Source organism: Hippopotamus amphibius, chromosome 1 (assembly GCF_030028045.1).
Source record: "Hippopotamus amphibius kiboko isolate mHipAmp2 chromosome 1, mHipAmp2.hap2, whole genome shotgun sequence".
Lineage (NCBI taxonomy): Eukaryota > Metazoa > Chordata > Mammalia > Artiodactyla > Hippopotamidae > Hippopotamus > Hippopotamus amphibius.
This window is the reverse complement of record NC_080186.1, coordinates 164,553,021-164,841,378: the sequence shown is the minus strand read 5'-3', so window position 1 is coordinate 164,841,378 and position 288,358 is coordinate 164,553,021. Positions and strand designations below refer to the sequence as shown.

The 288,358-nt window shown below is 42.6% G+C and overlaps 4 protein-coding genes and 1 pseudogene across 12 annotated transcripts; 1 reads left to right on the top strand and 4 right to left on the bottom strand.

The window, feature by feature from the left end:
• The first annotated feature begins 23,688 nt into the window (after positions 1–23,688).
• SMAD5 (SMAD family member 5) lies at positions 23,689–83,708 on the top strand. 9 transcript variants are annotated; one of them, XR_009053668.1, is made up of 9 exons: positions 23,922–24,054; positions 48,353–48,924; positions 55,861–56,112; positions 59,784–59,903; positions 69,771–69,992; positions 71,881–72,137; positions 73,556–75,907; positions 82,767–82,838; positions 83,571–83,664. XR_009053668.1 is itself a non-coding variant. In XM_057734328.1 (8 exons), coding segments are annotated over exons 2-8 (1,296 nt in total). In that variant the 5' UTR covers positions 23,922–24,054; positions 48,353–48,521; the 3' UTR covers positions 82,768–83,708. The 9 variants fall into 9 exon arrangements, 5 of the variants coding, with proteins under 5 accessions (XP_057590294.1, XP_057590311.1, XP_057590327.1 ...); XR_009053671.1 differs by having other exon boundaries at positions 75,867–75,907; positions 83,571–83,655; XR_009053667.1 differs by having other exon boundaries at positions 82,767–83,708.
• Positions 83,709–89,072: 5,364 nt separating this feature from the next.
• On the bottom strand, positions 89,073–89,626 carry SMIM32 (small integral membrane protein 32). Its single transcript, XM_057748488.1, has one exon. It carries the CDS (start codon positions 89,624–89,626, stop codon positions 89,315–89,317), a length of 312 nt encoding a protein of 103 aa, XP_057604471.1. The 3' UTR covers positions 89,073–89,314.
• A 7,635-nt stretch (positions 89,627–97,261) lies between these two features.
• On the bottom strand, positions 97,262–98,897 carry LOC130843806 (mitochondrial import receptor subunit TOM22 homolog). Its single transcript, XM_057719778.1, has 3 exons — positions 98,799–98,897; positions 98,268–98,337; positions 97,262–97,710 (listed from the first exon to the last, which is right to left on the bottom strand). The coding sequence occupies exons 1-3, from the start codon at positions 98,895–98,897 to the stop codon at positions 97,286–97,288; spliced, it is 594 nt and encodes a 197-aa protein (XP_057575761.1). The 3' UTR covers positions 97,262–97,285.
• An 11,936-nt stretch (positions 98,898–110,833) lies between these two features.
• Positions 110,834–237,987, bottom strand: TRPC7 (transient receptor potential cation channel subfamily C member 7). The gene is made up of 12 exons (XM_057748479.1): positions 237,766–237,987; positions 228,903–229,680; positions 196,659–196,841; positions 164,615–164,779; positions 156,194–156,410; positions 144,608–144,841; positions 139,072–139,336; positions 124,328–124,523; positions 120,686–120,907; positions 119,949–120,029; positions 113,290–113,365; positions 110,834–111,126 (listed from the first exon to the last, which is right to left on the bottom strand). Coding segments are annotated over exons 1-12 (2,589 nt in total). The 5' UTR covers positions 237,768–237,987; the 3' UTR covers positions 110,834–110,956.
• Positions 202,291–202,865, bottom strand: LOC130858890 (40S ribosomal protein S4-like; annotated as a pseudogene).
• Positions 237,988–288,358: the final 50,371 nt, after the last annotated feature.

The window sequence follows — 288,358 nt, the reverse complement described above, 5'->3', positions numbered from 1 at the left end:
ATTACGTAAGCCGGACCCCTCCCACCAGCACTGGGATGCTCACCAACTGTAAATTGGAAGGTGACCCTGGACTGAAGCTCTGCAGTGTCCTTTGACAGTGCCACCTCTCAGGTGTTTGTTTACAGATCGTTTAATACTTCAGTGGTAGGAGAAATTCAAAGCAAAGTGCTCCAGCCACCGCTGGTGAAGACCAGTAGACATTACGATGAAGCAAATCTGGTAATGTGATAGCAGCAGGTTTGCCTACCTTGGGTTAGGATTTCCATTTTATTGGGCTGGAACCTGATCTTTCCATCAAACACCCAGTGATGTTGGTATCCCTCTCCAACTTTACTCTTTTAATTTTTTTTTTAGAAATAAATAAATTTATTTATTTATTTATTTATTTATTTATTTATGGTGGTGTTGGGGTCTTCGTACTGCGTGCGGGCTTTCTCTAGTTGCAGTGAGTGGGGGCTATGCTTCGTTGCGGTGCACAGGCTTCTCATTGCAGTGGCTTCTTTTGTTGAGGAGCACAGGCTCTAGGCAAGTGGGCTTCAGTAGTTGTGGCTCACGGGCTCCAGAGCACAGGCTCAGTAGTTGTGGCGCCCGGACCCAGTTGCTCTGCAGCATGTGGGATCTTCCCGGACCAGGGCTCGAACCCGTGTCCTGTGCACTGGCAGGTGGATTCTTAACCACTGTGCCACCAGGGAAGTCCCTCCAACTTTATAGATGATAAAGCTGATGTTCACAGTGGAAGCATGCTCCAAACTGTTGCTGAATTTGCTTCTTGGTTCAGCAGTCTTCGTCAGAGTCTCCCAAGAGCTCAGGCCACACTGGTTTCCCCCTCGAGCTGCTAGGCCCCCTGACAATCTTGCCTGTCTCCAGACCTTTGCTCCTCATGCTTTCTCTCCTGGCCTCCTTCCCCATCTCCAGTACAGGTCATCCTATTAATTTTTCTCTACCACAGCGCTTTTCTTCTAGGCGCTTATGAAGAGATATCATTATATTTTCAAATATGTAAATTCGTGTATTGTCGGTCTTCATCATGAAGTCAAAGTTCATGCCTGTTGGGTTCACTGCTGTATCCCCAGCACTGAGCACAGCGCTCGGTAAATATGTGTCGAAAGATGAATGGAAGAAGGGAAGGAAGGCAGGTCAACTCATCACTTTTATTTGACGGTTCAAACATAAAATAAAAATTATTTCCTCTGATACTAAATTATGAAAATGTTCAAATGCATAGAAAGTTGAAAAAATTGTGTAGTAGTGATTCATCCATTGTTAATGTAAGTAGAGAGCTATCAACTACAGTTCATTTCAGGGAAAATGGAATTTCAACTTGGGTTGGTTCATTGTGACACAAATAGGCATTGGACCAGCATCTCTAGCAAATACGTGGGGAGTTCTCAGCTTCAAAGAATTGATTCTACAGCTTGTGGCCCAGAAACAGCACCTTGAACAGAAAGCTCCATGTGCTCACACATGGGGCTCAGGTCTCCTCACAGTTCCTGGTTACTTATGAAGTTAGGGGCAGGGGAATGGGATGAGTCTGGGCCCGGAAGCCTAATCAAGGCCGAATTACTTCTCTTTTCTGAGCCTGTTTCTTATTCTGTGAAATAGGGATTCAATTCCCAGGCCTGACCCCCTCATCCCTCACCAAGATGGGATGATGGAAATCAGATGTAGGACATTGTCCTTTGTAAACAGACAAAGTGCAGTTGTGATGTCAGAGATTGTTGCAGTCAGGGGCATACATAAAGCATCCGGGTATCTGTTTTTTTTCTTTCTTGCTAATTTGAGCTGTTAATGAAGAATCCCAGGTTAACTCCCAGCATCTGTTATCTGGCAGGACTTTGGATCAGAACTGTACGGCTCCTCCTACAAACATGGAATTGAGCCAAAGGCAGACCTGTGAGGGCCTCTTAGATACCACTCACTCTCCGGAAGCCGGAGTGCTTTGAATGTTTTGCCAAATCTCCATCTCACTCTTGGAAGAAGATTTGAGCTCAAAGAATACAAGAACAGTTGTTTTAGTCCACTCCTACCCCCTCCCCCGGCTGCAGGATTTCTGTCTCACATCTCCCCTCCCACTCTCTTTCTTCTCCTCTCGCCCAGACCCAAGTTTGTAGGGGACCTTTTGCCCTGAATTTCAGCAGGAAACACAACCAGAAACCAGATGTCTGACTTTTTCACCCCATTGGCAAGGATTAGCCATCTTCCCTGTAAACTTCCGGCCTTTTCTCCCCGTTAGATCTTTCAGCTTCTTCATGCCCCATCTCCTTTGGCTCATACATATGAACACCCTCCAGAGGAGAAACAAGAGGTAGCCTGCAAAGTGCTGCAAATGTGCTAGGTATTTATATACCCACTTCAGGAAGTGAGTGTTGCTGGATGTCGGAGGAGGTGGGGGTGGGTAGGGTAGCCTAGCTTGTCAGCTCTTGGATTCATTCGGTCAATCATTAAATTCAGATCCAACGAAGAATAGGTGGCCTTGATCAAAGACAGAGGTAATTAAGTGAATTCACAACTTAAAATAACATACAAGTGAAGATCAATGCAAATTCTGTTACCATCAACGTGTTTGGGTGTGAAAAAACAGTAAGTAAGGCAGCTTTCTTAGCTTCCAGAATAATGAGAGCCCCGGATCTTCTTTGACACAAAGCAGAGGATTTTGAAGCTGGGAGAGACCTTAGGGAGCTGCCCAGCCAGTTCCTTCCCTTTGCAGGTGGAGAAACTGAGGCTCTGCCTGTGTGGGAAGGACTTGCCCCAGGTCCCTGGGTTGATGGCAACTCAAAGGCTCACTCTAGGCTCTATTTATACCTCCCCCGAGATGTTTCTGGTAAAACAGAGTGGCAGTCAAAGGTCTGGACTTGGCCTGCCTGCTGCCTCTGCCTCCTGTCCTCCTACTCTTGGGTCCCCTTCTCAGGGGTCACCCTGATCTACAACCCCTGCCACGCAGCTGCAGCAGCAGCTGTGATGGGGCTACCAGCCACCCAATAAACACCTTGGGGGGAGGAGGTACAGAAGTCTTTGTTTGTTTAAACATAAGAGGAAACATACCCAGAAAAGACTCTTGTTTTCAAGTCAGCACCCTTGGACTATCTATAGGCCACAAGGATCAAGTGTTTCCCAAAGAAATCCATGAAAAGCAAGTGGGTTATCGCAGGAAACCTTTCAAATGGGATTTTTTAGGAATTTTCACTCAGTTGTACACAATCCCGTGCCCCCACTCCCCTTTCCCACGGACATCTGTGTTCCCTGGTGTACATCCCCTCGCCTCCAGCCCTGGGTGTGCAACGCTGGTCAGGTCTGCCCTCTCTGTGCCTTAGTTTCCTCACCTATAAAATTGGAATGATAGTTCATCTATCTATCTATCTATTTATCTATCTATCATTTATCTATCTATCAGCTGTGCTGTGTCTTCCTTGCAGTGCGCAGGCTTCTCTAGTTGTGGTGCATGGGCTTCAGAGCATACGGGCTCAGTAGTTGTGGCGCATGGGCTTAGTTGCCCTGCAGCATGTGGGATCTTCGTTCCCTGACCAGGAATTGAATCCGCCTCCCCTGCATTGGAAGGCGGATTCGTAGCCACTGGACCAACGGGGAAGTCCCAATAGTTCTTATTTGATAAAGTTGCACAGGGAGTGTGTGAAATGATAGTGATTATGCGTAGCATGTAGTAGATGTTTAATACATTTTAGTTCTCTTCCAGACCTCTTCCTTCCATAACAGAGGACTGTATATATGGTCCTGAGGCCGTGGGTCCCCCCAGGGTAGCTGGGTGTTTCTTCAGCAAGCCCCACAGCACTCTGTCTGCGCACTCACCTGCATCTTTGATTGCAGCCTTGGCTGCTTCCAACAAGGACTGACCTGGGCCCTGAAGGATGTGTTTACCTTGTCTAGGTGGCCAGGGCTCCTCATTCTGAGAGCATCACCGTAGAAAATGTGTATCCCTGGGCCCAAAACCAGGAACTCTATCTTGGTGTTTCTAACTGTTCACGTCACAAAACCTGAAACTTTCTTCTAAAAAAAAAGAAAGAAAGAAACCAGGGCCCCAACATTAATGTAAATGAATCCCGAGAGGTGCCTGTTAGCTTTGGGCCAAGAACAATGAGTTAATTGAAAGTGGTAATGAGAAAAAGCAGCTGAGACTCATAAACCCATGCGCCAATGAGCAGTTCGGTTCTTGGGCAGTGGGTGACAGCCAGGCTTTCTAGCCAACCGAGATGTCAATGGCTTCTGAAAATAATTGCCCGAGGAATACCAGGCTGCCGGCAGGGACCAGGCTTGTCTACAGATCCTGTCACGTGGCTGGGAGCCACCTGTGATGGCTGAGTGCCCAGGGATTCAAGTCCCGAGAATACCCTGTGCTTTGAGGAAATATGTGAAACCTAAAGACAGACAGTCAACTGGGGTGTCATGTGAGAAATCCCAAAGTCAAGGAACTTGCTTCATGGATTTCTTTGTGTGCATCTCCAGGCCTCAGCTTCCCCAGCTATCAAATAAGCTCATCCCAGACTCGCAGCATTGCTTTGTTTGGACATCAAATGAGATGTATTTGGAACCTGGTACGCTGTATAAAATGAGAGACGTGATGTGCAAACAGGAGAGCTTGGCAGGGTGAGCTGAGGGATCAGACTGCCTGCTTCACTCAGGTTAGACGCAAAAAATAATTCATAACACCTAAGATTGATGAGAGAATTAAATTCAGTTGTATGTATAATATAAATATAATATGAAACATATTAGATGTATATGGAATGGTGCTGAATCAATGTTAACTGCTGTATACGATGAGTTATTTTCAGAGCTGCCTTGTCTTGTAGTGACTAATCCAAGCTTATGGCCAGAGGCCCAGTTTGGGCTTGTACTTTGCTTCTTTTTCTAATCATTTCCGGTCATGTGGGTCAAATGCCCATTCTTCGCACAGCAGTCCTGCATCATACAAAGAGGGGTAGGCTGAGTAGACAGAGCAGTGGAGGATTTTAAAGACACAATGGTTCACATTGTGTTCACAATTGTTCACCATTGGTTAGATCTGAGATCTAACCAATCAAGATGCCATTTCTTTCCAGAATCTGATAATCACACTGCATTGCAGGCTCACTACACTCTTGTCTACTTGCAGGGCCAAACAGGGATATAATGGAAACTTCAGCGAGCCTTGGACCATTTATCTGGATAATTGATGGAGTCCAGGGCACAGGAAACTGGGAAAGGTGATTATGTATGTGTGTGTATGTGTGTGTGTTTATGCATGTGTCCTGCAGGGGGAATGCAATGCAGAACATCCAACAAGAAAAAACAGTAGGCTCTTTGGATAAAAGAGGATACAGGGGTCTCCCCTGCTATCTATCTGTCCACCTCCATTCTGACTATGTCTGTCTCTCAGTGTTTCCCAGAAGTTTCCTTGGACCTTCTCATTACTCGTGTGCAGCCTCTAGCGGGACTTTCTGGCAGGTGCTGAGTGACGTCTCCCATACTATGTGGAGCAGAAATCCCACAGCAAGTGCAGGCACGGGGTCCATGTAGCTGTGTCTCAACACATCCCCCAGTAAAGCCAAGGACAACATTAAAGTACAACTGAGTAATTCACACACTGCCAGGAGAAGTGAAAACTGGCACAGGCTTCTGAGAGGACAATTTGGCAGTATTTCAAAACTAAAGATGCACCTACCCTTTAACGCAGCTTTTACTTTGACAAATCTGTCTTGTCACATGCATGTACAGAGGAAGAGGCACAAACCTGATGACTGCAGCAGTCTAGTAAAGGAAATGAATCAGAAGCAGCCCAAGTGCCCATCCCAATGCACAAAGATGGGAGGATGCTCACTATGCCATGTTTGGAGTTGCAGAAAAGAGAGAGATCATGCAAAATCCATTTACAGGAGCTGTTTAAAGTATTGAAGAGATCTAGTATGCAGACTAGAGTGGCACGAAAAGGTTCCAAATGTGTATTAAGCAGAAAAGGTAGATTGCAAAATATTAAATGTAGTGAAATCCCCTTTGTTAGTATATGCATAGAGACAAGATCTAGATGAATAGATGGGGAACTATTAATAGTTGTTACCTTGATGGGGGAGGCGGGAGAATACAGGAGGTTTGTACTTTCTTTATTATTTATTTCTATAATGCTTGACTTCTTTAAGATGAAGATATATTAATTTTGAATTTTAAAAAACCCAGTAAAGGACTTCCTAGGTGGCACAGTTGTTAAGAATCCACCTGCCAATGCAGGGGACATGGGTTTGGTCCCCTCTCCAGGAAGATCCCACATGCCACGGAGCAACTAAGCCTGTGTGCCACAACTATTGAGCCTGCGCTCTAGAGCCTGTGAGCTACATCTATTGAGCCCATGTGCCACAACTACTGAAGCCCATGCACCTAGAGCCTGTGCTCTGCAACAAGAGAAGCCACAGCCATGAAGAGCCCGCACGCCACAGTGAAGAGTAGCCCCGCTTGCCACAACTAGAGAAAGCCCATGTGCAGCAATGAAGACCCAATGCAGCCAATAAACAAATAAATAAATTTATTTAAAAAATGAAATAAAAAAATAAAAATAAAATACCTAGTAAAGACGATTAAGGAATTGCACATCAAGAAACCTGAGGCTAAATAAATCTAAGGGGCTGAGGCTACGTGTCCAGCCTTGGGGTATTCAGCTAGATTGGAGTGCAGTGCCAAGGATCCAGAGAGGTGGCTTGATTCAGGCTCTTCTGTGGGATCTTTGGTGGGAAGTGGTCAGGTTTTCTGGACCAGGAGCACAGGGAGCTCAGGGATCTGTTCCCCTACTGAGGGCAGCAAACGCCAACCAGCTTCAGAGCAGAGGAGCAGTTGGTCCAACGTGGATGCAGGGACAACCCCCTCCTTTTTCCTCCTGTGGAGCTGGCATGCAGGGAAGCTATGGTCAGAGCCAGCACCCCCACGGGAGCAGATCTGGGTCTGAGCCAGCTGGGAAGGAAGGGCTTCCTTAGAACCTGATGCATCTCGCAGGCTGGGAACTCAGCACAGCAGCTTCCTCCCAGAGGCCCCAGAAAAACCTTCACGGTTCCCCATGACTCTCTGATTCTTCAGATTTTTGTTCTGGGTGAGCTGGACTAGAAGACTCTGACCGTACACTGGGGGCCGTCAGTCCTGGGAATCAGATGTCTGAGCGGGGTCTGCTCACTGTGGCTTCTTGTGATCTGGTGGTTCTCACCGTTAAGAGGGCCTCCTCCCCAGCACGACATCATCAAAACCCAAGAACCACAACAGCCTGAGTTTGAGGAGCAGAGCATGTGCCTCTCATGATTCTGTGGGATCAGCTGGACCTATTGAAAAGGTGGTGTGGGGTTGGAACCTTTGGTCTCCTTGATTCTGGCTCATCCGAGAGCTTCCACAATTTTAATGTTATTTCCGAGGAAAGGCCGGAACTCTTAGGGGAGGCTTTTTGACGTTGAGCCGATTTATGGGGTAGGGATCACGTAAACGACTCTCAAATGTTTAAAAAGTCACTCCACAGAAAAAGGCATTAGACACTTCTGTGGATGTCCAGGGGCTTTATTTCCCTATCATTAACAGGTGCGAGCTACAGGGGACCGGGCACATGCCGTGGACCGGTGAGAGCATCCAGGGGTATACTGGTGAACATCAACAGGTGTGTCTGACTTCATGAAACTTATGGACTAACAAGGGAGATGACTCAGCATCCTGAGTGTATACCATCCTGAGTACAGAAGAGCAAAGGGACCTACGTGCTCTGAAAGATGAAACAAGTTCTATGGGAACCTGGAACAAAGGAACTCCTCTAGTCCGGGGGTCGCGAAGGGCTCTCTTAAGGAAGAGATGCTGAGCTCTGAGAGGTGAGTAGGAGTGGACAGGGGTGGGGGGTCCTGGGGGAGGAACACTCAGGTAGACCCTCCAAACAGAGAGAATGGTGCCATGAGCTGAGAGAGCAGCAGGGAAGATGGAGAGAGGTGGACGGGGTGGCGGGGGGCAGCAGGAGAGAGAAAGAAATGATTTTTATGGAGATACACGTGACCACCAACACCACTAGCCCCTCTAAGCACACACACACAGACTCTGAATATCTTACTTGGAAACAGATGGAGGGTGAACTTATCCAGACGGAAGGATCCCTCACAGGGCTGGGTCCCCCTTTTTACTACTCAGTCCTTTACTGAGAGAGAAGCTAAGAGTTGAATTAACTCAGGTGCCTGCTAATTAAGAAACAATAAGAAATTAAGATAAGAGGGTCTGAACTGAATATGGTAAAAATATATGCTTGATGGTCTAGTGTTAATCTCCATCCTCTTTACTAGACAGGAATCCGAAATGCCAGACGGTCTGGTTCAGGGCCGTGCACTCCTTGTCCGGACTCCTGGGCCTTCTTCCTTCCTCAGGAAACGCAGGCTGTTGCCCTTGGACTCAGACACCCAGACCCTTTCCCTCTTGAACCCACAGAGCTCCCCACTCCAAGCCTCAGGAATTCTCTCTCTGCCAACCTTCCTCTCACAGTCGCAGACCCCGGCTCCTTTCCCTCTGGTTGACGCTGATACAACTGCATCTAACCCGCAGCCTCCTCTGAGCCGCACAGAGCCCTCACACGCACCTCGTGGGCCCCGAGCCTCCCCTCCCCTCCCACGATTCTCCCTCCTAGCTTCAGTCCACCATTTTATTTCCTTTGTCCAGACCAAACTCCAGGGCCCCTCTGACCAGGTCCCCCCAGGCTACGAGTAATGGGGGGGGTGGAAATGGGAAGGACTTTCTCAAGACCCCAGACCTCCATTAGCCACCCACATCCTGCCCCTTTCTCTCTGTCTCTTTCTTGGTAGCCAGCCTCCCATCAGGTCCAGAGTGCCACCGTGGCAAGCAAAGGTGCTGTGAGTATCTAAAACCCATCTCAGAACTGGAATCTTGGAGCTGTTTGGCCTGAGGAGTGGCACGGGTAGAAGGCCTGGCCTAGGGGTAGAAAGTGCCTCTCTGTGAGTTCTTCCTCAAAGGAGCAGGTATCTCCCAGGGAGAACACCTTCCAGCCCCATAGGAAGCTTCACTCATGGATTTGGTGGACCACCGTGGGCTGGCTTTCTTTATGGGGAAATGGCCTGAGATGGTCAAACTGGAATGAGACCACAGTCATCCAGGTTTCTGGGAGATGAAATAAAATATAAAGAATCCCTTTTAAAAAGATAAGAGGTTCTTAGCCTCTTGGTGATCACAAACCCTTAGAATGGGTGAAGGGCCCTCTCACTAGAAAGATGTCCCTGTGCAAAAGTGCCAAAGCTCTGCACTCAGCTTGGGCTCCATCTTGCAGAGGGCCCGGGAGAGCCCAGGCCTCCAGGTAAGCTGTGTGCCAGTGGGCAAGCAGGCACCTGTGTCCCCTTGTCCAGGCCAGAGAGGGTGAGGGCAGCCTGGCTTCATCCTGGGTCCAGTCCCCAGGTCCTGGCTACAGAGAAAGAGTGAGTGAATGAGCCCCTTTCTTTTTTCTTTGGTGACAGCACCATCACATAGGGGCCCTTCCTCTCTGCTATCATTTCACTGTGGCAAGAATTTTCCTCTAGGTCCAGAGGTGAGTGAAGTGCTATTTTCAATGTTTTCATAAGGGAAAAAGTCTGCGGAATTCACCCTACGGCCTTGAACCAATATACTGACTTCTGACCAGCGGGCCGAACCTAGGGCCTTCCTAGGTCACTCTGAGAGGAGAGGACCCTCCTATACACACGCACACACAAACACACACACACACACACACACACACAGGGGTCAAGAGACCGGTCTCTACAGTAGAAACTTGTCTGGGCTGCAACCTTTGCTGGAATGCTGACCAGGGCAAAATAAATGAGGTCTCTGCAATTCAAATAAACAAGAAAACAAACAAACCAAAAAAATCAATGTCTCATAAGGGAGTGAGAGCAAAGTCTGCAGGAACCCTGGCTTAGTCCAAGACGTCTCTATCCATTTAAATTTTTAAAAAAATTTTATTGAAGTATAGTTGATTTACAATGTTGTGCTAATTTCTTCTGTACAGCAAAATGATTGTTATACATATATAATATTCTTTTTCATATTATTTTCCATTATGCTTTATCACAGGATATTGAATATAGTCCCCTATGCTACACAGTAGGCCCTTGTTGTTTATCCATCCTGTATATAATAGTTTGCACCTGCTCATCTCAAACTCCCAACCCATCCCTCCCACCCCACCTTGGCAACCACAAGTCTGTTCTCTGTAACTGAGTCTGTGGCTATTTCATCGATATGTTAATTTATGTCATATTTTAGATTCCACATATAAGTGATATCATATGGTATTCATCTTTCTCTGACTTTGCTTAGTAGGATAATCTCTAGGTCGATCCATGTTGTGCATACCCACTTAAATTTATAGTGAACTCACCCTGCCCCAACCCAGAGGACAAGAAAGGGAATTGTTTCCCCTGTAAATTTGGGGTGCTCCTTCCAAATTTTTCCCTCAAGTTAATAAGATAAGAAACTGCCTTTTGTATGTTTTGCATTACGATTCAATCCACAAACATCTCCGGTGGGGCTGCAATGCACCACTATACACCAGGCACCACAGCAAAGAATTGGACAGATGCATCCCTACCCCTTCCCTACCCCACAGAAGTAAGTCCAGGTGCAGTGAGTCTTCCCACAGGCCCTCCTGGATATCTTGTCATCTAGAGTCATGGAGGAGTCCCCCCAACCTTGGGAGGAAGTGGTATTGAACACCTGCCGGAAGGATGAAGGCAGCGTGTGGGGCTCAGTCTTCCATGGGGCCTGTTTTCCCCAGACATACTTTCCCAACTCCTCAACATTCCATCTCACTCCCATCAGCAGGTGTGCAGGTGGGTGAGACACGGTCCACACAGTTATGGGGGCACAACAGAAAAGTGGTACAAAGCCCTGGGAGTACCAGCTGGGGTGGGTCTGGGGTGACCGAGGGGTCCTGGGCCGGCCTTGGATGGAAGACACAGGTGAGACAGAAGTCGCAGTCCTGAATGTTGGTGGAGAGTTTGTCCTTCGAGTAACCCCATCTTCCTCTCTCCTCCCCCTCAGTAGCCCTGTCTCTTCTCTGAGGCCCTCAGCCGTCCTCTTCCCTGGGAAGGCAACCGCCTGAGGCCCAGTTCTGACATGGGGTGCGTGTTAGGATGATGCCGAATGCCAGCCATGGCCGGCAAAGCCCTGGTTGTCCTGCCCACCTCTCCAGGCCCAGCCCCACTGGCTTTCTCTGTCCAACCTTGGTCTCCCCTCAGTTTCTCATTGTCACCACCTCGCTGATCCTGTCCCCGGGGTCTCCACACACACTGTTCCCGCCTCTGCCTAGAAGGCTTTCCCCTGACTCATCCCCACCTGACCTTCGCCCTCATTTAATTGCCTCTCATTCATCCTTCAGATCTCAGCTCAAGCACCTCTTTGTCAGCGCATCCTTCGCTGCCCCCTAGTTCTGTGTGCTGCCGGGCCCTTGTTCCTTTTTATACAGTGTGGTTATTTGATCAATACCTGTCTCTCCTGCTAGGTCATACAATCTGTGTGAGCAGGGACGGGTCTGTTTTTGCTCACCATGTCTGGCATCTATCACAAAGCCTTTTTGCATAGAAGGCTATCAATAAAAGTCTGATGAATGCTTGGATGGATAAATAGATTAATGAGTGCCTTGTATGAAGGAAGCTGTCCATACTGAGCAGATCCCCTGGCGCTCACTTTGTGTGCTGGGCTGGCAGTGGTGGAGTCCAGGGAGCCCAGGGTGTGTGCCTTGCCGACAGCAACCTTGTCAGGAAAGCGGCCCGAGCCACCTCATTCCTAGAGAGGTCGTTGTGACTTGTGCCCTGTGGTTGGAGTGGAAGCAGCCTTAAAGCTCTGCCTATGGTTGTCCAGATGAGGTCTGACGCCCCAGCCAAATTGCAGATGAGCTGGATGCAAGAGAAGCCAATACTTTTTGAGGAGGATTGGCATGAAATTCTACCCAGTAGAATTCATTTTGGGTGATGGCAGACTTGGGAGTTTCTCTTGAGAAGTCCAACTACCAGGAATTCTGGAAAAGTGAAAAAAGAGAATGTGGGTCACTCAAGCGCTGGCTCAGTCCCCAGCCACGCCCTGAGCTCTTGTTCTGGAAGAGTGCTGGACAATCCAGGCTTGGTAGCCCTGGGACCAGAGTGCGGATCCACAGCCTGTTGTGGCTGAGGAAACCGCATCCCTTGCTGCACGGCACTGCCCCACAGCCCTGCAATGTGCCTCCTCTACCGCTGGTGAGTCAGGTCCGGCCCTTCCTGTCAGTTTCAAGGAGTAAGAACAATCCTAGTACGAGGATGAGGAATGGGTTCCTCTCTGTGTGTTTGTCCTCATTGTGTGCTGAGTAGAAAAAAAAAAAAAAAGACCTCTTTGGTTCCTCCTTAAGCCAGTTAGAAGTCTCTAGAGGCAGCAGCTAGGAATCGCTCAGCACAAAAACCTGCGTCTAGCGTCTTTTTTTTCCTGATATGCTCACGTAGCTGTGGCACGTTAGCCTGCTGCCCAGATCATCCATGGTATCCTAGTAGTTCCAGAACTGTTGGGCTCCTTCAGGTGAGGTATCACAGTCTCCTGAAGGCGTGGCCTGTTTGTGAGTTAGTGGTAATCTCCAGCTCCCCAGGTGCTGAAACTTTCAGGAGTCAAAGCAGGTGTGGGTGCCTGGGTGCCTGGGTACTTCCAGTGACTCCAATTTGTTTGCGGTTTTGTCAATGTTGCAAAAACAGAAGAAGCAAGCAAGGTGTGAGTGTATCTATGTCCATGACGTTGCTTATAGACCTCAAAAAAGAATTGCAGATGTGTGATGATGAAATGTGTAGAGGGAGGAAAAAAACTTGCAATTTAAAAGTTTAGCTCAGGCAATGCTGATGAGAAGGATAAAGGGGTGTTTGGGGTCCATCTTAGTTAGGCAGACTGAAGAGGGAGCCATTCACACCTGTCCTCCTGGCTTGACTGTGGTCCATGTGAGCAGGGGCCTGGCCTGGTTTTACGCTCTAAGGCAGGGGTCCCCCACCCCTGGGCCACAGACTGGTACTGCTCCGTGGCCTGTTAGGAACGGGCCCGCACAGCAAGAGGTGAGCAGCGAGCAAGCGAAACTTCGTCTGCCGCTCCCCGTGGGGACCACGGCTCTAAGGCATCCCCAGCGTCTGGCCCAACGCCTGGCACATAGCAAGCCCTCCACAAATGTTTGTTGAGTGAATAAATGAATCAGAAAGGAGGTTTCAGTCATGAAGCCAGAGATCAGAATAGACCACTGACTGAAAGAAGAGATAGGGAGGGAGGGTCAAGGAGAGAGACAAATGTTCTTTTCCACTAATATCTTTATATCCAAATATCCTTATTTTTCATGAAAAAATAGAGGAATGTTTGGGACCATCTCCTTACAATTATGGTGCCTGGCACATAATAGAAATTCGTCCAGCAATCATAAGCAAAAAAGATAAATATTTTAAACCATATGACAAATAGATTCTTTCCTGTGGTCCTGAAAACTGGAAGCATTCCCAGATGGTGTTTGCTCAGACCCCAGAGACATCATAGCCAGGGCCACATTGGAGCTCTGACATCCCATTTTAGGTAGAATGGCCTGGCAGGGGGCTCCCACCCCTCCATCCGTGACACATGCAAGGCAGGCGACTTCGTTGACTTCTTACCTAACTTTTAAATCATTTGAACTCTGGTTTTTAGCACAGAGTGCGATAGCAGTCGTACCAAAACAGGTTTGTGGAAGCAACACAGATGAGATCACCCCCCCGGACGGCTTAGCATAGCTCCTCTCTGCGATGGAAACATTACACCACCTGACGTGGGTAACCAGAGTTGACTTAGAGGAGCTTAACGGATTTGATTCATCAGTTCAAATCACCTTTCATGTGGCACATTAGTAATGCCACCATATTGTAAATGATACATCCACAGAGGCATTCGTCACTATACAAATAGAATTAATAGGTTTCACTATACTTCAAGATAAACATGTTGGAACAGTAACTCCATTCACGCATGGCCTTTTGAGCTTGCTCAGGGCCCTTACCTGACTGTTAGAATAAACACAGAGTTTTACGGCCTGCTTGCTCTGTGTGACTTCACCATCACCAAATGACACGCGTTCAGTTTAGAAATTGCAATTGTGTCCATCCACACGTTTATTCATTCATTTATTCATTCATTCATTCTTCTATTTAGTAACTGAGATTGTAAGAGAGGCAGTGTGCGTGGTGGTTAGAGCAGGAGTTTGGGTGTCGGACGCACCTGGATTTGAATTCTAGTTTCATTACTAACAATCTGTATGAACTCAGACATTGACTTCGCTTCCCTGAGTCCCCATTTCCTTATTGTAAAGTGGCTGTGAAACCACTCACCTCCCACCATCTCTACATTGCACATCTCTTCCTTCTTATGCACCTCTTATAGGGCCAAGAATCACATAAAGATCCCTGAAGACAAAGCAGGCCTCCTGAAGGAGGCATTTAAGTTGGCCTGGGAAGGAAAGATAGGACAGGCTGTGGGAGGGGCCATTCCCTACGGAGGTTACCGTGAGAGCCGGGGTGTGTTGATGGGAATGTGACGGTGAGTTGGGAAGACTGGGCACAGCAAAGAGACCAGCGTACTGATAGGAAAGGTCAGTGGTACAGGGGCGTGGTGGGAGGAGTCAGAGGGACAGGGCTGTGGAAAGCAGAGAATGCAAAATTTTACAAAATCCACGGAGTGAGAAATGGGACCTAGGTACAAAATATTTCAACCAAATTCTGTTATATCTTTCCATGATCAACCAAGCATTTTGCAAACATCAGTTCTTAAAAAAAGACACCCTCCAAAGTGGAGTGAGAAACATTTCCTGGAGTTATAACCCCAAGCAGGCTGTAAAATTATATGCATTCACAATAGCTAGTTCCTTAACGGCTTGTGCGTTAGTTTCCTCATTTAGAAAAAGGAAGATGATCATGTTAGTAGTAGTAACTACACTGTAAGTTTTCTATGGTATTTAATAAAATTATTATAAAGCACATTGCTCTGTACTTAGCGTAAAATGTTTGATCAATATTAGCTATTATTATTATTTTTAATTTTTATTTATTTATTTTTTTGGCTGCATTGGGTCTTCGTTGCTGCACCTGGACTTTCTCTAGTGGGGAGCAGGGGCTACTCTTCGTTGTGGTGCTTGGGCTTCTTATTGCGATGTCTTCTCTTGTGGTGCACAGGCTTCAGTAGTTGTGGCATGTGGGCTTAGTAGTTGTGGCAAGTGGGCTTAGTTGCTCTGCGGCATGTGGGATCTTCCTGGACCAGGGATTGAATCCATGTCCCCTTCAGGTGGATTCTTAACCACTGTGCCACCAGGCAAGTCCCAGCTATTATTATTACATGCATGAAGAGATGTCTGGCAAGATGTTCCATCAATTTATTAACCATGGTTATTTATATTTGTGTAATTTCAAGTAACTTTCACTCTTCTTTTTTTGCCTTGTCTCTATAATTTGATTTTTTCTGATAAACATGCAATACTTTTAAAAAAACTATAAAGCTATTTTTTAAAAAAATCCATACTTAGCAATGAAACATTTCAGGAGATGTAGTCTAAAGGGATGCAACTCTGCCTGTAACAACCTTTCAAGTTATCAAACTGATTATTTTAACCCTTTAGCACTAAAAACTCCATTTCAGAAAAGGGTCTTTGATTTTCATTTTCATAATTAAATGGTCTATGACATAAGGAAGCTTTTTACAAAACAAGAGATCCTCAAATGTATGAAAAATCTCCTCCATTGTAAAATTGGGCTCACAGTTTTGAAATGACAGATTTTGATTTTCTGGTTTCTGATTTTTCCATCAAATGTTCAAGGATCTTAAAGATAGAAGACAAGCAAACGTTCCCCCTGAAGACTGTGAACTTCACCAGGGCTGAGAAAATACCACTCCAGCTTTGTATTCCCAGTACTTGGTCCAGTGCCAGAGATATAGTAGGTGCTACATAAATATATAAATTGAATGAATAAGTGAGTGAATGAATCCTAAATCTAAGGGCTATTTTTGCTTGAGAGGTGGGAGGTGTGATGCCCCATTACATATTAAAATTTGATTAGGAAGTTTTAAAAAATTAAGTGCAAAGTGATTTTACCAGGAGCAAACGTAAAACCAAAATCGAAGCAGAAAATCCAATGACTATTTATTCAGGGCCTACAGCACTCCAGGCCTTGATCTAAGTGTTGAGGATTCAGTTGTGAAAAGGAGCTTAATTCTGGTGGGGAACGTAAACTTGATCAAGTCATGACACATGAGAAGAGAGTTCCGTGAGGGAAAGCTTCGGATGCTCTGGAAGTGTGCACTGGGTTGGAGGGGCAGGTGGAGTAGAGTGGCAGAGAAGGCTTTTGTAAGGAAGGGACAGTTAAGCTGAGACTCAGATTGGTGAGAAGGAGTGAGACAGTTGAGGAGTGGTGGGCAGGGCCGTTCAGAAGTTACCAAGGTGGAGGGTGAGAACAAGCAGAGGGAAACACAGGTATAAAGCCCTAAGTTGCAGAGTAGCTTGTGGCATGTGAAGCACAGAAAGAAGGCCAGTGTGGGCAAGGTATGTGTGAGGGTGTTGGCAAGGACAGGGACCATATCACTCGGAGCAGGGCCTTGCTAGAAAGTTTATCCTAAATGCAATGGCAAGGCCTCGAAGAGCTTTACCTTGAGAGTTACCATAACCTCATTTACATTTTCAACATGTAGTATCTGTGGGGCGATCAAAGGATTGGAGCAAGGCTGAGTAGAAGCAGGTGATGGTCCAGGTGAGACATGATAGTGACCTGGACTGGGACGTGGACCTGAGTATCGGTGGCTGATAGATGTGGAAAGAAGTGGATAGATTTAAGGTATGGCGTGAAGGTAGTACTGATGAGACCTGACACTAGATTGGAGGTGGAAGGACAACCTGATTTAACCCTGTGGACACCATGCAAACAGCAGCCGCTGCGCCTCCTCGTCCCAGCACTCTCGCCCCCAACTCCCGTTCATGGTTTTGTTTTTCTACCGAGTGCTCATTACCATGTGATATGCCAAATTTTACTTGTTTTCATACTTTAAAAAATTATTTGTTTATGAAAGCTGGGATTTTTGTCTGTTTTCTTTAATGTCTTTTTCTTGGTGCCACAAACTCTGGTTGATACATAACAGGCATTCAATAAATATCTGTCACTTTATTAAAAGAGGGAGTTAGCAAATGAATAAATAAATGAGGGTGCGAGATAGGGACAAGCAAAGAATATCTTAGTTGGTTATTACAGCATACCAGACAACCCTAGAATCTCACTTGCATACCACAACAAACATTTTTTTCCCACGTATGGGTGTCTGAGAATCAGCTTAGGTATCTGAGCTTCAGGCTGCAGGCCTGTCGAGCGAGGCTCCAAGCTGTGGGTTGGGATCAGCTCTGCTCTAAGTGTATTTTCATCCTCCTTGGACCAATGGTTACCTGACGTTTCTTCTTCTTCTTCTTTTTTAAAGATTAAAAAAAAAAATACATTTATTGGACTTCCTAGGTGGCGCAGTGGGTAGGAGTCTGCCTGCCAATGTGGGGGACACGGGTTCCGTCCCTGCCCCAGGAAGATACCACATGCCGTGGAGCAGCTAGACCCCGTGCACCACGACTGTTGAGCCTGTGCTCTGGAGCCCGTGAGCCACAACTGTTGAGCCCAAGTGCCGCAACTGCTGAGGGCCGTGTGCCTGGAGCCCGTGCTCTGCAACGGGAGAGGCCTGCGCGGTGAGAGGCCTGTGCACCACAGGGAAGAGTGGGCCCTGCTCGCAGCAGCTAGAGAAAGCCCGTGTGCAGCAACGAAGACCCAACACAGCCAATAAAATTAACTAATTAATTAATTTAAAAAAATAAATAAATTTATGTATTTATTGGCTGTATCGGGTCTTCATTGCTGCGCGTGGGCTTTCTCTAGTTGTGGCGAGTGGGGACTACTCTTTGTTGTGGTGCATGGGCTTCTCATTGCAGTGGTTTCTCTCATTGCGGAGCATGGGCTCTAGGCACTCAGGCTTCAGTAGTTGTGGCACACAGGCTCAATAGTTGTGGCTCATGGGCTCTAGAGCCCAGGCTCAGTAGTTGTGGCGCACAGCCTTAGTTGCTCTGTGGCATGTGGGATCTGCCCACACCAGGGCTCGAACCTGTGTCCCCTGCATTGGCAGGTGGATTCTTAACCATGAGCCACCAGGGAAATCCCTGAGGTCTATTCTTCTAATGATAGACGACAAAAGCACAAAAAAACCAAGCCAAATCACCAAGCACATCTAAAGATTTATGTGGATGTCATGTCTACCGGGGAAAGTCAACATGGCCAAAGTCAACATTAAAGGGGCAAAGGAGTACACTGCAGCTTTTCTAGAGGAAGTTAAGGCAAAGTCACATGGCAAAGGGTATGGATGTGTAGTGTGTACTCCTTCCACAACAGGGAGGGAGTGAATATTTAGAACAATAATTTGTTCTAATTTAAAACAATAATTTAGAACAATAATCTATCACAGATGACTGGCAGCTATGGAGCTGTTCATTGATATGGTGAAGATTGGAGAAGGACCAGGTTGGGGAAGAATAACAAACAACAGGAGTTCACATTTGGACCTGATAAACCCAGTGAGACTGCCAAGGGCAGATGCTGCAAGTGGTAGATACGTAACTAGCAAAACTAAAGCAGAATGTATAGGCTAACGTGATTGGGAAGCATAAGGAGGATCTGTAGAGCTTCAGGCAAAGCCAGATCAAGGGATTTTGTAGAGGCTTTGCCTCCTCTCTGTCTCAGCTCTGTTTCTCTCTTTTGGCTTCATCTTCAAGCAAACTCCCTTTACATGGTGGCAAGACGGCCCCTGTTAGCCTCATGGTCACCCTTAGCTTAGCAAGGTTGACAGTAAGAAGGAAAGCTTCTCTCTCTCAACATCCATACACCAATCTGAAAAACGACACGTTACTTTGCTTGAGCATATGCTCTTCTATGAACCAATCAGGGTGGCCTGGCTAGTGGGGAACTATGGTAACCCTCCTGTCCCACGTATCCATCTCCGGGGTGGAGTGTCTGGTCCTGTGGTTAAAATAGGTAATGGCACCACAATGGAAGCAGGAGAAAGGGGATTGGAGAGTAGGGCCAGCAGACAAAATCCACAACGACTGCAGCTCAGCAGAGACATTAAGAAGGTAGTTTCAGGACCTGGAGTTCATTAGCCAAGTCCAACATGGAAACAGAAATTCAGGAATTGTCTGAGATTCTGTATCAGATCCTGAGAGTGAATGAGATGACCTGTTAAAGTGAGAAGAGAAGAGAGTCTACTGTCTAATAACATTAATACATATTTCACAATACAAATGAATTTGCTAAGAATAATTTAGAGATTGCTGGAGAAATATGTATGTTTTTAAAACAAACACTTAAATATCACTTACTATGTGTCAGGCACTGTTCTAAGTGCCCAACAAGTCTCTATTCATTTAATCCAAATAGTAATTGTATTAAGTTGATAGTGTTATCTGCATTTTACAGATGCCATGATCAAGGCACAGATTGGCTAAGAAACTTGTTCAAGGTCACACATGTAGTAAGCATGACAGTCTATGTTCAAACCAGGAAGTCTAGCTTCGGAGTTCTCATGACTACAATTTTTCTAGTTAAAGGGCATCCTGGACAGAGAGAAATTTCTGTCTTCTTCCCCTCTCCTCAGTTCCATAACACTTCCAGATTTTCACCTGCTGCTCTGGATTTGCAGCGAAGTGCACATGTGGTTTGGCTCATCTGAGACTATGTGTCTGAGGATGAAAACTGAGAATGTAGAACCAGGGAGGTCAGTTGAGTTAACTCAGAGGGTGTTTGCTGTCAGGAGAAACAGATGCTGTTTAAGTCAGGAAGAAATGAGCGTTCACTCCAAGCCTCGCTTTAGAAAGCCTCTTTGTTTTATGACTCTGGGTACACACAACCCTTTTAATTTTGTGTTTTGGATTCCAGCCATAGGAGGCCTTCTTTAATGTAGCAGATGGCTGGAGACAGGCAAGCTGGGTTTCTACTCTCTATATCAAGCAGCCTTCCCTAGGGAGGAATCTCCCAATTATGTTGCTCTGAAAAAGAGAGAAGAAAAGATAACTTAAAGCGGACACATTAAACTTATATCACAGGTAAAATAACTGCTGCTTTAGGCATCTGCAGACATTTGGAGATCAGGAAAGCTTTTGAGATTCTGATGAAAGCTACAGACCTTTTCTGCAGAAAATGTGTACTTAAGTATATATACAGAAAAGTGCATACTCATTCCACGGGGCTCATGGAGTCTCTGACATCTATCCCCTGAAGCTTCAAGGAGTCTCTGTGCTTCCAGTGGAGGCAGCTGTTACTCTTTTACTTTACTTTTCCTTCTTTCAATACATTAAGATTTTCAAGCTCTGTGTTGTGAAAATAAAGGGTTTGTGGACTATTAAGGGATCATTTCACACCAGGACACTCAGATTTTACTGGGAAAAAAAAATCCTTTCGAATATTGGATAAAGTCACTTTTGTGCATTCTCTAGTTGGCACAGAACCTTGACTCATTCTGTTAAAAACTAACGTGAAGTTTCTTTTGAAAATTGTAACATGAATTTTTTCTCTCTTGGATCGTGGGGTATGTCTTTGCAGATCATTTCTTTGGGACTTCACTCTTCTCAGAACTTTTCTCACTTCAGTTCTGCCTTCTGCACCCTTTCCAATATTAAGGGTGGGGGTGGGGCTAGTTTGTCAGCTGAAGAGCATAGAATTTTCAGAACTTGGAAAGGCAGCTTTATTGTTTCCCGGACAATGTCCAGAGGAGTCACACAAACTTAGACATTTCTTCCTTTGATGTCCACTTGCCATGGTTGTGTGAGGAAGTGAGAGGTCTCGTGGGTGGCTACCAGGAGCCTTTATGGGTCTCTTTGATGTCATTCACTGGCCCTTCTACACTGGGTGACCCCTTTGAACATCACCACATTCTCCCAATTCTACTGGGTGTGCACTGGTCATTTAGGGATAATCTTCTGAGCTATAGCAAAGGGTCGAATTGAGATATGTGTTAAATATATGGAAACCAAACCCAATTCACTTCAATTACCCTATACTTACAAATAAAAGTTTAAAAATATGGAAAGACCGAGTAAATAATTCCAGTTCTTCTTGTTCCATATATGTCCCCACATTTCCTGAAAATTACCTCCTTATTGGATCTGCAAAATTCAAGGTAGGAGTAGGTCATCGACCAAACATTTAGGCTGGTTCTTTACATCCAATGCATAATTAACACAGCTATCGGAAAAATTCAAAGAAAGGGCTCATTTTTCTCCCTAAACATCAACTCAACTAGAGGGAAAATGTTTTGGGCTTAAATCAGGGTTTGTGAACCCAGCATAATTGATATTTTGGGCTGGATAATTCTTGGCAGAAGGAGGCTGTTCTGTGTATTGTAGAATGTTTAGTAGCATCCCTGGCCTCTACTTGGTAGGTGTCACTAGCACCACCCTCCTAGATGTGATAACCAAGGTTGTTTTCCAATACTGTCAAATGTTCCCTGGGGGCTACAGTCACCCCTGCTTGAGAAGCACTGGCCTAAATTATCCAGAAATAGCTTTCTCTATAAGTAATATAAAATTGAGTACTGCAGCTGCTTCTTTTTGATCTTTCTGATCAGGTGAACGCTAAACTGAAAAAGCAGTTTCTCTATTTTGACGCCCCACTAACTCTGTCTTTCTGTTCAGGTCATCCTGTTCTACATTTGCTTTTAGATCCCATTTGATTGCCCTAAACAGGGATTTCTTTGCTCCTTTCCTCTGGCGCTGACAGGCCTGTTCATTTGCTGCTTGATAATCTTTTTGACTATATAGATCTTTAACAAGCTGTCTGAATTTTTATACCCTTGAGATCTGGGTAATGTCTTAGTCCTTTGGGAGGAGTTTCCCTTCCTATATTCTATGTTATCATCTCTTCCAATTTAAGAACTAAGCTGAGCCTACACAGCAACTTGGAGAAGTTGGAGTCTCTGTTTGATTCAATCAGCATTTGGACATATAGTTCAGGAAGCAAAATGTTGGCTTTGAGATCAACATGTGATTGTCAAAAGGAATCCTGTGATCACAAATTGTTCTCTACATGTGTGCAGTGACTGCAAGACAGCAAACACTTTGTTTGGGGAAGGATTTTACAGGCTGTTTGAAGGGAGGAGTGGCTGAAGCATACAAAATATTTAAACCAAATTTTTAATGTCTTATAATGTTCAACAAAGCTCTCCGCAAACATCAGTTCTGCGGGGAAAAAAGGCATCCTCCAAGGCAGGGTTATGGGCACTTCTGGGAGTTGTAAAGCCATGCAGGCTCCAGAAATATGTGCCTTCCAAGGGCTGGAAACTTTTGAATTAACAACAAATAATCACTGAGTGTGACAAAGAGTTAAAGTAGACAGACTTTACTTTCACAAAGTTTATGATGTAGTAAAGAGTTTTAAGATGTAGACCTGAGATTGCAAATTGATGGCCAGCAGGCTAAATCAGGACCATGGATTTGTTTTACTTGGCTTGTACAGGGTTGGCCTCCTGAATGTCTAAGAAAGAAAAAAGAGAGAAAGAATGAAAGAAGTTGCTAAACATATAAAACTGAGATTTTTGTATTAAAATCTAGATTTCCAGCTATTTTTGAAAAATCAGAAGATCTGCCAACACTGGGTCTTTATTCCCGCATTTCCCCGTGGTGACAGTTGGCTGCAGTGAAATAGCAGCTGCCCCCTTTGAACAGAGAAGGCCCTCTCTGGTTCCCCACCCTGGCCCACTGCACTCCCTCATCAGGCCTCTGTCCACATCTGAGATGACTACCCTTAATGCAGCGACATGGACAACATTCACCACACCTCTTCACTGTGGAAACAAACCGCTGAAGCCTGGAGCAAGATACCTGCTTCCCCTTTGTTTCAGGTGAGATGAGCCTGGCTCAGGCCACCGTGGTGGCACTAGAGGCGGTGAGCAGTGGTCAGGTTTGGGATATATTTTGAAGGTAGCGTTAGTAAAATTTTGTGATGGTTCAGTTTAGGGAATGAGAGATTTGAAAATGACTCCGATTTTGATTTTTACTTAGATTAATCTATTTCAAAAGTAAACCTATTGTGGAATGTTGGAAAACCAGTATTGAACTTTTAAAATAAAAACAAAATTATTTAAGAGTTTTTCTTCACTAGTACTCTCCGAATCGGGTGCCCTAGTTGGCACTACTATCATTTTCTGGGAAATGCTGGCACTTGGGAATTGGAGACGGGAAGAGCATTGAGAAGAGCCTCAGTAACTAAGAAAAGAGAATTAGGTTCTTGCCCCAGAGATGGTGTGGAGGGACATCAGTCTGTGGATGGACATCAGTGTCCCCACCTGTCCAGGTCGGTGTATCTTGAACTACTGGGGTGTCAGTATATGCGCAGCCCTATTTCGGGGAGCTACAAGGTCTGGTAGTGCAAGAGCAGTGGCGGATAGCAGAGGCCGCAAGATTTCCACGTGGGAGGGGTTTTAGGGCTGCATCCAGTAAATGTTCAGAAGCTTGTTTTGAAGCTACTTTTTTCACAGAAAGAGGACTCTCTTCTCTCAGGTTTATATTACAAATCATTAAGAGTAGCAAAGTTGTATTCGAAGATGTTTTTATTTACAATTTATACGTGACTGGGAAAATCTCCAACTGTCCATGTCGAGGATAATTATTTTATTATAATGCGGGTTGATCTGGTTAGTGGAGACTACTAGTGGCTATCATGACGGTGGGAACCAGCCGACTGCCACTCCTGGGCCTGGCCATGGACGCGAGAAGCCTCGGGCAGATCGGAAGCCGGGGTTTGCGGGCGCGGAGCCAAGCGCGGAGGATTCCTTCAGCCGCCGGAGCGAGGCGAACCTTCCCTGGGTCGGTCCCACAGCGGTCACTCGGCGGCCTGCGCGCATGCGCCGGCCCCGCAGCGTCCTCCCCGGCTCCGTCCCTCCTTCATCCGGGTCCTGGGCGAGCGGGCGCCGTGCGCGTGTCCCGCGGCCGAGCTGCTAATAAAGTTGCGCTGAGGGGAAGCGCAGCGACGGCGCTGGGAGAGCGCGCGCCGCCGGCCCGTGAGTGAATGTGGGGCCCCGGGACCGGCGGACGGGCGGGCGAGCGGGACCGCGGCTGCAGGCTCTGCCCGGACGTGGCTCTGCCCTAGCGGCCGGACTTGGGCCGAGGCGCGGGCGTGCGGCCGCGGGCGGAGCGGAAGCCACCCGGGCCTGCGGGGCGGGAGGTAGGCCGAGTCCCGGCCTGCCGGGGTCCAGGCGGGCGGCGCTGGTGCGGCCCGTCCGGCTGCGGAGGCCTCGCCGGCCCGGGGGGCGTCCCGAGGCGGGGACGAGGCTGGCCTTCGTCCCGCCGCCGCCGTTACCGCCCGGACTGTGGCGGGAGGCGTTCAGTTCGTCCTCGCGGGGATCCCCGGCCCCGCTTCTGTCCGGAGGAGCGGTTTGTTCTCCCTCATCCAAGCGCCACCCTCAGTACACACCCCTGGTAGGATTGCCGAGCTCGGCGAAGTAGCCTGGTCGGCTGCATTGCAAAGCCTTCCAGCGGCTTGATGAATCCGTGCCGCCGTCGCTTTGTGTTTCAGCGATAAGGATCCACGCTTATCGGTGGGAATTACACTCTGGGCGGTGGTGATCTGCTGCTGCCCTCAGCCGGTAGTTAGAGCCGGGTTCTGCCACTTGCCATGCCAGTTTTCATCATTGCAAAGATTTCTTCTACTTGATGTAAACTTTTGCTGCAAGGCAGACGACAAGCAGTGTCTGTTTGCCTTCACCATATTCAGCCCCTGTGTCAGTACTCATATTCCGGTCTGTCCCTCCTCCCCCTCGCTCTTTCCTCTCTTCCCCTTTCAGCTGCTGTTATTACGTGGAGTTTGGAGCCTAAGCTTTGAAAACTCCCATGTGGCGCCTGTCTTAAGTCGGAGCATGCTCAGTAGCCAAAACAGATTTTGGTTGCAAAAAGAACTGGGGCGAGGATAGTCGGGTATTTGGACGTTTGCCGTCTTCCTAACAAAATGTTCCAATTCTGGTTTGGATGGCATTGGAGAGTGGAGCTGTAGGCCAGCCTAGAGGTGAGGAATGCCTGAACACCCTGGGCCAGATCTCTATCTTGATTGTAGAGACATTGTTTCCTGACCAGCTGGAGATCTAGAGAGAGAGGGGGGAAAAGCATTCCTGGCTGCCTGTGCGTTTATATGGGTGTGGTACCAAGTGTGTCTTGTTTACCTTATCTTTCTGTGGAAAAAGTTTTGAAGTCTGGTTGGGTTTGTCACATCATGCCTGTTGCCTAGCACCACCAAAAGTGTTCTTATCTAGCAACAAAGACTGGATAGGTGGGAGGTTGTGGCTTGGCCTCACAGAAGTTGAGAGAAAGGGGTACTTGAATTGCTGTTTTTAAAATCTTTTTTAAATTCTGTTTTTAAACTGGAGTAGATACATTTCCTTAAATTAGAGTACCTGAATTGCCCAGAGTGAATTAGTTTTTAACTTTAATTTGAAAGCTGGAAGGTTGAAAACCTTAGTCCCAATAGATTAGTAACTTTACAAGCAGTTTAAAATTTCTGCTAGATGCATATGTCGTGGGGAAGACAGTACCTGGACACAATGTGAACATTTATTGATCTGAATATGTTTTCTGAAATTAGTGTGTTCCAAAGTCAGTAAATAAGAGATTATTTGTAGATCTGAACAAATTATTTTGTATTCTTCCTTTTACTGCTACTTTGGTAATTTTTTTTCCTCTAAGGTGAATCAAGATTACAAGAATACAAAACAGTTCTTAAGAAACAAGTTAACAAAGTGTAACCTTGTGAAGGTTGTATTTATTTTGTTTAGATTTTTAAAATTTAACTTTTGCATGATTGTCTCTATACCATTCTCCCTTCTTCTCTCTCTGCATTGGTGCTCCCTCAGTCAGCATGCCTCTCCTTTTCACATAACTGCTTTTATCACATAAACCTTACGTTTATTTTTGTTAATAAAATCCACTCATCATTTATACTTCTATTCCTTTCAGATCACAGCTGAAATAGGCAATAAAAGTTAGATGAACCTTCCCAACTGACTTTCCTCTTAGATTTTAAAGGCATCCATGGGATATGGTCTAGTTAAAAGAAAACAGTGAACTGGAAAAGAAAAGAATAAAATATTTTTGTAGGTTCTGTGCAGATTTGGTGATTATCTACTTGTCTGATTCACTGTGGTAAGCGCCACAAAAATGGGTAGATTGATGTGTTGCATTTCTTTAGCCTCTGGCAAAGTCAGTTATTAATTTCAGTGGGAGACAGTGGCAGAATGTTGTTACTAATGAGGTTTGAATCAGATTGTTTACTGGTTATGTAACATGCTGGGAGTATTATTAAAAGTTGCCTTCTGTAGCAAGGTAGAGGCAAGTAAATTCTGCTTACCCTCTTCACTGGGTTTTAATTCTTGGCTGAACCTGAAGGCACATTAGACTATAACCATAATTATACCTGGGCAGCCTGTCTGTTTCCTGTTTTCATCGTGAACCCAAACATTATGATTTGCAGTGATGATCTTTTTTGTCCCTTGCGTTAGACAGAGACAGTATGTTTTCTCTTGTTTCTGAAAACAGATTTGTAACTTGGTGAAATCAAAGATACTGGCTTCTTAGTGTTATGAAGACTAGTCAGTAAAATATCGGTTTTTAATTTCTTTGTAACTTGAAATACTATCTTAAAAAAATCTATTTCACACATATTGTTTAATTGTTGTTTTATGTAAATTTTAATGTTACCAGTAGTTTGTATAGTCTTGAAATAAGAAAGCCCTTTTTGTTTATGACTTATCGGTGTTTATTATTACCAGATGTATATGTTGATTTAGGCAGTGAGCCACACATTTGGGTGCATTTCATAGCTGTCTTGAGTACTCTTTAGGGTATAGCTGCCTTTATTCCCCTGGTTTATCAGTCTTCCCTGTTCTCCTTACTTCTAGAGGGTCTGTGTTTTTTGTCTCTCTTTTTTTGTGCTTCAGACTAAGCACAAAAAAGAAGCCGAAATAGTTTATTTCTTCAGATGTTACAGGTTCCTTATATCCTGTTCCTTTGCCAGTGTATTTATAAGGTCAAAGACATTGGAGAAGATTTCCTTTTGTAAGGGACAGTCTTATAAAAGGAAATCTTATAAGCAGCCTGAGGGATGATTCTTACTTCTACCTGTCTGGATATTTTGGAGAAAAGATGATCTGGGAGGGTAGGACCCAAGAAGACTGCACAGAGATAGTGTGCTTTCCCCACCAGTGCTGATGATAAATGACCTCACAAAGTCTCTCCATGTCTTTTTACACCGTGTTTTTCTGCTTCCAAAGTTAATAGAATAAAAGTAATTGAAATTCTTAGTGTTTGATTATCCAGTACATTGCCATTACCTAGACCTCTGAATCTGAGAGGTGCATTTACAACTTGGAAGGTTAAGATATAAAATTCTTTTTGAAGAATTGTTAAAAACTAGATTGTTGTGAGGACCAGCTAGTTTCTCAATCTCATATTCTAACAGCTTTTGTTGTTTCACAACTTTGAAAAGATGGGGTAATTTCAGAGTTACTAGGTTTTTCATAAAATAGCTAGTCCTAGGTTCTGTAGTTTTGATGCTTTTTTGCCTTGGGCACTTAGGTGGGGAAATTTTTGGTCCCTTTACTGTAGAGAGGTGGTTTTAGTGACTTTTCTTTCTACTTTTATTGTATTCCTAACTTGATTGTGATAGTATTTTAGAAGAAAGAATTCTTTATTAGATGGTTCCATGTGCGCAATACTATAATTGTTGTTCACCTTTGGAAGCCATTTTTTAAAGTACATTTTGTAAATAGGGTTTGCTCTTGAATTCTTTGGTACATCAGTCTCTGCTTATATATAATTTACAGACTGATATACTCTGGAAATTGGAAAATTGCCTTATCAGTTGTGAGATTTAACTGGATTTTTCTTTTTGGTTTCCATTTATGTTGTTTTGTTATTACTGAAAATAATAGTAAGAAAAAACTAGTGTCACCATCCCACCTTTCTTTGAACATAGCTGGAGTCCTGTGAACATTCTTACACTTTTCAAATTCAACTGTGATCTCAGAATATGGCTGGTAGTTTCAAGGCAAGTTTTGTTCGCTTCAGTTTTCATGATGTGTTAGGATATGCCTAGCATCCTATTTGGTAGGTTATATAACTTAAGATCTAGTTATTCTGGTTTGTGTGTTTCTAGGAAAAGGGGGTCACTGCAGAACTTTTTCCGAGCTAGTCCTTTGTTTTCTTTCCCCTTCTTCACATCTTTCTGTCCACTTAGGTAAGTAGGTGCCTTGACCTCTGGGGTATACATGAGGTACCTGGAAAATATCTTCATAAAGCATTGGAATATATGTTGTATACACAGGTTAGCACTTCGTAGTCCAGGGACACATATTGTAACGTAATGATTTGGTATCTGCCCTTGACTATTTTGTAATTTAAAGGAAAGCACTATAAAGATTGACCAGTTCTGTGTCTATTCCTGTGCCTGCAAGCCTATTCACGTATTCTCAGAGACATCTGGCAGCAATGTTGGAAATCTTGCAGGCTCTGTGAGGGTGAGTGATACATCTAGATCAGGCTCTGCTTAATTAAAGGACTTAGAGGAGCAGGTGAGGTTTAAAGAGTGATTAAAAACTGGGAAACAAAAGTGTAGATGGGGGAAATAAAAAAAAGGTAGAGACTTGTGGGGGCACAGAGAGAGACTAGGCAAGAGTATTGTGCTGTGAGAAGTGTCAGGGATCATGAGTTCGGCTCCTGAATGCTTTGAAATCCACTACGAGAACTTTGAATGTCTTTGGAAATTGTGAGCCACAATTGGGAAATGTAGTGATTTAAGTGTTTCTCTAGGAAAATGATTTTGATGCCCATGTTATTGTATTTCCTCTTCTTTGTAGATGTTCCAATAAAGAATAGGATTTCTGAATCTAGGAGAGCTTTGGAGCCGACTTGCTCTTGGTTTCTTTCTCTCATCTGCTTGCAGTAATGGATGTGGCTTACGTGTTTTATAGTAACTATACCTAGATCTAGGATTGGTTTGACAGTGGTGGGGGTGTCTGCTTTTGCTGCTACTTGGTGACTAAGGATGTTAGAACCACAGGGGTAAGACCTTTTTAAAGCTTTATCCCCACCAACCACAAGAAAAGTTACCTTTAAATGTGTATAGGCAAGTGACCTTCTCCCACTGCAGGTGGTCCTAAGGGCCTTGATTCCCAAACCTATTGCAGAACCTGGGACACTTGTTAAAAATATGGGAGGTAGGCCCCTACTCTCAAACCTAATGAATCTGAATTTTGTGAAATTGTTAGGAGGAATTTGTTTCCGTAAAATCCCCCTCTGTGATTCTTCTGTGTAGGTTTGGCTGAGATGATGATGGCTTGTGACCCACATGCACATTTATTTGCATGGGTTGATGTGCTCAGGAGATTTCCTCTTGGCTAAAAGTATTGGGTGAAATTTTTGGATTTGTTTGCTTGTCTTTTATTTTGGATTGAAGCAATTAGAGAAATATTGGAGCAGAAAGTGAAGGAGCTGTTTCTATGAATTTACCTCTGAAGTCTGGGCATGAGCAGTGTGTGTCTCTGTTTGGGGGAGACTGTTGAGGGAGGTGTGTGTGTGTGTGTGTGTGTGTGTGTGTGTGTCAGGAAGTTCTACTCAGCTAGTTTGAAGTAAGAACAAGACTTCTGGTTTCTTGACATTAGTAAAAATTCATTTGAATGTAAGCCTGGTGAAGTTTAACAACATTTTGTTCATACATTTAACGTATGTAAAATGTAACTCGTGATCGTTCTTTAGCTTCCCTATCAGCCTTCCCCAAATCAGTTGATGACAAATCCCATTCTTCCAGTAGCCCAGGCTAACACCTTGGAATCATTTTTGACTCCTCCATTCTCACATTCCCCATATCTCTCCATCAGGAAACCTTTTGTCTCCCCAAACATGTGAACTTGTCGATTTCTCACCACCCCACTGCTGTCACCCTGGTCTGAGGCATCATCATTTACCTCAATTGCTGCAACTCTGAATTGATCTCCCTGCTTGTTACCATTGCTGTCTCTGCCCTCCCCCTCCCCCCCATTACTCTTAACATGTGGGCTAGAGTGATTCTTTAATAATATGTTTGAAAATGTCATGTCTTCACTCAGAGCTCTCAAAGGGGGTCCACATTTTACTTGTTACTGTAAAGCCAAAGCCCTTATCATGTCCAGCATGGCTCTCTTGCCTGTTTGACCCCATTCCTTGTTTTCCCCTTCTTGTTCATTTATTCTCAGACTTCATGGTCTTGCAGTTACTTGAGTGTGCCAGGCATGCTCCCACCTTGGGGTTTTTGCATCACCTGTAGCCTCTGCCTGTACTAATTTTCCCTTAGATATCTGCCTGGCTCACTCTTATTTCCTTAAAGTATTGACTCGGCGCCTTCTCAGTGAGGCTTAGCCCAGCCACCCTGTTTAAAATTACACCTCTCCCACAGCACTCCCCATCTCCCTTCCTCTGCTTTATTTCTCTCCATACAGTTTTTCACCTAACAGACTATACTGTATCACTTATTTATTGTATTTTGTCTGTCTCCCGCCACTGGAATGTAAGCTACATGAAGACAAGGATTTTGGTCCCTTTTGGTCACTTCTATATTCCCAGCTCCTAGAATGCTACCTCAATAAATAGACTTTTGAATGAATAACTTGAATGCATTTAACAAGTTCTCTGAATATGCTTAGTACTGTTTTCTAAAGATTACATTGTAGTGGGAGAGACAAAAATCAAGTAAGCCAAAAAAGAATTACAAATTGGTGGTATGGTGAGGAAAATGAATATGGTATTGGTTTAGAGACTGGGGAAAACCTACTTTATATAGAGTTATGGGGTGATCAGGGAAGATCTCTGGGATGATAGCTAAAGCTGAAGCCTTAGTGATGAGAGAGCTAGAAATTAGTGGTCAGAGCGTAAGGAAAGTGGTCTAGGCAGAGAATGGCATTTGTGAAATCTTTGCGGTACAGAAGATATTCCAGTACGGGAAGATAAATACTTTTGAAAAATGAATTCTTTTAAGATTTTTTGTGCTCATTTTTTTATTTTTCTTTAAGAACTTTTATTGAGATACAATTGACATACAATAAACTGCATATATTTGAAGTGTACGATTTGATTTTTTTTCATATTAGTAACATATATATGACAATCCCAATCTCCCAGTCGCCCCTAGTTTTTGATTGATTTTTCTTAAATTTCAGCCTCCAAATTTGTATAACCCTAAATATATTGGAGAGAATTCTTTTGAAATAAGAATGACTCTTATAAATCCTCTCTTTAGCAAGAATTTTAATATAGTTGAGGTACATCTGCACTCTGGCTTTAAAGTCAGTTTTTTCCCCTAACTGTATAAGAAATTCATGTTTACTTTAAGATGTACAAAAATGCATGAAGCAGAAAGTTAAAAAGTACCCTGAACCCCACCCTACCCCCGTGGCTAATATCCTTTCTAAAGCTTTGTATTCACATTTTCTTTCATTCATTAGACAAATATTTATTGAGCATATGTATCACTAGGCTTACAGTGATGAGTGAAGACAGATATGGCTCCTTTCATTTACATTCTTGCCAGGTTGGACAGGTAAATGTAAAAACATAGATATGTTAAGTGCTACAAAATAGAGGTATGTAATGCAGAAAGTGTGTATAATAGAGGAATTTTACCGAGGCAAGGCTTGAGCTGAAAGAGAAGTAAGGTGTATGTGTATGTGTGTGTATGTTTTGTAATGTGATAGATTCTTTTGTAATGCATAATATCTCTCAATTTTATAAGATTTTCATTTATGGCTGAGGGGCCACTATATTTCTTTGGATTTCCAAGGTACTACTCTGTATTGCTATTGTTCAGTTGATAGTTGCAGTTTTTCAGAAGAATTTCAGGGAACCTAGCACACACAGCGATTTCTAAAACTCATAATTAAATCCCAGTTTTCTTTCTAGCTGTCCGAAATGACAAAACCCATCAATGAAAGAGTCATCTAGTTAGGCCTTCATAAACCAAAGGTAAACTATAAAAGGCCAAGGTAATAGCAGATAATGTGTTCACAGTTATTTTCTTAAGTCCCTCCCAGTTCTGATGTAAGAAGTAGCACACGTTTCTGTCTACTTATTCCTGTTACTGGCCTCTGTGCTTGCTGTATATATTTTTTACTCTGTTTTAATACCCTATCTATGTTAACTATCAAATGGAAATCTAGAGTAAAACTAAGTGATGTGCTAATAAACAGCATATGAAACTTTTTATAGAACCTTCTCTTTTTTTCCCATTATTCTTTGTGATCTTTGAGATTACGGATAGTATGTTTTAAGCCTTAGTTTCTAGTACAGAGTATTCCTGGCTTATTAGGTACCCCCAAATTTGAATAAATTAAATTCAACTCTTACTTCTCTTTGTATCATCCTCCAGATTTATATATTTGTTCCTCTTCTCTTGAGCTTTAATTTTACATCTGCTTGGACTTGGATCAGTACTTGGTTCCTCCACTATCACCTTTTTGCCTCATCTTGGCTGTTACTGGAATTCCCCTTTTTTGGGTGAGTAGTGTCTAATTTTTTTAGCTTTTAAACCTTCACCTTTTTTTTTTTTTTTTTCTTTTTTGGCTGTGCTGCATGGCATGAGGGGTCTTAGTTCCCCAACCAGGGATTGAACCCACACTCCCTGCATTGGAAGCACAGAGTCTTACCACTGGACCACCAGGGAGGTCCTAAACCTTTACCTTTCTTGATTGCCCCATTTCTCTTCTTGGTGGTCAGCAAGTCCTGTGGGTTATTTATTTGTAATGTCCCTCATATCTCCTCCTTTTCCATCTCTGCTACCATCACTACCTGGTCTGTGTACCACCAGCCTGGTGTGGCTTCCTCGCAGTTGGATTACTAACATGTTTTCCATTTACCCTCTCTGCCCCTCCTGGTTAAGTCTTTACTTGGCCATGTGCTGTTGCCATTTTTGTCTTCTTGAAATGCCTCTTTGAACATATCTTTCTGCTTACATAGAACTTTATACTGCACATAGGATTACTTCTAGCAGCCTGACTCCTTTGCCTTGTATTCAGTCTTTGTTTGGTTTTCATTCTGTGGTGGTGTCTTTTCCTTGAGCTTCACAATCTAGCTGATTGTCTCCTCCCAGTCTCTCCTGCCTCATTTGGCTTTTCCTTTTTCTTGTCCTTTATTACCAATTGGAGTGTGAAGTATAGATTGTCATATTTCTTTTTGGATCTTGTGATAGTCATTCCTAAAATTTGTGCTAATATCATGAGCTGTGATCCACACCTAATCATTAAGGCTTTTATTCACTTGGTTGATTTTGTGTGTGTGTGTGTGTGTGTGTGTGTGTGTGTTTGCGTTGGGGGAACGGGGAGCCTGTCAGAGCTAGATTATTGTGTACTTGCTAAGCCCTCCACTGTTCGCTGTCACTAGTCATTTGCAGCACAGTTAATTTTCTTAAGCAATCTTATTCATAACTATGTAATCTTTTCACCTTTTCCTCTCCTGCTTTCCAGTTATATTGGCATAATTCCTCTACCTTTCTGTTCTTTTTATGATTCCCCTAAATAGATAGAAGTTTGAAAGTGTTTGATCACTAGATTTCATTATATTCACTCAAACTGCAATATTGATAAGAAATGACTTACCTTACACAGGTATTTCCTAATGGGATGTTAGATTTTGGGGGATTCTCTGAGTTTTAAGCTAGAAATAGAAATTCCCTGAATTGTTGGGCATTGTTCAATTTAGTTTGTGGGGTTTGTTTGCTTGTTTGTTTTATTAATTTCTTTGTTAGCCTACTGTGCATTGTTGTAAGAAGACTTGGCTTTTAAGGAGAAGGCTCAGTTTGATATTTAGCATTCAAGAAGGTTGAGTTAGTATGACTTAAGAGGAGCAAAAAAGAGAAAACAGAATTTGTCTTCTGTCCCTGATTATGCTCTTAAAATATGGCTTTAACATTTATAAATAATTATTTTGAAAGAGCTTGTGGAGGTTTATTGCAAAAGAAAATAATTCCATGATTTAAGTTCCTTGAAGTCTACTGATATTTTAGTTTCGTAGGAACTAAATAAATCACCTTTAAAGAGTAATAAATATTTTTATTCCCAATGTTGTACTTTAGGATAGCCTTAATGTATTAGGTGGCCCCAGATGAGGATGACTGAGGCACAGATAGAATTTGTTCAGAAGCCAGGTTTTCATATGGGGCATTGTCTTACATATCTGGGCTGTCAAATGCATCTTCTCTTCTACTTAGAAGAAAACTCAGAGGTAAGCAAGCCTTGGAGCACATAAAAAAGTACCAAAGGTACAAAATAAGTGCTCTGTGCTAAGTAGGTCCTTTTGGAGTTAGAAGAAAATTTCATTTTCTTAGGTAGTTTATACATCATTAGGTAGTAGCCAAGCTTCTCCAAAATCAACACTGAGGAATGTGGGAGAAGCTGTGAGGAATGGAGAAAGGGGAGACAGGAAAGGAGAATGAGAATAAGAGAGAAGGGAGAGCAGTAGATACCGGTGGAAAGTAATGGGGAACATCAGAAGGGACTTTGGGAGAAGAGGAAAGAAAAAGCTGCCCTATTTCTTCTTAGATGTGCATTTTTTTTCACCTCATAACATCTCTGAAATTGAAATGTGTCTTATAGCCGATGGCATCTGAATATTGGTTTTGGCTAGGTGGCAGTTTTGATGTTGTCATTGCATGTCCACGAACTCAGCCTTTGCTGTTTTTATTGCTGTCATTTCTTTAATTTACACCCTCTGGGAAGATCAAGCAAGCACCAGTATCAAAACTTGCAGGATGGGTGTCAGTGCCTTGAACAGCAATCCTAGAGTAATACTGGAACACTCTTCAGACCTACGGTCTTGATGGCAGAAAGATGATACTATGAAGAAAAAAATCTTAAGTGATGAGAAAGCATGGTGTGATAGTTTAATTTGCAGCTTTTTCTTCCTTCAAGGTTCATAAAATAATGCTGCCTCATAAGTAGATGGTTTTGTATATTTGATGAAATAAAGTAGCCCAGCTGTGTATTTAAAAGCATGAGACTGATGTCAAAAAATTCATGATTATTACAGCAATAATGACTACAGTTTCCCTTCGCTGAAAATGTACTATGCCAGGCACTGAGTTGTGTTTATCTCATTTAATTCTCAAGAACTGATATTCATTACACAAAATAGGAAAATGGAGATTTAGGTGTGTTAGATCCAGAATTTGGACCCAAGTTCATTAAACTTCAAATCTGCTGTTTTTGTGTGTTACAGTGCATATATTAATATCTGCATGTCAGTTAGCCGTATTGTATATTTCTAGCCAGTTTTCTTGTTCTGCCATCTATGCTCCAGCAAACTGAACTGTAGTATTTCCCCATCCTGGTAGATTAAAAACTCTGATTTTATGTCTTTATCAGAATAGCATTTATGCCTAAGATATAGCTACATCATACCTTTTGTTTCCCTCCACTCCCTTCTCCCAAGGGCCATCCCCTGAATTTCTTTTAGCATCCTACCCTAGGGCATCTGCCATTCTCCATGGTGTATTGCAGGTAGGAATGGGCACATCTTAGTTGATCTTTGTTTTTTAATAAATTTATTTATTTATTTATTGACTGTGTTGGGTCTTTGTTACTGTGCCCAAGCTTTCTCTTGTTGCTCTTCATTGTGGTGTGCTGGCTTCTTATTGCTGTGGCTTCTCTTGTTGTGGAGCACAGGTTTTAGGCATGCGGGCTGTAGTAGTTGTGGCATGTGGGCTCAACAGTTGTGACTCGCAGGCTCTAGATCACAGGTTCAGTAGTTGTGAGACATGGGCTTAGTTGCTCCGCGTGGGATCCTCCTGGCCCAGGGCTCAAACCTGTGTTCCTTGCATTGGCAGGCGGATTCTTAACCACTGCACCACCAGGGAGGCCCTTATTTGATTATTAATTTGTGATTCTTTACAGTTAAGGTCTGGACCTGATTTATCTTTTAACCCTTTAGCATCTAGTTTAGTGGCTTGCCTTTTTTAGATACATTAATTATGTGTTGTATAAATAAGAGTATAAGTCTGAGATTATGTTTAGCATGGCTTGTATATATTTGTGCCTCAGTAGACCCTGAAAGCATTGTATAAAGGGAGTATGGAGGACCAATTTTAACTCTCCAGCAATCTGAAACCTCTAAAGACTGAAGTTAATGAATATAGCCTTTTTTGGACTTTTCTCTATCACTAGGATAAGTTTAGAGCTAATATAGAAGAGTATGATGGTTGGTTGTGAACACAATCAGCTGATTGAATTGAGGATGGATGTTCTCAGTGTTTCTAAATTTATTTTATTTAGTGAAAGACAAAGGGGGTGAGAAAAATTGAACCAACTTTTCAATAAGAGATTTAAAATTAAACCTTTTGGGTACTGGAAAACCTAATCATACTCTTATTTTCAAAGGTGTTGCAAGTTCACTTGGGGCTCATATTGCATATACTAGTATATGCAAACCAAAAAAATTATTTTTTGTATACATAATGAAAAAATTCTTTCATAATGGAGGACTTTGATGAGGGTAGTAAAATAAATCTATTGTTGTATCTCAAGCACTCTGATATTTTTGTTTCATTTTATGGACCAATGTATTATTTTAAATACATATTTTATAGAGAAGATGACATGAGAAAATTGGTCTATCACATGGATACCATAAAACAGTTTTACCCTCAATATAACAATTTCATTTAGAAACCTAAAAAATATTAAGAAAGTGGATGTGTAAAATATGTTCGGCATAGTCTTCCTTTTTGGGGGGAGGAGGGGGGCACACCGGGCAGTATGTGTAATCTTAGTTCCCTAACCAGGAATCTTAACCCGTGTCCCCTGCATTGGGAATATGGAGTCTTAACCACTGGACCGCCAGGGAGGTCCCGGTTGGGCATATCCTTATAGTGTTAAATGGAAAGTGCAGAATACCAAGCAGTGTTGTGTTATACCCTCCATCATGGCCAGAGTTTGGGGAGACTATATATATATATATGCAGAGAAGAAAATATAAGAAAGTAAGTACACTAAATGTTAATGAAGTGATTGTGGGTAAGCATATTTTATAATTAGAAAATTCATATTTAGACAGAATGTTTTTTAAAAAGTAGTGCATTATTTCATCATTTCTGAGATAATTATGTTCTTGTGATAAGTGTGGCAAAATGTCCTAATGATAATTAAAAAGGCTTTGGAGTAAGTCTGCTATAATAAATGTAAATTTTGTACAATAGTAGCAAACAGATAGTCCTTTCATACCTACTGACTGAGCTCAACAGAGAGAAGAGTGAGTTAAAGTAGGTAAAGAAGCTGATGAAATATGTTAAGAGGTATAAAGAAGTCAGTTTGGAAATGAACACATTGACAGGATTATCCTTGGTTTCTGAAACTGTGTAGTCTTATTTTTTGATAATATATTTTGATAATATGTTTGAATGTTTTGGAGAAGTCAAAGAGAGATGGAGGATAGTAGAGAAGGTCTTGAAGGGAAGAGAATTCCATCGCAGGAGGCTTTCTTTTTAAGAGGCAGTGTGTGCAGTGGTTAGGAGTGTGCTTTTTGGAGCTGGGCTGCCAGGGTTCAGTTCCTGGCTTTATTTCTTCCTATCTTTGAAATAAGCAAGTTATATCTAATTTCCTTTCGCCTGTTTTCTTATCTGCTAAATGAGAAGTAAGGAATTTACCTCATACGACTGTTTCAAGATTTTAATGATTTTCAGTCTATAGTTCCTTGATAGTGCTTGGCATAGCGAGTGTTCAACATATGTTAGTGGTATTATTATTCTTATCAAAGGAATATTATCTACTTTAGCAATCGCTTTTGTAGAAGGAAGTTATTCAAATTCTTAAAATAACTATATTCTTTCAGGAAAGTTACATGTCCAAAAATCTACACCTATAGGTAACTTTTTTTTTTTTTTTTATCCTCCCATAACCCTTCCCGCTTTCCCCACTTGGTGTCCATATGTTTGTTCTCTACATCTGTGTCTCTGTTTCTGCCTTGCATTTCCTCTTTCATAGCTGTTAGCATTTGCCTTATGTATTGAGGTGCTCCTATATTGGGTGCATATATATTTATAATTGTTATCTCCTCTTCTTGGATGGATCCCTTGATCTTTATGTAATGTCCTTTCTTGTCTCTTGTAACATTTTTTATTTTAAAGTCTATTTTATCTGATATGAGTATTGCTACTCCAGCTTTCTTTTGATTTTCATTTGCATGGAATATCTTTTTCCATCCCCTCACTTTCAGTTTGTGTCCCTAGGTCTGTAGTGGGTCTCTTGTAGACAGCATATATATGGGTCTTGTTTTTGTATCCATTCAGCCAGTCTGTGTCTTTTGGTTGGTGCACTTAGTCCATTTACATTCAAGGTAATTATTGAGATGTATGTTCCTATTACCATTTTCTTAACTGTTTTGTTTTTGTTTCTGTAGGTCCTTTTCTTCTCTTATGTTTCCCGCTTAGAGAAGTTCCTTTAGCATTTGTTGTAGGGCTGGTTTGGTGATGCTGAATTCTCTTAGCTGTTGCTTGTCTGTAAAGCTTTTGATTTCTCTGTCAAATCTGAATGAGATCCTTGCTGGGTAGAGTATTCTTGGTTGTAGGTTCTTCCCTTTCATCACTTTAAATATATCATGCAATTCCCTTCTGGCTTGTAGAGTTTCTGCTGAGAGATCAGCTGTTAACCTTATGGGGGTTCCCTTGTATGTTATTTGTCCTTTTTCCCTTGTTGCTTTTAAAAACTTTTCTCTGTCTTTAATTTCTGTCAGTTTGACTACTGTATGTCTTGGCATGTTTCTCCTTGGGTTTACCCTGCCTGGGACTCTCTGTGCTTCCTGGACTTGGGTAGCTATTTCCTTTCCCATGTTAGGGAAGTTTTCAACTATAATCTCTTCCAGTATTTTCTTGGGTCCTTTCTCTCTCTCTTCTTCTGGGACCCCTAGAATGCGAATGTTGGTGCATTTAACATTGTCCCAGAGGTCTCTTAGGCTGTCTTCAGTTCTTTTCATCCTTTTTTCTTTATTCTTTTCCTCATCAGTGATTATCACCATTCTGTCTTCCAGGTCACTTATTCACCCTTCTGCCTCCGTTAATCTGCTATTGGTTCCTTCTAGTGTATTTTTCATTTCCGTTATTGTGTTGCATATCTCTGTTTGTTTGTTCTTTAATTCTTCTAGGTCTTTGGTAAAGTTTTTGATCTTTGCATCCAGTCTTTTTTCAAAGTCCTGGATCATCTTCACCATCATTATTCTGAATTCTTTTCCTGGAAGGGTGCCTATCTCCTCTTCATTTAGTTGTTTTCCTGGGGTTTTATCTTGTCCCTTCATCTGGTACAAAGTCCTCTGCTTTTTCATTTTCTCTATCTCTCTGTGGCTGTGGTTTTCATTTCCACAAGACAAAATAACTGCTGACACTGCTTGATACTGCTGTCTGCCCGCTTGTGGAGGAAGCTATCTAGGAGGTTCGTGGGTGCTTCCTGATGGGAGGGACTGATGGTGGGTAGGGCTGGGTAGGTGGAGCTCAGTAAGACTTTAATCTGATTTGGTGGGCGGAGTTCAGTAAAACTTTAATCTGCTAGTCTGCTGATGGGTAGGGTTATGTTCACACTTTGTTAGTTGTTTGGCCTGAGGCTACCTAGCACTGGAGCTTACAGGCTCTTTGGTGGGGCTAATGGTGGACTCTGGGAGGGCTCACACCAATGAGCACTTCCCAGAACCCCTGCCCCCAGTTCCCCTGTCTCCTCCATGAGCCACAGCTGCCCCCACCTCTGCAGGCAACCCTCCAACACCAGCAGGTAGGTCTGGTTCAGTCTCCTATGGGGTCACTGCTTCTTCCCCCAGGTCCTGGTGAGCACACTGTTTTTTTGTGTGCCCTCCAAGAGTGGAGTCTCTGTTTCCCCCAGTCTCGTGGAGGTCCTGCAGTCAAATCCCACTGGCCTTCAAAGTCTGATTCTCTGGGGATTCCTCCTCCCGTTGCTGGACTCCCAGGTTGGGAAGCCTGACATGGGGCTCAGAACCCTCACTTTAGTGGGTGGACTTCTGCAGTATAACTTTTCTCCAGTTTGTGAGTCACCCACCCAGTATTTATGGGATTTGATTTTAATGCGATTGCACCCCTCCTGCCATCTCATTGCGGCTTCTCCTTTGTCTCTGGATGTGGGGTGTCTTTTTTTGGTGAGTTCTACACCTGTGGGTAACTTTTTAAGATCACTCATGCACTTTTGTCTTTTCCATCAGTAACAATGCAGCCCAACGTCTACACTTTCTATAGAGGGTTTCTAGCACAGCATATTAACAGAGGTTTATAATAATAACTAAGTCATTAAGAAAAGCTTATGCTATATTTAGGTCTTCATGAGTCAATGATAATTGGTTCAGGAAAATGCCCATTCAAGATGAAACCACTTAAAATGTAGACCATATTTCATACTGAGTTTTGAATAAAAGGTCTGATTGGGACTTTATCTTAAAAAATTAAAATTTTAGAAAATCATTAGGGTGTAATTGTAAACATGCATTAAGTCTTATAATGAACAAAGACTGAATTGAATGTAGATGGATAGACTTAATTTTTCTCACAAAATAATTTAGTAGCATGATATGACATCCTTAATGTTTGACATTTGTGGTACTAATATTAATAGCATTTTAATTTTTGTGAAAATATTCATAAAAATATATATCGGTTTTCCCAAGGACTTCTGTTAATCAGTTGATAGTGAAGTTATTTCTTTATAGAGAATAGACTTGCTTACTGATTGCTTTAAAAGTGGTGAATTTCCCCAATTCACTCTTCATCATCACTGCAGGCCACTGCCGGAGTACCTTCCATCTGGGCTATATTGCATTATTCCTGTGGGTCTCAGAGACAAAGGGAACCATACATCTGATGCTTCTATTGCTTACTGTGCTGTGTGTGATTAATAAAGTCCTGTGTCTCTCTGATCCAGGAGTCTTGTGTTCTTTGACAGTATCCATGAAACAATAATAGACTAACTTATTTGTTTATAGGACAGTGGGTTAAAATTAATACCAGACCTTGCATCTTTTGCTATCATTTTAATAAACTTTATGAAATGTTACAGTTTTTACAAAATTTGCAGTTTCACTTGTGATTTGGAAGCTGTTATAGTGATGGAGATGCTAGTGAACAAGAACTAATTATAAGTGAATTTTTAAGAGATTTTTTAAATTGAAGTATATGTTAAAGTGCACAAATCTTATGTATATAGCTCAGTGAACTTTTATGTATGTGTACATCTATGCCACCATCACCCAGATCAAGATACAGAAATTTTCTAGCTGCCCGGAAGGCTTTGTCCCCTCTTTGTAATATTCTTGCCTCTGATGCCATAGGTTAGTTTTGCCTATTTTTGAATGTCATGTAGTTGGAATGATAAAATGTGGAATCTTTTGTATCTCAGTTCTTCAGTATTATATTAATGAGATTCATCCATGTTTTACATGTGTGTGTGCTTTTTTGTTGCTATGAAGTATTCCATTGTATAAATTTATTACTATGATTTATTTACCCACTCTACTGTTGATGGATATTTGAGTTATTTCCAATTTGGGACCATTGCAGATAAAATTGTATGAGCATGTACTTGCCTTTTGGTTGACATAGCACTTGTTTCTGTTGGATATATACCTAAGAATGGAATTGCTGGGTCATAGGGATCTATGTTTAGCATTAGTAGATGTTGTCAAACAATTTTCCAAAGCTGTTGGGCTAATTTATATTTCTGCTGGAAATATGTATGAGTTCTTCTGATTGTCATAAACACCTACTCTTTTTTTTTTTTAAGTCTAGCTATTCTGGTAGATGTGATACTACTTTTTTTTTTGCTTTTTCTTTTTTTAATTTCTTTGATACCTAATGCTTTTGAGCCCATTTTACTATCTAATGGAAATTTGGTATCTTTTGTGAAGTGCCTGATTAGGTCTTTTACTTATTACTAGTGAATTTTTATGATCCGTTTTGCTCCCTTTTTTAACTTTATAAGTTGAGACTTGAATAACAGGTAATTGGATTACTTGCACGTCAGTTATGCAGTTTGGAAAGTTATAAAACATTTTTAGAAAGAATTCCATTAAACATGTTTAAAAATTTTAATCATTCCATATTTAAAGAAATGAGTGCAAAGTTTGTCCCTTCCCCTTTCCCAGTGCTAGAAATTCATGTGTGAATAGTATGTTTCAGTTTATAAAGCATCTATTACATGTATGTATATGTATATGTGTGTTTTCAGTACTTCAGGCACACATTATTTTATTACTTCAACATTTTAATGACTTAAGAACCATCATCCCTATTTTATAGAAAAATTAATAGGCTTAGATAGAGTGATACCTGGGGACTTCCCTGGTGGTCCAGTGGTTAAGGCATCGTGCTTCCAATGCACGGGGCCTGGGTTTGATCCCTGGTCAGGGACCTAGATCCCGCATGCCGCATGGCCAAAAAAAGAAAAGAAAAGAAAAGAAAGAGTGATACCATGGTCATATACCTAGTAAAGGACAGAATCTGATTGTCTTCTGTTTTCATTATATTGATAGTATTTTTTTAAAAATTTAAAATAATAATTAAAAATAAAAAGTGCATTTTGAGTTATAAAATAAACATATAGAAAAGTAGAGAAAATAATATATCTGATAATTTGTCAAATTTTCTTTAAATCTAGTTTTGAAAGAAACACAGCTAAAGCTTTTCCATTCTTTCTTCCACTTTCTTTCCTTCTTTCACTGGAGGTAATCAGTATTCAGTATCCTGAGGGTGATATGTATAATATTCATGCATACTTTTATTCTCTTACTGTATCTGTGCATGTCCATAAAGAACTTTTTTTGTTTTAAATTTTATACAGTTACTCTTATAAAGGTATGTATGTTTTTACAAATTGCTTCTTTAAAACTCTCTACTCACTCATTTAATAAATAAGCACTGTTCTAGGTCCAGGAGAATATGATGATGGATAAGGAAGACAAGGCTACCTGCCTACTAACATTTCTGTGGGGAAGACATAGTTAATAAATAAAATCAGTATGATATCAGATTATTATAAATACCATGAAAGAAAATTGAGCAGGATCACAGGATAGAGAATGATGTGGGGGTGGGATGTATGCTATTTTAGATACAGTGGTCAGGAAAATTCTTTTTCAGGAGGTGACGTTTGAGCAGCTGAGTTAACTGAGAGAGAAAGCCATATTAAGATGTGGGAGAGGAGAATTCCATGGGAGGGAACAACAAGTGCAAAAGCCTTGAGGTAGAAATGACTTTGGAGCATTTGAGAAATGGAAAGTCTTCAAGTATGGTTAAGTGCAGAGTTAGCTAGGAGAGTGCTAAGAAATGAGTTGGAGGAGAAACCAAAGGTTGGCTCATGTAGATCCTATAAAGTAATGTTAAAGAATTTGGATATTGAGTGCAGTGGACAGCAGCCGGATGTTTGAGCAGAGAGATGACATGGCCTGATAAACTTTTAAGATTACATTTACACTGGAATTCTGCATAGTAGAAAAGAGTATGGAAGCTCTTTCTATTAAATATGGGAAGCTCTTAAAGATACGTTGTTTATAAATTTTTCTGTATCTTTTTTCTTTTCAGTATACCACTACTTATGTAAAAAAGGTTATGATTATCTGTATTTGTGTAAAATTTCTCTGGAAAGACATAAAAGACAAATACAAGAGGGATTGCCTGTGAGAAGGGGAACTAAAGATGGGGAGAAAAATAGAAAGGAGGCTGACCATTCTACATTTTCCATGGCAGGAAAATATTTTAAATCTTTAACAGAGAGTGTGCACATCTTCAGTGTTCAGCCAGCCAGATTTTCACAAAGTGACTGTCTCATGAAATCACCCAGAGTGAGATGAAGAACTTTACCAGGGTGGCGGAAACCCTCAGGTTCTCTTCCAGTCACTACCCCCACCCTTCCCTTTAAAGGGTAACCACCATCCTGAGTTCTAACAATATGCATTAGTTTCACCTGTTTTTTTCTGTGTGTGTGTGTGTGTGTGTGTGTGTGTGTGTGTGCGCGCGCGCGCGCTAGCACTGTTAACTCCACGCTAGCACTGTTAACTCCATTCTATTCTGTAGTAGATAATCGATTATCTAGTTTTTATCTTAGCATTATGCCTCTGTTAAAAGGTTAAAACAATATAGAAACATATAGAACAAATCACACAGGACCCCTTTCTATTGCCTGTCTCCCATTCCATGCCTCTCTCCAGAGGAAACTGCAATGAATAATTTATTTTGTAGCCTTTTAGTTCTTGTTCTGGGTTTATATACACAAATAGCTTTTCCCCTTTTTTTCTTGTTAGTACATAATATGGTTAGTATTTGATAGTGATACTAGATTAGTAGTTAACATTTATTAAGCCTTTTTGAGTGGTTAACTATTAATCTAGTATCTGGTCTTTAAGCTCCTCTGCTTTCGTCCTCCCCTTCTTCAACATATCATTGCTCATACCTGCTCTGTCTCATACACATGCACTACTCTGTCCAGCCTCTGTTACAGTCTGGTATTACAGAATAAGGTCTCAGTTAGCCAGGCTGATCTGCTTTCAGTCCTAGGGAATGCTCTATTCATATCTGCCCATGTATTTTTTTGTTTGTGCCCCTTTTCCTTTGAAATTTCCCTTTTCATCTCAGACAACCAAATCATACCTTTACTTTCTTTCCCAGATGGCTTTTGTCCTATATCCTTAATGTTCTAGGAGCTGAAGTAAGCCTTTCTTACAGTTTGTTTAACTCATAACACTCTGTGACCTGTTACTGAAAAATATGCTTTCATCTTCTTGTTATATTTCTTTGGCTTAATGTAGGCAGTTTTGCTTCCCTGATGAAAATTATCCTGTGTAGCACTGGGATAGACTTCCTGCATAGGGTTGGGCATATCCATCCATATATAAGGAGTATACCTTCACTTCCCTGTACCCTTCCTCCCAAGGTTCCAGCATGGCAGTCTGGATAGCCATCTCTGACTTCCCAGTGGCAGCAGATTGCTTGGAATTTGAGTTTAGTGAAACAGAGTGTAAGTTATTCTCTGCACTCTGGTCTGGCCTTACAAGTAGGGAGAAGTCGGTCTAATTGAAGATTGTGCAGTTCCTCGTGACAGGTGCCAAGAGGTTATGATATGGCTTTCTTGGGTGTGGTGTAGTATGAATAAATGCTTGCAGCTCTTAGCCCTTTTTTGATCAATGAAGCACTTTTTTATTAATATTTTTCTTTGTATGTAAAGGAGGAACCGTGACTCTTCGTAGTTCTGCATGTAACGCTTTTCTCCTAAAGAGGAGTTAGTCAGTGCTCTATATATTTCCTTTTCTGGATCAGCACCTAGAACAGTGCCTGGCTCTTAGTAGGCTCTTGGTAAGCACATACTGAAAGAATGAATCAGTTGGCTTTTAAGATGAAACTATTTGGTATATGACTTTTTTTTTCTTTAAAGTACCATCATGGCTGTTCACAGTACATGGCACATAACAATCAGTCAATATTTATTTGTTGAATTTAACTATTTTATTTTATTTTCTGTTTACTGGAGTTTTAACTGAGCACATGCATTCTTTTCTGGGAAGATGCACCCCAGTCCAGAATAAGCTTGATGCTAGAATTTGCTAGTATTTGTCAAAGACAGAGCTGAAGCAGTATTTGGCAATTTTAGGCATAAGAAAGGAAGCATCTTTTGTTACTGACATCCTTTTTCCAAACATTACTCCTGCTATTTCACTAGCTACTCATTGTCTGCGGTTGGCTGTTTAGTGACAACAGGGGATTGTACCCATTCTTAGCAGTGGAGTGCCACTGCATATCACTTCCTTTTGTCACCATCTCCAAGAGCTTCTTCAAGGTGTAGACTGATGGTCTGCTTGGAGCGGGTTCTTTAGCTTCACATGCTTAAAATATCAGAGGAGGCAATAGGAATTATGAAATTATAAACAATCTTTTTGGAGGATTAAACTTTGAATTTATTCTCTTTAAATCTAGTATTCTTCATTTTAAAAGTAGATACTTACCATTTTTCTGGCAGTTAAGTACGTTCTGATTTATTTGAGGGTTTGGTACATCTTATGACAACTTCTAATAAAATTTGCATCTATAATAATAATGTGACTTGAGCAGTCCTGTGGCTTTTATCTGTATTTTACAAGTCTGTGAAACACTTTTTTTTAATTTTTAAAATATTTATTCATTAAAAATAACAGTAATAAGCCCATTACATACTAACATAAGTATCTTTATGAAAAATAATTATATTTTCCTAAAAGAAATTTAGTCAGAAGAGTGGCATTGTTTTACAGATCTCTTGCAAGTTAATGTCTGGCTTAATAAAGCTGGATTCTCAAATATTCTTCAGTATGTTGTGATATGTTGTTCTAGTTGAAGTATGTGTAGCAAATCCTGCCTCATACAAATATGTAGTTAGAGAAGAGAGGGGTATTTTTATAGCCTTCATAGATAACTGTGAATAGTCTTTGATACTACACCAAAATTTAGCAAGTGGTAGTTTCCTTAACTGCCAGTTAGTGGCAGTGTAGAATCTGAAACCATATCAAAGAACTTTTTTAAAAAAAATATTTATTTTATTTATTTATTTATTTGGTTTTGCTGGGTCTTAGTTGTGGCAGGCAGTCTCCTTAGTTGCGTCTTGCTGGCTCCTTAGTTGCAGCACTTGGGCTCCTTAGCTGCGGCATTCATGTGGGATCTAGTTCCCTGATCAGGGATCAAACCCCGGGCCGTCCACATTGGGAGTAAGGAGCCTTAACCACTGCGCCAGCAGGGAAGTGCCTCAAAGAACTTTGCATAGTCTGTTACATTAAGATCTGTTGGTCTATCTTGTACTTTAATCAAATCTTTTGCCCATGCACGATTTTGTCAGATCTTGCAGTGGTTATTTGGAAATTGTTGGTTCACTGAGTTATGCAGAGCTTCCAAATGTTTTCACATTCATTATACAATATAGAAGAAAATCACATTTGTTAATATCACTAGGGATCTCATCAGAAAAGTCTAAATGTTTGGAAGGTTTTAAGCTCACAGTGGCAGGTGCAAGTTTTTCAAAATCCTAATTTTTCATTGAAAACGCAGATTTTATCTTTGGCAACAAATACTGTCAATTGTTTTCCTCGAAGTGGCAGTCTTGCTTTGTTTACTTTTCAAGAAAATGCTAGTGTATTAAAGTACAATTGATTTCTGTCAACTGATTTTGTCAACTTGAAACCTTGTTAAATGCAATTATGTTTTGGTAACTTTTTTGGAAACCTTTTCAGATTTTCTTTGCACAAAGTCATGTTTTTTATGAGGTCACTTTGGCTTCTTTTTTCCAATCCATATACCCTTTTTTCCCCTTTGTCTTAGTCCATTGGTTACGACTTGCGGTACACTGTTGAATACAAGTAGCAGTAGTAGCCAAGACATCTTACCTTGTTTCCATTCTTAGGGGGAAAGCATTCAGTATTTCACCATTATACATGTTAGCTGTAGTGTTTTTTTTAATAGATGTCCTTTGCTAGATTAAGGAATTTTCCTTCTATTCCAAGTTTGCTGAGATTTTTAAAAAGTCATGAAGTTATGTTTCTTCAAGTGCTTTTCCTGCATCTATTAAGATGATTGTATGGCTTTTCTTCTTTATTCTGTTAATATGAAGAATTATATTGACTGATTTTTGAATGATAAGCCAATGTTAAAAACCAACTTTTTGTTTTGGGGGGAGTGTGGAGTGAGGAGGAAGGGAAGGTTTTTAATTATGAATTCAATTTCTTTCATTGATATAGGGTAGTGGTTTTCAGCCAGAGGTGATTTTTGCCCACCCCTGGAGACATTTGGTAACATCTGGAGATGTTTTGGGTTGTTACATCTGGGTGGTACTTTTGGCTCTGTGAAACATTGCGAAGAGAATAATGACCCTAGGGAAGAGCTAGATTTCTCTTAAGACTTTTTTTAACAGGACAATATCATATTCAAAATTGACACAGTGCATAACATGAACTTCAGTGAAGAAAAGTACCTCAGAATCAAACCTTAGATTTGTTTCAGCTTCTGACCAAAGGAAATAAAGGTCTAGGGGCTGGTTTGTTGGGGTAATACATAGAAAGTAGAGCATCCTACTTTGCTTTTGGTTATCATTTGGCAGTGCCAGTGAATTACTTGTTCATATTATGAAGAAGGGAGTGAGTGGTCACAGGACTAAGAGAAAATTTCTCTTTCTAGACCTAGACTTTTTGTTTTACTTTGTAATGCTTTTCTGCTATTTAAAAGTAACATACTTTTCAAATTATATTGATTTAAATGTATGTTAATTGCATTCATTTAAATTTTCCCTCTTTCTCTTGCAGGACTTGAACCAATGAAAGAAGCTTATGACACTTATGAAGATAAATGTCACTCCTCTCTCTTTAATTGGAACTTTTGCTTAGGACCTGTATATGACTTTTCACCTGTGATCTGTTCTTTCAGCCGCCACTGACTTTGAGTTGCAGGAAGGTTTCTGAAGATTTAAATCAAATGACGTCAATGGCCAGCTTGTTTTCTTTTACTAGTCCAGCAGTAAAGCGATTGTTGGGCTGGAAGCAAGGTGATGAAGAGGAGAAATGGGCAGAAAAGGCAGTTGATGCTTTGGTGAAAAAGCTAAAAAAGAAAAAGGGTGCCATGGAGGAACTGGAGAAAGCCTTGAGCAGTCCAGGACAGCCAAGCAAATGTGTCACTATTCCCAGATCTTTAGATGGACGCCTGCAGGTTTCTCACAGAAAAGGCTTACCCCATGTTATATACTGTCGTGTTTGGCGCTGGCCTGATTTGCAGAGTCATCATGAGCTAAAGCCATTGGATATTTGTGAATTTCCTTTTGGATCTAAGCAAAAGGAAGTTTGTATCAACCCATACCACTATAAGAGAGTGGAGAGTCCAGGTAGGTTTTAACTCCCTAGGAGTTAAAATTCTCCCCTGGGAGAATTATAAAAAATTCTCTCTTCCTGATGTGCATTTGACTGAATTTAGTAATTAAAAGGTTATTTTAGCTTTATGTTTCCTTAAAGATTTTAATCTTGGGAGCAATACTGGATTTTGAATTTAGCTTAATATATAGATGATACAACTCCCAAGTGGCTTACTGTAATTCATTGTTCACTGCAAGCAGCCAGTCGTATGTATGTACACTCTGCCATTCCTCTATTTTCCCTAAAGTCTGAGTTCTGTGTGTATACTACATCCCATTCCTTTTTGTTTATTCAAGAACTTTGTTTCCACAGTTATTACCCCCTTCCCCAGCATTGTATTTTCCCTCTCTGCTAGACTTTTTCTGAAAGGATACAAGCATGTCATGATAGTGCCCAACTGTCGTGATCTCAATCATGACCTCAATCATATGCCCCCACCTCCAATCTACATTTTATAGGCGTCTCCGTCTTTGTTATCTCCACATTACTTTCTTCCTATTCTTTCTTGTCACCCCTCTAGTTAGTCTTTCTTCCATTTGACTTGCCAAATTCACTAATGACTGCCTTCTTATAGATAGAGGGGTCATTCATTCTCAGTCCTCATCTTACTTGCCCTCTCAACATCATTTGATACAGTTGTTCTTCTCTCCCACTCAAAACTTTTTTATATTGGCTTCTGAAACACTACACTCTCCTAGTTGTCCTACCTCACTGGCTGTTTTTGCTTAGTCTCTTTTGTTGGCTATTTTCCTGTTTTCGCAGGACTCAGTCCCTGGACTTTTTTCTCCATCTATATTTTTCCTCTGTGTACTCTCATGCTGTCACATGTCTTAAAACCATCTATAAGCTCATGCTCACATTTTGAACTCCAGAGTCAGCTTCTCCTGACTCCGTATCCAGTTGCCTGCTTAACAGCTCCGCCCAAATGTCTAATAAACATACCAGATTTAATATGTCTAAATAGGACTTTGGATTTGTTTTTCCCTCCAAGTCATTTTTCTCAAGTTTTCTCTGTTGAAGTCAGTGGCACTAGCATTCATATAATGCTCCCTAGAAGTCATGTTTTATTTCTCTCTTAAGTTCTGTGTCTGAGCTATGAGCAAATGCTGTTTGCTGTACCTTCAGAATATATCTTGATCATATTATCTCTCACCATCTCTGACACCACTTCAGTAGTACAGACCATCATCATCTTTCACCTTAAGTAGTCTCCCAGTTGGTCTCACTGCCTGTTTTCTTTCCCCCAACCCATTCTGTTTTCTGTTATAGCAGCCAGAGTGCTCTTTAGAAAATATACATCAAATCATGTCAATCCCTGCCGAAAACACTTTAAAGGCTTTCTGTCACACTTAGAACAGATTTCTACAAGGGCCTACATGACTTATCCTCAAACTTCCTCTGTTCCTTGGACTTGCTATACTCCTGCATCCAGGTTTTTTTTCAATGCTTTTCCCTCTACTTAGAGTAGTCTCCCCCTAGGATCTTTTCATGTCACATTTTCTCATTTCATTCAGTCCTTGCTCAAAGGGCCCCATCACTACTTGACTCTGTTAGGTATTTATTTTGTTTATTGACTGATGTGAGAAGGACCTTCCTCTGTCTCATTCTGTACTGCATTCTCAGTGCCTAGAATAGTAGTATTACCTGGAATTTAGTAGGGAATGCTCAGTAAATATTTTTTTGTATGGAATGAATTATATAAGTTGTGATACTAGCTGGGTATATTAGTTATCTATTGCTGCATAATGAAATACCACAAGCTGAGTGGCTTAACGCATGTTAATTATCTCACAGTTTCTGTCAGTGAGGAGTCCAGGCATGGCTTAACTGGGTCCTTTGCAAGGCTGTAATCTAGGTATTGGTCAGGGCTTGGGTCTTATCAGAGGCTCAACTGAGAAAGGATCTGCTTCCCAGATCATGTGATGATTATCAGGATTCAGTTCCTTAAACACTGTTGGACTCTGGCTGGTTGTTGACTGGAGGTTGCCTTCATTTGCTTGCCATGTGATCTTCTCTATAAGTAGCTCACATCCATGGCCACTTACTTCTTCAAAGAAAGGGTCTTCTTGCGAGAAGGGGCATTGTATTCTTGTGGAATATCACATACATCCTGTCACTTTTTCCATATTCTGTTGGTTAGAAGCAAGTCACAGGTAATATACTCAGAGGGAGGGGATTACTCCAGGGGTGAATACCCAGAGGCAGGAATCATGTTAGCCACCTTAGTCTGCTGGCCATGCTGGATTTCACTGGAGATAATATAAGCCCAGTATGGTAAAAAAAAAGCTATAAAAATAACATTGAATGTGGAGACTAGCAAAAAAAAAAAAAAAATCAGTCATGGTGCTGTCAGGGAAAGTTCATTTTAAGGGCTTTAGAGCTGCCAGGTGGTATTTGAGGTGATTCTCAGTTTCTTATTGAATCCAAGGAGAGCTGTAGCAGGAGGAATTGATGAGGAAAGGAAAATGTGAGGATTTAATAGAGAGGGTAGTCTGGAAAATTCCCAGGCTTGATATTTGCTGGAAGATGTTGGAAAGAAAGTCAAGGAATTTAGTGTATTCCCCCATAGCCAGGGTGTGTCTGGTAATCAGTTCATAGAAATGTCTTATTTTTGTAATCTATTTTTCTTTTTTTTTTTTAAGAACTTTTATTGAGATACAGTTAACAGACAATAAACAGCATATATTTAGAGTGTACAATTTGGTATCCCAATCTCCCAATTCATCCCCCCCCAGCCCTCCCCGCTTTCCCCACTTGGTGTCCACATGTTTGTTCTCTACATCTGTGTCTCTATTTCTGCCTTGCAAACCAGTTGATTTGTACCATTTTTCTGTAGTCCACATATATGTGTTAATATACGATATTTGTTTTTCTCTTTCTGACTCATTTCACTCTGTGTGACAGTCTAGCTCCATCCAGGTCTCTACAAATGTCCCAGTTTGTCTACTAACTCAGCTGTGATTCATTCTGTAGAAAAGACTAGGACTTAGGCCTGGTATGCTTAAGCAAGTTAAGCATCTGTGGCATGGGATGGATCACTTTATAGTACCAGTATTAATGAAGTTTTAGTAATAGTAATGAACATTTATTGAGCTCTTAAGGACTAGACACTTTCCTAATCCTATGAGGTTATTCCTTCATAGGGTTAGAAAATGGTACTAACATTTTATAGCACTCTTGAGTTTACCAAGAAGTTTACAGATAAGGAAACCAAAACTTAATAGGGAAGTAACTTATACAAAATCACGTAGTTAATATGTAATGGAGCCAGAAAGTATTGCAGAATGGTAAAAAAAAAAAGGGGTGGAAAATAGTTGGAAAGTCATAAAGAAAAGTAGAGGGCCAATCCAGGTGATCCAATGTTTAATAGGCAGCATAATCTACTGATTAAGGCTACATTCTGGAACCAGACTTTCTGAATTTGAATCCTGACTTTACCAATACTATCAGTGTGACCACAGGCAAATTAATTAACCTTTATGTGGCTTTGTTTCCTCATCTGTAAAATGGGAATAATAATACCTACCTCAGGTTAGTTATGAGGATTAGAGGAGTTAATGAATGAAAAGTGCTTAGGTGAAACATTAACTGGCTCAGAATAAGTTTCAAATTAAATATTCCAATAAAATAATACATTCTAGAAATCAAGCATTGGTGAAAATGGGAAAGAGAAAATTATCAAAGAAATACTACTAGAACAATTCCCAGAACTGAAAATTGAAAAGGCCCTGTAGACTTCCTAGGTGGCACAGTGGTTAAGAATCCACCTGCCAATGCAGAGAACATGGGTTCAATCCCTGCCCCAGGAAGATACTGCATGTCATGGAGCAGCTTGTCCGTGTACCACAGCTATTGAGTCTGCGCTCTAGAGCCCATGAGCCAGGACTATTGAACCCATGTGCCACAACTACTGAAGCCCATGTGCTTAGAGCCTGTGTTCCGCAACAAGCAAAGCCACCACAATGAGGAGCCCACACACCATAATGAAGAGTAGCCCCCACTCTGCAACTAGTGAAAGCCCATGCGCAGCAACGAAGACCCAACACAACCAATAAATAAATAAATAAATATTATTTTAAAAGAAAAAAAAAAAAGAAAAGGCCCCGTGACTGAGTAACCAGAACAAGGGACAGTAATAGACCCACACATGAAATGTTAGCATATCATGGATAAAAAGAAGATTTTGAAAGCTCCCAGAGAGAAAAGACAGGGCACATAGAAAAAGCTGGAAATGAGAATACTAGATTTCTCAGTGCAGTTTTGGATTCTAGAAGAAAATGAAGTAGTGCCCCCCCAAATTCAGAGAGAAAATGTTATCTGTTCTAGAATCTTTTTGCAGATAAACGTAAGACAAGATATTTTCATATAGGCAAGGACTCAAATTTTATCTTCCTTACTACATCCTTCCTTAGGAAGTTGATAGAGAATGAGGTCCAGGAAATGGGATCCAATAGGAGAGAAGGGCAAGTCCAAGGACCTCAGATTTGTAGGAGACTTAAGTAGCAGCCAGTCTAGATTATAGCCAAAAGATGGAGGATCCAGGGGAGAAAATGGAATCAATAAATTATTTATTTGTGGCATCTGGAGAATAATATTGGTAGTAATTTAATAGATCTGTTGGACTTCTGGAAATTAATGGTACAAAGTTGAGATTAAACAAATGAAGGACCAAGGCAATAATTAACTTTAATAAAAGCATTGTTCAAGAAAAAATATAATCATAATACATACTTGGCTTAGCAGTGAATCGTATTTGTATAATTTGTATAATATATAAAATATAATATAAACAATGGATATTTAACAAATTTTTTTCTGTGATTGTTGTGGGGAAGGGGAGTGGGATAGAATGATTTAAGAAAGCTACTTCATTTGACATAAAAGCAAGTCTACAAATAATGTCTTGACAAACCAATAACAGCAATATAAACATGTTATTTAGTAGTGCACAAAGTGAATGTTAGAAGAAATGGCTAAGAGTTTAAATTTGTTGTCTCTGGAAGCAGTATGGGAGGAGGCTTAGAAATTGTCCTTTTTGTTCATAATCTCTTGGAGCATCTATCTTTTTAAACTATTCATATATTATTTCTGAATGAAAATTATTTCTTTAAAAAATGATATTATAGATAATACACAAGTAAGAGAAATCAATGATTTAGTTCTGCCTCAAAAAAAAAAAGGGAGAGAAATCCTTACTAGATTGAATTCCTAAGTGATTATTTCACTGTCTTACAGATTGCCAGCCAGCTAAACATAGACATTCTTACTGTCTCATGCCCTCCTGTCCAGTGGCAGCTGTCCCATCATTTTGTAAGGGGAACAGCAGTTAGTAATACACAGTAGAACAAAGCAATTGTAATCTGATGTTAAATACATAATCACAACATTAATTCAATAAAATGAAAAGAGATAAACAGTAGAAATTGCAGAGCTTCTGATTCCTCAGATTCATCCCTACTTCAGGGAGGGGAAGTATGACCTAGTTAACTTAAAAACAGATTGATTTTGTTGCTGCTGACTGATGTCAAAGTGAGATTACACAGTTGAAAGTGAAATCACACTGTTGTCAAATGTAGGAAAGTTATAAAAGAGATGAATTAATACCAGAAGAGTTTAGAGAAAGCTTTGTTTCAATTTCCTATAGGGAAGGTGATCAGATATTTGTATGTGGTTGATACTAGAGACTTTAGAGAAATTGAATGTCTGAATAAAGTGAATCTGTTAAGAAAAAGTGTATCTCTTAAAATGTTTAAGCTTTCTTGTATATATTTCCATTATGGTTCTGTTTAGAAAAATTATTTTGAATGGAAGACTTCTACCTATGAATTGTTACTGTTTTCAGTTGGGAAAACTTTACTGAAGAACGTAAAATGCAAGATCTCTCAAACAAAGAAAGATGAAATGTTCAAATTTGGAAACATTGAGGCTTTCAGGGCATGTGTGTAGCTGATCTCAACTTTATTCTCTAGTCTTACCTCCCAGTTCAGTGCTTAGGCCACCAGACTGTCTTTTCTTATCTCTATCCCTCTCCTTCTTTATATTCTTTACACTCTTCACCCCGAGCACTTTCGTATGAATTGCTTCCAGTTCTTTAAGGTCCAGTCAGGTGTTGTCTTTTCCGTAGTATTTTGTTTGATTCCTTGTTAACTGGGGATACTCACCTCTGTTGAACTCTTAGTGCATTAAATTCTCTGTATTATGGTTGTTTTTGTCTATTTTTTAATTAAAACAATTTTTTAAGTTCTATTAATCCACTATTTTATTTGAAATTAATATTAGCATCTTATTTCACTAAAAGCCTACACAGTCTTGAATGGTAAAGAGCAGACATGCAAAGAAGCAGTAATGTCATGGAGACAGCTGCCTTGGCTACAAACTAAGGGATGATACTTTTGTGCACATGGTTTAGGATATGATCCCTGCTGCACGTAGATAAAGCAAGACCAGCAGCAATAACGTTTAAGGAGGGGATGACATATTTACCTATTTTTTTTAGGTATAGTTGATGTACAATATTGTATAAGTTTCAGGTGTACAACATGGTGATTCACTATTTTTAAAGGTTACACTCCATTTATAGTTTTTATAAAAGATTGGCTAAATTCCCTGTGTTGTAATTACAGTTTTTCTTAAATGTGGTTGATCTCTTATAGAATAGGAGTGATATCTTCTCTGCTTTGGATGTTCTGTCTTCTAGAGTATTTTATATAGGCTGAATGCTTAGAGAATTTTTGGCTTAGTTATTATGTAAATACAGATTCAAGATTCTACAAAGCAGCCCTTCCTAAGAGTAAATTGTTTTAATAGGTTTACCGTCTTCCCTAAATCCTTTCTTTCTTTACCTTCATGTGTATGAGATATTTTTTTTAGTCATTGCTGACAGATGACTTTTGATTTTTGTCTTTCAGTCTTACCTCCAGTATTAGTGCCTCGTCATAATGAATTCAATCCACAACACAGCCTTCTGGTTCAGTTTAGAAACTTAAGCCACAATGAACCACACATGCCACAGAATGCAACGTTTCCAGATTCTTTCCATCAACCCAACAACACTCCTTTTCCCTTATCTCCAAATAGTCCCTACCCTCCTTCCCCTGCTAGCAGCACATATCCCAACTCCCCCGCAAGTTCTGGACCAGGAAGTCCATTTCAGCTCCCAGGTAAGAATTTATTTTATTGATACAAAAAATAACTGCTAAGAATTAGCAATTGTTGTAATCCTGCTGACCCTCTGGGTGAACTGTTAGCATGCTAAGAGCTAACTATTTTTGACTATTCTTTGGTAATTGTTCGATTTTCAGAAGAGTATTGGAATTTACTGCATGTTTAAAAAAATGTAAGTAGACATATTTCTCACAAAATATAACAAACAGTCCTAAAATTTGTATGGAACCATAAAAGACCCTCAGTAGCCAAAGCAGTTTTCGGAAAGAAAGACAGAGCTGAAGGCGTCACACTCCCTGATTTCAAACTGTATTACAAAGATATAATAATCAAAATAATACAATATTGGGATAAAAACAGACACAGATCATTGGAACAGAATAGAGAGTCCAGAATTAAACTCATGCAAAAATGATCAATTAATTTACAACAAAGGAGCCAAGAATATACAGTGGGGAAAGGGCAGTCTTTTCAATAAATGGTGTTGGGAAAACTGGACAGCCACACACTAAAGAATGAAATTGGACCACTGTCTTACACTATACACAAAAATTAACTCAAAATAGATTAAAGACTTGAATATAAGACCTGAAATCATGAAACTCCTAGAAGAAAATATACGTAGTAAGCTCCTTAACATAGTTCTTGGTGATAATTTTTTGAATCTGATACCAAAAGCAAAAGCAACAAAAGCAAAAATAAACAAGTGGAACTACATCAAACTAAAAAGTTTCTGCACACAAGGGAAATCATCAAGATACAAAGGCAGCCTATTGAATGCAAGAAAATTTTTGTGAATGACGTATCTGATATGGGGCAAATATCCAAAATATATTAAGAACTCCTACAACTCAGCAGCAAAAAAACCCCAAACAATTCTGTTAAGAAATGGGTGGAATATCTGAATAGACACTTATCCAAAGAAGACATACTGTTGGCCAACAAATACATGAAAAGGTGCTCTACATCATTAATCATCAGGGAAATTCAGATCAAAACCACAAGATATCACCTCACACTTATTAGAATGACTTATCAAAAAGATGGAAATAAAAAGTGTTGGTGAGGATCAGAGAAAAGGGAACTCTTGTGCACTGTTGATGGGAATGTAAATTAGTATAGCCGCTTTTGAAAAGTGTAGAGTTTCCTCAAAAAATCAAAAATAGAAGTACCATATGATTCTGCAGTTCTACTTCTGGATATTTAAACAAAGAAAACAAAAACACTAACTCAAAAAGATATCTCCCCCCCTTCACGTTCATTGCATTATTTATAGTAGCCATGATTTGGAAGCAGCCTAAGTGTTCATTGATGGATGAATGGATAAAGAAGATATGATAAACACACACACACACTGGAATATTATCCAACCATAAAACAAAAGAATGAGATCTTGCCACTTGTGATGACATGGATGAAGCTTGACAGCATTATGCTAAGTGGAATGAGACTGAGAAAGAAAAATACTATATGATCTCTCTTATTTGTGGAATCTAAAAACATAAAAAACTAAGCTCAGAGATACACAGGGCAGATTGGTGGTTGCTAGAGGTGGTGAGTAGGGGGTGGGGGAAGTGGGTGAACTGCTTTTGTTTTTTTTAGTTTATATAAATTGAATTTTTTAAAAAAACAAACACAATTTGGGGGAGATCGGAGATCACCCTTTAAGAATAATGACAATAAAATAAGATAAAATTTTAAAATTTTACTCCCTCCTCTCAACCCACCTTCCCTCTCTCATTGCTTGATCTTTCTCTATAGCATGTATTACAATCTAGTATAGTATATATTGTCTTTATTTACAATTTGCCTTTCCCCCTCCCCTGTCTTGAGTATAAACTCCATGAAAACAGGAATTTTATAGCATCTTTTGTTTATTGCTACATACCTAGTACCTGTATTACAGTCTAGTATGCAGATCCTCAATAAATATTTGTTAAATGAATAGATGAAATTATAGCAACACTTAAATACATTTATTGCTAACTATATATATATACCTATATGTTAAGTGGTTATCAGTGCAGCTTGAGAGGTTGAAGCCAAGTGGTTTTAACTTAAAAGGTTTCATAGAGAGGAGTCCTATATACAGTAGAGGCAAAGTGTTGTAAAAGCTTATCAAAAACATAAAGACAGAAAATGACTCTGGTGAATGCAAAGTAAAGTAGATAATCTGGAAACAAAGTATCATTAGGTATCAGTTGACCATTTATTGGACCAAATGACCGAATCCATATACTGCCGGGCATTAAAATTAAGTTCTACCAAAACAACAGCAACAACAAAGACCTAAAGTTAAATATTTTCATGTAATTTGTAATACCACTTACCATTTATCAAGTGACTTTTATATAACTAACACTGCGATGAAAGATACCGCATTAAATTTAATCTTCAGAACAACCATGTGAGATACATATTATTCTTGTTTTATGAATGGAAAACGAAACTGGTATTAACCCCAAGGATTTAAGTACCTTGCTTAGGGTCGCACAGCTAATAAGTGGGGTTCAGGCCCAGGTTTCTCTGACTATAAAGTCTGCTTTTTTAACTTTGCTACATTGCTTGTCAAATCATTTTATACTTTGGTAGTTTCGAATGAACCCCGATTATCTTTAATTAGATAACTGATGCACTGATTTGCTTGGAGAAGGATCATAAGTAGATTTTTAAAGTTGCTGAATTTTGTTAATGGCATGCATGTCTTGTACGGATAAATCATGAGGTCTCTCGGTCAAGAAATATGGAATGCCTGCTATTGCAGGCAGAGTCATATGTAAATAGATACTTTGTGGTTTCTCCACTGCAGCGAAATATTGATGAAGTTTTGTTTTGTTGTTTTTCTTTGAAGAGGATTTAATTTCCCGCTGATTAACTTGCTATTAGGTGTTTGTTCAAAAACTAATTTTCATCCTTTGTCCTAGATTCGGTACTGATTGTAGCTCTGTCTCAAAATACATCTTGTACAAATCTTGAGGTGAAAGACAAGTTATATTCAGTATTTATAGTTACTGAGACAAAGAGGTATAGCTGTAGCTTTTATAAAGATTTTCAACCACAAATGTTGGAACTCAGAAGATTTTCTAGTTAACTTTCAGTTTCCTAAGAGCCATTTAATAGGACGTAGCCATTTAATAGGACACAGCAACCACTTAAAAGACATTGCAGAAAAATTAGACAGCTGCTGTTAGTGTTGTTGGCAAATTTTGAAAGAGCATGGTTTTATTTTCTAGTTTTAAATAACAATACAGTATGTGATGATCTTGGTAATTTAAAAATGTATTTGTAGGTATCTATCTAAACGAGGATAGTCTGTGGCCTTCAGATTGGCTTGCAGTTTCTCTGAGCATATGATTCTAAGCAAATGAAAGCAAAATTCTTGACTTTGAATTCTATTTTAGTGAATTTTAGCACTGATCTTACTATCCTGGATTGGACCAAATTCACACGGACCTGTAGTAGGTTTTTGGTGGTAATGGGTGTGCTGTCTTCTCCTTTTCCCTTGCCCTAAAATAGCATTCTACCTTTTTATGTATCTCTGATGTTCAGTAATGAATCCTGTTGGTAATCTTAAGAATTTCCTGATGCGTTTAGATTAACTTTGAGCAGGATGAAGATTTTAACTATTCTTTTGGGACTTTAGCTTGTCTCATTTTCTTCCTCTTAGCTGATACTCCTCCTCCTGCATATATGCCACCAGATGATCAGATGGGGCAGGATAGTTCCCAGCCCATGGATACAAGCAATAATATGATTCCTCAGATTATGCCCAGTATATCCAGCAGAGGTAAGGGAAATATAATACTTATTTTGTTGTTGTTGCTCTTTTTTTTTTTTTAACTTCTCAGCCACTTTTAAAAACCAGCTTTATTGAGGTACAGTATAATTTAGATACCATAAAATTTATCCACTTTAAATGTATGATTTGATAGTTTTTAGTAAATGTATAAAGTTTTACACCATCACCACAATCTATTTATAGAACATTTTCATAACCCTTTAAAAATATTCCTTGTCACAGGGGAAGGGGAAGCTGGGATGAAGTGAGAGAATAGCATTGGCATATATATACTACCAAATGTAGAATGGGTGGCTAGTGGGAAGCTGCTGCATAGCACACACAGGGAGATCAACTTGATGCTTGGTGACCACCTAGAGGTGTAGGATAGGGAGGGTGGGAAGGAGTCGTGGGAGGGAGGGGATATGGGGATATATATATATAAATATTGCTGATTCACTTTGTTGTACAGCAGAAGCTAACACAACATTGCAATTACACTCAAATAAAGATCTGAAAATCAATCAGTCAGTCAGTCAGTCAGTCAATCAATCCCTTGTGTCTATTTGCAGTTTGTCCCTTCCAAAGAAACTCCTAATCTGTTTTCTGTACCTGTAGATTTGCCTTTTCTGAACATTTCATATAAATAGAATCACAGAATGTGTGGACTTAAAGAATCATCCATGTTGCACAATGTATCAATAGTTTGTTCTTTTTTATTGCTGAACAGTATTTCATTGTATGGATGCACCACATTTTGTTTACCCATTTATCAGTTGATGGGCATGTGACTTGTTTCTAGTTTTTGGCTAGCATGAACAATGCTGTTATGAACATTTGCAAAGAAGTCTTTGTTTTTATTTTTCTGAGTCATATGGTAAATTTAAGTATTTAAGAGAAACTACCAAATTGCTGTAAAGTAGCAGTACCATTTTACGTTTTTACCAGTACTGTATGAGGGTTCTAGTTTCTCCATAGCCTCCTGACAGTTGTTATGATCTTTTTGATTATAGTTATTCTAGTGGGTGTGAGATGGTGTCTCATTTGTTTTAATTTGCATTTCCTTAATGAGTAATGATTTTGAACATTTTAAATTTACCTAGCCATTCATGTATCTTCTTTGGTTTATTTAAATCTTTTGCCTTATTTTTTAATTGGGTTGTCTTATTATTGAGTTGTAAGAGTTCTTTATGTATTTTGGAAAGAAGTCCTTTATTAGATATATGATTTGCAAATATTTTCTCTGAGTCTGTGGTTTGTCTTTTCATTTTCTTAACAGTGTCTTTCAAAGCACGAAAGTTTTAAATTTTGATGAAGTTATCAATTTTTTTTCCTGAATTATGCTTTTGGTTTTGCATCTGAAAAATCTTTGTTTATCCCAAGGTCATAAAAATTATTCTCCCGTGTTTTCTCCTAGCAGTTCTTTAGCTTTTATATTTAGGTCTGTGATTCATTTTGAGTTAAGCTTTTTGTGTGGTAAAGGTCTAAATTCATCTTTGTGCAAGCAGATATCCAGTTGGTTCTAGCACTGTTTGTTGAAAAGAGTATCATTTCTCCATTGAGTTGTCTTGGCATCTTTTTCAGAAATCAGTTGGCTATAAATGTGAGAGTTTATTTCAAGACTCTCAATTTTGTTCACTGTATATCTGTACCTCACAGGTATATTAATATATTATAGTAAGTTTTGAAAAAAAGAAGCGTTAGTCTTCCAACTTTGTTCTTTTCAAAAATTGTTCCGCAATTCTGCATTCTTTGCGTATTTCCATATCATTTTAGTATCAGTTTGTCAACTACTGTCGTCCCCCAGAACTACTTCTTGAATTTTGATAGAGGTTACATTGAATCGTTAAATCAACTTGGGGAGATTTGCTGTCATCTTCTAGTATGCAGACATAGAATGTCTCTCCATCTATTTAGATCTTCACTTTCAGTATATGTTTTTTACTTTTTTTCTTTTTAAATTTATTCCTGAGTGGAATTTTTTTGTTTTAATTTTGTGTTTGGATTCTTCATTGGTAGATAGAAATGAAATTGATTGGATGAAGACAGTCGAAAGGCACAAACTTCCATTTATAAGATAAATAAATACTGGTGATATAATGTAAAACATGATAAATGTAATTAACACTGCTGTATGTTATATATGAAGTTGTTAAGAGAGTGAATCCTAAGAGTTCTCATCACCAGAAAAAGTTTTTTTTTCCTGTTTCTTTAATTTTGTGTCTGTTTGAGTTGATGGATGTTCATTAAACTTATGGTAAACATTTCGTGAGTTATGTAAGGCAAATCATTATGCTGTATACGTTAAACTTACACAGTGGTGTATGTTAGCTGTATCTCAGTAAAACTGGATGAGAAAGACTTAAACATTTTTTTAATTAAAGAAATACAGTTGATTTTTGCATGTTAATCTTGTAACCTGCAACCTTGCTGAATTCATTTATTAGTTCTAGTGGTAGGTTTTTTGTATGTGCACATGTGGATTCCTTAGGGTCTTTTAAATACAGGAGCATGTCATCTGTGAATAAAGAACAGTTTTTTTTTCCTATCTGATCTGAATACCTTTAACTTCTCTCTTATTATTAAAGGGCATATATGGAAAACCTACAGCTATCATAATTTAATGGAAAAAAACTGAATTACTTTCCACCTATAATTGGGAATAGGACAAGGATGTCTGCTTTCATTACTTGTGTTCAGTATTGTTCTAGAGAGTCTAGCCAGTAAACTGTTAGTTCTGTTCCTAGATTGTTGAGAATTTTTATCATGAATGGATGTTGGATTTTGTCAAAAGCTTTTTCTGCATCTGTTGAGATGATCATGTGAGTGTTTTGTTCTTTTTTTCTAGTAATAAGGTGTATTATATGAACTGATTTTCTATTAAACCAACCTTGTATTCCTAGGATAAAACCCATGCAGTCATGGTGTATAATCATATTTTATGTATTGCTAGGTTAGGTTCACTAATATTTTGTTAAGTATTTTTGTTTGTATGTTCCTGAGGAATATTGGTCTGTAATTTTCTTGTGATGTCTTTGTTTGGTATTGCTATCAGGAAATAATAGCCTCACAGAATGAGTTGGGAAGTGTTACCTCCTGTTTTTGGAAGAGTTTTGAAGTATTGGTATTATTTCTTCTATATGTGATAGGATTTACCAGTGAAGTCATTTGGGCTTGGACTTTTATTTGTAGGAAGATTATAAATATTCGATTCAGTTTCTTTAGTTATTATATTAGTCTGTTCAGCGTTTGTCTTTTCTTGAGTCAATTTTGGTAATTTGTGTCTTTCTAGGAATTTGTCCATTTCATCTAAATTATCTAATTTGGCATAAAGTTTTTTGTAGTATCCTTTATAATCTTTCTAATTTCTGTAGGAGTTGGTAGTGATGTATTAATTCCTACTTTTGGTAGTTTGTGTCATATTCTTTTTTTCTTGTTTGGTTTAGTTAAGGGATTGTCAATTTTGTTGATCTTTTGAAAGAAACAACTTTTCTCTCTCATTGAATTCCACTCTGATCTTTATTTCCTTCATTCTTCTTGCTTTAAAGAATGAAAGTTTACTTTTAGTTTTCTTTTTGTTTCCGAATCTTAGGTTATTAGTTTGAGTTGTTTCTTTTTTAACATAGGTGTTTAGAAGTATTAATTTCCCTTTAACCGTGCCTTTAATTGCATCCCATACATTTTGATATGTTTGTTTTTATTTTTATTCAGTTCAAAATATTTTTAAATTTCCCTTGTGATTTCTTCTTTGACCCATGGATTATTTAGTAGCACGTTAATCAATTCCCAAATATTTCAAGATTTCCTAAACTTCTTTTTGTTGTTGATTCCTAATTTAATTCCGTTGTGTGCTTTGAATATATTTTGTATGATTTCAGTTCTTTAAATTTATTGAGACTTGTTTTATGCTTGTTTTTTGTATAGCCTGTGACCTAAGAATGGTTTTTAGATTATTAAAGAATTGCTAAAGAAGAAGAAGAATATATGACAAATAGTATGTGGCCTGCAAAACCTGAAGTATTTGTACCCTACTTGGTCGTGGTATATAATCCTTTTTACGTGGTGCTGGATTTGGTGGGCAGAAAAGGTTTGCTAACCCTTGGCAAAACATATAGTCTCTTTTAGAGAATATTACATATGCCTTTGAAAAAATTGTATACTCTGATGTTGTAGGGTGTCATAGGATCTCTGGATTTCAGTTAGATGAAGCTGGTCAATAGTGTTCAAATCTTTTATATCCTTGTTTATTTTCTTTCTAATTGTCCTATCAATTATTGAGAGTGGGAGATTGAAGTCTCCAGCTACTACTGTTGAATTATTTATTTCTACTTTTAGTTCTGTTAGTTTTTGCTTCTTGTACTTTAGGGGCTCTGTTGTGTACAAATCAATAGCATTAAGTATATCCACAGTATTCTGCAAACCATCACTACTATCCATTTTCAGAACTTTTTCATCATTTCAACAGAACTCTGTACCTATTAAATAATCACTCCCCATTCCCCCTCACCTTACCTCCTTGGTAACTACCATTCTTCTTTCTGTCTCTGTGAATTTGCTTATTCTAGTTACTGTATCTAAGTGGAATCATATAATATTTGTCCTTTTGTGTCTAGCTTATTTCACTTAGCATAATGTTTTCAAGGTTTATCCAGGCCGTAGCATGTATTAGAATTTCATTCCTTTTTAAGGCTGAAAAATATTCTGTTGTAAGCACATACCACATTTTGTTTATGCATTTATCATTTCATGGACATTTGGTTTGTTTACACCTATTTGCTGTTCTGAACAGTGCTACTGTGAACATTGGTGTACAGGTATCTGTTTGAGTTTCTGTTTTTTAATTCCTTTGGTATTACATACCGGGGAGTAAGATTGCTAGATTTTATGGTAGTTCTGTTTAGCCTTTTGAGGAACTGCCAAACTGTTTTCCACAGTGGCTGCACCATTACATTTTTACCAGCAATACAGTAGAGTTCCAATTTTTCCATATTTTTGCTAACATTCGTTATTTTCTTTTTTCTCTTTCTTTCTCTCTTTCTTTCTTTTCTTCTTCTTCCTCTTTTTTTTTTTAATAATAGCATCCTAATGTGTGTGAAGTAGTATCTCATTGTGGTTTTAAAGTCATTTTGTTTTGAGACCTAAAACTTCTTAGTTTGTCACAAGTGTACAAGAAGTAAGGTACCCATTTTATACATTTCTTAAAAGAATGGTGTCTTTGTTTGTTTTTATATGTGTTTCTGATGATATGCAATGACTGTGTGTCCCACTATGTTTTCCCAGGAGCCCCACATTCCTGAGAATAAATTTCAGGCCCCCCTAATACCTTTGTTAATGTTTGAATAATGGCTTTGCTTTTTCAAGGTCTAGAATTTATCTAGAAATTTTGTCATACTAATTTGCTTAGTATTCATAGACTCTACACCTTCATTTAGAGCAAACTGTCTCAGAACATGAATTTCTGAATTTGAATTCCTGCATTTCTACTTATTTGCTTTGCAACTTAGGGTAGCTTTTTAAAAATCTTTAGGCCTAAATTTTTCCATTTGTAAAATGAAGAGATAATATCTACACAGAAATTATTAGTATGTTGATTGAATTAGATAGTATTTGTAATGATCTTAGTATACAGCATCAGGTAATACCCAATAAATGGTATTATCATCCTCCTTATGAAAATATGGACTACACTTACTCCACCTATCATTTTCCTTTTTTTCCCCTTTGTCCTGATTCTCCAGCAATCAGAGAGTGCAGTTTAGTGGTGTTGTATAGTAAATATTTCTTGGAATATAGATTGTCTTAACCAAACAACTGAGTCCATTTAGAAAAACCTGGCACTCCAAGTCTTCTCATCCTCATAGTTGTCTTTTTTCACCAAAGTTTCTTCTCACTTCAGTCATATTTTGTTTCTTCTCTTGAGAAATCAGTTAAACTGCAGTGTTATGAATCACCAGTTAACAATATGTCCTTTGCTTTGAGAAGAGAGGCAGAGCTTTTCTTTTTCTCCTTTTCATTCTAACCAAAATTTTCTTTTTTGTTTTACTTATCTTGGCTCTGTTTTTTCCTGACACTATTCTTAAAACTTCCTGCTACTCATCTATATGTGTCTTTCGTTATGAGCCCCTTCTTGTTCCATCTTTTGTATAAACTTCTTTAAAATCTGAGCTCTTAGGACTTCACTCTGTAGGTCTGCATTGGTTTATTTTTCTCTCTTCCTCCTCATCTGAATTCTTTGCAATTGAATAATCAGAATTGAGTTTTAAAAGTTAACTAATTCTTGGGACTTCCTTGGTGGCACAGTGGTTAAGACACTGTGCTCCCAATGCAAGAGGCCCAGGTTTGATCCCTGGCCAGGGCACTAGATCCCACATGCATGCCTCAGCTGAGAGTTTGCATGCCACAACTAAGGAGCTGGCGAGCTTCAACTAAGGAGCCCCCCTGCCTCAACTAAGGAGCCTGCCTGCCACAATTAAGACTCAGTGCAATCAAATAAAGAAATAAAATATTTTTTAAAAAAGTTAACTAATTCTTTTGCAGTGGCTACATAGGCAATGTGACCACTCTTATGTTTTTCTTGGACATTTTTTAAAAGAAAATTGAGGGTTCATGACTTCTCTGCCTGATTGCAGCTCCAAGAAAGACATACTACTAGCGCTGGATGAAGAGCTTCCATGTGTCTCTTCCATCCATTGTGTCCATTATGAATTGCTGACTTTTACACTGATAAGAATTTGGCCAGTATTTTATATTATGTACAGACCTTTTTCCATGGGCTGTTCTGGCACTTAACACTTAAAATGTATACCACCTTTTACCCAAAGAATGCTCACTTAGTTGTGTTTTACCTCTTCCCTCCCCTCCCCTCACCTTTTTTCCTCTCTTTCCTTCCTTCCTTCCTTTCTTCCTTCCTTCCTTCCTTTCTTTCTCTTTCTTTTTCTTTCTTTCTTTTCTTTCTTTCTTTCTTTCTTTCTTTCTTTCTTTCTTTCTTTCTTTCTTTCTTTCTTTCTTTCTTTCTTTCTCTTTCTTTCTTTCTTTCTTTTTCTCTTTCCTTCCTTCTTTCTTTTTCTTCCTTCCTTCCTTCCTTCCTTCCTTCCTTCCTTCCTTTTTCTTTCTTCCTTTCTTTCTTTCTCTTTCTTTCTCTCTCTCTCTTTCTTTCTTTCGACTTTATTCTTTAGATCACTTTCAGGTTCACAGCAAATTTGAGTGGAAAGTACCAGGGATCCCACATTCCCTCTCCCCCTACAGATGTATAGCCTCCCCCACTACCAGCATCCTACATCAGAGTGGTACATTTATTACAATTGATGAACCAACATTGACACATCTTATCACCTCAAATCTGTAATTTACATTAGGATTCATTCTTGGTATTAACATTCTTTGGGTTGTAACAAATGAATAATGACATGCAGCCGTCATTATAGAATCATATAGAATCGTTTCACTGCCCTAAAAATCCTCTGTGCTCTACCTGTTCATCCCTCCCTCTCTCCTGACCTCTGGCAACCACTGTCTTTTTATTGTCTCCATAGTTTTGCCTTTTCCAAATGTCTTGTAATTAGAATCTTACAGTATGTAGCCTTTTCATATTGGCTTCTTCACTTAGTAATATGCATCTAAGTCCCCCACCAACCATGTCATTTCATGGCTTGATAGCTTATTTCTTTTTAGTGCTGAATAATAGTCTGTTGTCTGGTGTACCACAGTTTATTTATCCATTCACCTATTGTATGATATCTTGGTTTCTTCCAAGATTTGGCAATTGTGAATAAAGCTTCTATAAACATCTCTCTGCAGTTTTTGTGTGGACATAAGCTTTTGACTCCTTTAGGTAAATACCGAGGAACATGTTTGCTGGATTGTATGGTAAGAATTTGTTTAGTTTTGTAAGAGGTCAACAAACTGTCTTCCAAAGTGGCTGTACCATTTTACATTCTCACCAGCAGTGAATGAGAGTTTCTATTGCTTCTCATCTTCACCAGCATTTGGTGTTGTCTGTGTTTTGGATTTTGGTCACTCTCATGGTTGTGTAGTAGTATCTCTTTGCTATTTTAATTTGCATTTCCCTGATGACACATAATGTGGAACATCTTTTTATATGCTTATTTGTCATGTGTATATCTTCTTCAGTGAGGTATCTGTTCATGTCTTTGACCAATTTTTCTCATTGGCTTGTTCATTTTCTTGTTGAGTTTTAAGAGTTCTTTGTATATTTTATGTAACAGTCCTTTACCAAGTGTGTCTTTTGCAAATATGTTCTCCCATTCTGTGGCCTGTCTTCTCATTCACTTGACAGTGTCTTTTGCAGAGCAGAAGTTTTTAATTTTTAATCAAGTCTAGCTTATCAATTATTTCTTCCATGGATTGTGCCTTGGGGTGGTATCTAAAAAGCCATCACCATATTCATGGTCATCTAGGTCTTCTCCTCTATTTTCTTCTAGAGTTTTATAGTTTCATATCATAGGTCTGTGATCCATTTTTGAGGCAATTTTCATGAAGGGTGTAAGATACTTTGTCTAGATTAATTTTTTGCCTGTCAATGTCAGTTTTCCTTATACCATTTGTTGGAAAGACTATCTTTTCTTTATTACTGGGGAAATAACCGAGATCCTTGGTCAAAGATCAGTTAACTATATTTATGTGGATCTGTTTCTGGGCTATCTGTTCTGTTCCTTTGATCTCTTTCTGTTTTTTCACCAATACCACACTGTCTTGATTACTGTAGCTTTATAGTGAGTCTTTAAGTTGGATAGTGTTAGTCTTCCAGTTTTGTTTTTCAATATTGTGTTGGCTTTTCTGGGTCTTTTGCCTACCCATACAAACTTTAGGATCAGTTTATCAATATCCACAGGATGATTTGCTGGGATTTTTATTGGGATTTCATTGACTCTGTGGATCATGTTGGGAAGAACTGACATCTTGAGAATATAGAGGCTTCCTACACGTGAACATGGACTATATCTCTATTTAGCTCGTCTTTGAATTCTTTCTTTAGAGTTTCATGGTTTTCTCATATAGATCTTATACCTGTTTGGTTTTCACCTAAGTATTTCATTTTTTGAGTGTTAATATAAATGGTAAGGAGTTTTTAATTTCAAATTCTACTTGTTCATTGCTGATATAGGAAAGTGATTGACTTTTGTGTATTAAGCTTACATCTTGCAACCTGGCTATAATTGCTTATTAGTTCTGGGAGTTTTTTTGTCAGTCACTTCAGATTTTCTGTATAGACAGTGTTGTTGTTTGTGAACAAATACAGTTTTATGTCTTCCTTCTCAATCTCTATACCTTTTATTTCCTTTTCTTGTCTTACTGCATTAGCTAGAATTTCTAGTATGTTGTTGAAAAGGAGTGTTGAGCACATCCTTGCCTTGTTACTGATCTTAGCAGAAAAGCTTCTAGTTTTTCACCATTAAGTATGATGTTAGCTATAAGTTTTTTGTAAATTTTCTTTATATCAAGTTGAAGAAGTTCTCCTGTATTCCTAGTTTGCTGAGTCTTACTTAGTTTTTTAGTTCTAATTTTTGTTTAAAATAATTTTGCAGATACTGCTATAGTTAAATCTTTCAGTTTGTTGAAACAGAGGTTTGTCATCTCAAATTGAAACCTGGATTAGATTCTGCTAAAAAAAACAACTTAAAATGTGATGTTGCCCATCCTCGCATATGTATAATTTTAAAAATTGTTATGGTCGAGGTATTTCTGATGGTTGTTTGTTTGATACAGACTGAAAGCCAGGAAGGACAGTGAGACTTAAGTGAAATATCTGAAAATTTTCTTTTTCATATAGTGCTTGGGTTGGGTAAAAGGAAACACATACAGGGTCTGGAGTTTCTAATAATCATTAAACATTTTTTCTGTCTGGTTTGTTCACAGATGTTCAGCCTGTTGCCTATGAAGAGCCCAAACATTGGTGTTCAATTGTCTACTATGAATTAAACAATCGTGTTGGGGAAGCTTTTCATGCATCTTCTACTAGTGTGTTAGTAGATGGATTCACAGACCCTTCAAATAACAAAAGTAGATTCTGCTTGGGGTTGTTGTCAAATGTAAATCGTAATTCAACAATTGAAAACACTAGGCGACATATTGGAAAAGGTAATTTTGTCATTTTCCTACATTCAGTTGAATTCAGTCATTTGTTATGCTTGCCATATACTCTGTATCGTGTAAGGTTCTGGGGCACACAAAGAAACTTAAGGCATGGTCCTGCCCTCAAGTTGCAGATGTTGAGCAATATATTAAGTAAAGACATACTCAGACTCATTTTCTTTATCCTGCCTGTTTTTTCTTCATAGTATTTAGGATCTGAAAGCATACTCTTCTATGGTTATTTTTTTAATTTTCAGTCCTCTTGACTGAAATACAAGCTTTACAGAAATTTGTGTTGTTCACAATATCTTCAGCAGCTAGAACAATGCCTGGCTCATAGTACATACACAAGAAATATTTCTAGAATATATGAATGCTAGTGAAGGATTAAAATTTTTTAATTATGTTATTTGTGGAGTATTTTGGGTTGAGGTGACTTGTAAGAATTTCCATTGTGTTGGAGGAGCAGGGTTACTGGTAGGAAATCCAGTCTGAATGACATAAGTCTTCAGTGGCTTCACTGCCACTCCTCCCACCTGTTAAATTCAGGTAACAAGCTTTTATTTATAATTCATCCTACAAGACAATTGCCACAGCAAACAAAGAACTTTTCACATTACAGTGAAATGTCTCATACATCAAGTGGTCAGAAAGGAAACCTATCCTAGGTAGAGCTGTTTGCCTGTCCTTTAAGAAGTTTTGCTCTTAGGTTTTGTTTTTACCACTTGCTACTTTTTGCTTCTTTGACTTGAGAAAGTCTCAGTCCAAATTAGGAACAAAAGGTAAGTTACTTTAATTGTAATGTGATTTCTTATAGAAGAGATTCAGAAAAATACTATGTCCAAAACTAAGTTTGGAAGAAAGTTTCCATTCTTTTTTGACTGAGCTGTCAACTTGCCATAATTTTTTAGGTAAAATTCCTCATTTCTATTCATTGAGTTTTCATTCTACAGTAGACTAAGAGAAATCTACTTGGTGAATTCTTAAATTCTAGAATCATTTTTCCCTTTTTTCCCAGTATACAGTTCTAGGATCCTTTCTTCCACAGGTCATTTTATGTGCTGAGAAACAAAAGATAGTTTCTAATGTCATAGCCTGATACCAGTCCGTGACTGACATGTATGTACTACAGTGGTCTTTTTTTTTTTTTTTTTTTTTTTTCATTTTATTATTATTTTATTTTATTTTTTGGGGGGGTACACCAGGTTCAATCAACTGTTTTTATACACATATCCCCATACAGTGGTCTTTTAAATACTGTTTGCAGTAGTGAAAATTTGGGACCAACTTAAGCTTTAGCTATATAAATTGAATTTTTAAATATTGAATATTCACATATTATTTATATATTTTGTAAATATCAAAAAACATTTTTTAAAGGAAAGTAAAATAAATCTGCCATTTAAAGGGTCTTCCTATGACCTGAAATTACATATGTGACTTAGCTTTTTTTTTTTTTTTTTAATGCTGCAGACCTTTCCATTAGCAAAAAGAGTGCAAAACTCTTTGCCAAACAACTATTCATGATAGTTGATAGCACTAAGCATGCCTTTGGAAGGACTTATCATAAGGTGCTTTTTAGGGGGATTTTTTTTTTGCCATCACTTTCTTTCGTACAGATGATAAATGATTGTTGGAAAAGGAAAATAAACCTGAGAACTGATAATAGGCTGCCAACTTGAGACTTTAAGTCTTAGTTACTTGAGGATCATTTTGGATTTAGGCCCACATTAGCTTCTTGATTATCTTTGGCAGCATGAGGCCACCTAGTGGTCGCTTCTGTCTGAAGACTTGCTATAGTTTAGTGGTTATTCTTGGTTGCACCTCATACAGCCTCTTCGGTTTCATTATACTGCTTTGTTAAGTTTACCCTTGTAATGCCTATCTTTTTAAGGTGTTCATCTGTACTATGTTGGTGGAGAGGTGTATGCAGAGTGCCTCAGTGACAGCAGCATATTTGTACAGAGTAGGAACTGCAACTTTCATCATGGCTTTCATCCTACCACTGTCTGTAAGATTCCCAGTAGCTGCAGTCTCAAAATTTTTAACAATCAGGAGTTTGCTCAGCTTCTGGCTCAGTCTGTCAACCATGGATTTGAGGCAGTATATGAGCTCACCAAAATGTGTACCATTCGAATGAGTTTTGTCAAGGTGAGTGGGTTGTGGCCTGTGGCTTAATTTGAGTCATTGTAACTGTATATTATATGTCTGTGGGTTATAATTTTTAGAAGTCTTTGTTAAGTGAACGGTAGTAATTACTTTTGACCTGATTTAATAGGTTTTTAAATAAGATTTTTGAATTTATAACTTAAACCACATGATTGGTCTAAGATTTGATTTTATAATCCAGACATTATAAAGTGCTTGATATTGATATTGAATAGGTGATGAGTTTATTAAGAATTTCAGTTAAAGGCTAAATTGCTAGAAAGCATTTAATATTAAAATTGCTTTTTAAGTTCCTTAGCTTCAGCAATTTCGCTTATTATTAGATCCCATTAGGTTGACTTAAAGAATTCTTTACCATACTAAAATTCTTTTCCTTGTTTTAACCTCTGTTATTAAGGATTTACAAAGCTCAAAGAACTTTTCAGATTTATCATTTGCTCTGGCCTGACTTTATTGACATTCCAAATTATGTTTCATGAGTAAAATTTAGAAAAAATTTTAGTGATATATTTCAGCAGCCTGTGCTGTATCCACTTATTCCTTAAGAATTTAGCCAAAGAAGAGCAATTGTCAAATGCTCTGTGTAGGTTTTTTTTTCTTTTTAGCCCACAGTCGCACAGCCCAGTGTTTCCTTGCTGCTTTGTTCTAGGCCTGTTTGTGCAGTGGTTTATCAATAGCCTTGAAGGCATTTCCCTTGCCTTCTGTAGAGACATGGCTTTTGCATATTAAATCTAGTCCCCCACTCCACGCTTGTCATGCTGCTTACTTTTCCTGGGCTAGGACTACTGTAATCAGTAAAGCAGAGAGATAGATAAACTTTGGCAAATAAAGTGAAAAAATTCTGTTTTTCTTTGGAGTTTTAACTTGGTCCAGCTCCATTCATCCCAGTAATTTCCCATCTTATAGGATAATGATATGTGGTTACAACTTTAATTGCATTTTCATGCATTGATCAGATTTACAGTGCCTTATCTGATGTTTAAAAAAAAAACCTGAAAATCAAAAATTTTTTGTTAACAGAATCTGATGAGAACTCACATGAGGCTATATATGGGTTTTATTTATCCCATTAAAGAATATAGCTCACTGCAGAAATATTAACTTTCTAATTATGAGGTATTGTACCATTATTAACTTTCTAAAAGTAAAAAGAAAAAAACAGAATTCTGAAACATATCTTGCGCCAGGGTTTCTATTCAGGGATTATATGTTATTACAATGATGCAGCTATTGTGTTGCTTTTAATTTTATTGTGAATGCTAAGATTGGTTTTACGGTAGTTTTTCCTTCCTAGTTCTATATATCTCTACTGTTAAAATTTACTTTTGTGTGTTAAAATTGGTTTAGACTGGTTGACAGTTTAAAAAGTGGCTTGCTCTGTTACCTGTTCATTTTCATAGGGCTGGGGAGCAGAGTATCACCGGCAAGATGTTACCAGTACCCCATGCTGGATTGAGATTCATCTTCATGGGCCTCTTCAGTGGCTGGATAAAGTCCTCACTCAGATGGGCTCCCCTCTAAACCCCATTTCTTCTGTTTCATAGTGCAGAAGTATTCTTTTTCAGTTATATTATTAGTGGACTTGTTTTAATTTTAGGGAAACTTTCAGTACAGATACTGTGAGCTTACATGGAAAACAGCTTATTTTCTTTTCTACATAATTGTGACCAATACATTTGTTTTTGTAATGAATCAACATTTGTTTGTATTCATGTTCATGTGATTAATTCTCAAAAGTGTTGTGAAAGATGCAGAGTAAGTATTGTGCCCCAGTTCAGAAGTTTGGCATTGATTTTAAACTGGAATATACTTTTGCCTTATTGTCCCAACAATTTTTTATCTGTTAAAAATTTTTGGAATGGTAGTACATTACATGATGAAAAATTACAACAGTATAAGGTGTTCGGTGAAAGTCTTCCGTTCTATTCTTGATTCTCCAGAAGCTGTTCTTTTACCAGTTTCTTAGTCCCACCAACTTTAAAAAGTATAATTCATTGTTTTATAAAAGCATATGGTAGGGGCTTAAAAGAAACTATAAAAAATATTTTATTTGAAGGAACACTATGCACTGCTCTAACAGGTAGTGTTCAATAAAAGCCAAGTGATCGTTTTCTAAATGACATCATAAAATTTACATTTAATACAGCTAAATGTTTGTCAGTGTATTGTGACTTCACTTATATCTTTTGTAAAACATTTCCTTTTTTTAAAAAAAATTATTGCAAACATCGGTTCTCCAGTATATGTCATTTACTCTAATCTGTCATAAATACTACTTTATAGCTAGTGACAGTGCATGCATGGCCTTGTTCAGCTGTGTTTGCTGCTTTTGGCCAATGTTGCAAGAACTCTAATTTTGGCATGCATTAATGTTTTATTTTGCACTTTGATGGGTGACAGTTTTTAGTGTAACCTTTTATGAAACACACTCAAGTGACTTGGACTTAGATGCTCATCCCTGCTTCCTTGGTACCCCTTTTGTATTAAACACTGCAGTTTATTGATTACAGTTATAGGAAGTTATGCTTTTTCTAGCTTTTGTTGTATTTTCAACCCAGATTATAAGACTGTTATTCTATGGCTCCAATTTAAGGTACCTCTTTAACTCCCTGCAGTTTTATGGATCGTAGTAATGTTGGAAAATCATGTACTTAGTCCCACTGCTCTTGCTTGCATCAGTGTCCCTGTGCAAGGACCTGTGTCCTGTAGCCACAGGAGCCTCTTCAGTCTGGCCCCAAGGGTGAGGCCACCTGTCTGATGCTTAAATGAGTCAGCAGTGATCGTTGAGCTAGCTGATTTGAAAACATTCACATATCAAATAATACAGACTGTTCTCTCAGTTGCCATGCGCGCTTTTTTTCCATTTCCTTTAGCACCTACGTGGATGCTAGTCTCCACAATCTTCAGAGAGTAAAGACATGAAAACTCTAAAATATTCATTGAATCAATCATGCTTAAGGGCTTTGAGTAAAGGACTCTTAACCTCTTTTCCTAGGGAGCAGTCAAATGGACACTTAGTTATGGCGTGAGGAACAAAGACATTACTTGAGGGGAAAAAATCACCTAATTTACCTGTTAGAAGAAGCTTATTTTCCCGTGCCTTTTGAAAATATTTGGAGCCATGTCAGTCTTCTGTTTAAAATGTTAGTTTCGTTTGACTTTCTACTTTGCCCTTTGTGCTTTGATGAGGGAAAAAAATGCATTTTTTGAGGAAAGGAGAATGCAGTTCCTTTGTTTTCCCTAACATTATTTATTGCTTTTATAAAGTGCAGCCAGTGGGTGGTTTTAGTTCTCTCAGGTGAAGGGCCCTATGTGTTACAGCTCACAGTCCTTTGCTAAGTAAAAGGAAACTTTCTGACAGTCACCTCAGGCTTAAACATAAGTTTTACATGACATGCATTCTCAGTCTTCCAGAATTGTGTCAGCCACACAAAAGAGGATTATTTGCTTAGTGATAGAACTTAGCTATTTACATCATTCTTTTATTTACCAGGCTCATGGCACAATCTTTGGAACAAATTGGTAGAGAAACCACCTAGGTTGACTGGCAGATACATGTAATCAACTTCAGTGGGCCTGAACTGGTGGAAACTATTGAATTGTTTTATTGATGCTTTCAGTTGAATTAATGAAAAATTGTTTTTATTCATGTAACAGCCTTTAGCGTTAACAAGATTTTATGTGATTGGCTTCTTCTGTGTTTTCTCTAAGGAGTTGGGTCTCACGAATGGCAGTACTGAAGCTATTAACTGGTAAGAGTTTCATGGAGAAGTATCAGCCTGTTGTATTTCCTAAAAGTTGTTAACCCCACACCCTTGGATTTTACATGAAAACTTCATTCAGTCCAGCTGATCCTATAATTCCTGAGGATGCTCAGTACAGGAATGGATGGGAAATAAAAACTAGCCAATGGGATTAAAAAAAATTAGGTAAAATTCTACCAATGAAAAAAGCATCTCTGAAAGAAACTTTTCCATAAAATTACAGTTTTATGTTTTCATTTAATCTCCAGAATGGTTTATAGTAAAATTTATGAAAACATCATCACAACCAGAATAATCACATTTTATAGCATGTACAACATATAAATATATGCCAGCTGAAAAGACAGAGTCTGGGAATAATAAAATTACAACCAGTTTGGTAAATGCAAAAAGAGGAATAGAATCAAAATTAATCTCAGTAATGTATTAAAGCAACAAAAAGATACTGACTGGAAAAAAACAGAATTTAAGAGGTGCGTTTGACTAATATTTCTATATAATTACCTAGCTTAAGTTATGGAATATAAACTAGTAGACATATTATTGATCTACTGAAGTGAACTTTTTGTCTTTAGAGAAAATTTAAGGAAGGCATCAATCTAAATGTCAAATATATACATCAGAGTATAAATCAATTTTTACATTTTCTTGTTATATAAGTAAACTATGATAATAGAGTTGGCTGGGTTTTTGAGGTGAAGTCCACAGTAAGATTACTATCAATAGATAGTTCAATAAGTTATACCTAATAGTATGGAAAGAGGATGTAGCTATTTTATACTTTTCATAACATTTGAGAGTAAGACATTCTTTTAGGAAGTAAAATGATCATTCTTTGAGGTTGTAAAATGATCAGTATTCAGATCTGAAATCTTTTGTCAGGATAAGGACTGGGGCTCACGTTATATAACCTTCAGTATTATTATCTTAGAGTACCTGTAAGAAACAGTTCCCCTGTAATAGTGTTCTTTTAAAGGAGAAAGTTTATACAAAAATGAAATCATGCCAGTAGCAGAAAAACTCTAAATTCAGATTTGATAGTACCTGTTTAAGTGTTGTACTTCTATTACAGACAGCATCTAACATACCAGTTCAGATCCATTCTTTATGCCCTTTCTAGTTGCTTGCTTAATGCTGCTTTGGATGATTATCACTCTCCCCCTTAAAATATATTAATATCTTTTATACTTTCTGAAGAAAAATCTTTTGATAATTATTAAATTCAGCTTCCAATGATGATTTAAATTTTGAACCTATTAACCTTTAAGAGGCTCAGAGCTCTTCCTTGTCTTATGAGTCAAATCCTCACTTAATCTCTCTGGTAGGAATTATGAGTATGTGTCCTCATTATACCCATCAGCTAGATAAGCAAGAATCTTTCAAGGTAGTAGATAGCCTGGTGGTTTTAGAAGTGTTTGGTGATTTTATTGGAGGGAGTTTTCCTAAGTATTGGTTTATGGGCATCTCCTGAGATATTAAGTAGCACAGTTTTTTGGGTGGTAATCTCAGGTTTGATGCCTGTTTCCCCCAGAAAGTAGCATTTTCCTCATTAATGCAGGTGGGACTCTGGGGAGGTTTTCTTCTCACAGAAGATGCACGTATGGAGAGAGAATTTGAGGCATTTCTTTTGCCTAAACAGTTCTATTCAATACGTGCTAAACAGAAACTTGGATATTTCTTTATAATTCACTGGATTGCAGTTTAGCTTGTCCTAATTACAAGAGGTAAGAGTATTTGTCAAGCCTTTATTATATTGGATTTTTCATAATAGAAACTTCTCTTCTAAAATGCAGTTCTTATAATTGAAGTGTTACCCTGAAATTGAATAATTTACAAAAACCAATGAGAAGGATTTTACACATCAGTTTTTTAAAAAATAAGAGCTTATGCTGTAATATTTGCTGGTAGCAGTTGCTGTAAAACAAGTGATGTGTTGTTTTGTTGAAAAGATCCAGTCTCAGAGCAGGATTCTTCTGTTATTTATGACAGAGTGAAAAAGGTTTGTGTGGTTCTTGTCCAAATAATTCAGTTCTTAAAATTCTTAAAATCATCATAAACCATTGTCCTTTAAGGATTTATTTGAAGATACTGTTTTTTAAAAGTTTGAAATTTTGTGTAGCGGTAGATTTTTTTTTACCTCATTGATAGGTAGTGCCTTCTTAATACTAGCTGGTGTTAGCTATAACAAAACTCCAGTGAGGCCAAACAATCCCAAGTAAAGAAGAAATCTTTTAGAGTCAGATTTTCCCTTCTAATATCATTGAAGATGATGTTGCTTTGATTTATTCATAAAGTGTTTTAACTGTAGGGACTCTTGAAGATAATAGTTGGGCAAGTGCTTTTCTTTTCAACCTGATTGGTTAAAGTTGCATTTTGAAAATCACTTACGTTAAAATTGGGTAGGATTGTAATCATGAAAACTGAGTATTTGTATGTAATCCTGCCCATTTTCTCTAAAAGATATTTCATATGCAGATGAAAGACCAAACCAATGGCTGCACTATAGGTCTGCTTCTTACTTGTACTTGTTCTCCTTCTGTTTATGTTGTAGAAAATGAAATTCTAGCAACATGCTTCAATTCTGTTATCTTTTTGATACTTATAAAAGTGTATTAGGTTTTACTATATTGTGCTTTTCAAAGCCATAACTCTTAAGAACTTTGTTTTTGCATATTGTTTGCTAATACTTTATTTTAATAAATCTCAAAATCTGCTTAACGTGTGTTTTTGTTTGTTTGGGGAGCTATTCTCTTTTGATTTAACATGTTTCACTGAGTGGAATTATAAAAAGGATGAGATTATCAGTTGCTGTGACCAGCTGTGTTATCTGTGTGTGTGCATTAGTGATAGAAAATGAATATACCAGGCCTTTCCACCCAGCGTGAGGTTTGCTCAGAATGATCAATGTGTTTCTGTTGTTTATAAGAGAGTTGATGTGTTTTTCTTTGTTAGTTTTAGTTTTGTTTTGAAAAAGGGTTCGAATCTAGAGTCTGGGGTTCTCTGGTTTAACCACTAATTTCCCTTCTCTGTCTAAAATTAGAGGTCCTGACCAGATGATTGAGAGATAGAAGAGCTTGTAGCAGAGCTGACTTTGGAGTCTGCCTGTCTGCGTTTGAGTCCTGGGCCTCTCTGTGCCCTTAGGCAAGTTGCTTAACCACTCTGTGCCTCAGTTTTCTGATCTGTAAAGTAAAAGTCTACTTGTGGGATTTGGGGGAAGATTAAATAAAGTAATACAAATGAAGCACTTAGAACAGTGCCTTAGAACTCTTTTTGTTTTTAACCATCATCACCATCATCATCTCTTTAACATTTCTGCCACTTCTTTTGAATCGGAGGAATTATTTCTGATGCTACTTGACCTTAGTAGATTAATCCTTGATTACCCACTTTGCGAATTAGCCTTGTTTTTCTTAACTGTCTCCCTTTTAAAAAAATTCTGAATCACAGATTAGTTTTGTCATCCCCACCAAGTGCCTACTTTTACCACCTTGTGTGTTGTATATACAAGAAATGCAAACTCATTCTAATTAGAAAGGGACAGTGAAAATCCACGTGTCCCCACTAGAAAAACCCAAACTAAATATTTTTACCCAAAAAAATAAATATAAAAGCTCTTATTCTCTTTAGAGAGAAGAATCCATATCTGCAAATCAGTTTTTTTCTTATGGTTTTTAAAACTTTCAAGTGTAGCAACTTCACTGGCTGTTTTAGAAGACTATTTTTAAAACATTTGTTCTGACAAAAGATTTCAATGAACAGTTAGAGGTGTTGCCTTCTCTCAGATTTAAGATAGTATGCAAATTGCCATAGCCAGACAGTTCAGGTTACAGGGATTAATTGTGACATCTGCTTCAGTTTTCTTTTAGACACAAGGCTCAATGGCTAATGCTATCCCATATTACAGCAGTTTTGATGCAATTCATATTTTATAAATATTTATGAGTAGGCTATCAGTGGGCTATAAGAAAGTACTTTCCCCCCATTTAACATTTTAAATATTACTGTGTTTTTTGTTGTTGGGTTTGTAAGCCTATCTTTAATAAACTGACTTTTGTAAATATATATATATATATCTTGTGTTATTTTGATCTAAATCACTTTTTGTGGTTGTATTTTAAAGGAAAATGGGGCTATAGGACAGCTTGCTTAACCATCTCCATCTTAAAATACGTTGCATGGGGGTGAAGGGAGGATTTAGGTTGGTGGGTAAATTATTGTATTATCCATATTGTTTCAAGTGGATGTGTGTATAGTTCCTGTGAGAGGTGTTTCCTGAGGCAATTTTTTGATGTTTGGGATGGATTTTGAAAGCCTTCTTATACTTAATCTCCTACCCCTTTCCTGTCACCTGCTATTTCATTTTTTTTTAAATTTTATTTATTGATTTATTATTTTTTTGGGGGTACACCAAGTTCAGTCATCTGTTTTTATACACATATCCCCGTATTCCCTCCCTCCCTTGACTCCCCCCGCCACCCTCCCTCGAGTCCCCCCCACCCTCCCCGTCCCAGTCCTCTAAGGCATCTTCTATCCTCGAGTTGAACTCCCTTTGTTATACAACAACTTCCCACTGGCTATCTGTTTTACAGTTGGTAGTATATATATGTCTGTGCTACTCTCTCACTTCGTCTCAGCTTCCCCTTCACCTCCCGCCCCCCCCAAACCTCGAGTTCTCCAGTCCATTCTCTGCACCTGCATCCTTGTTCATGTCACTGAGTTCATCAGTACCATTTTTAGATTCTGTATATGTGAGTTAGCATACAATATTTGTCTTTCTCTTTCTGACTTACTTCACTCTGTATGACAGACTCTAGGTCTATCCACCTCATGACATATAGCTCCATCTCATCCCTTTTTATAGCTGAGTAATATTCCATTGTATATATATGCCACATCTTCTTTATCCATTCATTTGTTGATGGGCATTTAGGTTGCTTCCATGTCCTGGCTATTGTAAATAGTGCTGCAATAAACATTATGGTACATGTTTCTTTTGGGATTATGGTTTTCTTTGGGTATATGCCCAGGAGTGGGATTACTGGATCATATGGTAGTTCTATTTGTAGTTTTTTAAGGAACCTCCAAATTGTTTTCCATAGTGGCTGTACCAACTTACATTCCCACCAACAGTGCAGGAGAGTTCCCTTTTCTCCACACCCTCTCCAACATTTGTTGTTTCCAGGTTTTGTGATGATGGCCATTCTGATCGGTGTGAGGTGATACCTCATTGTGGCTTTGACTTGCATTTCTCTGATGATGAGTGATGTTGAGCATCTTTTCATGTGTTTGTTGGCCATCTGTCTTCTTTGGAGAAATGTCTCTTTAGGTCTTCTGCCCATTTGTGGATTGGGTTATTTGCTTTTTTGGTATTAAGCTGCAGGAGCTGCTTGTATATTTTGGAGGTTAATCCTTTGTCCGTGGTTTCATAGGCAACTATTTTTTCCCATTCTGAGGGTTGCCTTTTAGTCTTGTTTATGGTTTCTTTTGCTGTGCAAAAGCTTTTCAGTTTCATGAGGTCCCATTTGTTTATTCTTGATTTTATTTCCATGATTCTAGGAGGTGGGTCAAAAAGGATCTTGCTTTGATGTATGTCATAGAGTGTTCTGCCTATGTTTTCCTCTAGGAGTTTTATATAGTGTCTGGCCTTACATGTAGGTCTTTAATCCATTTGGAGTTTATTTTTGTGTATGGTGTTAGGAAGTGTTCTAATTTCATTCTTTTACATGTTGCTGTCCAATTTTCCTGTCTTTTTTCCATTGTATATTCATGCCTCCTTTGTCAAAGATAAGGTGCCCATGTGTGTTTGGGCTTACTTCTGAGTTCTCTATTCTATTCCATTGATCTTCCTTTCTATTTTTGTGCCAGTACCATACTGTCTTGATCACTATGGCCTTGTAGTATAGTTTGAAGTCAGGAAGCCTGATTCCACCAACTCCATTTTTCCTTCTCAAGATTGCTTTGGCTATTCGGGGTCTTTTGCATTTCCATACAAATCATAAGATTTCTTGCTCTAGTTCTGTGAAAAATGCTATTGGTAATTTGATCGGGATTGCATTGAATCTGTAAATTGCTTTGGGTAGTACAGTCATTTTCATGATATTGATTCTTCCAATCCAGGAACATGGTATGTCCCTCCATCTGTTTGTGTCGTCTTTGATTTTTTTCATCAGTGTCTTAAAGTTTTCTGCATACAGATCTTTTTTTTTTTTTTTTTTTTTTTGGGCACAGGAGCTTAGTTGCTCCGCGGCATGTGGGATCTTCCTGGAGCAGGGATCGAACCTGTGTCTTCTGCACTGGCAGGCAGATTCTTGACACTGCGCCACCTAGGAAGCCCACAGATCTTTTTTTATCTGAGATAAATGCTGAGAATTTTAACAGTACAGAAAAGTATGAACCAAAAATCCCAAACCAATAGCGAACCACTAAATGTGCGTGTATCCTTCTAACCTATTCAGGTAGTCATTCTACATCAGTCCTTTCCTTTTTTTGACAAAAATTTAGCTGATTATGGGTGAAGCTATAGCTCCTTTTTTGAAAGGATTCTCAGAGAAATTGGTTTGGTTCCAAAGTGTTTCTTGAATTCTGTATCCTCAAGAGAGCATTGTCCTCTCTGAGCTATCTCTTATTTTGTTGAATGACAGACCTTTCCAAAATGTATTACATCAAGCTTAGCTCTCCAGATATTTTAATGAGACTGCTGAAGAGACAGAAAAAGCCAATTGGGATTAATCTGGGAAGGCTTTCAGAAGGAAGGAAAATAAGGAGAAAGAAAAAAAGTTTTTCATTCTCCATAGCATTTATCACCATCTAACATCCTACATGTTTTATTTCTTTACCCTGTTTATAGACCATGTCATCTCATGGGAATGTAAGCTGTGGCCAGACGTGTTCCCACTGCTAGAACAGTTTTTGATATATTGTAAGCACTCAGATGTTTGTTGAATGAATGAGAGTACTGAAACTGGATGTGATTTTTTGAATACTAGAATTTAGCTTCAAGTTATGTAATAAGACAATACATAATTGAATGGATTGGAGCTCAGCACTTTATTAGATCTCTTTATTACATACCTCATAGGAGAAGAAAGGGGGAAATTCAACAAAGAACACATATCTGTTCTTTCTCTTTGAGCTTTTGGACCTTTGCCCCAAAGTTATCAGGTTCCTGGATTGTTGGAGAACCTACAAAATTAAGTCAACTTGGAGCTTTAATCTGTTGACATTTAATATTTTCCCAAAGGATCGAAAGGGCATAGTTTCCTTGATGTATTTGGCAAGAAAAAATAACAACAACAAGAAAGTGTACTTTTTAGTTCATAGCTTACAGGGGCGGCAGTGTTAAGAACCCTGTAGTTTGATTTTAGTGCCCTGGCTTAGATTCCATTATATCAACCCCAGCTGTTGTGCCTGAGGGTCAGAACTTTAATTGCATTCAGGTGAGGCACCCTAAGCAATACCTGTGAGAGACAGAACATAGTGACTTGTGTTTGTATTTCAGAATAAAACATTAATTTTGCTGAAGAGAGCGCATGTGTGATTGTGGGGGGAGAAAAAGCAGAGGAGGGTTTGAAGGGCTATGCAAACATTAAAGATTAAAAGTAAAGATTCCTTGGTTGTCTTTTCTTTACATAAAATTCTGTGAATTTTACAGAATTTGTTTAGGTCAAGTTAGTGATGGCAGCGAAGGTGAGGGTGATGGTTGTGAGCACAAACTCGTTTTGTGTAAATAGGAAGCCTGCAAAGATGATCTTCATGTGAAAAGAAAGGTACTTTCCTTTTACTGTCTGTTTAATAAACTGCTAGAAGTTTACCACACCTGTTTTCTCTCTCCTTAACCATTGAACACCTCTCCAGCTGCATACCACAGTTCCCAACCTCCCTCTCAGCTATGATGGCCATGCAACCAAGTTCTGACCATGAGGATATGAGCAGAAGTGATAGGTGTCATTTTGGCACATAGTGCTCCACAGAGGAACCCTCTTGCTCTTCCCCTTCCCTGTGGCTAGAATGCAGATATGATGGCAGGAACTTGAGTAGCCACCTCAAAGTGGACACGGGACCCAAGGGATGAGGGTGATAGAGCTGTGCTACCCTTGGAGGGTTATGTGAAAAAGAAACTTGGAGGTGGGGAGTGTCCTTTGTTGTAACAGTTCAGCCAGTAACCTGGTTAATCTTCACTTGCTCCACTGTCACCAAACCTTTTTTGCATGCAAGTCACTTTATAGGCAGCAGAGCCGTCACAGGGAGTCGTTCTTGTCTTCATGGAAAGTGAAACTATTACATAGTTTAGTGGTTTCGGTCTCTATCTAGTTCGGGTTATTTGATCAGTTTTGGAGGGTGGAGGAGGGGCAGAAATGGAGAATTAAGGAGACTTTAAAAAATAAACTCTGCTCCTGTTTTTCCGAATATCTGGATTTTTTTTTGGTCCTGAGCAGTATAAGGTTGTTTGTTCATTTGTTCAACTAATATTTGAGGGCCTGTTAGATGTCAGGCTGAGGATAAACCAAATAAAAGAAAAATACTTTCTCTCAAGCATCTTCATTCCAGTTGATGGAGATACAAAGTAAGATAAATAAAATATATAAGGTAGTGGTAAGTTCTAAGGAGAAAAAGTAGGAAAGGAAGATTTGAAATGTCAGGGGTGGGAGGAGGAAGATGGCTGAAGGTTTAGATCCAGAAACCAGAGATGGTCTCACTGAGAAGGAAATCTTTGATCAAAGTCCAAGAAGAGGTGAGGGAGTCAGTATGTAAAGTAGTGGTCTAGTTGATTCTTAGCTAAGGCAATTCAGAAAGCATATGACTGATATGGTAAAGATCTCAGCTTCCCTGCAGGAAAAGGAGTAATTCAAGCAGAAATAGCTAAAGGTACAAAATTTTAAATTGCATGTTCTTTAGTCTCTGCAGGATACAATAATAACTGAAATGTTACATAGATGGAGACAAGAAATGTCAGTTGCTAACTTTGTGGATTACCACCTCCAGGAAACAGGCCGCTTGGAGGACCGATCAATAAGGAGAATTCAACTCAATATTTCATCTGAGGCAAGTTTAGTTTAAGGCAGAAAATCAAAGGTGAATGTTCGGATGAAGAACCCACAAACAAATTCACCTTAACCTCTAGCTGTCTTTCTATTATATTCCATTCAACAAATACTTATTCAGTGTCTGTTTTGTGGTTAACACTATGCTGGGCATTGGGAAAGCAGCAGCAAGTAGAGCAGGTAGATGTTGTCCCTGACCTCACACAGCTTACAGGTTGGTAGAGGGGAGACGTTAGGCTATGAATTAAAGTTATTTAATAGCTGCAGTAAGGGACCCGATCCGGGGCAATGAATGAATATAACTGATTTTCTCTGAGAACTCAGGCAAATCCATTTTGAGGATGAGCTATTGAGACCTGAAGGATGAGGAGGCATCAGCCGGCTGAAGGAGGGGAGACAAGCAGCTTAGGCAGAGAGGCCTTAGGGATCGAAAGGCCACTGTGTGTAGAGCCTGGAATACAAGAGGAGGGTGAGGAGAGGAGGCTGGAGGGATTGGTGGGGGACAGAGGATGCTGCATCTTGTCCAAGGTTAAAGTTTTGTTTTAAATCCTGAGAACAAGGAGAAGCTATGGAGTGTAAGCTGGGGCTGTAGGCAGATACTGGAATCAGCTGTGTGCTTTGATTTGAGAGAGGCAAAAGTGAATGCTGGGCTTTGAATTCAGGTGGTATTGGTGGAGACGAAGTGGGTAGATGGGGTAGAGTGATGTCTAAGAGGTGATGGATTGCATAGGGGAAGATGAAGAAGAGTTTGAGGTCAGGAATGACCACCATGTGCCCTTTATAATACTTTGGGTAACCAGATGATGGTGCAGTTTACTGAGATGGAGAAGACTGGAGGAAGATATAATTTATATAGAAAGGTGATGAGGTTTAGTCACTGAGGGAAATCAGTTGTTATTTTTGCTGCTGCAAACACTTCTGAAATGGTCATCCTGGTTAATAATGATGGCTCACATTCAAGCACTTACTACATGTCAAACATGAGCTTTACACTTTACCTGCAATGTCTCCCACGATTTTGAAAATCCCATGAGCCAGGTACTATTATTGTCTCCATTTTACAGATGAGGAAGCAGGTTTTCAGAAATCCAGAAGCATGATCACGGCATGGAGTGGATGGCCAAGGTCAGGTTACCCAGCTCCAGGACTCAGGCTCTTGGCTACTACATTATGCTGCTTCTCCCTGGTTCCTGGCATCTGCAACCACCTTCCCTGATTTCTACCATACCCACCCTCTTACCCCCCATCAGAAATGTGTTCTCAACCCTCTTGCCCACTCGCAGTGACTGGTTATGACAGAGCAGCCCAAACAACTGTGTCATGGGTCCTATTCCTTGCTTTAGCCTGCCAGGCCCAGCCCTTCAAAGGTAGTTCCAAAGGCATCATGTGCTTGGTGGAAGAACAAAGGGAAGAGGATGTGTGTGTGTATAGACCAACCTTCCTGATGTCCATCTAAATGTCCAATTACCACATTATAGTCCACTTACCCTGCATATCAGCAGAAGACAGACATGAACTCAACCACATCCTTTCCAGGGGAGAATCTGGGGCTAGGTCCCACATGACAAAGGACCCATTACTGCTCAGCTAGTCTTAACACTAGCCTAGAGATGGGAATGAAGTTATTTAGGGTCACAGTCTTGGCAAAAAGCGGAACTCTAGTCCAATTCCTCTCACTGACCCTACTTGGCTTCTAGATTCCAGCTTTACACAGGCTCAATTACTTAGGAATTGCTTCCAGAAGTATCTGTTCATTTGAAGTAGCCACGACTTTAGTTTAGGTGGCTAAGACCACTGCAACCCTGTAGAGACATCAGAAAGATGGTTTCCAGGTTGTCTCCATCTTAGGACTTTTTTTTAGCTCGCACCTTTTGATGCCTTGGGACAGTATTTTATTAAGGGATCCCAAGAGCCTCCTTGGTCACTCTGGCTTCAGCTGGTTCTGGTCCAGGAACTTCAGGTGACCTCTAAGCCAGAAGTCCACTGATAGTTCCCCTTTGCATTTGTTTGTGGTCACAGTAGACAGCTGTGGTGAGAGCACATCCTGTTTGTGGGTCAGCTTCTCCCTTCGGCAGTGCTGCTTAAGCCTAAGGCTCATTTACAATAACGGCTAACATTTGAGTGCTAGCATGTTACACTGATTATGTCATTTGACATTCAACCCTGTAGAGCTAGGTGATATAATACCCATTTCACAGATAAGGAAACAGGCTGGGATAGATTAAGTAATTTGGACAGGGTCACGCAGCCAGTGAGCAGTAGAGCTGGGATTTAAAGCCGGAAAGACTCCAGAGCTTGTGCTTCTAACCACTCTGCATACTGCCTTGAGATCTATCCATGGGGAGATGCGGAGGAGGAATATGCTGCCTCTACGCAGTCTCCTACCCCTCACAGCCCCCAGACTACAGCTGAAGGCTCCCCCATATCAGCTGTGTGTGGTTTCCTTAATGCCAGCCAGGGCTCTCATATCTCCTTAACATTTATTCCATTTAGTCTTCTCTGCAACCAAGGGTCACACAGATTGGCTGAGTTACCATTACTATAAGCTAGAAAGGTTTGGCTACATTTCCAAAAACCAAACTGTTCTGTGAGGTTATCACAGAATTAGCTCCATTAGGGCTTGGTTGGTGTTAGTTCTCCAAGACATGGGTAATCAAGCCCAAGATGAACTGTCAGCTGCTCATCTCTGCTGCTTCATGGGATGGGAGCAGGAGGGGATCTTGGGCACTGGCTGAGGAGCAGTGGTGGTAGGGAGTCCTGGGCTGAGACTGGAGCCCTAGCAAGTCTTTTCCCAGCCTCAGCTTGGGTCCTTAGGTGGGTTTCAATGACTGACAAGCCTCACAAAAAGTTTGCAGCATTGTGTGCCTGTATGCATTTTGCCAGACAAGCGTCCTCAGCATTCTTCAGATTCTCAAAATCTGAGTGACCCCTAAATGGGTTAGAACTACTCAGTGAATCTACCAGACCTCCTTTTAGTCAAACGTTCTCTAAGCTTCAGTGTCCTAACAAGCCAGGTGATACCTGAAACTATTTTAAACCACCATAAAGAATTCTCCCTAGAATCAGGTTAACTTTGAAAATGGTCAAGGTTATCACAGTTCTTTCTACTGCCTCTCAGGTTCTTTGAAATCAGCTCCTCCAAGCTGGGCTTATTCATTCATTGCTTTCCTGCTGTGTTCTCCAGAACTGGCCTCCTGGCTACTTTGGGAAGAAGTGCTGAGCAGCTGCCCCCATCACCTGACCCCCAGGCCCTACCTTCACAAAGTGGTTCTGGTCCAGAAATGGCTCCTCGAAGGGCTTAGGCCCAGAGAGGCTCTGAGAGCAACAGAGTGGACACCAGGTGGGAGGAACCACCCACAGGGAAGGTCTCAATGCAGCCCTGTTACAGGGAATTTTTTCCAGCTGATGAGGCAGCAATTGCTTTTTGAGACCAGCTCCGAAAACAGTTGCCAGAGCAAAGAACTGACTGACGCTGGGGAAAGGGGGAGCTGGAGTGGAGGAGTATCATTAAAACTGACCTGGGCCACAGCGAGGTGGGAGGTGGCTGCGCTTGGGTCTCAGCCTGCTCAGATGGCCCCGCCCTTTATCCCCCTTTCCCAAGTGGCGCAACCAATGACCAGAGCAGCCTCAGCACTGGGTCTAAGTCGGTGAGGTTTTATTGTAGAAATGCGGCCTCTGGAGATGGACACTGTTTCTTGACCGCAAGGTGCTGCAGGTGGGACCCTGCGCCTCTAGACCGGCTTCTCCTTCGCGCGTGCGTGCAGAGAAAACTGGGTCCCCGGACCCGAGCGGGAGCCATTAAAACTCCGCGTCGCCTCACTTCCCCAGGGGACTAAGCCTCCGAGAGTCATCATTCCCAAGTCTGGCTGAGTTCACACTCGGATCCTAGTGGGACTCTCGGTGCCAAAGAGTGGGAGAGGAGGTAGCAGCCGCAGTAAGACGGCCACAGGGCTGGGGAGTCCCGCCAGCTGTGTGCTCCGGCTAGTTGCACTCGCCGCGCCTGCCCTTTGGGTGTGTAAAGTAGGGAAGTCAGCGGGCGGCGAGAAGGGCTCCCTTGTGCACCCCCCCCTCCCCGGGCGGGCGCGCAGTCTTGCAGGAAGGCACCCCGGCTGGGCCCGCTGTCCAGATAAGAGAGGCTCCGTCAGGGAGCAGAACCTTAGTGCGCCGCGGCCACGAGGATCGGGACCCTTTGCTGCCTCTTAACGCCTCCGACTCCCTTGACGCCCCGGGTGCTCCTCCAGGGCGGGAAGGGTGTTGAGGTCAGGGTGCAGTGTTCCCAGGGCCGTCAGGTGCACGCTGCCCGGCTCGTAGCGAGGCCGGGACCCGGCGCCTGCCGGCATGGCTGGCTCCGCTGCTACACCGGCCGCATCTTCCAGGGCGCGCGGGCGTCCCGCAGCGAGCGGTCGTGGGGCAGCGCGGCGAAGGCCGAGTGGCGCAGCTGGCAGCCGATGAAGAGGACGACGAGCGCCACGGAGAGCAGCAGCAGGAAAAAGAGCAGCAGGTAGGTGGGCAGGTCGGGTTTGGCGGCCGCGCCGTCCCGCATCCCGCGCGCGGTAGCCAGCTCCAGCGGCAAGGCGCCCTCCGCCTTGACCGTGGCTGCCAGGGCCAGCGCGCCGCCTACCGCCGCCTCGGGGCCGCCCGTGGCGTTGAACACGTCGCCGTACATGGCCCGCGGGGCCACCGACCCCGGCCCGGCCGCCTCACTTCGCCTCGCGCCGCCCGGCGCCGCGCGGCGCCTCCATGGCGCGCCCTGCCCGCCCCGCTACGCGCGACTGACCGCGAGCCAGGTGCCTGCGGGGCCGCGGGAACTGCCGAGCTCCTGGGCCGCCGCCGCCGCTCCCTCGCCTCCGCGCTCAGCTGCCCTCCCCGCGGAGCGGCGGACCCCAGGGCTCTGAGCGGGACGGCTCGGCTCCCGTGACCCCCGGACTTTGCGGGTTTCTCGCCGTCGCCACCTGCAGTCTGGAATCAGCGACCCGGGTTTACGGCCGCCCTCTCAGCTCGGACCCCAGCTCCGGTGAGCTCCGGCCTCCGCGACGCCCCTGGGCTGCGGCGAGAGGTGAGTGGTGAGCGCGGCCGTAGCTCAGGGTCCCTGCCCGGAGCCGCCAGACACCGAGTGCACCGGGGGCGCAGGCGGGGAGTCCTCCGCGTCCTCCCGCGCTGCCGCCGCCGAGTCTCGGAGCAGTCCCTGCAGCCTCGAGTCCTTGTTGAGATGCCGAGTGTGCGGCGAGCCTGTCTCCGCTGGCTTCGGCTGCTGCGCTCCTGTCTCGGGCAGGAGACTGAGCTCCGAGGCGGCCCCGCGCGCTCAGGTCCCGGGCAGGGGGCGGGACTGGCGGCGGCTGTCCCCGGGGAGCGGCTGCGAACCAATGAGAGCGAGAGAGGACAGGGCTGCGCCTGCCCCCAACCCGGCCTCACATCACTCACGGACAGAGGGACACACAGAGAGCGAGGGAGGAAAAACACAGGGTCACAGAAAGACAGCCGGACAAAGAGACGATTACAGACCTATGAACAGAGACACACGCAAAACAGAGACAGTATGGACAGCAAACCCATCAGAGACCAGGCTCAGCCTGGTGGATACCTGCTTCTGTTCTCATGGACGTTCTCCCTCCAGGCACAGCCCGGTTGACTCTGAGTCCCAAGACTGGGTAACCTGGGGAGGGCAGGGAGGTCTGGGGCAAGGGCAGAGGGCTCCCAGACAAGCTGGGGCTGGTTCCAAGGGCCCAGGCTCTGCTCTAGCAGAGCACATGTGTTCCCCTACCATGAGCTCACTTTCTCAGCACCCCTGGCCTGTTCTGCTCCGGCACAGAGGGCATGAGGAAGATGTGATGCTGGCGATGGCCCATCTCCTCTTGGCAGCCCTGGCAAGGGCTTGGTGGCCAGGACAGAGGTGAGCAGTCAGCAGGACCAAGGGGTGTCTCCTTTCCAGGAGTCCACACTCTTCACTTCCTTTGTGAAGTTTTCCAAGGCCCCCAGATTAGAATGGGAACCAGTGGCCCGGTCACCACAGCCCCTGCACTTCTCAGAAACACTGACTGCCCTGGACTGTCATGGTCTGGCACGAAACTGAAGGAGGCACTTGCCCTTAAGGTTCTGCAAGTGTTGGGTCAGGAGTCAGCGTGCCTCCTTCCATTTTGCACCCTGGGCACCTCACTCCTCACACTAGTCCCAGCTCTGAGGCTCCTACAGGGACAGCCAAGGTCACAGCTGTGTCTCTCTCCCCCACACCTCCTTCCCCCATCAAGGGGTGCAGGATGTGGGAGAGCTTGGTGAGCACTGGCTGCAGGAAACTGGTGGGAGGATGAGTTCATTATCCCCCTCCCTCACCACACATCACACCTGCCCACAGGCTTAACAAGAACAAGCAAGGTGTGCAAGGCCACCCTCGGCCAGAGCTCATTCCCGCAAAGCCTGGCTCAGTCCAGGAGAAACACCTCTGCAAGCTCTTTGTCTACTGTTGAAATTGTGGGCCCAAGTCCTGACCCTGCTGAGAGTTTGACTGCTTGCTAAGGGAGGTGCAGAAATGCTCCGGAGACCCTCCTCAGTGTTTTCCTGTAGTTCCATGGACAGGCCTGTGGGGAGCCTCTGGGCATCGGGGCGGGTGGGAGTGTGCGTGTGGGGTGGAGAGTGGGACCTGGCAGGGCTCAGCATGACCCCATCGACCCACCTTGGTCCTGGGGCACTGCCCAGTGTGCCCAAGGGCATAGGGCCCTGAGCCCCTGTGCCCAGCTGCTGCTTAGGCCAACTCCTCATGTTCCAGATGGGAAAGCTGGCTCTGAGAGGGGCAAGGCTTATCCATGTTAGCACAGAACAGCCTACACATGACACTGATGCAGCAGCCATGGATGTGGGCCGCTCAGGCTGGGGGCAGAGTCCCTTTCTCTGAAGGCCTGAGCCAGTTGGGACAGCATTTTACTCAACTAGCAGGATCCCAGGGACATTATGTGAAAACAGAACAAGCTTCCTTAGGGACACTGTCAGCCAAAGGGAGAGTCAGCTTGTGGATTGGATGGAGGGGATTTTATCCAGGTGAAGCCCCTGCTGTCAGTAACTCTCTGGGTCTTGAGTTTTTGTTTGTTTTTTGAGATAAAACAAAATTATTTTAAGTGAATATTAAAATTTTCTTTTTCATTAAAGATTGTGCTCACTTGAAATATATACAATGAAGAAAGACATCAAAATGTTTTTGGTTTGTAGCTCAGTTTGTGGTTTGGCCTGGAATTTCCTCCATGTGTTTGTGTGGGGAGTCACCGTGGCCCTGGCAAGCCCGCTTCCTCTCTGCGCCACCCAGGAGGTCAGGTGAGACACCAGGCAGTGGAAGGAAGGCTGGGCGGCTCAGTTGGAAGGTCCTAAGTGGAATCGGGGGCAGGCCTCAACCTTTTGGGCTATAAAATAAGGGTTTATGGTAGGTGATTTTTGGTTCTGAAGTTGTGCTACGATCATCCAGGAAGTGGGCAAAGAGCAGGGGGTGTCTGCTGAGGGCTTGGTGTGGATGGAGGGTCCCTGCAGCTCCATTGCTTACGGTGGGACAAGGACATCTCTGCACCTGGGGTCCATGGCAATGCTCATTCCCTTCCTCAGAGCTGCCACTTTTCATTATCTTACATTTTGCAGAAATAATACATGCAAGGCCTTGCAGCCTGTGAATGGAGGAGCTGGAACTTGAACCTGGGTAGTGGGCTCCAGAGTCCACACTGAACCACTACCACGGGCCACCTCCAGTTTAGAGCAGTTCTAGTAGCCACGGTTCACAGACCTCTCTCCATAGGGCAAGCACTTGCTGCTCACAGCAACCTGTGAGACAGACGCGCTAGCACCTCCATTTTCCCATGGAGGAAGCTGCAACCCTGAGAAGTGGTGTCACCTGCCAAGGTCACACAGCTGGGTCAGAGTGCCAGGGAGCCTCAGCCTTAGCAGTCTGTGCTCGTCCACTCAGTCTTAAGCTGCTTTTCCTAGTGAGAAACTTAGCAGAGAGAGTGTGGTCAAACTGCCTTTCCTCTTGGTTAAGTTGGAGGAGGTATCTTGCCCTTTTTGGGGAGTCCTTTGGTCCTAAAGTGGGAGGGCACTGTTTCTTTTCCAAAAGATGTTCAGAGACCCAAGAAGATGGTCACGTTCCCTGAACATCCCCAGGCAGGAAATTAAACAAGCCTGGTGCTGAGTAAATGCAGAGATGAAGTTTACACAGCTTTTTACACAAGCCAGAGCGACCTTCCATTAGGGAGCTTTGTGTACCCATACATTTAAGTCTTGGTGAAAGATTATAAAGGGGTTTGGAGGTTGGCTTTGACAGGCAGAGGTCACAGGGCTGGGACCCTGAAGGGACCTCTTCCCCATTACATGGTCACTGAGTGACACACACTCCCTCCCCGCTGGCCTGTCTGCTGGAGAGACTAAGAGAGGTGAGGCAACGGTGCCTTTCCTGCCCCGCTGCTCTGGGGCCATTTGTTAGCTATTTAATGGAAACTTGGGAGACTGCAAGCATTAAAGCCCCAGGATTTCATACACTGTGCTGCGCTGGCCCTTGGTCCCTGGGAAAGCTATTTTTGTTTGTTCCGCTCGCTAGAGGAATTATTATTAACCACTCAGCGTCACCAAGAGGCTGGAGTGAAGATCAAGGGTGAAACGTTGCTGTCTGAGGTTGGGTTCATTGCTGCTGGTGTGGGTTTCCCTGTGTACTGTGCGTATTCAGCCGCTGTGGAGTGGCCTCCGCATCCTCTGTGAATGCTGGCCATGCCCTTGCTCACAAGTTTTTTTATTTTAACTATCACCTTTGGCGGCGTTGTTGTTTTGTTTTGTTTGGGTTTGTGTGTTTTGTTGGTGGTGGTGGTTTGTTTTGTTTATTTTGTTTTGTTTTTGTTTGTTGGTTGGTTTTTTTGGTACAGATGGCTTTGGCAACGATAATGGTCGGTGATTGAAGGTTGCATTTTAGAATGTCCATTTCAAGAACTGAATAGCGAGTAGGCCAAGCCCAGGCTCTGAAATGAGGTGATTTTCCAAATAGAAACAGGCAGCAGTGGGCTTGGAGAACGGTCAGGCCAGGGCTTTCGAGGGGTTGCAGTCTGGTTTCTTGAGTGGGAAACTGGAGAAAGGATGGAGTATGAGGGAGAGTTGGTTCTGGAAGGAGAGAGCTCATAAAAGACCCCCTTTCTGGGACCAGAGCCCTTCCACCTCTGTCCTCTGATCCCATGGGCCTGCAGGTCTCTTAGGATCAGAGGGTGGGATAGAGAGTCAGTGATAGGATTCACAGGCTGCCTGGGACCTGGATGTGCAGGCTGTGGGTACTGGCTCTGACTCTGGTGATGGGATAACTGGACATTTTCTGGACCAAGTCCTACTGGTTAGTGCCTCAACATCCTTCTCTTTGGTCTCAGTGACATGTGACCTCACCTGCCTTTCTGAGTCCCTTTAACTTTGTGGCCTCCAGCCAAGTGGGTTCCAGGAACACAAGGCTTGCAGCTGCGGGGACATATTGCCACTCCCTGGACCCCATCACCTGGCCTCCTCTGGGAAGGACAGGAGTGTGCAAAAGTGAAATTGCGCTCCTGCTGCTGCCTGGCCCTGACCAGGTGTTGGGTGAAGTCACGAGTGGGGTCAGTGCTTGCTGAGGAACAGGCCACTGCTCTGGCCAAGAATGGGAAGTAGGCTCATGAACTGGCATGGAGCCAGCATGTGCCAAAAGGAACAGGACTGTTTGGAATCAGTAGCCAGATTCAGGGGCACCTGGCCTTCTGGCTGGAGCCTGGCCCCTGGCCCCTGGCCCTGTATCAAGGGAGGGGGTATCCAGCCTGTGAGGTTACACGTGGAGGGACACTGGGAGCCAGAGGGATGTGCCTGGGGCCCCGAAGTGGTGACAGGCAGCAAGGCAGGGTGGGGGTATGTTCCGTCGATTAAGAGCCCCCCCAACCCACCCCGTCTGTGGCATGTTGGAGAACTACTTCATGGAAAGGTCTGGGACTTGAAGGTAAGGCAAGGGCAAAGGAACTCACTCAGGAAGAGCCGGCTCTTTTCGGATTGCATTTCCTAAGATTTGGTATGCATACATCAAGTGGGACCCAGGATTCTTTTAGACAGCGCATGGGTAAGGCATTAAACATCATCGAATCACATAATGTGAAAGTTACTGTCTCATCATCTCCTTTAACTATCCAGATGATGGCAAGAGGAAAAATCCAGTTTTGTCCTGTGTTGGTTCGGATCCTCTGAGAAGCAGTGCAAGAGATTTGCTGATAGAAATGCCTGTGTTGGATAAACAGTGTGGGAGCTGGAATATGCCAGGAGAGCCTCCAGTGCAGGTCTGACACCTCTAAGAGGAGCGAGGAAGGAAGGACTTGGTAGGAAGCACCTCAAACTGAAAAAGTCTCATCCAGGCCAGTGGGTGGCCTGTCAGAAGAGCTCTGTCAGGCCGGATGCGTGCAGCTGTGCAGGGTTGGGCTCGGAGGGTGGTTCAGAGTAGTCATCTGTCCCCTGCTGAGCCTGGTGACCCTTCACATGGGGCTCTTGAGCCCTGCAGGAAGGGGCAGCTGCCAGGGGTTGAAGTCCCAGCCAGACTCACCTCTCCTCAGAAGCCCCCCTCCTAGCCCCCGCCCCCTCTAACTCTTCCTCTCTGGCCTCTCTCCTGGGTGGGTGAGACCCAGGCAATTTCCAGCGGTTTACTGATGGCTTTGACTGGGTGCCTCAGATTGAGAGTCTTCTAAGGGTGAGGGTTACTCCCTTGGGTTTTGGGCATAACCAAGGTCTGAGCCCAGGGTCTCAGCCAGACCCCCTCAAAGCCAGTGCTTTAAGGTCAGTGGTATAAAGTCCATGTGTGTCTTGGGCAGCATATTGTGGCAGCACCTTCTCTCTCTCACTGCTGTCAGCATTTCTGCAGGGGCTGCTACTGCCCAGGTGCAGAGGCCCCTGTCCAGCACTGTCCTCTGTGGTCCGTCCTTAGGGGCAGACCCAGGTTTTGTGGAACCTGCAGCTCTAGCATCTTAGGGGCCCTCTCTGAGAACAACAGCACAAAAGTAGGTTTTAAAGTAAATATTTATTAGAATGAGAAACAGAATCAAAATAAACGACAAATTTAGAAAAGCTGACCAAGATCCAAAATACAGGAAAACAATCCAGACTGGCTTCTGGGGCCATACGGTTCAAACGATAGTTCCTGTCCCTCATCACATTCCTTGGTACCTGGTGTTTGGTGACAGCTCCCTACCGGGTTCCCCCTCTGACCCTGCAGTTGAAGGGGTGGGAGTGCTCCTGGGGTCCCCAGTGGAGGGCTGGCAGTACCTTACCTCTAAAGTAACTGGAAGCCACTTCGTTACACGCGCTGATGTTTGGAGGAAATGTGTCTCCAGCTCAGCCTCCTCTCAGCCGGATCGCCCAAGTTTCCATGGTCCCTTCAGTGCCACCCAACCTGAGGAAAAGTGTGACGGGGGAATCTGTAGTAGAGAACAATAGTCTTAGCTGTTGCTTTTGCAAACTTTATACACAAATGGCAGGTCAACATGAGCTGGGGGCCTGAAGCTTAAGCTTCATCGCCTCACGTAAGCCCAGCTGGATCCATCCTGAATGTGTTCCCTGCCAAAGGGAGCCTGTTACCCTTAAGTCACTGCCTGAGTCAGGGACATACAGTGGCTCCCATTGACCTTTTTAAAATAAAACTCATTCGCCTTGTTTTTTTTTTTTTTTTGGTTGGAATTATTTTTAATATTTAAATAGAAAAAGTGAGCACTGACTTTTTTTTTCTCTTTTAGACACACACACGTCTAACAGCTGAAATGTGCAGAGGAAATGAGCTCCCGCTCTGTCCTCCACAGTCCCCATCTTGTGGTTGAAGCTGCTGCCAGCCTCCCTCCATCCTTTGTAACATACATAGAAATTTACAGTGGCTGCTTTACAGTACAGCTGTAATGCATTGTGTATTTTATCTTGTGTGCATGTCCCTCCCCAACATCTCCATTCTTAAAAACCAAACAGTCATTAATAGTCAGGGATGCGTCCTTCCTGATGGCATCAATTCCTACCCTTCAATGGGATAGTGAGGAGATCTTCGGTCCAGAAGATAATTTAGTGAAAGGGGTGGGATGGCCAGAGCTGGAGTAACCGTCTGCATTGCTGCACTCTGGTATCAGAGTGAGGACAGAAGAAATAAGTCGGGACAGTGTGGAGGGCACTGTTGCTAATGAGGAGTCTCCATGAGACAATGTGAGGAGAATTCTCCCCACCAGATTTAGATAGATCAATGAGCCAAAGCTAAAAAAAAAAATCCAATAGTCAGCAGTTCAAACACTATTGAATTTTCAAACGTCTCCCACCAAGACAGGTCAAACATAGCAGTAACAATCTAGATCTTTCCAGGAAGTGAAGGTAGAGCCCCGGGCATTCCTCCTGACAGCCCTGTATTAGGCCCTAGAAGTGTTTGCCCTTGCTGCAGCTGCTGCTGTTGCTCCACCTGCAACTTCTCAGTCGCAAAGATGACCGGAAGAACCACGATCATGAAGGAAGTGGTTCCAATCCACAAGGCTGCCCTGGAAAACCTGTACATTTTCTGGGCCACGAAGAGGGAGAGATCAAAAGTGGCTCCAGCCATGGACCGGACCCTCTCCGGGAACATCTCCGTCAGACCCCACAGTCTCTCCGACAGGGTCTCGTCTAGCTCCTCGTCGTCTTCCTCCTCCAGCTCCTCCTCTGGCTTCTCGGCATCGCCCTTCGGAAGCAATTCATCTGGGGACAGGGGCGCCCCAGGGCCAGCGGTGGCGGCAGCTGTGGCTGTGGGGGACACCGGAAGCCTCGCCTTGATTTTTATTCTGGCTATAAAAGTAGTATTTGGTCATTACTGGGAAAATATAGACAAGGGTAAAGGAAACAGTGAAAGTCATCCTGGAGTAAAGCCCACAGGCAAGCAGTAACAATTTAGAGTTTCACTCTTCTCCCATCCCCTGCCAGGGGCTTGACATGACATTGAGGCAGACAGGTTGGAATGTCCAGACGTCCACACATGGGCTCGCACTGTGCTCCTTTCAGTCTGGCTGGTTGTTCTAGAACAGTCCTGATCGCCAGCCTCCATTATTGTTCCGACCCAAAGCCCTTTAAGGCTCAAACAAGGGCCTGAGCAGATATGGCATAGCTGGGGTCTTGGTAAGAGAGATGCCCGTTTTGGCTCCAGCATATTTGAGATGGTGGGAAGAGGTCTTTCCTTTTTCACAGACCCAGATCTGTGAGCTGAGGGTTCCCAAGGACAAACAAGCTGAGGGCTGGTCCTGCTTCCAACTCTGTCCGGGATGCCTGCTATGGGAGGTGGGGAATAGTAGGGGCAGGAGACCTACCACAAAGGAAGGACTGGGAGGGGCCATCAGGCCCAGCCTCCTTAGGGTTCAGGTCTGGTTGAACCTCTACCTGGGAGGTATAAGGCCTGGCTCAGGCAACCTGTAACCCCACCCATGGCCAGAGGGCAGCACCAGCTAGAAAGACTTGGTCTGAGTCAGCAAGAAACTCTGGGAGTGGGGACCTGCAGGGAGGTGTGTTGCCAGCGCTGTCATCGGTACATCCTTCTCTTGGCAACGCCCAGAATGAGCCCCCGGGGCAGCCTGTGGGGAGGCTGGGCCAGGATGGGGAGCTGCAGCTCCGTCTGCAGATTCTGCCCCAGAGCTGGGGTCCTGAGAGGGTTAAAGGAATGATTAGAAAATTATTCCTAAAAGATTATTCCCAATTTCCATAAAAGAAAATTTTCTTTTTCTCCCAAAATTTAAACAAAACAAGAAAACAACTTGGTTTCTCTCTCATGAAACTCCTAAGGGTCCCGATTATCTTAATTTTGGATAAGTCCCTCCCTGCAGCCTATCACCCCTGTTCCACACCTTCCCCTCGGGCAGGATCTGGGGGACATGGGGGACAGCTCTTATTTCTTTCCTGTTCTTCCTGCGCCTCTGCCTCTGGGCGGTGTCATCTTCTCCCATGGGGTGTGGCAGGGTCCAGATCCTTGTCAGAGGCCATGGGCAGAAGGGACCACGGATGTGGGGTCAGGCCAGAGAAAGGCCCTCTGACTGAAGAAGCAGCACATTGGTTATGAAGAAACCTGAGAGAATGTCCTTTTTGCTCTGTAAGTTCTTGACAAGGAGGGAGGGACAAATACGCCCATGGCCTGATTCATGAGGAAATGTGATTATTTAAAAAAAGTTTTAAGTGAGAGAACTGAAGCTGTCCTTTAAGTGGCATTTTAAAACCTAAATTAGAAACTGCATTAGCATTGCCATTGGATGCTGAGGCGCAAGAAACTTGACCTGTTCTCCCCTGAGGCTCAGGGTCCCAGGTCAGAAGATAGGGGGTCTCCATCTGGGACGGGTTCTGGGAGGCATGCATGGTCCCCTGCCCCAGTACTGCTGGGGAAGGGGCTTCTCCCACTGCTCCCCGAGGAGGCTGCCTGTGGGTTCTCTCTGCTGGATGGGAGAAGTGGGCTGGGTGACTGGGAAGCATCTGGCCCTTCCCTGAGAAAGCCTTTAGAATGACACTCCCCCAGATCCGGCGTTGAGTGGCTTTTCTCAACATCTCAGCTGGAACCAAAGGAAGAACACAGGAAGATGCACGGGCGTGTTAAGGGCATGTGAGATATGACAGTCCCCCGTCCAGCCTGGCTGGGTTCTAAGTTCACCCACCCAGGCAAGAGAGGTGGCATCCTGCACCGTCCCGCAAGGCTTGGTGAGCTGTGGGGCAGCCTTTGCCAGGGGCTGGGTCTGTTTCTCCTCATGGGACCCCTTCTCCCCTAGCCCCCTTCAGAATCACCTGGGAGCTTTTAAAATGCAGGTTCTGGCCTCCATCCCAAAGATTTGAATTTAGCATTTGGAGCTGGGAGTGTGTGTGTGTGTGTGTGTGTGTTTGAGAGAGAGAGAGAGAGAGAGAGAGAGCAAGAGAGGGAGAGAGAGAAAGAGAGATGTCCTCAAGCACTGACCAAGGTGTACCCCTGTGTGTCCTGACACCTGCGATCCTTCCTTGCAGGCAGACAGCAGTCAGACTGCCCAACATTAACTGCCCCTGGGAAGGGATGAGATTTAACAAAGGAGTCGAAGTATTGGCTGTTGAGTACTAAAAGTCTAGGCCTGGGTATAAAGTTTGGAACAAGACACAATGAGTAAGGGCGGGGCTGTGGCTGGCACAGATGACACCTGAGGGGGAATTGTGAAAAGATGTCTTTCTCCTTGTCAGGACAAGGGCAGATTTTAGCCTCTGGTTTTGCCCTACCCCACAGCAGGCCACATTTGTGCAGTGCACACACTGCTCAACCTTATGTGGTAGCCGTGTATAAGGGCACATTTCCCCATTCCTGAAATTAGAAGAGCTCTCCCTGATCTTGGGGCAGGGTTGGGTGGGAAGTGAGGAGAGGAGAGCAGATGACTTAGATATTGGTGGGTCCCTGAGAGGGGGCACAGGGGCTCTCTGCCTTGGAACAGAGAACAGAAACCCATGTAGTTTGGGGGAACAGGGTGCAGAGGGAGATAATAAATACCTTTCTTGGGTAGAGCCTTAGGGAGGCAGAAGCCCTCAGAGTATGGATGGCTCCCCCAGCCCTACCGGGTGCAAGGCGGTGGAATAATTCCTGCAAGCTCACCTTAGCACATGTGTAAGTGCCAGGGGTGGGGGTGGGGCTGGGGGGCACGGCTAGCTTCCTCCAGCTCCACAGCAGTTTGGAGACAGAAGGCGGGCTTCTGTGCCAGGGCTCCAAGAAGGCCGTGAGCATGGCAGGAGGTGTGTGAGGACATCTTTTAGATGGGAGTGAGGGTCTGTGTGGCCGGGACTTGCAGGACTGACCTTTCAGAAGCAGAGAGAACAGCGGTGGTGGACACCAGTGCAGGGAGGTCCACCCACCTTCAGCCCACAGAACTTAGCTCAGTGCCAGAAGAGTAGGTGTGGGGACTCGGAACTGAGATTTCTACCACTTTAGGGGAGGGATCCTCGCAGAGATCGACAAGTGGAAAAATAACGTGACATTTCTTACCTACTTGAGTTTGTGGATTAAGATTGATGCAAAGAAAACCACAAGAAAGTACCCCCTAATAATGATCTCTGCATGGTAGGATGAAGGGCAATTTTCATTTTCTTCTTTTGGAATGCTGAGGTTTTTGAAAATTTTTCCGGTGACCATGTTTGCTCTTTTAATGGGAATGATATTTTTTAAAACCAGTGATTTGCTTTTCTCTCTCTCTCCCCTCTGTTGGGTCCTCGTTCCTTAAGTGCCTCATCCATCACGCATCCTTCAGCCGCTCCAAGCCCCCTCCCTGTCCCGGCCTGGCAGGCACTGGCTGAAGGTGGGGCTGGAGCCCAGGAAGGGAGTGGCCCTACTTGGGAGTCCTGGAGTCATGATGACACCAACAATACCATCAGCAAAGACACTTTTCTGTCCTCCCTGTACCCACTTGAGAGGACAGCCAGGGTGGAAGAGATACTCTCGTCATTTTTGGCTTCAGGGAGATTGACTCTCCTCCCCCAGGCAGGAGGGTCCAGGCTGGGCTCTGATGAGCCAGAGGGTCAATGGGCTGGGCCTTTCCACGCTCGAAACTCCCAAATAACACCCTTTCCCAGAATCTGCTCCTCAGGCCCCTCAGAGCCCTTGTCCAGAGCCTCACTCTGAATCTTGAGGTAGAAAAGACACACATGGGCCAATCATGCCATTTGGAGAGAAAGGGAAGAGATGATAAGCCAGTGGGGCCCTTTAAGGCATCCCCACCTGGGAGGGGATGGGATGAAAATAGAGCAGAGGCAGGAGGGGGGCTTAGGGAGCTGGAGGGAGAAACATGCTGATTATTAAAGAGTGAATTACCTGGGTCAAATTACGAGCGCACTTAAACAGCACATTTCCTCCTGATACACAACGGAAGTGGCTCAGATTCTATCACAGAGTCACAAAGGGTGATAAAAATAAAAGATGGATCTCAGCCCTGTCTTTCCTCTCTCTCCCTGCCCCCTGCATCAGTTGTGGTGGGAAGAAGAGTGCCCCCGCTCCAGCCAACTTGCTCAGCCTGGTGGGAACTTGGAGCTTTCTCCCTGCCATCTCTGTTGGCAGAACCTGCCTGCTTGGGGAGGGAGGAGATGGAGGCATGAGGGGTTCCTCCCAGGGGATCCAATGCCAAAACATTGAGCAAGCTTGCTCTCCTCCCTGGGGCAGGCTGTCTCCTCAGGGCTCTGCTCTCTGACTCCAGGTGAGCCCTGAGATCCCAGGACAGAGGGGGCGGGGACCCCACCTGTGCCCCTGTGCAGGCATGACATTTCCTAACGTCCAAAAAACAGGAGACCAAATCCAAACAAGGCCATGCCTGGGGAGTGTTATTCCCCCAGCCCCTGTCAGCGTTTCCGGTGCCTTTACTGAGTTCTCACTTCATAATGGTGCTGCTGAACAGTGGTCACGCGGCAGAGGATACAGTGGGGTTGAACGACTCAGCCCTACTTGTCCTTAGTTCCTCCAATGCTTTATCCCCCATCTTGTGTATGGGTCCAAATCTTACACATCCTTCCAAAACTGGATCCGTCCCAACTCCTTGGTGAAGACCAGAGAGCCAGCAAGAGCACTGGATCACGAGTGCCCACCAGTCGGGTAACTAGATAACCATGTTTTCTGGCAAGGTGACTTCCGTGGCAATGGTGTCCAAATACAGTTGACCATCACAGTCACCCAGGAGCACCTTAAAATATAGATTCCTGGGCTCCACTCTGTGTCTGTCGATCTACATTATCGCACGTGTCCCGGAGGATTCTGAGACAGGGGATCCTAGGACTGCACTGAGAAATGCCCTACAAGGTGTGTCCCTCCTGCCCCAGGCGGCCTCCCAGGACAGGGCTTCTCCCAGGACGTGTTGTCCTGCTGAAGGTCTCCTCTCCCATTCATCTGTGTTCATTGGCACCCACACTGTACCCAGTCCTGTTCACCAGGCTCAGGGGCTCCGGGGGTTGAACTTCCACTCAGTGGGACCCTAGTATTACATAAGCTCTTTCTATGCAAAGAGGATAACAGATCCTTCCCTGCCCACCTGGCTGGGTTGTTGTTTTAATTAAGTGAGCTAAGGGATGTGAAAGTGCTCTGAGAGCTGTAAGGTTGGGAATTGAAGGGGGGGTTACCTGTGCCTGCTAGGCAGTGATTCACTGACTGCCTTGTGCCATCTCCTGTGTACTGTCCACCACGCTTATTAAAAATCTTACAAATCTGCTTAACTGCTCCCAGCTGAGGGCTTGGCTTCATTGACTGCCTGCATTCAGCTTGTTCAGCAAAGCCTGCCTCCTTCCACAAGATGGCCAGAGCTGTTTTCTTGGTTTCTGTTGGTGGACAGGAACAGGATTTCTTCCCAGGTGGAGCAAAGCTGACCTGGGTAGATAGGAATCCTCACTGTGGCTTAACACCTGCTGACTTGCATTCTTGGGCTATTGATAGAGGCCCTAGGAGTAAGTCACTCTCTTAGGGTGAGTGTGTAAGATTCCTCTCCTGTGGTGGGGGGACCATGCTTCAGTCCTTTTGTTTGAGTTATCTACTGCTTGGATGAGACACCACCTCAAAACTCAGAGTCTTAAAACTACACTTTATTGTTTCCCGTGATTCTGTGGTTGACAGGCTTCAGCTGGGCAGCTTTGTTCCGCGTGGCTGACCTGTTCTCGTGACTGCTCTCAGCTGGGAGCTCGGCTCTACTGGAAAGGACCAGAGGCCTCTCATCCTCCAAGGTTTCTCTCCATACAGCGTCTCAACGTTAATTTGTGCAGCCGAGCTTCTCCACAACGTAGTAGCCACCTTCCACAAGGACGAGCCCGTGGACATGTGCTTACAGATCCATGGCAGGTGCTGAACTGGCCCCTGTGAGTCACAGGACCAAGCCTAGCATCCACGTGGGAGGGGAAGAGGCAAAGGCAGGCGTCCCCGGAGGCGTGTGTCCTGGGGGCCCCGATGTGCTAATTCCCCACAACCTGCATTTCTTTCTTGGGAAGTCACCCTGATACTTCACAGAACAGGGCAGCAGGCCGGCCTGTGTTTACCTGCTGTCTTTCCACCGGCACCGGTGCTGCTGGGCGTGGAGGCCCGGGCTGCAACCTGGTGAGGTCACACAGACCCAGGCTCCTGTGCTCTGCGGCAACGGCGGCTTCCGCCCAGGGCGACCGTGGCCTGTGCGGAGGAGACTCAGAGGCCTGGCAGGTAAGCGGTGTCTCTGTTGCTTGCCTTCTGCAGTAGCACAGCTTCACGCGGTGCTGCCTCGTGCACGTCCGTTCTGGCCTTCTCCTTCTGGGGGTGGCCTCCGGAGAGGTCTGTGGGAGGCCCTGCACAGGCTCCCCGGCTCGTGAAGATGGAGCCACAGACCTTGTCACTCTTCACATCTGCTTGGGTTGCCTCAGGTCGCTGCCTCCAGGGGACCCATAGGCAGTGTGGGAGGTGGGGCCTGGCCGCCGCCTCCTCTGGCCGGAGTGCTGGGGGCTTGGGCCCAGATCCCACTCTCACCTCCAAATCCCTCTCCTCATGTCTCTGACCAAGTGGTGGGCACCAGGGGTGGCCAGCGGGGTCTTGGCACGCCTCTCCAGCGTTGCGGGCACCTGGCCTGGGACCCTGTGGGTAGACGTGTACCTGGGCTGTGTGGGGAGTGACCGTTCCCTTGGTTTCCTCACACATCTCAGCTTTTGTCTCAAACCGTCAGCTCCGTTTTCTGAAAGAGGTCCCTTCTTTTTCACCTCGGGCTGAGCCTTTCATGTCTTATGTATGCAGGGAGAGGACAGCCTGGAAGGTCTTTAAGAATCAGCAAAATGGTATTTCTACCCTTTGGGAGAAAAATTGAGGATGTGTCCAGAGTGACTAGAATGTTGATGCATAATAGCCTCGCTCTGCAGCCTCAGCACAATGGGAATCGTTCACCTCTGAGCTGGTGCCTGGGGACCCAGAGGCTTGGAAGTCCTGCGGTGCAGGAACACGTCCGTGTCTTTGGAGGGGACGTCATGAGACACCCTGGCCCCCCAGCCCCATCGCCTTTGCTCAGAATACACATTCTGTTCACGCGGCTGGTGACAGACAGTGATGATGCGGCGAGTGTCTTTATGTGAAGACGTGTCTGAAAAGGCAGCTAGGCTCTCAGAACATTCACCTTCAGCAGGGCTCCGCAGGCCTTGGGGGCTTCTAATTTAGTTCTGCAGGCCGGGGAGCCACCAGAGGCTCTGTTTTGCTGGAGTGTCTGTCTTGTGATTGATTGGAGCTTAGAGTGAAACCCTGGGGCTCTGTTCTATCATTGAAGTGATTAGGAGTTACTTCCTCCCTTGAGGAGACTAAGGGATGGGTACAGCTCGGGTCTGGGGTGGTCATTGCTCCCCCAGCATCACCAGTCCGAAAACCCTATGAGTCACTGGTACAGCTGCTGGGATGCATGCTACTCTCAACAATCAAAGCTCCCTGAAAGCAGCACAAGTCCCCCAAATCCAATATTAAGTTGTATGGATATTTATGTAACTCGAATAGTCTGCTTCACCAGCCTGCACCTCTAAACAAGGCTACATTTCCTATTTATAGCAGGAACCTCACCAGCCAGAAAGTGGTCGTCCTCCAACTGTCTGCTGGTTATTGTGGAGGTCTCTCAGTGGTAACCTCCCCAAACAAGGGTGATAACTGTAGCCACCATGCCTGTGCCTTGTCCCCCTCTCTGCTTTGCCCTGCCTCGCTCTCCCCACTACTTACTGCTGGCAAAGCTGTTGGGAGGTGCCTCACTGGGGCCACTGTCTATCACAGAAGTGACCAGGGTGCCAATTCTGGATCCTTCCAGAGCTGGAGCCTGGGAAGAGCAGGGAGAAGAGTCCTCCCCCAGTCCTGAGCTGTGCCCATCACTTGGGCCCCAGAGCAACCCTTACGTTCATTGTCTTGTGGACTCACTCTTGGACAGTTTAACCAGCTTGGTGGCAGAACCTCATGGAGTCTCGAGAGGAATAATCCTGGAGATTTCTGGCCCTTGCTCCTCTAACTAGAGAAGTGCAAAACAGCCTGGGGAGGGGTGAAAAGACGAGGGGGGCAAAGAAGTCCTAGAGCCATTTCTGTGTCCATCAGGATTCTGAGGATGTACATGACATCCAGAAACCCAATGCAAACTAGTGTCAACAAAAATGGGACTTTATATGGCAGCAAAGCCGAGAAGGCTTCTGGAACAGTTCCCCAGATGTAGGAAGAGCTACGGGAAGAAGGGCATCAGGGGCGAGAATGTGACACAACTCCTCTCTCCACCTCCTCTCTTCCTTCTCCCTCTTTTTCTCCTTTCCCCCATCCTTTCTGACCTTTACTTCTTCCTTCTCCTAAATTTCTCATCTCTGTTTGACCTCATTTGCAGACAGCCTGTCTATGCGGCAGGGAAGGGTCTACTGGTGTCCCAGAATGCACATTCTCCTGTTCAGCAACCCTACAGGAAAAAAGGATCTCTCTTTCCCAGTATGCACATAGATATCAATCTCAAGGCAGGCATGTGATTGCCCTGCTTGGGGCTGTGTTGGTTTCCAGAGCATGGGGTACTCTGATAAGTTGGGTTGTGGTTGGGGTGAGATCTGCTTCCAGCCAAAGAGGGGGTCACAGCCAGTACAAAGCCTGCACGCCCATGCCCTCCCCGCTCCCTCCTGGCTGCCCTGCCTTCCTCTGCTTTATCTGTGACCACACAGGGCCCTGGAGGTGGTTGGGTGGAAGTGACACAGTTAGAAGTACTGTCTACCCTGTGAGTGTGGAATCTGCATTCAGACACCTGAACGGGTCCTGGCGCACTTTTATTTGGATGTACGAGGCCTTCTTTGGCCTTCTCCTTCCCCAGCGCACTGCTGGGGCGGGTGAGCCATTGGCCTGGGAGTGTGTGGGGTCAGTGCCATGGGACCCACGGCTTTGTCTGTCAGTGGGCCCAGCTGATGGGCTCTGTTGGGCCCAGTTATTCCTGATGCAGACATTCTGAGGACGTGGAATCCGTACTTTTTAACCATACTGTAATGAGAGTGCCCTCCACCCCTGTCCCACTCGCTATGGGGAGCCCCCTCCTTACTTTTCCTCCTCCTGCCTTCCTGGATGCCCAGGGAGGGCAGCTGGGCCAGGATGTGGCCTTCCAGCGTGGTCCCATCTCTATGGCGCCAAGCACCTTTCCTCCACAGGCAGGGCCAGGCTGCCGTGGCGTCTCAGGCCCTCTCCTACATCTGTCTCCTGCCCCCTCTGAGGGAAGCAGGGCTGGGTGGGGGAGAGCCCTAGCTTAACTCCTCAAACACCACTTCTCTCAAACATTTTGATTCTTTCCTCAATCCTCTCTCTTCTTTAAAGACTCAGGCCTTTGGGAACCCAAGCCCTGGACACCTTTCTTCTTTTTCCTGCATCTTTGTCATTTTTTCCCTGAAGTAAAGGGCATGGGACATCCCTGCAGCTTGACCACAGTGGGAAAGCAGAGGGAGAAACCTAGCGCATTTCCCTAGGAAGAGCCAGCCAGGCGGCCTCCACCCTAGAGGCTGGGAGGGAGCTTGCTGGGTCTGCAGAGAGGGTGGAAGGGGGCTTGCTGCTTGGTTACCCAGCCTGGGTTGATTGACATCCACGTGCTTCTCCTGGAGCCCTTGCCTCTAGTAGTTCACCCTTCAAGGGGTGAGGGGAAGAAATGGGGTAAACATAGAATGGGGCGTGGCCTCCCTGCCTCAGAGGGATCAAAACTCCTAATTCCCGTCAGCCTCTGGGAGTCTCCAGCTCTACCCTTTACATAAGCACTAATGAGCGCTTTGAGGAGTGACAGGCAGTGAGCCCGCTTATTTTTAACCAGACGCCAAGGCTTAGCTCCTGAGCGGGACAAGGTGTCTCAGCCTCCCTGAGGCAGGCAGACCTGAAGGTGTCCTGTCACAGGCTTCCCAGGCCTGCGGCCGCTGGGAAGAGTTTTGCAGAGTTGCACCTGTGTTAGGGAATCTCCTCCAGCCTGGGCTGCTTTGGCCAATTTTTTGTCTCCCGGGCCTCGTTGGGATGGAGGGCGGTGCTCTGTGATGGGCAGAGGAGGCCGGCTGTGCTTTCTCAAGTGTGTGAGCTCTCCTCCTTCAGGAACAGCTCTGGGCACTAATTGGGGGTTTTTGCCCAGGAAGTGTTGCTAGGATCTGTCAGATCCTACTAGGGACCATCAGAAGGGGACACGTCGCTGGAGAACTTGCTGCTTAACCGCTGGTTACCCGGAAACTTGGACAGGGCTGCCGCTCCTGAGCCCCACAGGCACTAGGAGACAGCTTACAAGCACACACTAAAGTTACAGACTAAATAATGACAGATGTGTAGAGGGCCGCAGGGCAGGGATCGGGTGCTTTGGGAAGTGTGAGTCTTGGGGACTGGGCCCTTTTTCTTCCCCCGCTCTGTCCTTGTGCCCTTCCCAGACTCCATTTCTTTGTCTCCTGTTTTGTTCCTCCAAGAACGGCTTCTTCTGCCTGGCTAATTCCACAGGATCCAAGGAAGCGGAGGAAAGTGAGGGAGGTTGTCAGCGCCTGGAAAACCACTGAGTGCCTGCCCCTGGCTCCAGGCTCATAGCTCTGCCAGCCCTCAGGTCCAAGGCCTCTCCAGCAGCTTCTCATGAAAGAGGCGGCCTTCCCCTCCCCCACACACCTCTGGCAGACCTGAATCCTTTCCTGGACTACTGTCACCTCCCAGACGTGGCAGCCAAAGCCTAGTGGGTGCTGCTAGTTTTCCTTTCCAGTTTTCAATTACTTAGTGGGACTTGTTTTCCTTTATCTCCTTAAGGGGCAAATTGGAGACTGAGGTTTGATGGGAAAAGGGCACCCCAGGATTTGGAAATGGGGTTGCCCGCTGCCTCCGGTAGAAGGCAGATAGGGAAATTGAATAATGCATCTGAGAAGGGTCTATTAGCATTCTGATGACGATAAGTGAGGGGTCCGAAAGGAAATCTTCCACAAGTATTGGTAATTTGTCCCCTGGATAGGGAAGCTGATGTGCTTTGTGGGAAGAGTAATTGATTTATCCCCCACTGGACACACATGTGTCTCATCCCTGGTACTTGGCAAGGGGACTCAGGAAATTCTGCGGAAGGGATTGTCATTGTCTTCAGGCTTTGCGGCTGTAGGGAGGGGAGGGGGGTAAGTGGCTGAGCATTTGAGAAAAGCTGCACATGTGCTCTCCGTAATAATGCACTCTCACAAAGACAAGCTCATGATCTGCTGGGCACTTCAGGATGTGCAGTTTCTTTGAAATCCATCCACGGACACTCACATGGACTCCAGGTGAGAAACTCCTGGAACGGAGTTTACATCTGTAAGGCCCCCTGTGCTTACTTGTGCCCCCAGTCCCTGTTGGACACTCCTGCTTCCTTCCTGCTGAGCACTGGGTACTGGTGCCAGGAAGGCCTGGGTTGGAGTCACATTTCAGGGCATCTTTTCAAGTCACCCACCTTGGCTGCCAAGGCCCAACAAATGTGGGCTTTTATCCCCCTAGAAATGGGGACGATTTGCCAAAACTGGGCCTGTTTTCTTTACGGCAACAATTAGCTGGGCTGTGTGTTTACTCCCGCTTTAGGTAGGGCATGGGCATCCGGGTTGTCACGGCCTCTCCCCGCCACCTCAGTGCAGGGACCAGTTCAGTTCTGTTTATCACCCCATTTGATCTGCACTTTTCTTAGAGCCGAGTTAAGGAAACAATTTTAGCTCTGAAGATTTACTGCATATCACAAAACACAAGCCCCAACACACGTAGACACATAGAAAACGCCCATATTCACACATGTACACGCACACACCTACTTTGCCCATCCAGGGTGTCTGCAAGGCATCTGAATTTGTGACCTGGATCCTCTTCCTTCTCATAGGGTTGCTGTAAGGGTTCAGGGCACTGATGCACGCAGAACCCTCAGCACAGTGCCTGGTACACAGCACGTGCTGAGCTCAACACATCCAGCTGGTGTTACAAGTAAGTGATCCTTGGGGCCCAGTGGCATCTTCTCCAGCCCGCTCAGAAAGGGCGTTGCTCAGGACTGGGGTGCCCTCTGGTGGCTGCTCTTCCTACTCACACCTAGGCCCCTTTGGAAAGATTTCAGGCTCCTTTCATCAGGCTCCCCCTTCCCTGCCACCCAGGGGGAGAGGGGGAGAGGTGAGGTGGGAGAAAATGTTCCGCTTCCCTCACCATTTCCTTTGCCTCCCTCCTGACCTTGGTAGGGTTGGGGTCACTAGGTCTGGGGACAGGAGGAGACGCTTGGAGGTGGGGGTCCTGGCTGCCTGACCCTCACGGGGTTGGTACCTGGCCCCCCCACCCCGCTCATTCTCCTCCCAGAGCAGCGCTGCTCTGTGGACGCCCAAGGTCAGCTCCAGAGAGGACCCAGGAAAACAGGAGGGCAGCACATCCACAGAGGCTCCCCAGGCTGTTATGAGGTAATTTTATTTCTTTCCATTTCAGGTAAAAATAGTAAATACAAGATAATTTTAATAAAGGTAAAAATACATCATTTGGATTTTGTTGTTCTCTGAACAGTGCTACCTACAGTACAATTTTTGATTTAGGATTTTTAAATCTTTTTTTTTTTTAATATAAACAAATAGAACTATTTTGCTATTAGGCTATCTGTGTTCTCATCTGGCACTTAAGAATAGATCACAGGTCACCTCCCGGTTCTTTTGGATGTGTGTGGGTGGCAAGGAGGGGGTTAGCAGGGGTGCGTGGGATGAGGTGGTTTGTCTTGCTGGACGCAGACAGCGCTGCAGTCTGTGTGCAGTGGGAGGGCACGAGTGTGCATCCGAGATGGCCTTTTCCTGCGCTGGCCACAGGGACTGGACAGTGTCACATGTGTCGGGGGGTACTTCCTCCCCTCCTCCTGTGGTCAAGTTTACCCAACAGCCTAGATTCAACAGCAGTTCTAGGTCCACGCACGCCACTGGGCTGCAGATGTCAGCAAGGCTGGTCAGGATGGAGCCAGTGGGTCCCCTTAGAGTCCTAGAGGAGTGGGCTGGGACCCCTCCCCAGCAGGGCTGGTGGCCAGGGCATCCCACCTGGCCTTAGAATGCTGGTAGAAGTCACAGGTGCCGATGCAGGCTGCTAAATGTCTTTGCCCTTGTTCACCCTCAGGTGGTCTTTGTTTAAGTTCTTTCCAAACTTCTCACTGAGCTGTTGGATGAGGTCTGCCAGCTCACCAGTAGCTTGAGATTTCTCTTCAAGAAGCTCATAGCGCAGACTGGAGATATCTTGCTTGATTTCCTTCAGTTCACCTGCAAGGGAAGATGAGATTTTGGTGAATCTCAGCCTGCAGAAGGGGCTCATCCCATAGGCATTTGGTGCGTGCATCCTTCCAGCAGAATGTCAGGCTACTGGCCCAGCCCACTGAGGGCAGAGGTCAGAAGATGGGAGCTCAGTTTTGACGACCTACATCCCACTCGGCTGCTACATATGAAGGATCATTTATTTGCTTAAGACCTTCTCCTCCCATTCCTGGTCAAGCTCTCCTTTAAGGTTTGAGGTAGACAGAGGAATCAAGATAAGGGCTGTGAACTGCTAACACCTGTTTTATCATGATTGTTAGAATGTTGGTTTTGGAGCCATTAAAAGCAGATTGCAAGACTCTGAGCAACACCCTCATTAAATGGGACATTTTTTTTCTCATGACGCTCCATGTTTTGTTCTGTTGTTGTTATCTGCAGGGAGGAGGAACTCCCAAAAGGCTGAGGGGATCAGCTCAGCACAGTGGACGTGACTGTGGAGCCGGGCAGCCTCGCAGGAGCAGGGTCTGTCCAGACCATGCAAGCAGCATGCCTCACCACTGCACTGTGGAAGGCCTGCCTCCTCCTCCTCCTTTAGCAAGGGACTAACAGGTAGGGTCTTCCACTTACTTCCACAGTGAACCACATGGTTAGAAATCCACATGGCCCTGGGGAATCTTCTTATTAACCACAAAGGGGAGTCAAAAGGCTCTCTCCTGGTTTGAGAGGTACTGGACTTAAGTGGGAGTCCACTACCTGGGAACACATAGCCATACCTATTTTACATACCTTAGGTATGTCTTACACGCAGAAGATGCAGAGATCTTAAAGGTACAGTTTGGCCAGTTTTGTTTGTTTTATTTGGTTGCGCTGGGTCTTAGTTGCAGCAGGTGGGCTCCTTAGTTGTGGCTTGCAAACTCTTAGTTGCAGCATGCATGTGGGATCTAGTTCCCTGGCCAGGGATCGAACCCAGGCCCCCTGCATTGGGAGCGCAGAGTCTTAACCACTGCGCCACCTGGGAAGTCCCTAGTTTGGCCAATTTTGACAAAGGCATACCTACCTTTTTTCTTTTCCTGGGGGCTTCGCTGAGCCCCAGTTTCATGGTGTGATTCTAGTGGCATGAAACCTGAGCAGCCCCACCGTCTATAATCAGTTACGTTCCTGTCAACTATATTACACTCTGTGGGGGGCTGGTTGCCAAGGTATCTGGCAGTTTTATGTTTGCGACCCATCCGTTGGGGTGGGTAGATGGGCTGCTGCTCAGCTCCTAGACACTGTCAGCCCCGGGGGCATTCGGTCATTGCTGATCTTGAGGCTGCACTGGGCATGTCCCAGGATAAAGCAGAGGGTCGCTTCCTTAAACGACTAGGCTCCTTTGGGAGGCCCCTGGGGCCCCAGCGAGGGAGAGACTTCATACCTTCACTCTTGGAGAAGGCTGTTTCTAGGTAGCAAATATTTGTCCCAGGTGTCTCATGAAGATTAATTACCTGGTGTATGGTAATTTGCTTTTCACCTAAGAGTAACTGCTTCAAATAGACTGGAAAACAACCCAAACAGTGAAAATAATGTAGCTGGCAAACTTCAGTGTGCATCAGAGTGACCTGGTGCTCCTATGACGATGCGGACTCCTCGGCCATGCCGGTTCGTTAGGTCTGGGTGGGCCCTGGATCTGAAGTTTTATCAAGTGCTGCTGAGGTGGGGGATTCTTTGAGAAACTGCTGGTTGGTAGCTTCCGAGAGCCAGGAAATGAGACAGGACAGAGCCAGCTAGGGCTGTAGCAGAATCTGAAAGAGGTGTACAGTCAGCTGCTATCTGTATGTGTGCTCAGGGAATGAGAAATTTGGGGCCATGCTGAGCTCAAGAGACGTGAGGCCGACTCACGGCAGCCGTGACTGTGGGAGGGGGAACAGTTCTGTGAGCAGGGCTCCACGTCCTGTTGCCGGTTCAGAGATGGAGGGGCCCTAAGGTCACCGCTAAGGGCAGTCCCAGCTGACAGCCAGCCAGGGAACAGAGACCCCAGTCCTACAACTGTGTGGACCCGCATTCTGCCAACACCCTAACGAGCCTCCCCAGGGCCTCCAGACAGGGACGCAGCCCCGCTGCCAACACTTTGACTTTAGCCTGGTGGGACCCCGTCCAGCCTCCACCCTACAGGAAACGAATCCAATCTCTTACCTTCATTGACCTCATCATTTTCTCTATCCACCTGGGCCTTCAGGACGTATCTTTTTATGAGCCGTTTCATGATTTTCTGAAATGTGAACACGAGGAAGGGATCAAACACGCCCAGCTGAGCACAGAGGCAGCTTGTGTGCTGCAGGTGTGACTTCTCCCTCCCACAGACTGCCCGTCAGAGCTGGGGATTCTCCTTCGCCCTGTGCCTTGCTTTTGAAGGGTGCCCTGCCTAGTGGGGGAGGTTCCAGTCTCTCTGGGCTCAATACCACCTGAGCCCAGGATGTAAGAACAGGGTACTCTCAGTGGCAGGAGGCCCAGCCACGGAGAGAGAATCACCTGAGATCCATGGGTGCTGCTTGAGGGTCCTAGGCCTGACTCTACCCTGGCCTTTGTGACCCATCATGCCCTCTTCCTGGGGCTCTGAAACACTTTCTTGTATTTCAACAACAGACGCGATCAGGGAATAGTAAGGAAGTCTTAGCAGGCCAGCCCAGAGGGAGCTGCCTCCTGCTGAGCTGCTGTGCAGGAGAGGAGGTTCGCTTAGCCCACGTGGAGGCCCAGGCGTGGAGGACCAGTCACTGTATTTGGAAAATTCCTACCAGAGGCAGAGACAGCCGAGCTTGAGAGGTTTTGCCAAGACACCGCTTCCCTGAAATCTCACTGCCCGCCTGTAGAGTCATGCTGGAGGTCCCACTTATTATGCAGATACTAGATTCTTTAAGCAAAGGAGGCAGGAACAAACACTTAAGAGCCACCAAGAATAGAGCCAAGTGTAAGAAAGACTGCAAGAGGTGAACTTTGGATTTTGCCAGCTAGTCGTTCCAGGGTTTCTGTGAAATCACAGGGTTTAAAAATGTTCTGGTGGCTGAGCCTTCTGCATCTGTAGAAGCCGAGCAGCACTGCACAGCGTGGGACTCCCTGCTCCTCAGCATCCCTTCCTGAGACTGACTCACCTGCTCACCCTGAGGACTGAGGGGACGGAGTTGGCATTTGCTAAGTTGAAGGGCCCCGAGTTCTGTCCCCAGCTTTGCCGTGTGAGGTCAAGCAGGTGGCTAAGTTCTCTCTGACTACCTGGGCTCAGGAAAAGCTTGCAAGTGAAAGAGAAGTGAGCTGCCGGGATGCAGAGAGCTGGGAGATTGATCTCATTATCACCACCAACTGGTGGTTCCCTCAGGGGCTTTAATGGTGCCGACCTTGCCAAGGAGGTTTCTCCAGGCCTGTGATTCCATGATTCACTGGGCCCCAGGGAAAGCTCTTGACACTGAGCTCTGAGCCCGTTCACGTGGGCCACTTCTGCCCCTCCTCAACCCCTGCTGGTGGTCCTCTTGGCTCTGTGGTTTGAGTCCTGTTCTAATTTCAGGCAGAACAGTTAATTAGCGAGTTACCTCCCTGCTGCTCCTTCTCCGAGAGGCCTGGGTCTTGTCCTGTTAGTGGTTAAACTGCAACACCAGGCTTTTCACTGATGTTCTTATCGTCAATAAGGCAGGTTACCTATGTTTTAAGAATCTGTGCCTTTTGTGGGACTCGATGCTTTTTTCACTTTGAATTGGAAAAACAAAACAAAATAAACTTTGTCCTGAACCAGTTCTCATGGGGGAAAAGTCCCAACAAACCAGATACCCAAGTATCTAACAGTCTTACTGAATGAGGCATTCGGAATTATTCTACTGCAAAGATTCAGACTGACATAAGACAAGGGGATCTAGTTAAAGTGTGTTGCCTTTTTAAAGGAAAACGTTAAGAATGAGAGGTCCTTCCATTTCTGGATCTGTCAATGGAAGGGACATATATTTACAATGTAAAATTATAAGCCAGAGAATGGAAGTGAAGAGTTCCCTTTTCTGTGATGGAGCTGAGCCGAATCCTTTCATAGCTACGGCAGCAGTCATTGTCCTCCAGGCTTCGTGTGCACGTTGTGGTATCGTGCCACATGATTAGGCTGATCATTTTAAAAGATCTCACACTATGTGTTTATGTGAATACAAATGTATTGAGTACTTCCTGCAGCCCAGGAGTTATGTTAGCCTCCTTGACAAAATGACTTCGTGGAATCCTCCCAGAACCAGGTGAGATGGGGGTTCTTGTCTTCATTTACAGATGAGGTCCCTGAGGCTCAGAGAGAGAGGTTACTTCTCCAAGGTCACACAGCCGGGAAGTGGCAGATCTGGGATTTAACCAAAATGGAAACCAGAGTTGGAGCTTCATCCAAGCTTCAGAAAAAAGTTAAGTGCACGATGGTTTCAGAGCTGAGATACAGGAAACTGGCTCCTGTTGGTCACAGGGGCTTGGGCCGCTTCTGGGTACCAATTTGTCCTTTAACAAAGCACAAAATCTTTTATGCAAGAAAAAGCCTCGGCTAGATTTCAGAGGATGGATCATTACTCTGCAGAAGAGGGTCACTGGTATGTCATTGTCCTAAATGCCCGAGGCTTACTCTTGAACCCTGGCATTTTTAATCTGAGCCATGGTTTCTGCAGACTTGCAGCTCCAAGGGGAGAGCAGCAAAAGTTTACTTTGAAACCTCTCACACAGATTAGGATTTTAGAGGTTTAATGCGGAAGAAGACTCGCGTGAGCACAGCAGACATGTAGGGACCCTCTAACCTTCCTCCGCACCCCAGTTCACTCCCAGGAGTGACAGCTACATTAAGGGAGTACAGTGTGACCACCTGTCAGTTGCTTAGAGACTTCATGCCCTGATGAGGACCTAGCCTTGCCTCTGGCATATTCATGTTAGACAACTTGGGATCTTCAGGAGCAAGATGCCAGTCTCATCCCTAGCAAGTCTGAAATGGTTAGAAAAGGCCCCAAGTTCTCTTAAGGTAGATGTTTCAGAAGATCTCTGTTTGCAGAAAAGATGGACATCAAAAGCCTCTCCTACTTCACTATGTGGGGGAAAAGCATGAACCTTTGTGATGAGTTTGAGATCTTTCCTGGCCATCTTCCACAGAGTTTTCACTTCATGAAGATAATAAACTTTCCCCAAGTTAGTATGCCCTTGTCAGTGCCAACTTGGCTCACTTTGCCCTGAGGCGTTTAGCAAGTACTAGAGATAAGTGTATTTACTGATCTTACTCAGGCAAAATAACTAATACCGAGGTGCCCAATGGGTAAGAATGGTTGTGACATTGAGGCCCACGTCCAGGGAGGCACACAGTTCCCCTGCCCAGACTCCAAGAGCCAGGTGGCCTCTGGCTGTTGCTGGTGAGGAGGGAATGGAAGGGACCCGTCTGTGTAGCCAGGGCAGCTGAGGACAGAGACAAGGAAGGGAACACACATGCTGAACATGGCAAACCAAGTAGCATCCAGAGGGCAGCAATGCTGCCACCCAGGAATAGAGAGATTGAAGAACATTTGGAAGAGAGTGGACAAAATGCATCGCAGGATAAGTCATTTGTTAAACTGGGGTTTATCAGACCCCAGCACAGAAGAAATCAGTGTTGGCAAGCTGTCTATCCTGTTGGCTTGATCCCTACAGAAAAGGCAAAAAAGAGGATTCCCCACTGGGTTTTGGGGAAGAGATTGCATCATAAAGGTTGGGGTTTATTTCAGTGATAGACTGTGCCTGGATTCTACAATTCACTTGCGATGCAGCTTGTTTACTGTGCCCATGAAGGAAACGTATCCTCAGAAACTGAGTATATAAGGTTTGTACATATCCCAAGTGGACACACCACATCTTGGAACAGGTCAAGGGTAGCTTTGATAGGAAGCATACTTTGGCCATTTTGCTGGTATCATGGTTTTGTTCCATTGTTTGGTCTCATGTCCACAGAGCCCAGATTGGGGGGAAAAAGAATTACAAAAGCAAGGAACCGTTTTTGTGAAAAATAACCATTCAGACCCCTGGAAGCCTAAGAAAAGCAAAGCAGAGAGCCTCTGAAGTCTGGAGGAACTGCCTTCCCTTATAACTGAGAGCCCTAAAAAGTTGAAGGAATGACAAGCTTAAAATAAACACCCAACAAGCTAAGTTTGAGCAATCAATCAGATCTGCTAGAGACACAGTGGAAACAAGCTTAACCACTACATGTGCATCAACCACGGTGCTTTTATCTTATTGGCATCGCTCCAGAATGTCTCAGAACCTGGACAGCAAGAGCTGACAGCATATGCGCTCCATGAGATGGAGGCCCTGGGTACAGCCTGGATGGTGAGAAAGAGGGAGTGAACTGGGCTCCTCATGTTCTCAGCACTTTTGGGAGGAAAGCAAAGCAGCATGGAAGGCCGCCGGTCGGCCCAAGAAAACGGATGAGCCAGTTTTAGATCCCTGCCCAGATCCTTCGTTCTGCACTGACTGCTGCCCTGTGATAACAAAAACGCCTTCTGTTCCTTGCTTCCTCCCCCAGGCTCAAATAGAGCTCTTCCCAGTGGCTGTCAGACACAGACAGGACAGGCTCCAGGAAGGCTCTGTTGTGATATTATGAAGAGGAATAAGGGCCCAGTGCCCTGGCAGCGTGTTGTGGTGCAGGAGGGGTGCCCTTCTGAGTCAGATCATCTCACTTCAACTAGCCGTGTGGTCTTCACCACGGAGCCTGAGTTCGCTCAGTTTCAGTGGGCTTACAGATCTTGCCCCTTTCACGGGCATGTGTGAGGTTATACATACCCTAGTGTCTGGTCTGCTCTCAGCTGTCTGTCTGTCAGCTCAACGTTTACTCCTATCTGAGCAGATGATGGCTTAGGAAGATGCTCAGACTTGACCTTGAAGGGCTGAGCAAAGTGTGAATGTGCAAATGCAAGATGCTTTCTGCTCTGTCCACTGTCCTCTCAGCCGTCTCCCTCTGCTGTCCCCTGGCCCAGGTTTTCTGTCTTCATTTTTGGTGACAATGATTTGAATAAGTCACCCCAGGCTTTTCTTGGTGGATTCACGAAACACAGGGTGAGCTTGCTTTCCCAGGCCATCAGTAGCCTGAAGCTGCAACCGGCTCATCTGGGTAATCATAGCAGGAAGCTCTTGGGGAGACTGAAGGCTGCAGGGACTCAGCCAGTGATGATGAAAGACAGAATAGGGATGGCTTTTAGACTGCTCTGCAACACAGCCTCATTCATAAAGGATTCATCCTGGGTACAGGACATTCACCACCTCAGCTGTCTTCCTTGATCTTAGTTGCTGATTCTGCTCAAAACCCAGGAGAAATCTGGCCCTAATCCATTAGGGTTTTCTATCTTTTCTGTGACACAGATAATCTCTACTTCTCTCCGAGAAGCTAAGAAATAAAAATCCTTCCCCTTACCAAAGGATTTGTCCTATAAAATAACTCACACAGATCAAACTGGTCAGGTCCAATTTTGCACACAATTAAATACAAGATTTGCCCTTTGCCAATTTTTAGCCCATGTCATCTGATAAAACTATAAGTACTATGAGGGGTGAGCCATTTCTTAATTGTACACTTAATTCCTCCTAACTGCACAGCTAGCTTCTGAAATACGGATGGAGATTCAATTAGAGACCTGTGTCTGGAAGATGCTAAGTCTGTAATAGCTCCCTCAGGGATGGTGGCACCAGGGACATATCACCTTGGCCCAAAGGAACATTCAGGACAGCTTCAGATTTACATCTGATAGGAAATGGTCAGCACAGATAAAACTGCTGGTCATTGGGAGTAGGAAAGCAGGAAGAGAATGGCCTGTACTTTTATAGTCAATAACCTGTAGTAACTATTTGTCACTGGCTGATTCAAACTGATACAGAGATTTCGCATTAATTTTCAAAAGCAAAGCAAGATCTGCAAGCACAAAAGTTCTCCTAATTTTTATAATTACCAAAAACATCAATATCCACCTGGTAGCTTAAGACAGATCCCTGCCTTTCCCTACCCTGTGCCTGTTGGTTTGTATCACATCCCTTTGGCAATACATTCAGAATGTATATTGAGTCAGTCAGCTTTTCTCCATCACCCTTCTCTCAGTCCAATCCAAGTCACCATCCCTTATACCTGGATGACTGTCACATCCTCCTCACTGGTCTCCTTGCTTCCACTCTTGCCCTCAGCAGTCTCTTCTCATTATAGCAGTTAGGTAGTCTTCTTAAAGCATAAATAAAATTTTATCATCTTCTCCCTCCCTCAAGTTAAACTCCTCCCACTGCCTTCCTAGATACGGCAGAGTAAAAATTCACATCCTGACATTGTTCTGGTCCTCCGATTTTGACTCTGACCCCATCTCCCCTGCTCACGGAGCTCCAGGTGTCCTGGACCTGCCAAGCTTCTCCCCTCTGGCTTTTGCTGATGCTTTTCCTCTGCCTGAAAGGCCCCACGTGCCTGCCTCCTTCTCCTCTCTGAGGTCTTAGCTAACTGTCCTCTCCTTGCAGACGCATTCTCTAATAACCATATCTAAGCAGGGGCTTCTTCTTTTCCTCCATTTTTGCACCTGATTGTTTTCTGCTTGGCACTTCTATCGATGTGAAGTTACTCATTTATTTGTGTGTTTACTTGTTCATTGTGTCTCTCCCTCTATGGACTGGATGTGCCACTAAGATAGGAACCATGTCTGTAGCCCTAGGAAGCAGCACGGTGCCTGGCATACAGGAGGCACTCAATAAATATTTGTTGAATGAAGGAAGGAATGAAGCTGTGGTCTCGGAGGATGACACAGCCATGTGACTAAATCGGTGTCTTAACGGAGTCTACCTCTGCACATACCTGGGAAAGGGGTGGTTACCTGGTATCTGGTGGGCTTGCTGTAAGTGTTATTTGCTGTCAGGTTTTCAGAATTCCTCATGCCAGCCTGGTAGCGAGTTTTCTGGGGAAAAAATACAAAATATATCACATAATATATGATACATAATACATGGTACATGATACTTAATACATACATACATACATGCTAGAACTTGAGCAGCGCTTATATACAGGGCTGTCTCTAAGATGAGGACCCTCAGGAGGTCACTATACCCACTGCTGCTTGGCGTCCTAGGACATGTTCCTGGGGACTCTAGTTGTGTAGGATGTCAGTGGGTTACAGAATTACTGTTTGGTCAGCTTTGTTTGGAAAGCACTCTGTTAACGTGATGTAGATGTCTTTCCTCCAGGACTCCTCAGAGATTTTAATATGCTAACAACTGAGAGTCTCCAGGAGGGGGAGATAATGGGCAGGCAACCTTTCTTTCCAGACATTGTAATCCAGACACTTTCCGAGAAGAGCTAACCTGCTCTGAGTCCCCTAAGGAGTCGCTCAGTGGGTCCCGGCACAGCCCACAGGAGGAGGGGCGCTGTGCCCGCCGGCTGCCCCTGCCGGTGCTGCAGCTTTGCTGATGTTCCAGCTAATTCTGAAAAGCACGGGGGTCCCTCCGGGCTCCTGGCTTCTCTTGTTTCAGGGGCACCATCTAAATCAAACACACCCGGCTCCCCCTCCCCCGCCTGCTGCCTCTCTAGCCCCATAAGTCCCATGCCACCTACCCTGAATTTAGAATTCAGCATGCCCATTTCAAGGTCATTTTCACAGCTTTTGGCCTTAGATTTGCAGAGTTTTATGAGGCACATCTTGATTCTCATTATGAGATAATAAAATGATTTAGGACTTGGCACTAGATTAAAAGGAGCAGGTAGAGTTCTTCCTTCATCGAAATAAGACAGCCAGAGCTTTGCTCGGGCAAACTTCCATTCCACGTCTGCGTCCTCCTGTGGGGCAAGGAAAACAACAGCACGCCATCAGAGGCAGTGCTATCCAACAGACATATAATGTCAGCCACAAAGGTGAACCACGCAAGGGCATTTAAATTTTCCAGGAGCCACGTTATAAAAAGTGAAATGGAACAAGTGAGATTAGTTTCAGTGATTTATTTAATCCAATAAATCCAAAATGTTAGCATTTCAACATGTAGTTATTATAAAAATTATTAACGAGATAGCTTATATTTTCTTTGCATACTGAGTTTTTGAAACTGGCATGCACAGCACATCTCCGTTTGGACTGGCCACATTCTGAGTGCTCAGTGCACGTGGTTCGTGGCTACCATATCCGATACCACCGTGTGTTTCCTGTTAGAAAGTGTATTTCTCATTGGTCAGAGTGCTGTCAAATGATGTTAAGAGGTCTAGTGTATGTAATCCAAGGGGAGGAAACCTGACTAGCTGGAAGGAGGTAGTCTGACCATGACCTCTTCCCTGGTGGTGGTGGTAGATTTAAAGCCCAGACCTGTTACTTCTGACTTGGTGTCAATGCCAGAATGCTGAGCGGGCCCCCTGAGAGGTAGCGGGTGTGTACTTTCTATAGGCAGGTTCCTTGGGCCCCTGTCCTAGGAGGGCAGTTTGAGGCCAGGAAGGAGGTGTAGGGTTTGGAATCAGCTGGACCCTTACTAGCTGTGTGATGCAGGCAGTGGTCTTGGGCTTGCTCCTCTGCCCATGGTGATAACACTGCCTTCCTCCCATAGCCCTGAGGTTGGCATTGAATATGTGCCCCGTGAGCAACATGTCTCTCTCTCCACAGGCACTAGCCGCACTTCAAGGGGCCGTAAGCCCAGCAGGGGCCCACGGGAAGCTACTGGGATGTGCCAGGAGAGTATAAGCTCATCACCAGCAGGCTCGCATTTACTGAGACCCCATCAGCACCACATGCCATATGGGTCTTTTAGACTGGAAGCCTGACCTCAGAGGAAGGGCGATGTAGTGCAGAGAGCACAGGCTCCGAGGCCTGGCTGGGTTCACATCTTGCCTCTGTTCCTTATAAGCTAGCCATGTAACCATGGCAGGTGACTTAGCTGCTCTGGGCCTCAGTTTCCTCATCTGTAAAATGAGGATAATAATACCTACGTTATAGGTTGTTGTGGGAATTAAAGAAGTTAATGCATGAAAAACAATGTCAGATACTTAGTAAACACTCAGTAAATATTATTTGTATCTCCATAGCTTAATGCAGTGCCTGATGTTCAACCTTCAGTCACTCAGCAAACCTTCTACTGTGTGCCCACCTGCAGCTCACCTATTTTGTGCCTGGCCTGTGCTAGGTAGGCACTGGGGATGGCAACCCTGCCCTCCTGGGACACGGCCTGGCCAGTGACACGAGTATGTTAACTCCTCAGCTCTTTGTACCTAGAGCTGGGCTAAGAGCTGGGGGAGGCGCTGGGGGTCCTGCCCTGGGGGTCAGGGAAGGCTGCCCTGAGGGCTGGTGTTTGAGCTGAGATCCAAGGGGTGAGTAGGTCTCAACCAGGTCAAGTGTGGGTGGGCTGGGGGCAGAAGAGTAGCAGTTAATTAGTGGAGAGGCAGAGAGAAGCGTAAACAAGTCTTGGTTGGCAACAAAGAGCAGGAGAGAAAGAGGTTGAGAGCTGGAAAGTGAGATGGAGGGAGGATTGTTTGTTACTTTTTTTTTTTTTTTTTTAAAGATCAAGAGATGCATTTAAATGCTGACAGGCAGGATTAGCTTGAGTGGGAGAGGGTGAGGATGCAGGTGCGGAGGGCTGCTGTGCAGTGGCTGCCCCTGAGGAGGGGAGGGCTGGGGACCTGGGCGCATGGGTGGGGCTGCTCGGGGGAGAAGGCCTGTCTGCCCACAGGAGGGCCATGGGGGGTGGGGTGGCAGGCAGGTCTGTGGATTCAGATGTAGGTGTTCAAGATCTATTGAATAAATAAGTGTTCTCCTGTAAGGAGTTACAGATATATGCTTCATCAAAGTTCAGTGTGACCATGAGCACCAGGCATGTCCTGGCGGCAGTTCTCAGGGTCCTTGTGTATGAATCACCAGTGAGACGGTGGGGACGTGTGCTGTCACCGGACGAGGAGAAGCCCCGCGCCAAGGGGGGAGGTGTGGGCTGCACGCTGCTCCCTGTCTCCTGGCACCACCCTGTGGTGGATAACTTGATCTCACAAGCCGTGGGCTTGCTCACTCCTACCCCAAACTAGTGGGCATCTTTCATTGCAGTCACGTGACTTATGTTCATCTGGACCAACGCAGAACTTGCTCCATAGGATGGGGCAGAACACCTGGGGAGAGTGCTCTAGAGACCCACGTATTCCAGGCATCATCTGGTTTCTCTTTCACGTGGGGAAGCTGTGGGGCCCAGGAGGGCAGGAAGGGTTAGTTAGCAACAGCTCATTATCCACACAAGTGACCAAGTATGTAAAACGCTTAAATATATTTTATAGAATCAAAAAAGTATACGTGTTCCTTTTTCTGCCTCGCTACATAAAGAGAGTACAATATATACATTGTTCTGCAACTTGCTTTTTTTCTACTTACCATTATAATTAGAGGTCTTTCCATATCAGGATATAGAGAACACACTCATCCTTTTGAAAAGCTGCACAGTATCCCATTGTTCAGATGCATCATAATCTATTTCACTGGATTCCTGTTAATGCTCATTTAGTTTGTTTTTCATTTCTTGCTATTCCAAACAAGGCTGCAATCAATAGCTCATGGTTCGTGCACTTTAGATTTTGATAAATTGCCTCCTGATGCACTCTCTTGACTCCTTTGTCTGTCTAGCAAAATCAGTCTCTGAATGGCCTTCAAGTATCACCTCTGCAAGCTTCCTCCCCCCAGAGTCACTCACTCTCTCTGCTCTGTGCCTCCTAAACCCGCTAGGACTTGCCTGGGTGCGCTGGCCCCATTGCACCATCATTTGTTGATTGATGTATCTGTTTTTTTTTTCTCACTGGACTGAGTAAGAATCTCTTCAAGGGCACAGATCATGTCTTGGGCATCTCTGTATCACCAGTACCTAGCACAGACTTGGCATACAGTAGGTACTTAATAAATAACATGGAGAAGCAGAAGTGAATGTGAGCTCAGAGAAACAGTCATTCCAATTAGCCATGGGTCACCCGCATGCTGTCCTGAGGGGACCCATGTGAAAGAGGGAAGGTCCGTGACGCCGATTCTCTTTCTGCCCTCGTGGGGCCATTCCATGCGTGGTGCCTGCTGAGTGTCATGGCAGGCTGGCTGGAAGGGCTTCCTGGAGTCATCTGGGGAAAATGCCTTTTGTTTGCCATCCCGGGTTCACACTTAATTACACACGAGCTTCTAAGGTCATTGCCCTCTTTGCTGAAGACAGTGGTGCTGATTAAACCCAGGGAGGGGGAGCATTTTCAGCGGAGTGGTCTTACCTCAATTTCCTGGTACGAGTTGTTGATCATGGCTATGAGCATGTTGAGCAGCACGACCACCATGGTGACGTTATAGACGCCGTAGAGAACGTAGCCTATGTTCTCGATGAACTTGTGCTCGTATTTCAGCACCACCGAGACCACTTCAGACAAGCCAAAGATGGACCAGAATAAGGTTTTGAAGCTTTCTTCAACCCTGCAGGGGAACAGACAGTCCTCTCAGGCGGTTTGCCTCCACGGACACGTCTCACAGGAGAGCTGCCGCTACCCAGACATCGGTGGCTGCCCTGGAGTGGGGCGGGGGCTGCTAGCTGGTGCCCGTGTTCTGAAATCATGAGATAATTTGGACTTCTAAGAAGACCTGAAAGAGCATAATAAAGGGCAGGCTGTTTCTTTTCCATTCAATCCTTTTATTGGGACTCTTGGCCGCAGCATCAGTTTTTATCTTGTTGCAACTACTTAAACGTTTAAAACTAACCACCAGGGCAAATGTTTGTCCTTGTAGGTTATTAGCTTCAGAAAGCACACTTGTCCTTCAATAGTCTCTTGAGTGTCTCTTCTCAGACTACCCAGCCCACAGGAAAGGGGAGAGGATGGTGTTGGCTGAAGGAGCCAGCACCATGGGCGACTAGGGCTTGCTGGGCCCTTGACACAGGGCAGCGCACTTAAGCCCCATGAGCACCTCTGCAGTGGGTTGACGTATTACCTCCACTTGATAATGGAAGTATTGATGCTCAGAGCCTCTGTGCCTTTCCCAGGAGCACTCAGCGGGCAAGTGGGTGCAAATCCAGGCATGTCTGAGGTTTTCAAAAGCAGGTCCTTCTAACCACGATGCTTTACCACTAGCCTGGCTCTGCGTAGTGAGGTCAGCCATATATATCAGATGCCCTAAACTGGGGATGAATTTTCAGGAATGAGAATGATGAGTCTGGTGTGTTTGTATCGATCAAATTTACCAGGTAAGTGCCCACACCTCACCCTGCAGCTCACTCAAGGTAGACACTGCACATAGTGTAAGCGCAGCCCAGGGAAGAGCTGGATTTTAGGACACTGCTCTTTGACACTTGAGATTATCAAGTTACCAAAATACACTGGTTTTAAGAGTAAGGTCCAAGTACATTTCAGAGTCTGTACTTTCTGGCTCTGACCCTATATCAGGTTTGTGACACAGAATTCAAGTAGAAAGCTGGATTTTAGTTGGGTGGTTTAGAACATGCACATGTATGATAATATCTGAATGGTTAAGTGCAGGTCTTTTAGTTTGCATCCATAGCTTGGGTACTATTACGAGAAAGCACTTTCTTTTTTCTCTCTAACATTTCAGATTTTTAGCACTTACCCACAAATGGCCAGGATTAGCTAGATCTCAGGGAAAAAATCAAGGTTTTTTACGGGTTGGCATTTATTTGACAAGATGTACAAAAATGCTAGTACTCATCACTTTGGCTAAAAATCCAACACTGACTTGCATGAATTTTCAGCTCTCCTGTGTGTGTGTGAGCGTGTGGGTGTACATGTGTGTGTCTAGCCAGCTGTTTGCTCATTCCCTGTGCATCCCAGAGTCTGAAAACTGAACACTGAACTGAGTTTTTGTCATTATTTGTTTTCTTTTAAATCTGTGAGTTTGGAGTATTTAATTTATCTCAGTTTTAGTAAGAAGGAATTTAGTTAGGGGTTTGGATAAAATGACTGGGTATCGAGTTATTATTTTAGAGCTCCATCTCCTGATGCTGTTCTGAGAAAGGGGGAAAACTGTTTCCTCACACGGGATGCAGCATCCATTTTGTGTGAAGAAGATGCCGTTGAGCGTGTGGGCACAATTCACTGCAGGTATCGCCTTCCATGAAGAAGCGATCTTGAGGTTGTCACCCTAGTGGAAGGGAACAGGGGCAGAGAGAATCTAAAACCACTGAATGAGCCCCAAATCAAAACTGAAAGGAGATGGCAGGACGTGATTTCTCTGACACTTGGTCCCTTCCTAGCAGGCTCAGGTGAAAACCAGAGGACACACTGTCCGAGGGAGGGGCTGGGCAGACCAGTCCTGGGCCAGGAGAAGGTACTTACCAGGAACAACTTAAGAAATGAATAATACATCCAGCTGAGAGATATTTTATAGAAATTCATTTTCCCTTTCTTACCTTGGAAAACCCCACAAACCTTTGGCTGACATAAGTGAAGCAAGCGATTCTAAGCAGTCCTAGAACACATCCAGGGAAAACCTACTGCATTTGGATTAGGGAAAATGGCCTAGATTCGGCATGCGTTTTGTTCTCATTTGCTTCTTGCTATGAGTTTTTTTTTTTTTTTTTACTAAGCTGCGACTTATCCCTGGTACCTTCACTTAGGCAGTCTATGTTAAATAATCTGGAGGAGGCAGAGCTGGCCCACTAAACAGTATGTGTCCCAGTAAAAGAAGAATATTTACAGATCCCTAAACCTATGCCTTTGCCCCTCCTCTAACACTCCCGCCTGCCCCCCACCCCGCCAAGGCTTGGAATGCCGATCTGTTGAATTTGTTGCCTGGCTGTCAGACAGTCTTCACAGCTGTTTCATTTCTATTCTATAGCTTCAGGATTCGCCTCTGGACTTGAATTTGGCCATGACCTCCAGGAAAATCTAATTACAAGTGGCCCAGACTCACTGGGATTGCCTGAGTGGAAGTGACCCCCCTCCAAAGCAATAACCCTTGGTGTGGGCTGGGCAGGAAGGGATCTTAGCCAAACTATGCATTTTTAACAAATTCTTCTAAGTTCTTTAGGGCGTGTCTATAGCCCTTGCTTCCTCTTATCGTGGGGCAAAATGAGTTGCAGCCACAAAGACTTCCTTTAAGGAAAAGTTGAGTTCACTGTCTTGGATCGTCTCTAATGCGAGATTCACCATTGGGGTCTCTTGGGTTTTACGTCTGTACTCACGCTCCCTGACGCGAACATTCAGTGGACTCACTGAATAGACTGTTTTTGCTGCTGCTGTTGTTTCTCAGGGGGGACCTTGTGGGCTGAGCTTATGCCCAGTTAGCTGGGCTAAGTGGTAAGCAATACACTATTTTATCCATAATTCAAACCATAGAACTAAATAAATTCCAAATGGAATTGAAGCATTTAATGTTTAAAAATTACATAGTGAAAAAACCAGAATAAAATATTAATATTTATATAATCTTGGCCTGGGAGAGGTTTCAGAAACTACAAAGGGAAAGATCAAAAGATATGCTCACGTAAAACTTGTTGTATTGAAAACATATTAAGTAAAAATATAAGGCAAAAGACTGACGAAAGGATTTGTATTTGCAACACATATGACAATGGATGATGTCTTTCTTACATAGTGAGCTCTTATAAATCAATATAAAATGAGAGACATCCTTGAAAAATAAAAGGAGTACAAAATCTTTCAGGAAAACTAGATGCTTTTTGTGGTGATGAGCTCCACAAGTAACTTGATAGGTCAGGTTAGTGGTGTCTTCTGGTTTAATATGTAGTGGAAAATAAGTGAAACTTGTCCTCACTGCCTTGTGTTACAGTGACCTTAGAAACCTATAATAATATATTCTTAGAAGGCTGGCCTTGGAGAGGAGTCAGGAGTACATTCCTAATCCCAGGAGCTTGGACATTGGCACTAGCCCCAATGTCTTGTGAGGTTACGATGCACTGTGAGTCACGTACCAGTCATCGCCCATAATTTTCAGGAGCTATGGGATACAGGGTATGGGGCAGAAGACCCAGCTGTCTTTCTAGCTGCAGAACGGGAAAACAATAATCTCTACTACATAGGGTTGTCGTGAGGATGAAATGAGTTCATAGAATGCTGTGAGGCACATAAAATACCGCCTGGCACATAACCACTATGCAATATGCAACAGTCACTGCAGAGGGCTGGGTCTGTCCGTCAAGAAGATAGTATCTTGCAATTGACTTAGTTGATACCATGAAGCCACTTGTCTCACAAAAAGTCTCCACTGTCAGATAGCTGGCCTCAAGGCTAAATTTGGGGTTCTTCATTGATAGGGATGGTGGCACTGGTTCCATATCCTCCTCCCACCCACTCTGGCTATCTACCAAATTTGCCACACTGTGTCAGTCACAGGAATCGTCACAGAGATAGCTGGAGGAGGACGAAAGCAAAGGTGCGTGCTGGTTCAGACCCCAGCCCCATCACGTGCTGGCTGTGTGAGCTCGGGCACGCTACAAAACCTGCGTGAGCCTCAGTTTGCTCATCTACGAAAGGGGTGATGGTACCTTAAGTTGCTGTGAAGATTAAATGGAGCAACCCACGTAAAGCGTATAGTAAGAGTCCAATAAATGGTACCTGTGATTTTTTTTTTTTTTTTTTTGGCACACGGGCTTAGTTGCTCCGCGGCATGTGGGATCTTCCTGGAGCTGGGATCGAACCCGTGACCTCTGCATTGGCAGGCGGATTCTTAACCACTGCGCCACCTAGGAAGCCCGGTACCTGTGATTTTTATTCATGTGTTTATTTGCCAAATATTCATTGAACTCTGTCTGTGTGCCAGGCACCGTGCCAGGTGAGCAGGATGCAGGGTGCACGGAACCTGTTTGTCTTTGTGGAGGCCCCAGTCTAAAGCAAGTCCGCGGGTGTGAGCCAGTGCTGCAAGGCTGTGGGCAAGGATGCTCCCGTCCCCTTGCCCTACCCAGGAACACATACGACCCCATCAGCCCTCAGGTGCCTCCACACAGACAGGGCTGAATGGAGTTGACAATTCAGCTGCGTATTGACTTTTCTGAACAAGGCTCATTTTCCTTCCTATCTGCAAAGATCATCACCAACCCTTGATTTGCTGCAAATCTGATTTCTTCAGCCTGCGCTGTCTTTGATTGTTTGACTCCTGGAAGGGGCTGAGGTTTCATCCATAGGCCACCCTCGCATAAGAAGTGCTGCTAATGAACTCAAAGGGGAAAAGTGCCTGAGAGTGATGTTGAATAGACCGTGATTCACCCTCCTCGTACAGGGCGGGGGTGTGTGTGGGGGAAGGTTGGGGCTGACGTGCCGTGCAGAAGGCGAGGATGAGGTAATCGTTCTCTACCAGGTCCGTCCCGCCTGGATAATAGGACTTTAATAATAGGTTGCCTGAAGAGGCAGGTGTGTATGGGCCTCAGAGAACAAACAGATCAACAAGGCTAGGGTTTGGGGCAATTGTTATGGACATTGCTGCTGCTTCAGAATGCCGGGAGGCCCTCCCTCCAGTGCCATGGAACTCTGCCCCCTACCCCAAACAGTTCAGTTCGGTTACCTATCCAAATCTGCACGTAGCAGCCTCAAATTAAGCAGGAGGATCAGCTCCTGAAAGGCTGTTTCTCAAGTTCAAAGACAACAGCTGGCCTTGAGCTAGAGTTCTGCTGAAGCAGACACAGTGCTCACCTGCCATCCCAGTGGGGGCTACAAGAAGGTGCTTGGAATCTAGAAAGACCCTGCAGGAGGGCTGTGCTTCTCTAATGCTCAGACCTGGAGACTGAGAGCAGCTGGACCAGCCTTGAGGGCAGTCAGGGCAAGAGCGTCCAATGCCTGAGGAAGTCTGGACCTCACCCCCACCATGGTCCTCTGAATCACCTCTTCGTTTATCCTGGGCCCTAAATGAGGAGCGATTTAGACAGTCCAGAGGTAGAGGAGTCTGCCCCCAGAATCAGAGCCAAGGAACTGGGATACAGAGCCCAGATTTATTTATACTGAGGGTCCAACTCTCCCCCGGCAGCCTGGTTGCTCCTTGAGGATAGAGCTGTGTTTCCTTCCCCCTTGAAGCCCCAAACTTAGTACAGAAGCTGGCACACTGAAGGCGCCCAATAGAGTCACTGTCCTTTGAATGAATGAGTCCCTGTTGCACATTCTGACTCCCTGCTCCTGATCCCAGTGTTGAGGGGAGGCTCTGGTGAAGCAGTCAGAGAACAGGTTCTGGGTTTGACTGTGAGCTTTTGGCCACATAACTTAGCCTCTCTGTGCCTCTGTTTTTCTAGCTGCAGAATGGGAAAACAATAATCTCTACTATATAGGGTTGTCGTGAGGAAGACATATGTTAATAGAATGCTTGTGAGGCACATAAAATACTGCCTGGCACAAAACCACTATGCAATAAATGTGACTAATATTAGCATGGGTTTTTTTTTTTTTTTTCCTTAGCTGCAAAGGCTCCAGCATCAGGCTGAAAGACTTTCATACCCTACAATCAATTCTCAGAATAATCCTTTAAAAATATGAATCAGATCCTGTCTCTCTCCTTTAGCAGCTTTCCATAGGCTAACAATCAAATCCCGTCACCCAGCCGAGACTCCCCCAGCCTCACGCTGGCTCGCTCCTTGCTCAGGGTGCTGCGCCCCTGCCCCTCTGCCTGGAGTGCCCTTGCCCCTTCTCTCGACATGGCCCCTCCTCGTTCTTCTCATCCATTAGACTTTAAACTAAACTGTCACATGCTCAGGTCAGTCTTCTCCGACCACGTCTGAAGGAGGTCCTTTCCTGACTATTCTTTTGTATGATGTTTTTATTTCCTTCCTAGCTCTTAGCACTTAATCTAAATGGTTCTTATTTATCTATTTGTCTATCATCATTGGCATCATCATCATCATTATTATTTTTTCGCCTCTTTTCCCACTCACAGAGCAGTGTGACCTCCACAAGGTCATGACTTGCTCATGGCTCTATCATCAGTTCCCAGAACAGTGCGCGGCTCACAGTGGGGGCTCAGGAAACATCTTTCATCAGGGAGTGATTGAAGCTGGGAAACTGAGGCACGGGGTGATCTGGTCTTAGCCAGCTTGCCTCAGACCCACCCAACAGCTGTTTTTCTGTTAATATTCTAGAGCGAACCCCAGACAGTCCAGTTTCGTATCACTCTGTCACTGTGAAGAATGACAGTTTAAACCTTATTTCCATCCTAGAGTTGAATTTTAGTGAATAAAAGGTTGGGATTTCCCCCTTTAAGATGCTATAGTCTGTCTGAGAATAAGATAGAGGACTTGGGGGGAGTGCCTGCAAGTATGCTTTGAAGGTCACATCCATAAGAGCACATTTTCTGTGTACCATCAAGTCTTTTCTCCCAAAACTTTGTGGGCTCTCAGCCTGTTCCAGAAGCTCAAAGGTACTAGGCTTTTAAAATTCATGTCATGAATAAACATGAGGAGCGCGTATAAATAAACATTATAGGATAGTAGAATGTCTGCTGTAACAGGTATAATCATTCTTCTAAAGTAGCTCAGGGAAAGATTTATATTTTTATCACTTATTGGAGAATTATGTGAAGATAAGAATTTATCATAGATCCAAACTATCTTTTTTTGACACATGAAGGACATTCCCAGATGCCCAGCCTCTCTGAGCCTGACCTGGGCGCTGGCATTGACTACTGCCAGCTCTTTCATCAAGTCTTAGACTTCTCTCTCTGTTCTTTTTTTGAATGTGTGTAATATGCCATTCATTTTCTCTTTAATTGAGGTATAGTTGTTTTACAATGTTGTTAGTTTCTACCTTACAGCGCAGTGGAGTTCCCTGTGCTATACAGCAGGTTCTCATTAGTTATCTATTTTATACATATTAGTGTATATATGTCAATCCCAATCTCCCAATTCATCCCACCGCCCAAGTCTTAGACCTCTCCGTGCTAGTTTCTCCACGTGAGAATGGGCATAAAGAGTTCCCGCATTCCCCTCAAACCCTTATGCCTTACTTGAATTTATAAGATGAAAGGTGAGATTATAACTTTCAAATATAATAAAGTGTGCTGATAACACTTCTGTATGCCCGTATTTCAACACAGACCCAGGGTCCTGGGAAAATGTCTCCTCTGTAAAGCCGAGGAGGCTGACTGCATTCCACATTCCCACCTGCCTGCACATTCAGCATGCTCGGCACGAACAGCACGGCAGAGGCCACAGTCCCATGATGCTGGACCAGTTTCTCTTAACTGGCTGTGGCTTATAGTGGGTTTTAAGAGGGCAGACAATATGATGCAGCCTTGGTTCCCTAGCAGGACCGCCTCTGCTGGCAGATACTTGCTGGGGATGTGGCCCTTTGCTGTCAGGAGGCCATTCTGGCTCATCACTTCCTTCTGGATGTTTCTGGGCCTATACGGCTCACCTGACCGTCTCCCTTCTTTCCCTTCCTTGGACCAGGGAAGTCTCAGGCTCTTCTGTTTGCAAAGCATGACATGGCATTTTTTAGCTTAAGAGCCCCATTCACCCCTTCAGCAAGTCTCTGCTTGTCTCTTGGTGCCGAGGACGGGCCCTCCTCAAAGCTCCACTGTTCCTCCAGTCCTTTAGGGCATGGACCACTTCACCCATGCTTCTGGGAGGTAGATTGGAGTGTTTGACCTCAGCTCTGCTGGGTATGGGTCTTGGGAAAGGTCAAAGCCCCTATTCCTTTCCTGAATCACTGGAACCTTGCCCTCTTCTCCATCATGCTCTCCTTGATTCCCTCCCCACATCCTTCTAGGGCCTTACCAATGTCAAAACCCTGAGAACATCCTCCTTCTCCCCATCCCCAAACATGCAGGTAGTCACCGGGGTTCATCCACTCTAACCTCCTCAACCTTCTCCTCCATCCCCTGTTCTCCATCCCCACTGCCACTCCTTAGCTCAGGCTTGCATCCTCTCTCACGTGGTTCCTGCCATAGCCTCTTCATGGATCTCTCAGCTCCCTTTGCAGCTGCATTTCTTTCAGAACATTTGCTCAGTTGTAAATGTGCCCTTATTCCTGTGACTCTTTGATTAATATATCTTCCCAATCAGTCTGCAAGTTCCATGAGGGGAGGAGTCGCAACGGTTTCTGCTCATCAGAAAACCCCCAGCACCAAGCTCAGGCTGAGCTTGGGCATCCTCTCCCATCCCCTCCCCTCCCTTCCACCCACCCTTAGCACCTTTGCCGCAGCGCTCTTGCTGAAGGCAGATCCGACCACGCTTCCTCTTTTCAAAAAGGCCTTAGCTGAGCCTCTAACACCCTATTGGGACTTACTTATAAAGACCTCCACAATCTGGCTTCTCTGTATTATCTGACTGAATCTTCATTTCCCCAAACTCTCACCTATGTGCCTATTTTTATTTTCTTTTTACAAAAGTTTATTCTTACATATACCATAAGCTCTAAGACAACACTTCATTCCAGCTATAGGTGGCAGCAGATGTTATGGCAGGGAATCCAGATGTTTAAACAGGAAAGGAATAAGGATCACCATTGCCTCAGGCATAAGGAAGAGCTTACTTTTGGGCAGATTTCATTTTTCTTTTTTTTTATAAATTTATTTATTTATTTATTGGCTGTGTTGGGTCTTGGCTGCTGCACACAGGCTTTCTCTAGTTGCAGCGAGCGGGGGCTACTCTTCGTTGTGGTGCGCGGGCTCCTCATTGCCGTGGCTTCTCTTGTTGCAGAGCATGGGCTCTAGGTGCACAAGCTTCAGTAGTTGCGGCACATGGGCTCAATAGTTGTGGCTCACAGGCTCTAGGGCGCATGCTCAACAGTTGTGGCGCATGGCCTTTGTTGCTCCGCGGCATGTGGGATCTTCCTGGAGCAGGGCTCGAACCTGGGTCCCCTGCATTGGCAGGCGGATTCTTAACCACTGCGCCACCTAGGAAGTCCTGGGCAGATTTCTTAATTGCACCTTGGCCATGGGACTTTCCCCTCAGCCTTTTCTTTTAGCTTCTAGAGTTTCTTCTGCTCCTGTTTCTATTTCTGCATGAACGTCTTCTCTCATCCATCTCCTTGGCCTGTTTCTCAGGCTGCTTCAGAGGCTTCCTCTTGCCACCTTTGTGACCGGATGTGGTGTTTGTTGCCCCTTCCCCAGACCCTCCCGCTGGAAACAGCTTTTGTCGTTAAGAAAATTTTCGTGTATCATGAGGTGTTGAAACATCTGAACAAATCCATACCTGGGCAATGAGGCAGTTGCTTTCTCCTTCACTTAAAGTGCCCTGCTCCTTTACCTTACACAGGCTGGAATGCCCTCCTCCTCATCCTCCAAGACCCTCTGTTCAGGGTCACTCTCTCCATGAAGCCTTCCCTGACCCTGCCAGGCAGAGTGCAGTGCTTCCTCCTCACCGTGCTGCCCAAGTACCCCTGATGATGGCTGCATGGTGTAAATAACGGATGCATCCCCTTTTTCCAGAATTCCCTACTTGCCTATGAGTTCCTCTGGGATGGGAAGATTGTCTTATTAATCACTATGACCCCAAAGCCAAACACAGAACTTGGTATGGAGTAGCTGCTCCATGATGTTTGTCAGATGAATGAGCACACTTTGGAACAGAAACATGCTTCACCCCGGGGACAATCACAGGCTGCTTATTGAGAGTCCAAGTATAGAATCATCAGGTTCTCAATGACAATCAAAATCTGAATTTAGTATGCTATTCTTTAGAATTTAGTGTCATAGGAAAGTGACCCAACTTTTAAAGGCACTCAGCTTCTACCTTAGAGCATAGGCCCTGGCGTGGGCATGGGAGAATTTCAGGTCAAAATGTGGAGTATGGATTTGGAGCCGTGCAGACCTGGGTTCAAATCCTCTTCTTGGCTCCGGGGTCTTGGGCAAGTCCAGTATCTCACTGAGCCTCAGTTTCTTGACAGTCATTCCATTGTTGTGTGGATTAAATGAGAGGGCAGGTCATGTGTTTGTCATGAGTTGTTCAACAGCAGGGTGATGTGGTGGTCCTGGGGTGGGGCGTGAGTCTCCCTGAGACTCTGCCTCAGCCCCAGTGCCCATTTCCAGGCTCACTGGAAGGAGGAGCTGGCTTTCCTGCACCACATGGAGATGGGTGGAGCTGAGTCAGTGTCTTCTGCCCCTGGTGTGCATATGAGTCTCTCTGTATATAGAGTATGGAAATTTTCCATGACTGTTGTGGAAAATAGAAGCTTCTAATTTTGCCTGACACTGCTGAAGTTCCTTCTATTAAAGTGATTCCTGGGGAACAGAATAACCTTAAGAGAGGTATTTTTTGATTAGAAATGTCTCAACCCAGATCTGCTATGAAGCAGATTGCACAACAGCCTGTAGAAAAGATTGGTCAGGATAATCTTTTGAGGGTTACAGCCTACATTTAATCTCCAATCAAAATTAAGTGGCAGGGCCGGGGCGGGGGACAAGTTCACCCAGTAGGAAGACCAGGACCCCATCCTGGGTTGTGGGTCTGTTATTGGTGGAGAAACCTCTCCTTTTCTCTTTCCTTTTGTCCCAGGATGTCCCTCTCTGTACCATTTGGCACAGGACTATAAGTGGGATTTGGGTGGGACTGGCTTTTAGGAGCTGGCCTGGGCCCACACCCCTAGGTGAACAGGGCTCTTAATGAGACAGCTCTCTGTTGGATCCTAAAGGCTGACTTTCAAAGTGGACTCCTGAACAGCCCTTAGGGACCCAAGCTGTCCTTGAACATGGCTGGGGTGGGGTTGAGGGGGGCAAAGATAGGGGAAGGGAACCTGCGGTGTACTCTAGCCCGAATTTCCCTTCTGTAGACCTGAGGCTTCCGACTCTACAGAAAGAGATGAGAGGATCCATCTTACCTAAAGCTCTAAATTCCACAGACAGAGAGTCCCCCAGGGTGGGCCAACGGGATGATCCTGAGCTGGGCAGGGTGGCCTGGGTGTGGGCTGCTGTGAAGCATTCACCAAGGGGGTCATTCGACTTTATCATCAACATTGCTGGCACTCAGAATAGCGCTGAGTCCCCTAAAGCAGGAGAATCCTTTATCTTCCTGTGGTGTTTTGCTTATCAAAGAAGATCTCTTGGGGGGGGGGGCGGGGCGGTGATACCCTCCAAAGAGCAGTCAAAAGGTAAGAGATGACATTTACGAAAATCCATTCTTTCCTCTCCACTTCACTGCTCTATTGACTGTTTTCCTGTTCAATCAACTCCTATTCACAGCTTCACATCCCATTTTAGGAGCTGCCAAGGTGATAAATATCCTGTCCTTTCTTTACTGTGCTTGCTGGGGCCGTGCCTTTTTCCCTCCCTTGACCATCCCGGCGGGCCTGGGGTCCTCTTTGGTCAGGTCTCTCTTGTCTAGAAAGTCTCCATTCAGTTCCCAACACATGGGACAAGCCAGTTGCTTTGGCCCTTCCTCCTGCCAAAGAGACTCCCTCTATAGATTGGTTGTGTCCAGCTGAGAACTGTGGCCCGGTCAGCCCTGCTCTTAAGTTGTGACATTTTTCCTTTTCCGTATGTTGTGGCACCTACTTTCACTGGAACCGTGGGCTGACAGTGCAGCCTCCTTGTGAGGGGAGTGAAGGGGGTTGCACGGAACAGCCAGGGCAGCAGAAATGGGACAGGGGTCCCCGCGGTCAGATTCCCAGTCTGTCGCTTACCCTCCTGCCTTGAATCTGGCCTCCTCTCTCCTGCTGACCCCTCAGCCTTGTTAACGGAGCCTTCCGTGAGCAATGCTGTGCACGAGGTGTCATGCTAGACTGGAAGCACAGGAGGGGCGTCAGGGCCTGGCCACAGAGGCCCTTTGTGTACTGACCCACGGCTTGACTTGATGTCAGTAAACAACGCATCCCACGCTGAGTGCGTACCGTTAGCTTTGCCTCGAGCAGATCCAGAGCAAATTTGCTTTTGGGTGATTCAAGCTTATTTCATTCCTTCAACAGTTAGTCACTGAGTATTGGAGTACTATAACGTAGCCCACCTGATTCACTCATGCCCTTGGCCTGACCTAGTGGACAGTTGGTAGGTTAGGCCCCTGTCCAGAAATGGTCCTATGGAGCCAGTCAGTCCTCAGGTGTCCTTTCTTGTAGCTTATCCTGCCCCCTCCTCCCTATTTTCACCATTTCTTTTATGATCTCTGTCATTCATTGAAGGCTCATCATATGCTGAACACTATATTCAATCCCATTTCTTCTTTTTGGATCCTTACAGCAATCCTGTGAAGCTGGCCATCTTGCTTTCTCACTTCAGAGCTGGGACACGAATGCCCAGGGCGGTGTGGTGGGCTGAGACACAGAGCCAGGCCCCCCTCAGGTGCATTTCTCAGCACTGGGCGAGGCACCTGCTCTCTGTGAACACAAACTGCTTCTTTGCTTCAGAGAGTAACAGCTTCTGTGCTTCAGCAGTGCCAGGGGCCCACCCTTCTAGGCAATTCCACTTGGTCAGGGCAGTGTGGTCCATGATTCTGAGCTGAGGGGTACAGGGTCCATCGCATTTGGTCTGGGTTCTTAGAGTCAAGGACCTTCCCTTTAAGGGTGATTTCTCTGGAAGAAGAGTCAAGTGCAGGCTCTTTACAAGGTGGGACTTGCTGAGAGAGGCTGCACTGTGTGACTCTGCCATTGTCACTGGCTGGAAAACAAATTCCAGGCCCGTCAGGGGTTCCTGGGGACCAGTGTCAGCAAGTGCTTAGCCCTGTTGGTCCCAGCTGCTGTGCTTGTGGCTGGAGACCTGACTGTCCTTCCCTGGAGACTCTGGGAGGGAACCTGATGAAGGCAGGGAGCAGTTCTGGGACGAGGTGAGCCTGGGGCAGGACCTGCACTGGAGACGCTTCTGAGCTTCAGGCATTTTACAGAACCCCTTCGTTTATTTGTGAAGGTATTTATAAGCAAGGTGGGAAGTCTTATTTCCATTTCACCAGTGAGGACACAGAGGCTCAGATCAATCAAGTGACTTGGCTTAAGGTCATTAGCTAACAGATGCCTATGCCAGGGTGTAAACTCAGATTTGCCAGATTCTTCTACTAGACTGCCGCCCAGTGCTACTGATGGCCCTCCAGGAGACCCCCTGGCAGCCCCCAGAGGGAAGGAGCTCTGGGTCTTTGTGGACATAGGCTCAGTGAGCTCTGACAGCACCCCATGGGGGAGGCCATGGCACTGCTTGCTCTGCCTCCGATGTCCGTCAGCTGCCAGTGCCTTGTCTCATGGTCACACCACATGCCTGTCGCCTCCCTTGCCTGGGCCTTCCCTGCTGCTGCTGAGGCATGTGGTGTTGCAGGATGTGCTCGGTGCCCGTGCAGCACAGCGCTGGTTTGCCCATCCAGGCACGGAGAGCTGCTGACCTGTGCCCACAGGCAGACCTACCTCTCATGCTGTGCAGATATGGCTTCCCCAGGGGCTGCCCTGGAGGTGTAGGTGCACTAATGTCCTATGGAGTGAGTTTGATTCATGAGAAATAGCAGATGGGAAAGATCTGGCTGATAAACTCTCTAATTCTATCCTGATGGGCTATCCTGAGACGTGGTGCTATGTGTCTCCTGTAGAAGTCTGTCACGACCAAGTTGTATGTCCTGGTAGACAATGGCCAGGTCAGCAACCTGCATGTGCTCTCCCTCCTCCCACATGCCGTTTTTTTTCTCCTTCAATCATATTTCATTTGGATTGCAATTCCCTCTCACCAATGAAATGCTGGCATGCAAGACTTGCCCAGGGCTTTGTTTTCTAGGTAACACAGGCTAAGCCAATCATAATAGTAATAATTCCTTCCATTTATTTAATTTACTGTGTGGCAGCTAAATCAGCTCCTTGAATCCTCACATCGTCCCTATTAAGCAGCTACTATCATTTGCCTCATCTTAAAGATGACGAAACTAAGACGTAGAAAAGTTACGGAACATGCTCACGGCCACACAGCATGTTAAACGGCACAGTGAGGACTGAATCCAGCTCTTCTCTTCTTCCAACTGCAGAACCTGAACTCGGAACCACCCCCTGAATAAAGCTGCCTTTAACCTTTAGAAATGCCAAGGAAACCCGAGTCTCTGCGAGGCACCACCTGCAGGAGGCTGCCAAGGGTTCCCTGGAAGCCTGGAGAGCCCCTCAGGAGAGAGCCCTGGGATACTCACGTTGTAAACGCTGGGTTGTACTTTGCACCTCGGTAGTAGGAGTATAGATTGAACATCCCAATCATGAAGGCCACAAATACCATGATGAAAATGACCATGAACTTGAAGATATCTTTCACGGTTCTCCCCAGGGAGATCTGCAGGGGCCCAAAACTCTCGTTGGCTGGCAGGATGTACGCGATTCGAGAGAAGCTCAGCACAACAGCTATAGCATACAGCCCTTCCGATATGATCTGAGGGTCTGAAGGCCACCACTTGTCCCTGGCTAAAAGAAAACAATCTTGGTTACTCACTGGGTGACAGGATCTGCTCTGGAAGAGAAAGCAGTGAAGCATCTTTAGAGGCCTCTAAGTGAATCACTTGCCATGCCTGCCCTTGTCTTTAAATTCCTCCTAAGACACGGAAGGTGCCACCCTCCCTCGTGGAACATACTGGCCCATCTGCCTGGAACACCCTCCCCTCACTTCAGTCCCCATCAACCTTCAAGACTCTGTTCGGGTGTCATCTCTTTGGGGAAGCCTGCTGTCCCCCATTCCCCGACACGGGCTGGGCAGCCTCCCTGTTCCCCTCTCCCATGGTGTCCCGTGTGCCCTCCTGTCACGCACGTACCATACTGTTTGCCATCCTGTCTTCCCTCCTGGTGTTTGAGCGCCACAAGCAGGGGCTGTCCCATTCACAAGGCGGTGATGGGGAGGAGCACGGACTTAGAGTCAGACAGACCCGAGGCTGAAAGTGGCCTCTCTACACAGTGGCTGTGTGTGCAATATGACTCTGGGCGAGTCATCTACCTTTTTTTTTTTCTTTTGAAATCTTTAATTGTCATTTAAAAAAATTTCAATATTTTAATTTTATTGGAGTATAGTTGATTTACAATGTTGTGATTCAAGTGTAGAGCAAAGCGATTCAGTTATACATATACATATATTCATTCTTTCGTAGATTCTTTTCTCATGTAGATTATCACAGAATATTGGGTAGAGTTCCCTGTACGATACTGTAGGTCCCTGTGGGTCATCTATCTTATAAATAATACTGTATGTCCATCCCAAGCATCCCTCCCCTCCACATTTCCCCTTTGGTAACCATAAGTTTGTTTTTGATATCTATAAGTCTGCTTCCGTTTTGTAAATAAGTTCATTTGTATCTTTTTTAAAAAATTAGATTCCACGTATCAGTACTATATGATATTTGTCTTTTTCTGTCTGACTTACTTCACTTAGTATGATAGTCTCTAGGTCCATCCATGTTGCTGCAAATGGCATTATTTCTTTTTTTATGGCTAATCCTCCATTGTATACATGTACCACAACTTCTTTGTCCATTCCTCCGTCAATGGATATTTAGGTTGCTTCCATGTCTTGGCTATTGTAAATAGTGCTGCAATGAACATTGGGGTGCATATAGCTTTTCAAATTATGGTTTTCTCTCGATATATGCCCAGGGGTGGGATTGCTGGATCATATAGTAGTTCTATTTTAAGTTTTTTAAGGAACTTCCATACTGTTCTCCATAGTGGCTGTACCAATTTACATTCCCACCAACAGTGCAGGATGGTTCCCTTTTCTCCACACCCTCTCTGGCATTTATTGTTTGTAGGCTTTTTGATGATGGCCATTCTGACCAGTGAGAAGTGATACCTCATTGTAGTTTTGATTTGCATTTCTCTAATTATTAGTGTTGTTGAACATATTTTCATTTGCTTTTTGGCCATCTGCATGTCTTCTTTGGAGAACTATCTATTTAGGTCTTCTGCCCATTTTTTTGCAGTCAAATGCTCTACCCCTGAGCTACACCCCCTGCCCATTTTTTTGATTGGGTTGTTTGTTTTTTTGATATAGAGTTGCATGAGCTGTTCGTATATTTTGGAGATTAATCCCTTGTCGGTCACATCATTTGCAAATATTTTTCTTCCATTCTGTGAGTTGTCTTTTCATTTTATTGATGGTTTCCTTTGCTGTGCAGAAGCTTTTAAGTTTAATTAGGTTCCACTTGTTTGTTTTTATTTTTATTTTCATTACTCTAGGAGGTGGATCAAAAAAGATATTGCTGTGATTTATGTCAAAGAGTGTTCTGCCTGTTTTCCTCTAAAAGTTTTATACTGTCCGGCCTTACATTTAGGTCTTTAATTCATTTCAAGTTTATTTTTGTGTATGGTGTTAGAGAATGTTCTAATTTTTCATTTACATGTAGCTGTCCAGTTTTCTCAGCACCACTTATTGAAGAGGCTGTCCAATTAACTTTTTAAGCCTCATTTTCCCCATCTGCAAATTTGGGAATAATATCATGAACCTTACAGAGCTGTGGTGAGGATGAAATGAAACCATGTATGTTAAGTGCTTAGCTGGAAAACAAATTGCAGGCCACTCAGGGGTTCCTGGGGACAAGGGTCTGGCACACAGCCGGTGCTGATAAATGTTCGTTAAATGGCTGAATGAAATCATAACCACAAGTTTAGTCATAAATGAGGACAAATGAGCTCACACGGGGGCCAAGAATCTGAAGGCTCTTGCCTGAGAAAATGTTCTTGGGTTTTGTTCCTCAGGCAGTGTGTGTGTCTCGGAGTTTCTCCCTGATTGAGCTAAGGCCCTAAAAGTGGTGACCAGTCATCCAGGTTTGCTATGACATCCCTGTTCCAGGTGGCAAGAGTCCTGGGACTTGTCCCGTGCTGGGGTGATTCTGCTTGTGGTCACTGATGAGGGTCTGAGCTGCCCTGGGTTTCTGTATTCCTGCAGCAGAGCAAACCTGGAAAGTGCTCCTAGTGTAGTTCTAATGGTCAAGGAGCAGCAGTTTTCTTTAATAAGCTGCCTAGTCTGTGTCAAGACGTACAGTGATTTTTCAAGTGAGGGTAGCACCTTCCTCCTGCGGCAGTGTGTGTGTGGGGGGGCATCTGTGGTTGTCACAATGACGGGGTAGGAGTGTTATTGGGGTGCTAATATCCTGCAGTGCTCCAGACAGACCTGTTCCATGAGAACTGCCCTGCTGAACAAGTCAATTGCGTCCCTGTTGAGAAATACTAAGTGAAACTTAAATTGAGAAACATAGAGAAACCTAAATTAGCCCTTACACTTACATTAGCTGTAATTTTCACAACAGCCCTATAGAGTAGGTACTATTATTGCCATTTTAAAGAGTGGATTTGGGGTGTGGGGTCCTTTTCAGAGCCAGATAGCAAGGATATTGCATAGAAATTCTTGGCACCCCAAGGGAGATGGAAGAGAAAGAATTTTGTTCTTTATTTGCAAAGCTAGACTCTGTTAAACAATTATAATAACAAAGAGCAGTAAGAAATCTTTAGTAAGGGGAACCCGGCCTCTATTTGCCACAGAATTTCATGTAGTGTATTCTAAATTATATTTGGAAATATATAAAGTTATAGACTTTATGTTCTCATCAAGGTCATAACTCAGATAAGTAAGGGGGACAAATTATATTTTTCCAGTATATCTGTCACCATTTATGGATAAGTAACACATTTGGATAACATGAAATAGGACTCATATTCTTCAGACACCAAAAGGAATTCCTTTTTTCTCCCCTATAATTTATCATCTTAAACCTCAGCTGTAACAATAAAAGCCACTCCTATAATCTATTAAGATAGATTTAGCTGTTGTCAGACCCTCGTGACCCGGTCAGGACTTTTAGTGAAAAGTGTTCTACTTTGACTGGCTTGTAAGAATTTTGATGGGTGTAAAAGAAAACAGCACTTTGATGATTCAGACAAAGGGATTTTCTTCCTCTTGGAGCTGTTTCTAGGAGAAAAATTGCCCTGTTCTAACCTGAAAAACAACTGCTGTAGAGGTCGGAAGGGACCACTGCCTGGATGACCACAAGAGGGCGCTCTGCCTCCATAACTGGGGCACAAGCCAACCCTTTGAGATGCAAAAGATTTCAAGGACACAGGGTGAACAACAATGCAAGGGCAATAAAGTGCAAAGCTTTGGGTTGGGTGAGACTTTAATACAATCCATAAAAGGAATAGAAGTCACAAGTGAACAATACTGTGACTTGAATCACAGTCCTAAGAAACGTATTCAATGCAGTATCAAGATTCTCTCATCTTTCCTTAATGAACCCTAAGCACCATAGAGGGAAAAATATACAAGCCCCATGCTTTTAAAACGTCTGGATTTGCTAAGCCAACAAATGAAGAGTGGATGACTTGTAACACTACAAGGCTCTCCTTTTTCAGTGGGGGTGGGGGGGTAGTGTTCCGCGGGGTGGGGGTGGGGTTCTCCTTACCACATTTACATGTAACATAATCTGTATAACACAATCTACTTTGAATATGGGCAGCAACTCAACTTCTTTGTTAAGTGGTCAACCTTCTGCAGATCATTGCTGTATCCAATCCGGAAGATTCTGTGGTCATAGGCACCATTTGGCTTCCATCTAACAGGGACATTTGACACTCAAACTTTTCATGATGTAGCAGCAGCTACCAATGAGTGCCTATTAAATGTCCAGCTAATTAATGTGTAACAACAAATATCTACTGTTTCTTCTCCCCACTCATCTTTCTTTTGGTACAGAAAATACAGTGATTGAGCAAGAAAATGACCCAAGAGAAAGTAATGAGAAGAACTGTTACTATTAGTGAGCATTTAATATTTCAGAACACAGTGCAAAACTCTTGTGCATTATCTTATTTAACCCTCAAACTTTCTGACATATGTATTATCCCAGTTTTACATATGGGAAAACAGAGGGTCATAAAAATTAAATACACAAGTGCTTAGAGTAAGCTACAGAAGCAGGATTTGAATCCAGGTCTCCCTAACTCCAAAGTCTGGGAACATAAACACTATGCCATTCTGCATTGCTATCACTTCATGTTGGACCAGGATCCCTTGCTATTCAAGGCAGTCCTGTATTTCTGGGAGCACTGTATGCCATGCCATGAAAACCTGTTTCTTCATCTACGACATAGGAACAAAAAAATAGCCTTTTTGTGGGGCTGTTGCAAGGATTGGAGTTTATGGTGTAAAATGTCTACAAGTTCCTGACATCTAAGTGGGTACTTGATAAATGGATGCTATTATTGTTGTCACTAAAAATTCAATCTAGTGCCTCACACTGCATGGCCTTGCGGTTTGAAAGAATTAAGGCATCTTCTAAGAACCTATATTCTCATAAGAAAATAAATTTAGAACTGCGAAAGCAGAACTTACTTTTGCACAAAATACATGAAAGGAAAAGCTCTTGGATCCACGGGGCTTCTTTAAAAAAAAAAAAAAAAAGGAAAAAGAATCCCACAGGAACGCTCCGAGACCCTTTATAAAACAAATCCATCCTTTCCAACACAAAACGATTCATTTCTCATAGTCACTAATTCCACTTCTATCCAGCTGGTTGTACTCCAGGGACTAGGCCTTTCCTGCGGGGTGGGGGAGGGGGGCCTGCTTTGACCGGAGAAACGACCAGGATGGCCCACAGCAGTGTTACAAACCCCGGGGGGCGGCACCACCCGCGGACTCCTGGCCACGCCCTGGAAGCGCGCGGGGCGGAATGCGCCGCAGAACACCCGCCCACTCACCGTAGGTGAAGTAGGCCACTTCCGGTGGAAGTGAGACGTTGTGCAGCGTGTCGTCCTGCACGTGCTGATCCACGTACAGCTGGGCCTCGCTGGCCTTCAGGAAGGCCATGAATCTCGCGGTGAAGGAGGCCACGAAGATGGACAGCATCCCGAAATCCAGCAGGTTCCACAGGTGCAGCACGTACTCCCGTGGCCCCTCCTCCCAGATTTCCTTGCATTCGGACCAGATCATTCCTGCGGGAGAGTGAGAAGGTCAGGCTCATTTTTCAGTTCCGACACGGGTGTGACCGTAGGGGGCACAGAGGGAACCGGGGCACAGGTGTGAATGTAGGCTCTTTGAAGCTGGGAATATTGAGAGCCAACAGCGAACGAAAACATGCCTTCGGAGGCAGACTTAGAGTCGGGAAATCCTCAGACGGCAGGAATTCGTGCCACCTGCCTCTCTGCTTACAGATAAACCGTCTCCAGGTGTGAGGAGAGAATTCTCATCCGTTGATAGATTATTGGAGGCAATATTAGAGAAATATAATGGCTGACATGTATGTATTTTAAGAACTGGGAGGTTACAAGGAATCATCCAGTTCTAAACTAGGTATAATGAAACTGAGGTCCAGGAATGGGAAAGGGTTTCCTGAAGGTTCCACCTGTGTCCTAGATTCCAGGTCTCCTAACTTCCTGCTTAGAACACGTTCCTCACATTTCCATGACTGTTTCAGTGAGCGGTAGTTTTGGGTTTTAGTATTTCTTTTCCTTACTCTTTTATAACTTACTGGATTTTAAGGACCTATGTCTTCATTGTAACATGTTAACGTAGAAGTGAAGAAGCTGTTGCTAGTTCCCCCATCCCACCTCTAAGCCCGCCTCTGAGGTGGCCTAGACTAACACTTGGGTGTGTATCCTTATACACCTGCACTGTCCAATATGGTAGCCACTAGTCACGTGTGGATACTGAGCAATTGAAAGATGGTCAGTTACATTGAGGGATGCTGTATAAGTAGAACACATGCAAGATTTCAGAGACTTTGTACAAAAAATGTAAAATATCTCAATTTAAAAATTTCAGTCACACGTTGAAATAATATTTTAGATATGCTGGGTTAAATAAAATCTATTATTAATTTTATCTCTTTCTTTTTATAATGTGGCTATTAGAAAACTTAAAATTAAATATGTGGCTTGTGGTGTGGCTTGCCTCATATTTCTATTGAATATTGCCATTCTCTAACTTCATGTTCACTGATTATTAACAGTAAATTAGTTTATTAAAAATTATTTGGTAACATTTTGAGCCCCTACTATGTGTACATATTATATGTATTATAATATATACACATTATGTACATATATGTGTACATATTAACTCCCTCAAATCTTTGCAATAACCCTATGAAGTTCATTCTATTATTATCCCAGTTTTACAGCTAATATTTCCTGAGGCATAGTGAATTGTAATGTGCCCATATAGGAGGCAGGAGATCTGAAATTGGAGTCCAGAAGGTCTACCCCTAGAGTCCATGCCTTTAACCACTGTGCTCTTTGCTTCTCCAGGAAATAGAATTGGGTTGAAAGCAGATAATGAAGGAAAAGGACTCTTGCATGTTTTCTAAGGAACATCAGAGAGTTTACAGCTACTCAGATGAAGGAAAGATTTGATGCAGAACCAGCGCATTCTATGTTATACTGTGCTACACTTCACCTGCATACTTAGGTTCATTTGGTAAAAGAGTCACTAACTGGTTGGTTAGTGAAACAGTCCCAGCTTACTGACCACATAGTCCCGAAAGGTTAACACTGCCAGCCTCTCGGCACTCCCTGGGCTCCTGTGCATCAGAGGTGATGGCCTGCCTTCCCAGCTTCCTCCTGCCTCTCCCACAGCTGTTTAGGGAAGTTGTGGCTTTGTTTGATGAAATGGATTCTAAGATCTGCATGTCTATATCTAATTGGAGCCCCCACAACAGGAAATGTCCCAAAACATTGCAGGTCTGTTTATAAGACTCCCCCCACCACACACACCTTGCCCTCCCTTTTTTTTTTTTTTTTTCTTAACAAAGCCATACTTCCCAAGCTTACATTTTGAAAATATTTGTGGTAATTAAGTGAAGTACAATTTCTTTAACACTGAAAGGTACTTTCATCTGTGCCTGTTCAAACAGGTATTTAAAATATGTTATTGGAAAAAACCACTACAAGCTGGAAAAAATATTGTTTGTTGCTTTCCTCTATGCCCCTGCCCCCTCCCCTGATAATTAAAATTCCTAACGTCTTAGTGGAACTGCTTTTAGCTGTATACTAGGGGAATCACAGGCTTGCAATTAGCTTAATTCAGGAAGCCCTGGGTTCAGTTCTCCCTTGGTCACTTATTGGGTATGTGACCTTGGATAAGTCCCTTGATTTTCTTGAGGTTTGAGGGTAATTTCCCGCATTAAAAGCTCTATGAATCTGAAATGCAAATTATTTACAGTAAACTGATTTTTCTGACCAATATAGAGGCTCCTCATTGGGCACTGCAAATCACTTCCTCCACGGTCCAATGCCCACATCAGTCTTCCTAGATTTACATATTAACTTACCCAGACTAATTTAAATTATTCCAAGGCCATGAGTAAAAGTAGCATGGGCTCAAGGGTTTGAGCAGCAGGAATGCTTAATGAAAAAAGAAATGTGTGAAATTAAGTACTTTAGTAAGTGAAATTAGGTCCCCTGCTTCCAAGGTGGTGAGGGTAGTTCAGCATTTTGTATCCAAGCTGAATCCCCTGGACCCTTGCCTCTAGCGTGTCAATCAGATGAGTATATAGAGCCCAGGAGCTTAAAGGGTAAGGATGATGGGCAGTGGAGCCTCCTTCAGGCAAAGTCCCCTTCACTCAGGGATGCCTGGAACCCAGAGAGCAAGGTCATTGGTAATTAATGAGGATGACTGGCAGAGGAGCAGGTTGGGAAATGCTGGGGAGCCTTGGGGGAAATGAGTAGCTTCATTTAGGCAGGTTCTAAGTGACAGCCTGCAGGCTGCTGAGATGGGGCTTGACAGTCCAAAAGGTGGTTCACCCCCATCCCTGCCTCAGACGCTGTTCAGAAGGGATCCCCCTTCAGAGTCCTGTGAGACTTAACTGTGTGTATCCCTTAAATGATCATAGCCCCTTCTTCTACACAGGGCTTCTCTACAGTGTCCCGGGGCCCCAAACCACCTCCTGGGAGGCTTGTCTCTTCTTTTGGGTCAACTTCTGATCATTGGGTCAGGAAATAAGTGTTCTGTTAACTCATAGGTAGGAGAATATGCCTAGAAGCCCTCAACCCTCAAGCCCTAACATCAAAACGCCATCTCAGTGGCAGGTCTTTTGCAACAAATCTGGGCCTCAGGCACATTCAGGGTTCATCTGTTTTGCAGGCAAGGAGATGATATTAATAGATTCAAAAATTTTCTAACAAAGCTTATCTTCTTCCCTAACTTTAGTAGCTAATTATTGTTGAGCACCTGCTAGGTGCTAGGCCCTGTGCTAAGCACTTTTCCAACACTAAAGCTTCCTTACAGCCTGATAGGTACCTACTATAATTATCTCCACTTTACAGATGAGCAGACTCATGTGCAAAGAAGGCAACTAAATTATCCAAAGTCACACAGGCAGTTCAGGACCTTCTTTCCACTGTGTTGTCATCCACCATGCCCTCTGCTAGACACAGACTTAACTCTCACTAGTCAGGAACTCATTCACCACTTAACGGACAGTGTTGAGCTCCAACTTTGTGCCAGGCACTGTTCTGGGGGTACAGCAACCAAAAAGATGCTACCCCTTCTCCAGCAAGCTCGTTCTAATGCTGGAGATAGATATGTCCACTAACAGTAGTGCTAGAGGATGACTGATGTGGACACACAGGGATAAGAGCCGTCCGTATTCTAATCATGTGACCCAGCGGAGTGCCCGGTATAACATGTATCTGTTGAGTGAATGAAGGAGGTGACACCTGGCATGAGGAACCAGGAGTTAGCTGGGTGAAGGAGCAGGGGCTGCAGGGTGTTCCAGATAGTGGCCACAGACGTGAGGGAGAACGGGTTGTTCTAGGGAACTGCAAGAGGCTCAGTATGGCTTAAGTGTTATGGGAGGTGGGGCGTGGGGCTGGAGGTTAGCCGCAGAGAAGGTTAGTAAAGGCCCAGGAGGTCACGAAAGCCCTCCTTTAAGCCATGAGGAGGAGACTGGGCGTCACCCTGAGCAGCTAGAGGTGGTACGTGGAGCAGCAACGTGGTCTGACTTGGTGGGAGAAATTTTGGCAGGCGGGTTGGCGTAATCCACTTGGAAATCTTACTTAAATAAATGAGGAAACTATCAAAAGAATGAGTTAGGTGGGGAACACAGCCCATTTGATTTTGCAGTTTTATTCTTGGTCACCTTAGATGTGTGATTCTGGAGCTAAGACTCAGCACTGCCCTCGGAGAGTTTGTGATCCTTGGCGGATGGGGTGAGGGAACAGCTTGATCCTCACATTTTACACACGTGAAAGCTGAAACTCAGAGAGGCAGAGCCACCAGAGAGGAAGGACACAGTCAGGACTGGGTTTCTTGATAACCAGTCCCAATTTCCTCCTCTCCCTCTCTTTAAGTGTATTTTCCTACGATGCTAGGCATTTACATCTCACACCATCAGCTGAACTTTCAACTGGGGCATCTGTTTCAGAAAACACTGCCAGGTTCTCTTTAAGAGGTGGGTCGGGAGAGTCTAGATGGAAAAATGACATGCATTGTAGAGAGGTGTCCTGCCCTCCAAATGCCATGGCTTTCTGCGAACCACTAACGTCAGTCCTCCGGTGAGCCTCTCCAACTCACCAGCTGTGTGATAAGCTCTTTCCTCTACCCCACAGTGGCTGCTCATGATACAGGCAAGGAAGATAGGTTCCTATGGTGTGACCTGATGTTGGAGATTCTCCAGGAGGAAGGGTCTGTGGTCTCTGATTCATTCAGCCCTCCCCAAAGCAGGTCATCTTACAGTTCTAGAGAACACACATGTCTACTAGCAAATTCACCCCTTCTTCCTCAGTCATGCTGTTCTCTTGCCTTCCTTGATACTGTTTTTTTCTGGTTTTTCTTCTAGCTTTGCATGTAGTCTTCGCCTCCTTGTGGCTTCTACCTCCTCTGCCCCTGCTTTAAATCTCCTGGATTTACAGTCTAGAGGTTTCTCAAAATTCTGCTGGTAATCAAGTAAAACATCTGGCGTTCAGGAGGAATGTATTTCTGATTGGGTTCGATCCCTCCACAGAATTGTACAGCAGCAGCAGAACAACCTGCATGTTCAGTAGGGGTTTGGGGAAGTAATAGAGTATTGTCACACCATGTGGCCATTGGAAGAGGTCATTAGGAAAACCAGATACCCACATGGAGCAAGAGCTAACAGAAGATGAAAAGAAGCAACTGAAATTGTATGATTACAGACATTTTAGAGACAGGCAGGAAACAAAGGAAAGTGTGTAGTATTGTCAGAGGCGTTTACTGTTAGGAAGAAAAAGAGAAGGGGCGACAGGAGGGCGTTGAGGGTGGAGGAACTTCCAGTTTTAAACAGGCTGATTAAAAAAGGCTTCACTTTGAGAAGGAGACTCTTGAATACAGACCTGAGGAGGTGGGGAGTGAGCCATGGTACTGCCCGTGGAGAGAACTCTCCGGCAGAGGGCACAGCCTAAGCTAAGGTTCTGAGGTGGAAACAGTTGGAAGAGAGGAAGCCAGTGGGGCTGAGAGAGAATGAGTGAGGTGGGAAGTGGTGGGAGATGAGGACATAGAGGTGGGGTGGGGAGGTGGAGGGCTTTGGAGGCCTTTATAATGACATTGGCTGTCATGCTGAGGGAGATGGGATGCCACTGAAGACTTCTGAGGCAAAGAGTGACAAAACCTGATTACATTTTAAATGGATTCTAGCTCCTATGCTGAGCATATACTGAGGCACAGGAGTGGGAAGGGCAGAAGCAAGGACACTTGGACAAGGCCATTCACCACTTAGTGGTCCACCTCTTTCTGCCTCCCTGGGGGACCAGGTAGAACTTGTTAGGGTCCTAAAGTCCTGTTCAGCTCTAGGGCTGCTCCTGGGGGAGGAGGAGTCATGATTTGGATGTTTGTATAGCCAGTGTGTCCAAAGGACTGCATTCATGAGTCATGGGGGAAGAGAACTGTGTGCTGTGTTTCTAACTGCTCCAAGGCCTTCCTGGCAGTGTTTGGGAGTCGCGTTTGAGGACTCCTCGAGTAAGGGCCTGATGCCATTTCAAGCCTCTCTGTGTCGGAGCAGGGAGTGGATCAGACTGTGGACCTTAGGGTGTGCCAGCACAGAAAACACAGCGAACACAGTGCTCAGTGTCTTTCTCTCAAAGGTTGTTATTCTTAGTAGTAGTATTTAATAATTAAAGAGCACCAGAAAGTATTTAGAGATAAGATACTATCAGTCTTATCTTATAGCTACTTCCCCAGTATCTGGCCCAGTGCCTGGTACATAATATAATGCTTAATAAGTGGAAAATGTTTATGGAGAAAAAAATTGAGAAAATAGAGACAATGCTGTCAGAAAACGTGCACATTGCTCTCACCACTGCATTTACCAAATGACCTACTCTGTGCCCTTAGCTCCACCTTCCTCCTGTTAGAGTAGATGAAGGGTCTGCACTCCTGCTAAGGGCAAGTCCTCTGCTTGTCTGCCGGATCCCATCCCCTTTTGCTACTCAGAAACTATGCTTCCAGAGTCAGCGGTCAGGTCTCAGGCCTCATGTTACTTGATCTGTCAGCAGCATTCAACATAAGTGATCACTCCCTGGGTCTTGACACAGTGACTTTGGCTGGCTTCTGGGACACCACTCTCTTATCTCAGTCTCCTTTGATGGATAAGATACGTCTCATTTTCCCACCCTTTAAATATTGCTGAATCCGAGGGCTTGGTCCTCGGTTCACCCGTCCACATTCACAGTTGAGGTATTGCATATAATTTACTTTAAATAGATTGACATGCCCAAATTTACATTTCCAGCCCCAGCCTCTCTGAACTTCAGCATGTATATCCAGTTGCTACTTGACATTTCCACTTGGAGGTCTAATAGGTAATCTCAAACCGAACTCTTGATCTCCATGTCTACTCTCTCTCCAGACGGCTCCTCCCCTGGTCTTTCCTGCCCTAGAGGAACTCTCTATTATACCATTACTTGAACTAAAACACTTGGAATTTTCCTTGACTGCTCTCTTTCTCTCACACCCCACAGAGAATCCAGTAGTAAATATTATTGATTTTACCTTCAAAATATAATAACCGTCTACTACCTCCTCAAAACCAGCTATTTCCTGTCTGAAATACTACAGTGGCGTCCTTACTGGTCTCCCTGCTTCTGCTTTTGTCCCAGAATCTTCTGTCCTCTACACAGCAGCCAGCGATCCATTAGAAAATGAAGTCGTAGGATGTCACTTCTGTGCTCAGAACTATCCAATCGTTTCTAGTCATACTCAGAGTAAAATGTAAACGCTGTACCATGGCCTCCAAGGCCTCGCGTGGTTGACTCTGCCTATCCTTGTGACCTCATCGCTGCCATCTCCCCCTTATTTATTCTGCTGTAGCCACACTCGTTTTTTTGCTGTTCCTCAGACTTGTCCAGTTTACTCCTGAATCCAGGCCTTTCACACATTCTGATCCTTCATTCTGGAATGCTTTTCACCCAGATATCTGCAAAGCTTGCTTTCCCTTTTCCTTCAGGTCTGTGTTCACATTTCACCTTATCAGAGGAGGGAGGTGAAATGTGAACAGAGCTCTGAAGGAAGAGAGAAAGCAAGCCAGGCAGACATTTATTCAACTTGTCTTCTCAAAGACTTTGAATATTGACTATTTGAAAAATTTAATAATTTCTTTTATGTTTGTAGCTCTGTTTTAGAAAAAGAATCCTGATTTCTATTACCGGTCATGATGGAGCAATAAATTGGGGGAAAAAACCTATTTTCAGATGTTGGAGTAGCACAGCACTAAGTCGAGAGAAACAAGCAAGGTAAGACACAATAGCCTTGTCTTTTTTTTTTTTTTTTTCCTGGAGGCACATTTCAGTCTGCAGGGTGTAGAGAGGAATCCTAGAAGCATGGAAGGCAGTCCCAATGACTTGAAGAGACAGAGATTAGAGTTCAGGAAGGCTGAAGTGATTAGATGTTATTTGGCAGAGTTCCAGAGAGAAGGGTACTATACAGCACCAAAACCCAAAACCAAACACAAACAAATAGTCCAGAAATTTATACTGGTGTCCTTTTGAATGTTCCCTGAATACTAAGTCATGAATGCATAGAGTAAAACTCCGCAAACAACAGCCAGAGAGCTGCAAGCTGCACAGTTTCTAGAGCTCACCCAGAGTGGAGAGATGTTTGAACTCTGATCATCCAGAGTTGAGATTCCTTGTTGATAACCCAGGGCATTTAGTAGAGACCCCAGATGTGTGTCTCTATAGTACAAGGATAATCAAGCCTTATGGTAAAGCTTCTCCAGATCTACTCTAAGAAAGTCTGGAAAGGACCAAACTCATCTATATAAGAATTTAACAGCCTATCAGAGTAAAGCAAAACAACTCTTTAAAGGAAGACAACAAAATCTAGGTGCTCAACAATATAACATGTAACGTGCCCATCATTCATTCAAAAATTACTAACACAACAAGATGTAGGGGAATGTGATCCATGTCAGGAGAAAGTTTAGTCAGTGTCCCAGAAATGATAGAGAGGATGAAATCAGGAGTTAAGGACTTTGTAACAGTTCTTACTATAAATATGTACATTACGTTCAAGGATTTAAAGGAAAATACAAACATCACGAGGAAGGAAATGAAAGATATAAGAGAACCAAGTGGAACTTAAAGAGTTGAAAAATATAATATTTGACATGAAAAATTCAGTGGTTGGGGATTAAAATCACAGATAATGCAGAAAAAATGTCCGTGAACTTGCAGCTGGAAGACTGGAAAAAAAGTAAAAGCGAAATTATCTTTTAGGATACATACAAAAAAATTTGTAGATGAAATTTTATGATACCTGGGATTTGATTCAAAATTCTACAAGGTTGGGAGGAGGGAAGTAGGATGAAACAAAGATTAGTTTTGATTTGCTAATTTTGAAGCTGAGAAATTGGCCTGTAGGGTTCATTATAATCTTCTCTTGATATTTGCAATTCTTAAAATTATTCTTGATAAAAATTTGAAAAGTATAATCTGGTAAGAAAAAGTAGTTAGAATCTTTCTTCTGTCTAAAATGTAACAGGAGAATACGGGGATATGTGTATAAAAACAGATGATTGAACTTGGTGTACCCCCAAAAAATAAATAAATAAAATTAAAAATAAATAAATAAATAAAATTAACAGGAAATAGGTCAATGAAAAATGTCGTCCCCTTTACAATACTTCTGATGTAGCAGTCTTGGAAACTCAGTTTTGCTTTGATGGGTAGAAGCTGGGACCAGACTACAAAAGCTGGGACCTCTGTAGCTAGAGATGCTTCCCTCTTATTGGGATAATGCTCTGACACCCAGGAAGAGAGATACGAGGATGCGGGAAGAAGTCATGGCGCAGTAGGGGTACTGCGGTTAACGTGTGGTAGCATATGCACTTCAGGGAAGGTATGCTTGGACTCACTAGTCTTCTATTTGCAGTCCAGTTAGGGAAATGGAGTGGGTGAGTGATTGGTGCTGTAAATACTTTGTTATATCCATAAACCCAACACTTGAGTTTTTTTTAAACTGTGTCTTAGTGTGGGTTGCTATAATAAAGTCCCACAGACTGAGTAACTTGTAAACAACAGAAATTTATTTCTTACAGTTGTGGAGGCTGTAAGTCCAAGATTGGGGTGCCAGCATGTTTGGGTTCTGGTGAGAGCCCTCTTTCAGGTTGCAGGCTGCTTGTGGTCTCCTCACATGGCACAGAGAGGATGTGAGAGCTCTCTGGGATATCTTTCATAAGGGCGCTCACTAATCCCATTCATGAGGGCTCCACCCTCATGACCTAAGCACCTCCTAGGGGCCCCACTTCTAATACCATCACATTGGAATTAGGGTCTTCACATACGAATTTTGAGGGACATAAACATTCAGTCCATTGCAAAGTGCCTAGTGTTAAAGTGCTTAATTTAGTTAAACTGGAGATGGGGGCTGTATACTAGGGAGAATTGGGATAGACTCTGAACTGTGAAAGTGAGGCCACAGAACTTAGTCTGCAACAGGCTTTAATGTTCCTTTCCAACTTGAGTGCCGGTAATTCTACTAAATGAGCCTTTGGTTACAGACTTGCTGGTTGATTAAAAGCGCCTGGGAAGCATGGTGTGCTTTCCTGCCTCTGCCCTTGGGTAAAACTATTCTTCTCATTACCTTCTGCCTATTGAGAGATCCAGCTTAGAGACCATATTCCCAGTTGTTCTCGGTTTGGGGATCTATGGGATATTCTCCAGTGGTTCAACTCTTATGGCTCTCTTAGGCAATATCATTTAATTAGCACAGGGCATGTGTTGGGCGGTCTTGTCAAGTATTTGTTCTTCTGTGAATTTGTTGATTGATGGTACAGACACTAAGAATACATTTTGACTCAATGTTTGTGAACAGAAACATGATGAATATTATGCCAATATTGAATTTTTGTTAAAGGCAGTTGGGGGTGAATACCATTAGGACAGTTTAATTAACTGATCAGCTCTTGATACTGCATACATTTTTTGTCTTTTTTATTTTCAGTTTTACTCAAAACATTCTCTTCAAATTCAAAGCTTTTTGATGTAAATCCTGTAATTTATTGATCAAGTTTTGGTTATATACAATGTCATTGATTATAGCTTGTGCAGTTTTTCATTTTTTCCTACCAAGTCTGATTTTTTTTTTTTTTTTACCAGTTTTGCAGTTTTCAGTGTTAGAAAAATCTGTAACACATTTGGCCATGTACAGTTTTAGCCACTGCCAATTTTATCTTATCTTGTTTCTACTAGTAATAGTTCTTGTGAGTTAGGCAAAAGAGAGATAGCCTTTCTTGGCTAGTCATTGAGGGAACTGGGGAGAATTTCCTTGGCAATTCCAGTGGCAAACCTTTGGCAGCACAAAATAACACCATAGAGAGGAATTTCACAGCTTCATTACCTTCATTAGCACAAATAATGAGAACATGTTACTCCCCTAACTTTTTAGATTTATATTATTACAGTTCTCTGTATCAGTATTCAGTGGTAATAAAAAATATCTTGTAAGCTCTGCCATCTTATATTTTTTTTCAGAGGCAGAACTTGATTTCCTAAGGCTTCTAGTAGACTATATTTAAATGAGCAAAACCATATGTTCCTCCCACCCCACACACACTTTATAATCACTTTCAATACGCATGTAATGAAAACCACGGAACGAATTTCCCCCAAACATCTCCTTTCAAAACTGGGATTTATATTGCAGGTCTGTGCATCTTTTACACCAGCACATACAGAAGTTGACTTTGACTTCCTTGCTGGTGATCTCCCCACCATTTTGTCTGCCAAGAGTGCATTCAAGAGAAGAGGAGGAGCTTCAAAGTCAGGGTTTAATAATGTCCTATTATAGGGACCTTATTAGGGAAGGAGAGAAGGAAAGAGTGACTTGCTTACCCAAGACCCACTTCATGATGAGCATTTCTGTCCAGGAGAATTGTGTGGTTTTCACTCTGAAGATTTGTTTCGGGTAGTCTGTGAAGGTTTCATTGGGCAGGGTTTTAACGCCTTCGAAGCGGTCTGATGCGTTCACAACTAACAATCCCAAGAAGATCGTAAAAGAAACTGCATGGGCTACAAATTTCATGAAGGGGCTCCTCAGGGTTCGTCCTAGCTGGAAACAAAATATGTACAAGACGTTAACCTGCAGCTACAGGCATGTACAGGGCTCTCTTTAAAAAGGCTTTTGCTGAAAGTTGAACCAGAGAATCCTCCATCTTGGACAGAAGCTGCTAACTGCACTCAGACATTTTCTCTAGAGCTTTTATGTGAGAGGTGGCATGACCAAACCCATTTTTTACTGACTTTAATTTTTTCTGTGTAGAAGATTTAATGGGAGTGGTAAGAGAAGGGAGTAGAACACACTAGTATAACATCATGTTACAATCTGACTGCACAGCTACTCCCAACCACATGGATATGAATTTTATGCTTTTGAATTAGAAAAAAAAATCTGTTTCAATAGAGTTCAGAATTTAAAAAAATATACACTTTGGATACGCTCTGTTGCTCTTTTGTCTATTTTCTTGAATTTTAACTTAAATGATTTATTTTCAACATTTCTTATATCTTGGTAAATTTATTGAAAGCCATACATTTCCCACTAGGTACTACTTTAGCTATGTTCCTATAAATTTTGACGTGTAATATTTTCCTTGATACTCAGTTATAAATATTTCTATAGTTTCTTGTTTGATTTCATTTTTAACTCAGAGGTTATTTAGTTTCTGGATATAGAGGACTTCCCCCACCACTTTAAAAAATCCTAATTTTATTGTAGCATGTGTTCAGATCATAGCCTCTGTGATACTACTCTAAAACTATTGAGATTTTCTTTGTGGCCTAGTACACAATTAACTTGTGCCGTTGTTCCGTGTGAGCCTGAAGTGATCCAAAAGATGCCCTGGTAGGGAGCAGGAATTGGTCACATCTTCTTATCCCCGGCTTGCCATCCGAAGGCCACTTGGATCTTTGAGGATGAAATTGGGGGCTGCACAGTGAATCCTTGCTGACCCCTGTAAATGAATTCATTTGGGTCTCTTCCAGGTCCTGCTGTCACCCTCACCTAAGCACTGAATCTAACCCCTCACCCAGGTATACTAATAAGACAGGAGCAAAGAGGGGAATCTTTTCTGGAACTCAGTTTCTACTCCAGGGCAAATGCTCAATTATAGCCAGTGACTAGTTAATTGATGTTCACCTTCTGCCTTATTCAGGAGTCCTAGAGTGAAATGTCACCTAGCATTTAGATTATTGATCAGTAAAAGATCATAGGGGTTTCTCCTGGTAAAATTTCCCTAACTATGACTACGTTCAATGTGACATTTATGAATCAGATGGCTTGATAATGTTCTTTCAATATGCTTCAGTATGGTAGTCATCCTCTTTAATGGTGCCAGTAATTATTGTAACGTTCTAATGTCATAGAACCCATATATTGAAATTTTAAAAGAGAGCATTAATCTTTTTTTAAAAAAACTGTTTCAAGTCTGAACATTGGAAGTCCCTACTCATGCTGGAAAGAATTTGTTTGCTTTCACCTGCATTGTCAGATTGTCATATGGCATTAGAATAACTTAAGAAGTATTGAAAAAGATGTTTATCTGAAAACCGTGGGGCCCAGAAACATGTTACAAGTGACATTTCTTTGTCATGTTTAACCTTATTATTTACAAAATAGGGACGGTAGGTTATTTTTAGCCATAGGTAGGTGTGCTAAATTCAGAATGTGGAGGTTAAATATAAGGACAGATAAAATACCTTACATAAATTCCATTAAAAAAAAAAACTGAATCAAACCATGTCTCATATGTGATGTCAAATACCTACTTTGAATTTTTCAACATTTTATCTGTGTGGCATCTTGGAGCCCCATTTCCCAACCAAGATGCTGAGATACTTTGGTATATGCAGGCAGCATCCTTAAATAGTCATTGCATTGTTTCCTGTCACTGTGTTCTAGCTGAGGTAGTGGTGGGAGGCGGGGAAAGTTGCAGATGACTGCACAGTGGGGAAAGGAAAGGTTGAGGAGAGGGCAAGGGATACCAGATCTGTGTATCCCAGCAGGCTCCCAGAAGTGTCAGAAAAAGGTGGAGGGCATGGAGGTAGACACAGCTCTTAAGGGATTGATGGCCAAGTTTCCCCAACCCTTTGTCAGTGGGCTCTACGTTATATCTTCTGGTGACTACCTGGGTGAGGATGTGGGGACACTTCTGTCTTCTCATCTAGGCAAGGCATCTGATATCAGGAATCTGCACACAGGTGCACCCATGCTGGCCCTGGGATTCCCCACCAAGAGCTGCTTTGAGGAGTTTAATGTTCTCTTTGTTCCCTCCTTCAAGTTGTTACAGAAGATGCATCTGTAAAAATTACTGTATTTATTGCAGATCATAAGAAAAAACCTTGATAAGGCCCTGTGGTGATGTGGAAGATTACCCTGAGCTCAGTCCCACTTGATTTAAGCCATAGGGAGGAAAAGAGAGGTTAGGGATTCATGCACCTTTCTTATTTTTCTTCTGGACTCGAAAGCGTCTTTTTAACTGGTAAAACTTTGATAAAGGTCAGATGAGATGAAATCATTTCAGTGATTTCCTTTTTCTTTTTCTTTCTTTCTTTTATTTTTGTTGTGTGACATTCCCTGTCTCGATTTTTTGAAGCAAATTATGCTTGGGGAAAACTTCCTTCTCTCACAAGGCCACCAGGTGAAGCAAAAGAAAGGAGAAAAGTCAACCAATACATACAAACAGCTCTTAGCTGGGGAATCATTAAAGCTGGGTCAGTAACAGCATTAGGTGTAAAAAGAGATGTAGAGCTTTGGGAGACAAAGGCCTTGGCCTGCTGTGCCTGAGCAGCAAAACTGGTGAATCTGAAACGTGGGCTAAAGTAGCCCCATCATTACTGGGCCCTTATGAGCTGAGAACATATCAGGAAATCCAAGCTAGCAGTACTCAGTCTCTGGCTCAACCCCAGACTCCCTGGGTACTAGTCTTTTACTCTGGGAAATAAATGAATGTGAGAACTGAGTAGTGCTCCTGAATTACTCCAAATGAACTACATTCTTAAGCCCTCAGGATGGGCACCTGCTTTATTTGTTGACACCTCTGTGTTCTGTGGCACTGGGCTCTTAGCCCGCAAGTGTAAGCACCTAACTGGCACCTGGTAGCCACATACCCACTGGTGGGCTGTGAATGCAGTAGAGCACGCAGAGAATGTTTCCAACATCTCTCCTCAGTCTGAACCTCCAGACTTGCTCCTCAAATGCCACCCTCACTTGCTGCCAGCTACCGGTGGCCGCAAGCAAGGGCTTAGTGTTCAAGCTGTATAAAGCTGAATGGAGGCAAACTTGGATCAAGCATTTCGAAAAGAAACATGCAAGGCTGGAGTGGTTCTCAAATTTTTGAAAGATCCTGGTTAAATTAATAGCAGATTCCTCAGAATGCTCCCTCCAAAATTCTTTCTAAAATATCTAACTGAGGGCTCAGGAGTCTCCTTTCTTTGGGGTTTGGGGAGTGTTCACTGGGTGTCTCTGATCATTATGTTTTCACATTACCATATGATTCCACCAGGCTGAAGAGGTGCTGAGTAATAGTGGGATTATAAAGGTAGGGCTCCTAAGGAAAGAAGAGGAACGGGTAGAGTTAGTCGTATGGTGGTTTTGACTCCCCTCCTCTAGAAAAGTCCTGCTAACTCTAAAGATCTGAATCAGATTCGTTCCAAGGTCAATTAGTCAGCAGCTAAGATGTTTACCTTGAAGGCTGTAATGCTGCTGATGTAACTGGGTGAGGGGGAAGGCTGGTGTGCACATGTGTACATGTGCAGCAGCTAAGGTCAGGTCTCTGCAGCAGAGACCCTAGGTTTAAATCACAGCTCCGTAGTTTTTGGCAAGGTACCTAATTCCTTTGTGTCTCAGTGTCTTCATCTGTAAGATGGGGATAAAATAATGCTTATTGCATAGGGTTGATGTAGGGGATGAATTATTTAATATGTGCAAAGCAGAACAGCTCCCGACACACAGGAAACACTCAGTATATGGCACTGGAGGCCTCAGGCAATTCTCTTAAGGGGAAACTTAAAATCGACTGACTCTTGAAAAGCTTGACTGCAAGGGTTCACAAAGGGAGACCTACATAAAGTCCTTATGTATTTATGTTACGAGCCCTTTTTGGGATACTGTTTATGTGCAAATTGATGCTGCACACCGGAAGTGATGGAGATAAAACAAGCTGTAAGAGTTGGTTCTTCCCTTCAAAGCTGCTGATTTTCTAGTGGGGACAGAAACAAGCAAAACACTGGTAGGAAATGGGTGGAAAGATGGGGAGAGAATTTTGCAGGGCTCAAACTGGACTAAGCATAAAGGTGATCAGCCTTCTGGCACTCTTAAGTCCTATCCTAGCAGGGTGACACATGACAGACTTCCTGTTTGGATTTGAGGGCAGAAGCTTTTGTAACAAAAGAGCAAAACATGCTCTGTTTCCTGGCACAAATCCCCCCTCTGTGCTAATGCTTTAGACATCGCATTGTGATTGTATTTAATCTAGTGCAGCTCTCTGGTAGAGACAAATGAGGAGGACACAGAGGCCTGTGAAGGCACTGTCCTCTCTCTTTTGGCTCTGGATTTCATCAGACCTTTGTTTCAAACCATTTCAGCTTTGTCAAGGCTGGGCCTTCAAAAGCTGCAGTCACTCGTGCCTTTCTCACTAGATGTTTTTGTTTGAGATGGGGCTGAGGAGGTCGGGGCCAACAACTAAAATCGTAGTATTTCTGCATGCAAGAGTTATGAACTGATAGATTACACAGTGCGAAGACATCAGGCAGGAGTCTAAAGTGGTTTATAGCTCTCCCTGCGTGAATCTGGGGACTAATTTATAAGGACAGTTGAACCACAAAGGTTAACAGGTAATGGAGGTCGTCAGCTTCCCCTCTTGCACTTTTATAATTAGAACTTGTGCAATTCCTCAACACTCATGATGCCGACGTCTGCTCCAGTCCACCTGCTGTAGAGATACCATTTGAGCCCTTGAGGATGACTGTTATTTTTTCAGCTCTCACATTTTAACAGGCAAACAACCTAAATGATGAATCAGAATGGAAGAGCAAAGGATGGAAAACAGCCCAATCAGTCATAAAAGCCCTTTAGCATTGCAGCCCTTGTTTAAAGGATAAAGAGCTCTCTAGGAAGAGCTCTACCTGAGAGCATCCATGTGGATGAGAACTCACTGGCTTCTCACTGGGCTGCCTCACCTCACACATGTTGGAGATTACAGTGAGAAATCATGAAAAAAAGATCTCTGTTCTCTTTATTGACCCTGACAAACCTGTCCCATGCTCCAGACCTGCAGTTATCAACATATGTACACATCTGAGACTTGGTTACCCTCTTCAGTCACCATATTAATAAGCTCAACTTCTGCTGACACTCTTCACCTGTAATTTCCTTATTCAGCTGTCGTTTTTAGGGACCCTCAGAAAATTATGTAAGAATGTAATTGACAGCCTTGGGAACTCAGTAGGCAAGAAATGATGAGGTCATTCTGGCAGGCTAATAAAGTAATTTTGGTCCCTAATAGTCCCTAAATTAGGACAACAACTATTAGGAAGTAAATGCACCGTTAAGCTGGAAACAGAAATCTCAACATTTGCTAGACATTGGTGGACATTAACTGATTGATGAAGTTTAGCAGTGACATTTTATGAATACATTTATAAAAGAGTATCAAGGTCTAATTTCTTTGAGGGAGGTGTAGTAAAGCCATTAGAATATGAAATTGCTAGAATGACACTGGATTTTCCATAGGATTACTGGACAGGTTTAAAGGCAGTGATCCCTTGGGTGGTGGGATATTAGCACATTGACAGAGTTTCCCAATGTACCACTCCTTTGGGGAGGACATTGTATTCTGGGGATCAGGAGCCTTTGGAGAGGGCTTCACAGGGAAGATGTGACTTCTCTGTAATTCCCAGAAATGTAATATATCTGCCAAATTTGAAAAGAATTCTCTCTAAATGGTGGAAGAAAAGACTAAAAATATCTTGACTGTTTTACTGTTTTATCTGTACTTTGGCTGCGTCAGAGCAAGTTTGACAAGTTCTTTAATGAGGGAATATTTCCTCAGAATGAGTGTTGCCACCAAATATTATCACATGCATAGAACAGTGCATAGCTATGGACTAATAGTCACTTAGCTATGGACACACCCTCCATTGCATTGAGCTCAGACTTGGAGCCCAGAAAGTGCAAAGAAACCGTAAGTGGCTTAATGACAAGCTCACGTTTATCTTGAGTGCTGTTTTTTTGTCTTAGTGGACATTCCAGGGACACAAAATGTCAGTCAGACAAGTACCTGAACAAGAGGAGAGGAAGCTCCAGCCATGGGGCCAAGCTTCCCTGCAATCATTACTTCTAGAATATTCCAGAAGACTACTATAAGTCTGACCCCTACATTCCATGATAGCATCAGTCTCTTGAATTTACTGGGTCCCAGAAAGTCTGGGATTCCTCCTGCTTCCACACATCCATTTTTTTTTTTTTCATCACATCTGCATGATATTGGCCAAGATTCTTCTTCTCAGACCTACTGAAAATCTAAAACATTTAGTTAGCAACTGGCATATCATCTCTTTATGAACGTCTCCCCAGGCAGGCAAAGGCAAACCAATTTGCTGGAGTTGCTTAGTCCCAGTTCCCTGGAAGCTGTCACATTTAGTTTTACAGCAAAAGTGAGGATTGGCAGTGTTTGTTTTAATGATGGATGTCCTAGAATTAGTTTGGGGCTTAGAGAGTGTGGAGGCAACATCCCTATCCATCTCTGGATGAAGGCAATGATCTTGATCTAACATGCAGTACAGACTAGATAATACTGGTATGAAAACAAGTGCCTAAAACCAATGACCAGTGCTGATCCAGTTTTAAATCTGGTTAGTCTTTTTTCACTCACTGTGCTTTCTCCAGCTCATGATAAAGGACAGGAAAAACCACCTTCCCCTCCATATGTGTCATTTGGGGAATACCAATTTAGAAGTCTGTGTCATGGTAGACTACCATAGAAACAAAACCTTCGATAGATACAAGGTTGAACACCACAAATATTCAGTATGAGAACTTTTATTTTTAATACTATTCTGTGGAAGAAGGAGTTTGAGGCCTGATTTCTTTCTCTGACACCCCTCCTCGTCTAAGGCAGTCAGTTCATTGCCTGCCTGGTTAGGGGGCCTCGTTAGCAGACCTGAAGTCTTGGGCCCATCGTCCTGGCGTGAGTTTTCTCTTGGTGGAGTTGACAAGGGGATATATTCACTGATGACACTTTTACTAACTGCATTAGCTGATCAGATTCCCTGTGGAACTAATCTCTCTGTAGTCATATTTCTGCTACTGAATGTCGATTACCTAAGCTTAATTCCTTTTTTAATATATCACAAAGTAAATGCTGCTTTGGAAATTTTAATGACCACTTAACCCACGAAACATATTTCAGAATTTCTGCATGATTTGTTTTTATAGGCTCTAGCTCTTGCCTGAAGCTGGGGTGACTGCTGGTGCCTTCTGTGGCTGTAGGGATGGTGGAACAGGAGGTGTGGCAGCCTGGCACCTGCAGGTTCCACTCCTTCCTTTATAGGCGGACATCAGACACTCCCCCCTTCCTGCGAGAAGAGAACCCAGCTTTGCACCTTTCTAACTCTCCTTCTTTTTCCTTTGTCTTTTTTCCTTCTAGTGATCTAATTAGCTGCCCATGTGGGCCAGAATCCAGACAAGGAAGCTAGGAAACCAGGAAGTTGTTGAGATGGGTCTGCAGTGCCGCAGTACGAGAAATCTTTGACTCTCAGCTAGTAGTTGTTTCTCTTTTCTGAACCTGCTTATAAAGTGTGTGCATCATGATGTAATCGAGAGAGTGAAATGAAGGGCTCCATGAAAAGGGCTTAGCAAAAAAGAAAGTACTCAGTAAATGTTGGCTCTTCCCATTATCATTATCATTATCACAATTATTATTACTACGGGTCTGGAGCACGTGTTTAGGACATTGCATAATTAGCAAAGGAAAAGTGCCTTTAATTCCCCCTCTATTCTGTTATTGATCAGATTATGCCTCGTGTGTATAAAAGTTTCCATTTTATCACTCCTCTGTCCTTTAAGAAAATGATTTAAAAAAGCAGATCTTAGCATTTTCCCTCTTAAGTGGTTTTCTACTTTTGTTGGTTTTCTCGGGGCTATTTTCTTTAAATGTGGGAAACGATCAGCTGCATATTTGGACAAAATGGACTTTAGGTTATGCTAAGTAGAGAGAAGAAATAACCGCAAAGACATGCACCTTAAGCAGTCTGTACCTTGCTGCACGGAGCAATCCAATAGGCTATGGCGAGAAAAGGGAGGCCTAGGGAGACTCCAAAGACAGCCAGGAATTTCACAGCGATAGACTGTTGACGTAAGCCTGAGAGGTTTTCATACCACATGGTAAGCAATTGCTGTTGACAGTTAGGATGAGCAACGAACTGTAAAAACAAAACAAAAACAAAAAAACGCAAACGAGAAAATGGCATCGGTAGCACTTGAACAGTGTATAACCTATGAGTAGCTCAGGGCTGACACGTTCCCCTGGGGAGGCGGGCCTGGGTGTTACACGCAGGAGCAGCTAGGTCAGGGACCTGCTGGGCCCTTCTGACTTGCGGATGCTGGGAGTCTTTGTGCTGTGCCCAGAGCCCTCACAGGACTGACTGCATCAGGGCTTGGCCGACTGAAGTCTCAGGCACAGAAAATGGCAGCCAGTTTCTAGGTAGATGCTTGTCTCCAATCCAAGGAGACTTATCTCTGGGCAGAGTTTATATGGGCGTCAACATATTGGAATGGATGGAGCATGAATGGGGTTTGAATTTTGCTCTACCATTTACTAGCCAGGTGGCCTTGGGCCAGCTACTTAACCTCTCTGAGCCTCAATATTGTCCTCTGCAAAACAGAGCCTGTCACGTTGTCTTGTAGGATTAAATGAGATATCGTAGAAAAGTTCCTCTCTCTTTTCCTATGTTGTCTAAGAAAAAGTTCTTTCAGTGTTTCCAGAAGTCATGTTAAAACTCCTCAGTCCTTCCCCACAGGATTTCGATGGTGTTTAGCTTGGGTCCATGTTGTTTATTGTAGCATGCTGGAGCACGGACGCATTGTACCCCCACGCAGTAGCTTCTCACCGCCACCTCCCTCTCTCGGATCTGCCGTGCCCTAATGCCCAGGTTACAAGATGGGCCTTTGGTGGACATTTTGTATTGTTGACCTCACCCCTCTTGATATATATTGGACTAGGGTTGGAACCCAGACTTAAACTGGGTCCATTAGGTTTTCTTAGCTGGCTATTTGAGACTGTGATCAAGAGAGGCAGTCTTTTTATTTACTGAGGCGTTAACATGTAACCTTGGGAGATCTGGGCAGCTACTTCCACTGTGTGGACTAAGTAGCAAAACAAGCCAGTTAAAAAGAGAGAAAGAAGAATGAAGCTGTATAGAAAGAGGCTCAGATAGTGTCCTACCCTCTCTGAGGCCCAGCTCCACTCTGCCCACATGGTCCGCAAGACACCCCTAGATTCAAGTACAGCATCTTCCTTTTTCTGATTGATTCAACAGGTTGACTTGAGTTGCTGCCACCAGACATTCTTTTTCTGCACTATTGGGTGCTACTTTGCCATTTGTTTTTAGTTGATTTTGAGTTTTGGTCAGTAGAAACTGGTAATAGGCAATATTTAAGTAACATTTATGGGAATAAAGTTTACACTTAAGAAAATTATGCTCATTAGCTTATTGCCTCCCCTGTGACAAAGGGATGCTCTCATTTGCTTTAGGCAGCTCTGCTCTTTGGCCCTATCAGGATAGCCATCTGCCACAGGAGCTGGCACCCATGGACTAGAGCAAACAGACTGGGCATTCTTCAAAGAGACCGACTTCTCAGTGGATGACCCTGGAGCATAATGTCCCAGTTTTCATCCCACTTGCCCCATTGGGTGTTAAGAGGACATAGACAGCAATTTCTGGGAAATGCAAAACATTTCCTTTTCATTATAAGCACAATATAAATAGGGCTATTTAAAAAATTCCTAACGCAGATGGCAATGTCTTCTTGTTCCCAGTTTCTGGGAACTCACAGTAGCAGCCAAATGATGTTCGAGGACGCTGTCAAAGCTTTATCTGGCCTGCAGCAGCCCCTGGTGATACCGTGACTCAATCATTAGCTGCAAACGAGGTTTTTTTTGGGTAGCATTATTGGATTCATGGCAACCATTGTGGTTTTTCCCTTCAAGAACAAGAGCAACAGATTCTCCTCAACCCAGGTAGGAAGCCTCAGGCCGTCACATGCTTTCCTGCACCCTTTCTGACTCTCAACAAAGTGGAGCAAACAGCAGCACGTCATGCGGGTGTGTCAGCAGTCCTCAGAGCCTGGTCACAGCAAGGTCCTCTCGCGGGTCTGCTTGCGGGCCTAGGGGGCAGTCGGTGTTGTTTCCCAACAGCCTTCTCTGGGTGCTGAGGTGTCCCTGCTCTGGAGAAGCACCGTCTCAGGAAGGAGCAGAGGCCCACGTGGCTCACCCTGTGGCTCCCTGCACTGTAGCTGCTTTGGAAGGACTCCCGTCCTGAGCCCCACCATTGGCCTCTTTGTCTTTATCTGGGGAGAGCCCATCCACACTTCTGCTGCCTCCTGCAGACAGATCAGCACAACAGATAGGGCAGCAGAGCAGGAGGGGAAGCAGTTCTGAGAGAGAACACAGTGGGAACCATCCCCACTCGTCCTTACCTGCCTCAGAGGAGGATGGTGGTCCCCACTAAAACAGGGGGGTCTCTATTGAGACTCTGTCCTCCTCTAATTAGACCTTTGTAAATTTCCACAGCGGAGTTTCTTTCTCCATAATAAAGCAGCCTAGCTCCAAACATGTTGTTTATTTGCAGACAGACTTTATAACATAATATTTCCAGAAAGCTGACAGCAGCTGATAGCCAAAGCCCTTATCGTTATTTATCTTTACGTGGGCACTTTTCCGTATTGGTAGCAGTACTTTGAAGACAACTTCATAACAGATAGTTCAGTGTGTATCAAAGGGTTTTTCTCCACTGTGCTTTTGAAGCACAGAGAAACATCATTCCTGACCCAAGGGAGATGAGAGTAACATGAGGCACACCGTCAAGACACAAAGAACACCCTAACCAGAAGGGCACTCAGCCAGGGAACAAAGGCAGGAGCAGGGGGAGGATTTTCAAAAGCAGGGTCAGAGAGGAACAGGGGAAGGAAAGCCCACAGCTGGATAGAATGGAATGGGGACTCAGAAAATCAGTGTTGTCTTGGGCCAACCTTCTTTGGCACCTGGCTCACAAAAGGATGGAGTGATCAAAGGATGGATCTTGACAAGAGGGTTGCCCAGGCCATTCCTGCCCCTAAACTATCTGGACAGAGAGCGTGGGGCCAGTTTATGAAAGTTCTTCAAGGGAAGAACTGGTTCGACCACCTCAGCTCTCCCGTGGACATGATTCACACTCCTCCTAGCAGGGAGTAATGACCCGGAGCTGAGACTGTTAAGTAGGCTCACCTGGAGCAGAGCAGCCTCTTAAGAGAATGCACATCAGACCACACCCACGGCTGGGATGGACTGTTCCAGAGGACTGGGTTGGCGTGGGGAGCTAAGAAGTTAAATTGCAAAGAGAGAGAGGAGGGAGCTCTGAGAGAGAATTGCCTATAATGGAAAAGGAGACTGGAAAACAGGACCCGGGGGTCAGGAGGGACTAGAATTCTTGTGGCTGCTGGTTCTTGAGTCTCTCAAGCCAGTTATCCTCGTGGCATGTTTGACCAGCCTTCATGTTTAGTGTAACAACATTTGTACCCCAAGCTAGTTTTCTGTTTGTATCTCACCTAAACGTCCTATTCCTCCCAGCCCTTGGTGACTTAGTGAGGATATAATGCTGGCATATGGGAACTTTGGGGACTGTTGGCCAGATCTTTCAGCTGATCCATGTGCTATCATTTTTCTTTTATAGCCTAAAGGAAAATGACCCCCTTCACTCTTTTCCCTGCTTTATATTCATTTATAAGGAAATATCTGATGTTTTAAGAATACTTATTAAAGAGCTATCAACATTCCTTAGCTATTGAGTATTTTTAGGGCTGTTTCCTGTACTATTAACACCCTTGGGCCATATATTCATATTACAATAGGGCTAAGACTTTCCTGATGGGGGGGTGTTTAAGTGTGTGGACTGGTGCAAGGCTACTTGGGTCTAAGTCCGGGACCTGCCACATGCTGCCAATGCTCTTTGATCATTGAGTCTTTCCATGCTCAGCTTCCTTTTCCTGTAAAATGAGGCTAATAATGAGGATTGAGTGAGTTAGTATTTGTAAAGTGTTTAGGACAGTACCTGGCAAATAGTAAGCGCTGTATTAGCATTTGATAAATAAAAGTAAGCCCTTGACTCTCCTTTCATTTCCCATTTTTTCCTTTCCCACTTCCTCTTGTTTCTCTGTCCTCCTCCCCACTCCCTGCCGTTCTACTCCACCCTCCTATCTTTATTCTGACCTCCACGTTTCAGCAGAGTTTCTTGAAGTGTTGCTGCCTGTGGAAAGGTTCATGTAGCCTGACAGATACGTGAGGCCACTCCCTCTCTATCCAGTCCCTCCCTCCTCATCCTCCAATGAAAGGGCAGCTTGGTTTATGCAGGCAATTAGCCAAAAATGGGCTGGTCTCTGCTAGGGCTGTCAGGGTCACCATCAGATCTATTCAGCTCCATGCTGATTCTCCCTTCTGCTCTGGAGCCCTCCATCAGTGAGGCGCAGTGCAGGTACCTGAACCTGCAGAAATACTTCTCCTCCCTCCTCACTGCCTCTCCCCTCCACCACCTTAAAAGCTGTTAAATCCTGCGTTTGCCCTTTTAGTGGGGAGGGGAAGAGGGCTACATTTGTGCTCAGAGGCTTTGAGGCTGTGTGAGTTCCATGTCCTTTAAACACAGATTTTTCTCTCTGGCAGGAGGCCTCATTTACAGAGTAATGAGATGTGGCAGTGCATGATTTGAGAAGCTGAAGAATAACTTAGCTGGAGAAAAATTTAGGACATCCAATGCTTATAGAGAAAATGGCTTATTTTATACAGCTAAACCATCAAAGCCTGGTGTCCACTGTGACTTCGCTCATTGGTAGCCTTTCCTTATGGAAATCCACCCCCCGGAATTGTCTACATAGGCAGAGAGACGGAGATACTCTACCAGTTATCGAATGGCTTCTCTTAGTGTGGACAGTCAAACTGAATTAGAAAAATTCTGTGGTGCCACTTCCTATCTGGAGCATCTCATAGGATGGGGTTCAGTGGTGCTTCCCTCCCATGTTTTCTTGGCAAAGCTCTCAAGTCGTGAGAGTGGAGGAGGGAAGAAGAGAAATGGAAATGTCAGTCGTTGACTAGCTTAGTTTGTTGGTTTGTTCATTCATTCACTCAACATACTTTTCCTCACTGCGGCCCCTTACCAGGCACTGTGCTCAGCACTAGAAATACAGGGAAGTCGCAGTCCTTGTCCACAGGGAGCTCTCAGCTCTGTGACTCTGTAAGTGGAGTAGGGGTTAGCAGTAACACCTGCCGGTTCCGGAAGAAGCCTTCCGTGAATGAACGAACACCGAGTGCTCGCCCCGTCAGTGTGCTTTCTCCTGGGTCCCTCCCTCCTGTGAGACCTACTATTGAGAGCCCCTCATCCTTGGCACAGCTAGTTGCTTTACCTACATTGATAACTTAACCTTCAAACTGATCTTCTCTGTGCGCGCAGTGAGTGGAGTGGTTACACGCACAGGCTTTGAAGCTGGACCATCCTGGTTCAAATCCCAGATATAACATTTTCCAGCTGTGTGACCCTGGGCAAGCCACTTCACTGCTCCTACTTCGTGATCCATGAGAGAGGAAGATGTGTGTTGGGTGCACAGTACATGGCCAGGTGCTTAGGATTTAAGGTGGGCATTGGCGTGACTGCTGCTGCTGTTCCTACTACCACTTCTGCTCCCCGCCCCCGCCCCCCCCCCCCCCGGGCTTTAAATAGTTCTCTTTGCTCTTCCCTTTGCTGAGTTTATCCATCAGCAGAGTGTTGAGTGACTATGTGATTTTAGAGTTAAACATTCCTGAAGAACTTAGTATGCTTGATTACAATAACAAAGAAAGCAGAAATTGCCACTCTTTTATTGTTTTAAATAAGTGGAGCATTCTGGTATGGAACCAACATTGTCACCATGCTCACTGAACCTATTTATGTAGCCACGCAGCTCCTGGGTGGCCACTACAAGGGGATAATCCATGATAGTTCTGGGTAAATGGTGGTGGAGAGTGAGAAGGAAAAGGTGTGGGGCTTGGAGCTTTAGGTAGGGAGCCCAAAAAGTCATACCTCTCTCAAGGAGCCTTTAAGTATGGGCACTAGACAAAGTAAAATGTTTTAAAATCACAGCTTGAGTGTTTTTACTGTTAATAATTGAGGACCTAGTATGTGAAGGAACTTTGGTTACGTTATCTGTAATCTTCACAATAACCCTCCCCAAAATGGATGTCTTATCTACATCTGCATATACAAATGAGGATGTCTTATCAACCCACAGCTAGAGAATATGGTGTAGTCAGGGTTCCAGCTCAGCTCTGTCTGATTCCAGAGCCCGAGGTCTTTTCATACGTAAGCTCCCTCTGGGATTCTCTTGATTTGGTTGGCTTGGACTCTACCCTTCCTGGTCTTAGTTCTTTGTCATAAGTAAAACAATAAAAGGCAAACACGTATTGAGCACTCATATGGCTCAGGCCCTGTGCTGGGGCACATGATGAACATTTTCTCCTTTAATCCATTATGCCCATTAGAAAGCAGATGGCACTGTGACTCTCAGATCTGACTCCAAAGTGGACACGTCTTAGCCTCTTCCTTATCCTGCCTCTCTCAACTGACATGTCCTGCCTCTTTACTGGATCGGGTCCCTGTCATATGCTGTCTGCCAAGCAGGAGGCCCTCTCTGTGAGCCTACAGGTTTCACATGTGCTGCAGAGATGCTTGGACCCCCAGCCAGACTTCTGGGTGTCTCCTTTTACCCTGCGGCAGTGGGCTGTGTCCTCTTGGGGAGGATAGTTGACCTCTGACTTCCTTCTCTAGAGCAGTAGATGTTCTGTGCTAATCCTACATCCACTCCATTTGCACTGTATGGGTTGAATGAAAGGATGGAGGGTTAGGGTTAGATGGAGGGGATTTTGTTTGGGGAGAAAGGAAGCAAGTGAAAGGGAAGGAGAAAGAAGAACAGAGCAAAGGAAGGGTGAGTAAGAGAGAGAGAGTTTAAAACCTGACTTCCAGCTGCTGTTCCAACTTCTGCTCTTTTCCTCCCCATCTCTACTCTCTGGCCAAACTCCAGCAAAGCTATTCTCAGAGCCTTCCCAAGCTTGACCATCTCTGAGCCTCTGCTTAAGGTATCTCTGCTACCTGGAGTGCTTTCCTTCTCATCTCCACATATCCAGGTTTTGTCCAGCTCAATAACTGTCTCTTCCATGAAAGTTTACCCTACCCATTCAGGTGAGAATCTTTTTTTCTCTCCTCTCAAGTAATTTGTAGTCTCTCTCTTTAATAATAATTATATGCCTGTATAACCCTCTACCAGAGAGAAAAGCCCTTGTGGAGGGCTCTTATTGTCCTTAGTGTGTTGCTCGATGTGTGGATACTCAGACAGTGTTGTTTGAATGATTGAATGGTGCAGCTAGAAGTTCTCAGTGTTCAGACTGCAAACCTGGTACTGTCTGCAGGACTAGAGTAGCCTTCCTTACATGGACCCCGTGGTGTGGCAGAGTCCAGCACTTATGGCCATGTCACCACATTGGAATAGATACATGGGTACAAGAAGCTGAAAGTTTGCTTGCACTCCAGGAGACACGATGAGCAGATAAATGACTGAATTCATGTCTCCCGTGAAGTTGTTTTTCACTACAGAAGTGTCAGGAGGTTGGACAACAGTGTTGACAGGAACAGCAACCACAACTTTCTTCATTCCCAAAGGTGACTGAGCTAGGAGTTTCAAGATCTTAGCAGGAAAGAAATCATACCATCATCTGGGGGAGGTGCCCAAGAACCGAGCCAAGAAGTCAGACAGGGATTGGCGCTCAGCTCACGGGGAGTTTTGCTTCTTTGTGGCATATGCATTGCCTCCACAGACTGCCTCCTTCTCCTCACGTTTTTGCAGCACTGTCTTCAAAATTCTCCATTTGCGGGACCACCTGAGTGTGTTTGTAACACTCCCTTCATTGCTGGGAGATTTCACTTGGATGCCTGTACAGATGTCTTTCGCTCGATTCCAGCTTCCCCTACCTCCTCTTCCACTTGTGCACCTGCTAGTCCAGCCAACCCTGGCATGTTCTTAGTTATTTGCATAGCCCAGGGTCCTGCCAGGCAGTTGCTGATTGAGCTGTTCTGGACGTCTACAGGTCAGCAAGAGGAGATGGGCACTTCTGAAGGCTCTTCGCTCCCACAGAGATTTGAGGTCATCTATTCAGTTGAGTAGCTTGCTTGTTGTTCCTAAAGAGAACTCTCTGTTCCTGTTTCCCAGGGACAGCAGGACATGAAAAGTTCTTCGACCTGAAATTAATCAAACCTTGCATTTTTCAAATCAGTAGGGATTACGTACACAAATGCCCCAGATTGGTAGGTTCTGCGGACTGTACCTGTGACTCAGCAGCATCTCTCTTGTCAGGGAAAGAATGATTTTCTAATGAACCAGCCTGTGTTTCAGTCTTTGGGGTGCAGTGACCCAAACAAATGGCTCTGGGCTTCTCCCAGAGCTATGGGTAAGCCATTTCCTGAGTGCAGACACAATGGCAGTGGGCCGTGGCTGGCCCTCCTGGAGGCGAATGCTAACTGTGATTTTCTAGTGCTCCCAGGAGTCCTCCCACAGCACTGAGCCCAGAGGGTGCTGATGAGGTCATTTGGTTTCCAGTCTGGCTATGTTCTCATGGCCAGAGTCCCACTGTGGACTCAGAGTGAGCTTCTAGCTGGCTCCAGATGACTGTCTCTGCTCTTTCACAGTGTCACAGAGAGACCACTCTCCATACCTGGGCAGTGACTGTCTCCACCCACCTTGGGGCTTTACCCTAGCCTGAAACCAAAGGAGAAATGGAAGCAGCTTCTAGCAAACCTTCTTGTAGTATCTTCAACTACTCACATTCCTGAGCCCTCCCCTCCAGCCAAACTGCTCTGCTTACTGTTCCCAAATATGGCCTGCGTGGCCTTCCTGCCTGTTTCAAGGAAGGTCCATCTTGCTCCTCTTTGGTTCGCTTCCTAATCAGCTTTCAACATCCAAGTTTCTCTTTACTTTCAAGTCCTGCCAAGTCCCTCAGCCCCCCAAGATACCTTAGACTCTTCTGGGTCTTGTTGTACAGCCCACTTGACAGTCATGGTCATGGGTCAAGTTGTGAATAGCTGTACTATTGTGTTTACATCTGCTCTCTTCTGCTGTTTTTAAGCTCTTTGAGGGAACCGTCTCTTTTTCCCCAGGGGTGTGCAGCCTTACGTTTTGCACATAGTAGGTACTCCATAAACATATGTTGAGTGATAAATTGTACTCTTCTGAAGCCTCTAAGATCTGCTTCATCATTTTCTCTGTGACTCATAATCCCAGAGTGATTTCTAAATATAACAGATCATCTCTTACTCAGGGTCTGACAAACATTTAACTGTCTTCACATCTTCAGTAGAGGGCAGACAGGGAGAGGTGATGAAAACCAAACCAGGCTCTTGTCTTCTTGTGCAGGAGAAGATTGAAATGGGAATCTAAAATAGGGTTTGAGGATTCTCTTTTGGATTGAATGAGGATTGTTTAATTTCTATGTATGGCATTACTACTGCAAACTGACATCAATCTGGAAAATATTTATATAATAATAATAGTAATAACTATTATCATTATAAGGAATAGCTAATATTTATTGATTGTTCTGTGTCAGGCTCTTTGCTTAACAATCGCTATGTTATTTAACCATCATATCAATTCCTTGAGATAGATATTGTTATATCCCTATTTTAAATACGGCAGCCTGAGACACAGAGAAATTAAGTAACTTGCGTATAAACACAAAGGTGGTTATAACAGGGTACGGACTTGAAGCCAAAGACAATGTTTTGAACTATTATCCTGTATTTTCACAAGGTAGATTTTAAATCAGGCAGACATGCCAGAGCGTGAGGAACCACAGTGATTTCTCCAGGTTTACAGAGGCCAGGGGACCTCACCGTTCAAGTTGTTGTTAGAACTCTCATCTCTCTGCTTCTGCCTGTGGATCAGCCAAGTCCCAGTAGAGATAAAAATCAGGAATATGCAAGGGGAAGGGCTTGAAGCCAGTTTCCTCGACAACTTCATGTTCCTAAAAGGAGTGAGTCCTCATGCTGAAGGTGAAATCCTGGGCTCTCTCTCCTGCATACAGTCAGGAGTAGCAGCAGCTGATAGAGCCATGGCTCAACTGCCTGGTCACCACTTTGCTAGGAACCAGGTTAATGTGGAGGTCACCTAAGCCCAGATTTATAGCCTTGAAATATACAGACTCTGGCCAAAAACCCACTTTGCTGGAGGATCTTTTTAGGATCTCTGGCCTGTTGCCAAATCCCACCTGATGCTGACATTTTACTAGGAAGAGCTGTAGTTTCAGATCATTCTTTGAGCCTGAAATCCTGATAACATTCCCAAGTTGGATCTGTACCTCTTGTCCCTTAGGTGCAAGGCTGTAGAACATGTACAGGCTCTGGGGTCAGCCCGCCTGGCTTCCAGTCTTGGCTTTACACTGACTGTTGAGGGACAGGGTAGCTTATGTGTTCAGGCCTCAGTTTCTCCATTTATAGAATGACCATAAGCATGGCTAACTCAAAGGAGGTTTCAATGGTTCAGAAAATTCAGTTCCAGTTTGTGGTTCATGGTTCAATTTTCAAGTGCCCAATACTGGTTTTTTTTTAATTTTGTTTTCTTTCTTTTTTAAAAAATTTTTTATTGTTGTTGTTGGTATAATGTTTTATTTCTGTAATAAAAGTCAGAGATGTAAATTATTTTTATCTTAAGCCCTGTCCAAAAAGTTATATCGTGCATTAAAATTTTTAATCTATATATTTTTATGGGTTTTTAAGGAGAGAAAGAAATTTGATTATCAATAAAAACAGTTTTCTTGCAAGAATAATTCTAACTCGAGTTCAAAGACTTTATCAACTAGGAGAGCATACAACCAAAGGTATTAATATTGACATAGGAAATCAACATTTATATACTTAAATAAAAGAAGACAAAGATAGACTACAAATGCTTTTTTGACATATAAAGCGCAGCTTCCAGCCAATAAAAAATTGTAGTCCTAGGTTGATGGAGCTGGTGGTAAGTGGTAAGGTGAAGTAGTCATACATTTTTCCAGAAGATTTTCTACAGTTATGGAATAAAATATTAGGTCAGTTGCAGACAAAAGAATCAGAGGGAACTATCTTGAGTTTACCTATGACTTTCTTTTGATTCCAAAATTTCCAGGTTTCTCTTGCAGAGAAATGTGCATATAACTCAGCAATGATTTATTTGATACACTTTTAAAAATCACACTTTATGTTTTACTCTTTGTAATTATTTAAAAATAACACAAAATTAATTTCTCCTACAAATATATTGTTGATTATGTGTAATATGTAATTTGCCCATATTTTCATTTTACTTGATGCTATTATTTACATATAGTTTTAAATCTGAAACATGCTTAGGGTTTTGTGTCATTTTTTTAAATTTAAAATTTTGAATTCTCAACACTTAAAGAATGTTAGTTACCAGTATTTTGATGACAATGAGAAGTGCTGAAATAATGGCCTAGCCGTTGGTTCAAGAGTTAGAGATAGTATGTTTGTGACCCAAATGTTGCAAATCTTGGCAGCTGGTGAGTCCAAACCTAGCCCCATTGGTAGACATGCTTGCATCCATCCACCAGACAGATAGTAAGTGCCGATCGAAACTGTGCACCAAGCATTTTCAGGCATGGAGGACACAGCAGTGAGCAAGATGGTCAAAGCCTCTGCCTTTGGAAAGCTTGTTAATTCCCAGATCTTGATGGTTCGTAGCCCTTTCAAGCTAGATGGCAGGGATTTTTCTTTTTTTTTAATGGTTGCCTCTTCCTATATATTTCTGCTTGATTCAGGTATCCTGTACGAGTCACTTTCCCTGGCACTAAATATTTTCTGAACTATTCCTCAGTGGCGGGTCCAGTGCCCAGGCACAACTGCTCCTGGGCCTCTGTAGCCCTGCTCTGGTTGTCCCAGCATCAGCTCTCTGGTCTCTTGTTCTGCTTGTATTGAAGCCTCCTGGCTAGTCCATGCCTCTAAAGAGTGTGTCTATCCTTCTGCTCTTTGCTGTGCCATCAGGGGCTGGCTTCCTCCTATAGTTCTGCTGCCAGGCTGGGGGGCTCCCACGTGGTGGTGGGTGCTGAATTCCTCAGGACCTTGAATGTCTCCTTGGCATGTGGGGCATCTGCTTCCTTGGCAGAGATGACCACTTGCTCTCTATCTCCGGATCGCCATCTGTTTCACCTCAGGAATGGCTGTCTCTTCTCATGCTTATCTTTTCTAGCAGGCAGCACCCCAACAGAGTCTCTGAAAGTGATGCCTAGGGTGAAGTAATGCCTTCCATTGTCCTGCAGTTTCTTCTTCTCAGGGTCCAGGCCTGTATGATTCTGCTTCTGATGATCCTAAGTGGAGGATTACTTGTCATATTTCATTCTACCTTCATTTGACCATGTGAGTTAGCGTCCCAAAAGCTGGATGGAGAAAGGTGTTAAATCCTGAGCCGGTACTCTTAGCTCCCTACACACAGCTCATCTTGGCTTGTGGGGAGGCCAGGGAGGATCCGAGAACCACTGTCTCCTGAGCCCAGAACCTCTGCTTATCCCTCATGCTCAGGTCTTGGCCAGCCTTGTACTCACTTCTAGGAATTTTTCTCTCAGACTCTCCTTAGAAAGTAACCTTATTTCCTGCTCTTCCACCTTCTAGCACCAACCTGACCAACAAAGTTAAATCCTCTGTAGACAGTGTTCAAGTCCTTCTTCATGTGGTTCTGGGCCCTATGCACACAATAGTGTGTCTATTATAAGCACCCCTTTCCCAACAACCAGCATAATTTTTCCCACCTAGAGCACCAGAGAACTGTTAAAGGGTGTCTTCTCATCCCATATGTCATACTGCTTATTTCCACCTACTGATACTTTAAAGGACATTGGTACACAGACACAGAGCCCGGCGCATGCTCTAGCTGGATAATGAGGAAGTGTTGGTTTCTTTTCTCTTGGTGCCTGCTGTCACCAGGGCTTCTAGCCTGAACATCCTCAGTTGCTCCTTTTACTTCTCTCGGAGATGTGGAAATTCATCACCCCCCAAACACTGGTGAAGGCACATTTTGCTCAGGCAGGTGCCTGCTGGCTCTCGGTTCTTAGAGGTCAAATGAGGGGTATGAATATTCAGTAATCAGTGCAAAGGGTTTGGTATTTGAAGGGGCGGTAGTCTTCTTTGTCATTCAGGGGCTAATGATATAGAGAGAGAATTTCTGGATTCGCTGAGTTAATTTTGGTCATACTTTGCCGGTTTTTATCAACCTCTGGCAAATAAAATCTCTCTTTAAGCATGTTCATATTCTTTAGAAGTGGAAACAGAGTCTTGTAAGTTATCGTGATATATTTAAGGTTACATCTATATATACATAAATTTATGTTCATCCCTCCATCCAGAAAATACCTACTGAACCAGATACCAGGAACACAAAATGTGCAAACAGTGTCTCTCAATATTGCTCTCATGACCCTCAAAGTCTACTTAGGGAAACAGACAGGTAAGCAGGCGCCATTCAGTGTGGCTCAGTCAGTGCCATGACGGGGAGCCCTGCGTGCCATGGCATAGCAGAGATGAGGCGCCCAGCCCAAGAAGGGATGTGCAGGGATAGTGAGGAGAGGCTTCCTGGAGGGGAGGTTCTTGTGCTGAGCCGCGAAGGCTGTAACCAGGCCACTGAGAGGGTCAGGAAGGGCATGCTGAGGAGAAGCAGCTGCAAATGCAGAGTTTGGGCTCAGGAGTTAGATCTTGATTTAAATCTCAGCTGTGCCTCTGAGCTGAATCTGTTTCATCTGTAAATGCGGGTGGCAGTATTGAAGGTTTACACTGAATGAATGCATTCAAAACACTTGACATGGTGAAGGGGACAGATTAAGCACTTAATAAATTATTCTTATTATTAGTGATGCCTTCAAGTCTGGTGTGTCAGGAGAGGTGCAGGTATCTCATGGTGAATGGACCATTGGGGAGTGATGGGAAATGGGACCCCTGAAGGGGTCTTGCGTCATACTAAGATGGAAATTAAACATGACTTGGAAAAGCAGGGTACCTTGGAAGCTAGATGGAGTTGTAGTAGACTTTCATTTTTCTATATATGGGCCAGCTGCCCATAGTGTAGAGTGTATGTGCACACACACTTGCCCCCACTTCCGCCCCTGCCGTCCTCTCATTTACCAAAGAGCAAAACAACATCATTTACATTACATCATCAGACAGTCTCAAAAGGCTGGGGCACCTGATTCATGGAACCTGCCCAGTAGACAATGATAATTTATTGCAATGTCCAGGATTCATTTTGCAACCTCTTTAAATGTTAATGATCAGTAATGTAATTATGGTGGGGAAAGTTCCTGTGCCAGCTGTGGGCTTAATTTAGTTTACAAAGCCATCTGGAGCTATGCAGAATACTCTTTACATTTTTTTCCATATCAGATTTGGATAACTTCTAGTCATTGTAATGTCAAATGTATAGTAAAGACACTACCCCTAAGGTCTGAGAATCTACAAGGGAAGCCCGGTGAGCTGGGTAAAAGGACAGGAAGGGACTGAGTGGTAAAGCAGAGGGAAGACCTCTGTTTGGTCAGGGTGGTCAAGGAAGACTTTGGTGTGTTTCAGGAAGAATTGGGCCGCCAGTGGGCTGGATCCCCGTGAACAAAGAGGAGAGTGGCAGGATGTGAAATAGGCAAGAACCAGATTATCAAAAGGGTGATAGCCATGGGAAAAACATGTGGTGTTTTTCTAAGCACAGTGGGCACCATTGGCCTGGCCCGTTGTCCAGCTGAGGGAAGCTCAGTTCTTAGCAGAAATCCATCCTTACTAGCCACATAAGGTCCATTCCTTGCTCCTGGGGAGATGGAGGAGGGAAGTTTACAGAATCCACCATTATTTGTGCACCCTCTGGCTCCCCCTCGGGTCACTGGGCTGTTGGACAGGTGCTCCCTCCTCGGTCCTCACCTCTTCTCTGCCTTGATGCTCATGCTCTGCTCCTCTCCCTTCTCTGAGGAACAAGCCTCCCTCCTGATCACACCTGGCTCTCACCTGTGTTGTTGATCTTCCCTGTGAGTCCCTGACTGTCTGAAACCTGGCTCCTGAGCCCTGCTGCAGTTGCTCTCTCAGAATTTCCTCTGATTGTCAGATCCACGAGTCTGTTCTGTGTCTTCCCTTCCCTCTGACAGCTCTGTAGCCCAGGTGCCACCTACTGCCCGCTGAACCATAAATGCCTTCTCCCTTGACCCCCTCTGCATCGCTGGGTATCTGAATAACCCACCTGGGAGATGAATCTGTCCTGTTTCCTTGGCTGAAGGCTCATCACAGGAGAATGAGTGGCCTTTTGCCTTCTACCTCCTGAGGAGGTGGCCAGGAGGGCTCTGGTGAGCCAAGTGGTCCTGGCTTATGAGGAAATTCACAGTTTCTGGGACTTTAGGGATGGTTTTGAAGACCATATGCTGGCCTTTTTTGCTTGTTTGTTTTGGAGCACGGCCCAGTGAAGGGGAGCGGCTAGAGGGGAGGAGGTTGCCTGGCGCTGGAGGGAGACTTCCTGAGACGAGCGGGGAGTGGGCTTAGGGAGTTTTCTCTGGGGTGCAGACATCAGATTCTACTTAAACTCTCTGCGCTGGAGGTAGAAGGACCCCCAAATAAGGGTAATTACAGAGTGCTAGGGGTATTGACCCAGGCCAGATGGCTTTTTTTTATGGAAGTTCAGGAGAGGGTCCTGGCACCAGTCTGGCCTAGAGATCTTGCTTCACTGGAAGCTCCATGAGGGCAGGGATTCTTGTCTGTTTTGTTTTTATTATTGTATTCCCAGCACCTGCTATGGTATCTAAGATACAGTGTTCAAAAAACAAACTGTTGAATGACTTAAGATGAAGCCACAGCTTGTGGACAGCTGGAGGTGATCAGTGTGTGTTAGGGGTATCACGTATCCACAAAGAGAAGGGCACAGGCCAAGAGCCCGCTTTGGGTACACAGGTGAGTCTGCAGGACTGTGATGTGAAACAGAGGAAGGTGCCCTAGACTGACTGAGGCAGGATTTCCTGGCAACCTGGGTAGGAGACACTGGGTCAGATTTGACATGATTTAGAAAAATTAAAAAATGGTAAGAACCAACATTTATTGAGCATTTATGATGCACCAGACATTTTTTGAGTAATTGATTCTCACAATAATCCTATGACATGGATATAATGATTAACTTTTTTTTTTTTCAAATGAGGAAATTGAGGCATAGAGAGGCTAAGTGACTTGTCTAAGATCACACAGCCAGGATGTGAACCGCCCAGGCACTCTCACTCCAGAGTTTCATCTATACCAAGTAGCAGTTAAAATGTGAGATTTCTCACCCCTGAGAGTCATGAAGGAAGTTCATACCGGTTATACTTGTTTCTTCACTAATTACATACTTAATGTTGTATATACGTGTATAATATTATATGCAAAATTTTAGTAATATAATAAAATAGTAATTCTGACAGAATGGATTATAGTTAGAAATAGATAATTTTTTTTTTAGTAATAAAGCGTAACAACTTGGAGTGAGCTGTTCCTTGCCTACCAACCAGGTAATATGTAGCCAGCACCCTTACTACTAGTACCTGCTGCAGATCAGAATAACTCCTGAAGGGTAATATTTGCAGTGTGCTACTAGCCCACATTTATCCAGTACTTACTATGGACTGGAACTTTGTGAGGCAAGTATTATTACCCCTACTTTAGGGACGAAGGAAAAGCAAGGTTAAGTGATTTGCCCAGGGTGACCCTAGGCTGTCTCACTCCACAGCTCAAGATTCTAACCACTGCACAACACAGAATCTTTTTTCCACATTGTGTGGAAAGGTCTGTTTTTCAGTAGAAACATTCATTCTTTGATTATCTGGAAGGGAGTCAATTATTTCAGGAAGAAGTCTTTAACAATCATGTAAAGAACATTTAGGATATGTGTACACCGTTTATGAATATACAATTATACAATTGAATATACAATTATAATAGAACATTACATATATGTATAACATATAGGTATATGTAATGTATACATCCCCCACCCTCACAGTACACTGTCCATTTTCTCTGGGCAGTGGTCTGCTATCAGCTAAGGATCTGTAACTAGTGCTAATGGATTTGGTTGTTGGAACTTTGTTTTTATAAATCCTTCCTAATGGGTCTTAATTTTACTAAATTCCAGCCTGATGGTCACTGAAAGCAGCTTCCGAATTAGGAAATATTAAAAAATTTCCTTTTTGCCCATTGAATGAGGGGTCCTTCTTAGAAAATTAAATGTTATTGTGTATCCACCGAAAATTATTTGGGGAAACTGGATAAGAAGGGGTAGCTGAGGATCTGGTGAGAGGGTTAGTATCTCTGAACATCTTGGCTGTGTTAGCGTATTCGGCCAGACGGCTCCTGCAGTTTCCTGTGCTGCTCTGCCTTCATGCGTGGGGCTTATGGACTTGAGCAAGGGTGCCTGGCTCTTTGGGTTTACTTGCTCCCCACTCTTCCTCTTTGGGGATCCCGCTGGGAGCCTCCTAGGCAGAGAGAGCTGGTCTTAGCCTGGCTTGTCCCCGCACAATTTAGTAGTTAAGAACAGAGGCTTTGGGACCAGGCATGTAAGTTGAACTCCCTGCCTGCTTCTTACCAGCTGCCTAATTTTCAGTTCCTTACTCTCCCTCTCTGGGCCTTGGTTCCTTCATCATTAAAAGGGGGAAACATGACTGAGGCTGCTATGAGGATACAGCATGCAAATGATGAGTGGAAACAGGACTGGCACTCAATGTGAGAGAGCTACTCTACTTGCCTTCTTTCTGAGCATCTTCTCTCCTTGTCTCCTGGGTGCTGATTCTTCTTTCCTTGTCCTCTGCCCAGTCCTTCTCCCCATCCATGTGGGCCCAGGGCTCTGAGCTACCCCATCCTACTGCAAAGTCCTCCAAACTCCTAAATAGCCTCCATTTCCGTCCCTCACCTAAATGAAATCTCTGTTAGGGCAACTTCAAATCTGAGTAAAGTAATTTATCCCGTGGTAGGCCAGACTCCCACAGAAGCTTGTAGGTTGAACTTGTGCCCTGGATTACAAAGTCATGTTTTTTACCTCCAAAATAACAGTTACACAAATTCCTTCCTTTGTTGGTCATAGCTACCACCTTACTTTATTTAGGCCCTCATCACCTCCCCTTGGACTCCTCCAAAAGCATCTTAGCTAGTCCCCATTCTCATGTACACCATCACACCTTGCTACTATCTACAGTCTTGACATACCATTGACTTGGCCACAGATGTGTAAAAAGTTCTATATTGCACCAGAGCCATACACATCAACATGGAAAAGATGAAGGGTCCAGTATGGAAACGCTAGAGAATATTGGTGGTGTGGTGATAGTAAGTGGCTGTCGGGAGGGGGAATTCACATAGAAAATGCTCATCTGCCTAGTGACCAGAGGAATGAACTTTAAAATTTGCATAAGATAGTATTTTACATCTCTTAAGTTAGAGGAAAAAATCCTAATAATCCTTAATAATACTTAAGGCTTGCAAAGTGTTGATGAAACCAGTGTAGTTGTATAATACTATTGAGGTTGAAAAATAGTATAGCCCTTTGGGAAAATAATTTTGCAGTGTGTTTCACAAATATTTGTGTCCTTTGACCCAGTAGCTCACTATCAGAAATCCAATTTTAGGAAATAATAGAAAAGAAGGAAAGAAATCGATACGTATGGAGATGATAATGAAATATAAATATATAAAGAGTGAATGTTTACAAGTAGAGAAGATACAAACAATGGTACATCAATCTTATGCTGACATAAGCCAGATCACATCATTTTTTGCCTGAATTAATCTTTCCTTTCCTTATTAGACAAAGAGCTGAAGTCAGAAGTATGTAGCCCTTTAGGATGTAAGCTTCTGATGGCAGGGCTAGGTCTCAGCTTTTCAGTGTCTACAGAGTTAGCTAATAATAGGTGTCACGTGATTATCCCCTCCGTCAGGCTTGCAAGTTTGCCTGTTCAGGAAGGGCTAACACCCATCAGAGGGGAGCAGACAAAGCAGTCAGATGATGATACATCCGGTGGGTTTATTATGGAATAATAAGTATAAAAAGATTAATTGATTTGTAATTTCTTCAGGATGCAACTTGCTGGCCAAGTTACTACTAATTTTATTAAGCAAATAATTGTATTTTGTATTTAAATAACCTTTCTTTCTTTTTATTTTAAAATAAAGCCATTAGTCATGATCTGAGTTTCCATGGACTCTGTGCCAATATTTGTAGGAGTTTAAGAACGAGACAAATAATGCCTAATGTCTAACAGCTCATCATGGGCTCGTTTCCTATTTGTCTCATTTTATTTCCTAAGAGAACCCTGAGAGTTCCTTTAACAGTTTTTCGGGATGCATCTCACCTTGAACGTGGGGTTTTGTTGTATTTGAGAAAAATAAAAACTGGAGGGAAACTCAGGTATGTGCATTCACTCCCTCATTAAGTCATTCACTTATTCAGTAAATATTTTTGAGACTCTTGTGCTTGCCTGTGTCTGCTCTAGGCTAGGAATACAGCGATGAGCTGCCACCACAGAGCTTACTGTGTTGGGGGAAATAGACAATAAACAAGTAAACAAATGACAAATGATATTTACTACAGAAGAGGGCACTGGGATGGAGAGTGGCTGATGAGGGAGGGAGTCACATGGCAGCATGTCTGCAGTGCTACTCAGTGGGGCTTCAATGAAACCACGCCTTAGCTTAGCTTCTCCTGCCTCGTCCTGCTTCTGCCCCTTCGTTGCAAGCGTCTCACTCACTTGCACAGGGACTCTTGTCTCCAGCTCTGCTTCTGGAAGTGATGATTATTAGACTCAGGACTCCCTGGAGGCAGGGACGGTGCCTTTCTTGTTCACTTTTAGATGGAAGATTTAAGCGGGGGCTGACCTGATCTATTTCGAAAGGTCTCTGAGGGTTGCTTGTTTGTGTTGGTGAGGAGGAGGGGAGGGAGACAGCAGAGGGAGGTGGGTCAGTTGGAGGCTATTGTTGTAATCCAGGCAAGTCAGGACTGTGGCTTGAATTATATAAAATAAAGCATCTCTATTAAGCAAAGCTTTCCACCCACAATTGTACTTACATGTTCCATCAAGAAATTTGCAAGTGACCTTAGGCAGATAAATGTTAATAAAAGAATAATGCATTATGGTACATAATGGGAGGAATGTATAGAAGATCAAATGCTCATTGAGACTGAATCCATATATGAGCCTTTAGTACAGAAATAATGAGACAGAAATGTGTAGTTGGTCTCTAGCTTAATTACTAGAGTTAGTTACAGGTCCTTGGGGGGACTATAATTTCTGAGATCTGTTCGACCCTGGGATAAAAGTGATAATTTGAAAATGACTCTTCTTTCCACTTTGGGCTGGTAAATGCATTTGGTTTGCATCTATTTCTTGGAGGCAGTGGGGATTTATGTTCCTTCCTTGAATGCTCCTCAAATTCCTGTCTTCTTGTTAGCCCCTAAATCAGGATGCAACAATAATCAGCCTCTGAATACCTTAACAAATGCAGCACATGATGGATATAAGGATAGGTACACAAGCTAAGGTCACACGGCTTAGGAAACATGATAGCCAAGAAGAAGAAAAATGCTTTAAAGGATTATCCGTTCATGCAAATATTTATATATTCAAAGAGCTGAACCAAAAGCAGCAAAGTAACCAAAAAGGCAGTAGTTTTTTGTCTGGTTGTGTGAACTTTGAGGAACTGAAATCTCTTTTGCAAATGTGCAGTAGTATTTGCTCTTTGGAGAAAATCGTGTTAGATGATTCAACAGCAGGCCTGAGGATGGGCAGAGAGGAGGCATCAGGCACTCTGCTTTTCCCTCTCAAAGCTGAGCCAGGCAGGGTGTGGGGGCAGATCAGCAACTCAGGCCAGTGAGCCGAGGAGCACTCCTGAGACCCAGTGTGGAACACTCAGTGAGCTGAGCCCTCTCCCTCCAGGGCCACCCGGGGAGCCACCCACTGCTCTTCTCCATCCCTAAGACTCCAGGCCAGAGTCACTGTCATGCCTTCTCTGCATAATGAGAGCTCTTTTCCAGACTTACAAACCCAAAAGGGACACAGGTCAGCAATGGAGGGAATGGAGATGATGGCCCCATACTCTCAGGCCAGCCTGGAACATCATCTGAATTCTGTTGTATGGATTTTTGATCATGAGGGGAATTACAGATGTTTGGAGCACATTAAGGCCTGTGGCTTCATACTTTACACCCATCTGTCTATTCATTTGCTCGCTGTGGAGACTGCACATGATGTGTAGGGTGAGTACTATTTCTCTGTCTTCAGAGACCAAGATGAAAGAGGAGAGGTCCCACCTGCCAGAAACTCAGTCTTTACAAAATTTAGAATTATTAGAGAGCCTTTTAAAAACACAGTCTCTGGGCTCCCACCCAGGAGAATTATATTAGAAGCTCTGTGGGTGGGGCACTGACTTTTTTTTTGTTTGTTAGTTTTAACAAAGCTCCCAGGTAGTTCCTTTATGCAGCTAAGTATGAGAACTTAATTTGTTCTAGAGAGATACATTGTTTGATTTTGATCTAACATTGGGTTTGGTCTAGACAGATGCAGTGCATCCTTGGAGAACTACAGTCCCTGTCCTCAGTGGTTCACAGTTAAGGGGTTATAGCCTATATCCTGAAAACTATCCCAGAGATTCTCAACAGGGAATGGTTTTGTCTCCATGCCTTCCCCCAGGGACATTAGAGACCGTGTCTTGGAGACATTTTGGTTGACAAAACTTGTGATGAGGGTGCTGCTGGCACCTAGTAGAGCTGCCAGGGTAGAAGCCAGGGATGTTGCTAAATATCCTATAATGCAGAGGGCAGCGCTCACAGCGAAGAATTATCTGGCCCCAAATGTCAGTAGTGCTGAGGTTGAAAAAGGCTGGTTTTTTCTTAAATGTTCTGTTTATGAAACCAACATGGCATACAGTTTCGATTAGCTAACATTATGCACTAACTGTGTTCTAGCTACATTATGTGTTAATAAACAATGGTTATTATTTATTAGGTACTATTATTTATTCCCATTGTACAGATAAGAAAACTGAGCCCCAGAGATGAAATAACTTATCTAAAGCCACCTATCTAGTAAATGAAGGACTTGGGATTTGCACGTGTGGTCAGGTTTCCAGCCACAACAGTATGACTGCTGCCTAACAGGGTTTATTTTTCTTCTCCTGAGAGTTTTTCCAGGCAGAAAAGGGGTACATGCATACTTGCATTAATCCTTCTTAAGATTACTGCTTGAGAAAAATAAGACTACTTTCCCTAGGCAAAAGATAGCTACACTGAGCCAAGAGATTAATGGACGTTGGTCATTTTTGTGCCATGTGACCAGACGAGGGCCACAAAAGTGCTGAGAGGAATCCCCAGAGAGGACGCTGATTGATGCTTTTGATACCACTGGATTCCAACAGCGTTTGGCAGTTCCCAGTCATCCTGCAGCACAGTTGGGGTAGTGCCTGACCAGCCAGACTGTGTTTGTGACAGCTCTGGTCTTCTTAACTCTGAGCATCTGTTAAAATGATGCCTCAGCAGGAAAACACAGTGGGAGAATGTCTGCTCAGAGCATGTGAGTGTCTGATTGGCCTCTCAGACGTCCTCTAGAAAGCCCCAGTGTCCCCGTGTTCTCTTTGCTCGCTGGTCCTCTGCTCTCTGCAGACGAAGGAAATGAAACGGAACCCCAGTTGCGGTCAGCTGCCCTCTCTAGTGTGCCTACCTGTGGTCACCACACTAGGGTGAGGGGTTTCAGCCAGTTGCGCATCAGCTGCTGGGCCTCATTGTCTCTCTTAGCACAGATTTAGGCCAGGAGGCTCTCGAGGGTTGGAGTAACATCTGCCTTATCCAAGGCCAGCAGATTAAATAACTTCAGACAGTTTACTAAAGCCACATATTTAGTAAGTGGAGAACGTAAGCAGGCGTGCTCCTGGCCATGACAGTATAAATTGCTACACAACAGGTTCTGTTTTCTTCTCATGGGAGTTTTTCCAGGTAGAAGAAATGGGCCAGCTTATGGCGTGAGGCTAAAATGTGCACAAGATGGTGATTTTTGGAAGAAAGAAGCAAAGGGACTTCTGCTGTTGTTAGAGGCCCTGGCCAAACTTTAGACAGGGTGGTGATGTTGATGGAATGTTCCCTCCATGCCCCTCCCTCTTTGAGGGAGGGATTCTTCTCTGAGGGAAGCTTCTTTGTGCTGTGCCCCGTGGGCACATTTTGTGTCCTTCTGGGCTCCATGTCTATGAAAGAATCTCGAAGTTCACAGCAGGGAATTGAGGTTCATGGAGGACACTTGACTTGGTATGTTACCGGTAGTTTTTTATAGAGATTTTCCATTTTTACTAAGGACACAGGCTATTGCCAAAGAATTTACAGTCTCCAGTGTTGGCTGGGCTGTTGGGTCTGCTGTTCAGCTTTCTCTCCAATCTCCCACAGAATTTCCCCCAAACTTTAAAAAAACCTGTTTTTAGGCTGCCTTCTATCTCAGAGCGTGATTCTGCTTCCTATCGATAGAGACATTGACACTCTTAATATGAATTTCCTCAGCTTTTTTCCTGTTGGTGGTAATTAGTGCTATTTACTAAATAGCTCCATTTTTTCTCTCCTATCAAACGCGTGGCAGGATTATTCAGTACTTCCTGGCCCCTTTTGTGAGGGGGTGGGTGATGTGACTAATTGTCGACAATGAGTTGTAAGCAGAAACAATGTGTAATACAGTCATACTGTCCAGTTTAGTAACCGCTGGCCACATGTGCCTATTGAAATTTTAACTAATTAAAAAATTAAGAACTCAGTTTCATAATTACATTAACCACATATCAAGTGCTAATTAACCATATGAGGCTAATGGCTACCATATTAGACAGTAGAAAACAGAACATTTCCATCATAGAAAATTCTACTGGATAGTGCTAGCAGGATAAAGTCCAAGTGCTTGTGCATGGCATATGATACCCTCAAGGATCTGCTTCTGACAAACTTCCCAGTTTGTTTCTTTCTCACAATAGCACAGCCTCAGCCACATCCCCCTCTAAACATGTTCATTTCATAAATGTGCCACTCTTCCTAAGTTTCTGTGGCTTTTTAACTTTACCCTCTCTCTACCTAAGTTGCCATCCCATCCAGAACCCACTCATCCTTTAAGCCCCACCTCAGCATTTCTACTTCTGGGAAACATTTCCTGAGGTCCAGACTAAGCTGGTCAGTGCCTCCTCTGACCCCCAAGCTGCCCCCTACCCATTCCAGTTTGCCTTTTTCAGACCGGATTGTGACCCTTTGTTCACACGTCTCTCTCGAGTGCTACATGAACCCCTCAAGGGCAAGGCCTGGGTCTTCTCAGTCTCTCTAGTGCTGAGTATGGAGCTGGTGATGTGGTAGACATCAGTGAATGTTAGTTAAATAATGAGTGAGCCAGTGAAGGAAAATCACACGGGATGTTATTTCCTTAGTACAGCAGTGTGAAGAAAAACGGAACCGTGCTACTGAGTAGGGCTCGTGAGGGTCCCACTTGCATTCTTCCCCCCTCCGATGGTCTTGTCCCACATCTTTATTTCATGTGATACTAGCTTTCTGGGCTAAGAATCACCCAGGAGCTTGGCAGAGTCAGGAAAGGGCACATCTGAAATTCTGGGATCTGGAAGGCTCAGCTGAGTGGTGCTACTTCTTGAGGAGAGTGGGTGGGTCTCATCAGTTGGAAGGAAAGATAGCTGGCACCATGATTATATCCTCCAAATCAAGCCACATGTCAAGATGCTAGAACTGGGGGCCACCTGGAGTCTGAGAGAGGTAACTGCTATGAACTCTACTTTGCTCAGCTAGCGAAGTGCAGAGGCTGTTGCTGCTGTGGTCATGGCATATCTGTCCAAACCTTACCCACCACACTGATGGCTCTTTGAGGGCACGACTATGTCTTACCTTCCTCAGGATCCCTGGCAGGCTGATCAGGGTGAGTCTGTAGGGCTCGTAGGTCGTGGCTAAAACAACTTGTCAGATTAAACTAACCACCTAATAATAGATATGCTTTCTGCAATGATAGTAATATAATTTTGAACAAAATATTCATGTGTTCCCATATTTTTTTTTTGGTAGCAGACCTATGCTTAATTTTGTCCAAGGGGGCCTCCATCTCCTCTGCAGGTGGAGTTAAGGCCTCTATTGTGCAAGACAGGACCTTCCAGGTCTCTTGTCTCACTCTCCTTTGGCACTTTAAGCCTGGAGGACACATGCCCACAAAGTTCTTTCAGTGATTAGAGATTGACCCGATCCTCATTAAGGCAAGCAGACCTGAAGTCAGGAAGAAGGAAGAGATGATATAGGGGAAAGAAAGGAAAATAGCATCCCTGTAAGTCTAGAAATGAAGAAGCAATAAAGAGGAGAGAGAGGGAGGAATGAGAGTGAAGGGCCCAGATGTGAATCTCCAGTTAGACAGGTTGAGGAGAGCACAAGGATTGTGTCTCGTCTCTGTGACCAGTCACTCAGCAATGACTGTGTGCCAGGCACTGATCTTTCTTTATGGGTGCAGACTGGGCCCAGCTGAGCCTGAATGGACTCAGAGACTGGTTAGGTCTTCGCAGTTGGTGGGACTTGAAGTCTCCAAGCATTTGTTTAGTGTTGATGTGCAGGGGGAGGGGAGAGTTTTTAAGAAGGATATTTATATATGGTTCCCTGGAGACAGAGCTAGAAATGGAGGAGACAGCAAGATGTCTGTCACTCAGATTGGCCCCATGGGAGAAGACTAAGGCCTGTATATATACTGGGGCTGTAGGCCAAAGCTGGAGGGATTGTTTTCTTTATCTGTGAAGCAAAAGTAGAGTTGCTTCTGGGCTTCACTGTGACTCAGCCAAGCATGCTTCTTCATGAGGCGTGCTTGGCTTCTGAATGGACTATGCCTGTAAAGGTGGGTGTGGACTGAGATGGATAACAGAAATGTCTTAAGTAACGTGAACACTGACTCGAAACCGTGTAATATGTGTATTAATACTGCCTTATTTATACCCACAGGCTGATGAGGCCTGGGGCTATTTGAGGCACACATGCTTTATTCCATTTGATTCTTATCACAATTCAATGAAATAGGCTTTATTAACCAGAGTTTATAGATGGGGAAAGTGAGACACAGAGAGGCTAAGTGACTTGCTTAAGTGACTCCATTAATAAGTGATTAACCTCTGAGGGTACCGTCTTAGCCACTTCTCCAACACTGCTTTCCAAACACAGTGGGGAGGCTGAGTTGCCCTATTAAAGCAGAAGTCATGGAGAACAGCCATATCCTCACAAGGACTTTTGGTCTTTGGGAGATGAGTTTTAGGCTATAGGGATGATGTCTTTACCCAGGGGGACATTTCTAGCATTCTCTGGGGAGATAACAGAGGACAAGCTAGGGAATGTCTCTGGGGATAAAAGGACCCCTCTACTCCCAAGGAAGGGGGAGCATCACTGAATGACAGCAATGATGCTTCCCTGTGGAACTATAGAGACCTTTTCAGTTTCCAAAGCATTTCCCGTCATATCAGTTCATTTGAAAGGTGACAGAAAACCCTGTGAAGCAAAAGCTTATATGCCTGCTTTTCAGAAGAAGAATGAGGCCCAGAGAGCTTCAAAGACTTATCCAAGACTGTGGCCCTTAAATGTAAGAATCATGGTAGAAATCTCCTCACACCCTCTTTATCATTCTTTCCTCTTTACCAGGTGGTCCTTTGTGCCATGGTGGGATACCTGTCTTTATGTAATGGAGGCTAACATTATGACTGAGGTAGCCAGAGGACCAGACATGAGGGTGATGCCTGAAGAGAGGCAAACATTCAAATGAAGGACATGGTCTGGGGTGCAGCACCCATTTCACACTGATCTATGCATTTCATAGATAGAGAGGCTGGTTCTATATTAGAGTTTCTCAAATACTGTTACATGGAAAACTAGTTTTTCCAGGTGCTCCATGAGAAAAAGAGTTCTGTGGTCAAGTAGTACATATTGTCCGCCTCTTCTTTTAGAGCAGAATGTGTGATTGAGGCTCTATAATGTCTTTACGCAAAGAAATCTCTTTGACTCTGCTTAACTCAAGGTCTCTAGATTTATTTGAACGCAAAACCTTTTTTTAAGGTTACACCTATTAGCAGCTCATGGAACTGCCAAGAACCACTAGTTTGTTTTAATCACTGAATTAATGGTTTGATTTGATATGTGGTGGAGCCTTAGGAATTTTTTTTATGGTTTTATATTCCAACCTTAAGACTCATGTATATGTCAGGTGTAAATAGGCCTTGGCGCTAGTCATTTCATAATTCAAAGACCCAGGGTTAGATTGTGCCCATGCAAGCATGCTGAAGTTCATAAATTAAAAATGAAATCTCATTATAATATTACTAAGATTTTAAAATATGTATTTTCGCTGGCAATTCACAATAGAATAAATGTCAAGGAAAACTATAGTCTGTCCACTGTCGCATGATGGCATATGTGGTTTGAGAGAATTTACCCATTGGAGGGTTTTGAAATGAGCAAGGCTGACATTTTATGCAGGTCATTTATCATCTTCCTGCCTGTGGATTGCAGCAGACACTTGACATTCATGATAAGCATTTCTCGAGAACTTTATGGCTCTCCTAATTGGCAAATACCACCAAAGTAAATAATTTCCCTCACGAAACCTTTTTATTCTGACCAAAGGTGTCATGTTCATAGAGTGTTTCACTTTTTCTTCTCATTCATTGCCAGGGCCATTTTGTACTTGGTAGTTGACAATGAGAAGGAACATATTGGCTCTGAAGTGGTAACCAGACTGTGGACTAGCTGAGTGATTTACCTTCAGTGACTGTTTTGCTAAGAGATTTGGATTTATGTTTCAGAAAGATGGTGAATGCTTGCATTTCATGGGCTGTTGGAATTACTTATCAATAGCCAAAACTGTGACTATAAATCTGCAGATGCCAAGCATCTTCTTTCTTTGGAGTGTCAAATATATCTTCACCTTTCACCATGTGCTGGGAGGCAGGAGGATACTGTGGCTTGGGAAAGGAAGGAAATGCTAGAAATTGAGGCTCGTTACCACTCATTATCAAGCAGTCTCTACAGCAGGGTTTCTTTGAACTCCAAGACTATGGATATCTCAGCACCTTTAGGAAGGGATCTCTGTGCTTTGGTGAAGAGCCTCAGTGGGCTCTTGAGATGAGGTAAAAAGTGAGTTTCCCTACACTAAGTAAATAGGATCGTACATACTTGATTTCCTCTTTGATTTCTTCAGTGATCTCTTGGTTATTTAGTAGCGTATTGTTTAGCCTCCATGTGTTTGTGTTTTTTTACAGTTTTATTCCTGTAAATGATTTCTAATCTCATAGCGTTGTGGTCGGAAAAGATGCCTGATACGATTTCAATTTTCTTAAATTTACCAAGGCTTGATTTGTGACCCAAAATGTGATCCATCCTGGAGAATGTTCCATGTGCACTTGAGAAGAACATGTCATCTGCTGTTTTTGGATGTAATGTCCTATAGATATCTATTAAATCAAGCTGATTTATTGTGTCATTTAAAGCTTGTGTTTCCTTATTTATTTTCTGCATGGATGATCTATCCATTGGTGTAAGTGGGGTGTTAAAGTCCCCTACTGTTATTGTGTTACTGTCAATTTCCTCTTTCATAGTTGTTAGCATTTGCCTTATGTATTGAGATGCCCCTATATTTGGTGCATATATATTTATAACTGTTATCTCTTCTTCTTGGATGGATCCCTTGATCTTTATGTAGTGTCGTTTCTTGTCTCTTGTAACATTTTTTATTTTAAAGTCTATTTGATATGAGTAGCACTACTCCAGCTTTCTTTTGATTTCCGCATGGAATATCTTTTTCCATCCCCTCACTTTCAGTCTGTATGTGTCCCTAGGTCTGTAGTGGGTCTCTTGTAGACAGCATATATATGGGTCTTGTTTTTGTATGCATTCAGCCAGTCTGTGTCTTTTGGTTGGTGCATTTAGTCCATTTATGTTCAAGGTAATTATCGATATGTATGTTCCTATTACCATTTTCTTAATTGTTTTGTTTTTGTTTTTGTAGGTCCTTTTCTTCTGTTATGTTTCCCGCTTAGAGAAGTTCCTTTAGCATTTGCTGTAGGGCTGGTTTGGTGGTGCTGAATTCTCTTAGCTGTTGCTTGTCTGTAAAGCTTTTGAGTTCTCCATCGAATCTGAATGAGATCCTTGCTGGGTAGAGTATTCTTGGTTGTAGGTTCTTCCCTTTCATCACTTGAAATATATCATGCCACTCCCTTCTAGCTTGCAGAGTTTCTGCTGAGAAATCAGCTGTTAACCTGATGGGAGTTCCCTTGTATGTTATTTGCTGTTTTTCCCTTGTTGCTTTTAATAACTTTTCTCTGTCTTTAATTTTTGTCAATTTGACTACTGTATGTCTTGGCATGTTTCTCCTTGGGTTTATCCTGCCTGGGGCTCTCTGCACTTCCTGGACTTGGGTAGCTATTTCCTTTCCCATGTTAAGGAAGGTTTCAACTATAATCTCTTCCAGTATTTTCTCGGGTCCTTTCTCTCTCTCTTCTCCTTCTGGGACCCCTATGATGTGAATGTTGGTGCATTTAACGTTATCCCAGAGATCTCTTAGACTGTCTTCAGTTCTTTTCATTCTTTTTTCTTTATTTTTTTCTGCATCAGTGATTATCACCATTCTGTCTTCTAGATCACTTATTTGCTCTTCTGCCTCAGTTAATCTGCTATTGGTTCCATCTAGTGTATTTTTCATTTCAGTGATTGTGTTGCATATCTCTGTTTGTTTGTTCTTTAATTCTTCTAGGTCTTTGGTAAACCTTTCTTGCAACTTTTCGATCTTTGCATCCAGTCAAAGTCCTGGAACATCTTCACCATCCTTATTCTGAATTCTTTTTCTGAAAGAGTGCCTATCTCCTCTTCATTTAGTTGTTTTTCTGGGGTTTTATCTTGTGCCTTCATCTGGTACAAAGTCCTCTGCTTTTTCATTTTCTCTATCTTTCTGTGGCTGTGGTTTTCAGTTCCACAAGACAAAATACTGCTGATACTGCTTGATTCTGCTGTCTGCCCTCTTGTGGAGCAAGCTATCTAAGAGGCTCGTGTGTGCTTCCTAATGGGAGGGACTGGTGGTGGGTTGGGCTGGGTGGGCAGAGCTCAGTAAAACTTTAATCTGCTTGTCTGCCAATAGGTGGGGCTGTGTTCCTACCTTGTTGGTTTTTTGGCCTGAGGCTACCCAGCACTGGAGCTTACAGGCTCTTTGGTGTGGCTAATGGTGGACTCTGGGAGGGCTCACACTGATGAGCACTTCCCAGAACCCCTGCTGCCAGTGTCCCTGTTTCCTTGGTGAGCCACAGCTGTCCCACACCTCTGCAGGCAACCCTCCAACACCAGCAGACTGGATCAGTCTCCTATGGGGTCACTGCTCCTTCCCCCTGGGTCCTGGTGAACACTTTTTTTGTGTGCCCTCCAAGAGTGGAGTCTCTGTTTCCCCCAGTCCTGTGGAGGTCCTCATTCAAATCCCGCTGGCTTTCAAAGTCTGATTCTCTGGGGATTCCTCCTCCCATTGTCAGACCCCCAGGTTGGGAAGCCTGACATGGGGTTCAGAACCCTCACTTTAGTGGGTGGACTTCTACGGTATAACTGTTCTCCAGTTTGTGAGTCACCCACCCAGCATTTATGGGATTTGATTTTAACGTGATTGTACCCCTCCTACCATCTTATTGTGGCTTCTCCTTTGTCTCTGGATGTGGGGTGTCTTTTTTGGTGAGTTCCAGTGTCTTTCTGTCGATGATTGTTCAGCAGTTAGTTGTAATTCCGGTGCTCTTGCAAGAGGGAGTGAGCACATGTCTTCCTACTCCATCATCTTTCTTCAAAATCCCAGAATCGGACATACTTGAAACTGTAGCCTGACTCCTTCCCTCCCGTAGTTCTATCCTTTGACTGTTAATTTAAGGCCACCTTTCCCATGATTTATCAGTTTTATCTTCAGGACTCAGTGTCTTTGAAAAAAAGCTCTTTTGCCTAGAATTTTTGATTATTATTAAAATTAAAAGGACAGGAAGATTTTATCAAACTTGGAAGCTCTCTCTAGATGAATACCACAGATATATGTAGTTTGTTGAAGGATGGTTCACCCCACATAAATTAAGATAATCAGACAAGAGGAGAAATGCCAAGAGGCCAATTTGGGGGTATTGGAAATCCCCCCGGTAGTCACCCTGTAAAATAGCTGGAAAAAAAAAACCCTTAAAGACTGATCAGCCATCTTGCTTATGTGGAAAGCACATTTAAGCACATGGATCTTTGGAGCTCTGCGGTTTTCATCAGGATGAATGATGTCATCTAACATAAGAGCAGATTCTAAAGAATCCAGAGTACATCCAAAGTGGAACCATAATTGAATTTTGCTCCTTAGGACCTCAGTTTGACCAGCCACTGTGGTGTGAGGGCTGCTGGGTGCTGGTGGCCATTAAAGCCACCTTGAGTTTGATTGAGGAGGTGGGACTTACTCTTTTGAAAGTCTACTCATGCTTTCTATTAAAGCCTTTCATAAGCCTTGAGAGTGAAATTTGTCTAAGCCTCCCAGAACCATGGATCCCCCAAAGCCTCTATATTAAGACATTTTCTACATAAGTCCCCAGGCACACAGAGAAAGCTCAATAAATGCTGTTGAAAGAGCTGAGTGGTATGTTTTTCATGAAAACTTGGGAATTGGCCTGCTAGTTGATGGGAGCATTCACTGTGATCTTGTCCTTGCCAGTGGTTTGGATGCTAAAAATCTCCTCTTTTGTTCTCCAGGCTTGAAGCCTGTTCATGGAGTAACTATCATGATACATCTCTCTCTCCTGGTGGGCTGGGGGTGAAGGAAGGAGCTCTGAGCAGTCCCTCAAGGCTGGACATTCCTTGTCTTAGAGGCAAGTCGGGTAATTGGTGTTGCCACCATCCCCTTGTGGGAACAGAAAATGTGGATGAGCACAAAGATAGGCCAGCAACCCTGGAGCTGGGAGGGCCAGGAGAGGTGGGGAAGCTTACCTTCTTGACTTCGTATTTAATGGCGAGTTTGATCCGGCTCAGACTTGGACGGTGGTGGTCGGACCAGACTTGGAAGTTCACGTCACCATTTAAAATCGCTTCCACCTCTTCTGTGTCTCGGCATAGGTCCAGCACGCCCACCACAAAATCCTTGCATTGCATAGATAACTTCCTGTAATCATTCTAACAGAATAAAGAGAAATCAGGGTTGTGTCACACCAGGCCCCACCGATGGACTTGCCTAGCACAGCACGGCTGATCAGTAACCGTCCACCACGTGTGTGCATACAGAGTGCACTGGAACCAGGGCACGTGCTGGGACCCAGAAGGCAGGGCAGTTTCTTTTGACACAACAAGCTAGAGGACATCTTCTGTCAGCCAAGATTTGTCAAGGTGTGCTCCACGGCCACCTGCATCAGAGTTACCTCAGGTGCATGCTATGACGGCGATCCCCAGGCCCCACTTCAGACTTATTGACTCAGAATTCCTGGCAGTGAGGCCCAGGAATCTGTCTTTTAACCTTGTTCTCTAAGTGATTCTGATGCGTGCCAAAGCCCTCCTTGGGCTCTTTGAAGACCACCGTTCTCCTGCTTAATTTTGAGCCAAATCTGAGGAAGGAGTGATAAGGAAATGTACTTTTAAAGCTGATGGAAATATCACTTCACTCATTTACCACCAATCTGTAATAGTATCTGCTCTATGCAGGAAATTTACTGGAAAGATGTGGCTGATATGCTAAATCTGGGGGGAAAAATGTACACAGGAGTGCTTTCTTTTAATGTGTTGGAAGATCTGCTTGTAAATTATAAATTTAAAAATCAAATGTAATTTAAATCTAACAGAATCCTTTCTTACAAGATCCTTTTGTGCACCAAATCATGGTACCTTGAATTACTTGCTTGTTGAATAATCATTTTCAGACCTTGACCTCTGTTTTCTTTGTTTTGCTTTTTTTTTCTTTTGTTTTTTTAATGAGTTGCCTCTGGGTTTCTCTCTTCTCCTCCATAGGCACACCTTTCTGAATTATCCTTGAGAAGCTGACTGCCTTTCCTCATGGCATGCCAACTGTCTCTCCCCTAGAATACACTGCTTCAGTTCCAGATAATGATCCAAAATGTTGGACAAAAGAATGTTTCATGTCACCCTCAAACCACTACTCCCCAAAATATTTTCCCCTAAAGGCTTCCTTATTGGTGTCTTAGTTGAAACAAGTCTATTTAGAAGCAACACAAGAACCAAATGTCACTTTCAGCCTTAATCAATGTCAAAAGCCCTGAGAGTGGTTAATAGTAGTTGGTAAATAGGAGTGCAGTTTTGCTTTTCCAGAACCTGGATTCCTGAGCAAATAGATGGGAGGCTGGCAAACTGCAGAAGCTCAACCATTTTTCTAAATTAATCATTCATTTCTCCTTACAGCACTGCTGCATCAAAATGTCCCTTTGCATTAGAGAAAGAAGTAAGTATTGATAAATGTTTGTTTTCTGAGAAAAGGAAAAGGATCAAGAAAATGTTTTCAGACCAGAGCGGCTGCCTTTCTTTTGTATATGTAATTTAGGATAGGAAGGGTGTTTTGGAAATGCTAGGTAGAAAAATGACTGCTCAGCCCAGGCAGACTGTCTTTGGCACATCAGACTGTGCTGTCCCAGAGCCTCTGCATTTCTGGGTTCACTGCAGTTCAGAACAGAAGGTACCACTTCAGGAGAGACTTTCACTTCCCTGGGCTCTTTCAGGCCATAAAAAAGGGAGACACACCTGAGCAGCCAAAACAGCTGGTTTGCTTTTTGCCTTCTGTATTAGACACTCGGGAAGGCAACATGTCTGGTGTCTACAGATGGCTGGAGGAAGCAGGACCAGGCCTGCTAGGAAGACGGAGATGATGTGGATATGGATAGCTGCGGGCGGGAGGGTCATGCCAGGCCCAGGCCTCCCAGAGAGAGCCATTGGCGCACATCTCTGGGGAATTGTGATGGTTATGAGAAATGGGTCAGCCCTGAGCCCAGTGAGCCTTCCAGCCACGCTCCTTCACTTTAGCTGGAGAAATGAGACATATACCCAAGACTTCACAGGTGCCCTTTTAAAAATAATTTCATATCTCTACACACTGAAGTCTGTCAGGTCCAGTGGGTGACAGATGTTCTGCCTCCATCATCTTACTCAATCCTTATAAAAACCTCATGTTAGAAGGATTGTCAACATTTCCAACTCACAAGTGAGAAAACTGAGACTCAGAGAGAGAAACGAACTGGCTGAATCTGCTTTTCCTTGTATTGGTCACTTACTCATCTCTGGTTACTCTCTCCTGTTCCTTGAAGATTTTAGCTCCTGTCTCACTGTCACTCTCCCAACATTAACTGCTGTTGTTATCGGTGGTTTCACTATTCAAGAAGATGTCCCTCCCATTACCTTGCCCTCTCATTTCCTTGACAACATCTCTTCCACTGACCTTATCCTCAGCTCCAACTCAACCATTCATTCTCTTAGTTATTCCCCCAAACTGCAGTTCCTCCACGACCCCAAATTTAGGTCTCCCTCTCTCTGACCACTGCCTCCTATAGGTCCAGCTTTCTCCATCTGGGACCCCAACTCTAGCAATCCTTTGATTCCACCAAACCTACAAGCCATTGACCACACCACCTTTTCACTGGTTTTCATCCCCCTCAAGTCCCTGCCTCCCTCCTTGCAGAGCTTCTCTTTTATGAGTAATCTTTATTACCATCCCTGCACACATCAGCTCTCTTGCCCTCCTCTTATTTTGTCCTCCTCACTGGATAAAAGCCTGACCTTGGTTGAGTCTAACTCTCCACTGCTCTGCTCCTGCCTCTGCACAGTGAACGTGGCTGGAGGACACATACCTGCGCTGAGCAGGCATGCTGTAAACTCACTATCTCCAACCTCAAGCTGTCCTTAGTGCTTCTGGGCAATTTACCCTCCCCCTGTCCCAAACAAGTATTTCACACCTCTCCTATCCTCAGTTTTCTAACACCTCCTCCTCCTTCTAGTCTCCTGTTTTATTTGGAAAATAGAACTCATCAGAAGAGAATCTCTGCATGCTCACACCATCCACATATTCTTCTTTCATGCATCTGTGCTCATGGACTCTTTTTCCTCTTCTTACTGGGGATGAACTGCCCCTGCTCCTATCTGAGGCCGGCTCTTCAACTTGTTGTTGGAGATCACCTGCTTTCGCTGCTCAGGGACATGGTTCCTGCACTCTTCCTTTCTCTCTCCTGCATTGTCAATTTCTCCCTTTCTCTTAGTATGCAAACATGTTGCTATTCTCTGGTCTTAAGAAGAAACTCCTCTTGACTCCACTCCCCTCTCCAATAACTGCTCTAGTTTTCTGTTCCATTTTATAGAAAAACTCCTCATTAGACTTGTTTACACTCCAGGTTTTCAGTTGCCCACCTTACACTCTTTCCTATCGCATTCAGTAAGGCGTTCACACTCTACTTATTGCCTCCACTGAGACTTCTTAGCAAGGTCACAAGTGACTTTCATGTTGCTAAATCCAGTGGTTGGTTCTCAGTCCTCACCTTACCTGGCCTGTTAGGTGCTTTGACAGAGCTGATCACTTCTTCACTTGGCTTCGAGCATAACATATTTTTCTGTGGTTTTTCTTCCTGAGTGAGTACTTTCTGCATCTTTGTTGATTGATTCTCGTGTCCCTGATGTCTTAGTTTTAGAATGCCCCAAAGATGTGCCAAGTCCTTTGAATTCTCCTGTCTATTTACACTCTTTGCCTTAGTGATCCTGTCTAAGATCATTAGATACCATCTATGCTGATGACTTCAAATTTTATATCTTTAGCTCAGCCTTCTCTCCTGAACTCGAGTGATATATCCCATTACCATCTTGGTATTTCCACTTGGATGCCAAATAGGCATTTCAAATTTAATGAAACTAACTCTGGACCTGGTCTTCTCCACCTTACTAGTATTCCCCAACCTTTCAGGTGTCCAGGACAGAAAAATCTTGGATTTATCCTTGATTCCTCTCTTCCTGTCAAACCTGACATATAATTTAGTAGCAGATCCTACCAGCTCTACCTTCTAAAAAATATGTATATATTTATATACACATACACATATATATGTATATATATATATACATACACACATATATATGTATATCTATATACACACATATATACACCCACACACACACACAAATAAAATCTGACCTCTTTTCACCAATTCTACTATTTCTGCCTTGGTCTAAACCATCATCATCTCTTGCTTGAACTAACCAAGAGACTCTTAATTGGCCTTCCTGATTCTGTCCTGGTCTTCTGTAGTCTATTCTCCATACATCAGTCAGAAGGACATTTAGAAAAAGTAGTTAGGTCATGGCACTGGCCTGCTCAAACCCTCCATTGGCTCCCCATCCTCTCAAAGTAGAAGTGGAGTCGTTATACTGTCCTACAAGGACATACATTATCTAGCTTCTCCATACTCTCACTGACTTAATTTCCTGTGGTTCTCTCCCTCCCTCAGTCTACTCCAGCCACTCTGACCCCCCCTGCTATTCTTCAAACACACTTGGCATGGACTAGACATTTGTACTCGCTATTCTCTTTGCTTGGAATGCTCTTTCCCCAGGTATCTACGTGAACAACTTTGTCAACTCCTTTAAGTCTTTGCTCAAATGTCACTTTCTCAGAAGCCTTCCTTGACTGTCTTTTAAAAAATTGTAACCCTTCTCCATTTGCAGTCACCCTTTTCTGCTTTTTTTTCCTTCATAGTACTTATGACTCTATGACGTCTATACGTGTTATTTATTATAATTATTGTCCATATCTTTCACTAAATTGTAGGCTTCTTGAGGGCAAGAATCTTTGCTGTTTTGTTCACAGATATCATTAGCGCCTAGAACATTTCCTGGAACATGATAGGCACTCAGTAAATGCTTGTCGAATCAGTTGGAGCAGTGTACGTGTCTAAGATGACATTGCGACTAAATGGTACAGCCAAGATTCAAGACAGGTTGGTCTGACCCAAATCCTGTTCTCTTCCCTCTCACCATGTTGCCTCTTGGTAAGCAGCATGTTCCTTTTTGCTTAGCACACTTAAAACTAGAGGCTTGATTGGGGTTGACTCTCAACTAACCTGGAGAAATAAAAGATGGGCTGGGATATGGATAATTGAATACCCAACAGATTCTATAGTATAGTAGATGAGTGCACAGGTTTTGAAGTCAGAAAGACCTAGAGTTTGAACTTCTTTTTACTACTTGTCAGTTGTGGGAAATAGAGCAAGCTGTGTAACTCTTCTGCATCTCATTTTTTAATCTGTAATAGTATACATACCATATAATGGTTGGGAGAATCAATACTAAAACAATGTAAAATGCTTAGTATAGTTAACAGAAAATAACACAAATAACAAAATAAAAACATAAGTAAATAAAAATTGATAATAAAAATAAGGCCTGTAAATGGTAATTTTAGTTACCACCTTATTTTGACCTTTGATTTCAAACTGTAGACCTCTTGCTTTTTGTAGTTTTTAATTACTGGATTGGGAGCAAGACTGGCCTATGGAGAGGAGAACACAAAATGCTGGAGAAATCCTTGATTCTTCTCTCTCTTTCACTCATATCTAATCCATATATTAAAAATATACTCTGTATCTGTTCACCTCTGTTCATCTCTGGTGATCACATCAATCCTTCCCAGGGTAGCACCTCCAGTTACCACACACAGGTTACCAGTATTGAAGTTGATTAAATCTGTAATCTTGCCTGTCCCCATATCAGTCTGAATGATGTTGTTCACCTTGATGAGATCAGAGTAGTGGGTAGTGTCAGCATCATGGCTTACCAAATGAGATATCTTTTTTTGTACCCACAAATATCTTTCTCCTTTTGCACAACTTACATTTGGCCTATTTAGGAGTAACACAGTGAACAACAAAGTGACCCTTGGTGTCACAGTCAGATGAAAGTTCTCTCTAGTCTTGTCAATGCTGATGATATCCGTAAAACCAGCAGTGTAGGTTATATCAGTGTGGACCTTGCCATCCATTTCACATCTTCTGCACTTAAGCTCCTGTTAGGGCACACTCAAGTCTGTTCTTAAAGAAAGTGACGAGGGACTGCCATTCGTGGCTTGTGGGGACTGGTGGATGGACCAAGAGTTAGCAGACCAGTCAGTTTGTCCAGATTCAGTGCTTTGAAGCTGCTCCACACTGCAGTGCTTCTCGGGAGCATGAGCTGTGGCTGTGCTGGGCATGGAACAAAGAGGCCCTAGAGTTTTGCCTTTTCCAGAATGTTATATAAGTGGACTCATATAGTATATAATCTTTTGAGACTGGCTTCTTTCACTCAGTATAATTCCTTTGAGATTCATCCATATTGTTGTGTGTATTAATAGTTCATTTCCTTTTATTTCACATCTACTGCATGCACCTATCAATTTGCTTATACGTTCACCCATCGAAGGGTTTGGTTGTTCCCAGTTTTTGGCAATTTTAAATAAAGCTTCTATAAACATTCACATGTAGGTTCTTGTGTGAAGATTAAGTTTTTAGTTCTTCAGGGTAAATATCTAAGTGTGGGATTGCTGAGTATATGGTAAGTATATGTTTAACTTCTATAAGAGCTGCCAATTACCACCAACAAATTATGAGGTTCTGGCTGCTCCATGTTCTCTTCATGGTCTGTTTATCTTATGTGTTGTGGTATCTCATTGCGGTTTTGATTTGCATCCCCTAATGGCTAATGATATTGAGCATCTTGTTAATGTGCTTATATGCCATCTTTGTATCTTTTTGATGGCGTGTCTGTTCAAATCCTTTCTTTTTAAAAATTGAATTTCTTATTGAGTTTTGAGAGTTCTTATATATATTCTGGATATAGTTCCTTTGTAAGAGATAGGGTTTGTAAATATTTTCTCAGTCTGTGGCTTATCTTTTCGTTCTCTTAACAGTATCTTTCAGAGAATAGAAGTTTTAAATTTTGGCGATGTCCAATTTATCATTTTTTCTTTTATGATCATGCTTTTGGTGTCATAAGCTAAGAAATCTTTCTTACGGTTTCAAGGTCTCAAATGTGTGCTTCTTTGTTTTCCTCTAGAAGTTTTATTGTTTACTTTTTATATTTAGGTCTATGAACCATTTTGTGTTAACTTTTACATAAGGTTTAAGGTATAGGTCAAATTACTTTTATAGCACATGGATATTCATTTGTTCCAGCCTCATTTGTTGAAATATTATCCTTACTCCATTGAGTTGTTTTTGTGCAGTTGTCAAAAATTGTTGACCATATTTGTATGGGTTTAATTCTGTGCTTTCTATTCTATTTCCTTGATCTGTGTATCTATTTTTTTCACTAATACCCACTATCTTTATTTTTGTAGCTTTATATTAAGTCTTAAAATGAGATACTTTGAGTCCTCCAACTTTGCCATTCTTTAACAAGTAGTTACAGCTTTTCTCATTCCTTTTTCATATTCATTTTTGAATAAGCTTGTTCATATCTACCAGAAATTCTGCTATGAACTTTATTGGAATTATGTTAATCTGTAAGTAGTTTAGGAAGAACTGACATCCTAACTGTGTTGAATCTTCCAAACCATGAACATGGTATATGTCTCTATTATTTAGGTCTTTGATTTCTTGCATTAGTCTTTTACAGCTTTCAGCCTATAGAGTCTACATATGTTTTGTAAGACTTGTATAAGTATTTCAATTTTTTAGCTATTGGAAATAGTTTAAAATTTTTTGGTGTCTAAATTATTCATTACTGTATATAGAAATATGATTCATTTTTGTATGTTAACCTTATATCCTATGACCTGGCTAAACTCACTTACTTGTGTTTTCTAGATTCTTTGGAATTTTCTACATAGACAAGCGTGTTGTTTGCAAATATGGATTGTTTACGCTTGAACAGTTAGCTTAGATGCATTTATTAATATGACTAATAAAATGGTCAGATGCTTTTACATTGGTTTGAAGGTGTACAAAGTATTATTTCCAAGAACAAATTGTTGCCAACAAATTTTTGCTAGCTTTCAACCCAAAATTATTGGCTCAGAGTGTTTTATTTGGTCAGTGAATTGAAGAGTTTTTGCAATATTCATTCACCATTTATTTCTTGTGCTCTGCTAAACACAGATATTAATAGAGATTCTTTCATTTTTGATTGTCCAAGAATTTCTTCCCTTTCCTTTTGGTCCATAAATTTCACAGACTCACTTATTACTGAGATGCCTCTCTGGCTTCAACACAGAGGACAAAGCAGAATGATCTTACATGTTATTTTTATACCTTGAGTTTTGGGTGCTGGATTTTAGGAAATTATTAGTTTGACTTTGCTTAAAAGTCCCAATTCTCAAACTTTTTCAAAGCTACTGACGAACTTAAATCAGAAGAGAGAGAAGCTCATTATTCTGATGGGCCAAAAGTTAAATGAATTTCTCAGACTGATGCTGTGGAGACACCCACACAATACAGGATAATTAACACTCATTCTTCCATGGAGACCTTAGGAGTTAGATTACAAAAGAGTATGGGCCTCAAATCCACACCCCCCTCTCCTCCCTTCAGAGACCGAGTTATGGGGAAGAAGTGTTTATTGAAAGCTCCAACTGAAATACAAATGGAGATAAATCAGCATACATGTGCATGCTGTAAACCTGGGAGGTTTTCTATTTTTTGACATTTAGGCTGAGTTTTTAAGAAATGATTACAGTAAAAGTTTTCTAAACATTGTAGTATTTCATTAAATGGTCACAGTTACCTTATAAAGCTGATAGTATATTATTATTCACAAACAAGAGGAGGACAGAAAATTGATCACTGGATATAGCAACTCGGAGGTCATTGGTCACCTTGATGGGAGCAGTTTTGAGTGGAGGGTGTGACTGGTGAGGATTAATGAGAAGAGAGAGAAAAATTGAAGCCAGTAACATACACAACCCTTTTGAGGAGTTTTATGACACAGGAGGGCAGAGAAAATGGGTGGTAGCTGTGTGAGAAGTGGGGTCAAGAAAAGCTTTCTCTTTTCCCTTCTTTCACTCTTCCTCCCTTCCCGCCTCCTTGCTTGTCTTCCTTTCTTCTTTCTTTCCTTCCTTCTTTCCCTCCTTCGCCTTTGGGAGAAACCATAATATTTTGTACGCTGATGGGAATTTCCCAGTAGATAATTGTGCTGATCATTGTATATGATATCAATATATCATTGGATGAATCCAGTAATTCAACAGTGTATATGACAGAACATTGGGTATAGTGTATAAATAGAGGAATTAATTTGGATAGAATCATATATGGTTTATCTGTAGTGGGAAGGAAGGTCAAGTAGTGTGTGAGGATGCTAGTAGATGGATGCATTAGTGGTAGGACTCTATAGACATTTTCTTTCGTTTCAATTTTTTTTTAGTGAAATAGGAAGAAAAATTACAGCTAAGAGTAAGAATCGGGAAGGAAGTGATATAAGTTTGAGGAGAGGTCTGAAATAGATTTTAGGGAAATTCAAGAGTGAATTGATTAAGGAGACAGGATATTGCTGAAGAACAGTAAGAGTCCATTTGAAGTTCATGGTTAGAAATTTAAAATGAGACCAGCTAATGAGGTTGATTCTCTGTAACCACATTCACCTCCCTGGGTGCCAGCAGACAATTAGATTTTTCCAGGATTGTGTTTTTTTGCCAAAAATTACAAGAAATCAAGAGAGGGGCAGTGGGGGAGAGATGTGTGTGGGGGAGATTATTATGGTAGTCCATGAATCGAGGCTGGTATGAAGGGAGACGGGACTTCCAGGGGAGAAGGAACGTGGAAAGACCCAACTATATGTTGTTTACAAGAAACCCACTTTAAACATAAAGTTGGTGATTTCTTACAAAATGAAATATACTTTTACCATATGATCCAACAATCATGCTTCTTGGTATTTACCCAAAGGAGTTGAAAACTATGTCTACACAAAAACATGCATATGGATATTTACAGCAGCTTTATATATAACTGCCAAAACTTAGAAGCAACCAAGTTGTCCTTCAGTAGGTGAATGGATAAATAAACTGTGGTACATCCAGACAGTGGAATATTATTCAGTGCTAAAAAGAAGTGAACTATCAAACCATGAAAAGACATGTGGGAGGCTTAAATGCATATAACTAAGTGAAAGGAGCCAATCTGAAAAGGCTAAAAAATGCTGTGTGGTTCCAACTATATGACATTCTGGAAAAGGCAAAACTATGGAGATAGTAAAAAGATCACAGGGGTTGGGGAGTGGGAAGGATGAATAGGTGGAGCATAGAGGGTTTTTAGGGCAGTGAAACTACTCTGCATGATACCACAGTAGGAGATATATGTCAGTATATATTTGTCCACAGTCACAGAATGTGTAAAACCTGGAGTGAACCTTAATGTAAAGTATGCATTTTGGCTGCTAATGATATGTCAGTGTAGGTTCATCAGTTGTAACAAGTGTTCCCCTGTGAAGGGGGAGGCTGTTAATGGGGGAGGCTATGCGTGCGTGAGGGCAGGGAACATATAGTCACACTCTGCACCTTCTGCTCAATATTGCCGTGAACCTGACTGCTCTAAATTTAAAGTCTATTAAAAAAAAAGATGGTTAAATTAGCGAGTTGGAAGTCTTAGGGGCAGGCAAAAGATTGACAGAGTTGGGTTACTAGAGGGAGATGTAAAAATTTGAGCTAGCAAAGTGTGATGTGTGCTGCTTAGATTATGGAGAGTTTGCATTTATTGATCATGACAGGCGGAGGCTCATGGTGACTAAAGTAAGATCACTGGAGGAGACGAGCTCATAAAACTGAGGCATAGTGTTGAAAGCATGGTCTGTGTATATATTAAAGTGTCAAGAATTTAAATAGCAGGAACTAAAACCATGGAGAAATGACAGGCAGTGACCCACTGTTGCAGACTCCAGTGATATGGAGTAATGGGTGACATGATCTGATGAAATATGCTTCAGAGCTCCGTGTTCTTAGGGCGGAGAGAAGGAGAAACGTCTAGATAGTGGTAAGGAACAGCAAGAGCGATATGTGCTCCCTCCTCCCCCCCTTCTCTAGGCCCAGTGGTATGAGGACTGTGGGAGCAAAGACAGCCGCTCTTGGGAGGACTGCAGGGGAAGAGTGTCCTTAGGGGAGCTGGTCTTCAGAAAGAGCAAGAAGGTGACGCATCTCAAAGAGGCGGGGCAGTGATACGGGGGATTTTGCTGAGGAGAGACTGTGACTTTCGAGGGTGAAGGGGGAGGGTATCTGGAGATGAAGAAGAGGGGTGTGAGGACAGAGCGGGGCTTACGAGAGGCCCTGTGGAGAATCCAGTGCAGGTTCTGAGAGGTGACCTGGGAGGCAGCGATGACGTACGAGGGTTTAAAACCATTACTGAAATGACATTGTGAGGATTTAGTGAGGTAAGGCAGGTGAGGCATGTAGTATGGCGTTGGGCACGTAGGTCTGGATCAGTACCTTTTAGGTACTAAGAAAGGACCTCAGAGCCTCATCCTGCCCTCCTGCACTCCCTTCTGCTGCACATCCCGCACTCAGCAGATGAATGAAAAAACTGAATGTTAACATTTAACACGCATGGCTGAATCCTTATTAATTGTAACTGGAGTCACTGAAATAATTAATGGATGTGAAATGCAGGGTAAGAACCTGAGCCTAGTGCTTATCAGTGCAGATGAAAACTGAAAAGTTTCAATCCATGTTTTAGCTTTCATGCATACACTTGATTGTTTCATTAACCTTCACCATATAAATAAGCCTGTGCTCCAGAGGATCATAAAAGGCAAATATCCTTCAGCATTTAATTTACATTTAGGAACTCAGATCCAAGAAAGGTGGTTCAAGTCCAGGGCATGAGTCAGATAGCCAGCATTTCTTGCCTTGGCTTTCCCAGGGGGATTTAGACAGCCCCTAGGTCCTCAGAATCCAGGGGTCTGACCCCAGGGGTGTGGGGTGGGTAGGGCTGGCTCCCTGCTCCAGTGACCCTCACAAAGGTGAGACTCTCAAACTCTGCCACTGGTCACCCACTTCCTCCTTGACTTTGTTGTCTCTTCTCTGTAGGAGGCCTTCCTTTATTCATCCCAGACTTACTCCTGGCATTTCCTAATGGGTTCTCTGTGTCCTCAGTGTTTCCAAATTTGGGAAAGATGACTGCATATGAGCCATTGGTGATCTTGGAATTTCTTGGGACACGTCTGATCAGTCTTTGCATGAGAGAGATGGTTGGGTGGTTAGTGCTTGGCTGGGCTCTGGAATCAGAGTGTCTGAGTTCAAATCCCAGCTCTGCGGCATACTGTCTATGTGTTTGAGTGTATGACTTAATCTTTCTCTGTCTTCTAGCTTAATCTGTATAATGGGGATGATACTGGTTTTTGCCTTCATTGGGTGGCTGTTAGGAGTAAACTAAATAAGATAACCCATGTAAGCTGCTTAACACCGTGTGTGGCACGTATTAGCCAATACTATGATGCACGTGGCTTGTAGGTTAGCAGAGAGTGTAAACATGGAAAAGTTGTCTCTTCTAGGGGGCCGGTCTTCAAGTGCCTTTTCTAACAAAGCAGACACACCCGTCGTTGGATGCAATTTTGCTGCTTTGCCTTGTATCATCCTCAGGTGGAAGGTGCAGGTAGCAGGACGGAAGGTGGGAGCAGAGTCCTTGATAGTTCACAGTGCGGGTGCAGGCCCCTGGGTGCTGGGCTGAATCTGCAGGTGACCGCACCGCTTTCTTAGCCAGCCACTGTTGACAGTGCTTCTGCTGATACTTTGGTTTCCAGCCTGAGTTTTGGTTTACTTAATTGGCAGCTACTGACATTGTAAGGGGCTCCTTAAGCCATCACCATGACATTGGGAAGTCCCAGGAGTGGTGGATTGCTCTGCTTGTTGATTTTATAGTAAGTTCCCTCTGATGGATTCAGAGGCTTGCCTAAGGAGAATAGAGGCTGTCCTTCAAGGAAACAGATGAACAACCAGAGTATTTTATTCTAATTCAGTAGGTATATTTGAGCAACCCCTGTATACCAGGCACTGGGGATAGACACCTAAATAAAATACAGGCCTTGCCTCTGAGGAACTCAGGGTCTTGCTAGAGAGAATGACAAGTGACTAGGTAAGGACCACAAGGTGACAAAAGTGTCTTGGGACGTGCCACTCAGCTACACGTATGGGGGACTTCCCAGAGGAGGCAGAGTATGAGCCCTGAAGATGAGCAGCAGCTGGCGGGGGCAAGGCAGGTGTGGGAGGAGCGTAACAGGGCGCGGACATTCCAGGAAGAGGGGCTGGCAGGTGCAGAGGCCCGGAGGGCAGAGGATATTCACCAGCGGGTGGACTGCGATGGGCGTCAGCTGCTGTAACCACAGGGGGTTACAGGACAGGTCATGCACAGCATCCAGCATCTCATGTAACGTCTCACAGTTAAACAAACACAAACGCCCTCATGCAGCCAGAGAGGCATTCACGTACACTCTCTCAACATCCACATCCAGATTAAAGATGCGCTTGGTTCTCTCTTGCTGAGCTCCCAGAAGAGCCTTTCCTCAGCTTTCTGCGTTTCCTGCTGGAACCACAGGGCACAGACACAGGAAGGCAGGTCTGCCCGTGTGAGCCTCGCCCCACCCCCCAGCTCCAGGCCTCTCTGCAGGCTCCAGGGCTCTCTTCCCTCTCCCTGTACCCCTCTGTCTTTGTCTGTCTCTATCTCCTTCTCCTTTCCCCTTCTCTCTCTCTCTCTCTCTCTCTCTCTCTCTCGCACATGTCACTCTATCAACCATAGGTCAGTGCTCCTTGGTAGAGTGATTGCTCAAAGCTGTGACTCAGGAAATTAGTCAGAAGGTGTGAGTTGAAAGCGAAAGAGGCGCCCTCAGGAAGCCCCGTGGTTCCCTTACATAGAAGCAGCCCCCCCTTTCCCCTGCCTTCCTGCCCTGCCCCCATGTGGGGTTGGCCTAAACATGATTGGTTGGTCTCTACCCACTAGAATGGGATATACTATTAAAGCATATGACTGTTACAGCTTTTACTGCTACAGTATTATTTATCATTTATTGAATGCATACATTTAGCCAGGCTCTGGGCTAAATGCCTTTACATATTTAGCTCATTGAGTCTCATGTGACAAACCTAGGAAGTAGATACAATCATCACTGCTCTTTACAGAAAGGGGAACTGAGGTCCAGAGACTTCAGTGGCAGCTGGGATTTGAACTTGAGTGTGGCTGACTCCAAATTCCATAATGCTAACACTGGGAAGTACTCACCTGATAAAAATACCAACTGCCCTGGCACCTGCTCTGAAACCCTGAGCACCACCCTGAAGGGGCAGGTTCAGGGTCCTTCCTGGTGAAGAGGAAGAGAGAGATGAGGGCCTGTTGTTAAGAGGCAAAGGTGCTGAAACTGTATGAGGTAATAGCCTGTGCATACACACCCAGGGGCAAGCCGGGGGAGTAAGACTGGCTGAGCTCAGGGAGCTGAGTTTACCCCGCGCTCTGAGTTACCAGTAGGTGCCTTTGCATCAGAATGTTGGGGGAAGTCATCCCTGATGGGATGTGCCATTCCTATTGCTCCCAAGGCCCTAAGCCTCTTATTTAAGTGCCAGTCTGTTCACTCTCCCACATGCTTTTCAGTCTTCTGACTCTCATCAGGGGGCCATCCACCTCTATCCTATAACAGGTCTCCCTCCCCCATGCAGGGTAACTGTCTTCATTGTGAGAAGTTACGGGAATGGGTGGGAAGCAGAGGGTTTGCAGAGTTTCCCCCTGTGGTGGCTGGGACACCTTGCAGCTCACTCCTCAGATACACAGAGAACTGGTGGCGTGAGGCTACATTGCTTGTCCAATCTGAATTCCAAAGGGGGCGGCACGGTGACTGCTGTTCACCGTGTACTGGCTTTTAGCAAGCATGATTTTTGGGTCTGTTTGCTGTGTTGAAGCTGAGGCATACTGTATAGCTGCAGAGTGATGCTGAATTAACAACTTTCTGTTCCTGGTTCCTTGCAAAGCTTTCATTCACAAGCACACTTAAGCCACTTTGGTCTGTGGATTGGCTTGTGGAAGAACTCATATATTAATTTATTTATTCATTTAATCAGCAAAAATGAATAGAGCATCTGCCCCATGCTGAGCACTGTGCTAGGGCCCTGGGGATAAATGAAGAGCAAGGCAGGTGTGGTCTCCACCCTCAGGGAGCTGACAGAGCAGAGGGGAGGGTAGACAGTGAAGGTCCTGCAGCTAAGTGTGATGAGGAGCTCTCCTTTTTGTGCAAATTAGACCTGAGTTTCTTTACATTCAGCCTCATAGTAATTTCTGGGAAAACATTTCCTTCCAAATAAACCCAGTTGGCAAACAGTAGAAACAGTAAGAGTCTGTTAGATGGAAAGCTTAGTGCTTTCCAGTAATCCATCTTTACCAAATGTTCCACCCAGTACAGCCTGTGCTTACTGTGCCTTCTGTGTTCTAGAAGCTATGCCCAGCACTGGCGATGCAAGGAGGAGTGACATGTGGTCACTGCCTACCCATGGTGGGACTAGACCTAACCCCGTTCTAATATTATATGGCAGTGCTGGTCACTCATTCAACAAATTAAGTTCATTGAGTTCCCACTCTGTTCCGGGCACTGTTCTCAATCTTTGAATACAGCCATAAGTGAAGCAGACTCCCTGCCCTCGTGGAGCTTATGTTTTACTGGGGACCTGGGGACTGCAGGCTTCTGTGTTACATGGATGCTTGGGCAGGAGTTCCCTGAGGAAGTGATTTTGTACAGAGAGTTTGTGAAGGAGGGCGCTATATATGTAGATATATGAGGAAGGAGTGCTCCAGACAGAGGGTCGCCAGTATAAAGAGGCAGAATAGTGCAGAGCAGAAGAGGGAGAGTATCTGGTGTTTTTGAGGACCAGTGAGGAGGTAGTTACCGGGGCAGAGTGGGTGAGGAGGAGGATGAAGTAAGAGGTGAGGCCAGAGGAACTGTGGGGACAGATGGCCAAGCCCTAAGAGGCACCTGTAGTGCTGTGGCTTTTTCTCTGGTGAGATAGGGGGTTAGCAGGATCTGGTGTATACTTGGAGACGATCACTCTGGCTGTTGGGATGGGATGAATTGTAAGGGGCAAGAGCAGAAGCCTGAAGACAAAGTGAGAGGTTGTTGCAGGTACCCAGGGGAGAGATGAAGGTGGCCTGGACCAGAAAGGTAAGTGGTTAGGGGGAGAGAAGTATAGAAATCTAGATGTCTTTGAAGGATAGAGCCAAGAGGATTTATTGATGGATTTGATATCAAGAAGAAAAAGAGAAGAGATAGGTCTGAATGAGGTTTTTGGACTGAGCAACTGGAGAGAGAGTTACCATTTATGAGATGAGCCCTATGTGAGATGAGCTCCTTGTTTAGCAGATGTTTCCTTCCTCCTTCCCTGTCTCCTTGAGACAAGCACACTTCCTTCCCCATTGGTGGTGAACTTGGTCATGGGACTTGCTTTAGCTCATGAAATTACAGTGTGTGACCTTTAAACCTAGGGCTTAAGAGGCATCATGTATTTTCCCTTGTCTCTTTGGGAGTTCTGACCTCTACCCTTGGAGTGCCCTTGGCTTCCACTGTCTATCCAGCCTGGACCCCAGAATGAGGCATGTAGAGCAGCCTCCTCCCCTAACCCACAGAATTGTGAACATGACAGTAAATGTTGAGGTGTAGACTGCTGTGTTTTGGGGCAGTTTATAATACAACGTTATTGTGACAATAACTGAGTGATAAAGGGATAGAAGTAGGCAGAGTGCTTTGGGACATCAACATCAAAGATGGGCTCTTAGCCCTGCCTGGGTATTCAGGGAAGTTGCCCTGGAGAAAATAAGTTGTGGCTGGCTCTTGAAGGATAAATCAGAGTTACCGAGTTCAGGAAGTGAAGGAAGGGTATTCCAAGTTGAGGACATAGCATAAACAAAAGCACAGAGGCACAAAAAACATGCTATATGAATATACAGGAAACTATGCAAGTAGAGGCAGAGGGCAGCAGAAGATGAGTCTGGGGAAATAGACAGGATCATGGAGGGCCATGGAGGGTTTTGTCTTTCATGATAAGGAGCTTGAACTTCATTCCACAGGCAGTGGGGAGGCACCAAAGCTTTTCAAGTGGGAGAAAGGCATGGTCTAATTTGCACTTCAGTGGGATCCTTCTGGCCCTGTGTGGAGGGCAGCCTCGGTGTTGGGGAGTGTTGTGGCCTGGAGGTAAGATCAGGGTGGAAGCTCTCGTGATCATCTGCTCAAGAAGAGTGGTGGTAAGGATGCAGGGATGGAAATGCGGATACATTTAAGGTTTGGTACCAGAAGGATTTAAGGTGCAGAGGGAAACCAAGAGCTCAGTATGCGGTGTGCTTTGTACATCAAACACTGGAATGAAATTACCTAACATGTTACTGTCTGATGAGATTATAGGTGAATTTTATCTTTCTTATAAACAACTTCATTTTCTACATTAATTGCACATTTACTAATATAAGAAAAAACTTTGAGTGAGTTATGATGTTTAAGCCTGCCTGTTTTCCTTTGGGTGAATTTGCTAAACCCTTAATCTCAGTGTTGGAGAGGGGTATTCACCCTTGGTGCTGTCTTCGCCAGGACTGCAGTCTTCTCTACTTGATATCTAATAACTTTATTTTTTTCTAACATCAAATTAAAAGAAGATCCAATATGAGATTCAGAGCAAATATGAACTATCTATTTTATTTGTACTTACTGTATATTGTGAAAACATTTCAGAGAAACACTAATTTAGAATTGACATCACCAGATAATATACCCTTCCGGAGGATTATGTCATGATTCACCTGATTATGGATTCAGAATAGTAAATGTTTAGGAAACTTTTTTTTAAAGAGTCATTATAGCACAGCATATGTATAGAAGTAATTTTTTTAAAATTTGCTTGTGATTGCTGAAAAGTGCTATTAAGGGGGGCTAATGATTAGATGGCAGGGTAGCAATTAAAAAATGTAGAGCCCTGCTAATTGTAAAACAAAACCGCAAAACTAAATTAGGCAAATCAGTACTTAGGATTTCTCTGATCAAAGGAGCACACACCATTCTCTTCACCTCCGTGCCTTTGTCCTTTGTGTTCCCAAGCCTGGACTGACGCTCTTCTTTACTTCCTTTAAGAACCTCTGCCCTTCTTAAGACCAGGTGGAAGGTAACTCCAGGATGGCTTTCCTGATATCCCTGGGGAAATCCACTGTCTCATGCTTGGATACCGACTGCATTTTATTCTTAGGGTCCAGTAGCCCTGTCAAAGTGCTCTCTGTATTTTTGACATTTTCATACTTGACTACTCAACTTCATTTGTTTGTATATCTCAGCCCAGGGCATGCCACATTATAGGACTTAATAAATGTTGCATAAAATGACCATACGTATACTCTGATTCAAGAATCTTATTTATGGGAAGCTGAGGAACAAGTAAGTGCTGGTGTGCGGCTACCCGGAAATAGATCTAGGAGCAGCGACGGGGGGTATATTCTTGGCTCTCAGAGATGGTCTTGGAGCCAGACCTGCCTATTAAAACGCTCATTATCTTTGTGCATAGAAAACTGCACTGACTTTCTAAAAATCCCGGAAGACACGGTAAAAGATGAGTAAGTGATTGCATTTAAATAAGTTTAAATCTAATCAGGAAAATAAGATTCTAGTTTTTTGACTGATTCATCCAAAGAATGACTGAATAACACATGGAAGTAGGACTATAAAGCTGTTTTGAAAAAATAAAAAAAAGAGCCTGAGGCTTTCATACGCTTTCATTTATCTCTACGGCTTCCACTGTTACCTATGTGCTGATGATTCCCAGGTTTTTACCTCCAGCCCCAACCTGTATTCTAAGGAGCTGATTTAAATATTTAACTGCCAAGTGGTCATCTACACTGGTAAGTCCGGCGGACACTTCAAACTCTGCATGCCCCAAACTGAACATATGGGTCTTCCAAACGTCCAAACCTGATGTTCTGCTTTCTGCTTCAGGAAATAGAGTCCCCATCCACTCAGCCTCTTGAGCTAGAAGTAAGTCTTGGGTTCATCTTTGTCTTTGCCAATTAATTACCAAGATCTATGGATTCTGATCTAAAGAATCTTTACTGCCTGACCCCTACTGCCTAGACTCACAGTCATGATCTTAATTCAAGTCCTTATAGTTTAATGTCTAGACTTTTGAATTAATCTGCTGATTGGACTGTTTACCAACACCAGTTCCTTCTACCTGGATGCCAAACCACTATCCCCTTGGTTAACAAGCTACAGGATAAAATCTGTGCATCTTTATTAGCATATTCAGTATACCTCCCCAAGATTCGCCCCCTTCCCATAAACCTGTCCAGCTGCACCTGTCCACCAAGCACACTGGCCTGTTCATGCCTCTGCACATGGGCATTCAGCTGCTTTTATGCCTTTCCTTCCCTTCTCCATTTACCAAACTCATCCTCGAGGAACCACTTCAGAATGTCATCTCTTCCGGAAATCCTTCTCTCGCATCACCAGGCAGTCTGCTGTGCTCTTCTTTGTGTTCTCATAACATTTTGCTCCTACTCTGCTACATTGTATTTAGTCCTCAACACTCCAGTCTCTCCCATTGCTTTGAGGACAGAGTTCAGGTCTCTTCCACCCTTGTAGACCTAGTACCTAGTACAGTATCTGGCACACAGAAAGAAGACCACCATTTGCTGAAAATCATTTAACCGCTCTCAGTCCATTTCCTCATCTATAAAATGGGAATAATAACCTCCTCTTAAATCTCAACTTAGATGTGGTTTATGAAAATGCTCTGTAGAAGTGAGAAGCAGAAAGACCTGGAGAAGTGGGGGCTCAACAAGGGATTGTTAGTAGAAGTACGTGGTGTTTGCATGAGGAAGATGAGCTCGGAGAAGTAAAATGACTGAGTCAAGTTCACATGTCAGTTTCTGGTGGAGCCCCGGGTCTCCTCACTCAGTGCCCCCCATGCTAGCACTGCCCCAGAGGATCGTCTTTTGTGGTGGCAAATCACCTGTGTGACATATGTCATGTTCTGGGCAGAGTGTGACAACAAGTTTCCAAGCTATTTGGTTCCCTCAAGTAATCTCCGAAATCTGACTACCATGAGTGCATTCCTTATATATATTTGCTCTAGGTAAAGAAAAGATCCGACTCTATGTTTAAAATCTGGTTACTAGAGGGGATACCATTTGGGGAAATAAACTTTTGCTCCTAGTTTTTTTCAGCCAAATTAAAACATTTTTTTGCATTTCCTGGTGCTCAGCTCCATGCTTACGTTAACATATGAGGTTTAAGTACATAAAACATCAAGTTTCAGATGTGCTGCAGGAAGGTATTAGGTGAATTCTTTGGAGTTTAAACTGTAAGCAGAATTAATAATCACCAGAGAAGAGAACTTGTCATCAGAAAGATTCTTGGGCTACTGCTTTCAAAGTATATGTAAGAGAAGCTGGAGAGAGCTGTTCACTCAACAGGCAAAGCTCTGGTCTTCAACATGTATCAATAAAAGTTGTGCTATTCTTCCTCAAAAGGCAAACATGAATTCTGGTGCCCCAGCTCCAAGCAGCTGTATTATTGGTAAATGGAAGGTGTATTGTATTTCTAGGATGTGTGTGTGAGGAAGGAGGGAAAGAGAGGGAGAGAGAGAAGCTTAGCGTTTCAGCATGGCCCTTCTTAATTTTCAAAGCACTTATCCACCAGTAATTAGTAAACCTGCTCTGGAGCCCAGACAGACAGGTCATTATTATTAACTGCACACTGCAGGTATGGGCGATGGAAAGAGCATAACAGGAAAGATAATCATGCCACCAAGTGTTTGGGGAGCACTTTTCTGTTTGAGAATTGATAGTACTTAGAAAATTTTAGCCTCAGTCATTCTTACATTACTGTAATTTTAGGACTAGGTACACAAGTTTAGTTTCCTTATTTTCCCTGGGTCTGATACCACTCTGCATCTGCGGTGATCAGAGCCTGTACTCCACCTCCTCCAGACTCCTGGGGTTAGCAGGAGTGCAGATGGCACCATACCACCTGATCTATCTTGTTGAGAACTAACGGAAAAGTCCATGGCCTCCTAGTGCTAGGGTAATACATGTTTTGAAAGGAGCCCTGTGCCAGGATATTAAAAGAGCATTTATTATCCCTACACTGTGTTTGAATGTATAACACTTATGGTAGGTACTGATCATATAGTTTATAAATGAGAAAGGAAGAGATCATCAATGCCAAGTGAGGTTTCTGAACGACGGAAACTCTTTTCCTTTTGCAATCAAATGCAGTTCTCTCAGTTTTCTCAATTGGCATTAAATGGAACTCTACCTGGAATCTAAGAGCTGCAGTGGTATGCGCCAGCTTCTTACAATTCATGGGCTTGAAGCATAGCAGAATCTGCCACCCTAAAATGTGCCATTTTGTCATAAGGATTCTTTTGAGCTAAAGGCAATTAAGAAGGAGCAGATCCAGGAAAAACTCTCTGCCCTCCCCCCATTTGGCTGAAAGTAGAACATAAGTTTGTAAAGGGTGTCCCTTCTTTGCTCTCTACCAAGGAAAACAGAAGTTAACCGCTGGAGACAACTCTAGACCCTTACCAGCCCAGAGACAGCACTAGAGGAATCGCCACAGCAACCTTGTTAAAACTAGCTCTCAGCTGCCATTAGTTTCCCCACATATTTACCTTCCCACAATTTGATGCCCCTAGAAGCTCAAAGTTCTTTTCTGTTGTCATGGGTCTAAAAATTTATTATTTTGTTAAGATGTTATATAAGCCCAAGTCCTAACTGCCCCTTTAACTCATCTCTGAGTTCTCTCATCTGTTTGCATGGTACACTTAAAAGAACAGCAGATGCAGAGAGGGGCATTTAAAAAAACAGCAAATGCAGAGAGAGGCTTTCTCTGAATGCCCCTTATCTGCCTCAGGACAGATCCTCCGAAAGGAATTCGATTGCTACAAATCCCTTCCCTAGAAGCTTCTTGACCCAGGGAAGATGGGCTCTTGTCACAGGAGAGGAGGTACCGTACCCAGACAGACTTCATCACAAACTATCATACCTCCCATCTATTCTTCTGAGCATCCATTCATGTTTCCTAAAAATCACTTACTCTCCCCTAAAGGCCTGAACCCTCCTGCCTGCATCCTCTGCACCTTTCCCTATTAAGATGGTATTCAATCTTGAATTCTAAGCCACCTCAGAGAGTTACTTACTTTCCCCTGGCTATTTCTCAGGTATACATGCTCCTATACTTAGGTTTGTTTTTCTTTTGTTAATCTTTATTACGGGGATCTCAGCTATGAACTCAGGAAGGTAGAGGGAAAATTCCTCCCCTGCACAGGCCTGTCTGTCTCTCCCTGGGCATGGCTTGAAAACCCTGCTTCACATGGCCCTTCCTTAGTTCCTGGGGCCCACCTTCACACTGTAGTGGTCCACAGGAGTTCTGTGTTAGGGCTCAGAGATTTAGTTTTCATGGTTATGTATAGGGACTCTCAAAATCATCAAAATGACGTGACAATTATTTTAAGTTAAAAGCATCTGAACAAATAGCAGCTAAACTTCTTTTGATAACTTAAGCAGAGCCTCCCCAAAATACAGCTGCCATAAATCCCCTCCATGGCGGGGTTGGGGGTTACGGTTTATAGCCAGAAAGGAGACTGACCGCCTGGATAAGAACAAATGTCACAAACTCTCATAACTTCTGTGTGTTTCCCGAATGTCCTCTTCTTCCTTAAAACTCTTTTCTCCTCTTCCTTTCCCTGCTAAGTTGGTATATAAACCCCTGTCTTCAGTTGTTCAGGGAGCCACTCTTTTATGCACTTTCATATGCATATGAATAAGCTCTGTCTTTTCTCCTGTTAATCTGTCTTTTGTTAGTTAAGTCACAGCCCCGCCCCAACCAGTGGAACCTAAGATGGTAGTGGAAAAGTTTTCCTCCCAACACAGGACATGAAATACATTGAAGTGGGTGATTTGGGAAGGGGGGAGATAGAAATGAGGATGAAATATGAAGGGAAACAAAAATATGATAGTAACTCTTCATCAGATAAGTCATAGTATTAATTCAGCGTTTGCACCTGGGAGTAGAGGGAGCACTAGGAGGAAACATACCAGAATATAAATTACACTTAGATGGTAGAATTAATGTTGACCTTTTGCTTCCCTCTACTTTTCTATATCTTCTAAAAGTTTTATAATCAGTGTGTTTTATTTTCATTATCCCCAAACCCAACACTTGAAAATGTTTTTCTCCTGTTTGATAGGGGTCGTGCCCCAATACTGTTTCCCCCATTTCTTCTGTCAGCTATCTCCCACTTCTTAGCCCCACTGTCTCTCCTAGACACACATACACCCACACACACCCACACACACACACACACACACAGTTTTATAGAATTCCTCTGTCTCTGTCTTGGCTTGTGCCTTGGTCAATAGAAAGCATCAGTAGTCTCTCTTCTTTCTTTGGGAATGACCTCCTAGTCTTAGGACTGTCTTTGGCTTCCCAGAATAACTGACCTCTGCCCTTTTATCCTGCCCTGCTCTGAGGGTCTGCCTAGATTCCTGATGTCAGCCTTCCTCAGAATCTCAACCTGGTACTACCCCACTGTATAGGGTTGAGTAGTAGCCCCGTCAAATTCACATCCTTCCTAGAACTTCAGAATGGTACCTTATTTGGAAATAGGTTTTGCCGGTGTAATTAGTTACACAAAGTCCTACTGAAACAGAGTGGGCCCTTAATCCAAAATGACTGGTCCTTATAAGAATATCCTTATAAGAAGAGGATAAGAGACAAACACACAGGGAGATCACTATGTGACAAAAAGGCAGAGATGGGAGTGACAGGTCTATAAGCAAATGATTGTCAAGGAAGCACCTGTCCTACCCTGGAGCCTTCAGAGCGAGCATGGCTCTGCTCACATCTTGATTTTGGACTTCTGGCCTCCAGCACTGTGAGAAAATAAATTTTTGTTAAGTCACCACATTTGTGGTGCTTTGTTTCAGCAGCCCTAAGAAATTAATATATATATATCCACCTAGACTCAACTGGGAGTTCACCAGGGAGGATTCTGGGTACCCAGATAAGCTTCATCTGCCTCCAGTATCCTGGCATTCTCAACATCCAGAATCTTGGAGCAAGACAAGGGAGCGGTCTCCTTTGTGCCTTTATTTATACTAAAACCAGCTCCAACTGAACACAAATCAGAGATGAGATTAGGCATTTTCCTCTGCTTTAATGTAAACTTTACTTGGGTCATGCAGCAAGCACAGGGAGAGAGCGATGTCTTCAGAATCTGGAAAAACATTGTGGAAAGATTAAAATCTAGTGGAAACTTTTTTGTACTGGGGTTATCACTTCTGAACCCACTTTCCAATGCCTCTGTGCTGGCAGTGCTATGCAGTGAATAGTTTGGCCAAGCCTGGGGCATGCCTTTCTGCACCTCCAAGGTGGAAAATGAGAATCCTCATCACTCTCCTGCCCTCCTACTACTCCACTGGGCTGCCACCTTGGAGAAGAAAAAAAATCTGGCTCTGTTCTTCGTCTGCTCCCTTTGTTTCTCCAGAGAGCACTGAGAGGCCCCAGGGACAGAAGAAGTTCCTGGGAGTTCCTAGATAAGACAACTGTCCTGGACACAGCCAGGAGCTTTCACCTTCTCTGACTGTGCTGTCACTCCAACTGCAGTGAGTCACCTGCTGGTTGAGATGTGCTGGTCCTTCTGCCACCTCCCCAGCTTCTTGGGAGGACTATCCCTTCCTCCAGCACTTGTCCAACTCCTTCCAGTCTTGTCCCCTCCAAGCCATTTTGTACACTGGGCAGAGTGGATCTTTCCAAGCTGAGTCACTCACTCACCTGCTGAAACCTTCAGATAGTTCCCCATTCACCCTACAGTGAAGTCCAACTTCTTACCAAGGCTGCCAAGTGGTAAGGCCATGGCTGAGGGGTTCTTTAGCACCTCTATCACCTGCCGCCTCTTCTGTTTACTCCCTATGATAGGGAGCTACTCACAGTTCTCTACACAGGCCTCTCTCTTCCCTCTCTGTATGGGGCTATTTCATGTGCAGTTGCTATGCCTGGAACTATCTTTCCTATTCCCTGCCGTCTGTTTATCTCTCCCATACCCTCCATTTTCATTTAAGTATTGTCATCTCTGAAAAATCTTTAAACACATGCACACATGCACACAGAGTCAGCTGTCCCACTAAATCACTAAGTCAATGCTTTAAAAATTGCTCTTTTACTGCCTAGCACTCAGCATGATTTGCAAAACTATGTTTGTGTGATTATATGAAGAATGCCCATCTCCTCCACTAGACTGTAAGGTCCTGAGGGCAGGAACTGTAACTTTTCATCATTTCATCCCAGCATCCAACCCAGAGCCTGGCTCATTAAGCCAGAGTCTGGCTTAATTATTTGCTGCATGAATGCGGAATTTTCAGATAGCTCTGTAACTAGGGTCCATCCAGTTCTGATATTCTGCAGGTCTACAGACCATATTTCCGTCCACCCTCCTGACACATATTTTCCACATTTAATCTACATGTGAATTTGCTACTAGTGAAACACATGCCTCCCTGTTGTTAGTGTATTATTATTAATTTATATATAGAATTGTAACTTTTTTCAGAGAAAAACTCCACATTTTCATCATTTCCTTTTGTTGTAATTTGCGCTACTGCTCATTGACTGATATCCTCTGAGAACTGCCTCCATTTTCTCCGTATCTCTGATATTTGAGACTGATAGTTGCACTTGTATAGGAAATGATTTTTCCCAGGTTTTTGTGTGTAGTGATGAATCTTTTCCACAGAGATATTTTTCAAAAAATAATCTCTGTCTGTACTTGGCAGGAACTCTGCTTGCCCATCTTCTCCCTCTCCTCCTTTGCAGCCTCTGTCTTTCCTGCCCTCATTGCTTCTTTTCACAGCGATATTTTAGCAGCATGCCAGGCTTCTTCAGTTTCAGTGGTCTGCATTTTTCCAGTTGGAAAATACTCCCTTGACCTATTTTTAATCAAGGAGCTCACATGTACAGCCTGTACTTTTTTTTTTGTTCTGGAAAGATCTTTGGGATTGGAGAGGGAAGCTTAGCAGAAACCAAGACGACCCTCTGAATAGAGGAGGTGTTGAAACTTAAGTTGTGTTTATTGGGAAGAAAAGTCGTGGTGCTGAAAATCCAGTGGGCTTTGGGGAACAAAAAGGGATCCCCAGTGCAGTCTTTGGGGAGAATTATGTACTTACTATGAGTCAGGTCCTCTGCAAAGAGTTTTATGTTCTTCACCTCATTTAGTCCTCACCAACACCCTCTGAGTGTTGGTGCTGGTATTATTCATTAATTCACTCACTGACTTATTTATTTATTTACTGAATTAGTATTTACTGAGTACCTAATATGTGCCAGGACATTATGGAGGTTGAATGGGATAAGGCACTGCAAGCTCTTAGTGGTGTGGATCGAAATATCATTTATAGAGGTTAGGGTAAGAGCAAATGTTTGGGTGGAGAAAAACATTCCATTTCGGACACACTGCAATTCTTTTCTAACACCTGTTCCCTCCCCCATCCCCATTTTTCAAATAAAACTAACTTCCAATAGATGCCCAAGATTGTATGGTTGCTAGGAGATGACCCTGAACTGGAACCCAGGTCATTCTGATTCCAAAGCCAAGCTCTTTGCTCTCTACTCCAGAGCCTTGGGAAAATGAACCGCAGCTGCACTGGGTGCTCACCCAAAGCCTGTCCCCTGTGCTTGTCCTCATCTAACATAGTGGCCTCCTTTATCCCATCTGAATACCTGTCACCCAACTTACACTGTGTCCCTGTATTTTAGAGGCTAATACTCTTGTCATAAAGAGTAGAAGATGAAAATCATTTCATTTTAGGCATTAGTTGTGACCCAATGAAAAATTGTCATTAAAGGACACATTAATTAGCTTATTTTCCTGTGATGACTCATTAATGAATGCTCTGGTGAAAGTGCTCCTCCAGACACTTAGGTAGAAAAAAATAGAAAAAGACAAAGCTAACATGGGCAGAATCACCTCTGTCTCTTCTCCTGAGATAAGCCAGTCCTTGAATCTTTCTCTCAGGTATGGAGACCGGCACGCGTGCTCTGACTGCACTTTACCTGCGCATGCTTAGTGGGGGGGCTGTCTCATTATAGCTCATCACCTGACATCTGTGCTCTATCTCTTCTCTGCTTACATTCTGCATTCTCAGATGCTCAAGCAGAGGGCTTGGGTGACACAGTCAGATCCCTGAGGGTCCTTTGGATGATATATAAATGAGTGCTTTGAGATTTCTGCCTGATTCTCTTAAACAACAACAGCAGCAACTTGCTTTTAAGACCTGCAGCCTTCACAGCTTAAAAATTATTTTCCCAAAGGAAAAAGGAAACAATTTTCAAGTCATTTCCTGCATATTAAGCAGGCATTTGTTTATACTACTAGCCAAGCTTTCAGACTTCAAGGAAATGTATTTTCCCAGGGTGTTGGTCTATAAAGTTTAAAAATACTAAAAATATTCAAAGCATATAAGAAACAGGTGCAAACACAGATTCCACAGGAGGCTGGGGGCAATGGGCTTGTTTAGCTTTTGGTACTGCCCCAGGCCCACAGTGGGCCTTACTCAAGCTTCCTGGCTCCCAGGCTCCAGACTCCAGGGTTCAAATGTGTTCCATAATATGAAGGCATTCCTTCCCCTTCTCCCCTCCTCTTCCCTCTTCCATTTCGATAAGTTTGCAAGCAGATTGCAAACTGTCATCTCAACATCTTTACCTTCTACAATGGGATCTCACTAGAGATCGCAGCAGGTGGCAAATTGGTCCGATTTATCATTATTTGCATTTTTAATTTGTGGTATTTTAGGCCCGGAGAGTTTTTTATGGGTCTTAAAATGGTAACACAAACATTGATACATAATTCATTATCCATTTTTCGTAATACACGTAGTTAACAACCCACTGACAAACCGAAAAATCATCAACACTTTAAGCAAGATTACAGCTTTAGCTTTCTTGCTCCCCTACTCTTCCCCTCTGTGGTCTCTAAGAATAAATTGCTTGTAACTGAAGCACAGTCTGCAGCCTCCATGCTGATGTTTTGTCAACAGGAAGAGCCTTATTAGTTGCAGCTTGTTATTATTCAGAATGACCAAATCTTAAATAACTAAGGTAAAGTGTTTGTTGGGCTTCCACAGTTTCTTGACTTGGGAACATTGGGTACTTTTTGAATTTAAGCAAAAGGTGAGAAAGCAGGAGGAATACCTCCAATCCCTATCCTGCTTTCTCTTTCCTTCCAAACCCATAAACCTCCCTCTACAGTATTCCCTCGTTATAATTTCCTTCCCCATCCCCTCCCCAGCCCCACTAGACATTGCTGTTGGCATAACTCTAAGTTGAAAAAAGAGAAACAGCTGTAATCCTTTTGAAACAACAGCTCCACAGGTAAACAGTACACACAGACAGAATGCCCAGGAACTTGACTGAGAAGATACCAGCAAAATAAAGGGCCCCCCCCCCAACAATTTTATCAGAAGGATGATCAGTGAAGAAAACCAAGCAGGCTAATTCAAGAGAAATGTAAAGACCTTATTGTGTTCTTGATGGCAGAAGCTGTAACTCAACTGAGATAGGCAAATTATTTTTCCATGTTACTCCAGGTGCCTCAACACAGAGAGCCCATTCTCTCAGGATGAAACGCCTCTGAAAAGTCCATCTGATACAGATTTTCCCCTTCTTTGTCTCCTACTGTATAGATAAACCAGTTAACCAAAATGTCATTTGTGGGCAGTGCTCCCAGATGCCACATGTTCTGTCCTGTGTAGGCAAGGCCAAGAAAACACACTCTGCCCTCCAGGAGTTTAGTGGTCATTGACCCCAGACGGTGCAGCATATGACTGGTCTTCAGTTATTAACATGTGTTAGTTTTATCCCTTCAACCACCTTGTAACCTTTAGAGCATCCCCATTTCACCAGGTCCATCAGATACCTCTATTAAATCCAGAGGTGTTGGAAGAATTTAAATCATAGATAAAAGTAGTCACTTGCTTCATCAGTGACATGATTATCCTTTTAGGCTTTCCTTTATTCGAGTATTTATGGAGTTCTTACTAGATTACTGGGCACCAGTCATGGCATTAGGAAGGCCTCACTGGCCACATCAAGTTTTAATTTTTTTCGAGACCCAAGAAGATTAGAGAGACATAAGAAAATATGTGCATAATTTCCACACTAAAAATAACGGCTTGCCAGCAGGCATCTGACTCCAGCCAGAATTTACTGGAGACCTTGACATTGGCTGTACTTCTTGCTAATGACTAAACTCTCTTGTGGTGCTAAATTAAAAAGACTAAAAACAATAGCTTGGGCAACTGAATCCAGGTTTTCGTGCATGGTATCTTCTAGTCAGGAAGAGTCACTCCCAGAATGAGTGTTTTATAAGATCTGGAGGATGACTTATGACATCTCCAGTGAGAACCTGATAGCTTTTTTATACAGTTGATGACAGTGGGTCATCTCCATGACACATGGCTACAGTTGTCAATGTGTAGTCCCTCTAAAGCAGAAGAGACTCCTGAAGATTGCATTTTAGAACACATCACTTGCTCTTTATTCTTTTATTGCAGTCTGACTTCCCTCTTGCTAATAAGCTGCTCTCTTCTTTGAGAAGATTTATACTGTCAGGAATGCACATACAAGCATAGTTGAATAAGTAATAAAGTTCTAAAGGAACGCTTATGTTAATTTATAACGCACTATTTGTCGACAATCTGAAAGACATTATTTCAGACAAAGGTAACTAAGGGGATGTTAATAGCCAGCAAAGGTATTTATGCTAACTCTTATTCATTGCGTTGTAGAAAAAATTTGTCATCATGTTAGTCATGTTCTTAATTGTACATAATTTTCATAATTTACTTTTTAAATCAAAATATCATAGTAGATGCTTTCAACAAACTTCCAGTTTTAGATATTATATATACTAAAATATGCCAGACTTTGGGTTTTAGTAAAGAAAACAAGTGGCTCAGATGTACTTCCAAATGTTAGTCTAGCATCATTTTATTTAGTAAGGCTGGCATGCTCCCAGATTCCAGATAAGTAGAGAACTGTGCAATTATTCAGATAATCTGATCCAAAAAACATTTTTTTGCTTAAATTGTTTTTTTCTTGGGCAGAAATATCTAAGTTAATTGGCTTAGCCATTTCTTTTATATGCTTGTGTGGATTTAGTCTGAAGCCTAGGGAACAAGCAAAATTCCACTAAGCTTCCTTGGGACATCACTGGCCTTATTGCTGGTAGGTGGAGTTTACTGTACAGAAACAAGGAAATGAGAAGCAATAGCCACATTCCTTGGGAGCTTTTTGGTTAATCTCTACATCTACATCCACCAGTTTTTCTAGATGAGTCTATGAACATTACAGAGATTATGGAAGTGGCTCCAGTTCAGTAGATGGATCCAAGATAAGGGGACAGATGGAGTAAAATTAGTTTAATTACAGGATTTTTCATCTGTTCATAATTTGCAGTGCCCTGCAGCTTCCTGTAGGCCTGGTTCTTCTGTGCCTGGCTGTGGGTGATCCCATTCCTACCAAGTGGCTTCCTTGGACTCATGCTTGTGTAACTAAATTGTCTCCCTCTTCAGTCTCAATGTCTCACACTCCAAATCCTCTAACTCATGTTACCTACCAGTCAAGTACATTTCCAAAACCCTAGCTTTCCTTTTAGTCTCCTAACCACAAACTTTCAGGGGCTCTCCATTTCTGAGAAGATAATATCCAAACTGCTCAGCTCGACATGCAGGGCTTTCTGAGATCTGCCCACTCATCTCTTGAGCTTCCCTCCTGTGTACCCTACAGGATATCTTTATTGTAGTCATATGGAGCTTCTCATCAGTCCCCTGCCTGCTGTGGGCCATTCTGGACCTCACCTTCACTTGCCTCCTTCTTCCCACTGGTTCAGTTCCTCCTGCTCATTAAAGCCCAAATTCTATCTCCTCCTTTGAGATATTCCTGAACAGTATGGTCCATGGGGCCTCCTTTGCTGTGAGTTGTTACGAATCCTTAACCACCTAATTGTGTCCCGTGCAGGGGTAACTCTTGCACTGACATCTTGTTTGGACAATGAACTTTTTTCCTGCCGGTGGCATCTTGTGCCAGCTGCATTGTCAGCCCCACATGTGACATCTCTTTGTGTGTTCCATGGCATCACAGGCTCTGATTGATGGGAAATTATGAGCCCAGTTGTAGTTTCTACCCTTTCAGCCACACCTTCTGCAGTGGAAGGTGTCCTTCAGATAGAGACAAGCAAAATTCTGAGAAGCCCAATGTGTGAACAAGTCCTCTGACTAACAACTTCCCAGAATGGCTAAGAGCTGGCTCTGGGGTCTGAGTGCCTCGATCAGAACAATGATATTACTACTTATTGGCTATATGATACCTCTCTACCTCTATGCCCTCATACAAAATGGGGACAATGATGGTTCCCATACCAACGGTTTTTGAGGGGATTAAACAACGTCATATAGGTAAAGAAGTTAGTGCTTGGCACACAGTAAGTGCCCACTAAATATTCGCTTTTAATTTATTATTAAACTGTCAAAAGAATTAGGCCCCAGTTTTCTCTTTCAGGGGGAGTGTCAGTTGACAGTAAAAGCACAGGACCACTATTGAATAACGGACTTTGGAGACGGGTCTCCATCCCTTGGGCTAACCTGTAGTTCCAGGTATTCTCAGGGGGGTTGCCTTGGGCATATCTACTGGGATGACAAGCCCAACTCTACAGAGAGTTTTATTTTTATTTTAGTGTACCCCCTCCTCAGCCCTTTGACATAACTGCAAGCCTTTCTCAATTCAGCAAGCTATTGCTATTGAATCTAGGGTCAACATAGTCCAGGATGGGTTAGAGCTATGAACAAGACAAATATGAAAACTGTACAGGTGAGACAATCAATAAGTCCAAGACCTGGACTAGGAAACAGCCACAAGTGTATCCTACACATTCCTGAGCTGCCTGGGGCAGAGCTGAGGCATTTACACCAGAACCACAGAATAATCCTGCCTGTACGCTGCATGTCTTTTACTGTATGGATTTGTGTTTAAGTTACCTCTTTACCACATTTATGTGGTTTCAAATATTTCACCTAATGGGCTGCTTTTCCTTTAGGCCTACATCTGTCACAGGTTGAGGAAGTTGTCTTCCTCCCTGTGAGCCTGACCCCGTGTTAGACCGGAAGGTAACCCGTTTGGCTCCTGGACACACCCGGAAGAGCCCACCGAGCAATCTGCCTGCGGCGTGGTAAGTGGGAGAGTTACCTTGAATTCCGTCTCAATGTTGGCTAGTCTGGCGAGCTCGTTGCTTAGCTCCAGCGCGGTGAGGACAGGGTCTTCGCTGGACAGGGACAAGTAGGCAGCACTTGCCAGTCCCTTGTAGGCATTCATGCGGGAGCGTGAGTGGCTGAAGGAGTCCTTCCGCTGCTTCTCGGTGCACTCGTTGCACTTGCAGAAGTAGTCGTGGGGCCGCTCAATGCGGGCGCCCTTGAGCAGGAGGATGTGCACGATCTCATACTCCTGGCAGTGGGCCGCCAGGATGATGGGCGTGATGTCGTGGGAGAAGCGCGTGCCGTCCTCGTCGTAGGCATAGAAATCGTCGTCGCGCAGCTCCTGCTCGAGCGGGCTGAGCGTCAGGCGCTGGCCCTGCGCGAAGGCCGGGTGGTTGAGGATGGCCTCCACGATGCGCACATAGCCCTTGCTGATGGCCAGCAGCAGCGCGTCCCCCACCCGCGCCAGGTTCTCCTTCTTGAGCAGCAGCTCCGTGACCTCCAGGTGCTCGTTGCCCACGGCCAGCTGCAGCGCGTTTTGCCCCATGTAGTCCACGCAGTTGAAGTTGAGGGTCTTGGATTCCTCCAGCATTTTCCTGACCACTGGGATGTTGCCATACTCGGCCGAGTCCAGGAAGCGCTCCTCTTCCGGCGTCAGGCTAGTGCCCTTCTCGTTAAACATGTAGGCGGGACCCCGGATGGCCTGCCGGCGGCCCTTTTCCCTCAGTGTTGTGTGCCGGCGCTGCATGTTTTTGAAGGTGCTGCTCCCCGACCTGGGGGGTGACAAGGCAAAGATGTTAGTTACTCCTCCAGGATCCTGAAGGTTCCCCAGGGGCAGAGCAAACAAAAATTGTTGAGATGAAAAAAAAAGTCATGATTGAAATATTTTGAGAAGTTATGAAATCTTATTAGAAATTATTGTCCTATCACTGAGATTAAGATAAAGTTAATAACTGAACTATTAAATACTGAACTGTTCTTATACTAATGGAAGAATATTGGTTTAGTTACACAGCGGTCTATCCGCCTTGGGTGGAGGAGTATCCAAAAAGCTGAAATGTGGATTTAGGCCAAGCTAATGGTGGAGGTGGAGAGTGTGGGGTCATGATGTGGCTGAAACAGGCCAAGGGCTGTCTGTTTAACTTACATTTGTTTGAAGCTTAACTTCTCTGTGCTTCCAGTACACCTTGGATAACTTTGTGTGTACTGTAGAGTCCAAAGGAGGATTAAATGAGGTAACGTGCATGTAGAAAGTACTCAGTCCATGTTGTTTTTTTCTGCCCTCTCCTGCCTGTTGATGTGACCTGTTCTTTAGGGGTTCTGCCATAGAAATGGCCACCATGGAAACTGTTGCCTTTGTTTCAGGTGTATTACCCCCTTGAGCTCCCACACTAGGACAAAACTGCAGCAGCATGTGGGCATGGCCACACATCTTTGTTTCAGTGCTATACTGTATCAGGACTGTGCTTGCTTTCTCGTCCCCATGCAGCCTGAGCACCTACTAAAGGGTGAGGTGTTGCATGGAGCAGGCCTAGATTCATTGCCGCTTACTGATGGCCACTGAAGCAGCCTTCCTGAGGATATTCAGTCATAATTTCTTAAGATCAAAACTGGATTTTTATATGGATGGAAAAACAGGTTAATTTATATGCTGGGTTCATTTCTAACATGTTGTTCTTTCCCATTGTGACATAGTGTAGACATTAATACTATTAGTAGTAGTCAACATTTATTAAGCACTTCTGGTATACCAGGAACTATACTAAGAGGTTAACGTACTTCGCATATATTTCCTGTGAATTCTTGCACAAACCCTGTGACATAGATACTATTATCCTTATCTCAGATGAAGATCTTGAGACAAGTGGAACTGAGAGAGAGGCTTTCTTTTTTTTTTTTTTAATTAATTAATTAATTTATTTATTGGCTGCATTGTGTCTTCGTTGATGTGCACAGGCTTTCTCTAGTTGCGGCGAGCAGGGGGCTACTCTTCACTGTGGTATGCGGGCCTCCCATTGAGGTGGCCTCTCATTGCTGAGCATGGGGTCTAGGCGCTCAGGCTTCAGCAGCTGTGGCACACGGGCTCAATAGTTGTGGCTCACAGGCTCTAGAGAGAGAGAGAGGCTTTCAAGTCAGAAGGTCTAGAGTAGGAATCCTGGCTCCACCTTTTGCCAATCTGGACATGTTACCTAACCTTTAGTTTGTCAGGGTTTTAAAATGGCAGACTGGAGAGAATGATAGCTGTCTTGTAATTTGAGCTTGAGCTGGATATCCCATCTTTAGCTCGCCTTGACTCCTTGAGCAGGTCCCCTGTTCAAGAGGCTTTAACTGTAAAATAGAGAGTCTGGACCAGGTTGTTCTCTAACTCTCTACAAACTTGAACCTCTCAAACTTTTTTATTCTCCAGTTGACTCTACCCATATTTTCTAGTCTCTCTTTCTAGTCTACCCCCACTCAAATTATTCAGATAATATTAGAATGGCATAGATTTCCATAAGAAAGTATCTATTCTAAAGAGTAAGTACTTGGGGATTGGTTTTGAACTAGTTTCTATGTTCCCAATTGTCTTTTTGTTATTGGTTGTGTCTCTATGCATTGAGTACTCAGTATTTCATTTAAGTCATTTGTAAAAGATAAAAGTAATCACAGAGGAAGGCTTTTAAATTATACCTAGTATTTTGAGATTGTAAAAAAATGTAGTGTCATTCAATCTTGTGATTTTTGAAATGTGGGCTCTATTTAGTTTTCTTCTCATTTTACCTTTTGACATGCTCAAACTCGTCTGGCTTTAGCTCATTTCAGGGCCCCAATTTGGTAAAAAGCAGAGTCTTGGAGGTCAGACTTTGTACTTTGATCCTGCTTAGGCCTGAGTCACACTTCTTGGGAGAAGCTGCTAAACTATTCAGAGGAGCAGCTTCTTCATCTGCAAAAAAGTTGAAGGAATAACGATGGGCAGCTCCCTGAAAGGAACTGTGGGCGGTAGATCCTGAGAGAGTGCTCCTTGCTCCTTTGGGAAGAGCTTCTGAACTGCCATCCACTTTTCTGAAGTGCACATTGATAAAAGATTGCTGGGGAAAAGATTCTCAGAATTCAAGTTTATGAGCTTCTCCTGAGCCCATTTCTCTCAACACTGCCATCATTCCAGGGGAGAGAGGGTGCTCCTTGATGCCACTGCAAACTGTAGATTGGGAGTCCAAAAGAGAGCTTTATAGGAGAGGGGAGGACTCACAAATTGGGCACAGCCATTTATTATTATAAGTTTTTCAGAAGGAGAGGAGATAACTGAATTGAAAGCTAAGGAGTCACCCCATTTGTGTCCCCAAAGGGCCTTGTTTCAGAAGATGGTATAAACTCAGTTTCAAGGTCTGTTATCTGGGGACATATACTCAGGTGGGAATTAAGTCCACGAAAACTAAAACTCTTTCTCATGGAATTTCTCAGCCTGTCCTATAATGAGGCTTCTCCCCTCTCAGGAGTACCTCTCTGGGCTTGCCATTACAACTCAACCTGAGATGAGACTCAAGAGCACCTTAGCCATGTGTCAGAGATGCAACAGTAGCTGTCCTAGAAGGAGCTGGAGCTTGAGCTTGTTTCCACGTCACTTTTCCATCAGAGATCTGCTCAGGAGGGAGAATAGGTCAGGTGCCAAGGTCAAGAGTACACAACTATTATGCAGCAATGAGCCACAGAGAGATTAATTCAAAGGAAATATAATAATTACTGAACCAAGTCAGAGCAGAAAAACATTTCACAAGGAACCCGTTAAGAACCCAATCTAAATTCAGAGTCCATATGGATGTCATAGATGCTGTAGCTTATAAACTTAAAGGATGTTAAAGCACCGTTTGTTAATTCCCCTCATTAAGCAAACAAACAAAAAACAAGGTATTAACATTCTCATTTTTAGGTGGAGAAACTGAGGTAGATGAAGCAAAAAGACTAAGCCTTAAGGCAAATAATTTCTGCACAAGAGTAGCGCATCATATAAATCTTGATGTTTCTATAATAATCATGTTTTATCAAAGAAAAAAAATGTGTGTGGTTAGTATTTGTCAGAAGTTAAAATGTCCTCATCACTTGACATGCATTTTTCTGAATGACCTTGAAAGGAGACACTCAGATCTGGTAAGAAATAAACAAACCTCTCTTTCCCATCCTTAAATACCTCAGCTTTGAAATACATTTGGATGCTCACAGAATTGGCAGTGCTCCTTTCCTTACAGAATGTGGCACTGATGAAACATTATGGGTCTTCAAATCATGTATGCACGCAAGTGTATAGTGGGACATTGCTACTCCATGAGATTACTCTCAACTTAAGGGGTTTCACGGCAAACCTTGCAGCTAAGTGAATTGTTTCAGGTATTGATGGATGCTTTTTAACCTCACTGGGAGTTCTTATTATCTCTGACTTCTATTCAATGATGGTTTTTTTTTTTAATTAATTTTTATTGGAGTATAGTTGTTTTACAGTTTTGTTAGTTTCTTCTAATGATGCTTTTAAAACATTTGTTTTATTTTTTCAGATTTGTTAAGGTGTAATTGACAAAATTGTAAAATATTTAAAGTATACATTGTGGTGAATTGGTATATATTTATATGTTTTGGTTAGAATATTTAAGTTTTACCCTCTTAGCAGATTTTAATTATATCATATGGTGTTATCAACTATAGTTACTATGTTTTACTTTAGATCTTCAGACCTTATTCATCTTATAGCTGAAAGTTTGTACCCTTTTACCAACCTCTCCCTTTTTCCCCCATTTAAACATTTATATACCGATGAAAATATTTAGCCACAGTATCCTTGCCATTTAATCTTGACATTATAGTCAGGCTTTTGCCATACTTTTCACATGGGTGGGAAAGAATCCACAAAAGATGACATGTCAGAAAGATTAAGTCATTTGGTCCACAATAGCTGACGGCCAAAGCTCACACTCATGAATCAGATGTGTTGCTCTGCTGGACTCTGGGGATCTTGTCAGTTTTACTGCCAGTAAAGAGCAAAATGATTCTCCCTAAAAAGCGGTAGCATTTGATTGCCCTTTCTTTAATATTTTTCTTAAAAATGAACTTTGAATGCAAATGTCTTTTTATTTGCATATATTATTGAGATAGCAAGTGATCACTCATCAAACACCTCAATTAAGTTACTCTATATCTTTTTCGTTTTCCATAAATGCATACATTGACATTTGATGTCATTGAGAAGAAGGGTTTCAGTGGAAACAAAACCATATTTGAGAGGAGGACTGATTATTAAACTCCCTCTTGATCCCTTGGTTGCTATTTTTATCAAGCTTCTCTTACAGATGCATCAGCCAGTCTGAAGGAAACCAAGTGTCAGTGATGCACAAAAAGTATGAATTCTACACCCTGAATCCTGCTGCAAAAGAGCATTGCCACAGAGCCTTTTGGAGACAGGGACTGTGGTTAATTACTGATGAAGCAAAGGCCATACTTAATCAAAATGTCCTTTTAGAGATATTGTAGTTTTCGTAAAATTGCTACATGCACAATAGGTCTTCGTAGAAATTACCCAATCCTGAAACAAATTCAGTCTGTAACATTCCACAACTAAATGCAGAACCTAACAAAATCCAGGAGTCAGATTAGTCATCTAGGAAAACCTAGTTCTGGTCTGTGCATCCTCTCTCAACTGTACGTATTGTGAGTTTTAGTTCAGAGCGACAGTTTTGAAATAGTCAAGTGATTTCAAGTTTTCTCCTAAACCTCAGTTCTCTTACCAATAGAAAGGAAATATTCAAATCTACCCTCCATGGGCCTCAAGATTACAGTCAAGATGAAATAATGTGTATCAAATGCCCTGGATACTGTAAAGCCTTGTACAAATGTCCATAACAATAATGACAAACACCTTATATATCAGTACTCTTAAGTAAAAGATTGTAAATTGGCTTACATTTTACTCTACACTGATACATAAAGCTTAACTATTTTTCTAAATGACTGTATAATAGCTAGAGTTAACCTACACAGCCATGTGCCAGACACTGTGCTAACTGCTTTATAGGAATTGTTTTAAATTCACACAAATCATATAAGCTTGGCTATTTTCCTTAATGACTAATTGTAATGATTACCACTTATTGCAAATTCACCACACTGTAGGCACCGTGCTGAGTGCCTTACATGCGTTATTACTTTAAATCCTCATAAACTATGTGATGTATTTGCTATTGTCATTCTCATTTAATAGATGATATAGTGAAGCTCAAGTAAATTAACCACTTTTGCCTACACAACATGTGAGGCTGCATAATTTGTGAGTGGTAGATGTGCTGTTAGGAGTCTAATCAGTCTGATTTCGAAGCCTGTGCTTTTAGCTGGTATGCCACTGCCATCCATCTTCCTCCTGCATTTTTTCTAAGTTTCCTTAGACTGTAAACGTCCCCACTAGAGTGCAGGATCCTTGAGGGCAGGGGAATTACTTGTTTATACGGAATATGCACCTGGCATCCAGTACCCCTGATGCTTGGCATATGGTGCACGGTCAAATAACTTAATTCTTAAATACTCGAATTTGGGTTGATTATTAAGGAAAGCCACTAAAACAGAGGTGTTAACGTTTACTAGCGTCCTCTTTCTTACAAGTACGGGAGCCATGTAATCCTATAAATAATACTGTTTCCTATTCGTTAACTGGCAACTTTTAAAATAAGATATGCATTCCAAAGGAAAATTGATTTCCAGTTAGCTCCACTTTAAATAATGGCCCAGAAGTTGCTAGGTGAGACTGCTAATATCAGAGGGTGTATTAAGTCTCGTGGGTGACTGAGGCAGTCCCACTTCTTCAAAATACTCCTAAAATTTTTAAATGTATTTCCAAAGGCATCTAACTTATTTTTAAGTATCATCTTCCTTATTTTGTCGAAGTTGAGGTGAGATAGTACATATAAATTACACTGCTTAGTAAGCACTCTAGTAATAACTGGATAATATTAACTATCTTAGTTTGATATAATTATGATAATTGTGGATCCAAAGCATTCAAGTTCCCACCAAAGCTAGTGAAAATAATTTGCTTGTGCAACACATATATTTTGAATAAAAAGGATATTTGCTTATTTACTCCATGAATGTCCATGAGTTCATATACCTTGTCAGTCAGGTCCTACAGGAAAGAAGCAAAGTATCCTTCTGCTACTCAATACAATACATTATATTGAGATATACTTTCCAAACACTTCTGCTCATGTGGGATTTTTTTCCCATTGCATCTTGGATTGAAAAACATTATCCAGTGTTCCTGAATGTTAATAAATGATTTTATCAGCAACTTATTTTCACCAAATAACATCATTTAGAGAAGAGGTTATTCCTAGTATTTTCAAACTACCTTATATATTAGACATGCAAATATAACTAGTGCTTTGTGTGTGCTTCTTTTATTTTTCTTTTTAAATCCTTATTGGTCTATTTGGAACTAGGAGTTATGAAACTGGATATCTATATCTCTTTATGTATAGATCCAAGTAGAGCTGAAACAAGAAGTTCTTATAGTTACATATTTTTTTTCCTCCAAAGGTTTGTCTTGGAATAAAATAGATACGTGTAACCTTTTGACTGTTTATTGTCACCTCTGTGACAAGATTCTGAAATAAACATCTAGTACCAAAAAAGTAAGAGAGGCCCTTAAATCATGAAATGCGTTACTGAGAAAAGTAACATGCTGAATATTTATCTGGGGGGGGGAGGGGGCGGTGCGGGCAGTGTTGATTGCTTTTCCTAAGTAAGAGATCCTCTCATCCAGGATACCGCATGCATGTGTAATTAGCATCAATGAGGCTTAATGTAGTTTTTAATTTTTTCTGGGTTAATTACTGCCTAAAGGAGTTAGCTGGTCTACATGCCCCTAAACTTAGGAGCAAGTGTCTTTAGGAATAATTGTTTTGAACTTATAATTGTGACATAGAACCTTGGTAAGTTGTTAAATGATTGAACCAATGTCATTGTTTAAAAGATCTTAGAGAGTGTGTTTGAATCATATCCATAATGAATATTCTGGATTTAATGTGAATTCATTCATAAATCTGATGTGCCTAGTGCTTCAGAAATAGGACTCACCAGCAGGTGGCATTCTGAGGCAAAAATTCACTGAGTGCCACCAGACAGGGTCAATCATTATTGCCTCTTTCAAATCTGCCCTAAATCCATTAAGCCTTTAAATCACAATTAATGACAGTAGCATCCTGGTTATGTCTACTCAATCATACTTAAGTGAATTTACAACTTTAGACTTAAAGAGGGAGATTCTGTGTTCAAGAGTTTCAAAGCTTGTGTCAAAACCCTGCCAGATTACATCTCTCTTATTAAAAGCACATTCGTTATGTTGAAATGGATGTCTAAATGACATGTTTTCAACAATGAAAAGGAAAGAAAAATAATAATCTCCTTCTTCCCACTTGTAGTTCTTTAATGGTGGTAACTTACTAGAATATAGCTTCTTCCTCCTCCTACCCCTGTATTTATATTAAGATAAATACAACCACAAAAAATCAAATTAAAAACTGTCAGTAGTGAAGTAGGGGGAGGAGAGACAACACGTATACTCTCTTTTAGGAATAAAACAACATTCTAGCACAAAAGGACTGGGCTACCAGGCTGAGTTGCCTGTTTCTAAAAGGCTTTGTAAACTTAGACTTTCAATGAAAAGTAACAAAAAAATTCTCTACCAACCTAGCAAATAAGAAAGACTTTAGATCCAGATTTACATCTAAAAACCAAAGCAATGCACAAGAGGGAGAGAGCTAATAAAGTTTAATTCCATATTTCAGCAAGAAAACAACCTCTACTAGAAAAATCATTATGAAAGAATCAGCATAGCTGCTTACATTGAGGGTTACATACGCAGGCTTGTCCCTTCTCTAGATGACCGGAATCCGGTGTTGAGTCCCAGGAATCTGGCTCCCCATGGGTGGTAGCGGAATAGATGCTACTCTCCGTGGTGCTGAAGTATGAAGCTGGTCGAGTGAGTGGAGTTGTGAGGATGTGAAAGCGCACTCCACTGTCCTTTGTGTTATAATAGTAAAAACTCGCCTTCCGTGGCAGACCCGCTTTACTGTTCTTTTCCTAATCTGGGGGAAATTTCCCAGGGAACATGACGGAGAAGAATCCGTGTGTGAGACTGGCATGCGGTGTGGTGATGGGCTGTTATAGTCCCCACCCCCTCTCCCAGTAGCTTTGAAAGGGAGGTAGCAACTCTGCCTCCCTACCACAGCTCCTGAGGATTTCTGCCTGCCCCCACTCAAGCCCCAAAACGGCGTATCTCTCTTACAGACACACACACACACACACACACACACACACCTCAATTATATAAGGTAGCAGGTTCTGGCTCCTGAAGCAGAATATTCATGTGTTAAATGGAAAATGAGGAATGAACTGGTTTTCTACCTGTTGTGTCTGTGTGTGTTTACAGAGGGAAGGAGTTGAGAAGAAAACTAAAACCAGAGGAGCCTTGACTTCTGTTATTACAGAAGTAGTTTACTTTAATAAGCTTTAAGGTCACACCCCACTTTGTCATCAGTGAGTAATGCATTTTCTAACTTTAACGTTTTGTTTCATGATCTTTTAGCATTGTTTAGGATCAGGAAGAGGTCAGTGATGTATTATAGATCAAGTCTGATGCTAGTAAAAGGCTTTAAAAGGGGTAGCTTTCATCTGTAACTTTCCACTTTTTGAAAGGAAATTCCTAATGCAAAAACCCATTTCCCCACATTCCCCCATCTTAACAGTTGCTCTGTTAACAAATGATCTATGATTCTTAAACACTAAGGTATTTTGATGGCCTCATCGGAGAGAAACCTCCTTGATTGAGATATTACCTGTGTGAGAGAAACCAGGATTACTCCCAGGATCTACCTGGGTCACTGAACAATAAATCAGAGTGCTTATTCTTTGAAACCAACTCGTGGTTAACAGTTGACAGTCTGTATACTTAGGATTAAGGAGTTGGCTTTAATATATTTTACACAATGTCATCCTAGGTTATATATACTAATCAGATTATGTTGGTTCATTAATATGCTACTAGCATTTTCTCTGCATATAACATGGTATGTGGGAAAAGACCCTGGAGTTTTCATTCACTTATTAACTGTGTGACCTTGGGCATAATACTTAATCTCACTGAATCTCAGTCTTCTCATATGTAAATGGTGGGTGAAAATGGGTAACAATGCTTTTTTCTAAATGCGTGCATTTAAGAGATGCATAGTTCTTCCTCCCCTTCTTGTTCAGAAGTTAAGGTAATTATCTAGTTAAAACTCTAAAAAGCTTGACAACAAACTAATTTGATTCCTATAAGCCTCTACACAAGCTCCAGTGTTAACAATTGTGGTTTATTGGATAAAATGCTATTTTGAAAGAATTTCCTTAAGACATTTTCTTTAAAAATTTTACCGTCTTCAAGGACAAGGGAATTTTATTTTTAATTAGAATCAGCAACAAATACACGTAACTCATTTTGAATAAAATGTTAATAAATTAAGAGCTATTTAGTATTACATTGAAGTGTAGAAAAAAATATGTGAAGCCAACAAAAGTTTCTTACCCAATCCCAGAGTTACAGCATTAGCTATGACGCTGGTAATACCCCTTTGATTAGGATCCTCATCATCATGATTAGTGAAGCAGCATAGAGTAAGATGTTCTTAATTATAAAATACTTTCTGAAGACTACTAGGTTGTGGCTTTTAGTTGATAATGATGGAGATGAATTCTTATTATATTCTGTTTTTAATAAATAACCAAGAGAAATTCTGACATGAACTATGTTCTTGTTTCCACTCATGATGAGCTCATAAAAAAACAAACCGTATTTTAAAAAGTGTGCCAATGATAGTACATCATATATATGGAGGAAATGAGCTAATTATTTTATAGATATATTAATTGAAGATAGGTCAGAATCAGCTCTTCAGAAGTGATAGGATAAGATGATATGAAGAATCCAACCTTCAGTATCCACATTACTAGAGAGCTTTTTCACTTCAGGAGGGTATTATACAATTTGGTTCAATAGGTAAATTCTTGCAATCTGAAAAAGGTTACATATATATCCAAATATTTTCAATATGTGAAATGCAGAAGTAATTAGGTTCTTCCTATCAACAGTGAAAGTTCAGAAGACGATAGATGTCTAAGGTTCCTGTGTAGGGTCTTGAGCTTTGTTTTTTCCTAGGCTCGTAGCAGAGCACATAGCACTTCTAGTCAAACTTCTTGTGTTTTAATTCCAAATATTCTATTCCCCAATGTGTCACTTAGTTTTATCACCTATAAAATGAAGGTAATAATCGTTCCCACTTGTAGAGTTACAATGAAGGTAAAATGAGAGAACTTATATGAGAGTGCTTATAGCAGTGCCTGGCAGAGCTCAGCATATGTCAGCTTTCATTCTTTTTTTAAAACAAAAATTTTTTTGAGTTATAATTAACATACAATATTATAGTAGTTTCAGCTGTACAACATAGTGATTCGATATTTTTATGTAAATGGTCACCACAGTAAGTCTGGTCATTCATCACCATACAAAGTTGACTCATTGTTCTTGACTGTTTTCCCTATGCTGTACATTACACCCCTGTGACTTATTCATTATATAACTGGAAGTTTGTACCTCTTAATCCTCTCCACCTATTTCACCCATTCCTCTATCCCCGTCCTCTCTGACCACCAATAATTCTCTGCATCTATGAGTTTTGTTTGTTTATTTTGTTTTTCAGATTCCACTTAAGTGAAATCATGTGGTATTTGTCTTTCTCTTTCTGACTTATTTCACTTAGCTTAATAACCCTGTAGGTCTCTCCATGTTGTTGTAAATGGCAAATTTTCATTCTTTTTTATGGTTAATATTCAATTGTGTGTGTGTGTATATACATACATTTATCCATTCATTTATTGATGGACACTTAGATTACTTCCATATCTTGGCTATTGTAAATAGTGCTGCCCTGAACTAGGGGTACATATATCTTTTCAAAGTAGTGTTTTTTTCTTTTCTTTGAATAAATACCCAGAAATGGACTTACTGGACCACATGGTAGTTCATTTTTAGTTTTTTTTTTAAGGAAACTCTGTACTGTTTTCCATAGAGGCTATACTAGTTTACATTCTGGCCAACAGTGCATGACATCCTCACTGAAACTTGCTGTTTCTTATCTTTTTGATGATAGCCATTCTAGCAGGTATGAGGTGGTTTTGATTTGCATTTCCCTGGTAATTAGTGATATTGAGCACCTTATAATGTGCCTGTTGTCTGTCTGTCAGAAAAATGTCTGTTCAGGTCCTCTGCCCATTTTTCAGTCAGGTTGTTTACTTTTTTGATAGTTGAGTTGTATGAGTTCTTTATATATTTTGGAATTCAACCCCTTATCAGATATGTAATTTGCAAATATCTTTTTCCATTTAGTAGGTTGCCTTTTCATTTTATTGGTAGTTTCTTTCATTGTGCAAAACTTTTTTGTTTGATGTACTTCTATTTGTTTATTTTTACTTTTGTTGTCCTTGTCTGAGGGGACATATCCAAAAAATATTGCTAGGACTGATGTCAAAGAGGTTATTGCCTGTTTTGTTCTAGCAGTTTTATAGTTTCAGGTCTTATTTTTAAGTGTTTAATCCATTTTAAGTTCACTTTTGTATATGGTGTAAGAAAATGGTCCAACTTCATTCATTTGGAAGTCACTGTCCAGTTTTCCAATACCATTTATTGAAGAGACTATCTTTTCCCCGTTGTATATTCTTGCCTCTGTTGTTGTAGATTAATTGACCATATGAACATGGGTTTATTTCTGGGCTCTTTATTCCATTGATCTTTGTATCTGTTTTTGTGCCATTACCATAGTATTTTGGTCATTATAGCTTTGTAGTTTAATTTCAAGTCTGAAGGCATGATACTTCCAGCTTTGTTCTTCTTTCTCAAGATTGCTTTGGCTATTGGGTCTTTTGTGGCTCCATACAAATTTTAGGATTTATTTGTTCTACTTCTGTGAAAAATGCCAATGGTATTTTGATAGAGATTGCATTGTATCTATAGATTGCTTTGGGTAGTATGGGCATTTTAATATTGAGTCTTCCAGTCTATGAATATGGCATATTTTTCAATTTATTTGTGTCATCTTCAGTTTCCTTCCTCAGCATCTTATAGTTTTCAGAGTAAAGGTCTTTTACCTCCTTGGTTAAATTTATTCCTTGGTATTTTATTCTTTTTGATGCAGTTGTAAATGGTATTGTTTTCTTCATTTCTCTTTCTGATAGTTCATTATTAGTGTATAGAAACGCAACAGATTTCTGTATATTAATTTTGTATCCTGCAGCTTTACTGAATTCATTTATTCTAATAGTTTTTTGGTGGAGTCTTTGCAGTTTTCTATATATATAGTATCATGTTATCTGCAAATGACAGTTTTGCTTTTTCCTTTCCAATTTGGATGCTTTTTGTTTCTTTTTTTTTTGCCTAAATGCTGTGGCTAGGACTTCCAATACTTTGTTGAATAAAAGTAGCGAGAGTGGACATCCTTGTCTTGCTCCTGATCTTAGGGAAAAAGCTTTTAGCTTTTCACCATTGAGTATGATGTTAGCTATGGGTTTGCCATTTATTGCCTTTATTATGTTGAGGTATTTCCCTCTATACCAACTTTGTTGAGAGTTTTTTATCAAACATGAATGTTGAATTTTGTCAAGTGCTTTTTCTGCATCTATTAAGATGATCATATGATTTTTATCCTTTGTTTGTTAGTGTGGTATGTTACACTGATTGATTTGTGGGTATTAAACCATCCTTGTAACTCTGGAATGAATTCTACTTGATCATGGTTTATGATTATTTTAATGTATTGTTGAATTTGGTTTGCTAATATTTTTTGGACAATTTTTGCATTTATGTTCCTTGGGGATATTGGCCTGTAATTTTCTTTTTTTTGGGGTGTCTTTGTCTGGTTTTGTTATCAGGGCAATGATGGGCTCTTAAAAAGAGTTTGGAGGTCTTCCTCTGTCTTCAATTTTCTGGGAATAATTTGAGGAGAGGTATTGACTCCTCTGCAAATGTTTGGTATATTCACCTGTGAAGCTGTTTGGACCTGGATTTTTGGAAATTTTGATTACTGATTCAGCTTTGTTGCTAGTAATTTGTCTGTTTAGAATTTCTGTTTCTTCATGATTAACTCTTAGAAAATTATATATTTCTAGGAATTGATATATTTCTTCTAGGTTGTATAATTTGTTGGCATATAATTGTTCATAGTATCCTCATGTGATTTTTTTGTATTTCTGTGGCATCAGTTGTGATTTCTCCTCTTTCATTTCTGATATTTATTTAGGCTCTCTTTTAATTCTTAATAAATCTGGCTAATGGTGTGTCACTTTTGTTTATCTTTTCAAAGAATCAGCTCTTACTTTCATTGATCTCTTCTATTGTTTTTTGTCTCTATGTCGTTTATTTCTGCTCTGATCTTTATTATTTCTTTCCTTCTACTAGCTTTGATTTTTGCCCTGTCTTTTTCTAGTTTCTTTAATGTATGGTTAGATTGTTTGAGTTTTTTCTTGTTTCTTGAGGTAGACCTTTAGCACTGTGAACTTCCCTCCTGGAACTACTTTTCCTGTGTCCCATAGATTTTGGAAAATTGTGTTTTCATTTCCATTTCAAGGTATTTGTTGATTTACTCTGTTTTTTTCATTGATCCATTGATTGTTTAATAGTGTATTGTTTAGTCTCCACATGGTTGTGTTTTTTCAAGTTTTCTTCATGTAGTTGGTTTCTAGTTTCATACTGCTGTGGTCAGAACATATGCTTGATGTGATCTCAGTCTTCTTAAATTTATTGAGACTCATTTTGTGGCTTAACATGTGATATTTCCTGGTGAAACTTTCCTGTGCACTTGAAAAAAAGTGTATCCTGCTGCTTTAGGATGGAATATTCTACATATACCTGTTAAGTTCATCTGATCTAATGTATCATTTAAAGCCAGTGTTTCCTTGTTGATTTTCTGTCTGAATGATCTGTACAGTGATATAAGAGGGAGTAATAAAGTTCCTTACAATTATTGTATTGCTGTCTCTTTCTCCCTGTATTTCTGTTAATATTTGCTTTATATATTTAGATGCTCCTCTGCTGGGCTTATAAGTGTTTACAAATGTTATATCCTCTTGTTAGATTGACCTCTCTATCATTATGTAATACCCTTCTTTGTCTTTTGTTACAGTCTTTGTTTTAAAATCTATTTTGTCTGATATGAGTATTGCTAGCTTTCTTTTCTCTAACATTTGCATAGAGTATCTTTTTTCATTCCTTCACTTATAGTCTATATGTGTTTTTAGAGCTGAGGTGTCTCTTGTAGGTGGCATGCAGATGGGTCTTATTTTTTTTATTCATTCAGCTACTCTGTCTTTTGATTGGAGGAATTAGTCTATTTACATTTAGAGTTATTATTGACAGGTATGTACTTACTGCCATTTTGTGAACTGTTTTCTGGTTTTTTGTCATTCTTCTTTGTTCCTGTCTTCTTCTCTTGGTTTCTTCCTTTGTTGTCTGATGGATTCCTTTAGTGTTGTGTTTGGATGCCTTTCTCTTTATTTTCTGTGTACCCATTATAGGTTTTTGGTTTGTGTTTCGTATGTATAGGCCTTTATAGGTAGCTGTATGTTTTAGGCTGATAGTCACTTAAGTTTGAAGCATTCTAAAAGCACTACATTTTTACTCCCTTCCCTTTATGTTTTGATGTAATATTTCACACCTTTTTATTTTGTGTATTCTTTAACTACTTATTGTCATTAGAGTTGATTGTTCTACTTTTGCCTTTTTGCCTTCAATCTAACTTTTTACATGGTGGATCCACTGCCTTTACTGTATATTTGTCTTTACCAGTGAGATTTTTTTTTGTGTATATATATATATATATATACACACACACATATATATATATACACACTCTTATTTCTTGTTGTGGCCTTTTCTACTCACAGAAGACCTTTTAACATTTCTTGTAATGCAGTTTAGTGGTGATAAACTCCTTTAGTTTTTGTTTGTCTGGGAAACTCCTTATCTTTCCCTCAATTCTGAAGGATAATCTTACTGGATAGAGTATTTTAGGGGCTGAGGCCAGGGGTAGTCCCTGGGGAGTGCTGCACCTGAGTCCACCTTAATGGGATGGATGGAGCTGGAGTGGGCACAGGCTCAGGGGAGTCCAAGGGGCACTCAAACAATGATGCTTACTGGTACCTCTGGCCCTAAAGAGGGTTTTAGCAGTTTCCTGCTGGTTTGGCAGAAGCTCTGGGGTTAGTGAATGGATTACCTTCCCATAGAGTCTAGGTGCCTTTTAAACTGCTATTTTTTTTTCTGTGTTCCAAGGTGAGTGAGTATACACTCAGACTCCTCAACAATATCCTTCCCTACTGCAGGTTGCCTCCATTGGAGGTGGATATCATGTCTTCATCTTTCCTACTGATTTCTATGTGGTTATTCTATGTGTAGTAGCTGTTCAGTCGCCCTCAGTTCTTCTTCAGGAAGAACTGCTCTATGTGTAGGTGTACATTTGATATGTCTGTGGGAGGAGGTGCACTCAGGGTCTTCCTACATCTCCATCTTGGACCCCTCCTGTCAGCTTTCATTCTTGCTTAACAGCTCAGTCTATAAGTGAGCAGTGAATGTACTATTGATCTGTGGTTCTCAGATTTTGTGTGCTCCAGCCTGTTAAAAATATAAAAATACGAATGTCTTGTGCAACTTCCCCAGAGAATTTACATTTTTCCCCAAGATCCTCTGGTGATTCTGATGCAGGTGATTCATAAATCATACTTTGAGGAAACACTGCTTTTGTCTGTTGGAAGACTAAGCTGTTTCAGAAACCACAGCGATGAATATAAAAGTATTTCAAATGATTAAATTCCTCAAGACACTCATTTTCTCTTTTTTCCTCCTTTTATAATGTTCCTTAATAGTGCCTGTTACGTTATTTGGTTGCTGGACAAACCTGGCTATTTATCCTCAATAGGAACAGCAATGTACTGTTATACAATATAAGCATACTTCTTCTTATCCTTTTGATTTAAGTGATGCAAATCAGTCCCATAGAAAAAAAATTCTGGTTGAAATTGCCAGAAGTCACTATGTTAAGCTCATATTCAAAAAGAGTGGGGGATCTCTTTCTTGTCTTGATTTATGGCAATATCACTGCAAAACTTCTCCAGAGTGAGCACAAGATCTAGTCAAAATCCTATGCTCTGGACTGTTCTCAGGTCATGAAAATTGTGTTTTTATTTGCAAACAGGTGGAAAGTAACTAGAAATGGCACAACGTCTTAAAGTGATGATAAGAATAATGCTGATTTAATCCTATTCATTTTATGCATTTTATGGAAAATTACTGACCTTCCAGTTTGAGCTATAACTTTTTGGATTTCAGTGGTTGTACTTTTACCGAATTAATATCAGCAATAATTGGCCAGTAACCCATTAAAAGTTTCTTCAAAAAGCAAACAGAAACTAATATGAAATAATTATTAACACATGGGAATACTCTTTCAAGGAAGGACTCGCTGAGATAGCAGTCAGCTGTCAGTTCCTTCAGGGTCTGCCTCAGCTGCAAAGAGCCATCTTACTTGAGACCACACCTTTTCTTCAGTGGCCTTTATCGGGTGACTGAGTAAGGTGGGAGTATACAGGCCATTTTAGAGACACTCTTCTGAACAGTACTTACTGAATAGCTCACTGCTATATTGGCCAAATTATCACAGTTTGATTTCTCCCTCTGCCCAATCATTCTTCCTCTCTCTTCCTTTCATAAATATTGATCCCTAGTAAGTATCTTTTACCTCAAACTCTGTCTCAGTGTCTAAAGAATACAACCTGCATTAATTGGTACCAGGTGTGGTTTAAGAAAGTAGGTGATACATAATCCCAAAAGAAACTTGTACCATAATGTTTATTGCAGCACTCTTTACAATAGCCAGGACATGGAAGCAACCTAAATGCCCATCAACAAATGAATGGATACAGAAGATGTGGCATATATATACAATGGAATACTACTCAGCTATAAAAAGGGATGAGATGGAGCTATATGTAATGAGGTGGATAGAACTACAATCTCTCATACATAGTGAAGTAAGTCAGAAAGAGAAGGACAAATATTGTATGCTAACTCACATATACGGAATCTAAAAATGGTACTGATGAACTCAGTGACAAGAACAAGGACGCAGATACAGAGAATGGACTGGAGAACTCGAGGTATGGGAGGGGGCGGGGGGTGAAGGGGAAACGGAGAAGAAGCGAGAGAATAGCACAGACATATATATACTACCAACTGTAAAATAGTCAGTGGGAAGTTGTTGTATAACAAAGGGAGTCCAACTCGAGGATGGAAGATGCCTTAGAGGACTGGGGCAGGGAGGGTGGGGGGGACTCGAGGGGGGGGCGTCAAGGAAGGGAGGGAATATGGGGATATGTGTATAAAAACAGTTGATTGAACCTGGTGTACCCCCCCAAAAAAAATAATAATAATAAAAAAAAAAAAAAAAAAAGAAAGTAGGTGATAAAGTGGATTTTGAAGCTGTATCACTACTATCCAGCTGGCAGTGTGGACCCCATCATGGGTCATGTGTGAAGCACATACAGATCCTGGAACAAGGTAATGGTCCTAAACTTCACCTGTGCTCAATTGGAAGGTTGTACTGGTAGAAGAGAATACATGAAGAGATGTGATGTGTCATGTATTTGAAACTTACAGAAGAAACACTGATGACAAGCACAGTGGTATTGGATGGCTATTGATAAATGCCACTGATGCCCAACAAAAAGATGATGAGTGAATGAGGGTGTATAGTAGGCAATAATCCAGATGTAAAAGCGAGAGGACTTCTTGGTTGCATACAGAGAAGCTCTTATCAACTCTAGTGGGAGGGTAGAGAAAGTCAAAGTCTGAGCCTAGCAGTTAATACTCAGAGGACTGAGTTTCAGAGATGATTAAGAACCTGGCCAAATTAGGTCTCACGCCGAGGTTAGCACCTTGGTTGGGAAAATCCAGGACTCTGATGGGATGAAGATATCTGCATAGATTTCTCTGAAGATTTTGACTTCCCATACACCTCTTAACCCCCTGAGACTGCAGACATGACCCACTCATCCTTATTGAGAGCAAGCATTCACCATCTCACCCTGGAAGGCATATATAGGCCTCGCACCCCTGAGGTACTGTATGCCTACCTCAGGACCCATACCACCTTCCCTGTTGCCCGCAAGTCCTGTAACTAGGGTTAAGTTATACACAGGATCTGAGTTGATATTAAGTTGGTATTCTAGAGACCCATAACTTAGCAGAAGATGTTCTGAGATAAGGCAGGAAAGGGACAATGCTCCAAAGGAGGTACAGGAACTAGCCAGCATATACTAGAAGGAGTCAGGGGAGTATGTGTGGGACTGCATTCTAAGGGTGCTTGATCAAGGGGGCCTGAAATAACAATTGGATAGTAAAGAGTTTATTCACTTCTGAATTACAGGATTTAACATTTCTGGCAAGGACCCCAGGAGATGGTATGAAGTTACTCCTAGGCTGTTCCCTGAAAACATGAAAAAAGCAATGGCTCACACTACATGAAGTTGAAAGGACAGAATTTCCATGGCAGAGGATGGAGGAAGGGAATAAAACGCTTGTAGATGTGGGGATGCTGGAATTATTGTTTGGTTAGAAGGCCCATGATATGATTATGTTTGTGGAAGCTAGAGGACACATCTTTTACTAAGGGCATAAGAAATGTATTTGTTACTGGACTTCCTAGGTGGTGCAGTGGGTAAGAATCCGCCTGCCAATACAGGGGACATGGGTTTGAGCCCTGCCCCAGGAAGACACCACATGCCGCGGAGCAACTAAGCCCGTGCGCCACAACTATTGAGCCTGTGCACTAGAGCCCATGAGTCACAGCTGTTGAGCCCATGTGCCGCAACTACTGAAGCCCACGTGCCTAGAGCCCGTGCTCTGCAACAAGAAGGGCCACCGCAATGAGAAGCCTGTGCACCACAACGAAGAGTAGCCCCCGCTCACCACAACTAGAGAAAGCCCGTGTGCAACAACGAAGACCCAACACAGCCAATTAAATAAATAAATAAATAAATTTATTAAAAAAAAAAAAAAAAAGAAATGTATTTGTTAGAAGGGCACCAGTATTACTAAAATTTTCAGTGTGGTCTTTCTCCGTAGGCCAGGGCTGATAGTAGGGCAGTCGTTAAAGAATTTGGCTCGCTGATAGCAGTGGGCTTAATAGAACCCTGAAACAATGGGCTCAGGTGAACTTCAACATCCTAAGCCAGGCTGTTGTAATATTGTAATGACCAGCAAGATAGGAGGGTGCCAAGAGTATAACCTATAGAGTTATAGAAATTGTTAATAGAAAGTAGTTTCTATAAGGACAAAATAGATGGTTAGCTGAGTAAGATACTGTTCAATTTATACCTGTAGAAAAATCAAGAAAGGATGACTGGTAGGCTGAGAGTATGTTACTTTAATAAAAAGTCATGATCCTAAATGCATATTACTTAGTGAAAGAAGCCAGTCTGAAAAGGCTACGTACTATATGATTCTAACAATATGATATTCTTGAAAAGACAAAGCTGTAAAGACAAAGACAGTAAAAGGATCAGTGGTTTCCAGGGGTTAGCACAGAGGAGGGAGGGATGAATAGCCAGAGCCCAGAAGATTTTTAGGGCAGTAAAACTATTCTTCATGATACTATAATGGTGGATACTTGCCATTATACATTTGTCAAAACCCACAGAATATATGACACCAAGAATGAACCCTAATGTAAGCTGTAGATTTTGAGTGATGATGTGCCAGTGCAGGTTCATCAGTTGTAACAAATGTACCACTCTGGTGGGGCATGGTGATAATTGGGGAGGCGATACATATGTGGGGGCGGGGATATATGGAAACACTCTATACTTTCTGCTCAATTTTGCTGTGAACCTAAAGCTGCTTTAAAAAATATAGTCTTTTTTAAAAAAAGATCATGATCCCTTGCCTAGTTTCTGGATCTAATCCAGTTTTCAGGCTTGAGACCCACTGATTAAAGAGCTGGGAAAGAACACCTAGGATCTTTACATAGTAATGATTCCTCTAGTCCTTCCCCAAAGGGTCCTGTGGTCATTTACTTGAACACCTTTGCACTAGGGAAAAGAGAAAGGGAAATGAATGCCCAGGCATTTTGAGATCTGTTGGATGCAGGGTCTGAGTTGACCTTAACACCCAAGGACCCAAAGCCTCATCATGGCCCCCTTGTTAGAGTGGTGGTATATAATGACCAGGTGATAAATGGAGTGCTGGCCGACGTTGAGCTTACAGGAGATCCCCTGGGTCCATGAGCCCACCTGATGGCTGTTTCCCTGGTCCTAGGATATTAGGTGAGTTTGGCATACTTGGCAGATGTAGCCTGCATATTGGGTTGTAGTCATATGGGGTAAGAACTATCACAGCGGGGAAAATCAACTGGAAGAGTCTTGAAACTATCCCCCATACCTCCTATGCAGATAGTAAAGTAAAAAGCAGTAGGGCATCTTGGAAAAGAAAAGGAGTAGGGATTAATAGACTGGATCTTATAAATCTTTTAGGATTTAAAAGATACAGAGGTGATAGCCCTCAAGGTACCTCCATTTAATTGGTCAGTCTAGCACCTGCAGAAGCCCATGGTCCCAGGGTGAAAGTGTAGACTACTGCAAGATCAAGCAAATAGTAGTCCCAATCACAGCCACTGTAGTAGATGTGATATCTTGATTGGAGTAGATTAATAGGCCTCAGATATATTGTCATTGTTTTGGAAAATACATATTTTCTATTCTAAATCATGAAAGAGGATCAGATATTCACATTGAAGAGACAACAGTATATATTTATAGTTTTGCTTGAGGACTTAACTTTCCTGCTTTCTGTCATAACGTGGAACTAAGTAATCTGGACTGCCTAAGCATGTTGCAGAACATATTGATTTTTTGGGTGGTGATATTATGTTTACTGGGTCAGATGAGCCACAGGTGGTCGGCATGCTGGAGGTTCTGGTAAGAGACATGTACTCCAGAAGGTAGGAGATGAAAACTGTGAAGATTTATGGGTTTTCCATGTCTACAATATGTTTAGGGGTCCAGGAATCCGGGAGCATGCTGGTACACCCCTTCTCAAGTAAAAGCAAATTACTGTGTCTTGCAGTCTTCTATCCAAAGAAAGCAGCACATTGACTGGTAGGCCTCTTTGGGTTCTGGAGGCAGCAAATTCTACATCTGAGGTTTCTGCTGTAACCTATATTCCCGGATGCATGAAATATTGCCAGCTTTGAGTGCCTCCCAGAGCAGGTAAAAACTCTACAGTAGGACCAGGTTGTAGTACAAGTAGCCCTGCTCTTGGGCCACACACTCTGGCAGACCAAATATGATCAGGGGTTATCATTGATGGGAAAATATATCATGTATAGTTGGTGTTAAGCCCCAGTAAGAGAATTGTAATGTAGGCCTTGGGGGTTCTGGAGCATGGCCCTTGCCATTTGCAGTGGAAAATTTTATAACATTTGAAAAACAACTTCTGGCATGCTACTGGGTCCTGGCAGAGAGAGTCATTTGACCAAACTAATTGACTATATGTCCAGAACTGTCCATCGTGAACTGGGTCCTATCACATCCACAAGTCATAAGTTCAGATGGGCCCAGGAACAAATCATTGGAAAATGAAAGTGGTATATCTAGGACTGAGTAGTATCAGGACCAGAAGACACAAGCAGAATGCATGAGCGTGATCAGGTAGTTCAGGTCCCCATGGCACTCACCACTGGCACCAGTGATCCTTCCTCAGCTTGTACCAATGGGTTATATGGAGAATTTAATAAAGCAGGTGAAAGAGGAGGAGAAAACCTGAATTCAGCATACAGATGAGTTGGCTTCATATTTGGGTAAAACCAAAAATAGGTGGTAGTTACACCAGAATCTCATTCAAAGACAGCCTTGAAAGATAAGGGATGTCCTCTCAGTGCACAGAGAATTGGTGGACCTGGTTACCCCTTTTGCATGGAAAGAGAACTAACCTGAGATTAAATGTATGCCGACTCATGGACAGTGAGGAATGGCTTGGCCAGCTGATCCAGCGGCCTGGAAAGAGAAAGAATGGAAGATTGATGACAAGAAAGTCTGAGTTAGGGGGCTATGAATGGACATATGGGAGTGGGTATGAATTGTGAAGATCAGTGTACCACATGTTGATGTCCACCAGATAGCATCTACGATGGCAGTGATACGAAACAACAAGGTAACCAAAATGACCCATCCAGTTGATAGCAGCCAGCCTCTGTTATCAGCCATCCCAGTGCTGGCACAATGGACACATAAATGATGGTAACAAAGATAAAGGATATGCAAGGCCTCAACAACCTGGGCTCCTATTTACCAAGGCTTGTCTAGCTATGGCTACTGCTTCATATCCAGTATGCCAGCAACAGAGAACAATATTAGCATGATACCAGCTATCCTGTAGCTGGATGGTTGACTACTTTGAACTCATTTTATCCTCGAAGGATTAGTTGTCTATTTTCACGTCTCACAGGAATGGACGGTATGAGTTTGCCGTTTCTATCCATATGGTCTCAGCCAGCACTACTGTCCAAAGGCTTATAGTTGCCAAAGGAGGTTCATGAATGGGTCTGTGACCGTGAGATTCATTGGCCACGTCACGTTCTACTTCATTCACAAACTGCTAGCCTGATAGATCATCGGAAACACAGAGGCAATGCTGTACAGGAGTGGGATGCCATCTTTCAGAATGCGTTGAACTAATGACCTTTATATGGTGTTGTGTCCCCACTAGGAAGAATACATGAACACAGGAATCAAGGGGTAGAAGCAGCAGTGACCCCACTTACCAATACTCTCAGTGACCTACTGAAGGCCATTGTGTTTCTTTTCTCCACAGTTCTGGGTTCTGCTGGGTTAGAGATCCTGCTTCCCAAAGGGAGCACATTTTCTCAAGGGCTCACAGAAAGAGCCCCATAGAATTATAAGCTTTAGTTTTCACTGAGGCACTTTGACCTTCTTGTATTCAGGGACCAAAAGTCCTGATCTCGGTAGGGTAATTGACTGATCATTTGGAGGAGATAGGGTTGCTATCACACAAAGGAGGAAGGGAGCGGTATGAGTGGAACTAAACTAGTCCACTTGGGCCTATATTAGTACTTTCTTGTCTAGTTGTGACTGTAAATGGGATGGTTCAGGGACCCCAGCCAAAAAGCATGGTGACTGTAGGTTCAGGTCTTCGTGGCTGAAGGTCTGAAGCACATTAACAGGTCAGCACCCAGGCCAGCAGAGGTGGTGGTTGCTGGTTAATAGAATCTAAAAAGGATAGTGAAAGAATAAAATAATGAGTGTCTGTTGGGACTCTGAGACCCACTTCTACTTCAGGCACTGTAGTTATCGCGCTAATATCTCTCTTCTAAGCTTCTTTTAGGAGGAGAGGCACACCAGACCCCTGGAGAAGCGTCTCTTGCATCCTGTGTGCAGTAGGGGATTGGAGTAGAAAAAGGTGGGGGTGGCACCCAGCTTCCGCATCAAGGAAGGACTTGCTGCTGGCTGAGAGTATTAGAATCAGCAGACAATCTCCATATTTCAGCTCCATCAGAGTCTCCCTTGGCTCTAGAGGCCCACCTTGCCTGAGCCCCCATCCTTGTGGGGGCCTATTTCTGGTGACTAATCGAGGGGGGAATATACCAGCCATTATGGGTTGGCACAGAACTGTACTCACTTCGCAGAGCCCTGCCAGGCTGGCAAAAGTTTCATCAGGCCTGCATTTTCCCTCTGTCCAATCCTACTTCCTCCTTCTCATCATCAGTATTGATTACACATAAACATCTTGGACCCTAAATGCTATCTCTGATCTGTTTCTAGAGAACCTGCCACAGATGACTTACAGAGATAAATAAATCACAAAACAAAATTAGAGATAGTTGAAAAAGAATAGGACAATAATAAGGATAGGGACATAAACAGCTTGATTTAAGCTAGCATGCAGATATCTCTGTGTCCTATCCACAGGCTGTGGACAGGCTCCAGGTTTTCTAGAAGCCAGAGTGAAATAAAAACAAGCCAAGTAACCAGGGGAAACCATTCGATCAGATGAAGGGCAGCAGTTCCTCATCAGAAAACATTTTTTTTTTTCCTGAGAAAGGACACTGTGTAATGAAATGAACAACCTTAACAATTACAGTTGTGCTGCATGGTTAACTAGAAGGCTCATCACCATTTGTTACATTTATTTTAAATGGAATTACAATCAGTCACATTATCCTAAGCAGGTTTACTGTTTGTCACTCACACTCCCCAGGCTCTGGATCAGTGGGCACATATTAGTCATTGGCACCAATTATCCAAGGGTGTTTGATTAAGATGGTTTTACTGGAGAGGGAGTGTGCAGAACCACGATAACTAATGGTGCCTCATGCACTATTGTTATTTATTTCATCCTCTTATGCACCAGAATGTTTTTGCTTGAGCTGACTTGTTTACCCTTTTGATTCTCCTTCCCCAAAATGGTGATGCTACTCAGTGCAGAGGAGGACGCTGGCAAGTAGGAGAAGGGAGGAAAGAAGAGGAGAAAAAGGAGAAGAGATAAGTGGAACATTGAGGGGCCCAGAGAATCTTACAGCTGGAGAGTTTTCTTGAGTACCTGAATTGCAAGTCAGCAAAGTGTTTAATTTTGAACCCTTGATTTTCTAGGATATTGAACAGAGATACATTACTGATTCCCTTACAAGAAAGTGATGTTGTCTCATTGGACTAATTCTGAGAATAAATCATTCCTTCAAGAAATCAAAATATTTCTTTTATGGCAATTACCAAGCCTTCAAAACTGGGATCATATTTTGATTTTGCTGGATTAGGATGTATAAATAGTGTAATGGATTTCTTGAGGTACAAAATAGATTGTAAGATTTATTAAAATTCGTATTTCTAAAAACATTACATTAAAATGCAACACCTAGAGAAATTGTAAATGATTAAAAAGAAGTTCTTGCCTCCTCTGAGTATCTGAGCCCCTGCATTCACTGCATATGGTTTATCATTTGTTTAAAATTCGGTTTTAATTCTTTTAAAATGAGATTTAAATCCTTTTTATTCAGTTATTTCCAGTTATTACTTTTTTTTTAATCTCATTTTCAGTCTCTTGGATGCTTCTGATTTCTGCAGAGCTAATTCTATTTTTGCAATCTTCCTGGTTCCATCCCCACACTCTTGATTTCCCCAGTCCCTCTTTATCCATAGGGGTAAAAGACTCATTTACCAGGACTCCCAGGGTTACCAAAATCAACATATGCTCAAGTACCTTATATGAAATGGTGCAGTATTTGCATATATTCCACATGTATCTTCCCATGTACTTTAAATCATCTCCAGATTACTTATAATACCTAATACAATGTAAATGCTAGGAAAATAGTTATAAGTACAATATAAATCCTTGTAAATAGTTACCTGCATGTAACAAATTCAAGTTTTGCTTTTTGGTTCATTCTGGAATTTTTCTTTTAGAGTATTTTCTGTCCTTGTTTGGTTGAATCTGTGATTGTGGTATGCGAGGATACGGAGAGCCAGTTATACATAATAAAATTATACATAATAAATTACACATAATAAAAATGTCACTGATTTAGATTAATTTCAGGAGATATGGTTCAAACTAATAAGAAGATTGTATAATAGTCTGTCTTTAAACCCATATATGCCTTTACACTTACTTTACTTACTGCTGGAATGTTAATAAAGTACATAATATCTTCTGGGAATTTATTTTAATGAAAAGATAAAGAATATTTACATTTTTCACTGAGTATTGTGCTGGCCCTTTGCCCTCAGAACAGTTCTTCGCTGTCTCCCATCTCTGTTTTATTCTGCAAAGGCTCTAAACTCTTCAGGGTGCATTTCCTCTGGGTTTGGCCAGTTGGAACCACTGGTGGAAGATTAGAGGGCAGGAATAAAGGGATATTTCTACGCTTGTCTCTATGCTTAAGCGGCAGGTGCAGCTCTTGGTGGGGCTACATTGGACAGACTGCTACGATTTCTGTATTTGCTTGGTGGCCCTAAACCCTGGGTTTCAGGAACATTCCTTTTTCCCTTTTATACTTTAGCGCAGGGCTGATGATGGTTTCCTGTGGTTACCAGTCTCTGAGCTGTTTCATTGCCCCCTGTTTGACTTCTCAGCTCATCCATCACTCATAAAACTAATTCTCAAATTCCCTCTGTTTTGGAAAACATGAATTTCTAAAATAAATGGCTTGGGGACAACTGAATAGTAATTTGGGAAAAAAAATTAGCTTCTATCTTATGCCAATTGCCAGGACAAACTCCAAATGGATCAGAGATCTAAATGTAAAATATGAATCCATTTAATAATAGAAGAAAACAGCAGTGATTTATCTCTTGACCTGGGCATGAAGGAACTTTCAAACTATAATCCCAAATCTAGAAACATTAAAAGAAAAGATTGTTAATATCCATTAATTAATAAATAATAAATAATAAAAATAATAAAAAAATTTTTACATGGTGCAACACCACATGCAAAGTCAAAAGACCAATAAAAAAATCAGAAGACTTATGGCCAAAGGGCTGATTTCTCTAATAAATAAAGTATCCTTAAAAATCAAGAAAAAAATCACAAAGTGTGATATAAAGTGGACAAAAACCCCGAAACAGTTCACAAAAAATATAAAATGGCCCTTAAATACAAGAGAAGATATTCAGCTTTTACTCATAATAAAATGCAAATTAGAACTTTATTGAGAGGCCACTTCTCATCTATCAGAATGGTAGAACGTTTCAAAATCTAGATAACACATTTGTCAAGGCTGTGGAGATTTGGATACTTTTGTACATTTCTGATGGGAATGCAAAATGATAACCACCCCTCTGGAGGGGATTTGATGCTATCTAACAAAATTGTATATGCGTTTACCTTTTGAAATAGAGATCCCGGCTCTGGAAATTTGTCCTGAAGAAATACTTCCATAAATATGAAACAGCATATGTGTAAGGTTTTCATTCAGGAGTAAGTTGTAATAGCAAAACCTTGCAGTCAATCTAAATGACCGCTCAGAGGAGACTAATTGAATTAAATACATTGCTCCAGATAATGGTATGTGATGTAGCCAAAGAGGAGGAATAAGAAAGCAATCTGTGAATCCAGGCTATAATGGAGTGCATATAATAGGCTACCTGTCATGTAAAAAAGAAGGGGAAATTCCTCATTCTTCCAAAATGAAACAGGGTATATCAACCAGATATCAATGAAAATATTTATTTACAGTGTGTGTTGGGATGGTGTAGAGGGTATCGGGATGAATGTGAGATTTCTCTTAGTAGACCATTTTTATGTGGTTTTAATTTTGAACATGTGAATATTGTAAATATTCAAAAATATAACAAAACGTGAAAAGGCAGGCATTAAATCTGAATTTAAGCAAGAAATAACCTACTGTATGTGAAATTGATGATAATCACACAGAGAAAGGAATTGAGTAACTTGAACACAGGACTTTGACTGTGTACCCTGAATAGAATGTGTTATAAAGTAAACAAGAACTACAAAGAACTGTTGACATTTGCTCAGCAGCTTTGTTCTTGGTGATGGTATTTGGCGGTATAGTTCTGAAACTGTTTCGTGTGAATAATAGGATAAAGCAATTGAGTAAGTGTATTGATGTTTTTGGGAAGCAGTTTTTACTTTCATAAGTGAGGGCAAATAATACAATGTTGGATTTCAATAAGAGGTATCAATATGAGCTCATTATTTGTATTGTATTGTATTATATTATATTTTATTTTTTGATAGATAACATGGACACATGTATGTACACTTCCTAGTGCTGTGTGATAAAAGGAATTTAAGCGAATCCACTTCAGTAGCAATGAGTACAGCTGGCATCTAGATCTGGATTTCTAAATATCAGTCACCACCAAAGTGTTTCTAAGAGAAATGGCTATTTCTAGGCCCAGCGCAGGGAATTTACAAAGTAAACCTGAAAAATCTCATATCACAAAGCAAGTAAGTACACGAAGACTAATAGGTTCATTAAAAAGTTCAGAAGCTGGCTTGAGACAAGTTACACATCAAAAAGAATGGTGATATTTGATTGTAACATGTTGAATAAACCAAATTCATGAATGCTTCATGTTGAGATGTGAGAGAGAGAGAGAAAGAAAGAGACTGAGAGAGAAGAAAAGATATTTTTATAAAAGAATGCTAGCTAATAAATATAGGCAGGATAATTAGGAAATAAGAATTTTCACTCCAATGTAATCAATTATTAGTTATCAGTTAATTATTAATTATTCAAACTAGGATGATCAGTGAATGCTGAAACTGTTAGGTTAAAGATTGTTGAGGAACAGGATATTATTGTGATCCAAAAGTATACCCCAGAAATTATTTGGGGTAGAAGGAAAAATATACTTTTATAATGGACATATCTGATGTTTCACACCTTAACCAAGTGATCAAACCTGGCATCTCTAAAAATGGAATAAGCTAACATTATGTGCCTCCTGCAATAATAAACTAAGATGTATAAATCATTAATATAGCGGTGGGGGGGGGTTGGGGTGGGATGAACTGGGAGATTGGGATTGCCATATATACATTACTAATAAGAAAAAAAATTGTACACTTTAAATATATGCAGTTTATTATATGTCAATTGTATCTCAATAAAAGTTCCTAAAGAAAAAAAAGCATTAATATAGGTAGTATATTTCCTAAAAATATTTAATCTAAATCTTAGGTCACTGTTGGTGAGTTGTGTTTTTCGAGAAATTTGTCCATTTCATCTAAGTGGTCAAATTGGTTGGCATAAGGTTTCTTTTTTATAATATTCTCTTAATTATCCTTTTAGTATCAGTAGACTTTCAGGGGTGTACTTCTTATTAATAATATTGGTAATTTGTGTTTTCTTCTTGATCAGTCTTAGTAAATGCTTATCAATTTTATTGTTTTCAAGTAATTTTTGATATTTTCTCTCAGTTTTATCAATTTCTATGCATATTTATTATTTCACCCTTTCTGTTTACTTTGGGTTTGACTTGTATCTTAGGTTACTGATCTAAGACCTTTCTTATTTTCTAACATAAGTATTCCAAGTTATAAATTTCCCTTTAAGCAGTGTTTAGCTGCATCCCACAAATTTTGAGATGTTGTGTTTTCAGTGTTATTCAGTTTATTTTCTCTTTTTTCTTAAAATTTTGTGTTTGACCTATGGATTATTTAGATGTGTTGCTTAATTTTCAAATATTTGAGAAATTTAAAAATATCTTTTGGCTAATAGTAATTTCTAATTTAATACTAGTGTGGTCAGAGGACATTCTGTGTAAGAGTTCAGTCTTTTGACATTTTTGAGACTTGTTTTATGGCCCCCACGTATGACTTACCTTGGCAAGTGTTCCGTGTATACTTGTAAAGAATGTGTGTTCTGCAGCTGTTGAGAAACTTGAATCTAAAATGAGGAAAATAATAGGCGTATTTAGAACCCTTTTTATTCTACAGACTAACTGGCCTGGAGTCTTTTCAAAAGCTGATGTTTTTAAAAAACAGTTAATACACAAAAAACATTCAGACTTGTCTAGATTTAAAAAGACTAAAGAGCCAAAACAAGATAGAGTAGTTTATGAACCTCGAGTGGATCCTGGATCAGAAGGTAAAAAAACAATGAAAGATATTTTGGGAACAGTTGAAGAAACTTAAATATGGACTGAATAACAGATGATATTATTGAATTTTTTTAGGTGTGATAATGCATTTTGGTTATATAAGAGCCTATCCTTATTCTCTGGAGACAGATGCTGAAGTATTTAGGGGTAAAGTATTTAGGGGTAAAATATTTAGGCATGTTGTCTGAAACTTATTTTCAAATGACAGAGAGTGAGAGTGAGAGAGAGTGAGTGAGAGACCAAGTATATACATTGGTGAATCTAGGTAAAGAGAATGTGGTTATTCACTGTACCATTCTTTAACTTTTCGTTAGGTTTGAAATATTTCAGAATGAAAAGTTGGGAGGGGGGAAAACCTCTCTGTAAATAATGAGGATAATTTTCATTTTTCCTAGTTAGAACCTACTCATACAAGCGTTAGGTACATTGATTTAGCTCTCAACACAACCAGTACTATTATTACCATAACTGTTTTGCTGTGCCATAGAGGAAAATAAGGTTAAATGATGTTTCTAGCCTTGCAAGAGTAGTAAGAGCAGTAAGAGGTGGATCAGGGGCTTAAACTTGAGTCTGATGAACTCCAAAACCTGTGCTGTAAACCTCTACCCTGTCTTTCTCTCACTTTGATGTCCCAGGTGCTTGAATTCCTCATTTTTGGTTGATGCTGTTATCTTTCTTTGCATAATAAATGTTTTCCCCATTAGGTAGACCAGAGTTAAACTTCTGCTCATTTCATATTGGGCTTATGAGTGTCAAAGCAAAAATTATACAGGTAAGAGAGACTTTATTCAAGGTTACTGTAGGAAGAGAGAGAGAGACTAGAACCCAGTGAGTTCTACCCCACTGAAACAAAGGTCTGGAAAGTTTTTAAGAGCTGGGATGGTGGGTGGGGAGGATCTTAGGCCACCCATGTTTGCTAATTGACCTTACCCAAAGGAAAAGTAAACTCTCTGTATCTTCATGACAGGAAGTAGTTTTACAACTTGGAGCAGGGTGTCCATGGGAAGTTAGACTCCCATCCTCCCACAGAAAGAGATAAGGGAGCTGTCTCTCTGTATTTATATTTCAAAGGGATGGCTCCAAGGTCCTTGAGAAGGATAGTATAGGGTTGTAAATTTGGTTAAGAAGCTTTTTAAAAGATTTACATCTCAAGCAGAGCAAGGATTTGCAATTATAAGTTTTCAAAAGTTAATGCTGTAAGAAAAGGGAAGCTTGTCTGAAGTTTAGTTAAGCTGGTGGAATGATAAGGCCTTTTTGGTAATGACAGTGCAGATTTACAGAGGTCTGAGAGCTGTGCAACTTGCGTCCTCACTCCAGTCCTCACTCAACTTCCTGACTTTCCCTTGGTCTGCTCATGACTCTACACAAATCCTTCTTTTCCTTTTGAAAATAAATATGAGTACTTCTCTTCCTCTGCTTCTTCCCGCCTTGTTTCTGCCAGAGGATATTCCCTTTACAAGCCCATGATTCTCTTCTCTTACTTTCTTCCTGAACTTTTAATCCTCTTCTTTCCTCTTCCCCTTCCTTCTTTCTAGGGGTAGGCCATCTTGTGGCTCCCTTCCAATTCCAATTCTCTCTGGTCTCTCTCTCAGGGTCCACTTAGGAAAAAGTAAGTAGGGCTATACTAATGCAATAAAGAGTCTCGCTCTTCTCAGATGTTCGTAAAAGGCAGTGATTAAAAAGATTTTCTCTAACTAGTGCCATAGGAGTAGCAGAGTGAATTGGTGATGGGCAGGAGTTATGGAATTTGCAGCATACTGTGTAGCTTTGAGTAAGCCTGATAGTTTCTCCGAGCTTCATTGCATTTTGTTTGCAAAATATAATAAATATAATACTAACCATAAGAATTAACTAATAATGGATATAAATCCACAGTGTCAAGTATTTACTAACGTATCCCACGTCTTTGAAAAAAAAATGTCTTTGCCTACATAATGCTAATAACTGTGTTGAGAAGATCTAAGGTGACATTTTTTCAGGTGGAATATCTGATCACTGCCCTCAAAAGTAAGTGTGGTAGATTTATATTGTGTCAATTTAGCTAAAACTAAAGTTCCCAGAATTCCTTTCCCTGTATAATTCTAAATCTTTTGGGCCATGCGAGGTATTTCATAGGAGGTATTTCATAGGAGATGTGGTGGGTGGAAGTGAAGCAGCACTGCCTAGAAGGTCAGTATAGGGCATGAGGTACTGGTGCAGCCTGCTGCATGTTGTCACGTGCTGTAGCTGATCTACTGGTTCACCTCCAGCTCCTGCTGTGTTTCTGCCTTCATGCTTCTCTAACTCCTGGACCCAGACGTGATTAGTTCTTTGATGAAGGGTGCCAGCTTCCCCTGGAGGATACCTTCATCATCAAAGTAGGAGCTTGGAGGCAGTGAGAGACTGTACTGGACAGTAGTCCTTTATGCTCATCCTCATGGGTTCCAACTTTTCCTGGCTTCCCCTATTTCCCATCTGTCTTCTCTTTCCTGTGGTCTTGTCTGCAGATTTAGGCTCTAGTACAAGAAGCAGGTGGAATAGTTTCACGTAGACTCTTTAACCTGCTCCACCAACTATGTAAAGTCAAATCCCTGATTCATCTTTTAATGTATCTAATCTGTCATAGTCGTTTTACTTCTCTAATAGAACCTTGTCAGGTATAACAGGTAATGAGTTTTGTCAGAGAGCTGCATAGATCAGGCTTTATATCTCTCTGTTACTAGGACAATTCTGTAAAGATGACCATTTCCTGGGCCGTAGGAAATGAGGCTCTGTGCCTGGGCCTTCAAATTCTCCTTCCTTGTGAAGTGTGTGGAAATAGATATATTTCCAATTCTAACTCATTTGAATCAGACTAATTCTAAGATCATATTTTTGCTCCATCAACGATTACAAGCTATAATGATAGCCTTTCCTAATGTGGTGACAAAATATCACATAACTTTGCAGATGTTACATTGGTAATTTCTAATACAGACATTGAATGATTTATAGAATCAGTGTGTGTCAAACTGCCAATTTTCACATTTTGAACATAACATGTAAAAATAGTACCTTTTACAAGATAAGATATGCAATATAAAATATAATAAAAAAAATCTGAGTGGAAGTACAAGCTCAGAGAGGCAGCTGGATGTAGTAGTTTAAAATGTAAAATAGTACCACACATCTTGGAGTGTTGCTTGTTAGCTCCGAGCTTGCCAATTATGTGACATTGGGTGATTAGTTAGCCTCTCTGTGCTTCAGTTGCCTCATCTACTGTCCCGGATGTGATGGGGTGGTTGTGATAAATGTGCAGTTCTTGGAGTAGTGCATGGCACAGCACAGGCAGAAGCTTTGGTTCGGTTGGACTAAATTCTCCCTTATAAAGTAGAAACTATTCCTTTCCCCATTCCATGTGGGCTGGGACCAGGTCTGTCTACCCTTGTGTCCCTTACTTGACCCATTGAAGGTGTATGTTGTGGTGCCTCACCCAGTTCCCTCTTCAGGATGCAGGTACTTATTCTTGCAAATGCTGGGATGTTACCTGCTGAGGCTTATAGCTGAGTCCCTCCCCTGGATCGCCTTGGGTCAAAGGGAGCTGCCAAAATTAAGTTCCTCCCTAGGGAGAAGTCCATATCCAATGACTGGTGGAAGTGGCGTACAAATCTCTTGTGAGGCAACTAGAAATGCTCCACTGGGGTCGGCTGGGTTGGCGCCTCCGTTGTGTCTGCATCACAGTTCAGCCCCATCTGCTACCTCTCTCCAGTCCTGCTTCCCTCACTGCCACACAGGTGCACAGTTGTTGTTCCTGAGAGCATTCTGGATGATCTTGCACACAGGCCTCCATCTCAAAGCCTGTTTAAAGGGATGTGAGGAGGAAACTTTCAGGGGTAATTGAAATGTTCATTATATTGGTTGTGCTGATGGTTAAAAATTCATCAAATCATTCAATTTAAATATTTGTGGTTTATTGTATGTCAGTTATACTTCAATAAGGAAAAAAGTCAGAGGGACACTATGAGAAAAAAATGAAGTATGTTTTGGTCACATCCCACTATTACTGTTTTTCTAATGTATAGTGTACTCTTTTCTCATGTTCTTGCCTGTGAACCTTATTGTTTATCATATCTAATTCCTCTTCACTCCTTTGTATATTTGTATAGTTATTCATTCTCTTGAACAGACATTCTCTGAGCACCCTCCAAGCCCAGATCCTTTCTAGGCATTTGGGATAAAAAGACAAATTAGGCACGGTCTTTCTCCACCATGAGTTCATTGCGCCATGGAGGAGACTGAACTAGAGGCAATTCCAGTGTTTAACTGGCGTTCACGACCCTCCATAGGTTGGCTTCAACCTGTGACAGTAGAGGTAGCACATATTTATGATGAAAAATGAGACAGGTACAGAACACAATAAAGAAGGAAATAATGATCAAAGTCCAGTGCACTTACAGTTATTTATTTATTTATCATTTTATCACAAGTTTTCTCCCATATCACCAAATCCTTGAAGAAATGATTTTTTTTTTAACCAGGAAAACTGTTTTATTCCATGACTATGTACATTATGTTCTCTCATGTAGCATTTGTTTTGGGGCTTTTGTTCCCATCATTAACCATGTGTCTCTGTCATTATTGTCAGAGGTGCCTGGAAAAGTCCTGTGGCAGATCCAGTGATCTGTGTCCACGAACCTTTCAAGTTCCCCGGGACCTCTCTCTTCTCCATGACTTTTACTAATTTGATTTGTAACACTTCCCACATCTTCAGCTTTGTTCCAATAAAGCACCTCCTTCCTCGTCTCCCTTTCTACCTTTATGGCATGATAGAAAGGGAGCACAGATGCCCGCTGGGAGCGGGGTGTGGCTGTTAGGGCCAGAAGTGGGGAGGAGGAGCTGAGGACCTCAACCAGTGCATAAAAATGTCATTTTAAGTTCTATTTGCTCTCCAGAAGTGCTCACCATTTCACTGGCAAAAGGGGATGTTCCCCGTTGGACTTCCTTAGGGTCACCAGGAGACTGAATGATACCTAGCAGGATTTCTAACCCCAGTCACTTTGCTGATAGTTCATCAGCATTTCAGGTATCCACAACTTTATGCTCATCCACAGAGGACTTCAGAGGATTTCAAAGAAGAAATAACAAGGGCAATAGAGGAAGAAAAACATTAGTCCATATGTCTGGGAAAAGGTAGTCAAATCCGAATGATCTCTTTAGATGTTTTAAATAGGGAAATTGGAAAAAGAGTTTCCTTGGGGGCCACGGACACCCAGAGAAACCAAGTGTGAGAAACTAGAAGCTAATTACTTTGGTTTGCCTCTTCTACTGTGATGATGTGTTTGAATTTTAATCAGTGGTTCAGATTTGAAAAGGGTGCCTGTGCCAAGACAGAAAACCGAGAAATTCACTTTGTCATGTTGAGAAGCAAATGTTTGTAAATTAATAATACCAACAATAACTAAACAAAATTAAGTAAAACCTAGATATTAGATATTTCTTTGTAGTCTTTATGCATAGTGCAGTGTATTACCTTATTTAATCCTCATATAGTCCTGTGAGAAAGGCATTTACCTTCTAACTATGAGGAAATTGAAGCACAGAAAGGCTGTGTCACTTGCCTGAGGTCACGAGGCTGGTATCATGAGCTAGAATCCTCATTAGGGTCTGGTTGATTCCACTGTTAAATCATTTTTCTTTACTTTCATGGGAGATGCTGTTCACTGGCTCTCTTTCCAAGAGCTTGGTAAGGTGTAGAAAACCTGTGAGAGCTGTATGTATGGACTTTGAAAACTTGTCCTCTTGCTACTGATTTTTAATGTTACTGCCTCGTAGTTAGAGAATTCGCTGTTCCGTATCGATTGCTTGGTAGAAATTTTTGTGAATTGACATGGTCAATTTTTGTGAATTATCCGTACAGACTTGAAAATAAGGTGTCTACTCTATTTGTAGAATATGTCTGCTGGATCAATATTGTTTATTTTGCTCTTCAAATCTTTTATCACCTTATTTATTTTTGCCTGCTTGATTTATCAGTTTTCAAGAGAGATGAGTTAAAATATCCCATGGTGATTCTTTGATCAATTTCTCATCTTGAGTCTAGTTATTTTTCTTCTACATTTTGAGACTGTGTAGTTCATTTATACCGGATCAGAATTGTCGTATCTTCCTGATGAATTTTAAATTTCATCATTAAGATCCTGTTTTATCCATAAAGATGCATTTTGCCATATTATAATTTGATATCAATATTATCATATCATGTTTCTGTTAATATTTTCTTGCTTTATCTTTCTTTATCAAACTTTAAAAAATATTATAAAAACACGTGTGTGTGTGTGTGTGTGTTTGTGTGTGTGGTGGTGGGGTGTTCTGGGGATTAAATTAATTCTGAAATTTATGCAGAGCAGTAAAAAGGCAATAATAGCTAAAACATTCTAGAGTGGGGGAAAATATGGTGGAGGGGATTGGCAAGATTTATTTTAAAGTTATAAAAAGTAATTTAGTGAGTTATTAATATATGGATAGAAAAATAGGTCAATGAATCTGAATAGAAAATCCAGAAATAGACAAACTAGAATTGGAGATCAGTGGGGGAAAGGATAAGCTTTTCAATAAATGGTACTGGGCTCATTTACATATTGATTTCCTTCCTAAAATATGACAAAAAATGAAAATGAAAGTTCAAACCATATAACTTTAGGAGACAATATTGGAGAATATATTATGACTTTGGGGTAGGAAATGACTTCTTAAAATGGTGGCGAAAGTTCCAAACTAAAAAGGAAAGATTGTTACATTTGACTACAGTGAAATTAAAAGTTTTAGTTCATCAAAACCTACTATAAACAGAATTAGGATATTTGCAATATATGTACTTGACAAATAATCAATATCTAGAATATATGAATAACTCTTCTCAAAAACTCAGTAGAAAAATGGACAGAAGGTAAACTAATATGTTGCAGAAGAGGAACCTTAAGTGGCCAATAAGCATGTGAAATGATGATCTACCTTATTAGTAATCAAACAATTGCAAATTAATACCACAGTGAATACCATGTTATATCCATCAGTTAGTAAAAATTAAAACATCTGAAAACACATTTTGTAAACAACAAATACAGTACCTTATGACCCAGCAATTCCACTCCTAAGCATATTCCCTAAAAAATGCTTGTTTTTGTATAAGACTTGCACAAGGCTTTTCATAGCAGCAATGTCTGTATTCATAAAGACCAGAAATAACTCAAATGTCTATCATTTGAGAATGAACAAATAAATTTTAGTGTAATTATACAATGCAATACTAGATTACAGGGATTCTATATTCCTGTGATAGCTCTGTCCCATGGAATACTGTATCCCTATAATATGGGATTGTGTCCCATGTGACCCTGGATTCCTGAAGGGATCTTAAAACCCCAACTTCCAGTCCCTAGAGTCTATGTATGGTCCTACACTCCCTTAATCCACCATGACTGTACCTTCCCCTTACTGCTTTGCCTATTCATTTCTGACCCTTGGGGATTTCCTTTTGTGTCTTTGACATTGAACTTTGTGAAAGAATTTTACATTTTTTAAAATATTTTTTAAGATTTATTTATTTACTTATTTATTTTTTATTTATTGGCTGCATTGGGTCTTTGTTGCTACGCATGGGGTTTCTGTAGTAGCGGAGAGCGGGCTACTCTTCATTGCGGTGCGCGGGCTTCTTATTGTGGTGGCTTCTCTTGTTGCAGAGCACGGGCTCTAGGCGCGTGGGCTTCAGTCGTTGTGGCACATGGGCTCAATAGTTGTGGCTCGAGGGCTCTGGAGTGCAGGCTCAGTAGTTGTGGTGCACAGGCTTAGTTGCTCTGTGGCATGTGGGATCTTCCCGGACCAGGGCTCGAACCTGTGTCCCCTGCATTGGCAGGTGGATTCTTACCCGCTGTGCCGCCAGGGAAGCCCAAGAATTTTTATATTTTGAATTTTGCAATTTGTGGAGAATGTTTTATCAGGCATTTCTATGATTTTATAGATGAAGGAGGCTTCTCTGCATCAACAGTGTCACAAGCAGCCACTGCCACCCATCTATATTGACTCTGCTTATTCCAGGATTCGGTGCTTTGCTAAAATCATGTTGCTTTGCCCAAGTTTGGCTGTTTTATCTGCCAGCAGACTGGAATATATTCTTCATGAAATCCTTTTAGAGTTTTCTTTTATTTATGTTTGATCCTTTTACTCAAAAAGACATACAAAGTCTACAATTTAGAAATATAATTATTTCCCTTCTCTTTTAGACCTAGCTCTATTATTTCCACACCAGTGTTTATGATGACTTACCATGATAACGGCATTTTCAAAAGCCTTTTCTTATATCAGGTATCTTGGTGCATATGAAGAATCATTTATGAGCTATTCCAGAGGGCTGAATGTAGACTTGTGAAAGGAGACCAGGAATGACAACAGAGGTATTCTTAAATTACATTTGTAAAACCAAGATTTTAGAATGCAGTCATAAAGCCTGAACATTTGCCCTCCCCTCCCCTCCACTTTATACCCTTCCTTCACCTCCTTCTCCTTCTCCTTTTTGCATTAAGATTTTTTAGTGGACTCTAAAGTCTAAAACTCTTAGAAAAGGCTAGACTACAGAACACATCCACCAGAGAATTATGTAAATTTAGTCATTCTGGGGAAGCATTTTTGAGACATCTTTTTTTATTTATTTATTTATTATTTTTTTGGGGGTACACCAAGTTCAATCATCTGTTTTTATACACATATCCCCGTATTCCCTCCCTTCCTTGACATCCCCCTCCTCGAGTCCCCCCCACCCTCCCCGCCCCAGTCCTCTAAGGCATCTTCCATCCTCGAGTTGGACTCCCTTTTTTATACAACAACTTCCCACTGACTATCTATTTTACAGTTGGTAGTATATATATGTCTGTGCTACTCTTTCGCTTCGTCTCAGTTTCCCCTTCACCCCCCGCCCCCTCCCATACCTCGAATTCTCCAGTCCTTGAGACATCTTTGATACAATAAATTCCTTTCCATTTGAAATTCCATTCCAAATTTGGTGTGTCAAATGCTGAAACTCCCTCATTTCCTTATACCCAGTCTCTATTTGTTTCTCCACACTTTCTTTTTTCATGAAACAGAAGAATCTGCCTGCAGTATCTCTCACTAATAGGAAGCCATATGGTACTTGAATGACCCCAGAAACAGAGGTTCGAGACACTTTTTCCACAAAGTCTATTTGCCAGATGCCATCCCTGATTCTAGCCTTTGATCCTGGAGGGCTAAAAAAGAAAAATTTTCAGATTAGCTGTTGGCATATTAAAAGTTGCCTTATCTTTAAGAGCTTTTGGGTCATGGAAACTACGGCTTCATTTTAAACTCCAGATTAGATGTTCCTCATCTGATCATCACAAATCCAAGGAAATAAATGAGCTGCAAGCACAAGAAATATAAATAAAATTACAGGATAGCACATAATCAGTTTGCTAAAAATCATTAATAAAAAGAAAAAGTTAAAAGCAGTCAGAGGAAAATGAGACCTTGTGTACGAAGAAATAGAGATAAGGATGCCAGAAAATATCTCATGAGGAATGATGAAAGTGAGAAAGTGGAAAAGCATCTTTAAAGAAATGAAAGAAAAATACTGTCAACTGAGAATTCTATACTTGCCAAAAGTGTCTTTCAAAAATGAAGGCAAAATAGGGGCTTCCCTGGCAGTCCAGTGGTTAAGATTCCCACGCTTCCACTGCAGGGGCATGCGAGTTCGATCCCTGGTCAGGGAACTAAGATCCAGATCCCACATGCCATGTGGTGTGGACAGAAAAATCAATCAATCAATCAGTCAATCCCATGGAGAATATCGATATTTTTTAAAAAATGAAGGCAATACAGAAGCTGGAAGAATTCACCACCAGCAGACCTCCAGTACCAGAGATATTAAAAGAAGTCCTTCAGACAGAAGGACAATGACACCAGCTGGAATGTATATCCAGGGAAAAAAGTGCACAACAAATGATAATTACATAGGTAGATATATATGATTTTTTTTTATTATTTGAATATCCTTAAAAGATAATTGGGGGCTTCCCTGGTGGCTCAGTGGTTAAGAAACTGCCTGCCAATGCAGGGGACATGGGTTCGAGCTCTGGTCGGTGAAGATCCCACATGCCGTGGAGCAGCTAAGCCCACGCGCCACAACTACTGAGCCTGTGCTCTAGAGGCCACGGGCCACAACTGTTGAGCCCGTGTGCCACAGCTAGAGTCCGTGCTCCACAACCAAGAGAAACCACCGCACTGAGAAGAGAAACCACTGCAACGAAGAGTAGCCCCTGCTCTCCACAACTACAGAAAGCCCGCATGTAGCAACGAAGACTCAACACAGCCAAAAATAAAAAATAAATTAAAAAAAAAGAAAAAGAAAGTTAATTGATGACATAAGCAAAAACAATAATGTATTGGGGAATTTATAATATACACACATATGCAAATATATGACAATAATATAAAAACGCAGAGGTGAGAAATGAAAGTATGCTTTTGTTAAGTTCTTACACTCTGTATGAAATGGTATAATATCACTTGACGATAAAATGTGATAGGTTAAAGATGTGTACTATAAACCCCAAAGAAACCACTAAAACAGCAAAGCAGCAGTAACAGCTAATAAGCCAACAAAGGAGATAAAACTATATCATATAAAAAAATACTCAATCCAAAAAAAAGACAGGAGAAGAAGAAAAGTGAACAGAGGATAAAGGGGACAAATAGAAATCAGAAAGCAAGATGAAAAACTTAAACCTGATAGTTTATATTAAATGTAACTACTTCAGTAAAGCAGAGATTGTAAGATTGGATAAAAAAGCAAGACCCAATAATATGCTGCTTACAGGAAATGTAAAGGCACAAATAGGTTACAAGCAAAAGAATGGGAAAATGTATATCTTGGTAACAGTAGTCAAAAGGAAGCTGGGGTGGCAATATCAATATCAGACAAAATATATTTCAGAGCAAAGAACATTACCGGGGTAAAGGAAAAAGAAGGTAATTTCATAATGGTAAGTAGGTCCATACATCAAGAGGACAAAACAGTCCTAAGTGCTTATATGCCTAACAACACAGCTTCAAAACACAGAACTGATAGAAGCACAGGAAGAATGAACAAAAGCACAATTATTGTCAGAGATTTTAATACCCCCACTCAAACACACAAGCAAAAGTTCCTCAAGGACATAGTAGTCTGGAGCAGCACTATCAACCAACCTAATTGGATTGGTATTTATATAGTCTCTCCATATCAATATAATATACATTATTTTCAAATTCACACAGAACATTTACCAAGATAGACTACTGAGCCATAAAATAAATCTCAGTAAAATTTAGAAGGATTACAGTATGATCTATGATCATAATGGAATTAAATTATAAATCAGTAACAGAAGGATCTATGGAAATTCCCCAGATGTTTGAACACTGAATAACATAGTATTACACATGGATCAGGGAAGAAATTAAAAGAGAAATTTGAAAGCATTTTGAAATGAATTAAAATGGAAAAATGTGAGAATTTGTGGAATGCTGCTAAACAGTATTTTATTTAGTGCTATAAATAGGACTAAACATCTATATTAGGAAAAAAGTAAACTCACAAATCAGTCATCTCAGCCACCACCTTGAAAACAAAAGCAGAAAAAGAAGAGCAAATTAAAACTAAAAGAAGGAGAAGAAAGGAAGTAAAAAAGTTCAAAGTAGAAATTGCTGAAAGAAAAAAAGAGAAAAATCAAAATGAAATAAAATACTACATGCATTTGAGAAAATCAATAAAATTAAGCCTATAGCCAGACTAATCAGAGGAAAAGAAGAGAAGACATGTATTACCAGTGTCAGGAGTAAGAGAAACGACATCATTTCAGAGTCTACAGCTATTAAAAGGATAATATTAAATATTATTAACAACTTTATGCCTGTAAGTCTGACAACGTAGATGAAATGGACAAATTTCTTGAAAGACACAAAATACCAACATTCACTCAATAAGAAACAAACTTGAATAACCATACCTAAGATACTGAATTTTTACTTAAAAGCTTACCCATAAAGAACAAAATCAATATGGGAAACCAAAAGCCAACATTGTTCTAAATGGTGAAAAACTGAAAGAATTCCCTCTTAGAACAGGAACAAGACAAGGGTGTCCACTCTCACCGTTGTTATTCAACATAGTTTTGGAAGTTTTAGTCACAGCAATCAGAGAAGAAAATGAAATAAAAGCAATCCAAATTGGAAAAGAAGTAAAATTGTCACTCTTTGCAGATGACATGATATTATACATAGAAAACCCTAAAGACTCTACCAGAAAACTGCTAGCACTAATTGATGAATTTAGTAAAGTAGCAGGATACAAAATTAATACACAGAAATCTCTTGCATTCCTATACACTAACAACGGAAGAGCAGAAGGAGAAATTGAGGAAACTCTCCCAGTTACCATTGCAACAAAAAGAATAAAATACCTAGGAATAAACCTGCCTAAGGAGGCAAAAGATCTGTATGCAGAAAATTTTAAGATACTGATGAAAGAAATCAAAGACGACACAGATGGAGGGACATACCATGTTCTTGGATTGGAAGAATCAACATTGTGAAAATGACTGTACTACCCAAAGCAATTTACAGATTCAGTGCAATCCCTATCAAATTACCAATGGCATTTTTCACAGAACTAGAGCAAGAAATCTTACGATTTGTATGGAAACGCAAAAGACCCCGAATAGCCAAAGCAATCTTGAGAAGGAAAAATGGAGTTGGTGGAATCAGGCTTCCTGACTTCAAACTATACTACAAGGCCATAGTGATCAAGACAGTATGGTACTGGCACAAAAATAGAAAGGAAGATCAATGGAACAGAATAGAGAACTCAGAAGTAAGCCCAAACACATATGGGCACCTTATCTTTGACAAAGCAGGCAAGAATATACAGTGGAAAAAAGACAGCCTCTTCAATAAGTGGTGCTGGGAAAATTGGACAGCAACATGTCAAAGAATGAAATTAGAACACTTCCTAACACCATACACAAAAATAAACTCCAAATGGATTAAAGACCTAAATGTAAGGCCAGACACTATAAAATTCCTAGAGGAAAACATAGGCAGAACACTCTATGACATCCATCAAAGCAAGATCCTTTTTGACCCACCTCCTAGAATCATGGAAATAAAATCAAGAATAAACAAACAGGACCTCATGAAACTTCAAAGCTTTGGCACAGCGAAAGAAACCATAAACAAGACTAAAAGGCAACCCTCAGAATGGGAAAAAATATTTGCCTATGAAACAACAGACACAATATACAAGCAGCTCCTGCAGCTTAATACCAAAAAAGCAAATAACCCCATCCACAAATGGGCAGAAGACCTAAATAGACATTTCTTCACAGAAGACATACAGATGGCCAACAAACACATGAAAAGATGCTCATCACTAATCATCAGAGAAATGCAAGTCAAAGCCACAATGAGGTATCACCTCACACCAATCAGAATGGCCATCATCACAAAATCTGGAAACAACAAATGTTGGAGGGGGTGTGGAGAAAAGGGAACTCTCCTGCACTGTTGGTGGGACTGTAAGTTGGTACAGCCACTGTGGAAAACAGTTTGGAGGTTCCTTAAAAAACTAAAAATAGAACTACCATATGATCTAGTAATCCCACTACTGGGCATAAACCCAGAGAAGACCATAATCCCCAAAGAAACATGTACCATAATATTTATTGCAGCACTATTTACAATAGCCAGGACATGGAAGCAACCTAAATGCCCGTCAAGAGATGAATGGATAAAGAAGATGTGACATATATATACAATGGAATATTATTCAGCTATAAAAAGGAATGAGATGGAGCTATATGTAATGAGGTGGATATACCTAAAAACTGTCATACAGAGTGAAGTAAGCCAGAAAGAGAAAGACAAATATTGTAGGCTAACTCATATATATGGAATCTAAAAATGGTACTGATGAACTCAGTGACAGGACAAGAATAAGGATGCAGATGCAGAGAATGGACTGGAGAGCTCGAGGTTTGGGGCGTGCGGGGGGTGAAGGGGAAGCTGAGATGAAGTGAGAGAGTAGCACAGACATATGTATTCTACCAACTGTAAAATAGATAGCCAGTGGGAAGTTGCTGTATAACAAAGGGAGATCAACTTGAGGATGGATGATGCCTTAGAGGACTGGGACGGGGAGGGTGGGGGGTGTTGAGGGAGGGAGGGAATACAGGGATATGTGTATAAACACCGATGATTGACCTTGGTATACCTCAAAAACTGGTACAAGAGTGTAAAGCAATTATATTCCAATAAAAAAAAAAAAACAAAATCAGTGCTCAGATGGCTTTCTGGTGAATTCTACTAAACATTCAAGGAAAAGAGTTGTGCTAATTTTGCATGAACTCTTTTAGAAAATTGATGAGGAGGAAACACTTCCCTACTAGTTCTTTGAGGCTAGCATTAACTTGTTAGCAAAATGGTTTCTCTTGTTAGAGAAAGTCATTACAGGAAAAGAAAACTACAGACCAATATCCCTCATGTGAGCATTTTAAACAAAATTTTAGCAAATTGTATTCAACAGTATATAAAAAGAGACCAAGTTGGCTTTATCCCAAGATTTCAAAGTTGGTTCAATGTTTAAAAATCAATGTAATTCATCATATTAACATTAAAACTGAAAAGCCATATGATCAACTCAATACATGAGGAAAATGCATTTGCCAAAATCCCAAATCTATTTCTGATAAAAACTTCATCAAGGTAGAAATAGAATACAACTTCCTCAACTGAAAAGATATATACAAAAAAACCTAGAAAAGATAAATACTTAATGATGAAAGACTGAAAGCTTTCCCCTTCACCACAGAAACAAGACAGGATGTTTGTTCTTATCGTGTCTTTTCAGCATTGTACAAGATTTTCTAGCCAGTGCAAACAGGCAAGAAAAAGAAATAAAAGGCATCCATATTAGAAAGTAAAGGTGTCTTTATTCCCAGATAACATTATTGTCTTTGTAGAAAATAAAATAGATTATAGAAAAAGCTTCTAGAACTAACAAGTAAGCTTAACAAGGTTGCAAATACAAGATCAGTATGCAAATGTCAATTCTTTTTCTATATTAGCAGAAAATAATTGGAAATTGAAATTAAAAAATTTTATTTTCAGTAGCATCAAAAAATGAAAAATACTTAGAAGTCTGACAAAAGAGGTGAAAGATCGTTACACCAGGCAAAAGTAAAGGATACTTAAGAAAGTTGAGAGGTGTACTGTATTTATGGGTTAGACAACTAAACATTGTTAATATAATACCATTGGTCATCAGATATTGTTGTTAAATAATTCTGTGAAACTATTTCATAGACTTAATCCCCTATAAAAATCCTAGCAGACTTTTTTTTGTGTGTGTGGTTGATATTGACAAACTGATTCTAAAATTTTAATGGAATTTCAAAAGGCCTAAAATAGGCAAAACAATTTTGAAAAGAAGAACAAAATTGGTGGACTAATACTATTGATTTTAAAACTTATTATAAAGCCAGCGTAATTAGTATAGTATGGTGTCACTGCAAAGATAGACAGAGAAAGATAGAACAGAATAGAGAATCTAAAAATAGACTTGAGGAACTGATTTTTAACACAAGTGCAAAGGCAATTTAGTGGAGAGACTAGTCTTTTCAACAAATGGTGCTGAAACAATCGGACATCCATATGCAAAACAAAACTAAACAAACAAACAAATGACTTTGTTGTGCCTCACACCATATGAAAAATTAATTCAAGATAGACCATAGACCTAAATGTAAAACCTAAATCTATCAAACTTCTGGGAGAAAATATGGAAGAAAACCTTTGTAACCTTGAGGTAAGCAAAGATGTCTTAGATATGACACCAACAACATGATCCATAATAGGAAAAAATTGAGAAGCTGGACTTTATCAAAATTAAAACTTCTCCTTGAGTAGCACTGTAGGAGACTGAAAGGACAAGCTAGAGTCTGAGAAACTATGTTTGCAAACTATATCTGATAAAAGTCTTATATCCAGAATATGTGAAGAACTCTGAAAATGCAAAAATAAGAAAACAAACAACCCAGTAAAAACACGGGCAGAAGATCTGATCATACACACCAAAGAAGAAGATGCATGGATGGCAAGTAAGCACTTGAAAAACTGAACAACATAACTAGTCATTAGGGAAATGCAAATGATCACAATAAAGTACTACTACACACTGATTATAGTGGCTAATATTAGACTGACCATGGCAAATGTTGGTGAAGATGTGGAGAAACTGGAACTCTCATACACTGCTAGTAGGAATGTGAAATGGTAAAAGCACCTTGGAAAATAGTATTTTTGTTTCTTCAAAAGTTAAACATTAGCTATACTGTATGATCCAGCCATTCTGCTCATAGGAGTGGAATTTACCTGAGAGGAATGGAAGCATATGTCTATACAAAACTTGTATACAAATGTTCCACACAACTTTATTTGGAATAGTCTAAAAATGCAAACAACCCAAATGTCTATCAGTAGGCAGAAGGATAAACATACTATATTCGTCCAATGGAATATTACTCAGCAATAAAAATAATGAACTATGGATACATATTACTATAACTCTCAAAATAATTATGCTGAGTGAAAAATGTCATGCAAAAATAGAGTATGTACTATATGATTGCATTTATCTGAAATTCTAGGAAATTCAATCTAATGTAGAATGATAGAAGTAAAACCAGTGGTTGGTTGCCTGAATTCATAGGTGGGGGTAGAATGGGGCAGGGCAAGAGAGGAGGATTACAGAAATGTATAAGGCAATATTTGAGGGTGAATATGTTCACTAGCTTGATTGTGGTGATGGTTTTGCAGATGTATACATATGTCAGAAATTATGAAACTGTACACTTGAAATAAATGCAGTTTATTATATATCAATTATGACTCAATAAAAGTGTAAAAAAGAAAACCAACCAGGAGAGATTATTTCATCTTTAGTGTATTCATGAAGAAATTGATGTTTAGAGGTAATCTTGCTTAATGTCACATGGGAAAAAAAAAATCTAGCTTATGTGCTTTATGTATTTTAATTGAATCCTTGTAACAATTCACAAGGATATCTTTTCCTTGTCCAATTTTAGAAAAAATAAGAATTTATGTGACTTGCCCATGGTCACTTAATTTGTGGTTAAGCCAGGATCTGTACCCGTATCTCGGTGCTTCCAGAGCTCGTGTCTTCTTTCTGCTGTGCATCTTGACATTTTGAGCTCTAGACATGATCTCTAAGTCCTTATATTTTAAAAAGAAAGAAAAAATCACCACTAAGACTTGAGAATTTCACTTCTAAAGAAACGCCTTTGGCTTTAGGCAGAGAAGCATGTCTGAATCCTCCCCAATCCATGATGAATGTTTAGTGTCCAAGGCACTCTATTTGATATTCCTGATATTGTGAGCAATTTCCCACAGCCTAACTACACCTCCAGTCTTTCCTTGTCATTCAGCAATGCATTTTAGAAGTGGGTCAGTGAGAGTGAAGCCTTGTTCATTTAACTTTTTAAAAGCATCTAATGTATAAACTTCACTAACTAAAAGTAATAGCTAAGATTTGTTGAATGCCAGACACTCTCTGAACCCTTTATGTATATTGTCCTACTTATCCTCAAAATGCCTAAGAGGTATTAATATTATCTTTTTTTTTTAAATGAGGAAACTCAGAAATTCCCTGGAAGTCCAGTGTTCAGGACTCTGTGCTTTCACTGCTGAGCGACCGGGTTCAATCCCTGGCCTGAGAACTAAGATCTAAGATCCAGCAACCCTTGAGGCACACCAAAAAAAAAAAAAGAGGAAACTGAAGTTTAAGGACGTTAAGTCACTGCCTCAAGGTCATGTAGCAAATCAGTGGAGAAGCCTGGGATAAGAATTAGTTGAATTCCAGAATGTGCTTATCATCTATGCTAAATTGCCTTCCAGTATTTTAACTCTTAGTTCAGCTATTTCCTCTAAGTGATTTGAAACATCCATGACAATAGATCATGGCAACCCTTGGTGTTTTGATCTCTCTGACTGAGAGGACTCTGGATGGCTTACAAACCCCAACAGTCCTCCAGTGGGGCTCCGCAAACCTGGCAACATACTGCAGGCTCCTTAGGAGGAGATCCGGAACACCAGTTTGATTAAGAAGAACTAGCTCAGCCAGGGGAGGTGGAACACCAGTGGCTCCTTTGGGATCACTGATTTTATCAGTGTTAGGATGGATTTGGAGAGCAGAGCAGATGAACATTGCCTCTGTAAAAGCTTAGAAAGTGATATCAATACCTTTCCTGTCTTCTGTGCACTCATCTGAAGTGAACAAATCCAGTTCCTCAAACTGGAGAAAGGTGAGGAGAGCTGGACTGCCTCTCTCAGAAAGACAGAATGCCCAGCTTCAGCTCCCTGCTGCTTCCGGAACTGAACTCAATTTCTAGAACATTAAAAAAAATCCCACCACAATTAATAATTAATATGTGGTCAACACATATTGAAAGTATAAGAAAACAATGCCAGAGATTTTTTTAGAACATTAAGGCTTAATTACCAGATATATGAGGGGAAGCAGTCTTTTTCAGATTTGTGTTTCATTTTCTTTTCAGCAGTGGGACCCATTTTCAAACTAGATTGCATACATTTTAAAATGGATAAAATCTTTTTATTAATACAGATTGATTTTATGTTTATACCATTCATTTGTACACTTATACAGTCAATCAGTGTGGCCACCTTGATGAACATAAATGTTTGAAATTGGACATTATGGTGGTGCTCCCAGGCTCACCTTTACTTTAGCATCTTAGGAAACTAGAAGCAAATCTTGGTGGGATTTTGGCAGTATCAATGCAGAATGTCTTGTGAGATAATTTGGAAACTACAGGTATCGACCAAAAGGGCTGAATGATCCTAATGGGGGAGCAATTCCTGTGACTGGAAAATGCAGAAAAAACTCCAGGTGGAGCTGGTATCGGAATGAGTCTTGGAGGTGGGGAAGGGATTGTTGGTGAAAGGTATGGCTATGGAGTGGGGGTCCACATGGACTGTCTGCCTCCTCTGTACCCTCCTGCATATTTGGCACCTGATATAGGTGGGTTCTGGCACTTGGTACTGATTGAGCAAGAATCAGTCTACTGTTCATGTGAGAACTTCTTCTCTGCAGTATCTTAGCCCCTTCAGGCCAGGATCTGTGACTTATTCATCTTGGCCCTGTGCCGTCTTCTGTACTTTGACAGTTGCTCAGTACCTTCTTATTTAATGAATAGGGTCCCAGGTAAGGGAGAGGGTCACAAAGTATGAATCAAGAGTTCATTTCCCCCCAGTTTCAGGAGGATTATTAAGTCAGGCCCAAGACTCCCATCTTCCCTTGGCTAGCAAACAGTTTCTCGGAACTGTGCTGTGAATTCAGGGGGCTCATTTGGGACTCTGAGTCTCATTTAGGAGCACCCTAGAAAATGAGCAGCACATAGGCATGAACCACCTGCCTGTGAAGGCACCCCAAAGTGGACATTTTGATCAGATGAAGTGCTAATCTCTTTATTGCAGGTTTCTTTATAATCATCCCAGAACCTCCCATAGGCACTTTGCTCTTAACTCTTCAAGTCACTACCATATCTCATCTCATTCTCCAAATGCGTACACCCAGATCCTCCCTAGGTGCCAGATACTGGACGAGGTGCTTCAGGGGCATCCCAAAATTGGGGTGTGGTGGGGACACAGGCAACAGGAAGGAACCAAGACAGTTCAGCATCATCAGTTTAAGTACAGTCGGGAACCTGACAAGGCACAGAGTGATTAATTGCCAGGTGAATTATGCCGGCAGTTGATGCTCTGGGGGTTCCAGAGAGGAAGGCAAAAGTTGTTCCACGTAGCAGTTCCACGTAGGGGAATTAATGCTGGTACAGTAAGTTGGAGCCAATTATGGAGGATCCTGACTGGAGGCTTGGGAGATAGGACCTTATCCGGTTGGCTTAGGAGACTTTTACCCCAGCCTTGGTGAATCCCTCTCAAGGCTGTGCCAGTTGCCTTGGCCTCCAAGGCCTAGCCAGGGCAGAATCCCTCACCCACTTATCATATTCTTGCTAAGAGCGCATCCATCCGTGTCCTCGATCCTGCTGGTTCTCTGCGGAGTCTGCCCTTCAGCCTCCTGCTTCTCATCCTCACAGTCACCGGCCTCCCTGACTGCCCCCACCTCAGGCTGGGGCAGTGAGCTCTCTGGTCACTGTGCACATGAGCCCCGCAGAGGCAGGGGCACTCTCAGTGTCACGGCCCCACAGTGCTAAGCACAGACCTTTGAACTAACAGCAGTTGTGTGGATATTTCCTGAGGAACCCCCTTCTCCTTCCATTGACTCCCTTTAAAGAGCACCACCTCTTTAGCTGACCTGGCCTGTGGTGCTTGTAGCTGCGGGCTTTGTGTTCCTGCCTTACTCGTGTCTATTTGGATCGGAGCCTTCACTCCCTCCCTCCCTGCTCCCTCTGATGCTCAGCTTCACTGGTTGTGTCTTGGCTGCTGTTTATCTTCCAGCCCCGGCTGCCAGGCCATTGGTTGTAAGCGGGACTCCAACAGATTTGCAGAATTGTACTTTTGTTCCCTGGTTTGAATCGTTGCTGGGTTACAATTGCTTTTTAAACCCCAGTCCTTCAGGCAGGATGGATGAGATTTTGGCTCCTCGCTTCCAGGCTGGCTGTACTAATCAAAATACCTGCAGAAGAGGGGCCTTGGCACTTGTTGTCCTAGATAAGGCTGTTGTTTTAGCTGGTCTGCACCTGTGTGGCCATCCTTGGAGTTATAACATTGACATCTTTCTGTATTTGCTGGTAAGTAGCCACTGTTCCGAGTCCTTCTTGGGCTTCCCTGCCACCCTGCTTGCCCTGGCCTGTCTTCTGGGATCTCCTAAATCGCTCCCAATCCAGCAACTGAAGGGTTAATGCTCAGCACAGCAGAGCCCTCCTGCAGGCTTCACTTCTGAATGGCTAGTCCAGGGCCACACAGGTTGTTCAGTATTTTCAATCTCACTCTTGCTTCCCAGACAAGGAAAGCCCAACCTGCCTTCTTCCATGGAGATAGGAGGAGCATTTCTTTAGAAGAAGCAGCTTCCATTCTGGGTGAAATGGGAGTTATCATTTAGTAAGCACTCAGTCTTTACTAGGTTCTGTGCTAAGCACTTCCTCTGAAATACTTTATTTAATTCTCACAAAAGCCTTTGGGAGGCCCCTAATAATGTTATACATATTTTGTGCTTGAGAGAAAAAGGATCATAGAGGTTGCGAACTTGCCAGGACTGGTACATGGCAGAACTGGGATTTGAACCCGTGTCTGTCAGGCTGCCAAGCCCATGCACTGCGCTTTGAACAGTGGTCCTCATTTCAGTCCACTAGACTCAGAGTGGACCTCAAGGAGGCTTCAGTCACATCAGTCCTCCTTGTTGACTGCTTTGATTCTGGTGGGTGTACCCGGGCTTGGTGAAACACTCCGGGTCACCTCTCACCAGGGTTTGGCAGAGTCCCTCTGATTGTCACCTGAGTGATATGGTTCCGTCTCTTTGGCCAGCCTACCTGTGATGGAGTCTTTAAGATAACATCCAGTGAGTTCTGCCTTCTTGTGTTTACACCCCTTTGCAGTGTGACTTGCTGTCTCAGCCGTCACGAGTTGGAGCTTGCTTCTCCACCCCTTGACTCTGAACTGACCCTGTGGCTTGCTTTGACTGAGAGGAATGGAGTAGAAGTGATGCTCTGGAATTTTGCAATCGGGACCTTAATAGGCCTTGTAGCTTCTGTTTTTGCTTTCAAAACCCAACCACCATGTCAAGAAATCCAGGCCATCTCACTCCAGAGAGCCCATTTGGAGAGGGAGGTCACCTGGAAGGGAGCTGAGGCACCCCAGCCCACTGTCAGCACCAAACTCGCAGACGTGTGGATGAGGCTTTCTTGGATTCTTATTGCCAGCGGAGTCATCCCAGCTGACTTCGTGTGGAGCAAACATAAGCCATCCACACTGAGTCCAGCCAACCCACGTTGCAAGCCTCAGCATGGCTGTTGTTTCATACCACTGAGTCTCGCGGTGGTGTGTGATACAGCAGTAGATAAGTGATACAGTATATAAAGGGAGAGGAAAATTCTATTAAAGTCAGGCCTTAAAAAGATAATTTATAATTGTTCATAACTCTTTATAAGTATAGGTTGACTTTACAGCAATTCCACTCTTCATTCTTAGCTGAGAATTAAGCAATTTATTACACAGAAAGATGTAATAAACACCAAGGAAGTCAGAGAAGACCTTCATCTATGGAAATTATGAAAACAAACCATTTGGTACCCAACATCTCCTCAAAGTCAGCAACTAAACCAGAATAAAGGTTGTCCTTGAGAAAATCTACAAATGATTTTCTTTACTTAGACATTTCCTTGAAAATTACCTGATTTGTTACTCTCTTAATGCAGTTGCAAGATGAAAAGATGAATGTTAGAACCTACAGAGTAAGGTGCACACACCTCCCTACTGTCTTCCTTGCCACAGGCGCTTGGACACGTCATGGACCATCATATGTGTGTACTTCATACCTCCATACACCTTTAATTCAGCTCAGCAAGTGTTTATCGAACACATACTTTAAGTAAAGTTAGAATCATATCTGTATAAGCAGAGAGGGAGTCTGAATGAATCAGATCTATGCAAATTCCCAAAAGACTTCCCAAAGATGTATTGAATCTCCACCTTCTTCAGCATTACTAAACAGTTCTAATATTTTCTGACCCTAGCTTCTGGAGTACCAGTATTTAGTAGAATCTCCATAAATATTTGTTGAATAAATGAATTATTAAATGACTAGAGAAGTTGAAAAAAGGGGGCCTGAATGAAGGAGAATGAGAAGAATAATCCAGGAGCAGAATAGTCTAAAAGAAGAATAATCTAAAAGCAGAATCATCTATCTCTGGGTGATGGGAGTTGGCCGAGCCTTCCTCAGCCAGGAAAGTTGTTCTCTCCTGAAAGACCTTCCATATCTTAGGAATTTCAAACACTAGGCTGGAGGGAAGCTGAGCTCAGATGGTTATAGCAGCATGTGAAAATTAAGCTTGTTTTTAGTCATGCTTAATTCAGTGTGTGGGGTACAGTCCTGGCTGTAGGAAATGGCAGTCCTGACCTCTGCCCTGGACAGACCGTCCTTGTGGTTGAAGTCCCAACCATAGACAGCCATTTCTAGGGGAGAAAATTAGAGGAATACGGAAGTGGGCAGTGAGCATCTGAAAGTTCCTAGGACTGTTCCATGGGATAAAGAATTGAAGAGTCATTTATTTAGTTTTTAGAAAAGACTCGTGGTAGATTTGAGGATTATCTTCAGTATTTGAACTGCTTCCATGTGGAAAGGGTTCACTTTGCTCTGCATAAGCTCAGAGGGCAGAGGGAGGACCAAAAACCAGAAGTTACATCTCTATAGGACACATAAATATAGTACTAAGTGGGGGAGGAACAGCAGAATCTGAGGCAGACTCTGTTCTGGAGAGATGTACTTCTTTTAGCTGTTTTATGGCCCAAAGAAGTATGGCCTTACAGTAGGATCAAAGGATAAAGATGTCTGAGGGGAGACTTGAGGGTGGCGTGGAAGACATCCTTACCAAGGGTATTAATAGCAGAGCCAGACAGCCGTCCTTAGAATCCCAGCTTGACAGCTTACTCTCTTAGGCCAGTGACTTAGCCTCTCCTTGACTCTGTTTCCTTGTCTGTAAATGGGAATAATAGTAGAACCTACCACAGTGGGTTGTTTGAGAACTAAATGAGTTACTATTCGCAGTCACTTAGAGCAGTGCCTGTACGTGGTGAGCACTATAGGCGTGCCAGCTGTTATTCTTGTCATTTCTACAAGAGAGACAGGAAGCATTAGCCTGTTAGCCAGGCTACCTTCTCTCCTTTCACAAGGGCGTGATGTTTTACAAAGCTCTTTCACATGTATCAACTAATTTGGTTCTCACAGTAACCATATGCTATAGGTACACTTGATATTATTATCCACAGAAGATGAAAAAACAGGGTCAGGGTCATAAGTGACCTAGCAAGTGAGGAAAGAGAGACCTGGCTCAAGCCTTTTGTCTAAGTCTAGAGGTCATTCTCTTGCACCAAATTGCCTCCTTCCTAATTTCCACTTTGGCAATACAGCTGGACAGCAATAGCTTTAGGATGAATCTGAATAAATGACTCAGTCACCACCACACTCCAGCCAGACTCTGAGGAACAGTGCACCTGTGATTTACGTTGTAATATTTTCCCTTTAAAAGTAAATAGTTAACTTATAAAGGAAGCTACCTCCTGGCGCACACATTTTCCTTTTGCTATAAAATTTTCATGCCACGTATTTCAGCTACGTTGATTGAAAGTCAAATTATGAGCCTCAGGGCAAAGGCAACATGAGGTTTCCAAGAGCCTTCCTGAAATTATTACTAGTTTCCCCATATTAACTTCCATGAATTTATCTCGGTATGAGGGCTGATAATACAAAACATGAAATGATAAATATGTCCCCTGGTTTCTCACTTGCAGATCTAATGAGGTCAGAGCCACAGATGCCAGGAAAGATGGTCATTTTCTGTAACTTCCCATGTTCCCCATCTCACTATGCCTGGACTGATAAGCCTTTGAACTTGGTGGCTATTCTGTGGGGAAACAGAGCCCCTCTATTTTCTAGTGAAAAAACTAGGAGTTATCGTCTAAAAGAGTTCACCTTCTCGTTTTTAAGATACAGTTAAGTGAGATGATGTATGTAAAACATCTAACAGTGTCTGTAAAACATCTACTAAGCAGGTATAGCTGCTTAGTAAATGCAGAAAGAAAAAAAAAAAAGTCCTGCAGAAGAGTCAAGATGACCCATCCTGTTGGCTTAACCATTCCACTGCAGGGAGCTTTGCTCCTTCTGCATCACTTTTCCACACTCTAGTTGATAGTCCAGTATGTTGTTTACTTCTTGAAATTCCAAACACTGTGAACAGAAATAGTCATATTATTAATTCAACTAAAATTTATTGAGCACATGGTAAGTATTAGTGAAATAATTGAAATAATTACTTTCAGAGAGCTCATTCTGGTGAACAATCACACAAATTAAGAAGAGTGAGATCACAAAATCTGGAAACAAATGTTGGAGAGGGTGTGGAGAAAAGGGAACTCTCCTGCACTGTTGGTGGGAATGGAAGCTGGTACAGCCACTATGGAAAACAGTTTGGAGGTTCCTTAAAAAACTACAAATAGAACTACCATATGATCCAGTAATCCCACTAGTGGGTATATACCCAAAGAAAACCATAATCCCAAAAGAAACATGTACCATAATGTTCTTTGCAGCACTATTTACAATAGCCAGGACATGGAAGCAACCTAAATGCCCATCAACAAATGAATGGATAAAGAAGATGTAGCATATATATACAATGGAATATTACTCAGCTATAAAAAGGGATGAGATGGAGCTATATGTAATGAGGTGGATAGACCTAGAGTCTGTCATACAGAGTGAAGTAAGTCAGAAAGAGAAGGACAAATATTGTATGCTGGCTCATATATACAGAATCTAAAAATGGTACCGATGAACTCAGTGACAAGAACAAGGATGCAGATGCAGAGAATGGACTGGAAAACTCGAGGTTTGGGAGGGGGTGGGGAGTGAAGGGGAAGCTGAGATGAAGTGAGAGAGTAGCACAGACATATATATACTACCAACTGTAAAATAGATAGCCAGTGGGGAGTTGTATAACAAAGGGAGTTCAACTCGAGGATGGAAGATGCCTTAGAGGACTGGGACGGGGAGGGTGGGGGGGAGTCGAGGGAGGGAGGGAATACGGGGATATGTGTATAAAAACAGATGATTGAACTTGGTGTACCCCCCCAAAAATAAAAAAAAAAAAAAAAAGGGGGGAGTGAGATACTGTTTCCTTGTATTTACTACAGTGTTTGGCTAGTTTTTTGTTTTTTTTTTTTTTGTCCCGTGGCACATTTCCTATTCAGATTAGAGCTTGAGGCATTCTTTGCCTCAGGATAGGATTTTTTTTTTTTTTTTTTTTGGTCCTATGGCGCATTCCCTATTCAAATTAGACCTTCAGGCATTCTTTGCCTCAGGGAAGGGTTATTACAGCAGAATACAGAAAGATAGGAGTCAAGTCTTGGCTTTTGAGTTTCAAAATTTGTTTGAAAACTCAAGGCACAGACCATAGTTTCAAAGGAAAAATTTGGGGTTTCCAAAAGCTTAGGAATTTGGGGTTGCAAAAATCTATATGAGGAGGTTGGTAACTTGGGAAGTTACAAACCAACATGAAATGAACAGATACCAGTTTTTGAATGCCAGCTCTGTTCCAGCCTTGTGCTAATTTCTTTGTGTGCATTAAATCACTCAACCATTGTAGCAGCTCTTTTAGGTAGGGTTTATTATTATCTCTATTTTATACATGAAGAACTGAGGTTCAGAGAAGCTAAGCAAAGGAACTTGTTTGAGGTCACGCAGTCAGCACATGGCCTCACTGGAATCAGAACTCAACTTTATCTGGTTTCAAAGCCTTTGTTCTTTTTTTTTTTTTTTTTAATTTTTTTTATTTTAATGTCTTTGCTTTTCACAAAGCTGCATTTCATAGATGTGGTGGTTGCAAGCTTCTTTTACAGTCTCCTGATCTATATGGTTTCCTTTATTCTTTTTTTTAATTAATTAATTTTATTTATTTATTGGCTGTGTTGGGTCTTTGTTGCTGCACATGGGCTTTCTTTAGTTGCTGAGAGCGGGGGCTACTCTTCATTGTGGTGCGAGGGCTCATTGTAGTGGCTTCTCTTGTTGTGGAGCACAGGCTCTAGGTGCGTGGGCTTCAGTAGTTGTGGCACACGGGCTCAATAGTTGTGGCTCACGGGCTCTAGGGCACAGACTCAATAGTTGTGGCGCACGGGCTTAGTTGCTCCGTGGCATGTGGAATCTTCCCAGGGTAGGGCTCAAACCGTCGTCCCCTGCATTGGCAGGCGGATTCTTAACCACTGCACCACCTAGGAAGTCCAAAGCCTTTGTTCTTAACCGTAAGCCACCCAACCTTGGGCATACCTCCAGGAGAGTAAGCAAGGAGTTGGAGTGGGAGAGGAGGAGGCAATAGTGGTTCTGTCTTCTGAGAAACTGCTTGTGAAGACTTATTCCCATTCCTCGTAGACTCCTCCTCGTTCTGGAGGAATGATCTGGGCTCTCACAGACAGCAGTTCATGGCCACCACAGAGGGGCTGGACCATCCAGTTCTAAACATGCTGTGCAGAGGGGGCCAGCGTCAGGGATGGTCATGCTGCAGTGTGCCTCAGTACCCCCAGGAAGCCCTGGGCAGGAGCCTCTCAGTGTGTACCAGCAAAAGAAGAGCAAAGGTGTCTACAGCATAGGCCAAGGCAGTGCGGGAGAAAGCAGAGGGTGCGAGCTGTCCTAGGGACATGCCTCTCAGCTCAGGACCACAGCAAGGTGCAGGTGCCCTGATGAGGCCCATTTGGGTGATAGCCAGAATCACTTAGGAAGAGAAGCTGGCATGGCACAGAGCAGCATGGTCCTACCTGATTGCTGAGCTTGCAAAGCTGGCCTGATGTTCCCCAGGGGAAGCTTTGATACAGTTTCTCACTTTGGAACAGACTCATTTATTTAACTAAATTATCTCTGAGGTTGTTTGCTTTGGACACTCCATACTTTAGTCTGATGTGCTCTGAAGAATTCTGCGGCAGTTTCAACTTGGCCAGGAAGACATGGGTCAGGGGCAGTGGTGGGGCAGAGAAAGGAAACATGTTGCTTAGAAGTTAGATCCACAGAGTTAAGGGGAAAAATGGCCTTGTAGTCCCTCAACTTGGCCAGGTCTCCTGAAGCATCTGGAATCAGATGAGCTGGGCTCTCTGTTGCTTCACCAGTCACTGGCTGTGGGGGCCTTGGGCAAGTAACTTCCTGTTTCTGGGTCTCCGTTTCACATTAATTATGTTTTAGGGTTATTGTGAGGAGTATATGAGATGATGTAAGTCGTTCAGAATTGCTCCCTGTTCAGTCAGCTCCCATTTCCATGTGTGGTAACCACTGCATTCGTAGTTATATTTACTATTCCTGTTGCTGGTCTGTGGGCACAGCTGTGGCTGTAGGTTGGGGAATCACCTTGTCCTCTGTCCTGCCTGAGCCTCTCTGAGTTGTCCCCAGAGTCCAATGTTGTGCTTCTTCCCTGGGGAAGGAGGACTGGCCAGAGGAGGGCAGGCTCCAGGGAGCTAAGGTTTTCTTGAGTCACTAGGCACTGAAGATGGGAGTGCTCCCCAGGGAGGCAGTCTTCTGAGCAGCTCGCAGGGATGCTGGAGGGGAGCAGGCTGTTCAGCAGGAGTGACGATGGTGCTGGCTGGCACACGGTGCTGGGCGTGTGAGCTGACTGTTAGGCCGTGGCGTCCCGCTTGAGACCCCCACCTGTCCGGTACCGGGTGGAGGCTGTCCAGCCCTATGGCTGTACCTCTCCTTGGACAAACTGTAGCTCCCAGAGGTTCTTCCAGGTCCAGCTACTTGGGAGTCCGAAGGACTTTAGTGGGGAAGCAGGTCTTGGGCAAACTCTTGGAGCGATGGTTCTCTGAAACTTGGTTTGGGGAGTCAGGATGGCTAAAGAGCCCAGAACATGGGCTTCAAAGCCAGGCAGACCTGGAGTTAACTTCTGATTTTGCCATTTATCA

Coding starts and splice junctions, on each gene's coding strand:
- TRPC7 (XM_057748479.1), bottom strand. Junction 144,842..156,193: donor CATCATGAAGTGGGTCTTGG/GTAAGCAAGTCA, acceptor ACTCTCCCGCAG/GAATGATCTGGTCCGAATGC. Junction 111,127..113,289: donor AAATGATGAGGTCAATGAAG/GTAAGAGATTGG, acceptor CTTCCCTTGCAG/GTGAACTGAAGGAAATCAAG.
- SMAD5 (XM_057734290.1), top strand. CDS start 48,522: ATGACGTCAATGGCCAGCTTGTTTTCTTTTACTAGTCCAGCAGTAAAG. Junction 69,993..71,880: donor TAGGCGACATATTGGAAAAG/GTAATTTTGTCA, acceptor TATCTTTTTAAG/GTGTTCATCTGTACTATGTT. Junction 72,138..73,555: donor TTCGAATGAGTTTTGTCAAG/GTGAGTGGGTTG, acceptor TCATTTTCATAG/GGCTGGGGAGCAGAGTATCA.
- LOC130843806 (XM_057719778.1), bottom strand. CDS start 98,897: ATGGGAGAAGATGACACCGCCCAGAGGCAGAGGCGCAGGAAGAACAGG. Junction 98,338..98,798: donor AGATCCTGCCCGAGGGGAAG/GTGTGGAACAGG, acceptor TATACCTCCCAG/GTAGAGGTTCAACCAGACCT. Junction 97,711..98,267: donor CTCCCAGTCCTTCCTTTGTG/GTAGGTCTCCTG, acceptor TGTCCCCCACAG/CCACAGCTGCCGCCACCGCT.
- SMIM32 (XM_057748488.1), bottom strand. CDS start 89,626: ATGTACGGCGACGTGTTCAACGCCACGGGCGGCCCCGAGGCGGCGGTA.